The following is a 208,546-nucleotide window of genomic DNA, read 5'->3' on the forward strand; positions in this document are numbered from 1 at the left end:
ACTAATTGTAGTGGAGTAAAAAGTAAAATATTTCCCTGTGAAATGTAGTGGAGTAGAAGTATAAAGTGGCATGAATTGGACATATTCAAGTACTGATAACTCAAATTTGTATTTAAGTACAGTACTTAGTTACATTCCATCACTACATATGGTTTTGAGTATGAACTGTGTTCCACTGTAAAAGTGACAAAATTAAGTATAATCATAGTAAAAAACACAATAGATTTTTAAGGGGGCTGGTTGATACTGTTGTCCCACAATGCAATGCTTTAAGGAAGTGGAGTTGCTCACAGCTGCAAAAAATTAAAATATATTGGTGATTAGACAGCTCGGAAATCAAAAGTAGTAAATCTTTAGACATTATGCTTTCTCTTTGTACAATTTAGGGCTTGTACTAATGACATTTTTTTTGCTCAACGGTCCAACACCCAAACATTCAATTTGCTATCGCATTAGACAAAACATATTTTCACAATTGAGAAGCTAAAAGTAGTGAATGAATGGCATGTTTTCTCCAAAAATTACTTAAACGATTAATTGATTATGAAAACTGTTGATTATTTTTTTTGTTGATCAACTAAACAATGCATTGACCAATAATCATTCATAATCAAGATTGACATGTCAGCAAATGTATCATTACATACTAAGGCAATTTGCACAGTATAGAATTTGTATGGATTTGGGACACAGCTAAATTCTCACCACCAGATAAACATGTCAAAATGTAATAATGTCTACTATGAAGTACATAAAGCATATTAAAAAATATCACTCTAGACACACACTAGTTTAGGCCTAAAAGCTAACTGCAAATGTTAAGTGTGCTGCAACTCTTATCTTTCACATGGTCAAACAGCTAGTGAACAAATCTCAGATCCTATTAAGAAAGGGTAGATGTTCCTTAAAATAACATGTAGGTTGTGTAATGCCACTACGGTGGCACAGGATCAGTGTTGTTTAGCCAACTAGGGTTGTTTTCCAGTGACCATGGATTGTCAATAGGAGTTATAAATTGATGGGTGATGTACACACAATTATTACAATAATTATTAAAAAGTACGTTGAACGGAATTGAAACAGTCACTACAGACATGAAACAAAACATGTTGAAGAGTAAACTGAAAAAAAGGAAAGTTGATACAAAGGATTCGTACACAACACAGTCAGCTATAACCTTTAATTGTGACACAACACTGAAAAAAATCAAGTAAATCCAGTTATTCTGTAGTGCTTTGTGTGCAACATTCATTGTTATTGTCCTTGAAGAGTCATGAGAACTTGGTAAATACAAAATACAACAAAGCCATTTCATAGTTTCATTTTTATACAAGCGGATTAATCCATAATCGCTGTTAAAATAAACTACCTAAGGTAACAGATGGGGGAGGGGGAGATAATTGCCTTTGCCATTGACTTTTGTTTATTCCCAACACCATCTGAGTCTGAACCAAGAAAAATTCTGAAAGAAAGCCCCAATCAAGTCACAGATATGTGAAGTAGAAATACTGGTTCTGCACAACATGAGGCCACAATAAATTGGGTTTCAAGGAAAAAACTAATCCCACAGATATCTTCATGGCCCCCTTCAATGTAACATTTTTGAGCTGTGGTTTAACATGAGTGCATGCTTCATCCTCATTCAAAGAGAATAAGCAAATAGATGATGCCTGACAGTGTTTTTTTGGACAACATGCACTACATATTAAACCATAATGGACCTTGATTCATAGTTCGCAAACAACCTGACTAGAGTTACTCTTGGGATAAAAAATTTAAATTGCAAAGGTAAATGGTTAATACTGATTAGCAAAGCACATAATGTATGGACTGTACCTGATCAGTAAATGCATAAAGTGAGCAGGATTTCTCTCATACAGCATGTCTTACACTCACTTGTTTCAGATTTCTAGTCAATACACTACCTTATCACCATGATTTGTGTTCTAAAATACAATGCTCAAACAACTCTCATCACGCTTAGTGTTTTTCAAAATATTCACCAATATATATATATATATATTTAAAAAAAAAAAGGTCTTACAGCATGACGACATTTGAAAATTATACCCCTGAAATAGTCGTACCCATGAAGAAAAACTAAGATTTTTTTTTTTTTCTACTTTAAAATAAGCTCACTGATAAACCATGTTGCAACATAAAAAAAAAGTCCCACATAAGTAATTAAGCAACATTTTGGATCACAATTTGCAATATGATATTGTATTTAAAAATGCATAACCTCAATCTCAATGGCCACTGCTCAGTAAAGTGAAAGATGTCACAAAAAGCACATTTGTATAAAGATGAATCCAGTTTAGCAACTGTGCTGAACAATTCAGACATCTAAAATTAACCAAATTATCAGTTTCTAGTATTGGAAGAGTTCTCTCTCTGACATACATTTGTCAACGAGGGAAATAAAAAACATGCTACATAACCAACATCATGAATAACAGTCAAACTTTGTGTGCTGCGCTTAAGACAACAGTGAATAGAATCGCATCATAGTGCAAATAATTCGTAGTGGTTGTTTTAAGTTCTGTCTAGAGCCAGATAGCGGGGTTTTATCACATAAGTTTAGTCAGTCACAGGTAAGTATTGACAATTTGGCACATTTTCTTATTGACAATACACCAGCCACTATTTGGTTTGTTATCAAGATAACCCAGCCATCAAGTAATCTAAACAGATTAAAACAAATCCTAAGAATAGTTTGCATATTTTACTTGACCCAGTTAAACAAATTTGAAACCATCCCTAAACAGAATAAAATGATGGTTTAATGACATCGGAGCACTGCAGTAGCGTTTCTGACTTTGAGAACTGACAGCAGTTAAAATGTAATACTGAACTGGTTAGAGGCTGAACACAGTGTCTGCAGATTCTCCATAGATGTCGCTGGACAATGTGAGGTAGAGGATCACACAAGCAGATTGACAAATAGACCAACAGTTGCCAAACGTGGGGCACGGGGTTGGTGGTAGTTGTATTTGTGAGAGGGAGAAAAGACAATAACGTTCACACTTCGCCAAAATTGGTATGGCCTGTTTCCTTGGCATGCTCACGAGCTTCCTTTTGTCCCACCAGGCCTGTCTGGCACACCATGCAGCGCAACGCAAAGCGGTTAACGTCTGTGAACTGCCGCTTGCGGCGAGCCTCGTCTGCCAGCTCGAGGGCCAGGGCCAGAATTACATCATCTGTGGTGGAGAAGATAGTCTGGGGCGGTGCGTCAGAGCCGGGTATTTCTTTCTGCAGTGGGTCATAGTGGATGCCGTCGTAGATGAGCAGCACACGTTTGTGGTAGCCAGCATCCTCCCCAAATCGATCCACTCGGACTGTCTGAGTGTCCACCACACAGATCTCACACTGGTAAAACTTGGACAGGATAGACACCTCGATGGCTCCTCCCCAGGTGTCGTCACGTCTTATCCAAGTGCAATACTCTTCGTTGGTTTTTCCCAGCACTGCTTCAGAGTAAGCTGCGGGGTCACTTGACACAATCTGGGCGATGAGGCCTCGCATCTCAGGGGCGCAAGCAGGGTCATATACACCACCTTCCACCACATAATACACACTGGTGAAGAGGCAGGAGTTGTCAGCTGGGACCACTCGACGTGCCAGCACAGGTGAGGCTTCCAGGCGTGGCGTTTTAGTCACAGTGGGATGATTCTGAGGCTTTGGTTTGTTTTTTTCTTCCTCAACAATAAGTGTGTCTCCTGTACAGGATGACACAACACAATTCAGCCTGATCACATTTTGGTAAAAAGAGAAAAAAAAAGTTTATTTTGTTTATAGCTATCCAGTTGTTATTATATATATTTTGAATATAACTAAATGTTTCTAGAGCAGCAACAGTAAAGTTTACAACAGCAAAGTCACTACATAAACTCAGTATCTCACTGGAAACAAATCTAAAATATCAATAAAATAAATCATATTACTGATGTCAAAATATAGAACCAAGTTTAGAAGGAATGAAAAACTCAGACATCAGTCAGTAATCAGCCCGGCCTCCTGTCCTCTGTCCTCCTCCCTCTGCTGCAATTCACTGCGTGCAGGTAACGCTGGTAGAGAGACTAGGGGCTGGTTTGTCTCAGCCAGCAGTAAGTTTACAAAAATTTTAAAAAAGGTATGTGGAAAACTAAGCTAAACAGTAAGACTACATACACGACAGCTTTCGTTTTAGCTTGTTTTTAACAAGTCGCTATTAGCTGAGCTAGCACGCTGTGCTTGTTTAAAAGGCAACAGCAGTGGATGAGAGACTGCGAACAAAGCAGATTAAAATATCACTTTCTACATGTTTATGCTTGATGTACAGGTGTATTGATAAATTATTGGCTTTTTACTTGCAAAGGTTTTATTGCACTTACTTACAGTAACGGGTGTAGTTGTCTTCAACTCGAGTAGTTAATCAGAATCAGCTCTATGTATGTGTACACATACAAGGAATTTGACTTCGGTTTTTCGTTGCTCTCAATGTACATACACAGAAATAGACATAAATACAGCTAAAAACAAGGACAACAAGCTCAACAATCTTCACTTCACTGTCTACACCGCAGCCTTGCTGCTCCGTGTGTGTGTGCAGCGTGATAATAAATACTACAGTCTTTAGCCCTGGGGCCCGTTTAATACAGGGTTTCGGTACCCTTCCCTAAATAAAATGATTTTTCATATTCATCACGTTTCAGGCAGTCTTTTGCAATGTGTTTATTGCGCATGTTCATATCACGATGAAAATACGATTTATTGGTCAGCACTAATGCAACTTGGGCATATTAACATGAGCTGAATTAAAGGGTCAGTTCCTTTCTAGAGATTTCTACTGCCACTCCAATATAATGGGGGTGAATTGAATTTCATCTGCATTGATAGAATTGCGCTAAAAAAATAAATTTTTTTTTTTTTTTTTTTTTTTTTACAGCAATGGTGTCACAGTTGCTCTGAGTAATCCACAGAACACTGTCCATAGTTTTGATAATCATTCATTCTTCTTAAACTTACTTAAATGTTAACCCAGTCATTATACTTATGTCCTGAAAAAAAATTGGAACATGTCACTAAAATAATAAAATAGGCATATAAACAATAAATGGTGTGAATTTGATGCATGTTATCTGCATATTTTGGATGTCTGACAACATACCTGATTTGATGGGATAGTCCTTGAGGTGAGCATCTCCATTTTGAAGATCAAGGCTGGAGGGCGGATAACCAACCATAATTTTCTGCACGTCACAGGGGATACCAGTCAGCTCCTCCACCTTCCTCTTCAGCTCTTGCACACAGGACTGATGAGTTAAGCCCTGCATTATGTGGCTCCCATTTTTAGTTTTACAGCGAAGCCGTAACATTCTGCCTGCAAAACCGTGACAACAAACACTGAAAGTATTTGGTATGAACTTTGCTAATCCACCAAGGCATTTGTTGTCAAGAGATTGTAATAGCTAGCAACTTTTTATTATTAAACCAACTTTGTAACCAATTTTTTGTTTACATGTTTGTTTTTTGTTAATGAATATGAAAGCCTACCTGGAATATATTAAATCATGTTCATATTCAGTCATAACTGTGTTTCTGCTGCTGTCATTCTAATGCTTAACAGTAAATATGTGCCACTCTCAGTACCTCATTAAAGGGTTTGAAAAACATTTTGAGAATCTGTCCAAAGCTGAAGCTATTTACAGTTTGTTGTTTATTTTGGTGACTCACACAGTCTTGAGTGCAGCAAATTAGACTTGTCTTCTAACAATGGAACATTTAAAAAATAAATAAATAAAGGCCTGTCAAGGAATTATATTGGTAAATAAGTCACTTTATTTTGAAATTAAAATAAAACAAACTTGTGCTGTAATTTTTAAGCGAATATGGGCTGCATGGAAGTGAATATAATGGCTGATTCAAAGGAACACAAACTGAAGATGGTTTGTATTTTGTACAATTGTACAGTTTTCTCATTTCCATGGCACAACAGAAAAATGTTTAATTTTCAAATTTACTATTACAACAATACATACAGAAAAGTCAGACAATTGGTTACTGTTCAAATGTAAACAAAAGGCAGTGTATCACTTAAAATGACTGTACATTATCAAATATTTACCTCAACTGAGGAGAGGCCTTTATTTGAGAAAGGCTTTAAACAATTATTCATCTTTTACTAAAATCAATCAGTGTAAGTAATCATCAATGCAAAAGTTTAAGTTAAAAAAGTGACTGTGATGCACAAACCGACACAACCATGTATTATTTGAAAAGTTGCCCCTTATCTGTAACGCAACTAGTACTTCGTTGAGGGGGTTTAACGTTCTTGAAATCAATTTAAACATGTTTTTTTTCCTTTAAGAAAATATGCTTGTACCCCAAAATGCTGCCTGCTCGAGTTGATGATGAGATTTACTTCATTCACGTCTTGCTGTGGTGGTTATTTAACGTTAGCTAAGTTAGCTCGTAACTTAACCTAGCGATAAGCTAGCTACATTAGCTCGCATTGGCTAATTGTATTTGTTAGCCAATCCAACACAGCAAGAATCAGGATGTCCGATACTCAACATTATGCTGGCCGTTTTGCTATAGGCTTTCCAAATGGACCCGGTATAACAATTAAACTGCTGATTAACAGCAGCAGTAGCGTAAAACACATGACAGCGACATTGCTTTGTTTTATTTTCTTTGTTCTGTCAGTTAACGTTGACGACTTAACTCAACAGCAAGAAAAACAGATGGTGGTCTAACGTTAAGCTAGGAACTCCCTGCCAAGCAGGAAAAAGGCAGCATTATGTGGAGCCACTTGTCATATAACTCGACAAGTTATCAAGGCGTTAATGTCATTTATCCTGAAAATGTATGGAAGAGAAACATATGTTACTAGCACGGACTCAGACAAACGTTAACGGTCGGTAACTATATCATGTATCATCTGCTAACGTTAGCATGCTAACCTTGCCATTAACTTGGCGTTAACTGGACAGTTTTTCAAAGAGTTTCGCATCCGGGTGAACTTTGGTAAATTCTGTTACCTGTCAAATGACATATCTATACACGACAGGGTATATTAAGTAACTTGACAACGGGCTAAGTTATTTCGTTTTCTTACCTGCTGTGTTGACTGCAGCCCTGCCTCAAACAATAAACATCCAGTGAGAGACTGATGTGTAGAACGTCACTCTACGTCTGTATGACGGCATGACGCTCTCTGTGTGATAAACCGTTGCTTGTACCGTAAATTCCCAAAGAGCCGAAGTCAAACCTGAACGTCCGGTTCTGTTCCAGAAGTAAGAAAACCTCATTCAAAATCCCGTTGACATTTGTAACTACGATAATAACTAAACATGTAAAAATACAATGTAAAAATGCAAAACACAACGAATGTCATGATTAATAATGGTAATAGTTAAATATGTAGCCTATATCTGCACAACTCTGCTTATTATAGATTTACATGGCTGACTCATATTAGGTCTAGAACATCTCACAATCTTGTTTTAAGTTATGTTGCATTTGTTTGGGGGTTGTAGTAGACTATATTTTACAGTCTGTTGTAACCAATAAGGTTACAGCAGATCAGGACTTTGTCACATGATGCTGTCATTATAGCACAAATAATAGATAATTTTATACATGGTATTTACATTTTCAATAATGGGACAGTAACAGTAGGCTTCTTTTCCAAATGATCAGTTTCCTACAATATGTAGACCTAGAGAATAAAACACATTTATTCTATTATGAGACATGCTAGTTTCCAGTGCTTTAAAAACATTTAACAGGTGTTTCTGCTTACAGTTGACTGAATCATTTTATGTTAAGGTTTTCACTCCAGTTAAGGTGAAGTGTAAAAAGGAGGATGCCCCAAGACCACCCCTCTCATCTATCTCCTAATCATAAACAGTAATTTTATCTCTCTTCCAATAACTGAGGCCTAATATTTATCAAGCAAAGCAGATTCTCTGTTTCATTCAGTTCTTTAATCATTTTGAGACAATTTTGCATTAAACAAGGAACACTTAAATGAAGGTCACAAATAATAAAATAACGTAACAGATTTGGATCACTCCATAGATCCATGTGCGTCTCCTACATTTCTATGGAAAAAAATCATGTCACTTCAAAATTCACCTTTATTGTCTGCTAAAAAGGCACATGTAGGCTGCTTTGAGCAGGGCAATAACTTATCAACAGTCAAACATTACATCGTCATAGAATGAAACTTATACCACTATCTGTTATTAAATAAAATGAAAGGATTCTGTGTGTTGAAAAATGACAGATATAAGGAGAATTTAAGGAGTAAAGATACATTTGCATGAAGCAATTAAAACAAATGTTTGGCCAGTTTGATAACATGAACACACATAGCTAACATACCATCAACATGTTATATTTTTGTTGCACAAAATCCCTTCCTAGAATACACAGGCAAGAAGAACAATGGATTAACAGATGAGCATTTAGGATTTAGTGTTCATTGTGACAGACAACACCAGCTTAATACATTAGGTATGAGAATGGCAGCTTGTGACAGAAAAGTAAGTTTCTTTATCTACTGCTGGTATACAGTATGTCCAGCAATGTGCTGTATTTACTAACAACACATAAAACGTACAATGCTTCCAAAGGAAGTACATTATTTTAATTTCCTTCAGAACCTGACGAGTACATTTTCTCAAATCTAAACCAAATCAATAACATAAGACATAACAGATGATGGCTTATTTGATAAGAATCACAACTACAGATTGTTCATTTGGTAGATGAGTGGATTTGTATTATAAAAATATTTTTACAGCTTCTACTTTACATGTTCTATTTGCAATACTGAAAATTGGTTTTCACCATAATAATGCATAACTTGTTATATTCAATGGCATACAGAGGAGCTAATTCTATCTATATATTTAAAGTTCAGTAAGGCATTGTAGTACTTACAATGATGATTAGTTGCCAGTTCTGAAATACAGTATGTTGTTTTGGTTGATTGATTGATTCTGGCGCACATGCAAAATTGTTTATGATACTAATGATAAGTTCAAAGCCTCAGCATGCAGAGTAAAGTTAAACAGAGAAGTTTAGATAGATGGGACCAAAAAAGTACCTCATGTCCAGGTGGCCTCAAGAAACTGTTCTTTGACTTTTCATTCTACACTTAATCTAACCATCATTTCCAAGAATGTGGTTTAAAAAAATAAAAACCTAAAAACATATTTCTATCTTTGGATTCATGACTTAACCCAGAACTTTTACCCACATTGTGCAGTGAAGAAAGAGGCTTTCATCTTCACTCAGAAGCGGACACAGCCACTAGTTTCTTCGGGGCTGTCAAAGTCGATTCCTTCGCACAGGGACTCCTTCAAGAAAAAGGAAATGTCACTGACATTCACAAATTAATGACTTACAGCAGCAAATCCTATTCGAGGAAACCAGTAGCTTCCCAGGGGGCCCAGGAGTCTTAAGTTCCTATTTGAAAAATTAGGTCATTATGTGAAGTGTGGACCATCAGTTGAGACTCTTCTTTAGCACATTCTCAAGAAGTGATTCACTATTAATCACATTCTCACAGTGTGCATGATTGGCCCCAAATCACAATCTAGTACACGTCACTTGCAATAACAAGGAAATCAATACTCAAATATCCTTATAGGGTAGGTGTCAAACAAAATTTGTCATCAGAGTTTTATTTAAGTCGATTTCATTGTTGCTGCTATTTATTAAACTACCAAGGAATCAGTGTCTGATATAGTGTTCTTGATAAGGCCGCTGAGATGAAACAAAGCCGACAGCAGCTTTCACTCTAAAGTTCAAAGGTAATGGAAGGTTAGAGAAACCCAAAGACTGAAAAGCATAAAAAAATACACCACTGTGACAACATATTGACATGGGTTACAATGACATGAGTTGAATTATGCGAAAGAAAATGAAGAGCTGGCTATACTGAGTCTCCAAAATACTCACAGACAACCGCTTCCTATCCGAGGCTGTAAGACAGGTTTGGAGAAAGTGGAGAAAGAGAGATAGATAGAAATGTGGAGAAGGGCTGAAGCACTGCACCCACGAGGCAAGGCCAACAAATACACAAAACGTACAAATATGAATATGCATTTTTAAATTTCATATTTTTTCTAAGTGTGAAATCGGTCATTTATGTATTATGGTAATTTTCTCAAATTGCCCTCAAGTTTTCTCAAATGGGATTCAGTTTTAAAAATGGAATTGTCACTGTAGAGTTATAAAAGTTATGTATATCTAATAATGTGTACATTATCACTTGTAACAAAATATAGTACAAGATATCTTTGACGTTTGTGTGTCTTTTGTATCCTATAAAGACTAACTCATGAGGAACCTTCCTTAGCAAAACATGCTGTTCTGCATATTCAAGCCGGAGACAGCCCAGTGGTGAAGCAGAGGTCATGCAAGACAAACATGTGACATTGGAAACAAGACACAGGCACAACATTAAAAGAAGAGAGCAACCCATTCAAGATCCAGAACATGCCCTGAGAGAGAAAGATAGATAGAGAGATGGATTCCATGTGCGTCATTTTCAACACAGACACTAAATCTTCAAGAGGATCCAACACTGAGGCGAGGGTATGCCAAACACAGGGTTACAACTGTGGTGGGAGGTGACTGATTACAGTTGACGGTGACTGATTTAGAGGGGTAGCCTGTAACTCTGGCACTAACTTGGCTTTGCCGTCCCTCTGGCATCAGAGCTGATGGGGTGGGGGCGAGCGGTAGCCAGGGCTGGTTGCCCGCGCTGTAGAGCCTGGGACGCTTGACCTGGTCGTGACTGGCCAAGGGAGTGTAACTATTCCGCCGATGTATGAGAGCAGAGTCCATCGGGATTTTACCCTGGTAGGAGATGAAATACCGCAAGTGTTAAGGAAAAAGATCAGGGAACATACAACACCCGGGGGGACACCTGACCAGACACAGCCAAGCAAACTAGCCGTCCTCTCCACATGGATCCACAGCAACAGGTAAGACAACTGTAACCATTTTTAGTGACAGAAACAGCCATGTCATTCCACCGCACAACACAAAACATTAATGAACAGTAACAGTACATCCCTGATTGAACAGGACAGACAGACGAACACCTGCTTCAATCAAGATAGTAAACCTTGTAAAAGGAAAAAGATTTCAAAATGGGACTAATAGCTGAAATACAGCAGTTTTTCATACATATAGTATACATAATATTAATATCAGGATCCAACTGAACAATGGTAATGATTAGATCAGCCAAGCAAGGTAGCATGATCAGCCATTGCCTCCGTCAAGGTAAAATATTACCAAATTAATAACTGCCTTAACATTCATTCGCTCACAGCTCAAGCCAGACTGATTAATTAAGGTTAAAGATAAAAGAGACATAAAAAAACAGGGATGTAAGAAAGGGAGTCAAGGAAGCAAAGCCTCACACAGAGGGGATGAAGAGTGATTGCATCGCAAGTGCATTGAACTAGCAGACACAACAAACAAGACAAAGAGCCTGTTAGACCTTGGATTAGATGTTGAGATTTGCTGATAAGTTTTGAATTATTATTTTGTAAGTAAACAATGAACAAATATGTTGCATATATGATCACATTCGAGGCTTTAATTCAACAATGCTGAATGCACATGTATGTGACAATGTGATTTTTCAGCTTGATTCAGAGCCACTTACAAGAGGCCGGTCTCGATGTGTGTTAACTGCCTCCACATTTAGATAAAACATTTCCACTTTACAACCTAGAAGATAAAAGATAGAATAAATTTAAATACAACATGCATTTTGAGAAAAAGTCAGTCAGGTGTAACACTGAGAGCTTTGTCTAAGGTAAAGACCTACCATATGCAACAGGGGTTAGCTTGAGTACTGTGTGGAGCGGACATTTCATGTATGGTAGATCTTCTATGGGATGAAGAAGAGAGTATACATAATCTTATCATCTGCTGGTGTGATCTAGTATGTGCATATGTGTGTGCACTTGTGTTTATCTGACCTGCACTCTTGTCCAGGAAGTAAGCTAGCAGACAGCGCATCACAGCCTGGTGGCAGATGACCAACACGTTGCCCTGTCTCTCTAACTCCATGATAACTGGCTCCAAACGTTGAACAAGGTCTTGGTAGGACTGGAGAAAACAAATAGAAGGCAGAAGGCCGTGTTTAAACAGGTTATAAGGTAAGTAATGCATAAACTTTCAAAACTTCTAACAGCAGCTGGTAAGAGCTGTGAATTGACAGTGAAGGAACAGTGAGAGAATTGTTGTTAGACAAAGAGAGTTGATGATCTGATGGAATGAAATAGATCCACTGTTTTAGCCTGACTAAACCACTGACATTCACAGCAGACATTTTGACTTTGACTGTTACAGTAGGAAAATCACAGGTGTTACTGTGTTCTATTCAAGTGTCCCAGTAAGCCGTGGCAGTGAGCCAGCATGCACAATACCAGGGCCCTGAAACCAAAGCAGCTAAATGGTATTCATCCATCATTCGATTATTTACACCTGCTTTTCCGACTGTGACATGCCAAAATGTCTTGATGAATTCAGTTTATTGAAACAAAAGTAAAGCAAAACTATGGGATGGAAGGACTGTGTCAGATCACCTCTCCTCCTGGATAGCGATAGTGGTACTTGTCCTGGTCCCTCAAAGCAAACTCCTCCGGGAATGTGTTCTGGATCATCTCATAAGTCATCTCCTCACACACACCCTGGACAAGGACAACAGAGCATTTGTCTTAATGTCAAAGGCACAAGTAAAAAAGTGAATGGCCCTTTCGCTGCACTAAATTTTAACTTTGCTGCCAAGAAAACATGACTGCAGGATTTAAATATAGTCCACATAGAGACTATATAAATAAAAACAGCAGCAATATCTTTTGAAAAAAGAATACAGTCAGTGCACTTAGTCAGTTTCAGATCAGCAAACAGACTACTGATTACACATGTGATCCAATAATATTTATTTCCGGTGTATTGTTTATATAGAGTACCAGGTGTAATCAATCTGTTTTATATATTTCTGCCCTGATTCTTAGAAATGTAAAATGTGGGAGGTTAGATGACAGGGTACTGACAGCATCAATCTCGTTGAGTATCTTCCACTGTTCATAAGGAACACCTAGCTCTTCCGCTGTCTGGATGGTTCTTCGCAGTTGGCTCGTCCACACCTTCAAATCTGACAGTCTGTGCTCTTCAATGAAATCTCGCAGGGCATGGGCAAACTGGGATGTGAGTAAGACAGAGAGAATTTCTTATGGCATTTCTGCTCCATTAGGTTCAGTGGATAGAGATTAGATGTGATAAAGGTCATGACTCAGGTGTTCATAATATTGCAGTTAAGTACACCTTATCCCACTGAGCTATCACCCTGAGAGAGGCTTGTAATTGGGTTTTCAGAACACACTGGTTTTGCAGTTCATAAAATGAGGATTATGAAAGAGAACCTGGGCAGTCGTACCTGCTTCCCTCTAGGAGAAAGTTCAGAGTCTCCTCCGATGCGGCCTTCAACGTTGTGGTTGCTCTCTCCATGCCGACACAGGTAGATGGAGTGAGAGTGCACATGGATGTTCATGAGGTAGTAGACAATCTTACTCTGGATGTAGTCCTGCACCCGGTTCACCAGAAAACGCCGGCCCACGTTCATCACCTTGATAAAAGATAGGTCCCTGCAGGTGCCAATGAATCATGTAGCAGAATCAAATGGTACTACAACTGTAATTCGACAAAATAACAATTTTACTGCTTGGTTAAAAAAAACATTCCAAAGTAAGCTTCACAGGAATAATCTAGTAATTAGTAGTATTCATTTAATGTAAACAGTATAAAATAATGTCCTGTTTAAAAAAAAATCCATAAATAGAAGCAGTAGGATTTGACCAGTTCTTACTTGTCGTAATCATCAGGATCTAATGGTTGGTAGGTAACCTTGTAGCACTCGATTCGTTTGAGGAAGTCATCCATTACTCTCTCTCTGTGTCTCTCCGGGTAGTCTGGACTAGACACTTTCACTTCCTGTTACAGGTATTCAGCACATTCAAACAATGTGAGCAAACACGGTAGTTCTTACATACTACTGTAGGTAGTGTGAATATTAATAGATTACAGGTTGGACCCAGACAAGAAGTCAGAGTCAAACCTTCAAAGTCTCGTTGGTGACATGAGATCATACCAGAATATTAGCAGCAATGACCTCTGGGTCGTCACACACTGACTCCACAAAGAACACCTGTTGGAAAGAGGGCAGCTCAGAGGTCAATGTGTGCAAAAGCTCCCTGAAACTGTCCATTGAATCAATGCCACTATCAGTCAGTTTCCTCGTCAGAGATTAAAGGCACCCTGTGGAAAAAGAGTTCTGTTTACATTCACTGTTTCTTACCAAAATAAATTGTGTGCATTCTTGACACCTAATGTCGAGTGCATTCCTCATGAAATATTTGCAAAGTTAATTTTTTGAATATTTTGAAACCTGCATTGCTAGCAGGTAGTCTTCTTCTCTGCATTTCCTGATGTGTTACTACCTTTCTTGGTGCATTACTGTAAAAAACTGTTAATCAGTGGAATATCATGAAACTGGCAGCAGGAATGTGTATTGTGTTGCACATGCATGTGTGTCCTCGAGCACGATGAGGAGATATAATCAAAATGGGCAGTAACTTGTCAAAAGATTGCTCCATGGCACTACTAGTGGTTAAAAACTCCACAGGGTACCTTTAAGAGTCTGTCTAAACTCAATCTATCAATTCCTAACTGATATTAATGAGTATGTTTGCTGACTTTAGAAACCACACTTTAGCATGTCACAGATACACATGATGATGTCTGAAAAGCAGCTGACTTTAAATAATCTTGGAAGATGAAAGCCAATTTAATGTGCCATTATCTTCTAACCACTTGTAGCCACAGTGGCCGCAGGTCAGCAGAAGTTACGCTGTCTTGCTTCCAGTCCAGGAAACTGCTCAATGCACAGTTTGTATATTTAAATATCAAAGTCCAATTTCCACCAAGGCCCAAGAGGGAAAACATAAAATAATTGCAAAATATAAACATGCTATAAATTTTGCCAATCTTACCTTGAACGCATTCTCCTTCACAAAAGCTAGAATGAGGTCTCGCCGTTCTCTTGTTGTGTTTGTTGCATCAAACACCTAATAAAAGGAACACAAAGGAGGAAAACTAAAGAAAATATTTCTCATGTATAATGTGGGTGTTCTATGGTAAAATGTTTGTAGGACAGTTTAGGATTAAGATTGTCCTAATGCCATATGCATTTCTGTTCTGAATATTTTGAAATGAGCCAACACTGAGACACAGGCAGACTTAGAGAGGTGGACAGAATGGCAGCGAGAGGACTCACCGCGATCTGACCTCCCTCCTTCGTCAGGTACGCCTTCACATCCTGCAGAGCTACCAGAGCACACTGCCTATGGGAGAGAGAGAAAACATGGAAACAGTCCTCTCTTAGAGCCTCAGTATGCTCTCATTCACTAAATTACACAATCACTGAAATTTACATTGCATGTATGTTGAGGATGATTCGTAAATGACATGGAAAATATCAGAAATCTGAAAGTATTACTAGTATTATATTGTAGGTATCATGTAGACTTGATTCTCAGTGCTTTTTTAGTATTTGATTATTCTTTGTTTCTTTCTGTTGCTCATCTAATAAACAGGTAATCTCAAAAAGATTCATGTCTTATTTGTAGCATTTTTGGGTAAGGGATATCCATGGTATCTGGGTTTAAAGATCAGTTATCTCAAATCACAAAAAAACATTTCCCATCTCCCCCTAGTGGTGTCTAACCATGGAGACAGTTTAGCCCACAAACAATGTCTTGGTTATACGCTTGATAATCCATAGACTTTACTGTGCACAACTGTCACTGGGACTATTCTCTTGGTGAAAAAGTAATATTTTTTGGTTGATTTAATATACCTGGAGGACAGATGGGTGGGATTTACTTAACAGAACAACACTTTAATTATCCCACTAAGTTAAAGAAACACTGGGAAATACGCTTATTTGTTTTCTTGCCGACAGTTAGATGAGAAGGTCGATACCATTCACATATCTGTAGGATAAATATGAAGCTACAGCCAGGAGACAGTTAGCTTAGCTTAGCATAAAGACAGGAAACGGGGGAAACAGGTAGACTGACTGAGCTTTAAAAAGGTACTGATAGATGGATTTTGTTACCGCTGGACAGAGTCAGGCTACCTATTTCTCCTTGTCTCCGGTCTTTATGCTAAGCTAAGCTAACAGGCTGCTGGCAGTAGTCTTACATTTAAAGGACAGACAGGAGAGCTCTATCAATCTTCTCATCTAACTCTCGGCAAGAAAGCGAGCAAGCGTATTTCCCAAAATGTCCAACTATTACTTTAACTCAGCTTGACAATTTAGATTTGGGACAATCTAGTGCTGTTCTGTTCTGTAAATCCCACCCATCTGGCCAGAAAGAAAGCAAGAAAGCAAAAAGGCGTATTTCACAAAATGTCAAACTATTCCTTTAACCCCACCCAGGTAATACTTCCAGTAGCAAAAAGACAAACTCTCAGCTGCTGTTTGACCCAGGTTGGATACCCATGCAACACCCTGGAGGGCTTGTGTCAGCTTCAGAGTGACAGCGACAGCTTGTTAAATATCTAGGTCACAATTCAGCACTGGGATGCTGTCAAGAGCCTGTCACATTTTCATGGCCACGAACCTCAAACCCCATTTCAGTTAATACTACTGGATAAGACTTTGAGGGAAAGAGACAGTTGTTTTCTTTATTAGGTCTTTTTTGCAGAAACAAATAACCAAAAGGATTTGGTGATGATACTTTGCCATGTGGTGTGTCTGTGTGTGCATATTAACTATAGATCAGTGCTAGTTTGAGGTAGTATGAACACTGTGCTGACCCCGGCTGAATATCGACTGTTAGAAAAACAGCTTAGTCACTGATGCAGCAGTGGAGGTTGCAGAATACCAATCAGACCCCTGTAGACTGTGGGAAATGTTATACTCAGACAGCGGAGATGCTACAGCTTCCCTTACTGTTAGATAGATAATATTTGAATGTCCTATGTAATGACTGAACAAGAGCACATGATGAGCACATTTGTAAAATTGGAACTTACTTCCTGATTTTCATGGCCTCCTCATTGTCGTGGCGGAAGAAATCATAGGATTTATAAGCTCTGACTGCCTCTCTGCGGTACACGCCCAAGTTAAACACTGCAAAATGAACAAATGACATTAACAGCCCTTGCTGTGCTTGTTTGAAGTCACTGGTGAGATAGTTGTAATCGCTTACAAAAACTATTACAACTGAACTGATGCTAAGTTTAGTCTCCTATTCTGAGATACTCTGACATCTTAGCGATCTTAATACCCTGATAACCCTCTTCCATCTGCAGGTTAAAGCCAGCTTTACGAATTATTGGCAAAGACTTTTTGATTTATTTGTGACAAACAACAAATTCTCCTCCAGATATCTGTAAGATTGTTTGAATGTCCTTTAGATAAAATCTGATTTAAAATATTGACTTAAAACTGCTAAACACGGTACTGCAGTTTGTAGATCACAATATACTGTACTTTTTAGTTAAATAGGGCAAATATAGCAAAGAATATTTGAAGACAAGATGGCCATATCAATTATAATTTTAATTTACAGTCGGGATGAACTGAAAGACACTCATAAGGAAAACAGGTTTTTGTCACATGTTCTACCTTTTGTTGGGACTCCGATCCAGTTGAGGTAACGTGTGAGCTTCTTTGACATGTAGGTCTTCCCTCTTGCAGGCAGGCCAATCATTACGATCATTGTTGGAGAATTAGTCATATAGGAAGCCCATGCTACACAGGAGACAGATATACATTTGCCAAGCACATTGACAGTAACCCTACACAGCTTTACGGAAATAATGTCTGACCCTCCAATTAATCACCTACATGACAAAAGATAACAAAAAATACTTCATAACATGCAAAGAAATAAAGTAAAATAAATGTAAAAGTACTGTGTTTTGGAAAGTTAGTCTCCATTTCAACATAACTGAGAAATAAGCAATGAAAATACTACATCAGAAGTGCATTTTGTTGCCATCCTTGCAGGATTAAGACAATCTAATAAGTAGGTCAGGTGTGTACTGGACAGAAATAACTCTTTGGACCCAAATATCATCTGTGGACTGGGATCAAAGACAGGATCTGAAGAAATTAGAAGAAGAAACGTCCCCCAGGAGAAAGGCAATTTTCTGAAAAACAGGTGTCACACACACTCTTTTCTTTTTTGTCTACAGGTTTTTTTTTTTTTCCCCATTTCTGTCTTTTGCAGGTTGGAGCCTAAATGAAGGAGCTGTAGTGTCCCAGATTGGAGGTTTAGAAACAATTTGTGAATTCAATCCAGAGTGAACAATACAAGGTCTCATGTTACCTTAAGTGCACCTGCAGGCTCTTAAAGCAGCCATGCAGAAGAACTCATTCACATCTAACTGTGGGAAATTTGGGACTTTACTTACAGCATTTCTTTTCATTCATTCTCAGGTCTGTTTTCTTGGCTTCTGCTGAGTTTGCAGAGCCATTGTCTATCTGAGTGCTTGACATGTTGTCTGAGTCAAAATCAGCTCTCTCTCTCGGCATTGTCCCCGCTGGTCTGAAACAGAGGAGTCAGGCATACATGTAATGTTTTAGTACCTCCATACATATCTGATAGAACAGAATGTTCTAAAAAAATGTTATGTATATGGCTTTATGTATCCCTGGTAACAGCGACTGCACAACCATAATTAGAGGAGCAAAGGATGTAGAGAAAAGGCGCTGCCACATCATCTGCTAAAGAAAAAAAAAATCCGCTTGGCTAAACGCGTTATATTTACAAAGCCGCATATGACCGCGGCGAGCAATGATTTTCTCCGGTGCGAAGGAGTTCATGCGACACGAAATCTGACATTTAAATGTGTAACATAATCCACACAGGACGCGTTTCTAACAGCATCATTTTCATTTGGTTTATGTGTGTTTTTACCTGTTCGATAGGCAAATGAGTCCTGCCAGCCGCGGTGACACACCGTGGGCACAGGGATCTCACGATGTGCCGGACCGAGAGTTGCGCCCGCCGCTGCGGCCGGAGGAGCTGGTCTGCTCGGCCTGTCCTTGGCGCTGAGGTGCCTCCTCGGCCGGCTGGTGTCCTTCCAAGCTGGAGGTGTGCCTCTACGTCATAATTTTTTTTTTTTCCTACCGTAACGTTAATAATAGATCTACGACAGCATAGTCAACGCACAAAACATAGGGGCTCTGCTGAGGATGAGGTGCAAATCAGCATGTAAAAAGAGAAATTGATGCCAGCATCAATGGATGAAAAGCATTTATTCAGCTCTATCAAACATTTTCACAACCAAATCCACTTTGCATAGTAATTTTATTCAACAATGGTCCTCAATACAAAAGACAGATTGTGGTCAAAGAGTCATGACTCACAGGTACCATTACAAGTTTAAGCGCTAAAACAGAATCCCAAATAAATAAAGCCCACTGACAATCACAATATTTCCTCCTTAAATAGTACAAAAGGTTGAAATGAAAGTTGAGTCCTATGAAAATTCATTTAATACAGCTCATCGCCCATTTTGATTTACTGGCTTTAGATAGCACATAGCCTGTTTTGCAGTTAGTTGTACTGATATACTGATGAGAAACATCAATGAATAAGACTATCTTCATTATTGTCTGCATTTAACTCATTTACATATCACTTTGTGTCCACACATCTGTACAAAACACATTTGGAAATCTGTATGCCACAGAAGCCTGAAATGATCGCAGACCTAAACTCACCGCTACATTTAACCACATACTGAGGAACATTCAAGGGTCAAAGGTTAGGCACCGGGTTAGTAGCGTGACTGATGGAAACTGTGTGTTGCCACACCAGGTGAGCCGCCAGTAACGGTGTGTGAGCGACTGTCGGAGCATCTCAGTCTTGTGAAAAAAACTCAAGACACAAACGTTTCAGTTGGAAGGCACAGACAATCACTCAACTGTCAGTAGGTTTGCACTTTTTTTTGTAGATGCAGACAAGGGGAGTTTCTGGTCTCTAGTGTCCGGCTGTTAGTGGTTTGCTGTTTTCACATTAAGACTTGATTTTCCACAGCTGGAAATTAAGCAGAAGAGATAGAACTTTAATTTGAGAAAAAAAGAAAGAAAGATTACTGTCATTTCACAACATCTTACAACACAACCACACAATCACAGGTCGGAGTGCAGCATCACCTACTGTGGTGCAAAAGTTCAACATTTTGGGAAATATGCTTATTAACTTTCTTGCAGAAAGTTTTGATACCAGTCTCATAGCTGTGCAATAAATATGGAGCTAAAGCCAGGAGGCGATTAGCGCAGCATAGCTTAGCATAAAGACTCTTCAAAGTTGCACCTACCCACAACTCTAAATATCACTGATTAATATGACATATCTCTTTTGTTTAATCAATACACAAACAGAAATGTAAAAACTACAGTTTGTTGTTAATTAGCATTAGAGGTACTGGCAGGCATATTTTTTAACTTTGGAGACAGCGAGTTTAGCTGTTTCCCCCCTGCTTCCAGTCTTTATGCTAAGCTAACAGCCTTCTGGCTCCAGGTACATACTACTCATACAGACATGAGCAGAGTAGATCTTTAAATCTAACTCTCTGCAAGAAAGCAAATAAGCGTATTTCTCAAAATGTCGAAGTATTCCTTTAAGTATGTCTTATCTTATTGAGGGTCCTTTGATGCTCGTCAGTGTACAGTACTTTTAATTAAAGTCACTGCCTGCTAACCACTTGAAAGGACTGAATTTTTTTGCACGATGCCAACTTATCGGCCAGATGGCCATGATCAAAGCAAGAAGGTTTCTAAGATATCCCTGTAGGCTACTAACAACCCCAACACCTAGAGCGTAAAATGCAAAAAATGGTCCAAACTGAAGCAGCTGAAGCCAACATAACATAAGTTTTAGTCCCTAGCTAAGCACCAAAATCACTGGATCCTACACTTCCCACGATGCAACTGACTTATGTTTATTTTCTCCAAGTCCAAGCCAAACTCAAACTTTGGAAAGCCCTCCCCAGATGCCACAGAAAACATTATACAACTGTTTTCACAGGCTGAATAGTACTTTATTTGACGAGTAACATAAAATACCCCTTTCATCTATTTTGTCCTGTTGTATCCATTATCACAGAAACCAAGGAGCTGTAATTTTTTTGCAGAAAGACTCACTCTGATGTTGAAGCCGAACAAGTCGCTGACCACAGCAGACACAGCAGACAGGATGACCACTCTGGTAATGTTGTAGATCAGAGGGTTCACAGTCAGACCCAGCAGTCTGAATGGAGTATCCAGCTCCTGGGGGAGGTGAGAGGGAATACAATGTTATTTAAACTTGGGTACCCATACCTTGAAGCAAGGAAAGGGTCAAAGCCAGAATTTATTATGGATGAAAGGCAACTGGCAAAAATAGCTACACAGGGCCTTCATTCGAAATAAAACAAATTACAATACAATCCAATTCATGGTATACCTGTCAGTACAACGTTATTAGCAATGTCTTGCGGCAGTCTGAAGTGACGTATAGAAGGTGATTAAATTGCTGAACATTAGATGGTGCTAGTAGAGAGATGACTGGAAATGAGGGATCCAACAAAGGTCCCCAAATACCAGGAACACTGCAGTTCATGGTCAGCGTTTAAACCCCTAAGCCATGGGGGCAGCCATTGTTGAACAATTTTAATTGACTGATATCAGCTATCAGTGGTAGTAATAGCTATTTTCTACATGGCCAACAGGATGAAGCATCACTTTTAACTGTACTTTAACTGTACGCTATTCTGTGTTCTAACCTTTGGGCAGTGTTTTTGATTTGTAAAAGCTATATGCTGTTTGCTGTTTTTTGCTTGTTTTCTTAAAAAATACATTTAAAAGATTAAAGGCAAGTTCTGATTCAGACCATTTCATTCTTCATAGAAAACTATTCAGTTATCAAATAACTCTTACCTAAGTGAGAGTAAGTTTGTTAACCTAAATGTGCTTGTTGAATGCTGTGTGCAGCTGTAGTATGCAGTCAAGTATATATAGTGGTTCTTGGTTTGGGATCTTGACTTTGACAGTATTAAAAATACTTCAAAAACAAGTATTGTGAACTGTTTTGTCTCTGCAGGTGGAATACTGTATAATCCAAAGCAAAATAACTGTAATAAAAGCCACTGTATGGTAAATTAAAATGAGACAATTTCTTATTTAATAAGAAGCTGGAAAACAAAGGAGCTAGAGTGTGCTTACCTTCATCAGTTTTGTAGCTAGTTTCAAAACGTTATTCACTATATTGAGTTCTTCTTTCTTATTGGGCTTTTTCTCCATCTTGAGATACAAATTGATCTGCAACCAAGAACAGTTTTACATACTGTAAACTGTACAATAAAGACAGTAATTTATTGAAACCTGCATTAAATGATACTAACTATGAATCCGCTGATGGTGTTGCCCCCATGCTGAACCTACTGAGAAATAACCTGCAACTCCATGGGTTTTGCAGACACGGGTTCTTACCTGCTCAGTGAGCAGCACTGAGGAGTTGCTGTATTTGCAGTTGGTCTCTGAGCCCAACGTGGCCAGCCGTAACAGAAAGAGGATGAGGGAGGAGGCCCACACCATCAGCTCCCAGTTTGTCAGAGACTCGAGGAATGTGTTGTGGCTGTGCAGAAGCTGAGGAAGGGCAAAAGCAACAGTATGTACACTCTTTGTTGTTGTGAAGATTTCTCTGTATCAAGCAGAGCTTAAATTATATAAGATATTAATAAAACAATATATATTATATTTTTTATCAAGCTTCATGGCTTATCTTCACTCAGGTAATATGATTAGATGGTTGTATGTTTTGTGGCCGTCTTCCTGTTATTTAGTCTTTATGCAAGACTCACTATTTGAACAACGTTATTAAATTTGTGTTCTCTAAACAGATCAGATCTGTTCCAGCGGATGTGACTGACCTGGGCACAAATGATGAATGAAATGGAGAGCGCTAAAAGGAAGATAGTGGAGACAATGACGTCAACGGAGCGCTGCGGCCCTCGTCTCTGCAATAAACAAGCAAGTCACTGATGCACCATTACAAACAAAGACATGTCCATGACAACCCTCCAGAGGTGAAACAATGTACATTAATAATAGAACATTGGAGCGTTAAAGCAGGAGAATACAAACCCTGAGAAAAGAGCGTAGTGACAACCACATCTTTATGTTCTGGACTTTCTTCAGCCTGAAATGAGGGATCTCAGATTTCTTGGCCTTGCGAGCTGAAGTGAGGTGGCTGAAGTACTTGGCAAATACGAGTCTCTGTTGGGGGAAACATGTCACTGTCACAGATGCAAAGCACTTGACAGAATTTAGAAGTCCTGCAAATAGTCAAGTGGGTGTTTCTATGTCAGTGTGTTGTCTGTAGATACCACCTCTTAACTGCCACTAGAGGGAAGACCAGCTAACATGAGTGAATACGTATTGACTGGATTAATTTAAGTACACTGCACACTAACAATTTAATTTGGCTCGGTTTTCACCTATCCTGTATAGTTATTTTCAGGATAACTTGTTTTAGTTTTAGTTTTTTGGCAGTATGTCTGCAGATTTTCAAGACAGGACAACATCCGTACACGAATAGAGTCGAGTGTCAGTGTTCTAGGGATATGAGAACCATGTTGACTGGACATACACGGCCTTAGTAATATAAAAAACACACTGATAGTGCAAACCGAAAAAAGATACAGTAACATTAATGGACTTTGTAACTCCTATTTCTTGCTGCTATTTGGGGTAATAATGTTCTGAGTTTTGGAAGAGTTCCCATAATGCTTTAGGGGATGCAAGTAGGAAGTATATTGAAATATTGCCATGGAGTTAGCTGTAGGCTACACCTTGAGCTCTGTTTTTTAGCTTATATTTCTTTACATTTTGCTAATTTGGACAATGAAAAGTCTAAAAGACAAATTAGCTATTAGAAGTTCCTGTTGCACTGTAACCATGAGTACAGATAACTATCACACGATTCTGAAGAAAACTTCTGATACTGAAGAAAACTTCCAAATGTGGTGATTATGAGGCAAGTTAGAGCATATTTTTTCTATGATTTCTAAGAAGATTTACGGATGTTTATGAAGTATTTATAACCCAGAAGGTGTAAATCAAGCTGAATCTATGTATCATGTTTGTGTATTCAGAGTTATGACTCTGAGATTAATGAATGTGATTTTTGACACAAATTGCATCAATCAGGTTCAATGGGTTAAAATGGAAGCTGTTTCAATGTACAGCAGTATAATCATAGAAAAGTAAAAACGCATAGATTATTGTTGTTACTACTTAACTACACATACCACAATAGAAAGACATAACTCTCACCTGTTTGTACGTTCTCTCAGCCACACACATCATGAAGAAGAACAGTCCTATGAGGCAGACTCTTTGCACCATTGTGATCAAGAAGAAGGCGTAGGCCTGGGCATCAGGCGGCCCCACCGCCATTTCTACCAGCTCCGTCAGGGACAGGGAGCTGAGGCTCGACATGTCCAGATGCTGAGCCAAGCGGAAGGCAAAGGGAAGCAGCGCCAGGGTGGCGGTCATCAGCCCACCAAGCACAAGGTAACCCATACCCTGCTCAACTAACTTCACCTGTGAACGAGAAACATTCACAGAGATCGAGAGAGAGAGCGATCTTGTTATGATGCAACATTTTTCTTGACAGTCTACTCAGTCAGACAACATCATTGTGTTAAATGAATACAGCCTGTGTATGACTTTGCTAATGTCTACAAGTGATTATGTATGTCTGACAGCTAAATGTTCAACAGAGTGAGAATATCACATTTTGGTTTTCGTTTATCTGCCACTTTATTTCATCACTGAAGATGGCTCTACTTATAATTACAATATTTCCTTCCACATTTGAAAGTAGCATTGCAGTGCAACAGATGTGACTGTGTGGTAGACAAACTGGAAAACCTAGACGATAGTATGTGTAAACACTGGACTTTAAAAAGGCACACAGTAGAAGAATTTGTTGTGACCTTATGTCCCACCAGGGATGAAGAGGATTAAATAAGCAAGTAAAGGCACACTGTTCAATTGCTTGACTTTAAACATCTGGATTATGCTGCACAAGCGGTTTAGGGTTTGTAACTCAGAGCACTCTTTTACCCACAGAATTAATTTCAACATAAAGAGTATAATGTGTACCCGTGTGAGGATGATCCCACTGATCTCCAATACTGACATGTCTGCTTTCTTACACTCGCCCTGCTCCCATATTATGGCACTGACACGGTCCTTGGATGGGTGACATGCCTGCAACCAAGACAGCTGGCTCTGAAATGAAACACAATAAAAAAAAAAACCATCCAGTTTACTGGTGGTTTCCAATGTGTAAAAAGTTCAGCGTGGAGTTCTGCAATGAGTTTAAGGTAAATTCAGATTACAGGAGATGGTTATGGACATAGTACACACATACAGTTCATAAACAGTCTACATGAAGTCCACCATGGGATTTTCACTAAATGGGACTGCTAATAATTCTATCAATTAAATTTAACATTTAACATTAGTCATAACACCATAAAGTTGTATCCCCTTAGGAGTGTTTGACACCCATGAATAAAATGTACCAACATGGTGACTCAGGAAATTTTTCAAGACAAAACCAGACGTAGAATAGCATTTAAGATTTTTTGCAATCTTACTGCAGGGATTCCCTGCTGTAGGCTCTCATCATCACTGCTCAGAGTGGTGGTTTGTGGGAGCGCTATGCCAGCGTTGTACCTCCCGTTCCCCTCACTGTCACTGCTCGCCGTGGAGGCGGAGTCAGGCCCTTGGAGAAGCTCCTCCCACATTGTGTCATCAGTGTCGGAGGCAGGACGAGAGGCCACGCTCGGCCTGAGGCGCTCCACCTCTCGAGGCTTCACCTTGATGGAAGCCCCACTCCCTTCCTGTTTTCAGTATATAAAGAGTTGTCTCAATCATGCTGAACTGTACTCAATCTTGAAGTTAGGGGTAGATAATATATTTCAGAAGCATTTTTTGTTATATTTGATGAAATTCTCAGCAATCAATAAATCTAATGCTCTGAAATAAAAAAAAAATCTGGTATCAGTGGCTGTTGCAGGCCTGTAATAAGCCCATCCACACACGTAAAGTACACATCTAACTCCAGTTTTATTACTGTCTGTACTTAATCTCTACAACAATTGAATGCTTGTTGTATATTAAAAAATACATCTTGCACATCTAACTGATTTCATTAACACACAGTGTAACAATAAGGTTTACCTGAGGTCTTAATGTGGGTTTGGGGTTAGACTTTAGACTTCTCTTCCTAACAGAAGACACTGGTGCAGATGTCGGCCAAGTCATAGCAGGGTGTCTCTCTTGATGAGGTACTGAACGAATTACTTCCACTGGTTGTACCCCCTCCTCTTCCTCACTGGAGAGCTCGTCGGAGGCCCCAAATCCTGACTTTCTTTTGTTCTGTGAGAGAATATCAAGGCACATGTACATCTTAAAAATGTATTTCCAAAACATGCATGAATTTGACAAATGCCAAAGACTATCCTACTATGGTGTAATATAAAGCAACCATTTGTATTTTTGCCTACTCACATTTGATACATTTTTCAAATTGCTAATCATTTTTAATGGCATAGTTTATGAAAAAAGACCTTAAGGCTAGAGCAGCTTTGAATACAATCCTCTACTACAGGAAATTAACAAAATCACCATCTGACAATCTAATGAACTCCAATACAATAGTCTTAAGAGTAAATATGACATTAACAAAAGGTTCTAATATTTATTATGAGCTCTAGTCGTAGTCAAGGAGGGTCATTGATTGCATTAAAGATACAGGTGTTCATCTTTATCTTTACTATATTGGTGCCATTTGTCTGCTGAACTGAGACTAATTCAGGTTAGAATCAATCTGCATTTCTACGGATATTGAGACAGCAAACAAAAAAAGATCAGTTACACATCAGCATTAGCCAGATGTTGATGTGATGATTATTTAAACAAATCTTTAAATTTCCGCTGTGGACCTAGAGTTTAATTCTAACTATTTTTCCAATACAGCCAACCTGTATTTATTGACTGTTGTTTTTTTAATTCTGAAAATGACTTTATACTGCTGATATAAGTTAGTTCCTTCTTTGCTTCATTCCACAGTGCTGAGATTGACTAGTGAGATGACTGACTGTACCCTCCTCTCTTCGTTCCTGTATAATCTCTGGCTTTCTTCAAACTGCCAGGGCCCCTGCTGTTCTGTGTCCCCGCTGTCATTCTTTTCTTCGGGTTTTTTCAGCCCTCTGCCCTTCCTTGGCCTGAAGGAAACAGAATAAAAATAACAGTCAAAGACAATAGGTACATACAGCAGGAATTAGAACATTTGCTGAAAACACAGGAGTGAAATAATAGAGAGTATCAGAGTGGCTTTAGAATAACTATGTTGATTTAGGTTGACTTTGGGTCTATTTGTGTGCGTAATGTGAGAGTTTATGCATATGCAAGGAGGTGAGAGTGTGCTGGTAAAAGGCAAATGAGCGTGCAGTGCCTAACAATGCGAAAACCACCTCCTTCTGCGCGCAGGGCTGGTGGTGCAGCTGGCAGCTGGACTGCTCGAGGGCCACCGGCTGGACTCGGTCGACACAATCTGGCAGTGCACGGTACCCAGCAGCAGCATCAAACACATGGGCCCAAACACCTCGCTGGCACTCGCCCCAGGGACCTCCAAATACAGCACTACTGCTGCCACTGAGGGGAGCAAAACATTTGGCAACAGCAAACAAAACGGTCTCTTAGGGGAGCCATTATAACAGAATTCATGCTTACTAATGAGGTTTTTCTGTGTGGCTCAGGTGTGATGGGTAACACGTTTATTGTTGTCATTGTTTATTGCACATAACTGAATGTAAAATGTGACAAATGAATGGAGTACACATTAAAAACCATGTACTGTATTTATTTCCTTCAATGACTGAGTGTCCATGGCTTAGCAGAGTCAAAATAGAAAATCCAAAAACCCTTTAGCACCCATTTGAAGGATATTTATCATCATTTTGATCATCAGAATCATCACTAAAGTATTTCTGATGATTCTTCTCCATATATTGTGCAATGATTGCTAACAGTATTATAGAAGAGGCTCATGAAGGGGTCTCTATTCTTGCAAACCTCTCTCCAAGTGACGTTTTAATAACACCTTCAGTAAAAGACAAGAATTAGCAGGACTGGAACCTTTCGTGAATATGAATAATATCAAGATAACACAGTATGAGTCAGTTTACAATATGTAGTCTGTTACTTCTTCTGTTACCCTGGTTCTTGTCATTATGTAAATGTTTAAATTAATTTTCTAATTGTGGGCAGTTTTCCGAGAAACACACAGCCCCAGTATGAACAGAAGTTAGATTAGAAATGGTGAGCTAACCTTGCATGAAATACAGCACGAGGATACATGTGGAGATGGACTTGGAGGTCACCTGGATCCACCACTGGAAGAAGAACGGGAACAGCAGCACTCTGACCAGACCCTTCCGAGTCAGAGCTGTCCAAGGACTCTGTGGTTTGGCTTTGCTGAATGTTGAGCCTGACGGGAGGAATGAGAATGTCTCAAACAGCTTCACTGAAACCATTATAGATACATACAAACAAACAGTGAAACAAGCAGAACACAGGCAGAAAGTACATAGACTGGTGTGGTATGTGCTGACAGAGGAGGCAGAAAATGTATTTGTTAGTGTGCAGCTGTGTGTATGCAAATGGATTAAATGTGTCTGTTATCAAACAAACTAACAACAGGTTGAGAAATGCTCTTCACTGACCCTCACCTCTTACTAAGTCAACGTCAATGAGGTCTGATTTGATGTGACCCGTCTTCTTTGGTTTGCTGTCCAAACCCTAGATGAACGGCAAGTGGTATTTTTGTTTTAGTGGTAATGCACATAGATATAAATACACAATGTTTATTTCTGTACAAAGATTTGTAAGTGTCTCACATTTAGATCCGCCTGCTCCAGAGATTTCTCCCAGACTTGTTGATCATAGGCCCCGATCTGTAGCGACAACAGAACTTTTATAATCCTTTTCCTTTTATTTACTATAAATTTACTTTTACTTATCCCCCTTGGGGGAAATTCAATTTTTTCACTCCATTTATTATGTTTTACACACACACACACAGGCCTGAAATACACACATGCACACAGGGCCCATACACATGATGTTAGGGAGAGATGTTAGAGTGATGGGGCTGCCACATAGTCAGGCGCTGCTATTTACTCCACCAAGGTTTTTCCCAGTTAAAATGTAAGAAAAGTGGCACTGTTTAAAATTGCATGTTTGGGCTCACGTTTATTATTCCAATCAAAGGGAGCCTTAAAACAGAATGCTGTTTTACCTGTTTCTGTAGAGACTGAGGGAACAGAGCACATCACAGTGTCTTAATAAACACATTGAGGTATATGGCTGTCGTTTGGCATTTAAAGACAGCAAAATTAACAGCCTCATACATATCATATATAATGATGGATATAAAACGGATTGTCCAAGTTCAGCAGCAGAAAACCCTTTCTTTTGCACGCTGCTTTTCAGACAAGCCAGCAAATGACTTAAACAGCCTGAAGCAGATCTTATTGACACTTTATGCAAATCAGATTAAATGTAGCCAGCTGAGCTCATAAGATGAACTAATAAAATTACAGTAAATCACAATTTGTGCCCCTGACAGTCTTGAGCCCTGACAGGCTTAGTAATAATACCCATAATTGTTTCCACATACCTACTGAACAGGTCATACCTTTGTTGTTTTTAACCAACTTTATTTGGTTTGTACACAGTCATACAAAAACAGTTAAGGAAAAAAATGAAAAATGGTCCATATAAAAAAGAAGAAGAGGTTTTTGCTGATCAATAAGCAGTTCCCCTATCAAATAAACAAATAAAATAAATGTATAACTATCAGTCTTGAACTGGTGTATGCTGGGTTTTCTTTGAGACCATTAGCATGTATACACATAAAACTTGGCATTTAAAATAAGAAGATTTAAAATCAAAACATGCCCTCTGTCAGTATCATTTTTAAAATAAAAAACGAATACATCTCTTTTCTGTAAATTAATCTTAGTCCCGTACATCCTTTGGAATACAAGTTCTACATCAATCCGCACAAATTTCACACATTCATAACATAAATATATAGTTGTTTCTGTGCCAATATCACAAAATCTACAGGATTCAAAAATGTCTTAGCTATATCTTCTTAGAAATTGGTTTGGTGGATAAATCAAATGCACGCGTTTAAAATAGGATAGTAGACTACTTATTTAACTTAACTTTAAGTATTTGTCTTACCTTCTCTTGATACCAGGCTATTCTGGCCATTGTCATCAGATGCTGGAACCAGTGAATTCAGGTCATTTCACAAAGATCTCAGGAAACTGCGGGGACTGGGCAGAAATCCAGATTTGTTCACTAAACAAAAAAAAAAAAGAGGCACAGACAGATGAACCTGACATAAAAGCAACGAATAACAATGGTAACAAACCATTGTTAACGTTAGCTGTACAAGCACTGCAGTTTTATGAATCAACCATCTGTTAACGTTAAACTAAACCGCTGTAACCAAGTAAACGTTAGCTAACAATAGCTGCCCGTTAGCAAGAGGCCAAAGTAACTTACCTGAAATGAAAAACCACGGGTCGATTTGGCACACACTGGAAGACACGTTTAGTAATCATCACAAACTGGTTGTTAAATACTCTGTCATCAGTTATCAGGGGCGTTGCAGCGTCTTGTTGTCAAACTGAGCTAAGTTAACTACCGTTAACGTTACTAGCTACGCGCTTTACGTCAACTGCCGCTTTTCGACGACGCACTTAATGACTTGTAAATGTTGCATTTATGAATTATTTCTTTCATACGCAAACATCTGGTTACCGATACGTTAATTTCAGGTATTCTGTACTTCGCTAACTTCACTCCTGTTTAACATTTGGGTCTTCCGCTTCCCTTTTCCGGGGTCTGTTGTACTAACATGGAATCTTTCCCCCTAAACATTGTCTCTCAGGCGGAGTTTGCCCGGGCTGCTTTCAGAATCCTTTTCCGTAGGTAACCGTAGGACAGACAATAAACCGCTACCATTACCTTGAACCTTTAATCAACAATTTGTGCTCTACATTTCAACATAAACATTTGACCAATGTAGCTTGTCGCACACTAGTAGAGGGAATGTGATGCCTGAGAGGCATGTATAAGGACAAAAAAATACCCATAACACATTTTCCTGAAGTTATTCCTAACATTTCAGCCAATCAGAGCGCAGCAAGAGATAGACAGCGAAAGTAGTTTACGCACGATGATAATGATAAAGGCTACAACAATAGACTGTATAAAATAGGGCTGCAACTAACAATTATTTCCATTATTGATTATTCTGTCGATTACTTTCTCAATTACTACTTTGGTCTATAACATTTCCTAAAGCCAAAGGTGACATCTTCAAATTCAGGACCGTGGCCAAGATTTTAGAAATACTGCAACCTCAACCGGCTTGTAAAAAAAATTGACTAGCCACTAAAGTCAAATTTTATTTTCCCCAATTTTCACTAATAATTTAACTTCTAAAATAAATCGCTGATTAGCTCCCCACACAATTGCCTGAGTGCTGTTTCAAAGCCTTTCCCACAAAGCCAGGCATATAATTCTGGTGGATAAATTCCAAATCTCAATATTTTAACGCATGTTTCTGACCTTAAACAGTTCAATCTAAGGATTTTGACTCTAAAACATATCTGAACCAGGCTTAAAAACTTTCCATGTGAAATGTATATGAAACTGTAGGTAACAATATAAACTCTTACTCCAGACAATAATATCTCCAAATTCCCTGATACAATTTTAAGGACCACCTTGGTGTCTTTAATGGTGTCTACGACCCTGTTCAAATTGCTTTTGTATGATCAACAGTTCAAAACTCAAAGCAAATCAGTTTACGATCACAAAAGACCAAGAAAAGCAGCAAATCATCACAACTGAGAAGCTGGAAAGAGGGGATGTTTGGCATATTTGCTTGAAAAATTACGTAAAGAATTAATCAACTCTCAAAATTTATGCAGATTTATTTCCCGATTGACTAATTCTTTCAGCTCTAATGACAATGATGCGGATGATGTGTTTTTTTGCTGACATACAAAACAACCACAAACCACATGTATGTGTATTTATGATTTTGATGAAAGTATACATATAAGAGAAAACCCCGTAACACCACTGCAAGACACTACTGTCTAGGACTACTTTCTAAAGGGTCCATTGTTTAGCTAAATGACAGTCATCTGTGCACCAGTGTTCAAAATGATAAGCTCCGAGAGAACAACTCTGCTGTCTTGCAGGTCGGTCGACAGCCTGTCAAGACAGAGAAAGAGTCATTTGTCACTCGACTCCTGATTGTCGGCTGATGGTTGGTCTTGCCCAGCTGCACACACGATCTTCGCCTTGACCTTCTTGTTGGAGGAAATTATAAAGTAGGGGCTGAGAAAGGCGTAGCAGGAGGAGAAGAACACCCTCATATCAGCCACCACTGGTGACACCTTCGCCACCGTCAGCATGTAGATCCAGATCACGTTATCAATCCCGAAGAAGAACACATACAGAACTACCAAGGTGACCACTGTTTTGGCCGCCTTGGTCTCTGCTCCACTGCCTTGAGAGCGACGGATCCCTCTCACCTGGTGGCTGTGGCGGTGGAGAAGCAGCAGGATGTAACCACTTGAGCCCACCATCAGGGCGACAAAGGCAAAATCCCTCCCAGAGACAGCCACCCCATTAATCACATAGGACAGGTTGTCTCTGAAGTCCACATGACAGAAGCCCAGATTGAGAGTAAAGGCAGGGACGGTGCCATTACGTGGGGCCATAGAGAAAAAAGGTGCTGCGATGCATATGGCCATGTTGAGGAGCCACAGTGCTGCAAAGGTTGGTAGGACCAGTGAGGGAAGTGCAAGTTTTAACCTGGACAAACGTGGCCCGGCAGGGGCGATGGTCACTGCCTGAAACACACTGAGCATGCAGGTGATGCAGACTGACAAAGCCCGGCCGATGCGGTAGGCGTAGATCACCACCTTACAGCCAGGATCATTCAGCAGGTCCCTCAGCCCAAACACAGTCATGGTCTGGGGGACGCAGCGGGTCAGTAGCAGCATCAGGTTGGCGAAGGCCAGGTGACACAGGATCATGTCCACGGGAAGGAGCTTGGGTTCAGTGTAAATGATTAGGCCATACGCCAGCAGCACCATGGCGTTCCCCAAGATGCCCATACCTGTTTGCAAGAGGAAGGAGACCCCTTTGATGGTCACACACAGATCCATGACACCAAGGCTGCACCGGTCATGATTTGCAAAGAAGATAGAGAATCAAGTCTGTTATGAATACACTGCACACAAGAAACATCCTTCAAGTTTGGTTACATCAAGTTTGATAGAAACCAAATATAACCAGATCGCCTGAATATAATCATATCATCTCTTTGATGTCTTTCAGTGAAAATGATGCTCACCTGAAGTTGCAGATGAAAAGTAAAGCCCACTGTGCATTAACTATTAAATAGCCTGTGTAATTACAATTTATAGTCTTCGGTGCCCCTCAAGATCATTGGCCAACATTGCAGTGTTCAGCCCACAGTTTGGCAAATTAAAGCAACAAACTAAATCAGATGGTCTCAGAGGGCAATCACGCCAAAGGGAATATAGTACCATTGAAGGATACACCCAATTTTGACAATTTTAGTCAAGTCTTTCTTAAAGTCATGAATGAACAGTTTTTTCTTGCAGTATTTTTAGTATGAAATTCCCTCTTTGTGCTTCCCAGGATGTGATAGTAACTCAAAGAGGGAATAACGTACTAAAAAGACTAACTTTCGAAGATACCCACTTGATTTGTCTAACTCAGACTGCTGAAGCATCATATTAATTTCAGATAAACTTTGGACTATATTTTTGCACAGAACGAGGACTTCACATCACTTACATTGGAAACATGTTAGGGAGGGATCTTTTAGTGGTCAGTATGAACAGGAGGGATGATTACAGCAAGCAAAATCTGTTTCAATGCACATATGGGAATGTGAGTTTTAAGACAGACTTGAAAAAACTACCCTTTAAGTTTTAATGTGACCTGTGACATGTGATCCTAATCACCTTCACAATACATACATAACTAGGAAAGATGAATGCAGCTGGAAATTAGAGTAGATGTTATGGCTTAGAATCAGATAGGGTTGCAAAAGCATTATATCAAACTTCAAACAAATGTGGCATGAGTCTGCAAATCACCCTCAGTTTTTAATATGAATGAAGGTGCTCCAGGTTGTACATCAACACAGCTTTCCAGATTAGTTTTAGGCTTTACTGTTGAGAAATTGTTCATCAACATATCAAGTAATTGAGCTCCCTTGGTCATATGAATAACTTGACCTTTTATGTGAATTCTAAACTTCAGTGGTATTCTCCTGTACTTAAATCCCACATGTCAGTTTTCAGTTTATAGACAGAAAGACTGCACGTCAATCTTCTGCAATATTATAATGCTATTTCCTTGTGGAGTAAAAAAATGTTAAACAACCCCTGAAGAGACAACAGTGTGTGGTTATTGTTGATGCAAAAGCAGCCTGGTGATGCCTTGAATGAGCCATCAAGAGACTTTTACATGCACAGCTGGTGCTTTAGTTTGCGCTCTTTTCCTCCTTTATGTTCTGGGAGCATGTTAAAAGACACTGAGGAGCAAGACAATTAGCCATATAACAATGCGTGTTTGTACTAATTGGGGGTATAGGGACAACCAGCCATTATTCATTTACATTCTCAGCACTGACATATGTTACAACTGATTTTTTTTAAATTCTTACACAGGTTTTCCAGCACTATCTACAAAAACTGTAAATGTCAGATGTATCTTACATTAAAAGCACTCTAACATATTGCTCAGCTCTATATTACTGATTTTTCAGTTGCAAAATTCAGATTGGGTGTGTGTGCTGAGACAATGTTGTTTGAGAAGCTTGTTTTCTCCTGGGAGAAGGCTTCGGAATAAAGCATTATAAGATGTGTTATTTCCCTGTGTGTTTTTTTTTTTTACATGTTTACATGTTCAGAGAGCTAATTAAAATGGCAAGTTCAAGCATGTCCTTCTCAGAGGATTGCATCATGTATAGTACGCTGCATTGAAAGGTTGAAAATCCAGGCTCACCTCTGGCATGATGATTTGATTTTTTTTTTGTTTATGGCTGATGTAAATTCTTTTTTCCCCCTTTTTACTAATTCAATTTAAATTTTACATGGACATTACATTACAATAACATCAATAAAGATGAAGTTTACATCTATATAATATGATACTGGTCATGTCAAAAACTATATACACAATGTCTTGGAATCTGTACATGCAATAATAACTGTGACAAATGATTATATTACTGAATAAGGGATGCCTTCATGTGTAAAATAATACCAGTTAATGGTTTTGAATGTGCACAATATGAGCTGTACTGAAACAAGACTTAAACAATTTCATACTGTTGATATCACTGTTTGAGAGACTTTGCCAAATGAAAACAATCCTGTTTAATACATCAATTACTTGGCCACCGCCTTAGTGTTCAGAAATTAAATTAGCTCCCTTCTCAAGTGTTTAAGTTAGTTGTTTACATAAAACTCATTAGTGCAGAGATATGTCACTTTTTAACCTTTTGCACCTTTAAGTATGCTGGTAAGGGGAAACAGCTTTGGTTGGTGAAGAGAGAATATTCAGTGCATCCCTCACTGTGCCAGTTAATCTGTCCCACAGCAAAAATGTGGTTTAAGAGGCTTTTGGCTTAGCAGTCTCCTGTCTGATATTAATGGGCCTTAGACTCTTTATTTGCATTTAAGGGAAGGGGAGCAACATTGACCTTCCATGATCTTAAATTTTATTTGACTCTTTATCTACAGTATGCACACTTCCTATCTTTTGTAATATAACTCTTTTAGCAAAATAACCCAATCATGCATAATGCTCAGTCAAAAACAGCATTTTTTCCCTCTGTTTTGTTGTTTTTTATTGTGTTTTATGTACCTTCAAGTCTGTCTGCGTTCAATGTTTCACCTGGCTGCAGGACAAATTTCCCTTCGAGGACAATAAAGTTAAATTTGAAGTGTTCTAAATTGTAAAGTTGGATCCTCTACTTAAAAAGCAAAAGTAGCAATATCACACTGTAAAAATACTCCATTAGTCCTGCATTAAAAATCTTATTAAAATGTACTTAAAAGTAAAAGTACTCAATGGAGAAAAATGGCCCCTGTGAGTGTTAGACTGTTAATGTATATATTATGTCATTGGATTATTGTTGCTGATGTGTCAGTATCACTTAACTGTCGCAGGTGGTTAAGGTGAAGCTAATTTTAACTGCTTTATATAATATTGGGTACAAAGCATCGTATTTTATAAAATGATCAAATGTTTTGTATGTAAAATTTGGAAAGTAACTAGAAACTACAGTTATTTGACTAGCTGTAAAATACTTATAGTGGAGTAAAAAGTACATTTCCCTTTGAAGTGTTGTAGAGTAGAAGTACAAAGCAGCATAAAATGGAAATACAAGTCACGTACCTCAAATTTGCACAGTGAGTAAATGTACTTTGTTACACTCCACAACTGTATTAAGTATTAATAATCCAACTCAACACTGTCAAAACTTGAAAACCTCTTATATGGTGTTCAAAATCTAAATTTAATATGGTTATTGTACATGTAACTAATCTCACTAATGGTCTCAGTGTAGTATATTCTCTTTTAATTTCAGTGGAGGACAAGTCTCATCATGTACTTGTGAAAAATGGGCTTAATATTCATTACCAAGTCCCTGCTGTGGGACATGTTGCAGTTAAATCATGCAGCCCACCAACACTGGTTTGCCCTTACAACATCCTCACAGTTTAGGTTTAATTCCATTTTTAGAACTTTTATTGCTTTGGATGAATTACACAATCATAAATTGGATGCTGTGTCACGCTCTACAAATGAAACTGTGGGTGATCTATCATGCAGACTGAATGAAACGTCCTCTGGCTTTCACTTTGTTTTAACTTTCTCCACTGGAGGACACTGTGGTGTTGGTATTTGACTAACCAACACAAAAAAAGTCTCTTTAATAGGTAGTGGCTTTTAAAATTGATTGTAGAAATGAAAAATACAAAAGTAATGTGAAGGGTCTTATAAGAAAATATAATTATAGGATCAGTAATTACAAAAAGTATTCAATGATCTCCAAACATTAAAACGGTGACAATGAGAAATTGTATTAATCTTTTTTGAGTATAAACATGAGTCTAATAGATATTATCCCCTCATTAACATCACTTTCTCTGTCCACTGGCTGGATCACCCTGTAAATGAATCCAAACACAGCTTTCTCTGTGTTATCCTGTCGGTCTGAAACCCAGTGAAGGGACAGAAGCAGTCATCTGAACTGATCTCAAGTAATTGGAGGCTGAGGGAAGAGAGGTCAGTGGACCATGAAAAACAGATCCAACCGTTACCTGTTTGCAAGTATAAGAACACAAACAACCCGACTGCTTCAGGAGAGAGGGATCAGGGACGTGGTCCACTTCAGACCTCTGTAGCTTTGACTGTTCTCAGGTAGGGGTGTAAACTTCTGCAGTGATTTTTCTGATATAATCTTGAATGTTATGTATTCCTTAACATTCAAAAAGACATTACAAACAATACCTGGTTTATTTAATTGGCAAAGTTGCCTTGTACTCTTTTCTATTCCTGCAGAAATGCCATCAGAGGAGTTTGTCCGTGGGATGCTCTATCTGTCCCTCACTGTTGTGGGAATTCCAGGTAACATTGCCGTCATCCTGGCATTCCTCCTCTTGCTGTACCAGGAGAACCGGCTCCTCCCAGCTGATGCCATTGTCCTGCACCTGGCCTGCGTCAACCTGCTGGTGGTGGTCGTTCGCTGTCTTCTGGAGACCCTGGCCTCCTTCCGCCTGGCCAGCATCTTTGGAGACTTGGGCTGTAAAGCTGTGATCTTTGGCTACAGAACATTCCGTTCCCTCTCAATCTGGCTCACCTTCGTCCTGAGTGCCTACCAGTGCCTGAGTATCGCCCCTCCCGGATCACGCTGGGCCTCCGTCCGCACCTTGGTAGCCCACTATTTGTGGTTTCTGTTCCTCGTTCTCTGGCTCATCAACACCTGCATGAGCTCGGCAGCCATACTCTTCTCCTTCGGCACCAAGAATAACTCAAGCTTAATAAACCACGGCATCAATGTAGAATTCTGCTACGTTTACTTTCCTTCAAAGTTGTCCAAAGAGGCAAATGGGGCAGCCCAGGTGGGCAGAGATGTGGTGCCTATGGCCCTCATGACTCTAGCTAGTCTGATCATTCTGGTCTTCCTTTACAAGCACAGCCAGCAGGTGAAAGGGCTCCGCAGCAGCAGTAGTGGTGGCGGTGGGGGAAGTGGTGGGGCTGAGCAACGAGCTGCCAAAGCTGTGGTAGCACTTGTGACCTTGTATGTGGTCCTCTATGGAGTAGATAATGGACTTTGGGTGTACACTCTCACAGTGAGGACAACCATGAAATCCTCCCTGATCTCTGACCTGCGTATATTCTTCTCCTCACTCTATGCAGCACTAAGCCCCGTGGTCATAATTGCATCCAACAGGAAGGTGAATGGCAGACTGAGGTGTGTAGTGCAGGAGAAGCCTGTTCAGGAGAAAGCCACAAGTCTCTCTACTATGTGAGGCCTGATGGGATGGCTGATTACTCACAGGGCAGCAGAGGAAGACGATATATATTGGGTAAATAATGTTTATGATAGGAATTGCTGGAGAGACTCTTATTTCCTCTGTAGTGTTTGTGAATTCATAATAATTCATAATATTTATTCAAATATCTTGACTTTTCAGATATGTTGTGAAATAACTGATGAGGGTTTAACACCTGTAGCTGTGGATGAGATGGTGTACCTGTGGGCAGGGGGAACCTATTGTCTCACTGTCTATAATTATGGAAGAAAACTGTCATAACAACCCTGTTACTCAATACAGGTCTGTATGAATCTCTGCTGATCTGGCACTATGTTGCTTTGTTTGTTTATTCGTTATGTTCTCTCCATCTTAATTGGATGGAAGAATTATAGCTGGGTGACAGTGTAGCTGTCAAATGACTTCCAGCTGCCCATTTAGCTATAATTAAGGCTTTGAATAGAGTCTGGGAAATGTCCCGTGCTAACGAGGCAGGTTAATTGTCCCGCAGAGAATTGGTTAAAAACCTGATGGGACTATATTCTAAACTATATTCTTTAGAGAAAAAGAGATGAAAAAGATGTTCTTTACTCAGTACTGAATTACTCAATACAATGCTGACAATGTATGCGAGTATGAGTTCTTTGAGTGCAGTTATAAGAAGAGGAGACTTTAAGGACGCAAAGCTTCGGCTTGGCACAAGCCCTGAAGAGTTTGCTGTGGATGTGGCAATGTGGGAATTTAGGAATCATTATGTAATTGCCTTGTCTTGGAGAAGCAAGGGCAGAAAGACAGGCTGAAGACATAACAACCTCTGTGAGTGACAGTCCAAAAGACATAAAGTGGGGCTGCCAGCACTCTGTGATCTTGCTACAACTCTAAAGTGCAATCAGTGCAGCGCTATTCAACTGCTGTCACAATGCAGGTAGGGAGGAGAAGTTCTCTTTCTGTGCTTGTGCAGAACTGTTGCATCCAATACCAGGTTCTCATCAAAAGATATGAAAGGCCATACACCAAGGTTTATTTTTGTCAAAGAGCAACATTCACCTTTATTGTAAACATTGCAAACATTAAAATCCTCCATAATGTGACTATATCTTTTGGAAAGCTCTCTCCAGACGACAAATTCCATGTGTCTTACCCTTCAAACCACTGAAATCTGATTGGCACTTTACACAGACTCCGGTGGAATGAAGGATAAAATACATGGATGGTTTCATTAGAGCAGCGAGCGTGCTGGCACCTCCGGTGAGGAATCACTGGGAATGAGATAGATGACACGGCTGATTCCCTTCAACACTTTCAATGATGTCATTCTTTCTTTCTTTTTCTGTTGAGAAAGAAGTGGCAGTTTAGTTCAAAGGAACAAACATGAAAAACAGGTTCCGTTTGTGTGTATGTTCATGTCTCTTTCTACGTGTGCATGTGAGTGTGTGTGTGTGTGTGTGAAGGGTGTGACAGGCAGGCCGCTCCCTGCACAAGACAGGACCTGTTTTCACTGTTTTCCATCCTTCTGGAGTCTTTTGAGCCCAATGAATGCAGGGTGCTGTTAAACATGTAGACACCAAACCAACACAAATGTAACCGTCTATTACTGCCTAACTCTCAAATCACCAATCACCTTTCAGCTCTCACATTTCTCCTCCAAGACTTAATTCTGCAGCTAAAACAGAACTTGCAATAGCTGGTAAATATACATTGTCATCATCTGTTCACCCTCTGACTGCAACTCACCTGATTAACAAGGCAAGATGTGTGAAATGCAGAAGCTAGCAGGAAAAATAACACCAGTGCTTAACATTTACCAAAGAAATAAACCTACAAATGCTAACTTTTCTGTTTTTTTTTGTCTGTAGTTAGACAAGGTATACAACACAAACCTGTACAAAAGCCACACATAAAAAAAAGCTGTCAACTTGTCCAGAATGGTCTGTTAAATGAAGTCAAAGGGTTGCAGTAAATCCGGCCAGCCGATCCACCCCTGCTGTGCCTGATGTCAGTCTGTTTACCTGCACCAGGTACACGCATTTTTGTCCCCTGTGTCCACCAATGGCGATGCTGCAACAGGGTTAAACCTCGCCCCTTTTCTGGTTTGTCCACACCCTAATTGGCAACTTTTACTCAGGAATTGAATGTTAAACCAAACCCTTTCCTCCCCCGCAGAAAACTTTTTGAATTACACAAACATCAGAATCTGAATCACCACAATCACTGTGTGCAACATGCAGAAATTTGTGCTGGTTGTACTAATGCAGGGGCAAATTGGTAACTAATATGGTATTACATGTAAAAACAGTGTGATTCAACAACATTAACAACACAATAACCTCCCAGAATCAATTAAGACTAATTTGATAATGATACATGAAAGCATTTTCAAAGCATCATCAACCTGTTTACATCTAAATTATCAATTAAATCCAGTAACCTTGAAAGTTATTCTAGTTATTAATCCCATAAAAATCTTCTCTCTGATGTTTTTCCAGTTAAGAAGAGTTCTGGCTGACAACAGCAACTGGAAACTTTGGGGCTTATTACTGTGGTGAAAATGTAGCGGTAATAAACACATCCTGCGGTACTTTCAAAACCCAAATTTTATGGAAATGACAGACGTAATAAGCCCTTTTTATGTTTGCTGATATCGTCTTTGCCTTTCCTTCAAAGGGATGTTTCTTTTGGCATGTTGTTAGAGGATTTATTCCCTGTTTGAGTGAAGCTACTGATGGAGAATGCCATAGAAAAACTGTACTTTTAAGTTAATCAACTAATTTGGTGGGGTTTTTTTGCAATGTGCAGGACTGATTGTAAAAAAAATGCATGTCGTAGAAATGGGTTTTTATTCAGTGCAGTGTCCATTTGGTGTTCCTTTGGACTCAAATAAAGAAAATACTTAAATTATGTGAAAGCAATGGGCTCTAAACTCTACCTTTAGAATACCTGCCAGGAGGTGACATGAGTTTAACATGATCTTTATTTTATTTTTTTCACTCTTAAGTTACAGAGTTGTATGTGTGTGACCCATTTCCTTGCATCCACCCAGTTTAACTGCTTCCCTCAGTCAGGGAACAAACACGGTCGTGTCTCAGCTTGCCTGGAATGCTGCACTGCTTGAAAGCAAGGAACTCTGCATTCAAGATGGTGAGAAGAAGTCTTACAGAGTTAAGGGGAAAGTTTGGCCTGTTCTGTCTTGATGAACACAACAATACTTCTTGATTTATCCTGATTAAAACCCATTTTGTATAATATCCATGTAAATCTGCAGGTTCTGGGGTTTAATGGTTGACTTTATAGTTCTGACAGCCAGATTTTACTAGACAAGGAATAGTTTGACATTTTGGGAAATATGGCTTATTCGTTTCTGTGAGATTGATATCGCTTTCAAACTCATACTATGTACTATGTGGCTTAAGCCAGATGGGAAAACAGCTAGCTTTGCTCTGTCCAAATGTAACAAAATCTCCTAAGCTCACTAATCAAAACATTATCTCATTAGTTTGATCTGTACAAAAACCAAAGTGTGAAAACAACATGTTGTGGTTTTAGTAGGTAGTTAGTTTAGACAGAGCCAGGTTAGCTGTTTCCCCCTGTTTCCACTCCCTGTGCTAGGCTAAGCTAACTGGTTGCAGCTTCATATGTACCATACAAACCATAGAGTGGTATCAATCTTCTCATCTGACTCTCAGCAAGAAAGTGAGTAAAGCTTTTCCCCAAAAGGTTGAACTATTCCTTTAAATGTAATGTACAATCAGTGTGATATATAGAAATGTTACAAGACAAAGTCTCTTTTAATTCAGTAACAAGTCAAAATCCACTCAAAATATTAAATACAGCTGGAGAAAATAGCAACATTTTGCGTGACAGACAAACATGGCTGTCCAAATAAACATGAGCATGAGCAGCGGCTACTCTATCATTATATGGCAGCTTACCATTACGCCCATTTCCAGTGTACTAGCAAGAACATGGACCACACTGAAGGAGGGGGTTGGGGTGGGGTTAAGGCTCTGAGGCCCCGGGGCAACAGCTTGCTGCAACTCCACCACTCTCAGGTAAGATATGCACTGCTGTGCTGAGACTTGAAAGACCTTCAAGATGCACTGCTCCCTATCCAGCAGTTATCACACAAGGAAAAGAAAAAACACTAAGAGAGGAAGGAGTGGAAAAGAAAAGGTTTAGTTACTGAGTTGGGGAAAAAAACTCTATAAACAGGCATGGAAATGTTGTCAAATGAACTTCTGAGAAGTAACTGAATATTATTAATCTTTCACCAGAAAGATGGTAGTCACAGTTTGAAAGCTCAGTATGTGCTACGTCAGTATTCTGTCAATATGTGGCTTATAATTTATTACTCAGGGGTGAATTAGTTTGTGTTTTATCTTTATTCAGGTAGTCTCACTGAGATCAATATCTTTTTTTAAAGAGAAAGATACATTTCAAGAGTTATAAATGCATATCAGGGAGGAACAGGGCTTCATTGACATGTCAGTTTGCAGAGATTTATCCTTTGAAGAGCCAATCCAATGTCCCTCAGGGACGCTGATTCATGCTGAATGCCACGTGAATGCATAAACCCAGTGCCCAGATTTTAATCTCTTTAAATGATTGCAGTTAAAAGGCAGCTAAAATGGTAGGGATCAAACTGGGTGTTGAAAGTTGAATTAAACTCCAGGAATGATAGTGAAGCTGTATCTGCAACTGCCTGCTCAGTATGTCGTTTCTTTATTTTGAATAAAATGCCTGAAAACTGAACCGAATGCAAAACTCAACACATCAAGCCATGTCTCTTCACACAGTAGATACCCAAAAACACTGCTATTTTTTATAAGGATTAACCAAACCAGATATATGGTGTTAATTAATGAGCTTTAGAGGTGCTGGGAGGCAGATTTTGTTACCTTTGGATAGCTGTTCCTCCTGTTTCCAGTCTTTATGCTAAACTAATCTATGCTAACTGGCTGCTGGCTTTTTAAAATAAAGTCAAGGTGACAGTGCTAACCACAGAGCCACCGCGATGACCTTTTTTCTTCCCTATTTTTTTTCTTTTGTGGCAATACTGTTACCATACAGACATGAGAGTGGTATCATCTAACTCTCGGCAAGAGAGCCAATATGCGTATTTCCCAAAATGTTGAACTATTCCTTTAATGGTAAATGTCTGAAATGTTAATTTCCAAAATGCTGTATATTCCCGAATATTTCCATCACTCACTGACTCACTGTTTTAAATCAACCAGCAGACACAACAACGACAATCAAAAAGTAACTTAACCTTCTTCATGACAAATTTACAGTGTAGCAGTAACAAGGATCCTGCCCTTTATCTTTCCCATCTTCCCTCCTAAATGCCACAAAGGTGGAATTTTCCACAAGCCACTTCCCTGAGTTCACTGTGGAATGCAGACAAGATGGAGCAAGCCTGCAGAGTACGGCATCTCGGCAGAAACACTACGTTGAGATGCTTAGGTCCTTCAAGGGGGTTTGTTAAGTTATGACTCAAAGTGCAGCTCTGTCCCGTAGTGTTGGTAGTTGTCACCGTTGCTGTTGATTGTCATGAGTATCCTGCAGAGGGCCAGTTCAGAACCAGTAGTCTCAACTGTATGCATTCTTTGATTCTTTCCAGTAACCAATTCATTCATTCAGTCTGAATGTTGTTATCATTTATTTTGCTTAAATAGTTCGATGCATTAAGTAATTTCAACGCGCATCACTCAATATGTTTGTCCACCTAAGTAACTCTCACAACACGCCCTTAAAGCAGCAGGACGTTTTAACACAACTCTAAATTCAAAGCTGTTGGAGACATTTACGACAGCTCTATTAAACAGTCATAGATTGCTATCTGTGCCTCAGAGCAACAGACCTTGTAAAGTTATACAACGTGGGCATGTGCTGACATAACAGCCACACATATTTCATCTCACTACTACCACCCTTCACACAGGTGAAGAGATGTGTGTGTGTGTGTGTGTGTGTGTGTGTGTGTGTGTGGAGAAAATGACGAGAAAATCGTGCCTCTTTGGAGCCAGAGTTACTGCCTGTCTGAGAGTCCAAATACAGTTTCCATAGACTGTATATACTGTACATTTACACAGCACTTTAATGTATCACACAGTCCTACACTATTACTGGGATGTATATAAGATGACAAATTGCCCGGAGTGGGGAGCTGTTCACATGTGATGATAAGGAGCGTTAATTCAACATACTATGAGAAATTAAGCCTCCTTGTCCTTTTTCAGAATAAGTGGTGTCACTCCACCCATTTAAAGCTGAATAATAGATCTGATGGATCCTCTGTGTATCATACAGCTACTGTCAGAGTAATTACGAAAGACACAAGTGGAGCACTCACACAGCCATATCAGAGTGTATATGAGTCGTGTGTACCACAGTATCACTCTGACTTGGAGGCTGATGTTGCTTTCCATGGTCTGCCGAGGTGGACCGCCTCACAAATTAAAGACACGCTCACTGGTTTCATCACTTGCTGCCCCATTGTGCTCCTAAATCCCAAAACGTCTAACCAGCTCACTTTGGACTTCTGTGCTTACTTTTGAAGACATTATTTCTGAGCTCGGAGGACATTTTGGGAGTTTGGAGAGGTGTTTACCTTTAGGTATTTGGAAATAGGGCAGGAGAAAGTGCCACCTGTTGATTCTTTATGGTACTACAGTAAAGGGGCAACTTGAACAATACCAGTGCAGTGCTGAAAGTGTAGATTCCTAAATAGGTCTGGGAAATATGGTTGAAATCAATATCACGTATCAATGTATGTAGTTAAACTGATGGTCAGTGCAGTGAACTGTGTTCCACTGTTGTCCATTACATGAGAGAAAATTCACACATGTAAAACAAAAACTTTAATAAAACATTTTGTGAGTTTTTAATTACAACTTATTTACAAAGCTTCAAACCTTCCAAAGTTCCTCAGATCTTCATCAGGTATAATACATATAGACATAAAACACTGGTACCATATTTATATAATAGCCTGGAAAAAACCTTATTTGACCTTAATTTGGATGAATGCCACAGAGCTGCTGCTGACACCCACCGAGTGATGTTTTTTTGCCCAGGCTATATATATATATATTATTAGTGATTATCTCTACTTCTAAAATAGTGAAACTTTCAGTGCTTGGCTGGATTAACTTGTTTGGGGGGATTGGGCCCCTGTTGCCTCTAAATTACCATCAAGTACAGTGCACACAACACACTTTAGATGGCAGCTTCATTATATGTTGCACCCAGAGACCCAGAAACCAACCAGCACTGCTATATTAGACTACTACCTGGCTCCTTGTTTTCTGTATGTCAGTTAGTTTGTGGTAATTTGATGATACACATTTTAATAATAATAATAGCTTGCATTTTCATAGCGCCTTTCAGGGGACCCAAGTACGCTTTACACATATGGAAGCAGGAGTTTTTTTAAAATGAATATATAGGAATATTCACCATGTGAGCAGAATATTAACTAAAATAATTTAGAACTACATTTTGGCAGGGGCCACAAGATTACAAAATAATGCTGGAACAAGTTTTTATTGTCCTATAGTACAAATTCCCAAACAAATTTGGATGTAATAGGATTACCAAAAAGCAACTGACACACAGTGAACCTGGGACTTTGGGGGCCTCTGGTGGGCCTGGGGCAGTTGCCTGCTTTGTCCATTTGGTAATCCAGCCTTGTTTGAGTGTTGAGTTTGGGTTGATATTGGAAATTAATGTTTTTACTTTCACCTACATAAAAGGCAAATATTCATAATGATGGCCGGCAGCATGAAACAGCTCTAAATTATTTAATTCCTGTCTTGCATTTGTGCCATTTTGAAGAGCCTGAAACATTTACAAAAGTTTGACAGACTGGTTTGAAGTGGTCCTACTTACAGGACTTTTCTTCTCCTTAATATATAGTATATCTTCAATGTTGTTAAGCTTTTGTAAGAATTCTTACATATAAGTTGTTGCGCTGTCAAGAATCCATATTTTTCGACAGGCAGTTTCAGACTCATTCTGGTCACGACTGGACCTACCAGTAGTCCTAATTGGTCTCCCTCACCACACAAATGCTAAAATACTTCCAATCAAGCATTGTTTCAGCCTAGCCACAGACACACTTGAGTAACAACTGAGTAACAATATTGTCAGGGCAAAAAGACAAATGCATAAGAAGCTTATACTAATACGACTGGAGAACATTAGAGCTGTTCAAGCATTTTCACTACAAAACTGAACAACTGATGAACATGTCAACTAATGATTCTCACCTGTTAATGTCATTATATGTGTTGTTGTGACCATATAATGCCTGCCTCTTAACTAGCAGTGAAAACTTGTGTTTACACTGCTGGTGTAATTTAACAAATGAGGCTGCGTCTGACATATAGAGAGTCAAAGACTGTCCTGCACCCCTAACACATCTGTAAAGCCAAAGCCATTTTAAAATATAAGAAAAAAATCAACACAAATAAGAGGAGAGCTGAAGTGCAAATTTATGGTTCCATTCATGATAATAAAGATATTTTTGGTAAGTAGGCACCGGAGGCCACTAGTCCTCTGTAGTGTCACAGGCTTTGGAGAAATCTCAGTGCACTGAATAATGTATTGACTCTTTTGTCTGGACGAGCGCCACAGTAATCCAGACGATCAATGGCACAGCAGCAGTACCAGAGACTGCCAGTTTTTTTTTTTACAGGCACAATCTTGTCTCTCGTAGCATTACAAAACTATTCTGATGATAATTTCAGAATTCATGTCCTGGTAGAGAGTTGATCTACAGGCAGGCGCTGGTCAGCAATGGGGCCCTCAATCTCAATTCATAACAGGTCATTCATAAGGTAAGCAGTGAAGTTGTCAATCTGGCGGTAAATGTACAGTGCAGGTTACAGTTTGTCAGTGAATAAAGGCTGCAGCTTCTCAAGGCCAAAGTAAAGCTCCAGTGTGTTGTTTCCCAACAGCTGGAATATGACGATCAGCTCCGCCTTCGTTGAGGGAGTACTATCGGCAGTGGAAAACTAAGTAGACGCTATCTAAAATCACACACTGGGGCAGCATTATGCCGGCGGTGTTTGGTTCAGTGTAAAAAAACTTTACGGCAGTATTGTGGGATCGCTATGTAAAAAGGGCTATTGATGCATGGACCTTAACTATATACAGTACATACACAGGACAGCCTGGACTGAAGTCCATGCATCACTACAAGTGAGTAACTCACCCCACCTTATGTCAGAAAATTTGAACTTTTCCTTTAATAATGTGCGACCACACCAACGGGCAAGATTATTTTTTTGGTGAAATCTTTACTTTTGTTCTCTTGACACATTTCATTGCATCCATTCACTTTTATTGATTAATTACAGTTGTGTTGATACTTGGGAGCTGAGACAGGTGACAGAATAGAAGAGAAGATTACTAAAAGGTAACCCATCCTCTCAATTCATTTAAATCATTAAACCTAGAAAAAAATTCTTACAGGTTTGCCCTCACAGATAATTTCACAGCAGTGATCTTTGTCTCTAATTTTATTTAAACATTTAGACATTTTTGACCTCTCTTCTACTGTACATCCCCTCCACCACCAACCCCTCCTCAGCCTTCAACACACACACACACACACACAAACAAAAACACACACATCTGGCCCATTTAGGTGGATGGTGTGAGACCCTTTCACCTCAAACTCTCTCCTCCTTACCTCTACCCCACATGGTCCTTCAAGATACGCTCATTAACAGTAGAGGGCATCGGACACATCACCCCATCACCTCCCCACAGGACTGAGGCCCTCCACATGACCTTGGAAAACATCCAAGCCAGCAGCACATCTGCCCTCAGGAGGGAAGAGAGGTTCCGGGATGAAGGTCAGCATATTGCAGCCTCACAAATTGCTGAAGAGCTCTGCTGCTTTCAACACAGGACGAGTTTTTTAAAGGTTTCTCTCTTTCTATCTTTAAAAAAGGTGACCTCTAAGAATACATCCCTCTGACACTCTGAGGGGTCAACTGTTTAGTATTCAAATCTTTAGACTTGGGTTTCAGCCTGGGTTCATAACTGATGGCCTGTTTATGAGATTTCATCAGACATGTAACGTGACATTGAGTGCTGTTAGGTTTCCCTCCAGATGCTGCCACATTTATATCATAAAGTAAGACCACCATTCACTCACGCTTTCATCTGAAAATGCTTTCTTGAAACACAGAGGCAGAAAAAGAAAAGACCATTAATAAGGAAGAAGGTGTCTAATGTGAAATCAACCAGAGGGTCTTTTAATGATTACTAGCCATTCATTGATCAAGCACTCCAAGACAGCAACGAAAAAGGCTTTGAGGGGGACGAATTCTCTGCTCCTGCTTCTACTTCAGAAATTAGTAATCAAGCCTCTGAGACTCAGATGTCTGTTCTTGGTTTAAAAAGGAAAAACAATCTAGGTCTCATCAATCATACTATGTGAATGTTTGGCCAGTGACATAACTTCCAATGTGAAAGACTCCACCAGCAAATATTGGATCCATAAACTTAGAATTGCTGAAATCTCTTAAGCATTAAATTGTTTATACATTGTACTTGTAAATCTATTTATTGTGTTATTTATTCTGTTTTAATAGCTAGCAGCGTGGCTCTAGGGATGGCCATGTTGGTCCAGACTGAATTATCTCAGCAACTATCAGATGGATTGTCATGAAATTTGATACACCCAGTCATGATTGCCAAAGGATGAATCCTACTGACTTTACTGATCCTCCAACTTCTCATTTTATAGTTATGACCATCCCATCAGCTGTACTTTGTGTTTAATGATAACAAGATGGCAAACATGATTAACTTTACACCCTCTAAATATTAGCATGTTAGCATTGTCATTGCGAGCATGTTAGTAAGCTGATGTTAGAATGTAGCGCCTGTAATTAGGAACCACTGTACTTAAATACACCCTCACAGAGCTGCTAGCATGACTGTAGACTTGTAGTCGTGTCTCTTACATTTAAATATGTTTTTATAACTATTTATATATGCTGCCTGTTTTATTCGAGCATGTCCCATGCAAACACAGTCCTAAATTTCTGTATGTATGTATGTATGCATGTATGTATAATGTGAAAAGGTGTTGCTCGTTGTGACAAACCCACAGAGAATTATCAGCTGACTCTGCAGTTCCTCTCAACGCGCAGAGCCTTTGGATCTTTCAGCTCAATGTTTTGGTTTTACAGCCTGCAACTTTAATGTTTTGGTTCAGTCTCACTGCTCTCATCAGCCTCGTTTCCAGCCGCAGCAGCAGTTCATAAACTGACTCTATGCTAACTGCCCAGCACCAAATGGCCGACAGACAAAGTTAGCAACTAACTGGAGAAGTAGTGGAGAATTTAGCTGCTAATGAGCCAGATATTTCCTTCAGGAGTTGGTAGAGACCAAAAACAGAGCTAGAGGAACAGTGAACTGTTTTCTAACACATTCTCCACATCAACTTATAGTGATAATATGTCAGTGTTGTGTTCACGGCTTGTTGCACAGCCAGAAATGAAACAAAATAACATTAATGCAGGTTTAATTATGTTATTGCCCCTACAAAGGGTGTATAGCTACAAAGCACATCTCAGATGGTATATGAGTCTCCTGGATTCTTATGAGGTCTGTGTTTCCACATGTATTTATCTGCCAGTGTGTCCTTATGTTTGACCTCTGGATTTGTTGATATTGTGCTGCTGCAACTTTTTTTTTTCTTAAAATGTTTCACAGTTTGAAAAGAAAGCAAGCAGAAGGAAAATAACTTGTAAAATGGACATAATTCTGAATAAGATCAAGGTAAAGACACACCAGGAGAAACAAATTTTTAGTGAAATCAGACAATGGTGTATTCTTACTGATATTTTGCACAAATCTGAGAAGATTTCAGGGGACTTGTAAGATATCAGCATTAAATTCATCATTGATGACATAGTGTGAAGGAATTTAAAGATGTGTGCACTTTCACAAACACCAAACCAAGCCCTGATTTCTTTGTACTGCTGGTTTTCTGTATCAACATCTCACACATTGAGCACAAAAAGGTCAAAATCTGCTAAGAAAGCATAATGGATTGAAGAAAAGCACAAAAGTGACACCTGCCAAATTTGAATGTATTCTCTAGTTTGTCTGCAATATGTCACATTTGCAATACATTACATTGTTCAGCATCAGCCCTCCCTGAGAAAAACATGCTGTTCCTTGCTACAGTGCATTATGAAAGGTTGCAAATGGGCTAATTTGCAGCTTTGACAGCACCAGCCTCAGCAAAGGCAGGTAGTAATAGGTTTTGAGGTGCCGCTTCAGCGACTGCCGTGATGGGAATGTTGTGGCTGAAAGTAGGCATAGGTCAGGCTTCTCTGGAAACTCTGACAAATTAAAAACAGAAAACCTTTGACATTTATCATGCTAGGAGTCTGCAAAGGTCATTGCCTGTACTTGCTGCTTTCATTTTCCTTCCCTGTCCCCTCTGGATATGTTTTGCTGTGATTGCTTATTGCCTGCTGGAGCTGCAGCAGGGAGAATCAGGAGCCGTGATTTCAGAGAAATACTCACACGATGACAACATTTCTTATTCAAGAAGCAGACATATGGAGTAAACAGAAATGTAAACTTATGGAGTCTCTCTGCTGCTGCTCTCCTTTTTTCTCTTATTTATATTCCACACCAGTGATAGGCCAGTTGTTAATGGGCCTATCATGATGATTAGTCATCACATCAGTTTCATCAGGATGCTATTTAGAAGTAAACTGTTGTGTAAAGAACAACCATGTTCTAACACAGTAAAATTCATTTCTGATTTCCTCGTGATACATCATTCCACACCATAAACACTGAAAACTTGTAATCCCACTGGACCATGACTGTCTCATTTAAATGTTAATATAATTCCCATCATTCATAATTTAATGTGCTTCTGTTCATCTCGTTAATGCTATCTTATGTGACAAGCCAATTTACTGCTGAAGTTGACCAAATTGCTTTTGCATTGTAATGTTAACACCATAATAAATCCTTGACATACTCTTCCTCCTCAGGTAATAAAAAAAATAATAGAAAGTTATACACGCTCACCGTGAAATACATTTTCATTGATTTCCCTGGCGTTACATACACCAAGCGCTAGTCGGATACGATGCAGCTGGAGAAACATTACATGTGAGGAATGTGACAGAGATAGCCCTTTTTGCCCTCTCGTTGTCAGAGGTGGCATTAGTGGGGCTGAAAGCAGTGTGAGAGATGCCACAAGCAGCGCTAGGAAGACGAATCAAACAGATTATAGCTCTGAAGAGAGAGAGGCGAGAAAGCAGGGCCAGGTTTAATGCTGGTAGGTGTCATTTGGGTGACCTTTATGGGAATTACCACTGTGCATGACCCAGAGCATGTCTGCTTGTCACTAAGATAGTGAGACAGTCTGGGTCTTCTGTTGCTGTTTCCCCTTACCCTTCCTCTGGCAGACATTATGGCCCAACTCTGCCTCCTGATGCCTGACTACCTGATCATGTCCAATAACTCTGAAAATCCCTAAATTCTCATTAGCTCCCTCGCACAACTTGAACTGAAATTTTAATTCTACAGGCGCCCTCTGTGTCTGTGAGGTAGCTTAACCTTTGATAATATGTCGGCATGTCTTAGCCGAGAAAACCCAGGATTAGTCGACTCGTGGAAGCTATTGGGGGAGAAAAGCAGCATCAGAAGTTGATAATCTTCTAGGTGGGGGAATATGAATGTGGATTCACCAAGATACTGGCAGTCAAAGCTTGAAATCCTGTGATTATGGCATGTAATCCTATGATAATTGTAGAATTGCAGCATATGTTTAAATCACTCACTGGAACATACATGCTATTTCAAACCAGACATATCAAATTTGCTTTAAAGGATAACTCTGGTGATGTTCTATTTTTTTTGTCAACAAATCCCATGAAAAGACCAAAATTATATTATTTTATTAAAGACGGATCCTGAGTATCTTAAAAACAGCTCACAAATATAGAGTTTAATTAAAAAAAAGGCTCAGTAATTTCCTAAAACAGCTGGTGCATTTTTGGGGACGATTTTCAGCTGCAGATTAATACTCATTTGTGCTGTGGTGAGTATTTATGGCAGCAGGTCATAAACAGTGCCCACGTTCATTGAAACAAAGCTAAATGTCACCTAGTGCAACGATGTGGCTCAATGATGTGCTTTTAATAGTTTTTGGAAAAAAATGGAGGTCAATCGCACCAAGTACAAAGTTACAGTATATCAGACTTTGACAGTTCTTGTTAGTAGGATCAATTGGTTTTGGTCTTTTAATGGGATTTGTTGACAATAAGAAATATATAGAATATCACTACCCTTCTCCTTTAAAGTAATAGCTCAACATGTTTATTTGATTTGTTGCTGAGAGTTAATTGAAAAGATTGATACACTCTGATGTTTGTATGGTAAATAGGAATGTACTGCAAGCAGCTTAGCTTAGAACACATAATGAGAACAGCGGTGAACAGCTAGCCTGGCTATGTCCAAAGGTAAAGAGGATCTGCCTACCAGTACCTCTAAATTAAATTAACATGTTATATCTCATTTGTTTAATCTTGACAAAATAAGAAAAAGATTTTGTTACCTTTGGACAGAGTCAGGCTAGCTTTTTTCCCCTGTTTCCAGTGTTTGTGCCATGCTAAGCTAACCAGCTGCTGGCTCCAGCTACTGTACATGTTTACTGTACAGACATGAGCGAGGTATCAATCTTCTCATGTACTCTTGAAAAGAAAACAAGTAAGCGTATTTCCCAAATGTTGAAGTATTTCTATAAATGTAAGTAATACGCTGTTGCATTAGTATAAAATTAACAGTAGCCTACATAGAATCCTATGGCAAATAGAGATCAACAACAACAAATCCTGGACATTGACTATTTTGAAGCAATGGGGAACCAGGACGGAGTGGAGGAGCGGAGGGGGGCTTGTCTAATAACATGTCCCACTGAGCAGGGCTACGACAAAACCAGCTTGAGCTGCAGCCAATGTGTTCAGCCACTGTCACACGCAAAAATAAAATCACTCAGCTTGCAAGGAACGAGGTGCAATTACCTCAAGGTCCTAATTAAAGTAAATTAAGTGATAAGTGAGACAGAGACAGAGACAGAGGGAGAGACAAAAAGGGAACAGTGTTACCAAAAAGTTAAATTGTCATTTTACTTGAGATAATGACTGTAGACTTACATCAATCCCAAGAAAAATCTTTGAAGACATCCAACATAAATCCATTTTTCTTTCCCTCAACATGTTTCTCCCTGAAGAGGATTTTCATATATTCATGACAGCACGATGTGTCTATGTTTTCTGCTCCCTTCACATCCCTGCCTGTATTTGATGTCCTCCACAATCCAGCCTTTGGACACAGTGTGTTTTGAGAGACAGATGAGAAGAAATTATTCATTCATCAGACAAGGCCCAGGAAACAAATCCCAGCTGACCTGCTTGATGCTGCAGCTCTTCCGCCGTGCAGGTGCAGGGCTACGCTTATTAGGGCTTTCAGTGGAGCATGGTGCTCGGGTCATCATCTCTCCGGTAGTGACTCTGTGTGACAGCAAACACAAGCTAGCCTGACCTCTGAAAATGTGCACATCACACCACCTAATTCAAATGTCAAACCAGATAAGTAACTGCAGGGATAATAGTATGATATGATGGCTGGACGGGCCTGTCAGAGCCGTAATTATTTCACACCAAGAGGAAATATGTATTTGGCCTCAGGTGTATGTTTTCTTGTTTCTGCGGGCATTCTGGGGGTAAATGTGTCACATCAGAACTTTGCTGAGGCAGATATATACTCATCAAAACTTTTGTGATTGCTTTGGACTGGCAATTTCAAAACGCAGCGCAGAGGAAGATGACTGAGTGCAGCTGTCCATGGTGCTGAAATTGACACACAAAATAGACTTGTGTGTGTTTGCTTTCACTCTCTGTAGGTTTGACAGACATTACATCACATTAAATAAAATAATTATTGTGGGGTGGTTTTGAATAATAAAAGCCTGATCAACACAATGTCCATCAGTGGGATTTTATCTTGATGTGCATTCATGGCAAAGTGCCCAATAAAGAGATTAGAGAACTGCATTTTTAAAAGCACAACAGATGGCCAATGATAAAAACACCTGCAATCATGTTTTTGATGTATTTTTATTACTTGTATGATAAAACCAATTTTCATTTGAGATTCATCAGCACCCAGAGATACATTTGAATGCAATGATACACAAGATATGACATTTTTCTCCCATTATTTTCTCTTAGTGTTGTTTTCTCTAATTCCTGCTACACCTGCAGGAGACAGGAGATTCATTCATTTGTACAACAGGTTATTTGGGTGCATTTTCTCTGCTAATTAAAATACCATTCGTCTAACTTGATGCCTTCCTCACATCAGAGCCTTTTATTGTTATTATGATTAAGCGAGTGAGGGGATAACATGTTCATTAGACCTCATTTCATCTCAAGCTTGTGAGTCAAAACTGGTTTTAAATTAAGACTGAATATGTGCAGTGGTTATTGTTACTGTCAGTGGTGGAAGAAGAATTGAGATCCTTTATTTAACTAAAAGAAGCAGAAGAATTTTACTGAATGGCCCCTTTCAAAGTGTTATTTTATTACATAGTATATCATTGGATTATTGTCAAATCTTAATCTGCAAAGTAACTACAGGCACAGATATGCTTTGAGCTAAATGCTAATGCTAGAATGGTAACATGCTTTCAGTGACAATGCTGATATGCTTTACCATGTTCCCCATCTTGTTTTAACTTGTTAGCATGCTAACATTTGCTAATTAGCACCAAGCACAGCACAGTTGAGGTTGATGGGAACGTCATTCGTTTTGCAGGTATTTGGTCATAAACCAAAGTATTGGACAAATTGAAATTTTGACCTCATGATGGCACTAGATGAAAAGTTAAGGTTCACCAGAGTTATTGCAACTTATCCTGAGGGATACATGAATGTTTTTTGTTAAATTTAATGTCAATCTATCCAATAGTTGTTGAGACATTTCACTCAAAACCACAAATGTAAACTTCACAATGGCACTAGAGTAAAAGTCAGGGGATCACAAAAGTCAGTAAGATGCATCATCTTGAAACCATGATTTTCATAGCAATCGATCTAATAGGTGTAGAGATATTTCAGTCTGGTCCAAAGTGGCCACGCCGTTAGGATGGCTAAAAACTAACCCAAACAAAATTTAGAGCTAGACTATTGATTAAATACTAAAATTGCACATAAACTGTTCCAGCAGGTTCAATACCAGGTAGAATGTAATCTGGTGCATTACTCAAATGTTACTTTACCTGAGTATTTCTGTTTTATGCTACTTTATACTTGTGCATCACTAGATTATACAAGGAAATATTGTACTATTTACTCCACTACTATTTCACAGATGCTTGAGAGCCGCTAGCATGGCTGTAGACTTTTACACTGTGTCTACACAGGAGGCGTAACGTGAGCAGCATGTTAGCTGAGCAGAAGCAACAGCAGCAACAGTCCTCCATGTGTGCCTACACAGCATGTGTTCAGGCATAATATTGAGTGTAGGTTGCCCGAGTTTTGGCAGCGCTCAGAGCTGAATGCACAATCACTGTAGTTCTGTGTGTAAAATGGAATAAAATAGACTTGAATCATAAAAATACGCTTCTGGTCTCGTTTGCGCACGTATAGCGTGAGTGAAACACGATCTGTTATGTGGCAGCTTGACTATTAAAACAATATAAAAATCTGCAGTGGGGCTTTGCAAAAAAATACAAGGTAATTTGAAGTTTAGACCTGAAAGCTTTGCCCTGCTTTATTTTAAATAATAATTCTAACAATGAAACTTACATGGTTCCTCAAATCCTTTCCAAAAACCAGGGATGGATGCTGAAGCACACTCTCTTCCTCTGCTTCGCTTCCTTTTGTTTGCTCAACCACTGTGCAATGATTTCCTGTGCCAAGGTAGAGAAACCACACATTAAACTCTATTCTGAGCACAGGCTTCATCCTCCCTGTGTATTGTGAAAGAATCCAATAATAGGACTGAAAGTGAGAGAAACCCTGCAGAGATCTAATCAACGCCACACATTGTACTGAGCCAGTGTCCAATGTATGCTGGAGCAGGGATCATCAGCAGCCATTTTCAGAAGCCAATGTAAGAATTATCATCACTCAAGGTTTGTGGTACATTTCTTATTGCGTAGATTCCTCTGACATTTGTGCTGAGGTTTCAATAGGCAACCCCCAGAACATCTGCAGAGGGACAATTCTGAAATCTCGCTGAGTTGGTGGTTAAACGGCAGTGACAGACAATTTCTTCATTTTCTCTTTCAACTCCACGATGGTGCACCTCTGCCCCTTTTTGACCGCATTGACCGACTCCATCTTACACTTAAGAACCCAATTTTATATTTCACCACATTCATTTGCAGCCCCAAGGAAGGTTTCACTCTATTCCTGCTGAATATTTACACATGCAGTATCTTCCTCTGACAAGAAAATGCCAATTTATGTGGCACACAAAATTGCTTTCATCCAATAAGCCAGATGCAAATGAATTCCAGTAAAGAAGGTCAAACATATTCCAGATTTTCTAAACCCTCCTTAATAAAAAGGGTCTGATGTTGGTCTAAATATAGAAGTACTCTTAGAATATGATGCACACTGCCCTGAGTGCTGGTTTGTAACACATTCCTAATAGGCTTTGACTTGCCTGCCTGATAACAAAATATAGGATCTCTGCTTCAGACCCCCCAAAAAAAAAAAGCGTGCTTGACATTTTTCTGAAGATCTCATTCATACACAGGGCTCAAATGTGTGCAGTAGGCAGGTTACCAGAGCGATTTGGCGTAGAGTGCATCCTGCTCCACAGGATATGGGGAAATGGGCTGATCAAGTTCTGTCCACCTGTTCGTAGAGGGAATGACCTCCAGGAACAGGTAGACGTCCCAGCAGGGTAAGTTCATGCACAAGCCAAGCATACATTTAATGCACAGTCGAGTGATGAAGCCATGAACTCAGTGTGGTGAAGAGGAGTGAACTTAACTCAAACCCAAAATTTAAGAAGCAGAGACGTGTTAGAAAGTGAGATGGATAGAAAATGGCCTGAAACCTTGGAAATAAAAGGTGCCATCTGGTATTTTGGGCAAAACTGAATTTTCCATATAATAGAGTAACTCAAAAAGTACATTAGATTCGGCTGAAATTAGCTGTTTGAAAGAGTTTAGGTTCAAAATCGGTTTAATTAGCTACCTATGTTATTTTCTAGGGTTACAGATTATGTTAAAAAATACCTGTTCAGGACTGGAACATCCACCCTGGGTGCCAAGTTTATGTATCGGAGTTTTAAGTAATGATAGCAGCTCATTCACGCTATTTATTTGGCTTGAGGAAGTCAACACTCGAGAAAGATTAGATAGCATTACGTTTGCCAAACTCATCGGTTAGTCCTCATCTTTAAATACTTTTCTCTTGTAAAGGTGAAGGTATGAACACTGTGTTGCTTGTCCAATTAGGTTTTTCTATAGTAAGGTATTCAAACCACTCAGTGGTTATGTAACAACGAATAACATCTTAATTACATTTTTATTTAAGATATTGTACTGTAGTACCATGACCAACAAGCTCTACACTCTGCTCCCTATCATCCACTGGTGAGGTTACTGACTTGTTGCAGTTTTTTAGCATGACATCATTTATGTAGCCATCAAATACACATTTAAGACCCTCTTACTGTACAAGGCTCTAGTTGTGAAACAAGTAAGCTGGAAACAAAGTGAGATGGAGACAGAGTTTTTAACCAACTCACTGCGTTTTAGTATTACCATTAGCTCACGCTAGCTAACTACAGCTAATAAAATCTGCTGTCGTTTCAGCCAACTGAATCTATGGTCGACTGCTAGAAATGAGAAGCCTGCTTTTGTCTAACTCTGTCTGAAATCGAAGTGGTTTAAAAAACTACTGGTAATTTCTAGTTTTAAATCATCCAGCATTATTATTGTAAAGTGCATATGTGCTGTGCTAAAAGGGAACTTAGCAACAGTAACTAAGGGGGGTGGGGTTTAGGGAAGGGTAATTTGCTATTTATTGGTTATGATGCTCAAATAAACTATTCACATTCCAGGTCTTGACCCCTGACCCATATCAGTCAGAAAGGTTAGACTAGTTTAGTTAGTTACTAGTTAAAGTAACTAAAAGTTACTTTGAGTTAATGTTTTTGTTTTCATTAATTGATTTTGATGCTGTTGTAAGTCCAATTTTTGCTGTCAGTTTGACCAGAATACCTCTACTAATCTCCACTAAAATGCATTTTGTAACAGAATTTTTCTATAGGCAAACCTAAATTCTACACACACACACTCACACACACATACACATACATGTATTGTAATTAATGTTTTTGCTTTATTCTGAATCTGAATTTTCTAATTCACTTTTATGCTCTAAATCACTTGTTTGTCTCTTGCAGCTTCTTGTTTTTGTTTTATTTTTAACTCATTGTGGCAATGTAGTGTTTAATCCTGTAACTATTACATGTCACTGTTATTTATATCAGTGTAAACAGGGCTCTCTGTGAGTTTCCCCTGTATAAATAAAAGTTTCAGTCAGTCAATCAATCAATCTAATCAATTGTTAATCTTGAATGCAATTATTCACTTCAAATACTTCTTCATTTTCAAATACCCCTAGTTATTTTGAAAAAGAAAATGTGAAATACATCCATATTTAAAGCTAAAAATAGACTCTGAGGGAAGATAAATCGAAGCAGGATAAAAATGTAGTTTTTTGGCTCAGAAATCATGGGATCAGAGAAAACAAGAATGCTTACTCAAATGTGGCTGGAGGCATTTAATTCCACATTAATGACCTAAAAGTTTAGATTAGATTAATATCAACTCAACATCATTACAAAAGTATTCTGGTCTTCCATGTCTGCTTAGTTTTCTCTATATTTACAGTATTGATTTGCTACATTATAAGCACTCGAATAAATAGAAAGCAACAAAATGTCAGCAAATGTCAGCTGATGAAAATGCATCAAACTGTGTGTTTTCATATCACATTCACACACAATTGGATCTCACTCTCTGCCTCCCCCGTCCTTCCTGCTACGGGATGCTGCATCCTGAAAAACACCTTCAGAGTCAATGAGGGTAATAAACTGATGATAAACACTGCACGCTCACATAAACAGATCAGAGAACTTCATTTACACACTGTTGTAACCGAAGAAAGGGTCTATTTGGTCTAAATTCAATCAGTGGAGGAGGTGGTTTGTTTATAAGATTCAGAAAGGCGGAAATCTTTTGCCCTGTTTCTAGTCTGTCAAGAACTTGTGAATGATGTCTCTGTCATTAGTTTATAATTTGCAGTTTAATCTCATTTGTGAATAGAGCAAGCTGACTGTGAGCATTGCACAAAGCTGTGAGTGTATAATACCTGAGCTCTGTTTGGACTCAAGCTTGACACATTCTTACATGCAATGGCTCTTAAATAAAATGTTTCTTTTTCACTTGTTTCACCTTCATACAGTGACTCAGTTCTTATTAACAGCACAAAAGCTTTTACATTTGCTGCTTTAAAGTCCTTGGTAGGTCTTTCAATGAGGAAGATACACATAAAAAGTGAAGTCAAATATCTAACAGCAATACTATAAACCCCTTTTATAAGCAACATTCACAACTGTACCTTTTGATGGCACTGCATCATACTATGTGATATGCTTTGTAAGGTTATTACTTTATTCTATTATTCTATCTTTATGATAGTTGTTTCCTTTTCATTTTATCAGTTTATTATATGATGGAATAATGTAGCTAACACATTACAGTCTGCAAATGACAGTGTAATTATTAACTGTGTTCTTTATTGTTTATTTGGATCCCCATTAGCTTCCACAAAGTTGCTGCTTTAATATTACTTATTACTGCATTGTACAATTCAATTGTCTTCTATATGGAATATTGTTTGGACTTAATGTTTTTATTTGATCATGTAAAATCATTGTATATACTGTAGGCTATTTGTATTGTGATATTTAAGGCAATAAGCTAACCAACTAACTAACAATAACTGTATTTCTATTTTATTATTATTTATTTGTTTGTTTGAATTTTAGTTTATCTACTTTACTCATTTTTAATTGATTTTATTTTTATTTTTTTAAATGCCATTATAATGACTTTGAATTGCCTTTGTGTTTGAAAGGTTTTATACAAATAAAACGGCCTTGCAGGGTATCAATAAAATACTTAATGGGTACCTATACCAGGTCTAATACAAGGGAAGAAGACAAAAGGTTAGGGAATAAGGGGCCAACAACTTTGTGTGTAAGAGGGACTTAAAAATAAATTACGCTTGTCTGAAAGTATTTTTAATTTACCGAGTACCCATTTGTAGTCTGGTATCATTATTTTAAGATTATGATATACTTACAAAACATTTTGGGAAAATACATTATACAAGTTTTTATATGGAGTACTGTTTAATATTAATATGTGTATATTATGATTGGTGCTGGGGAATAAAACATTAGTCTGGGAAGAAGGGTGTAGCTTAATGGCTGTAGCTATAAAATGTGTAAATATGTGTATGTGTAACTTTATTGAGGTTTATTGGACAACATATAAAGTGTGTTATAGTGTTATCACTCACAAAAAAAATGACACTTTTATCTATGTTTTTACCAACTTATATTGAAAAGCATGTATAAGATAATGGCCATTACTTTATTTTTTTTGACAAGAAAGCTCCTTTATTACAGCATATGTGTGGGGTATGTGGGCTCAAGAAATAAAGCAGTTCCTTGTTCACCTCTTTTTCAAGGTAATTATAAAGTAAGTGTTGGATGTGGGCTGTAGTATGTAGCATTACTTACAGTATAATTACACAATTTGTTTGAAAAGTGACAGCCACCATTCCTGAACACAGACAGAAAGGTTTTGTGTATGTGTAAATGAACTGATGTTTGTGTGTTTGCAAATTGCTGAAGTGTGAATTTAGAGGATTTTTCATAAATAAAATAATTAATTGTTCATCTAAATGTATCAAGTCATTGTTGTTGAACAAGGAAACTGACTGATATAATGAGATTGAGTGGAAGCATTAGTGCTTGTATTCTCGAGACAAATTTCCCATGGGAAATAAAAAAGCTAGGCTGATTACATTTGAAAAATCAGAACTAATAGTTCTACAATACAGATGATTATATCTTTAATATAAGTTATTACTTATCAGGTAATTTAAACTAATCCCTTCATTACTTCTGCATTTTAAGTATGTGTCACATTTTTCAAGTTTCTAGTGTGACAGTTTTACACATATTGACTGCAATATGCAGGAGGTGGAAATATGTTCATCTTGGAACATAGGAACATCATGAGAGAACAGTGTTAGCGGCTGTGGGTGCATCTGGTCCTGCGAAATGTTGTCATCTTTCTTAAGTGCTACAGCATGATCATCTAACGCAGTGACCAGCACCACACACAGTTCAGGCTCATCACAGATCCACTGTTTTAAGTGTAAAGCAGACTGTACGTTTGACGGCATCTCTTGGCTTTCTCTAAATGTACAACTAGTTGAGATAATTCAAAATTTTACTTTGTGCAATTGACCGTTTGATTAAAATTGCTTTTCTAGGCTCTGGGAAAGTTTTACCAATATAAAACTTTCGTGGTTTAAAAATCCGTATTACATAGAGTAACAAGGTTACATGTGTCTCTTTTATAATGGTGGTCTATGGGGAAAATGCATTTTTCACTGCAGTACTGAGAGTGGCCACTGGGAATGGCTAGCAGCAAGGCAGAAAGGCAGCACCATATTCAGTTCTCTTAATACATCCGTGGTTCCGGCATGTGGAGACATCCAAAGCTTGACAAATCTGCCGTGCCTAGTTGTGGTTGATATGCTATGATTTGAAAATTGCTGTTCGGGGGGAGGGGTTTAGCAAATGGTTGATTGCTCGCACTTTTTGTTTACACCTTTACACCATTTACCAGCCCTGCTATGACCCTATAAACAGAAGCTTTGTGAAGCTCACAGTAGATTGTTTTTGCTGAAACTCTGTCGAATAAGTGTTTTATAGAAGAGTGAGGGTTTGAGGCTGGACATTTGGGGTCTTTAGCAGCTACCAGAGTCTTTCTCTGGCTGTTGGTGAGCACTAGATTCTGACTGCTGTTCTTGTTTGCGCAGTCTGTCTGGCAGATAACATGACAGTTTCTCTTGTTGCATCACATAACACAGGTTTTGCGGCTGAAAAATCTGCAGTTCAGGTACCAACTATATCATTTTTCAGCCTCTGTTAGTTGTCTCACAGTGTTTTGAAAACATACAGTATAGAAGTAGTGAGTAGTATAATCTCAATTGCGTGTTAATTGTATTCAGTTGCTAAATGAAGTTAATGGTGTTAATTGCTGTTCATGTGTTGCTTATTCATGTCTGTATATTTCAAAAGCTGTATTTTAAATAGGATCTAAACCTTACGGACCATTTTATGTTTTACTTCTCAGACACACTGTTGTTCTATCTGTGATCTCAGGTTGTCTAACACATTTTAAAATTATGCATGTGGAGTCAGAAGTAATAAAGCTTTATCTGTTATGCTGTTTTGCTTCTAAACTTACCACAAAATGATACTTATCCCAGATGTATTTTAAACCTTTATCTAATCCAGGCAATGTTTTGCTACTTAAAGGATAAGGCTGGCAAAATTGTATATTTTTGTTATTGTCAACAAATCCCATTAAAAGACCAAAACAGTCTCTCAATACTTTCCCAGCCTGTTTGTGACACTCAGCCCCAAGCCCATTTATAACTGAAGAAAGTAAGCTTTAAAAACAGGTCACAAAGTTAATAAAACATTCATTAATTTTTTAAATAGACCAAATAACTTCTTAAAACAGTTGAGTACTGTAGTTTTTAGCAAACGTTTCTCAAACAGGAGTAAATAGTGCTTTTGTTGAGGACTATTTTCAGCCGTGGATTAATTAATTCCATTTGTATATAATGTCCATAGTACCACTTGTAAATATTTTCATAATGTTGCTCTACCCTGCATTTATGCACACACTTTATATCCCGCACTTGCTTATTGCACTTCTGGTTAAAGCTAAACTGCATTTCGTTGCCTAGTACTTGTACATGTGTAATGACAATAAAGTTGAATCTAATCTAATCTGAATCTAATCTACACATTTTGTGCTTTAGCGAGTATTTACAGCAGCAGGATGGTGAATGTGGGATTGACTCAAAATAAACTGCATTGCCCATGTTTATGGAAATGAAGAGAAATGTCAGCCAGTGCAATGCTGTTCAATGTTGTGTTTTTAATAGTTTTTGGACAACAATAGAGCTCTATGGCACAGAAGAATAAACTACATCAGGTTTTGGCGATTTGAAACTGCCACACAAGCACGTTATTAACCCAAACATGAACTATCAGTCTAACCTGAAAAATGCACCTGGTTTTACATTTTATTTGGATGGAAAACGTGTCTGAAAATGTTTCTATGGACAACAGACAAGAAAAAATTCTCTGAAAAGTCTAAACAGGAACAAATGACAAGGGGATAGATAATTGTTTTCCAGCACAAGACTCCTTTTGATGAATGTCTCATTATAATCTGGAGATGATGGATGTGAGTTGGATAAAGCCTTGTGTGTTTATGTGACTGTTTAGGCAAAATGAGGGATACAAGGGCCTCTCAATCCTATTCTTTGCACAGTGAGGTGTAACGGTTTGGAGTGAAAGGTTTTAATGGCTTTCAGTTGTTATTATTCTGTGTGTTATGACAGCTTGATTGGGCCTGCGGTCTTCTTTCATTGCTCTTCCATTTGCATGCGCCTCCCTTTGCCTCCTTCCACAGCTTTGTGTTGTTATGGTAATTTTCATGAAGTAGATTGCATCTAGTTGGCTGCTCCACTTGGGTCCTATCTATGGGAGAAGCCTGGAGCAACAGCATAATAATCATAATGAACACAACTCTACTGTGTGCAAGGTTACAGTTAGGATTTCATTTAGGGTTAGAGTTTATTTCAGAGCAGCACTCCAGCTAACAAGCGAGGCATTTCAACCGATTAGGTGCCTCTCTGGCTAGCTGAAGTGCTTCCCTGGTGTGACATTAAGGCAAAAATGAAGTGTGTAATTTAGTGTCATTTTAACTATCCATAACCTAGGTTCACGATTAGTACTTCCGTATACACATACAACATCTGTTGCATGTCTGTCTGACCTGGAAGAGGGATCCCTCCTCTCTTGTTTTTCCTGAGATTTATTTCTGCTTTTCCTGGTAAAGAGTTTTTTTCAGGGAGTTTCTTCCTTATCAGAGGTTGACAGAGGTTGACAAATGTTGTATGGATTGTAAAACCCTTTGAGGCAAATTTGTGATATTGGGCAATATAATAAAATTGACTTGAAACAAAGCATGGAAATGTCCTATTTGGGCATATCCTGGCAAAATAAAGGTTTCAAAACAATGGGCACGTAAGCATCAAGAGAAAAATCACAGTGCAAAACACTGATCTAGCCCAATGTACTTTTTGTATGTAATTGTGTATTTTTGCATTATTGTTAACAAGCAACAATGAAGCACATCAGTACATTCTGTACTGTCTTGCACGCTGCATCTTTTACTGTGCGTCACAATTCTCCACCTCCTGATTTTGATCCAATGCCAACGTTCAGTGCCAAAACAGGAAGTAGTGTTTTCTTTATGTAGTGAGGAAGTAAGTAAGTGTGTCAGGGGTGTATGAGACCCATCAAATGAAACCGGAGTTTCTGGAGTGTTCAGTCACAGACCTGCAATTACTGTTCGCCATTTTATTTACTGTACCCACAATCTTTGCCTAACCCTAACCAAGTGTTTTGTTGCCTAACCCTAACCATACCTTAACCATAATTTATTTGCCATAATCATGATCTTTCTCAAACCTTGATCATATTGATGTTGCCATTTGCAGATATTGTAAAAAACGAGAATTTTAAAACGTCTGCCTTTAATGTAAATATAAACATTGTCATTGAATGTAATCTAGGGCTTTGCAGAAACGCCTAATATCAACATTCTTGTCTGGCAATAGATGATAAGCCAGTATAAGCCTGTACAGATATACTGGCCTGGCTAATTTATCAGTCAAGCTCTAGAACTGACCCTTTAAGTCAGCAGTTATACCTTAAACATTAATACTTTAGTTAAAAAAAGGTTATTTTCAACTGCATAGTTGCAAGCTTATCTTGCTAGAATCCACATTTGCCAGTATCAATTTAATAGGAATAAAGATAAGTAGCAACATCCTCTTTGTGGGTAATTCAAATTCAAAGAGCACTTTTAAATTACAATGATATAATGAGGTATTTCAAAGAGAATTCTGTTTTCTACATCTGCAGCAGTCTCATTGAGATGTTCTTCATTTGAGCAGCTAACCTGTGGCTTTTCCTCTCTGTGAGTTTTTTTCTCCAGTCTTCAACATAGAAGTGCAGCTCTTGAAGGAATGATAAAACGAGTGTGCACTGCAGCTCGTTAGCTTGGTATTTACTGTAACTCATACAGTATAATGTACTTTAGCTCTTTTACTGGGGAATCTGATAAAACGATTTGGAGAAGGATAGTATTTCAATCACATAATTACACATCTCTAAAAGCCTATTCAACACATATGTCTGAAAAAGCTTTTTTTTTTCTTCTATTTTTCACTTTTCTCCTCACCTGAAACTGCAGTTTCCCTCCAGCCCTGTGTGCATCTGCATACCTATTTCCAGCACTGTGAATGTGCCTGCCTCGAGTGTATGTTTGTACATGTGTTTGTATGTCTGCAGGCTTCTGTGTTTTTGCCTTACAGTATGTGTTTGTGTGTGTGTGTATAACAAGACCCCAGCACCTGATTTGGGGCCAGTGAGGAGTAGCTGCCATCTGGTCAGCCCTGAGGGAGTCCGCTGGCCACCCAGAGCTGCTCGACCCCAACAGGTAGCCCGTCTGACATCTCCACTCATCTCCAACCCACCAAACGGAAGATAATGAGGAGCAGACAGCTGGCCAAAGGACCGTGTGTGCCCCCCCATCAGCACCAGGAAAACTGTCAGAAGTGCCTACTTTGCTTTTCAGCAACGTAAGCAGTTCTGTGCTAGGGGTGAGTTTCATCTGGACACATTACTGGCTGGCTGTGTGTGTGCAGTAGTTTTCCTTCAAAGGCAGGGATATCCATGCATCATACAATACAACCTCTCATTCAATAATCACAGCCACATGTGTTTTTAATGTTTACCTGAAGCAGAAAGCAAACACGACTCAATAATGAGGCATCATCTGTAAAACAAAGGCTCTGTATCACAGCTTTGTGTTAGAAAGATATGTGGTTGCATTATTCAGCCTACAGATGGCAGTATTTCAAAGGAAACTTGGAGTGCATGCTGCTGTGTGCATTTATCTGGACTTCTGAATGAAAATAAAAAAATATATATATATATATATATATATATATATATATATATATATATATATATATATATACTTATTCACTGTAAAATGTGTGAATGGTTATATTAATTACTGTATAAAGTCTCAAATGGACCTGACTGTCTCTCTCTAAGTGACTGGGTGAGTGGGCCTAACCAGCAAGTGAGCTGCTGTAACATAATTTCCTTTCACATTCTTCCAAACCACATTTTATATCGACTTCAGAGGATGCATGGATACCTGTCTTAAAATATATGGCAATGAACCAAAAATACAACCCATTTGTACACGTGGAAGGCAGACATTTTACAAATACATGAAGATTGCAATCATTTGACAAATAGACCTATTTTAGACACTGACATTATCTTCATCCTGTGCGCTGCTGATAGCATAGGCAGGTTGGCTAAATTTTTAGATATATATTTGAATTCTACATATATTAATGTCGAATCTCTATTACATGTATTGATCATTTCTCCATATTAAAAAAAGATACATTTTAATCTGCCTTAATGTATGAATCTACAAACACTTTGAAGAGTCCACATGCCTAAAAGACATACAATGTATTGCAATGCGCTCAAGTTGTGCCAAAGGATGACGCGACGGAGGTTGGGAAGCGCACACTGTACGTGAGATGCAAGTGAACTGATGGGTGACTTCATGTAGCACCGGCATCCACACCGAGAGAGCGAGAGAGAGAGAGAGAGAGAGAGAGAGAGAGAGAGAGAGAGAGAGAGAGAGAGGTTATGTGGCAGCCTGAAAATGATCAATCCCTGAACGAGGCGGGAGGGTCACTTGATACCGGCTCCCTCTCAGCGGCTGACGGAGAGATTCTCACTGCTGTCCTGATGACTTTACAGGTTGTGCGTCTCGGCAGCGCGTAGAATAAATTAACCGGCAGTTTATCTCGCTGTATTTGGCGTCCGAACACATTCACTGACTGACTGAGTCGCGGGACGTTCCCCCAAAATCCCTGCGAAATAACCGGATCTGCACTATTCATGAATGAGTCTCCTCTTATTTCAAGGTGAGTAGTCTATCCTTTACTGTTAATAGCTGAACAGCAGCCTGTAGTGTGCAGAAGGGCAAAGTTGGATAGACTTTACGCGCCTCCGGACGCAGTGAAACACGTCCAGTGACATTGTGCAATCTGAATTGAGGTATTATATAAAATATTGCATGAGTAAATTATCAAATGATTTCTCTGCTGGCCACCTGTAACAACCAACAGATGTTGGACTGATGCTCTGAAGACTGAGCGACTGTAAATGCCTCAGCTACAGTGCCCATCACAGACAGGAGGCAGAGCAGCACTGTAGGTTTGGTGCAAATGATTGTATTATCAGAAAAATAGATTTCACTCTACTTTAGACAAAGCCAGCAGCCTGCTTGTGAAGATTTTTCCAGAACTCTTTAGTGGATTATTCTGGGCAGTGCATCAGACCAGTGGTCATCAGGAGAATACCAGAGTGAAGTATTTAGCCTGGAGATAGACAGTCCTCCACTGCTGCCCTGCCTCCTGCCTCCTGCTTCCTGGGCAGAACAGAAGCCACTGGGACGCTGATAAGGCTGGGCAGGCGCTGAGATGGAGCCTGAGCCTGAAAGAACTAAAGCGCACACACAGCTGTAGCAGTGCCAGATTCAACAATGCTTTTGACCAAGTACATCTATATTCGAGCCCCCTGTCTGTGTGTGTGTTTGGGTGGTAGTAGAGGGGGTGAGAGGGGCTGGTTGTTGGATTCATGGCTCTTTGACTCTCACCCCTCATGCAAACCAGATGAACCCCTCTTCTTTCTCTATGCTCTTTCTGGTCCGGCTTATCTGGCCAGCCAGTTGGACTAGCTTTTATTCTCCTGGCCCCTCCAGAGTGGGTAAAGCCTCTCATGGAGAGAGGAGAGAGATTGGCTTCTCTATTGGCGTGTTCATGCCAGTCATGCGTTCGGTACTTTATCAGTTGCCTGCTAATTTTAGAATTTACCACATTAATTCTGTCTCTCTCTCCTTTGCTGCATTTGACAGCAATAAATGAAACTGAGGTTTGGGTTGTAATGTTTACTGTTCATCTAAGGAGTTTTAGTAATGTAGTTGAGGGTTAACCAATCTAAGCTCCTAAGTAGACATTTTAAAGGGTCAGTTTATCCAAAATACAAATAAAAAAGACACATTTTCCCCCTTACTCATTGTTGTTTCTAGCCATGCACATACTTTTGGTCTTACATGCTGAGGCTTTAAGATGTTTAAGTCAAAGTCTTTTCTTTTCAGTTACAATGTCCTGCTAACTTAGGAGAATCCACAGACCTCACTGTGATCAGTTTTCAATGGAACTACAATTAAAGAAATCATTTTTATGAAATCTGAGGTCTGTGGATAATCCAGTATAACCTGGACATAGTTTCTAGAAAGATGAGTTGCTGTTGAGGTTTTCAAATGTAATTTTTCAGTGCTTTGAGGGGCACAAACAAATGTCCACTCATTGTTTTTGGGCAGGGACTGAAGTTACAGAGGCAGATATTAGTTTAATGGCTAGACACTGCTAAGTTTAACATTTTTTTTTCTTCTTATTCGGGTGAACTCACCCTTTAAGATCATGTATTTACACTGCTTTCCACAATGTATGTCAGACTGATCCACTGTAGATTAGATAAAAACAGGACATGTCCAACAAAATGAAGCATAAATGTGTTTCTGTTGGATTGTTCATTGATTTCTATTTGCTGACTGTTATATTTTTTACCAGTTTTTGTAATGGTAGTTTTGAATGTAAAGGGATTGCAGGAGAAACTACATAATTTTCAGGGTCTTCTGACCCTTGAGGCAACACCGGACCAGTGTAGGTGAAGTAATTTAGAACATCTGTCTCTGTCACATTCACCCACAAACCAGGAGTTAAGTGTTATCTCAGACTTCTACAGAGATTAATGAGCTATACTGTAGAAGAAGAAATCAGAAACACAATTCCACTACAGCTGCAAAAAACAGCTTTTGATTTAAATGACCACCAGTTCAAACCGTGACATTGATTTTGGAGTAATCTGAATATCAGGGAGACCGATGTGGGTCAGGGGCAAAGGCGAAGCACAGTCGCTGCAATAGTACATCATATGAATTAGTGTATGTAACACAATTACACGGTGTGTGAGTGCACAGCAGCTCACTGCTACTACCCATAGCTGGAGACCCCCCCACCTCCAACCCCCACCCCTCCCTCCACCCTACCCCTGTTGCCCACGGAGACACTGATTAAACACGACTGTTCAGATGCTACAGCCTGAGGAAGAAGAAGGAGAGTCCCCTGTGTGTGTGTTTGTATTGTGTTAGTGTTTGCATGTGTGTGCATGTACTGTGTGAGTGTTGTACTGTACACGTGTGCATTTACTAGTCTGTCATAGGAGTTTATACGTTAGAGAGGAGAGAAAGCGACAAAAAGAGAAGGTACGCAAACAGTGATATGAAACCGACAGTGAAGGGAGAAAATAAGAAACGGAGAGAGAAAAAAATACTGCAGATCATCAAGCATGACCGACATGCTATTGTCCTCACTCTTTTCTCTCCTTCATCCCCCTTCCAATCTTCACGCTTCCTCTTGTTTCAGTGTGTGATCCAGGCCTGGAGGGAGGTGGATGTACAGGTAGGTAAAGGTGGAGAATAGGAATGATACAGGGGTAGAGATGAGAGTAAGAGGTGGAAAAAGATAGGTAGCAGGAGCGAGAAAGACTAATAAAGACAGGACTAGACAGAGAGAGAGAGAGAAAGAGAGAGAGAGGTGGTGACAAACAGTGGAGGAGAGAAGTGAAAGGGAGGAGAGATACAAGTGGAAAGCGTGCAGCTCACCTGCCAGATGGCAGCTTTGGCAGTGCTCAGCATGCAGTGATGGTGGTCTTGCAATATGGCGCATCGGATCCAGATTGTCACACCGTTGTTGATACAAACAGTGCTATAACTTTGCTGATGTGTGTGTTTTGCATGATTTTCTCTGGCACTGGTATAGGCAGACAGCATATGGTCATCAAAAACCCCCAGACAAAGTTGAGGGAAGTCACGTGTGTTTTATTCTTGGGAAAATATTGACACATGACTTTTAAGTTTGAAGACTTTGAATCTCTATTTTCTTAAAGAGGCACTCAGGTGATTTTACACACAAGGATCAGTTTACTCATCATGAGAAGTAGCCTACTACTCAGCTTATGAAAACAGATGTATAATGTTTTCTGTGGCTCTGGAGGAGCTTTCGAAAGTCTGAGAAAATAACCATGGTGATACCATCAGGGTTATCTCAGGTTGGGCTTGGAGACTACATATTTTTGACAAAGTCTGCTTTGCACACTCAGTTTTACGGAGTTTGAAAGACATGGACATTTAACTTGCATGGAAGGTCTCACAAAAGATACTATCAAGTTGCATTATGAGAAATGTAGGATCTAGTGTTGACTCATATTAGGGACCATAAGTCAGGATAACTCGGCCTCTTCTGCACCGATTGTGACCTTTATGTTTAAAAATCTGTCTTTTGCAAGTCCCCCAACTTTATGGAAGCGCAATGATAAATACTAAACTGCCAGTCGTTCATGTCAGGTTTGAATGGTGCCAACCTTTAAAATCATTATTTTTGATGTCATACATTGTATGATGAGGGAACTAAGAAATAGGAGTCTTGGAACATTCAAATTAGTTATCAATTAAAATGTGACAATTTAATATAGAAATAGAAATGCAAATATTGGTCATGGAAAATACGTTATATGACATGGAAAATGTATGGATATTGGTCTTAATGTGGTACGTCTGTGTCACTTCACCTAAAACCTTCTATTTTCCTCCATTTTAGCAAACACCTCCATCTCAAATAATCTTCCATTTCTAGAAAATTAAATCTTTGTAGTACTACTTTCTTCATGTCATATCAGTAGAAGTAGGATAAATTCCCAATAAATAATAACATCAGTGACCTTTGAACAATCTCCACATTCACTGGTCCCTTCATAGGAAACCTGCAACTTCCAAGTTTCAAAGAACATGAAGTGCAGTTTGGGGTATTCCCCCATTAAAACGGTTTACTTTTCCTAAAACACTGGATCTACATATTGCTGGAATTTAACCATTTTGAAGAATGTAGAATTTATGAAAGTTCAAGGTTATAGATAAAAAATCTTGCACTTGTTTCAAACCAGCTGAATCGAACTTCTGAAGGAGAGCACTGAATTGCTTCTCCCTTGTGACTTTTGCTGACAGAGTCTTTGTTGGAATCTTAAAGCCACAGTTTGGCAAGCAAGCACCTGCTGAATGAGCTGCTTGGGCTGGTCTTAGAAAGAAAGTAAGTCATCAGTTACCTACAACATGGCCCAGAAGCCCAGAGCACCTGGACTACATCCGAGACTACAATGTTCAGCCCTTGGCAGCCACAAACCAGGTGGGACTGGACATACTTAATAGACTTGGAGAATTCAATATTAATTTGAGGATCAAGTCCTATCAAGAAGGACAGGTTATAGATATGGGAAATGTTCTCTGCTGTGTATTCGCTGTCAATTCTTTACTGTTTTCCCCAGCATGTACTATCCCTTAAGGAGCTTTTGTAAAAAAAGATTTCAAAAACCTGCGTCCCATTTGCCTTCCAGTGATTTTCTATTTGAGTGAAATTCACCTGTTTTTGCAGTCCTGGTAGACCTCTGGCCCACTAGGGTACTGTGCTTTTAACCAGGCTATTTCTATTTTGAGGAAATTTCTATGCATTTGCCCAAAATCCCATTTAGAGACTTAGGAGATGGGATAGAGTTTCAGAGTAGGTTAGAATTAGGGACAAACCGGGCTAGGCCGACCTTGGAGACTGAGATAATCTGGGCAGATGCTTGTATTTGTACAGCTTTAGGGTGAATGGCCACCCAAGGCCTTATTTGCACTGCAGATTAAATGTTAAATGGGTTTTGGAGCAGCAGATACTTAGAGGGAAAGTTGTCAAATAGGAGAACATGCACCATCTCTCCTCCTCTTTCCTGTTTCTCTCTTCCTCACTCGCTGTCTATTGCTGTCTCCTCTTGCTCACAGTGATTTGTCAGCAGTGGAGGTAGCAGCTGTTCCTTTTGCATTGTAATTTATTTGATCATAATTATTCGTGCCAGCTACCTCCAACCTTGGCATCCTCCACACCACAAAAGCCATATGGGCAAAGAGGGAGGAAGCTGAGGAAACGTACAGGCTTCTTTGGAATAAGTTCTTTGGTTTCTGTGTGCAGTGGTGTGGGAATTATGGACATATGTGCTTCACAGCTTCACATTGATCACTGTGTTTGATTATTTTTCTCATTCATACACTGGGGTCCAGTCTCTGCCAAATGTAATGTATTTTCCCTGTTAGGTCTCCATGATTTATGCATGCAAAAGCAATATAGCCCTGCACATCTGTAACTAAATCCGTCTGAGCAGAAATATAGCTTTGTTCTACAGAAAGAGCAATGTCAAATCAGACAAAAAAAAGACAGAAACTCAGAAGATGGGAGCAGACAATAAAATTACAGCCATGCTAGAGGCTGAATATCAGGCTGGTAGTTATTGAGCCAAATAAAAATGGCTGAGAGAGAGTGCTCTTACAGTACAAAAAAACACAACTGGAGAGCTATTCTGTACTTGTCTCTGGGCTAGACAGTAGAGCTCACATTTCACCACCCTTATTCTCGATTCCCCTTAGCTGCACTGTCCACAGATCACTCTGAGGCCCGGTCGGACTCCTCTGTTTACCCCTTGTTCTTCTTCTTGCACTTAAGTGACATTGAGGATGAGAGGTGCTGGGCAGCCGCTGCAGCACGGCTCACGCGCACATGCTGTGTGGTTCCAAAGAAAACGCAGCTTGCAATGTCTTCTGCTGCTGTCGCTGAATTATAGAAGACCCTCTATTGCACTCGAGCTGCATGGGTTTTCATCACAGTGCTGGAGGTCACTTTGACTTTCCCCTTTATGCTCATCATATATGCAACACGAGGGCTTTGGCAGTTGAATGGAGCCTGCTTGAGGTCACCATTAACCAGGGAAGACCGACAATGAGATTTATGGAAGAGGAGACAGAGCTGAGAAGAGGGAAGGGAGGAGAAAGGCATGCATGGTTAAATCTGACTGTGGCAGCAGTGCCCTTCATCTGGTCCCTGCTCTTAACAGCAATTTCAGATATAGTACTGTATCTGCATGTATAATGCATACACCCTAAGATAATGGCATGCGTTGCAGAGGAGGCTGCTGACTGTGTTGTGGTGATGTGTTGGAATTGGTCCCCTATGTCACATTTGCCAATGCCCAGGTCCCTCGCAGCATCCTGCAGTTATTAAGAGCAGAGCGCGTTGCGATGACATAGTGCTGTTTTACTGTTCCTCTTCCTCTTCAATCTTCCGCTACTCTACCATCAAGATTAGTGGCTGGCTGGAGAGTCCTAAAGCTTGCAATATCTATGCTGACCAATAAACTAAACAACAAGAATGAAAAAAAAAGGCAATTATGGTTCGTTTTGTTAATATAAAATCATGCCGGGACACAAAGACATCCCCGAAGAGCTGCCAACAAAACTAAATGAATTTATAGCAATTTACACTTGTTTCCAGAGAATACTAGCATCACAAAGTTTTAGTATCATTAATCTAAATACTGGTTGTAAGATTTTTCCCCCTGACTGAGAGAAATGTCAGGGGGAAGCACTGCTGTTTGAATTTACACTGTAGAACATAATGATGAAAATTAACCACAGGCCAACTGTCACAAAATTTTACTGCGCGGCATCAAAGTGGAGATATCCTGTGGGTATGTGCAGTGTGAGCATCCACGCTACACATTATGCCCTCTGAGGCTCGAGTCTGTGTTGGGGCCTTACAAGGCGGAGCCAGTCGCCCTGGGCTGCCCCTCCACAACGCAGCCACAGATAAAACACGGTGGACTGATCACAAAACATTGCTTTTCCTAATAAACCCCACCGGTCCCTTGTGATTCAATATGACATTCATTTATAAGTCATCTTTAATAAAGACGGCATTTTCATGTCCTAATTCCCCGACTCATCTCTGTAGGTACCAGTGACAGCCCCTGGCTCTGGCTTGCTGGCTCCCTCCTCCCTCCTGTCTCTGCCACGTTTGACCTACTTCTGTCTCCACAACATTGTAAACAGATCTACTAATTGCCTTCATTTATTCATTTGGAAGTCAAGTTCTGTTGCGGCTGGCGCCCTCCCAGCTCATTCATGTGTAATGTGTACAATGCTGGCCCTCCCCCCCAACGACTCGTCCATGTGTATTTGCCGAAAACCCCAAAGAAAAGTATCGCATCAGGCCATGTGAGTTTACTGTATATACTATATACTACTAAGTGCAAACATTGTACAGTACATTACCAGGAAGTGCTGCAGCCAAAATGTTTTCCCCCAAATCTGAAATCATCTCCAAAAACAAACTTTCTAAACTGACTTTTAACTTCCGTCAGCAGCCCAGTCTTGGAAAACCTACGAACACAAGAGCTGGCTGGTAATCAGAAGGACAGAAGCTGTTGTGATTATTGTAGTTCAGACACTTGCCGCCCCTGTGGTCTTATATTGTTATTGCTTTTGTGCAGCTTTATAAATCTAGGCCACAAAAAACAACAGCAACAAAAAAATATTTTTATCACATCTGATGCGAGTGACAGTGACTCCCATTGTTGACTAAGTGTGAGAACAGAGATGTTTCTTCTGACCTTTAGAAAGATCACGCCAGTCTGTTGACAGTGTTTCCAATCTCACACAAATCTATAATCCAAAACGTAAACAAGATAAACTTGAACACCATGCTGTTTGTGCTTCACGCTATTGAACTTGAACGAGCAGTGAAAATGATGCACATGGACAGCCTTACAAAGAAATGTCCCCTATGAACATTTTAGTTCATCTCTGATGGCAGATGGGTCAAACAAACAAGAGATAGAAAAAAGCTAACCATCCCTTCTGTCCCATGGATCATGCCTAACAGGCCACTACAGAAGCTATGACAGCATTTCACCCCAATAAAAGCTGAACCCAAAGGATGGATTTGGTTCCACAGATCTCGATCCAGGTCAAAGGGTCGTGTTTGTGGAGCACAAGAGGCTGCCTTCTCCCCCCTCTACGCTGTGATTGGTGCCCGCTGAGAGCTTGCGTCCCCAGAGGCCTCAGCAAACTATGTTCCTGTGTGTGAGTGTGAATGAGTCACGTCTGGGTTGGAGCATGTCTGAGTGGCGAGGCAGAGAATTCAGCAGGGAGGACTGCGCAGGGCAAAGAGTTGTCTCTATAATCCAGGGTAAACACTGAGCAGCATGACTGCACGCCTTAGACGTGACCAAAGCCGGAGAACAGAAATGGATGAAACGATGAGGATGCTGCTTCTCTGCACGCCAGCCTGGCTCCGTTTGCTACCGGCACTTCCTATTTTCTCTTCTTGTTTTCTCCCCCTGTTTTGTAATTCCTCTGAGGGTTTAAATGGAGACTCTCAACACTGAATTAACCTCTGGGTGGCCCTGCAGGTGTCTGTTGTTTAAGGTCATGGCAGACTCAAACCTGGTTTCGCAAATATCATTTGGTCTGCTATTTGCTGTCGGATCTCAAGAGCGCTGTCTTATTAATTATTTCTAATAGAGAAAAGGACAGCGCTTGAGGTTCTGAGAAGATTACAATGCAAATTACTTCAAAGGTCTTCACCTGGAAGTTTGCAGTGTGATTTGACCAAGAGAAATTTAAAGTAATGGGATTCTGTTGGATGTCACAAAGTAGAGACAGCCTTAGTTGAATTGGTAAACACAAAATTACTTTTCTGCTTCTTTTTGTGGCAGCTCAAGAATATGCACAAAGGATTGAGTCAGATTTTTGTGATCTAACCCGCCCACTTTTAAACTGCTCTTCAATGCATTACATCCCATTCCACCATCCTGTTTCACACTAAAAAGCCTACATCAAAGGCAAAGCAGAAGAAAGATTTAGAAAAAGGGTTGCACTCCAGGGAGTAAAGGTTTCGGCTGACCACTGGTTTAGCCACACAACACATGAATGCTGCAAAAGATTATATTTTAGTTTACCCAGAAGCTGTCAAAATAAAGCACTGTCACTGCTTCCTCTGAAACATTTCAAAATGCCTGAATAACCTTTTCACTGGGTTTTCACATAAAAGAGACAAATGATAGCAAATCGTGGTTACATCAACACAGAAACTGGTTTAGGGACTCAGCTTGCAAAGCAGACGATTTGAGGGATTTTCAGAAGGAATTTGCTGGACACCATTTCGCCCAAAATAAAGAAGCTGTAAACATTAGAGCCAACATGTCCTGCCAAATCTCAGCATTCTGAGAACTAATAAAAGCAAACACAGTTGTTTGTGTCCAGTCAGAAAAAATGGTCAAGAAAAGAAAAGAAGAAGCTTCTGTCATAAACATTTAAAGCAGAGATAGATACAGATAGAGATAAGAGTGTGACTCAGGTTGATTCACAAAGGTCTGACTAATGTCATGTATTACAAATAAAGAAAAGCAAACATTGAACTTCAGATTTCAATTCAGCGATTACAGTGTGTGACAGATGTTACTCTTTGGTGGCCAATTACTGGTAGAGTTGCTCACACGGAGCCTGCCAAATTGAGCAGAGTAGGTCGAGACACTTGAGTGACTTCTCCCCTGGTGTGAGCGTGGCGGGGACAGATGGACAGGAGATGCTGGAGTGGAGCTGGAGTCGGCCCAGCCAGCTCAGTGTCAGTCCATCCGCTCCATCCCTGGCTCTCGCTCAACTCAGCCGGACGTCCTGTTAGTCAGCCAATGAAGAGCACCCACCGCATCATGACCCCCGCATTAGGATCTGACATGGCTGTCTTCATTTAACCTTTACTTATACCAGGAAGTCTCACTGAGAAAACACCCTGTTTACGTTAGCCCCAGCCAAAAAAGACAGTTGCCTTTGAGCTAAAGCCTTCTAGCTTTTCAGCAGGATATCTTTAGAGGAAATTTAGAAGCATTTCACTGAAGGGGTTTAAATGATTTAAAAAAAATAAGTATTATTAGAAGAGTGTGAAGGGGCTGTTGATGTGGTAATGGAGAGGACAAAGGGTGAGATAGACACAACGTTTGGGAGCCAGATTGGAGAAGCTTCGGTTGGCATACAGACAGGATTTAGGGTGATGTAGGTATCTTAATTTATGGTCCGTCCTCCTATGCAGGCAGTTTTATTACTCCATTAATGGACTTCGATGAAGTAACGGCGTATATGAAACCACTTTATCTACGATACTTGCGTTGCCTTCACTAAACATCTGTCTTTACCTCTTTACCAAAAACAGTTTTTTTTGTTTTTTTACCAAATTAGCTTATTTTGTCTCATCTGTATGAGAAACACCTTGCATCAAACTAGAACATAACATCACATAATAGTTCTGACAAGGGGAAAAAAAAACAGTAAACAAATCAAACGTCTTTTGTCATGTGTCTAATTCATCCATTCTCCAGTCCAGTGTTTGAGGGACATTGTTTGTCCCCTGAAAATATCTACATAAAATATGCTAATGAAATTAAACAGGGAAGTGTGAGGGTTGATGCTGCCTGCCTCTGAATCTCTAATGACTCCTCGCCATCCCTGGAAAAAGCCTGATTAATTTAGGAATGTCGGCCACAGTGGAGAGTGATTAATTCCTCCTGGATTCAACCATTTAAACGAACAAGGCAGAGGGGAGAAAGGAAAACAGAGAGCCCAAAATATGGACGCATAATTAATACATTTGGATCACATTAATTAGCCACCCAAACAGAGGGAAGGCACAACTGCAGTGTGTCACTGCTTTGTTCAAGCAATAGACCACAGTTAGTTCTCTCTTACAGAGCGGCGAATATAATGAGCCCCCCTGTTGATAGGGGGAATATTGGACCATCTCTCAGGCTAGTAAATATGAGGAGACAGTTTAAACAAATGATTACTTGTTTCTTTGATGTCTCATGTGTCTGACTAAGCAGAGATAGAGGGGAAAACAAGCACATATATTTCTAGGTTTTTAGAGGAAGTGTTAAATGATACTTTGAAAGCAGTTTTTCACTCTTGAAAGAATCAAGGATCTTTTGAGTTTAAAACAAATATCTCTCTTTTTTCTTTCAGAAATATGTGAATATCACAAGACTGCACTTCAGCTCATCTTTTTCAGTGCAATCCTGCTCCTTGCTGACACACGATCCCAGGTGTTTTGTCTGAGCTTGGTAATTTTCGGAGCCCAGTGGGGATGGGAACGTGCTTGGATAAAGGATGGACTTACTGCGGCCTCACTAAAGGTCACGGTCCTCTTAAGGTCATGTCATGGCCCCTGGCACTGTGGCTATTGACTCTAATCTCTGTGAATCAAAAGACGACTGTTGGACAGACTCTGAACACCTTCCAATCAGAGAGGAGGGAGTGGTCGCTGAACCACCTGACTGTGCATCAGTCTACTGGGGCTCTGTACGTCGGGGCTGTCAACCGAATCTACAAGTTGTCAGCTAATCTCACCCTCCTGGTGTCCCATGATACAGGGCCAGAGTATGACAACAAAGCATGTTATCCTCCACTGATTGTCCAGCCCTGTTCTGAGCCTCTTGCCTCTACTGACAATGTTAACAAACTGTTGCTCATCGACTACTCTCACAACCGACTGCTGGCCTGCGGCAGTCTCTACCAGGGCGTCTGCAAGCTGATGAGGCTGGATGATTTGTTTATCCTCGTGGAGCCCACACACAAGAAAGAACACTACCTGTCCAGTGACAACCAGACAGGGACAATGTACGGGGTTGTTGTGCCCTCGCAGGGTCAGGATGCGACTCTGTACATCGGCATGGCCGTTGGTGGCAAACAGGACTACTTCCCAACTATCTCCAGCCGCAAGCTGCCTCGTGACCCAGAATCCTCTGCCATGCTTGACTATGAGCTTCACACTGACTTTGTTTCCTCTCTCATTAAAATCCCTTCAGATACGCTGGCTCTTGTCCCACACTTTGACATCTATTACATTTACGGCTTTGCTAGCGGCAGCTTCGTCTACTTCATGACCGTCCAGCCGGAGACGCCTGAGAATGGGATGCCCGCTGGTGGCTCCCCTGGCGACCTGTTTTACACCTCTCGCATCATCCGCCTCTGCAAAGGTGACAAGAAGTTCCACTCATATGTGTCACTTCCTGTGGGGTGCATACACAGAGGCGAGGAGTACCGTCTGCTGCAGGCGGCTTACCTGTCCAAGGCCGGCAGGGTTCTGGCAAAGTCGCTCAACATCAGCGCCCAGGAGGACGTGCTCTTTGCCGTGTTCTCCAAGGGACAGAAGCAGTGCCACGACCCTCCAGATCACTCTGCTCTCTGTGTCTTCACCATCCAAGACATCAACACACGCATCAAGGAGCGACTGCAGTCCTGCTACCAGGGAGAGGGAAACCTGGAGCTGCACTGGCTTCTGGGAAAGGATGTGCAGTGCACTAAGGCGGTAGGTGGATTGTAGAGAGAGAAAGGCACTGAACTATTTGATTTAGCTTCCTACAGTGTAACACACACATGTTTAGACCAACTATGAAACCCACATGGTTGCATTGATATAGATTTACTGAAATTTGGCTGTTTGATGATCTACAACCATGATTGCAGCCTAAATAGCTGATAGGCAGGCAGCCAGAGCTGTGCTGAAGACACCATTCAGGTTTTTAGGATCCCACGAGAGCAGAAGAGCTGGAGGAGATTAATTCCACAATGCTAATCAGAGGAGTTTTGTATGGAGCTTTGATTTCATTCAGGGGTTTGGGCACTGACTCCCGCCTTCTTCTCCTCCCCTTTCTCTCCCTCTCTCTCTCTTCCATCTCCTTCCTTCTACTCTTGTTGCTGTCAGCAGTATTTGAACCCTCTGAGACCTGTTTTTGATCTTGAGAAAAGGGCTTTCTTGTAAATGTCCAAGTCTGTGCCTTTGTAAAAGCAATAATTCTGCATAATAAGTGGCTTTCATGAAAACAAGTTAAAAGTGAACCATGAAAACAATGATATTCATCACATCCATCGCTCTGGTGGTTCCCACTTTGATTCCACCATGCCATCAAACAAATAACATGTATTGCTATTCATAAAAGCAACTGAGGGAGGACAGAGACACATAATAATGCAATAATTAACTCTCACTTAGTTACAAAATTAGGTTACAAAATGCCATATTTACTATCTGCCAATTACTGGGACAACAAGACAAAAGAGTAGATAGCCGTAGAATTCATCCTCTGGAGACCTTGAATGTCTGTCCAAAAGATGAATCCCTTATATTTTCTGATGCTCCTTTCCAAGGTCTTATAATAGGGATGAGGTAAAAAAATCAGCAGAATTTCAGATTGGCAATTTTGCAAGCAATCAACAGTAAGCAATACAACTGTTAAAACAAATATTCAAATGACAAATATTCACATATGCTTACAATATTTAGGTTCAAAAGAGAAGAGTTGAATACTCACATACTAGCCAGAAAGAAAATTATTTATTTACGGTAGGATGGGGTGAGAGATGAAGTTCACTGATCACACTGAGTAAAGCTCAGGTACATTGCTTGATGAAAGAAAAAGCGCAGTAACAACTAATATATGCATAAGAAGTAGGGGATGTGAAATAAGAAATTAGCTGCCCTATAAAGATAGATTTATACACTGAGTGACAAGCAGTTAGCAAAGGTTTGAGGTGCATGTTAGTAGATGTAACAGGACTGCTTAGCATGCTGCTCTCTTTGATGCTTAATCAAAATCTGACATCTCTTGTGCTGCATGTTTGTGTGATGTCAGATCAAGCAATCTTAAAATCACAGAAACAGGCGCAAAATACACAGCGTTTCTTATGTTTGCCATCAGCAATTAGTCTGCACTGCAAATTCGCCTGCTGATAAACGCAGCAGCCCAAACCCTTTTGAAGTAATCATTTTTAACCCTGGAAATTGTGCACTTAATGCATGTTACGCTTAGCAGAAGTCAGTTCGAGTTCTCCTCTTAAAGTCGCATGTGTCTACAGTGATCTCTGTCATTTTTCTCTCCCACTTATTATCTTCCCTCTCTCTTGTTACCTCCACCTCCCCTCCTTATATCTGTCATCCCCACTCCTCCTTCCTTTCACTCTCTCCCCTTTCCTATCCCTCCCTCCTTTCACCACTTCCTGTTTTCTTCCCCGTAACTTCTCAAAAAACTCCTCTCTGCCTTCATACTCTTAATGCTTTCTTCATCTTCACCCCCACACCCATCTCTCCATCCCTCCCTCTCTCCATGCAGCCTGTTCCCATTGATGATCACTTCTGCGGCCTGGATATAAACCAGCCCCTGGGGGGTTCCCAGCTGGTGTTGGGTCAGACGGTGTACACTGAGAGCAGGGACAGGCTGACCTCTGTCACCTCCTACGTCTACAATGGACACAGTGTGGTCTTCCTGGGGACCAGGAGTGGACGGCTGAAGAAGGTGAGAGCAGTAATACACTAACAAACACTGTCGAGCAAGATGGGCTTAATCTGCCTTTTTTTCACACTGAATTCAGATACTCAGTCTGGTTGTTTACAGTGAATTGCTTATTCTCAAGAGATGCAACCAGATCCTCTTGATGACATCACTTATCTACTCAAAACACAACAATGATTTCTTTCTTGCTATTAGTGATCCATTGGTATCGCTGTCTCTTCTGACAGTTATCTTTTGAATAGCAATGCAAAATGTAGCCTGGACCCAGACCTCAGAATTGCTGCCCACATCTCAGGTTTGTGCAGCGATTCAAATAGGTCTGATGTTGTGCCCATTGACGGCTATTTCCACCGAACAGGTTGTGTTTTACTCCCCATGACGAGTTAACTGATCTTCATGTGTAAAATTGGTGGAATGTCCCTTTAAAGCTAGGGTAGGTAACTTGGAAAAACTAGCATGAGACAACTAGATTTTGAAAGTATCCAACCGCCAAAACACATTTACATGCACAATGAGTGCATGGGCAGAGAGCGCGCAGATAGGCAGGTAGGTAGGCAAGCCAGTCATTTCATTCTGGCATAAATGAAATGATTGGGTGGTCTTATTACAGGCCAGCGAGATTTTTTTCATTTTTTTTTTAGGGCATTTGATTTATTGATTGCTGTCGGGATGAAAAGAGAATTTCAATAAATGTAACAAAAATGCCTCTGAAATACATTACCCACAGTAGCTTCAATGTCTTACAAAACTTACATCATTTGTCGGTCGTCTATGAAAAATACACCATTGAGATACATTACCCATGGCTGCTTTTGTGTCTCACCGCCATGGCACATTTATGTAATAATGATCTTTAATCCATTAACACTAATTAATGCAATAATCTGCTCAATTAATGCCCTAATTAGCATAACTGGTTATGTTTGATATATCATGGTGATTATGGTGGGACATTATGCAGCTGAACAAAGGTGCAGTAATCATGCAGCTCTACATCTTGTGCTTCAGCCTTTGGACCGGTGCTCTTAGACGAGGACAAATCAATGTAAATTTCCACCCATGACTACTTGAGCCAAAACTGAAGCGCATGCCTGTTCCTTCAATTCCTTTGTATTAGTTGTGTTAGTAACAGGACATTATGCAGCTCTAGTGGCTCTTGTTTAACACTGTCCTGGTGGATTTTGGTTTGAATAGCTTTTAGCATTACAAAGTACTTAAAGGACCACTTCACTGATTTTGAACATTATCTGTGTACCTGATATGAATTTTTACATGTTAAAAACACCATTAGACTTGTAAGATGTTCTCTGTATCTTTTAGGGAGGTTCAAAGCACTCCCCTAAATCCTTTACCTGATGAAGCACAGCAAAATACAATGATTTCCAAGAATAATTGACTTGTCTAACAAGTCTAATTTGTGTTTTCCTTGTTTCAAAGCCAAATATTAGTAAGAGTTATTCTTTTGAAGTCTAGTTATGTTTTGTGAGTTTCTTTTTCCTGGTTTATTTAAGGGATAGGTCTGGTGATATTCTACATCGTTCTTATTGTCAGCAAATCCAATGAAAAGACTAAAACCTACAATGAATGTATAATATAAATATTGCCTGTGTTGCCAAAGCCTGATATAGCTTATTCCTCTGTGACACAGACCTCCATTGTTGTCCAAAATCTATTAAAAAACATTAATGCACCACACTGTTGCACTGGGTGACATGTTCCTTCATTACAATGAACATGGGCACTGTAGTCATCCCACATACACCGTCCTGCTGGCTTACATACTCACTACCTCACCAAATCAAATGCAAAAAAAGGTAATGTTGAGTAACGTTTTCTAAAAACTACAGTGCCCAGCTGTTTTAAGAAATGACTTAGCTTTGGCCTTTTTGAAAATGAAAGTATATAATCATGACCTGTTTTTAAAGATTTAGGTCAGCAGGAACAAAAGGGGATGAGTGCTACAGACAGACAGGGGATTTCTGAAAGCATTAAGAGATTGACTAAAGCATTGTTGGTTTTGGTCTTTTCATTGGATTTGTTAACAATATGAAAAATATAGAATATCACAATTTAAAGTCTAACTTTAGTATTGAGTGAAGAAAGAAAAAAAGAGAGCCTGAGAGAGATGTTCACATCCTGACTACTTTAGGGCTGCAACTAACGATTATTTTCATTACTGATTAATCTGCTGATTATTTTCTTGATTAATCGTTTTGGCTATAAAATGTCAGAAAATAGTGAAACTGATCAACAGATAACAGTCCAAAACCCAAAGATATTTAGTTTACTGTAATTTATGAGAAGGAAAAGCCTCAAATCCTCACATCTGAGAACCTAAAATCAGTTTGGTATTTTTGCTTGGATAATGATGAAACAATTAATTGATTATTAAAATAGTTGCAAATTCATTTTCCTACAATCGACTAATAAGCTGTAGACTACTTTCTCAACACACCTGGCCAGTCGCTGAGTGAAGTGGACATGCTTGTCAGATTGTCAGTTTCCTAAAGTTACAAAAATTGGCGGACATGGTCCCCCAATTCAGACATCAGAAAGGTGTGAGGGGAGGGGGTCTGAGATGCTGTTCGACAATCTGACAGGCACTTTGTTTAAAGCATACTGACCTCTTAATGGTCTTCTGTGAGATATTGAGGTACGTTTGAAACAACATCAACATGATATGGTAGGTAAGCAAAGCAAAGCAAGCAAACTCAAATACGCTATAGAAGTGTTACTAAATTGATGTACACAGAACATCCATCTTTCCTCTGGATTTTTTTCACCACTGCAGGATCCCTTATACCACGCTCACAGCCATAAGATGACCTCTTTCTGAGAGGTTCATGAAGTTGATTTAGCTCGTTGTCCATCATGTTTCATTTCAAATGCATACTGTAATGATATATTATAATCAATTTCTGATAAGGCTCATTCTTTGATCTAACTGGATTGACTTCGTAGCACCACAGGCTCTGTTTACTGCACAGTCGTACAGCATGCAACTGACTGAGGAAATGTGTGAGAAGACTGTTGTGACATTAGCCTGGGGGCCTCAGTCTTATGAGGAGCAATCTGTCTGACACACACACACGAGTCCAGATTGGAAGCACAGATAGCATCACTGCAGCTCTTTCATTGGATGAGCCATCGGGGAAAAAGACAAGATAGCCTGACAGAAAGAGAGAGAGAGAAATAGAGAAATTGAGACAGACAGTGTAAAACAAAGACAAAGGAATGGCAAAGGGAAGAAAGAGAGAAACAACAGAGACAGAGGTAAAAAGAGACAGATATTAAGTGAGAAAAAGAAAGAAGGAAAGATTTAGGAAGAAAGAGAAGGTAGACCAAGATAAACACAGGAAGTGAGCAGTAAGTTTGGTTGAAGAGAATCATTACTGCTTAAGTGCAGAGCGTCTAAAGACCAGAGTTTGTCATTACACTGACAGAGTGTGCAGCCATGATTCACTCCCAGGGGCCTCAGAGGAGCACGGGTCACCTCTTGAATCCTATTCCATCACCCCTAAATGGACAGGCTGAGTGGAAATGGTGCATGACAATAAATGCCATCAGCGGATCATTCCGGCAGCAGGGCCATTGCAAAGGTTAAGGGTGTTACCGGGGTGAAAGGTCAAAGGGATAACCAACAGTCTCACCATCCAGGCTCCATGCAGCATATGGATGTGTCCGTCAATGTTTCTCGATTTGGCCACTCCTATTCCAGATATAACAGGATATTTTTCTCATCATTTGCCACAGTTTTGTTGCCTTAGGTGGTTGATTTTAGCTGAGTAATATGACCCAGTGGGTAACTCTGGGCTGAATACAAAAGGGGTTTTTACACTTTGCATGACGTAAGCTAATGAGGTGAATCCAGGTAAAAGCCATTATCTCTTACTGATCCTTATTTAAATCTATTCCAGTCTTAAGGCAGGAGGCTTAGATAGATGCAACTTTCAGTGGCACTGATGACACAGTTTCCACTTGTTAGCAAAATGCTAGTGGGACCAAATAAGTGCAAGATTAGCATTTCAGTCAGTACACTCACATCAAGGTTTTAACCATTTATGACAACAATAATTTGCATTTGAATTGGTGGTGTGGCTCTGCTCACGTGACGATCCAACACAAATCTGAGCAAGCCTGAGCTCACAAACCAGCCATCAGAGCGTGAGATACACAACATTTAAATCAACATGAATCTGTAGCTTTTAGCATTAGAGCTCCCCTAATCGGTAGCTGACAACACCATTGTCAGCTTAGCCGTTATAATATACGGAAGGGTGACAAATAAAAAGAAAAACATGAATAAATGAGTGGAGAAACATAATGAATGCAGATGCTTCCACACAGGTGCAGTGCATGATACAATTAAGCAACTAACATCCAATCATGCTCTGTGGCATGTATAAAAATGCTGATCAGGCCCAGTTGATTCTGATTTTGTATCAAGATGGCAAGAGGAAAAGAAGTGACTTTGAAAGAGGGTTCATTGTGGGGGAATGGATGCCAGGAGCTTCAGTCACAAAGACTGCTCAAGTGGCTAGTGTTTCAATAGGAACAATGACTAAAGTGACATCTTCTTTTCGATCAATGGGAAAGACATCAGTAAATAGGGTTGGAAATTGTGGTCGACAGTGTACATCAGATGACCGTGATGCTTGTGCAATAGTGCAATATGTAAGGAAAAACAGAAGAGCAACTCTTCCTCAGGGGACTGAGAATGTCAATGCAGGACGTGATCAGACTGTCAGCAGGAACAAACTGTCGTCAATTACATAGAGAGGGATATTATAGTAGGGTTGCAGTGCATAAACCCCTCATTACAAAGATGAATGCACATTTGAAAGTTCAGTGGTGCAAAAACCATAGGCACTGGTCTACAGAGATGTGGAAAAAAGTGATATGGTCAGATGAGCCATCCTTTATCATATTCTCGACAAGTGGCCGAGTGCATGTGTGACGTACACTAAGAGAACGGTACAGGCCTGAATGCTGTGGGGGGCATTTTGCTGGCATGGTTTGGGTTCACTTGTCCCCTTTAGAGGGAAGGGTCACTGCAAATCAATACAAAGTTGTTCTGAGTGATTAGCTTTATCCTATGATGAAACATTTCTATCCTGATGGGAGTGGTCCCTTCCAGGATGACAATGCCCCCCATCCATAGGGGACGAGGGGTCACTAAATGGTTTGATGAGTATGAAAATGATGTTAATCTTATGCTATGGCCTTCGCAGTCACCAGATCTCAACCCATTTGAACACCTATGGGAGATTTTGTACCGACGTGTTAGACAGCGCTCTCCACCATCATCATCAAAACACCAGTGAGGGAATATCTTTTGGAAGAAGGGTGCTCCATCCCTCCAGTAGAGTTCCAGAGAGACTTGTAAAATCAATGCCAAGGCGCATTGAAGCTGTTCTGGCAGCACGTGGTGGCCCAACACCCGTCTGTATATATGTAACAGCTTAGCAAATGCATGTTATCTTCTGCTTTAAAGCTTACTGAAAGACTGTAAAAGCTACAGAAACACAGAAACAATCATCATGCAGTAACTCTGTAGCAGAGAGGTGGTTGCAGAGCTATTTACCTCATAAATAGTGCTTATCTAGGCCTAGTTTTGTACTGAACTGAAATAAACTTGAACCAGAAAGAGACTGACGTTACTACTAAACTGCAGACAGTCAAAAGCAGCAGCATAATGTTGTAGCATTATGAACAGTGATGTGATAGCTTACTGATGTGTGTACTGATGCACGTTTGAATGATGAAGTGATCACTTATCTTAGAAAAAAAATGAGTGAATCACAATCACTGACTACTGACTGAACTGAACAAAATGATTCAAATCAATAAAGAGATTCATCATTTTGTTGGAGTAGCAGTGTTTAGTGTTAAGCTGGATTTATACTTGACTACAGGCCTGCTGTAGATACCTACAGCTTAGGTTTAGATTTTTAGTTCAGAATTAGATTTCACCCGTTGACAGCACCACTGCAACACAGATGTACATGATCAGGCCTATCATGCTTTAATTATGTTCCCAACAGTAACTGTATTTACTGTCTTACATCCACTTTGTGCATTAGAGCCACATGTGAAGGTTTGCCTTCTCTAATTACTGAATAGGAGACTACTGCCATGCAATCGCCATGTTTAAAGTCTTTCATTCACTGTGATACAGAGCGACGATCACAGTAAGCAGAAGGTTTGCAGCGAAAATGGTTTTGGTGTGGTTGACTGAAAAGCAGCAGATTAGCAGAGACTTTTCTTCAACTTGTCCACGATGTGTTCACTCTCAACAGTCTCCACCAGCATCAGAAACGTAAGCAGCAAACACACTGTAGAATGACATTATACCTGTGCTTATCCTGTGGCAGCATCAACCCATAACAGGTGTTGAGTGGAATTGATTTTCTGAAGAAATGTTTCTGCAGAGCACAGTGATGCTCAGAAGGACTATAATGGTATACAGAGTGGAACTGGATGTGCAACTCAATATCAAGATGTTCCTACTAATATTTAGTCTGTTTAGTTTGTATCACATTTCAGAGGAGAAATCAATGATGTCATACCTGCCACAGAAGAACTGCAGTAATATTTTAATATATGATTAAATTAACGTGTGCCAGAAGATTTCCTCTCAGGTAAACAATACTCTCAACAGGCCGGTCAGGGAGGTCTAGCGGAGAAACTGTCCTTCAACTGAAGCATCCCAAATTTGATCCCTGCAGCTGCCTCAGCACTGCTCTTGAGCAAGCCACTGATACCTTTATTGTTCAGTCATTGTAAGAGAATTAGCTCAGTGCTGGTAAATATAATTTGAAGAACGCACACTGTAATTTGAAAGGGGTGCAGTGTTGAACGAAATAAAAACAGACCGGCACATTACCTCAGTGGCCACGGCTACTCAGAAGCAGTATTTCCCTAGAAATGGTAGAAAATGTTTTTATTTTAAATTATTATTTTGGCCTTCTTTGCCTTTATTTGATAGGAACAGCTGAAGAGACAGGAAATGTGGGAGACAGAGAGAGGTGACGTGCAGCAAAGGGCCACAGGTTGGATTCAAAACAGGCCGCTGCGGTAAAAACGCAGTCTTGTACATGGGGCACGCGCTCTACCAGGTGAGCTACCAGGGTGCCCCAGAAATGGTTGAAAATGTTTTTTTTTGCTCACTGCAAATAAAGCCTTAGTCAAATACTCTCATGTGCAAATAACAGATTCATTATGGCTTATTGAGAGTTGCCCGGGTTAGGAAATTCTCCAGTGCATGGCTAAATGACTTGGACTTTTCAAAGTCACGGTTTCTGAGGGGGGCCAGGAAGCAGAGATTTGGTGATTGAAATCATTAGAATAGAGTTTCAGAGGAGGGGAGGTGCACAGGTTATAGATGTGTTTGAGGCTAAATTGAAAGGATTTTCATAACTGCAAGAAGGGAGCTGGACCTAAGAGTAAAAGTCTTAGCAGCTCACCATTAGATGTCTCAGTGCAGCTGAAATAGTAAGTGGTATTAAGAGAGGCGATTTTGTAATAAAATATAAAGGTGTCCATCTGTCTGCTTTTCCTGACTGCACTTTTATTTAGTAGCTCCATCTCTCTCTCCAACACTCTTTGTCCTCTCTTCCCTCTCTTTCTTTTCTTTCTCCTGCTCGGCCACACAAATGGAAACACACAAGGGGACTTGTGACTACATTGCGGTCAGGAAAATGAAGACCATACGGGTGCCATGAATTGTTCCACTGTCCCCCTCCCACCCTTTTGTTGGTGGGCCATGGGAACCTGACAAACAATGGGAATGATTGGAGGGACGGGGGCTGTACGGAGGAGGACAGGAAACAGAGAACAGGAAACCATGTCCTCAAGGAGAGAGAAAAGAAGTGAACATGCAGAGACTGAGAGGAGACTGTGGTAAAGTTGTAGAAATTGTGGTATGAAGACTTGGAAGCTCGCCATGCAGCTGAAGGTTAGGGCGAACTGAAAATTTGGCTGCTGCACATATAAGGCTTTTAACAATAACCCTCAAAAACTCACATGCACAAACACGCACACACACTCACACGCCAAGAACTCTCTTTTGACCCAGTTGGTAATAGCGTTTAGGTATGGGCAATTGCCAACATACAGCTTATCTAGTGGCTGTGATCAATACGCCTCTCTTTGTGACTGTAGTTAATGTGATGGCTGAATGATTAATCCTGTCCTGTAATACACATCTCCACCTCAGAGACCAATTCTCCCCTGATTGCTTTTCTGTTTCATTAGTCGCTGCAGCTCAGCTCTATCCTGAGCTTCGTCTCATTAGCATTCACAGAGCCGTGATGGATATATGGGCTAATCAATGCCCGCTCTACTCAGCTGTCATCCTCGATCGGACCATATGCACAGCCACTCAACCTTAAAGGTGGCCAGTTGTCTGGCCCTTATGTCGCTGCATGCCCAGTGTCACAATATTGAGTCAAGCCTGTGCCAAAATCTCTCCTGCTTACAGTCTGTGTACATTTACTTTATATCTAGTCTTGCGTGTGTTTTCATTCTGTGCCCCTTTTCCAGTGTAATGGAAGATTTATGTGTGGTTTCCTGCCAAATTGTAACTTCTTTACGCTTGGCGATTTTATATGAAAAACAATACTTCACTTTAAATCTGATGTTTGCATGCAAGAGGACTCACTGAAGAAGACAAGTTTGTTGTTGTATGTCTGGTTCAAGTCGGACAGAGCGGTCTTCAGGGACAGATGAAACCTTGTCAGAGTGGCAGATTGGGAATGATTGGTTGAACAGAGTGCTCCATGCCTCCTGGGTCATCATCCATATGTTTAGGTTAGCTGGGTGAATTTGGAGGGCACAGTCCGGCTGACCACATATGGACACACTTTTTTAAGATTGGACGGCCATTACCACATAAACATAGTAATCAGCTGCTTTACAAGGTTTCCCAATCTGCAGTGGAAAATGGGTTCAGGAATATTTACATGTATACTTCCTCTCAACATGAATAAAATCATCGCCTGAAATGAATCTCAAAATCAACCCCATATGTAAATACTCAGGGGAGAAACATTTGGGTGAGTGTATTGCTCATGCAAGGTTTGGCAGCTTTACAATGGAGCCAACCCGACTCATGCCAAGTGACATCTTAGAGGTCTGGATTTTTTGTTTTCTTTGGCTCTCACAGGATGAGAGTGCAGCCGAGCATTTATGATGCAAACCCAGCCACGAGAAAGGGAGGCTGTTTTTGTTAAGAGTACATGGGCTCAGGTTGCATATCTGTTTGTGGAAGCCATACTAAGCTGGGTTGTTTATATCCATTGCAGGTTCTGCAAGGAAATTTCAGCAGCAGGAAGGATATTGTGGTTATTGGCTTAATATTATTCATGGGTTAAATATATATCCTCGTCAGCTGTGACAAGCTGGGAAGAGAGAATAAAATGAGAAGCTCACTGAGGTCATATGAACATGTGGTATTAATGGCAAATCAGTTTAGTTCTTCTGTTACATGACATGGACCACACAATGGGAATTGGCTTGAATTTTGAAAGGAGGTTTACTGAGGTTTTTGGAACATATGTAGTCTTTGATACTGACTTTAAAGCAATGTCCTAACTACTTAAATAGGACCACATTTAGTCACTTAGTGCATCTCGGGCAGATCAGATAGCTTTTTTGATATACTGACCGATAGCTACCAAGAAGCATTCAAGGTGGATTGAAATCTAATTGTGTTCTAGCTAGATGTTAAAGTGTATCTATGTAAGTGCTTGTGGAAGTACCTCCTCACAGGGCCAATGGCAGCTGAAGTGACATGGAAATTGGAATGATCCATGATCCAATCACTGATCTGTGTAGGTGAGGGAGCGGCCTGAGTGACAGACTGTAAAGACAATACCATTTTTATCTCGCTGTAGTTCATAAATAGGATTCATCCATGTGTGTTTCTTTGTGGATAGTTGTTACATAGCTAGCTAATCTGTTATTGTTGTAACTAAAAATGTGATCTAGATGTGAACTAAAAAAGTGCAGAAGTTATTTTTCTTCTGGTGTTTTTGGCAGTTACCAAACAGCTTGAGGTGCGTTACTGCCACCCTCTGGACCGGACTAGTGGCGACCCTGATTTGCATGTAGTACAGGAAAACCAAGATGGAGTGCAATCATATTTGTGATCTGGCTAACGGAAACACATATATGTGGCTACGTTTTTATTTACTTATTTTTTATTGGTGCAAAACGGCAAAATATTAAATAAAGATTTCACAGATATGACAAAAATAGAGTGATACAATATACAGAGACAGACAAAGGACAAGGATGACACACAAAACATATACACTCAAAATAGCAAAAACAGACCAGACAGAAGATGGGAAGCAAAACAAATATTAAGTAGGTCTAATAATAGTAACATAATAATAATAATAATAATAATAATAATATGGTTTTAAGGATGGCTTAGGATGGAAGTTTCAATGAAAGTATATTGAATATTGTCTGGATACTTTAAATGACAAGTGAAAATGGGGCCTAATATTGCACTATATGGATTGTTGCATACTGGGTGTGCGTGCTGATAGTGTATTGATCAAACAAGTGATCATGCGCGCAATTTACAACTACAAATTTAATGAGAACAACCAACAAAAGAGTAAGTGCGCAGCGTGTAAGTGTGTTTGTATGCAAGTGTATATGTGTCTTTGTTTGCATGCCTGTGTGTGTTGGTGAGTATGTGCATGTGTGTGTGCAACTTTGTGTGTAATTTCCTACAAGCAGGCTCATTATAAAACCAATTAAACCCGCCTTACTCTCATTATGGAGCTGTGGGGCTTAAAGAGAGATTGAGGACCTGTTGTACTCCCAGAGGGCTTCTGCCTGGTCAGCCCTGTTTTAAATGATAGAAACACTTCTAAATCCGCTGAAATCAAACACCACGGATCAGTCATGATGGGTCAGTATTTGTCTGAGCTCATCCTTGCACCCCTGGCACTCGGTCAACCTCACCATACCCAACTAAAAACTCACATGGCTCAGTATCTGTCCTACTCTAAATTATTGTTGTGGGGATTTTTAAACATCGTTTCACCACAGAAACGCTTACATGCTCTGGTTTCTATCTGTGCTATTTATGAAATGAGGAGTGTGGGAAAACATAATGTAAACTGGCTCCATTACTGCGTGGGACTGTGGTACAGGAGAAGAGGAGGAGGAGGAGGAGGAGGAGGAGGAGGAGCAAGAGAAAGAAACCAGACAATGAGTGAGAGAGAAAGAAGCTTAGCTTTGAGATAAATCTGTCTATGAAATAACTATAAAGGATAGGACTGTGCACGTTGTTGAGGTAATGACAGTCTGACTGGTGAGAGACACACTATGTGCTCTTATGATCTGAAATCAACAGACGATCCCATGTCACTATTGTGCTCGTTATTTGTATTTGGAAGATGACACTCCACCCTCCCCTACCCCCTAGTATGTACCCTCCCTCCCACTTAAACTAACACACACACACACACACACACACACACACACACACACACACACACACACACACACACACACACACACACATTTGCACATATTTTCTCCCTCCCTTCTTCATTCTTGGCGGGCAGAGCTGATGGTTGGAAGGCACAGCTGCCTGGAAGGTGGAGGCGTGATTGATTGATGAAGTTTTGGTGCCCAGGGGATCCAATCATGTAATCAGTATGTATTGATTGACTGTCCCCAATGAGAGACTGCTGAGGCTCAGCCACCATGTGTGCAAGCTAGACCTGGCACGCATTCAGAATCTTCTGCAGTCAAATTTGATTTGGGTGGCGAGGTCGCCTAAGTCCACGTGTCAGGATACATGCAGGGAAGACTGACACAATTGCACTGCAGACGTTCTGCAACACTTCCACAATTCTCTGCTCCAATTCCTATTTATTTTGCATTTATTTAAAGTTATTATGATTGAGAAATTAATTCAGCTTTACTGTAATTGCATCACATGGTTAATGATCCAATCTCACTGGAATTTAAACAGGGCTTCAACCTGGGTTTGCATAGCTAATGAGCATTTCTTTGTCTAGCTATCATGCTTTATTCAGACCTTTTGCTCTCATTTCACATTTCTGACTTATATTTCAAGTGTCAAGTTATCAATACTGTATGATGCAATTCACGTCATTCCTGCATCAACGGTGAAAGATATTTTTGTGAAATAAAAAATTTAAGGAGCACTGTAGTGCAAAAACACATTTGGCAATGGTTATGCAATATAAACCAGACAAACAAGGAGGTTTGTCTTTGTGGTAAGTAGAAGTAAAAAACACTTTCATTATGTAGTGTGTACTACTAACGGGTAGTTTATATCAGCAATAATAAAGGGTTTTTCAGCTTACTCACCACTTTACATCTTTACAGAGAGTTTCACATCCTCACAAGGATGCCTTTCGACAGCTCAAACATCAGTAAACCACTTATTACAAAGACAGACCTGCTTATTTGTTTGCTTCACTGCAACAGCACATCTTGTTTGTAGGCAGAGGTGGGAGAGGAGAATCGAAAACCCTTCTCCAGTGGGCATCTGTTCTCCATGCTTGCATTTAATGAGCCCCAAAAGATTGCTGCCTGAAAGTCATTCCAAAGTCAAATTAAGGCTGAGCTCACTGAACACGTTTCAAAACTCAACTGCGTCATGGCTATAACCTCAGGGGTGATTTAGGTCAGAGTTGCACTGGCCAATTGGACTGCTGACTGAGTAGCAGCAGATACATCTTTCTTGGTGACATGAACAAATAATGAAGCGATTTCCAGAGATACTGCTCACTACCACAAGTCAAGAGGGTCTTGGTGCAAAGGAGTAAATAATACTTGCTGTACTATCACCATTATAAACTCCTGGTTTATTGTATGCTTGCAGTCTCACATCAGAGCTAATACTAATACAGAGATATACAGTAATAAAAGCTAACACATATTGGGAAACCCATGTAACTGTCAAGTGAAAACCAAATTGTAACTTAGTTTTTAAAAAAAAAAAAGGATTACTCCAACATTTGGGGAAATTATTTGCTGTTTTCCCAAGAGACGAGAAGATCAACATCAATTTCATCTCTTTGCAAGCCTGCTCTGTGAGATTTTTAGTCCTGGACCTCTCTACTGGATGAACATAGATTTAATTGATATCAATCTTTTCATATAGTTAACTCCTGGTAAAACAGCAAATGAGAACATTTCCAAAATGTTGAAAAGATTTTTTTCCTTATCCTGCTATCAGGCTAACTGCTAATATCAACAATAAGTCAGGGAGGTTTTGCATCCAATAAGAATCTATTTGTGTATTTTCAGTGATATACTTCCGCATGCTTCTTATACAAATGAATAGGCTGTTTTCTGTGCAATTTCACATAAGCCGCTTCTCTGTTAATGAGCTAATGTTCTAATTGATTGCTATACTGGAGGAGAGTTTATTTACAACTGATTAGTCATTATCAGATAAGTCTATTTGCCACCATAGAACAAAATGTAAATGGCTTGTACATTTTTTACAGTTGGTGACTCTGGAGAAATGGTCTGACTAATGTGAATAGATTTTTCATGGTTTTTGCTTCACAATGTAATGAAATGACCAGAAATGTTAGAAAAATAAAGAAACTCATGGTTCCCTATGTTTTATAGCTATTTCAAGCAAGAAAAGTTACCAAACTGTAAGATAAAAGTGAAATTGGGTGTTCATCAAACTGAAAACAGGCTGTTTTCCTCATTTCTTATAAAGCTGACATTTAAAGAATATTTTCTCATAACACCAGTGTTTTGAAGGGACAGTGGGAGCTTGCATACAGATGCAAAAGGAAGCATACAAAGCATGCAAATTGACAGATGTCACTCTACAAATGTAGGGTAACCATTTAGTCACTGTGTTCTTCATTCACTGTATTTTTGTCTCTGTATTTGTCTGTGTATCTTGCAGATCAGGGTGGACGGTCCTCTGGAGGGAGGAGTACTGTACGAGACAGTGACCGTGATGAAGGATAGCAGCCCCATCCTCCGGGACATGGCCTTCTCCCTGGACCGGAACTCTCTCTATGTCATGTCTGACAATCAGGTGAGGAAACGCCCTCAATTCACTGCTGCTGTCAGGAGAAACACCAAGTGGCAGGGTGATGTAGCGAGTAGCGAGACCGTCCTTCAGCTGGAAGCCCACGGATTCAAGCCCACGGGTTCAAGCCCCTGCGACAGCGAGTGTTCACCATGCTGACACGTCCTTGAGCGAGATATTGTATGTGTAGCATGACATTTGGAGTCAAAAGCTTTACTTGACATGAAAAAGTACAGTATGGGAATATTTTTGCCATTGGGCCAGTGAAAATTGCACAAACAAACATAAAATATAGTATTTACATGTGTATTTAGGTACAAGACTCAAAATTAATTCCTATTTTCTGAGGATTTAATTAGATCTAGTTTATCAGGATATTGCAAAAAGAAATGTTTGGCTTTTTTCTGCACAGATACCAGCTTTACAGTCAGCCTTGTTATTGTGTAAAGTTCGGGAATTAGCAGTAAAACTGTTTCAAACCAAAAACATGAATTAATGTTAAATGATAAATTAATGCTATTTTTTTGGAATCCTACCAGATGATTATGATTTATTCCCCTAATCCAATGTCGTAATTCCCAAACATTCACAAGCTGTATGTCTACAGCTACAGTAGGGATTGTTAAATATGCAGGCTGTGTGTAAGGGGATGGACCACTGTTCTAATTACTTATCCATGCGAATCGACTTACAGCGCATGCATCTTTTGTACGTGACACACACACATCCCATGGAAAACCATTAGCTGCTATATTCTGCGTGGCTGTATCCCCCCTCGTCTGCTCCTCACTTGGCCCGGCATCACAGAGGCGAGCAGTTGTTGTTGTTGTTGGACGATATTCTCTGCACTCATTGGAGATAAGAGTGAACAGTGGTAATCACTTTCAACTCCCATCAAGTGATTATTCTGGCGCGACTGCATCGCACTGTGAAATGGGATTAGGTGTCAGTGCGGCCAAAAAAAAAAAAAGCCCCTATCACTGCTTTCAGTTGTCTTCTGACTACTGGAATGTATTGAGCCAGAGTCACAGGACAGAGAGGCAAAGGGTACTGGGACAATAGCAGTTGTGTTATTTCAGAGTGGTACTTGAAAAACTGTAAAAAACCTATATCAACATCAAGTTTAAGAAAACAAGTGATGTCATCTGAAGAGCGAGGGAGACAGTATTGTGTTGGGTACTGTCTTCTAAAACAAATCAAGGCAGCTCTTCCTTCTGTGTGATAGAATGGAAGAGACAGGACATCACTTATTGATGAGTTCTGGTCATTCAAGGAGAGACACATGCTTCCTTCAAGGAGATAGCCAGCTACTCTTTTCAGTCCGCCCCCAGTGACACATAATAACCGAGCAAAAACCAAACCCAGCTTGGCCAGGCATTTTCTCTCAATATTAGAACAGCTTTGGCTTTGTAGCCCTCAGGAGCTCGGAGCAGAGTAAAGCCTTCCTCTTTTCGTCTCCCTCTCCATCTTTGCTCAGCTTTCCCTTCAGACTTTCCCGCAGCTCTCCCTGGGAGAGGGCTTCACTCACAGATTTCCCACATTTCCAGTAGATCCCAGAGATGAGAGATTTTCTGATTCCTGGGAGCCAAACAATACAGGAATGATGTGGAATGAGGAGCGAGGCACAGACAGATTTGGCTGAGATCAGCCGACCCTTGTGGAATAACAATGAGCCTCTCTGTCTCCTGCCGAGTGAAACACGCAGGGTTAGCATGATGATGAAGAGTGAAGAGAGAAAAGGGGGAATCAGTGTGTGTGTCTGTGTGGATATATGTGTTTGTGCGTGTGTGTCTGTGTCCGCACCAAAACATCATTTGGGAGCCATTATTGATAAAAAAAAAAAAAAAAAACCTTCACAGCAGTTAATCTTTTTTCTCACTGTGTGCCTTTAGTTTGATCATCTCTAAGAATAGAAATGCTCAGTATCCAAACACACAATAACCTCGCTGAATGTCACTCGTCTGTCTGCGAAATGATGGCTAAGGCTTTAAACCTTAGAGAAAGGGGGAAACTGCTGCAGGGTTTTTCCAGGGCAATCTCTCAAAGTGCCACTCCGTAAAATGTAAAATCATTGTTTGAAATCCCACCCATCCACTTCTTTCTCTTTACCTCTGTCAGTCAGTCTGTCTGTCTATCTTTCTCTCTCACCTGTATGTGAGTATACTATACAGCAGTGGTTTTTATCTGACGTACCACCACAGCTCTGTCAGATGAGCTCAAGTACCCCTTTACCAGCACCGTCCGTCATGTTCCAAATGTACTCATATGAATGTATTTTAAACTGGATGCTATTTAACACTATTAAATATATAAAAGTGGATACTGTTACAATATTTATTTCATACCAGTCATACTGCTCCTGTTTTTTTTGGTATTTTTTCAGTTTAAGTTTACCTTACCGTACTACTACCACTTGGAGTGGCGGACAATGGACATGACAACCATTTATCAGCACTTTCAACTATCTATTTTATCTTCTCTGCTCCATTGCTGATGAACTCTTCAATCCCAGCAAATGGTGTTCATGTGTCATTTGACCCGGGTCGGTGGGAGGTGTGTCCTGTGCAATCGACCTGTTGTAGCTGGTCGTTTTGGGGTTATTGTGACAATAAATTTACTAAAGATCAGCCTCACACCAATTTGTAATCCTGTTTGTTTGTTGATTTTCATCCTAAACAGAAATATCTGGATTTGTTTTAATCAAAACTTAATTTTTTTATGAATCCACTGAATTTAGCTGAGCTACTCTAAAATATTTCCACATACCCCTTGGCAACTTCAGAAGTACCTGGTGGGGTACACAAATCCATCGCTGGGAATGACTGCTGTACAACATGTGGCTTTGAGAAGGTGAACAGGGAAATGTAACATGACACAACTGTGGATATATTAACTTCAGAGTGAAGCTACATTCTATAAACAATGTTGGTAACTGCACGATAATGCAGTCAGTGTTGCTTGCAATTCTAAAACTGAAGAATTAATTTCTAAAATGTCACATATCAGTAGTTTTTATGGGTTGAGCTCTGCAGTAAGTCAAAGCAGAACAAAAGTCCACATGATGAGGAATTTAAATTAAACAGCAATCTGTGTTATATGTGATGTAATCTATTAAAATGGTAATGTTGAGTCAACCAAGACATTAGTTATTATTGGTATCACAATTTGTCTTAAGTTTGTGTTTCATGAGTTTTACTGTGCTTCAATTTCAAATAGGATATTGATTTTCAATTTTGGGACACTACTCATTAATACTAATGAGTACTAATGTTGTACAATAAAATCTGGTCACAAAGTTAAACAGAAATATTGTCCTAAAAGCACAAAATCCTGGATGTGACTTGATAACCACAGCGATCACATGATACTAGCGGTCGCGTGATGGCTGTGGATTTTCCAGAGCCAGACTGAGGATATAGGATGACAGTAGTGTAGAGATCTAAAAGCCTGTATGCTCATCTGACAGCATTCGTAAAGTTCCTGTAAATCCGGATGAAAGTGTTAAAGTGATAGCGAACTGGTGAGATGATAAGTTCGAGCATTAGTGTAAGGTCAAACGAGATGCTGTGAAAAGATTTTGTAATTCCCAATGCTGGAAAAGGACGTGATCATCCGACCCCGCCATGATACAACACTGAAAAACATTCAAAAGCAGCCAGACTGAGATTTCGCCTCTCCGGAAGCGAAAGGTTTTCATTGGTTTTCTGTGTTTGCTTTAAATGATCACTTTCTCCTGAAGAAATTATCTTAGAGAAGACAAGACAAACAAAGACTTGATGAGAATTACTACATAGTGTGTCTGGTTATGAATGATTTATGAGGTATCTACAGTACACTGAACATCAACTGAGGATGAAGGCTTAATTCGGTGATGTTCGATTGTAGAAAGATGAAAGGGATGCACAGAGTAAATGCGTTACTGTGAAGTGTGAAACCCATCTCCACAATATGAACTTTCATAAACAAACAGTATCCTTCAATTTAGGTTAAACCACAAAAGTAGTCACTATGAAATATCTAGATCAACTCCTGTGTATCATTACATTTATATGTATATATATTATATGGTGACTGTCATTAGGATGGACACAGTAAAAGGATTGCATTATATTAAAATTCAATAGAGAGCCAGAGTCCTGACATCACCTCCTGGCTGTTCCACTAGAGTACTTTCTGTGGCTCAGTGCAGCCACTCATTCAGCATTTCTTTCATCGGTCTTTCTGAAAAAATGTTCTTACTTCTATAAGATAAATGAGAATCCTCTACAACACTTGATATTTGCAGTTGAACCCTTAGTGATCTAAACAAAGTGATTAATTTGTTAGCACACAAAAAACTATATCACTTGAAAATTTACCAGTGCAGCAGTGTGGGTACTTATGCCATTGTAACTATTGTAGTTACCAACGCTTTCTTCTAATGTATTTTTCATTATATAACTGTAATCTCTGCAGTCTAAAAACGTCTACACCATTCAGCCATGTTCGCCTATTGTTACAGCCTGGACTAGTGACTGTCTCTTGACTTGATGCGTTCCATATTGTGGAAAATGGTGTTCGTTAAAGGCTGCTTAAAACAGAAATACTTAATAAATAAAATCATTTTCTTTTTGATTTTACCATCCTTACATAGACATATGGAGTGAGCTACACAACATATTGTAAGTAAAGTGAGCAAGTGAAACTTAAAAAAGTAACGATAAAAGCATTTGAATAAATATTTACATCAAACACTGTCAAAAAATAAGAACATCAGAGCAAGGAAGCATCAATAAAATGCCTTTAAAAATAAATATGTTTTAAGATGAAATTCAAAACACTTGACAGAGTTTGCTGACCTGACCCCCAGAGGGAGACTGTTCCATAGTCTAGGAGCCAGTCCAAATTTTTGAGGTCATAGTTTGTAATGCTAAGTGATTTTTTAAGGTGTACACATCATATAACTGCAATATTCCGGTTTGATTTTGGCTGGGGACCTTCAGATGTTTTACCCATCTCTCTACTCCACGTTTCCTACCTGTACTTAAACTGTTGCTATACAATAAAGGCAAAATGGCAAAACAGTCTTAAGACAATGTGATTACTATACAATGTAATTGATAGAATGATGCAAATTCACATGCTGAGCTGTTTTGCTCTTTAGACCTTGAGAACATAAATCCTTTGGACATGTCTTTTGATCTTATTTGGATTCAACACAGTGCATCCCTGCTCAGGTCAGTTCCACTCAACAAATCAACTCTGATGTGCAGCGAGAGCTTCACATTTGATCCTTAGCCTGGCAGCAGAAAGCAGAAGATCCATAGCTCTCCCCTTTTAAAGGTCACGATGCCTAATGTCCACAGACCAACTTTGTTAGTTTAGACAAGCTCCAGTCCACAACAATTCATGGATTATTCCCACTGTGTCAGATATGGACTTAGACCCCTCAGCCCCTCCCGTGCTACAAAATCATTTTGCTAATGGAATGCACCGAATGGGTTCTGAACTGCTGGATAAAAGAGAGAAAGTTATTTCATAGGGAGCAGCAGATAATCCATTTTGCCAACACAGACCTGAGAGAGCACCCACTTATGCTATCAAGAGCACCGGAGACACTCTAATCCATAATCCACTCTTCATTTGTGATTGCTAACATCAGGAAATTGCTTGCATCATACGTCCAGACCTCAAATAATAACAAAGTATGAAGTAACTGTGCTCAGGCTGCAGCTCCAACCTGTTTTTGTATGCAAGGATGGTCGTGGCCGTGCGACAGCAGCAACTCTCACAGCAGCTAATGGAGAGTTTATGCTTTGCCAGACATTCACGCATGGAAATGGCAGCAGTAGTAGAGTGTGTGGTTGTCTGTCTTTTTGCTTGTGTGTGCACCTGTGTTTGGAAAAAAGCAGCATAAACCTCTTCTGTGTCCTCACAGTTTAATTACTATTACTAGAGTCCACAAATCGTCATGCTTTAGTAGTGCATGAACATTCTTTACCAAATGTTATAAAGAAAAGTTAAATAAGAATATTGCTGCAAAAAATGCTTCTCAAATAGTTGCAGTGTCGTTTTAATTTGCTTTCTGACATTTGAGCAAAAAAAATAACAACAACTGAAAATTCCTCATGTGGGCCGAACCACAATGCTGCATGTTGCAAATTTGTGTCAGCAGCAAGACATAGAAAAAAAGGGGTTGTTTTCCTCTGGGATATTCTACAGTGTGAGCTGTGATGAGGCTTCCATATATTGCAAAATAGACAACATGATGAAATGGGCTTTGGTCTCTCCTCATTAACAGAATGTTTTGGTTGCACATCTTCGTTGACCTTATTTCCACTCCATGGCAGCCATTTTTAACTTTTGTCACACTAAGCTGAGCAACACTCAAACTGAGCTGGAAACTTTAATCAGAAGAATTACATTTGTATAAAACTAGTGTTAAAAATCAGAAGTCCTCTGCATAGTAGTATCGTTTATTATACTACTATCATTTATACTACTAATTATTGGAACAGTAAATACAAAAAAACAACTGCTTGAATGTGGCAGGACAGTTAGTTAAATCACCACTGTACAACTAACCACCATGTTAAATTCAGGTATCTGCAATAACCCTAATATTTAAAATGCCAACCTGGATTCAGATCCATTTATTATCTGTATCAGTGGAGAATTTGTGAAATACCAAATGTTAGCATATTCCTTTAAGGCTGTATGGCATGGCCTGGTGGTTTGGGACACTTACCATAATCCCTGGTTCAATTCCAGCCAGAGACCTTTGTTGCATGTCATACACCCTCCCTCTCTTCCCATGTTTCCTGTCTGCATCTTCACTGTAAACTGTACAGTTAAGGCAAAAATGTCAAAAACATCATCTTAAAAAAATTGGGCTTCATTTTCCTAACCTGAGTGTGATACAAATGCAAGATGGCTGCCACTGGAATCATGTTCATAAGTTTACAGACGCCAAATAGCCAAAACATGTTGTTGAAATGATATGCAAAGACAGAGCAGTGCAGTTTGTATTCTCTTTTTGAAAACCTTTTAACTTTGTGTTTTTAATAAATTACCTGTGTATCTTTCCTTAAGGCATGCACATTTGAACCCTTCCTGTCATTCCTCTGGTTTAGGTGGCCCAGGTCCCTGTGGAGGCCTGTGAGCAGTACAGTACATGTGCTGAGTGTCTGAGCTCTGGTGACCCCCACTGTGGCTGGTGTGTCCTGAATAACATGTGAGTCTGTTTCCTTTATCTTCTCCCATGCTCACACACACACACACACACACACACACACACACACACACACACACACACACACACACACACACACACACACACACATCACAGCTGAGGGATCAAACCACAACATTACTGTTTACCAAACAGCTCGTAGGAAGGTAATAGACACGTGGTCATATGATACGTGCAGTTTAATATAACTGACTTATTATGCTCCCTGGAGTTCACCATTATCAACAGCTGGCTGGACAAACAGAAAACCAGGAATTGGTTGTTGGACAGTGTGATCCCTCTTAAATAGTGCTATATGTAGGACAGCAGAAACTGCATGCCCACCAGATTTTATTGTCTGTCAGGTGGGAGGATGACTGGTGTTAATGGAGGTGGGAAGGATTAGCCTGTGAGTCGCAGCGGGTGTACAAACTACGCCTCTACATACCCGGGGAACATTTTGGACCGGACGGAGCAAGCATATCTCTTCCATCTTAATTATCTGACCCCCAGGTTAGCTTGCATAATACCTCGATATGGAGCAAAGGGGATTCAGGAGATTAAAACCCTGTGTTTCTGAACCAGCTGCTGTGTTTGAAGCTGACCTCAGCCAGGGATTTACCTCTGCCTCATCATGTGACGTCTGCATTTCAGCTAGCAATATCTTGATGGTGATCAGTATTATTTAAATTGCAGCTCCCAGTGTTGTCAAATCGCCAGTGAAGTGAGAAGAAAAAATAATGTTTTGTTTTAATCTAAATTACCTCAAACAGTTGTATTTCCTTTTTTCCTGAGTGCTGACTTTGTGTACAAGTCACATTACACTGTTTATTTAAATTAATGCCATACACTTATCACTGAATAGATAGGCTGCTTTTTCCTCAAGTAACTCAAAGAGAATCATGATTCCTCACATTGCAGAATGAGGCTATTTTATTTATAGTCTATTAAACCCAGATTGGGGTCTTTTTCGAGCCTCTGAATGAGTGTCATGTAGACCTCTTTCAGGATCTCACTTTCCCACCCCTGGCACAGTGCACCAAAGCAACTAAGTTACAAGGGGGCTGCTGCTGGAGCTGAACATGTACAAAGCCTGAAGGAAAAGGGAACAAATGGCACCATCAGACAAAACACGGTGAATAAAAGAGATGAGAGATGAAAGGCATCCTTTTTTTTCGGAGGCACTTCAGCTGATGAGCGGTCAGAAGGTGACTGTCTATACTCCTGTGGCTTTGGTCCGCCTCAAGGAACCGAGCCAGCAACAGCTGTCACCGCGTTTCCATTCCGCCTTTATATTGTGTTGTAATTACAGCAGAGGCCTCAGTGCTCTTAGCTCTCTCAAGAGGTGCCACCCACTCAGCAGCATCTGAGAGTGTATTAAGTACTATCTCCCCTTACACATTTAAAAGAAAGAGATGATGGTGTACAGCCAAAATACTCTCTGAGTTTTCCATTACAATTTAGCTGCACAGTTGAGAAACTCTTGCTCTTTTTAAATCAGTGTTTATGTTTAAGTACAGCCTGCCTGTTACTATCAGAGCCTCCAGACCTAACTCCTATAATGCCGCTTTTAAATAAATCAGTATCAATACAACCACATTAAAAACTATCTCAACAACAAATCCCCATTTCTAAAACTGGACAAATTGCTAAACGTTTTAAAAATCCTTTCTACCCCTTGTCATAACTTTAAATGTACTTTTACTTTGCCTATCTCTCTTACAAGATTATTCTAATGTCACACTATGGTGCCGACCCTTTCACTTCTTACTTTTAATTGCCTGTTAAAATCTAGGAGTTGAAGCTTATTCTACTTTTGCACTCGATGTAATTTGCTCTGCCGAAAAGCACAGTAAAAATGTAAAGGGAATGATCTCACCAAGCATCTGACTGAGAGCCATGTGCAGGAGATGACCAAAATCGAAACATCCACAATCATTTATTGTGGTTACGTTAGAAAAGGCATTAAACAGCTTTAGAAACAGTTTTAATATCTGAGATATGTCCATATTTTAAAATATAATTCAGATAGCAGTTATGGATGACTGATATCACCTCAACTTTGATTCTGACATGACATTCACTATTACCTTTATTTCCTTGCTGTTAATATACAAATGTAACAAGACATCTACAGCCATGCTAGCAGCTCTGTGAGGCTGCACTCAGGCACAGCGGTGCTTTGTGCTTAATGCTAATGCCAGCATGCTAACCCACAATGATAATGCTAACAAGCTGATGTTTAGCAGGTATACTGTTTACTGTGTTCACCATCTTGGTTTAGCATTAGCATGCTAACATTTGCTAATTAGCATTAATCTAAACAAATGAGGCTGATGGAAATGCTGGCATATATTTACTTGCTCCACAGGTGCTCGAGGAGGGATCGGTGTCAGAAGGCAGAGGAGACCTTCCGTTTCGCCACTGACATTGACCGCTGTGTGAAGGTTATCGCTCACCCGGACAGCATTGCTGTATCAGCACATAGTGTCCCTGTGAGTCTGCTTATCATTCCACCAATCACTGCTCTATCACTCCACTCACACTGCCAATGTTTATGAGCAATCACTGAAAGTAGCCTTGTACAGCCACATGTACAGTAAGTATGAGCCTGGTAGAGAAGATTAGTTTTGTGAGAGGTGAAAAGAGAGAGAGAAGGGTGATTCTCCCTGTAGGATATCCACTATATATTTTGGTTTAAACACATGTGGGTGGGAGTTGCTTTTGTGGCAGTGAGCTACTCTGCTACTCTATCTGTCTCTGATGCATCTGCCAAAATGTTGATTACATTTCCAAAAAGCTGAATCCAACTGTTTTTGTACAGAAGCCAAGATCACAGAGGAGTGAAATACAGTAGGAACTAAGGATTATTTTAAGAGAATAGTTTGACATTTTGGGAAATACACCTACTTGCTGTCTTGCCGAGAGTTAGATGAGAGAATTAATACCACTCTCGTATATGTCTGTTAAATATGTAGCTGGAGCCAGCAGCTGATTTGCTTAGCTTTGCACAAAGACTGGAAATAGGGGAAGCAGTTACGGTTTTTGATTCAGACATCAAATTACGGTTTTACAGGGGGGTTATGTGCCGGAGTTTTTCTTCGCTGGGAGCAGTAACTTCCTGGAGTTAATTTTGTTGTTTTTGCAGTTCGGCTTTTGTACGGATAACACAAACAAGATTTAACGTGTTCATGAGCTTAAGAGGTGCTGATGGGCAGATTTTGTTACCTTTGGACAGAGCCAGGCTAGCTGTTTCCCTAGCTGTTCTTTCAACTCTGTGATAAAAAAAAATACAGTAAAATGTATTATATTTTACTGTCAAAGCACTGTCACCATATTCACCATGGTATATGTACCGATGCACTAGGCCAGTCTCAAATTCGGTAAATTAAATCTTCTCCCTCTCCTATTTTTTTAGCTGCTGCTGGAGGTGAATAATGTTCCAGACCTTTCTGCTGGAATCACCTGTTCATTTGGCCAGCAGGCCCAGGTGGAGGGTCATGTCAACGGGAACAGGGTTATGTGTCTGTCCCCGGCTGGGAAGGAGGTCCCTCAGATACCAGAAGGACAAGGTGAGCTCAGATATCATGTGTCAAAACAATCAAATAAAAACTTGGTAAATGGTAAAACTATGGTAAATGAATATAGCCTGAATATACAGATTTAGGGTGATGCCAGTGTCAGTTGAAAAACTTAAAATATCAATATTCCACACACAAAAAACAGCCTTCTTTTCAGATTGACCACCTTGCATTTTTTGTTTATCCAAAGAGTTTGATAAGGACCAAGGAGCCGTAAAATTTTCTTGGAGCATATACAGTAATCCTTCAATTGAAGTTTCTGACTGAAGGTTTTCTCACAACAACAGCAATATGCCCTTGCAGAGACGTAGACACCAGGTGGCTCTTTACAGAAGTGTGATAAAAGTATTAACATTTTTGTTTCTCATTTTGACCTCCTCTTTTCGCTCATTGTTTTCATTCTTTCACCCATCATTTCTGTCTGTCTCTCTGTCTCCCACACCTCTTTTTCATGCTGTTCTCTCTCTCTCATGGACTCTCACATATTTTTTTATTCCCTCTCTCCGTCCTTTCACTCGTTATGCTCTCTCTGTCCCCCACTCTCTCAGACTGGGCTGGCGTAGAGCTTCGTCTGAACTCAAAGGAGACAGGTCAAATGGTCGCCAGCACAGAGGTGAAGTTCTACAACTGCAGCACACATAAAACGTGAGTCCAGCTGCTACCGGCCCCCCACCCCCCACCTTTGATTTGTTCAATAGATGGAAGAGCACAACTTAATTTAGGGCAACGATGTACTGATGCTCACAACTCCACTAAGATCGGGCTGTTAGATAACCTCTGAGTTAAATTTATCTGTCAGGTTTCATTTGAATCAACATGATGCATTTGCTATGGCCTGTTTGTTTCGACTTAGCTTAAACTGGCAGTTTGTGGGCTTATTGCTTACAGCTTTAAACACAAATAACTTACAGATTTTCTGTCAGTCATTCTAAAACACTGAATTATCTTTTCTTCTTAGACAGGAATATTTTGCTCTTTTTATGCAATACCTTAAACATATTCACACCTGGAAACTGCCTAGTAAACCCACAGTATTCGTAACTGAGCAGCTTTACTGGTGCAACTGAGCGTGCGTCGCTGTAGGCCAGCAGCCCCCAAGGACCCCTAAATAGATAAGCATTAGACTCACACACCCCTTTTGACCTGACTTTGTCCAAAGGGGCCCCGCCAGAGAATTGTGTTTGTTGTGAGATATGAGACTTAAGACATTTTAGATTTTTAGCCTTGCTCTGGTGCCTTGAGGGTAGATAAATTAATGTAAATTAAAGAGGATTTTATTTAAATGCTCATCTATTTTACCCTGCCAATATAAGCTTCCTGACTGGGCAGGGAAGCTGCTTTGCCTTTAGCCATTATGCTAATGTAAACTGTATCTTCCATAACAGTAAACTATGACAAGAGTGTTTTTTTTATCTGAATAACAATTACAAACACTGCTACAAAGGTGGATCTCATTAGGATGAATGCCAATTAGCAGCATTTGCCAGCTTTAAAAGAAGTCTGCAAATCAGCAATGGTATGAGTTTTCACAGCAACAAAAGACAGTTAACAAAGCTCCAGAAAGGCCAAATCACACAAAGTTGAATTAGTTACTTCAACAACCTTTATCATGAACTTTTTACCTTTTTATCCACTTAAAGAAGTACAGTAATAATTGAGAGAGGGTAAGTAATATTTCCTTTCTTTTTTGGGGTGTTACTGTGATTTGAACTGACAGACGTACATGTACACTTCACTAACCTTTAACTGTGCCATGAATTATACTGAACCATGAGCACACAAAAGCTGGAGTCAGGGATATACATTCTAGGAGGGAACACCTGATTGACAGTGTATTCATAGCCAAAGGAAATTAGCCCACAGTGGAAACACATGCCACCTATTCAAAATGCTCATTGACTGTGACATAAATGCCCCAATATAACCATATTAAGCTATTAGAGAGAAACAGTCAGAAGCTCATCACATCCGCACACACCAATACGTCCTCCATTAGCTGCGGAGTGACCCTGTGAACTCCTGTGATTAATAATTCAGACCAAACACACTCCTAACTCAGCACCTCCTCCTCCACCTCCCCCACTACCACCATCACCTCAGCATCACATCACCCTCCATAATTAATTATCCAGTGTTTGCAGCTCCCTGCCAGTCCAGTTCTATTAATACCCAACCCCCCAAATATCTTTCTCACACACACTCATACACACAAGCACACGCTTTTATGTCCATACTGGGCAGCTGATTAATATCAAAATTTAATGCTGCTGCACTACATTTATTGGCATTTGTAGCTTGCTATGAGCAGCAGTATTGAATTGCTGCTAGTGGTTTTATAGGTTCCTCATGGTTTCATCTTATTTCATGACCAAATTCAGGAGAACAGACTTTGAAAGTGCAAGGATCTGTTTTCTGCACAGTGGTACACCTCTATTATACACAGCAAAGTCTCCATTTGCTCTGTGCATTACCCATCTCTCTTCTCTCATCTCTTCACCTCTCAGTTCTCTACCCAAAGTTGCATCACAGTCAGCTCCCTGTTTGTTGAACGAAATGTGTTTAAATCCAGTCCAACAGGGTTGTTTCAGCACAACTTTAATCCACAACTGACCGCTGCAGTTGACTGAATCAGTGCCAAAGATGTTGTGCAGTTCAATTTGTCAAATATTCAGTTCCAATTCCAGATGTTGTATGGGTGACTTTAAAAATGTACTGTATTCATTACAGTCAAATATCACAAATGTAAAGCAAGAGGTCTGTAAAAAAAAAAAAAAAAACTTGTTAAAAACCTTGTTAGGACACTGTATGTCCTTGTTACATATACTACATCTTTTTACATGTTACAACTGCTAACAACTGCTGAGTGCTTCAAGTGACAGGGACACTTGAATAGTTACTCTCCTCCCAAGACTTGCTTAAGGTCATTTATTGTCATCTATGACAAAAAGACAACCATTCATGCTGTCTGCATAGAAATTGGGGACATCTGATCTTTCTGTGAAACACTCTGACAAGATGAATTCAGAAAGCTACAATCCTTTATCAGTCTCCCCCTTTCAGTCCTCTTCACCCAAGAGAGGAAGATGTAGATGATGGATAGGAAATAAAGAGGGATTCATCTTTTTTTTTACATTCTGTAAATGCAGAGTAACTCAATATACAGGAGGTATTATTAAAATTTTGCAGTATGTAGTAATGCATTAATTTCATCCTGCAGGTGTCTGTCCTGTGTAAACAGCACTTTTCGTTGCCACTGGTGTAAATACCGCAACCTGTGCACCCACGACCCCAGCAGCTGTTCTTTCCAGGAGGGCAGAGTCAACGCCTCAGAGGTACAGTACATTCACATTAACGTAAAGATAGTGCAGTGTTACAGTTTCATTAGCTGATTAAAGTGTAGCTTTCAAGAGCACCATTTATCTGTTCCTGTGTGACATTTTTACCTTAAAGGCACAATCCATGATTTAAATGTAAAAATATAGCCCCAGTACAAAGAATCAACCAGACTAAGAGTCTACAGCCATGCTAGCAGCTCTATTATGCTGTATTTAGGCACAATTGTGCTTTGAGCTAAATGCTAATGTCTGCATGCTAACATGCTGATGCTATGCAGGTATAATTTGTATAATAATGTTCACCATGTTAGTTTTGCGTGTTGGCATGCTAATATTCGCTAATTAGAACTAAACACAGTACAATAAGTACAGCTGAGGCTGGAGGGGACTTCATTAGTTTTGCAAGTATTTTGTCAGAAACCAAAGTACTGGACAAATTGAAAGTTTGACCTGATGTTGGCATTATATGAAAAGTCACGGGATCAAGTCATTAGGATTCATCATCTAGGAACCATGAATATCTGTGCAAAAGTTTGTGCCAATCCATCCAGTAGTTGAGATATTTCAACCAAAGATTTAATAATTACATTGACAAAAATGATGTCCTAAATAATCAAATATGGTAGTATACAGTACATAGTCACAACAGACCATAGGCTCAGAGTCTTATAGTTTACTGGAAAGTGGAAAGTGTAACATGTATGAATGCAAATTATATTTGGATTAATGATTTATTTCCCCCATTAATCCAAGTCCTTCATGTTTATTTAACACATTCATATGTATTAATACGGATTACATAGTACAGATAGACACATGGACATAGACAGAAAGACACATAGATAGACAAATAGATACTATGGATAGATACCTACATACTGTAGATAGATAACTTGTTACTCGTTAGTTATGAAACTACTACTTATGTATTATGCATGGGAAATATTAAGGCATAACAGCAGGGACAACATGAAAAAATGCGTGTTTTTGTCCTGTGAATGGTACAATTACGTGTTTGTATGTTGTTTTCACAGGACTGCCCTCAGCTCCTTCACTCTGGGGAAATTCTCATTCCGGCCGGCGAGGTCCGACCCATCACCCTGAGGGCCCGAAACCTTCCCCAGCCGCAGTCGGGCCAGCGGGGCTACGAGTGCGTGGTGCACGTGCAGGGTATCAGCCACCGTGTCACAGCGTTGCGCTTCAACAGCACCAGCGTACAGTGCCAGAACAGCTCGGTATGACCTCAAACACTCCCAGTGGGAGTCTCACAGCTGTCAAATGAGGCAGATAGCTTGGATGCTGTGTAGACAAGGTACATAGGGTACATCAGTGAATACCGCCTGAGGTGTTGAGCATACTGAGGAGAAAGTAGAGGAAAGGGAAAGTGAGAGTAATGAAGAATAGTGCAAAGCATGTGAGAGAAAGGAGGAGAGTGACAGGGAAGGAAGGACGAAAGGAAAGGAAAGGAAAATTCTTGTATGGCTAAGTGAAAAAGATGGAAACTGTGACTGGAATCTGGATATCAGACTAACATCTAGGTGTTCACAAAGCATAAATGTGATGTTCCCAACAGAGAGGTCTGGGATGAATACAGGCGATTTTTGGGAGTTTTGTTGCACAATGCAAATCACAGGCTAAATTTCGATGCAAAGCATACCTTGCTACTCTATGACAATGAATGAAAAGGCCATTTTCTTCAGATGTGGATGATCGGCCACCCCAGCCAGGGTTTGTGTCCCTACATGTCAAAGAGGAGAGGAGCAGACAACCATTGCAGAAATGACAGATGGTTAAAAGCCTTGTCTCTCTGCTGCCCTTTCATCCTCTCATTTTCCCCCACTCTGTCTTTCTCTGTATCTTTTTTTTTTCACTCTGTCTCTCTTTGACTTTCGCTCTTTCTGAATCCACTTACCGCACACTCCCTCACCCTCTGTTTCTGCTTTTCAGTACATGTACGAGGGTGTGAAGATCAGTGACCTGGCAGTGGAACTCTCCATCGTATGGAATGGCAATTTCATCATCGACAATCCCGAGAAGATTAAAGGTGCCTCTGCCATCCATCACTGCCAGGCCAGAGAAGTGTAAAGCACTCAATCCACAGGGGATAGATGGGTCATAGAGATTACTTCAAAGTTCCCAGAGGGCCTTGAGAGAAAGTTCACAATAGCAGCGAGTGTTATCAAAAAGCACCCAATCACTTGTGTGCCCGCAGGGGTGAAGGGTGAATCTTCATATTTGCTCACAGCTGCTCTTGGTTTCCTCTCCATCATCATGCAAGAAAAGGTGTTTGTCATTCGTCATTGTGGGTTGTACAATAAATACATCCCCGTAGCCAAGGATATACACAGTGATGGCCATGAATTTTAACAGGCCTTGTCATTACTTAGGTAAGTTACTTTATATGGGCATAAATATAGGCTACCTACAGGAGAGAGGGTGTAAGAAACAGACTTCAAAGAAAGGTTTACTGGATTACTTTGGCATCATTTTTGTAGGAGAGGAAGAGGGAATTTAAACAAACTTTCTTTTTATTCTTTTTATTGACAGGTTAAGTTGACTATCCATGGTTATAGCCAGTTGTTTTTGTAGTTGACTCTAAATACCAACTGTTTAAGAATGTGAATCGGTTGATCAGTTTGATTACATTTGAACAGTTGATCGAACTGTTTTGGTGTGTTTTTACAGAATATTTTATGGTTGACATTTGCTTTTATAACCTGTTAACAGCAGTGATATTCTGTGTTTTTGATAGCTTCAAAAACATCAATATTGACATGTGAAATTACTTGATATTTTAACTGACCAGATATCCTCTGTGTTATCCCACAGTGCACCTCTACAAGTGCAGTGCCCAGCGGGACAGCTGTGGCATGTGTCTGCGGGCGGAGAGGAAGTTCCAGTGTGGCTGGTGTAGCGGCGAGGGGCGATGCACCATGAAGCAGCACTGTCCTCCCATCTCCCCCTACGCTAGCCGCTGGCTGAACCTTTCTGCCAGGAAAGTCAAGTGTACCAACCCACGCATTACTGAGGTCTGTTTATTTGTTTGTTTGGGCTATTGCCTGGTCAGTCAGTCAGTCAGTCAGTCAGTGAAGCCACCAAATTTAGACATATAGTATATTTAAATTAAACAAACACAAGATGTGAGTTTCTGTGGTAGGGAGAGTTATACATGAGAGTTATTTCTCAGTTTTAGAGGTCATGGCAATTAAAACATATTTAAACTAAATGTTCCATTTGTTTTCTCGAACAATATTTCAGAAAATTGAAGTAATAAAAATGTTAAGTCTTGAACTAGGCAAGCTAGCTGAAAGCAATCATGACATTGTAGTAATTTGTTCAGAAACTTTGAAGCTGAAGATGGAAAGAAGGCAAAATCTTGTTTTGGGTGTTTTGTTAGAAGTATAAAGCCAAACTCGTTGACTGAGATACGAGGCGTGTCTGACAGAGAAACCAAGGTGAAGCAGGTTGTTACAGTAGCTGAAACTACTTTATTTCACTCCGTTCTGGCTGTCAACTGAGCAAATAAGCGTTGCCATGGTACCATCACTGTGTAACAGTGACATCTGATTGGTAGACCTCAGTTTAGGATTGTTGGACAGTTTTGTGCTTCACTGGAATGTGGAATAAACAAGATTTCTTAAAAACTAAATTGAATAAATATCAACTTATGGCCTCTACAGGATCATATACCATAGTTTTGTTCCTATACATATATAGTGTAAGCAAAAACCAAATTTCCTGTGGAGATTATTAATTGTTTTTACTTCTGGAGACCACCATTTGAGTTCTAGAGAAGTTTTGGGGCTATAGGCTTTGAACAAAAGCCCACTGCCCATAAATGTCCAGTCACAAGCTTGTTTCTTCAACCATCCGTCTATCTGTACCTTTTAGTATCCAAAAACAGTATGCAAACACATCTTGTTGGATATTCTTGGTAGTCTGCAAATTTCAACAACAAACAATTATATTATCTGTGGCTACCTTTCAGTTTCCCATCCCAAGTGTCTTTACCTGAGAAAATCCCACATTTTATTCCACGCCGGATGAATACCATAAGTGCTTGACAGTAAAACGAATTCAGTTTGTTTAGAGAGTGGTGATGTATCTCTTATGTCACAAACTCCTGTTCATTCTCTTGAATGAGCCACAGTCGGTCAGGCACAGAGATGCAAGGCTCTTCCACTTCAAAGAGCTGCAAGTCTTTGATGTCCCTGTCACATTATTAGTGGTTTTGAAGAAGCTGCAGCAGAATGAATCAACTACCGAGTGTTGCTCAGGAGTGGATGAAGTGTTGCTCCGACATCACTCCTGTTCTGCTCAGCAGGTCCAAAGATTTCCTGCTGGGATGGTTAACTTTACACTGGAAAGGACTGTGAATAGGTTTCTCAAGGCTTTGTTATTCACTGCATTATTCATTAAAGTTTGTTTTGAATTACAGTGGATTTCAAGGCTTTTTGAATTAACCCTGTCAGTATGTGAGTTATGTAATTCACACAGACTTAAGGTAAATGTACTTAATGTTTACATAGAGATTAAACAGAAACTGTGGTAAGTGTGTCTGTGAAGACTCTCAGTCATTCAGGTCATGTGGAAGTGCTAAGTCAAAGGCAACTGGACTTAAGAATCGAGAATCTAAAGCAAGCCCAGTTGCCTTTGACTTGGCACTTCTAGATTGTGCTAAGGTTTTAGGTGAATAAATGAGAAATCTATTCACAAAAACCTTATTGTACAGAAATTGTACCTACAGTTTTCAGCAGTACGAAGCTGTGCTCAGTTATATGCGGGTGGACAAAACGGACAAACCCATATCTGAGAACCTAACAGTGTACGCCTTCATCTTACTATCACTTTCTTCTCATTCCTACGTAGATGAGCCCAGTGGCAGGACCTCTGGAGGGGGGCACACTGGTCACCATCCAGGGCCTGAACCTGGGTCTGTCCTTCTCTGAGCTGGAGGGCAACGTGGAGGTGGCGGGTGTGCAGTGCACCCCACAGGAGGAGGGATACATTACTGCAGAACAGTAAGAGAGACTCCTCCCCTCCACTGCCCAGACACACATGGATTCATACTGTACTGTACATAGACATATGTACAGATGCAAACACAAACACACACACACACACACACACACACACACACACAAGAAAATAAACACATGCAATCTCTTTTACTTTCTCACACTATTTCTCTCACTGACACTAGCACAGTCTGTGAATAAGCCGGAGCCCAGTGACGCCTCATCAGGTTGTAGGATTGTGTGGGGGGCTTTGCATTGCTCTGGTGCAGTCAGAGCCAAAGGAAGAGACAGTCTTTGTGTCGTTGTCGTTATGAGGCTGTCGGCACAGCTGTAATTGAAATGCGCTGCATGTCGCTGACTGGAGGGACAATCTGTTAGCCATGTGTTTCTCTCACAGCCATGTAATGCGATTGGGCTCAGGCTGCAGGGACTTTATTTATATCCTTGTAAAAAAAAAGAACATGCCAGCAGAAAATTGGAAAACTCTCGTGATGTATGAATAGAAGGGTTGGGCAGGGACGATTCATTGGGTGCTCTTATTGTATCAGGGAACACAGGGTTTCTTGCACAGAGCAGTGCATTCAGCAGGGCCATTCATTTGGCACACACAGTGCTTTAAAACATGGCATTACAGCTGTTACAACCATTAATTTCAGCATGGGGTCAGTTGCTATAATGACTTATTCATGGCACACTTTATCTTATTGACCTGACAGGCAATACTGATTTATTGAAGAAACCCTTATGTTGTCATGGCAACCGGAGGTAATGGTGGGTGGCAATCGTGCTGGAGATGGGGAGGGATGTAGTTTATCATTTGAGTTATATTGCTGTTATAGGTTTCCCATTAGGAAGAAAGATGGCCGTCTGTATTGACCCACAACTTCTATGAAAGTCTGCCTCAATCACACTGGCCAGCAGAGGCCATCTTCCCCCAGTGCAATTCATAACAAATGTGATACAGTGCAGTGATTCTGCTGTGTGTGTGTGTGTGTGTGTGTGCCTGGCTTGTGTTATTACTTGTATGCATGATGATCTACTGCATGTCTGTGTTTTTGTGCACTCACATTCATGTTTTTGTGTCTTTTGTCTTGACAGGATTGTGTGTGAGATGGCTGAGGCTCCTAAAGGAAGTGCACCAGGTCCAGTGAAGCTGTGTGTTGGCGAATGCAGACCAGAACTACGCGCACAGTCCTCCCAGCTCTACTCCTTTGTGGTAATTCTGACACTGAAATACATCCACTTCATCCATTTGTGTCATTTGCAATGAATTAGGCTGTAACATGTGATTGCAGGTGAAAGCCAACAACCAATTTCATCTTTTCAAGCCACTGCAATCACTAACTTAAGAGGAAGACAGAATAAGACACTTGATTTTAGTACAACATAGATTGTGCATCATCATTATGAAGGTGTTTCTGACGGTTTGTTCACTAAGTGTGGCAAATGAAAAGAATGATGTGCTTTATTGCGCTCAAGCCAAGAAAGAATTTTGTTTGTTTCTGAAGATGCACTGTATTATTAGTATGTTTAATTCAACTTTTTTTTTCTAAAGAAGCTCTTTAGTCTACCTTTGATGGTTTATTCAGCCAAGGCCGGTAGAACAGGACTTTTCAGATAATTAATAAGACATACTGTATTGTCTGTGTCTGACCTATGTTGAATGAAACATTAATACATTTTGGTTCTCAACAGACCCCTTCGATGCTGGCACTGACCCCAGGCAGAGGACCTGAATCCGGGGGCACCAAGGTCACCATTGTCGGGGAGAATCTGGGCGCTGGAAGCACTGTGAATGTGTACTTTGGTAATCAGACCTGTGAGCTGTACAGGTGAGTTGATAACATAACCCCCTGTTGTTATCTTAACTTACATGCCTTAAGACTCCAGATTCACTGACACTAAAGTGAGACTGCTTCCACACAATATTAAAGATTTAGCCTTCTCTAATCTCTATGAAACACAGTGAGATCACTCTATTTAAAGAAGCACACTTTAGATACAATTACGTGTCCTTGTGTTAAATGAAAAGTCTTAATGATGATTTGTGAGGAGGTGATGAAACCCAGAGCGGTAGGTATTGTTCTCTGTGTATTTATAGATATCTATTTAAAGTTCAAAATGTCTCATATGGTAGGAGTCAGGAGGGTGAGGCAAGGAAGCCATTAGCTAGAGCACCCTCTAATTACAGTGTTCCATCCCTAATGTGTCTATAACGAGGAAGAGATGGGACAGTATATAACGAATCCTCTCCCCTTATAGTAATATGCATGGCTGATAAGTGCGTGAACTCATGGATTTGCCACTGCAGTAGCGAGTGGGCATTCGCAATCAAAGCCATGAATAAATCACTTTTTTGGTACTCCCACCAGGAGGACCATGTCGGAGATTGTGTGCTTTTCTGCGCCATCTGTGACGAGAGCCGGACCAGTGCAGGTCAGTCTGAGTGTCGACCGGGCCAAAGTTCCTGGGAGTCTGGCCTTTGAGTACATAGAAGACCCCACAGTCCAGCGCATTGAACCCCTGTGGAGCATTACCAGGTAACACTAAGCAATATAGTACTGCATATACACAGATACCAGCCACATGTATGCACTGATACCTGACAAGGATGGAGGTTCATTCCCTGGACCTGTCTGTGTGGAGTTTGCATGTTCATGGGGTTTTTGTTGTGATCTTGTTACCTCACACAGTCCACAGGCATGCAAACTTTAGGGCCCGTCTCACAAAAGCAATTTGTGAGTACTGCTTACACGCAGATTGCAAATGGTAGCAGCGTCACGATTAACAAATGATTGTCGCTTGCAAATTGCGGACAAATTTGGCAGTCCTACAGGGCTCTCACATGCTCATGGGTTCCAAGTATGGTATTAATTTTGATTAGAGAAACATGTAATAATTAATGCGTAAGGAAGCAATCTCATTTTGCAAATTGCAGCACTGTAGCACATAAGCTCTAATTTACACATTGTAGCAGAATCATGCTACCGTGAGTTCCCTTGGCTCGGAGACACATTGAGACCACGTTTCAATCAGGCAATATTCTTTATTCTTTTCTTTTTCTCCACACACAATCTTTCCTTCTAGCATTAGCCATTCCTCCGACCGCGCCTCTGCTTCTTCCTCTGTGTCCAGAAAAGCCAGCGTCCCTGGCTGGCTGCTGTGGCTCTCCTCAGGTCCAGCATGCTACTGCATTTAGGGAGAGCATAATTAATTAACCAATTTCAGCTGTGCCAATTACCTATCCCTGATGCTGCTCACCTGAGCCACTCCACCACCTCTCCCTCTGCAGCTGATAGCTACCCATACCCACCCCCACACACAGAGTATGTACTCAGTAGCATCTGCCCAAGTGAATATGTGTTGAGCAAAATATAGACAAGTCTGTCTATCTATCTGTCAAATAATATGAAAAACCCCTCCTACCTAAAGGTGGTGCCAGGCAATCTGTGAGTTAGGCAGACAGTCAGGGTTTCAGAGAGAGTGATGCAAAGAACTGATGTGTTGTGGTAGTCACTTATAACAAGGTTAAACAATATCTAATCAGTGATCACGACAAGGTGAATAATATACGCAAATGAAAAATCTAAAAGTTAAAAATACTTTTATTTATGTTACATTTCATTGAAACACACCTCACGGATTTTACATGAATGAGCGTGATGCTGCTAATATTACAATGAAAGGGAATTTGCTGCATAAACATTTCTATCACAGCTGAAAGGTGCGTTACCTGTATTCTGCTAAATAAAAGATGGCACTTAATTTGGTTTCGGGTGGGATTACCCAGCACTACGTCCCTGCTGATTAGACTTCAGAGAGACACCCTGGCCCTCAGCCTAGTGACAGGAGGAGTTTTGTGGAGCTGCAATCTAGAGCCCTCATCATGAATGTGCAGTCCCACTATGTGGCACTACAAGCTTAGGTACCCTTTGAAGTGTGAGAAGAGAAGGATTGGCACTCTGTCAGGCTGACTAGACTGGCCAGTTTTTTAAAGCAATTTTTCCTCATTTCTCTCTTTTATTCTTCCCCTCTTTCTCTACTTTCCAATTCCATATTACAGTTTTATACGTTCACACTGCAGCACAGGTTATGCAAAGATTAGAGAGTGTTGTTTATTTTAATCATATCTAGCGCAGATATGTAAACAAGCAGCACCTGTATTCATGTTATGCCAGCCTCACAGTCATGGATGAATATAAAATAGCAGCCAGCTGGTTCGCCGTTTGATCTGCCTCTTCTGCCCAATAACAAAGAGCTAGCTACCATGCCAGCTATACCTCCTCAAACCTGCATTAATGCAGTTTCTCTGGAAAATGTTGGGTTTGCAAGTTAAAAATATTGATTTCTCTGCAGTTGTCACTCTAATTAAATCATAGTGAAAAGGCAGTTTACATGCATATATAGGCTACCTGGAGCTGAAGTGTATTGCTTGTATGTGTATGTTTGACCAATAATTCTTGTTACTTATGAATAAACTTGTTCCTTGCAAACAGTGGACACACCACCCTGACAGTGACTGGAACCAACCTGGATGTAGTTCAGGAGCCACGGGTCAGGGTCAAATATGCCGGCCATGAATCTGTCAATGTGAGTGTTACAACCATAACATGCTAATATACTGCACTCATTCTTTATTGATGTTGCTAACTCAAGCTGATAGAAAATGTCACAGTAAAGTTGTTCTTTATTGATAATTTGCTACAATTGTAACAAGGTAGATTAGTGTTGTGGTCAATTTACTACTTTTTGTTTTTATATACTGATCTGTAATGAGATTTTTAGTCATGATGGGGTGACAGATTGGTTTAGAGCTGGTTTAGTTTTGAGTATGAAATATTGTATGCCTACAGAACTACCAAAGTGTGAACAAAGTCAGAAAAACAACCACTCTCGGTACCAAACAGCCTGCAAGAGGAGAGCAAATTAACCAACAAGAGCTTGAAATACTATGGCACAATCTAACAGGCTGTAGTTTGTAAAATGTCACTGTTGCTGTGGATGTAAAAATTAAGCCGTATATAACTAAAGGGGTTGGAAAGAGGTTGCATATATAGACGTTCATTCCAAAATGAAATTTTAAAAAACTGACATGAAAGTACAACTCAGTTTTGGGAGGTGATTTATGGTGCTGATTCTGCTTGCCTGAGCTCTTTAGGTAGGTTGCTTCAAAGTGATTGATTGTTCCAAAGTGTTGGGGCCCTGATGGCAAAAGTCCAGTCACCTTTAGCCGCAAGTTTTCCACTTTGGACGAGTCACGAAATTGCCTGAGGATCTGAGGCTGCACGCTGACTGAAGGAGGGTTGAAACTTCTGGAGGGAACTTTTGTCTCGACCTTGAAACAGATCAATATAAACTTAAAAATCAATTCTAAACAGGCAACTAGTGAAGAAATGCCAGAAATGGAATGATAAGATTGTTTGCTTGTACCAGTGTAAGATAGAGAATTTAAAGACATTTTTTATTGATGCCAAAACAAAGAAAGACAAGAAGACAGAAGACAAGATAAATATGATATGAAAGCATTATGAAATGGCTTTTTCTAGACCATATAATTGTTTGGAAATAAATTACTCTCAGCTGAGGAGAGGAAAGTTGAGGTCAATCTCAAAAATTAGTCTGGCAACTTGGAAACAATTTCTAACTTTTCATTTAACAGCACAAAACATATGATATCCTTGAAAGAGGAATGTGTCTCTGGGTTTTAGAGAGTAAATCTGTGTTGTTGGCACAGCAATGGAAAGAAACACTATCTAAAGACAGTATAGCTCAGGTGGAAACATGTGAAAGGGACCAAGATGAGGCCACTGAAAATGTAGGAACTTCAAATGAAATGTGTAGAACAGGAGTTCATTTTTTCTGTAGACAATGTTGTGTGTGAGAGGTATGCCCTGAGCCAATTAAATGGTTTGTAAATTATGATAGCCCAGACTTAGAGCCAGTCAATTAAAACTGCATGGTTTACAGTGTCACTGGCAGCACTGAGATCTAAAGGGATTAAAGCTGAACTTTAACCCGAATCAGCTGCTAAAAGAGGGTCATTGGTAAATTTAATGAGGGCAGTCTCTTTATCGCACATATCTCGAAAACATAACTGGAATTGCTTTCAAATGTTTTGAATCACAGAAGCAGTTAATTGACTTGAAACAACTTTCTGTGAAACCTTAGATAAAAACTAAAGCTTAGAAATTGGCCTGAAGCTTGGGGAATTTATGGGATCTGCTTGATTTTGAACAAGGCACATGCCAATTTCAAAGAGCTATTGGTTATTGATAAAGTACCAATAACATATAACAGTAGTGACAAAGACCTGTTTTAGGAATTTGGCTCCCATCAAGAGATTGAGTGATTGGCTTCATATGAAACACATTTTCTGGTAGATATGCTGGAAAAATGGCTTCAAAACAGATAAAAACGTTCCCTGTTAATATATGACCCAGGTCTCTGCCTTTAGTGTCAGTACTGTAGCAATTGTAGTGGCAAACCAGCTGTCATACATTTACAGGCAGAAGGTCAAAAACATGAGAGCAGACAGGTGAACATATGGATGGGTGGAGGTAAATATGCTGGGAATACTGTAACAGCTAATGAATAACAGTCAGATCTATAGATCTCCTTAATCTCAAGTTATGTGGGTTAATACCACAGAGACCATCAGTATATTTATGCTGAATAGGATTCAAAGGCTGCATAAAATGCACAACATCTGGATGTTAAAAATGACTGGGAATAGTAATTCTATCACATTTGGGCATGAAGTGAGACATCTGTTCAGATCTATTCAGCAAGTTTGGACCATTGCTTACAAAAGACATTTCTGAGGGTTAAATATTGACTCATGAATTTCTGCTGGGGGTTTCAATATGTCTTTCAAAAATGTATGCAATTATTAATCAAGCAGCAAACACTGTGTGCCATTATACCATTAAATGTGTTTATAATGATACTCTGTACAATCTGGTTTCTGTAATATGTCACAAGGTCTGGCTGTGGGTACTGTATGTACTGTGACATGTGTAACTTGGACGCCTGATTTGATTTCTCTCCAGGTGTGCAAAGTGCTGAACACAACCACCATCAGCTGCTTCGCCCCCTCTCTGAAGGCAGAGTACACTGCAGACCAGGAGACAATCAAACACGTGGACGAGTTTGGCTTTGTCTTCAACAACGTCCAAGCTCTGCTGACTTACAACAACACAAGCTTTGTCTACTACCCTAACCCTTACCTGGAACCCCTCAGTCTATCAGGTGTTCTGGAACAGAAACCTGGTGCTCCAATCATACTCAAAGTACGTCAGAGGAGATCTGACCTGCTCCTGCTATTATGGTTTCTTTTTTGATTTCCCTGCAATAGACAGAGAGTAAATTCTCAAGTCTATAGCTATGTGGCATTGACAGTGACATACAGAAGATTAAATACACATGATCTAGTCTAATGCCATCTATACCCTGCCCTCCCTCACTCACTCTTCAATGATCAATAATTCTGATTACATAATGTACTACACATAATATTTCTAAACATAATGTTTTATTATGAAATAAATTTTAATGCCTTACTGCACATGTTGTAAACAATCGGCACAATAGTGGACACAAGTGACAGCTTCTACTTTACCAGTTAGAGAAACATGAGAGAGTTTTTCTGAAAAACTACATTTCCCATGACATTCCATGTAAACTCCCGTGCTTCCTGTCACAAAGAGGACACGGCCACTTCTTGTAGTTTCTGGAATACATTTTTCCATCTGCCTTTCACTTTGGCACCATGTGCATTTGCACATCTTTAGCTCAGTTTGTTGTGGAGGAACAGCATGGCAGATTTGTTTGCATCTTGAAGCAATCTGCCTTTGTTAGGTAAAATAATTTTGCAGATTTCTTGCAGAATATGACTCAGTGGCTCACAGAATTTACTAGAAAAATGGCTGCCAGTCTCTACCAAGATGGTTGATTACAGTAATTATACTAATGCTCCAAAATTGCATGGTAATGATTTATTGAGTTGAAAATGCTACACATATGATCAGTAAGAAATAATGCTACAAAACAGAAACCGCGTAGAAACAGAGAAAATTCCAGTGGGGTAAAAACATTACATTGACATTACAGACATGTATACTGTGTAGTTACTGTACAGTGGATACAATTAGAAAAACATTCTCATCTGATGCCTTAGACCAGACCTTTGTTTATTAAGATCCCAATCAATTACTTTTTGTTGTGTAAGAACTATTTGTTCTATGTGATTTATTGTTATTTTCTGCAGTTTTGTATTTTGCTTTTCTAACTGTGTTGCAGGGACGTAACCTGGTGCCATCTGCATCTGGTGGAGCCAGGCTGAATTACACAGTGCTGATTGGAGATACGCCCTGTTCTCTCACTGTGTCTGACACTCAGTTACTCTGTGAGCCACCAAACCTCACCGGGCAGCACAAAGTCCTGGTCAGTCTAAAAGTGTTTTGTCGCCTATCCGGCGATTTTCTGTCCGTCTGTGCATCTGATTGCCTGTCTGCATGGATGTGGGTCACTGTCTGTAGGTCAGTGCTTGTCTGCACGCCGCTGTGTTTGTGGGTCACTGACAGGCTTTCAGTTAGTCACTGGCTTTCTGTCATTGTCTGTCACTCATGGTCTGGTAGGTTCCCAATTACAGCACATTGCCCTCCAGAATTATTGACAGGCACTCTTGCAAATAATGAGAAAAGAGCTGTCAAAAGAAAACCACACCTGGTGTGCCTGGAACTTTTTTAATTTGTTTTCTTCAAAGGCGATTGTTCAGGAAAATTGTCCATATCTCCATTGTATTTGACATTTTATTTCTATAGCAACAATATTTTGAATTCAGGTCCAGCCTTTCATTAGTGATTATTTTCTTTGTTATTTGAGCATTTTTAACACTGTTTTGAAATGCTGTGCTTGTGCCTGTATTATTATTATTATTATCCAGGTCCAAGTAGGAGGACTCCACATCTCTCCAGGAGAAGTTCACATCCGGTCTGACAGCTTACTCACCCTTCCTGCTATCTTCAGCATCACAGCTGGAGGAGGGCTGCTCCTCATCATTGTCATTATAGTCCTACTGGCCTACAGACAGAAGTCACACGAGAACGACCTCACTCTGAAGCGCCTGCAGATGCAGATGGACAATCTGGAGTCCCGAGTGGCTCTGGAGTGTAAGGAGGGTGAGTGAGACAGATCTAAGAGATTAAACTATCATAAATCTTGTTCATTAAACTCACACTCCCAAAAGAACATCTAATTTGTAGTTGCATTATAGCACCATCTGTTGAGAACTGATATGACTGATGTTTGTGGTGGCTTTGAAAATGATTTATTTAAATGAAGATAATTTACTTCTACATAACATACATACATAACATACATAACATACATACATACATACATACATACAGAGAGAGAGAGAGAGAGAGAGAGAGAGAGAGAGAGAGAGAGACTACCTAAAAAGTCATTAATGTTAGCTAGCTCTGGGTATGTCATTTTAAAGCTATAAATGTTTTGGGGCATGATACCTGTATTTTGAGTTGTAATAAGGCAACAAAAGTTTGTCAAAACTCAGTTCTATTTCTATTTGTTTTTAGTAAAACTCATAATTAACAAACCCAAAATTAAATATATACAGTAAGATATAGTATGACCTGTATACTTTTTACAGAGACATGTGGATCCAGAAATGTCAGGACACTCTCTTCATGATATAGCTTTTAAATTTTGTGAAACTTTATATTAACTGCAATGCTTCCCAAAGTCATCACGATTACTCTTTGTCATCATTTTACTGTTTCACATTTTTGGACCATTTCAAGTATTTATCTGAAACAGTTGAGAAAGGAAAATGTTTTCTTAGGTTTACTGTGATGAACAGCTAAAAAGGTTGATGTTACAAAATATTTGGCAAAATGTTTAACACACACCTCTGTCATATGTAGCCTTTGCAGAGCTGCAGACCGACATCAACGAGTTAACGAGTGATCTGGACAGAGCTGGCATCCCCTACTTGGACTATCGCACTTACGCCATGAGGGTTCTCTTCCCCGGCATTGATGATCACCCTGTGCTCAGAGAGCTGGAGGTAAGTAACCTCTGAAGCACGGCTGCAGTACTTGAATCCAGTTTCAACCATTTTTCTGACATCTTGACCTTAAGGCTCCAGTATACTCCAAATCAAATTGATTTTGGCTTGTTGGCAAGCGCTGTCAAACTACTGTCGAACAGAGCAGTGTGAGCAAATGTCAGTCTGCTCACTGTGGTTTGAGGTCTGTTTGTTTAATGGTGTCCATTCCAGCTCGAAGAGCTTGTGAGCAGATTTTATTTGTAGTTTGCTCCCCCCCGTCTCAGTCATGCACCTATTTTGAGTCAAAACTTTTCTTGGTCTCTGACTTTTTACATTCAAAACTAACTAATTATTTTTCTACACCTGATCCCACACAGTTTATTTTCTTTATCAGAGACTTTACATCAGGATGGTATAAAGTGGTTGTCAAATGTATTGTATTCCTTTGTCAAAATCCTATGAATCAATAAGTTGGATGTCGAAGGATACAGAACAAAAGATCCTGCAAATAGATCTACATTTCAGTTGATCAAGAAATTACCTAGCATTATTTTTACATTTGCACTGTGGTGATCATTGCCTATTTTGTACTGGTCTTGGGTAAGATTTGTTTTGTTCTGATTTTGGTCTCATCAAAACACAAGAGGACCTGGTTTTAAAATTTTCTTTGACTCGCCCAAGATTGTTTTTATTATTGTTCTGATCCTGAGGGTTTAATTCTGAAGCACTCCATACCTAATTTTGAAGAAACTCTGATGACGAACCATTTGCCTTTCCATTATTTGTAGAACAATTCAGGTACTCAAGGTCAAAATTGGGCTGGTGTTGCCTCTTATAGTTGTTATAATCAAGCTGTTATTATGTTCACAATGATTTCAAAATAGCTCTGTTCTAAAGAGCCTCTCTGATTGCAGCTTAAACATCCTGACTTTTTCATCAAAATAACAGGCCCTTTATTTTTTAAAGAAAAATTAAGCTTAGTCTTTTCTTGATAAACTTCTTGATAAACTATTAATCAAAAGTTTCACAGTGGGGACAGATGTGTGAGGACCTGTGTCACTGCTACTGGGCTAAACCTGTAGCCACACCAGTGGTTCAGTTTATGCCTTGAGATGGTTTCTGAGAATTTCATTCTGTCTTCATGTTCCGCCATCTATGTTATGACTTTTCTCATCCTTCAGTGAGTATTATCTAATGAGCATGTGCATCTTTGTGTGTGTGCAAAAATGCATGATGCGTGTAGGTGCCGGGGAGCGGACAGGCGAATGTGGAGAAAGCCTTGAAGCAGTTTGCTCAGCTGGTGAATAACAAGGTTTTCCTGCTGACATTCATCCGTACACTGGAGCTGCAGCGCTCCTTCTCCATGCGTGACCGCGGCTACGTCGCCTCGCTCATCATGACTGCTCTGCAGGGCAGGCTGGAGTACGCCACAGACATCCTCAAACACCTGCTCTCAGATCTTATAGAACGCAACCTGGAGAGCAAGAACCACCCCAAACTACTCCTCCGCAGGTAAGCCAGTAGTATTAAACTGTTGCTAAAAGTGGCATTATCAAAAGCTGTTTATACAATATATTTTGGAAAAATGCATGTGTTATATTCATCAGCAAAGGATTTCAGTTATGCTCCATTCTTTACAAAGTGTGATAATGTCTTTCATTTTTTTTGTTATCAGTCATTTTGGAATAGTGTGATTCATTTTGTTCAGCTGAATATGTCACATTGGAATTTAACTTCACAGAGAACAGTATAAATATCCAGGGAGTTACCCTGTACAATCACAGTCCTTTTGCTTTACTGGAGAAGCTTGGGGGTTAGGCGATAGTTGCATCTTAGTTGCAATTGAAAGACAAATCAATTCACCTTAAATAAAAATATCACTATTGTTTAAATGATGCTCACTTGGTTAAGTGAGGTTAAGCACATTATAGTAAAAAGTTTGACAAGTCATGTATATCGTACAAAAGTTCCTTGTGAATTTCAGGAACCAAAATTGGACTTGGAATATTACCCCACAATTTCTTCCTCTGCCCATATTTTCCACTGTGGTCAGAGGATTTAAACTAGTCACAAACCTGACCAGTTCTGATCAGCGCTGCTTATCTTTTGGCATAGATAATTCCTTTGTGCATTGTTCTTTCCAGCCCAGTTACCACACTTCTGATGGATGAGTAACTAGGCCAGCGAAGGAAAGCCCAACTCTGTTCAGCTTTGTTTTGTGCAGTGGCGTGAAACAGCCGTTACGAGTCTGAGGGTGCCTGAGCAGACAGGTGAAAGACAGCAGCGGTAAAAGTGATAGAGAGTGGGAGGGACTGGCAGAGGAAAAGAACCTAATGGGGAAGAGTGACTGCAGCGGCGGCAGAGTTGTTGTCAGTCTGACTTATCTTCTGGGTGCCACTCATGAAACATTCAGCTGTAGCTCACGTTTCTTCCTCCGTCACCTCTCCTCTCCTCCCTTCTCTCGCCTCTCTCCCTCTTTCTTTCACCTCTGGTTATCTGCCGATTGTTTTCCCAGTGCTGAGACTAGCCTACTGAATGTTTCATGAGTCTTTTTTTTTTCTTTTTTGAAAAAGAGGGCTCTCTCAATCTGAAGCACACTCATTAAATATAAAGATGAGTTCACATGGGAGCCAGTACAACAAGAACTTTTTAGCCCAAACATGCTGCTCTTGCGGAAAAACTATTAATGCAAACAATTTAATGGGATGCCGTCAACATAAGTGAGAGTCAATACAGGTTAGGGTTGAAATTCAGGTAAGGAGAGAGAGGGACAGCAGTTTAGGGAAGGAAAGTGACTGGTGGCTATAAAGCTGCACGCTTTGGATCAGGTTCAGATTAGAAAGGGCTTATACGCCATTTTAAGGGTACTGTTACATGATTTAAAGGATTTACTACAGTAAATCTCAAAATCTTTCCCACCTGTACTCATGTAAAGTAACTAAGTGCAGACACAGTGAGGAAGAAAGAGAGTGAAAAGACTTGAAGTGGACATCTAAGTTGTGTCTGCACAATTATGTCATGACCCAAATAAATTCTGCACAAGCAGCACTTAACTTACAGTATATCAGAGTATGTGTCCTTTGAGACTGGCTGAGTAAGAATGTTATTTCTCTGTAAACTCTCCATGTCATGTTTTTTGGTTCCAACAATGTCGGGCTCTTCTACGCCTTAAATTATAAAAGAATAATCAGAGCACTCTGGCTCTCTGTGGGACGTCTCCTGCTAACAAATGAGTCTGCTTTCTTCTTGTCTTGCAGAACAGAGTCTGTGGCAGAGAAGATGCTGACAAATTGGTTTGCCTTCTTGCTCCACAAATTTCTCAAGGTAAAATGAAACCTCTCTCACACTTTATCGCTACAGGTGTCAATGTCATATACTATGACAATGCTTCTTAAAATTATTAGCATTGATTTTGAAATAGACTGCTGTGTGGTTTTGTTGTAGCTGTCATTTTAACTGTCTGATATTGATGAGTTTTATGGACATTGTGGAGGGATAATGGTTACCTGTGGGGTCAAACATATCTCCAGCTTTGCAATTCAAAAGGAGAGAAAGCTCCATTTTATTATTTTTTATGTGTCATGCTCTAGTTACTGTGTCTCATCGTCTATGCTGATGAATACAGATCTCTTTCCTTCCCCATACTTCTTTCCTATGTCTTATTTTCCTTTCTCCCACCTTTCACTCTAATCCCTGGGTTCCCTTCCAAAACAAAGGAGTGTGCTGGCGAGCCTCTCTTCATGCTGTTCTGTGCCATCAAACAGCAAATGGAGAAGGGACCCATAGACTCCATCACTGGAGAGGCACGCTATTCCCTCAGTGAGGACAAACTCATTCGACAGCAGATTGAATACAAGACGCTGGTGAGTCATAAAGCCATCAATAAAAAAGAAAAAAGTCCAACATTTTGTCTGTATTCATTTTTGTACATCTCTTGGCAAAGAGCCTGGACAGATCCACAGAAATGTGGCATGTGCCTAGGCTGTGGTTGTAATTTTATGAATGCTTTGAATATTTGGATAGTTTCAATAACATGGCGGCAGTGGACAAATAATCTTGCTGTTTCTTCAAAACAAATTGAGAAAATAAGACCCTAGAATGTTGACACAACCATTCAATTAGCTGCGAGTTTAACCCCAATCCCAGCTTCATTTCCAGTCTGCATTGTTCGAAATGCTAAAGTTGCCGTTGACTGCAGTCCTTGTCACTGCTAACTCCCACTGTTGGTTTATAGAGGGAGTACACCCTATGTTTCTTCTCCTAATTTAATTGGGAGGTGAGAATATGCAAGGATTCGCCTCGGGATCCTATCCCCGTACATACAAACATCTCCACCAATCTAAAGCAGTCTCTAGTGCAGAGACAGGGATTTGATCCCTCACTGGCTTCCCATTACAATACATTACATTAATTTGGCAGATGCTTTTTGTGACTTATATTTTCCCATACACACACATCACAATTTAGACTTCAGTGTGTTGCTCAAGGACACTTCAACATGTGGACTACCTGAGCTACAGTCGCTTCTGAACTGCGGTCTCTGTGGTAGTTGGGGTTTTTTCCCTGTACCATTCATACTAAAATTTTATTGATTTTAAGTTCAACAACAGCTCTGTCTTGACACTTTCCTAGCAAACTATTGTGCTTAAAGTTCTCTAGGCCTGACGAACTTTGTCAAGACAACTCTGGCTAGCCAAATTAGTGGAGAAATAATGAAATAGAATAAAATAGAAGATACATGCGTTTTCACTGATAAATATAATCAAGAATATTGAGTCTACAAAATTCTTACTGGTGTATACTAATCAGTAAAGAGTCATGTGGTAGGGCCACCTGTATAACACAACATGCCTCTTTCTTTTACCTTTCCATTAAAATTAAGATGGCTGGGTTCCTCCACCAGCCCCTCAGGCTTTAGCTCCAAAGCAGAGCCAGCCACCAACAGGATGACACCTCTCTGATATCCATGTCGGAGAGTCTGAGAGACTGTGTCTCATTACTTGTTTAATGCCCCTGCTAGAACTGCACAGCCACATCCTGGAGGTGTGAAATTACATTTCTGGCCAAGGTCCTCTCCACCAGGACAGTTTGGTGAGTTGTAAGTAATGAAAAGACTTTCCTAGCAAGTAACACCTTTCTCTCTCTCTCTCTCTTTCTCTTTCTGGATCCCCAGACGCTGAGCTGCGTGAACCCAGACAATGAGAACAGCCCAGAAATCCCTGTCAAGGTGCTCAACTGTGACACCATTACCCAGGTAAAGGAGAAGATCCTGGATGCGGTGTACAAGAACATGCCCTTCTCACAGCGACCACGGGCTGCAGACATGGATCTCGGTGAGGCTGCATTGGGTGCAATCATTCTGTGAAAGACTAATTTCATAATACTAATTGTCTTATATATTCTGAGATAAAACATAGACTGAAAATCTGTCATGACATGTGATATTATGGAAAAATGACAGAAGGGAAGAATACAGTTGAGAGTGGGCATGTCAGGGGAGTTATCACAGATGTTTCACTGAAAACGTACAACATCAACAAAGGGCACAACATCAGTTTCTGGAAGACAACCCCTCCCCAAACCTGTTTACAGCCCCAACCAGAGCAACACTCACCAACACTGACGTTAAACCTTACTGACAGCTCACCTACACTTAGGCTTACACCCACAACATGTCATCCAATACTGAATGACTCGGCACAAATCCAGCTGACACGCACCTTCAAAGGGAGTAAATAAGATACCTTGTAGGTAGTGGCTGATATTGCTTTGGGTTTGTAGTTTTACACCTTAAGGGGCTTTCACAGGTTAGGGATTTGAAGAGGATCAGTTTCTCCTTGTTGCTTTGGGTAGCAAATCCCTGGGACGACACTGAGTCATTTGTGTTTTGTTTTCAGAATCACAATCACTTTAACTGTCAAAAAGAAACGTACAGGAAGCTGTCTTGGTGACATTTTGGCTGCTACGCTTGACAACTTACAGAGTTTAAAAGAACAAACTGACACAGCACACAAGGATAACATGACCTCACCTGTAGCACAAAGGGACAAGACAAATGATGGACATTAAACAATACATAACTGTCAGGCAATTGGGATAAACATTCCCCAAAATGCCATATGTCACACATTCACTATTGATTGTATTCGCCTTCAGAGTGGCGGCAGGGCAGAACAGCTCGTGTGGTCCTGCAGGATGAGGACATCACCACCAAGATAGAGAGCGACTGGAAGAGACTCAACACACTCATGCACTACCAGGTCTGTTAATAATATTAACACTAGGGCTACAACTAATGATTATTTTTATTATCAATGAAACCTGCTGATTATCTTCTTGATTAATTGTTTTAGAGAATAGTGAAAAATGTCCATCACAATTTCCCAGAGCCAAAGTTGACATACTAAAATTCCTTGTTTTGTCCAATCAACTGTCTGAATTCCAAAGATATTCAATTTGCAAGTATATAACAGATTAAAGAAGAAAATACCCACATTTAAGAGATTGGTACTAGCAAATGTTTGGCATGTTAGTTTGACAAGTGACTCAAACGATTAATACATTATCAAAACAGTTGCAAATTAATCTGTCAATTGACTAATCATTTCAGCTCTAATTAAGACAAAACTTACAAAGCTATTTCAGTCTTACTCCTGCAAACCCAGAATCTTTTTCAACCTTTTTTGAAAACTGCAATTATCCACTTGCTCAAGTGCGTCACAGCAGATATTGTTGATATTGTTGAAGGACAGAGCATTCATTCATATTCTTATCACTCATCTCACCCTTGCCAAATGTTTTCAACCTCCCGGTCACAAGCATGCTTAGTCAACCCAACATGCACTTGTGTGCCTGTGTCTTTTACAACATCTTTCTTTCAGCTCATAAATACGACTACACAGGTCACCAACCTCGGATGAATCATCCTGTTCCTTTGTCAGTCAAATGTCTGTCTTGACTATCAGCTTTGGGCCAACTGTATCACTCACATCCAGCCAATATTTCAGTGCAGCATACATTTGTTTAAACAAAGAGAGAAATAAAGACAAAGGAAATCTGCATTTTCTGCACTAAAAGCGTGTTTTGACAAAAGAGGCATGTACTTCCTCTTATCGGTCAAGGAGCTAAACAATTTTGCTCTTTCATTCTTAATCTCTCTGCCAGGTGTGGAAATGTTTGTTCTGTTGCTAAGCTGGATTTGTATTAACTACATTTGTAGCTCATGCAGAACAGTATTTTGTGAATTTTGTTCACGCTGCAAGTGTCCTCATTGCATCTGCCAAGCACAGGTGCAGTGTACAGTATTTACCTGGAACCACTGCACAGACAAAATGTAGGACTGACACTTGCAATGAGCTCCTGCTTAGCCATTCTAACTTCAAAACATTCAGCATCCAGTGAATGCTATTCAAATAAACATGTACATATTTCACTATGAAACTGATCTACTTGTGGGTGCTTTTTAGGTCTTTTGCATTTAGGTTGCGAAAATACTTCACACATTAGACCAGAGGTTTTCAAAGACTGACTCTGTGTTTAGCCCATATTTTTTACATTTTGGCAAATTGGCACCATTAAATGTATGCCCAATTAGCTATTAGCAGTTCCTGTTTGCAACGTACCCATAAATGTACAGACAACTATAACTGGATTCAGTTGATACTGAAGAAAACTCAGAAACGTGAGGATTCTGAGGCAGGTTCTGGAGCTATAATGAGCATCTTTTTTCTATGATTTCTAAGCGGATTTATGGACGTTTATTCGCGATGGACATTGGAGATAATACATGATATCTTCGGGCAGTGTAAGTTACACTGAATCTAAAAATATGTGTATCATGTCTGAGTTATGACTACGAGAAAGAGTACAATTAAGCGGGCCAAATCAATTTCCAGTTGTTTTTAGAACACCGGCATACACCGGTCACTTTCACCTCACACAGTATCTTTGCCTCATGACTCTGCTCACCTCGCCTTCAACTCTCACTACCTCATAGTTTGAAAACCTTTGCATTAGATTAACATCTCATCGGAGTTTTATTATGGCCAAGTCCTGCTCAAAAGGTTTAATCTGATCTGAGAAGCACTATTAGTTAATTTAGTCATACTGAAATTGTCTCTGTTAGTAACAGAGAATCTTAAATGAAAAATGGGGGCTGCCACACACCAAATATATAGAAATTAATGTAAATAATTTTGAGCTGACTTTTAGTGTGTGGTAAACGCAGTTTTGATTCCTTCACCCAAGTGAATTATATTGCTGTGCAGAGGATTTCTTCTTTTCTCACTTTTCTCAGTTAAAGTTTTAGTTAAAGTTTGATGTTTAGTTCAGTTAAGTGTATTTGGACTTTAAGTTTGAGGAAGGATGTACAGTAGATATTTTCTTAATTTGTTTTTAATCTCAAACTATTTTTTAAATTCCAGCCATGAATACTTTTGACCAACAGCTGCAAGTCACAAATTCATAAAAATAATAGACAGGCTTTACCTTTGTCTTCCAGGTGTCTGAGCGCTGTGTGGTGGCCTTGGTGCCCAAACAGATGTCCTCTTTCAACATTCCCTCCTCTGCCAGCTTCCCACGCAGTATCAGCAGATACGGTCAGTACTGTTTAAGAAATAGAAATACTTAATATTCATCCAACTTACAGTAGTGTTGCACCATCTGTTCGTGGTATTACTTTTTGTCAACAGTACAAAATCAAGACACATTCTGACACCTTTAAAACGTGAAATCCAGTCTTATCACTTTAGATTCATATAAACTACATCCTTGGCTGATCTAAAATGTGATTCAAATCACATCTTTGAAACTGTAGCTCACACTGACATTTCATATTAGGTTTCAAGTGATTTATCTTTAAAAACACAATGCATGTGATATCAAACAGGATGATAAGAAGAGCAGAAAACAAAAAACACAGTGACAAAAAGTGAGGACCAGAGCCTGGACAGAAAATGTGCCTTTAGTGAATGAGTGCACGTCTGTATCATTACTACGGCAACCAATGAAATAATGACAGCAAATGATTATACAGTCTAAATGCACATATCCAAGCTGCTCACTTGCAGATTACAAAGAAGACAGTCTCCCTTAAATTCAGATCTGAGAAACAAATGTGACTTTTCTTCCGTTTGAGCAAGTCCTTGTCTGACAAACTGATCATCAGACGAGATATTTTCTGTTTACAAACTGCATCCAGAGCATTTTGGAATATATATTTTCTTTACATCCAACATTTGACCATCTAGGTGTGGACGTACCCTTCCGCTCCATGCCCACCAGCCCGGACAGCCCCCACTCCCGTGTGCCCATGCTGACCCCTGACCTGGAGAGTGGGGTCAAAGTTTGGCACTTAGTCAAGAATCACGACCACGGGGACCAGAAAGAGGGCGAGCGCAGCAGCAAGATGGTATCTGAGATCTACCTGACGAGGCTACTAGCAACAAAGGTGCAATATATTACATATATTGTAATAACAACATGTTGAACTTAGATTTATTTATTTATTTAAGGTTTATTTTTAACAACATGACTGATCCCTAATAAAAAACATAATGGGAGACAACATCCACAATCAACTGTGTTGAAATCAATGCCGCAGAGTTCTTAAAGTTAGATTTAAGAATAATTTTGGACAATTTTGGTTTTCTTTAGCTCAACTTTTCATGCAGTCATAGAACACTTAAGATTTAAAGTAGACACAACAAGTAGAAGCGCTACAAGTCTTAACTCTATGCACTTTTTTCTACAGGGCACACTGCAGAAGTTTGTGGACGACCTGTTTGAGACCCTGTTCAGCACTGTGTGTCGGGGCACCGCCCTGCCTCTAGCAATCAAATACATGTTTGACTTCCTCGACGAGCAGGCCGACAGGCACGGCATCCATGACATGGACGTTCGCCACACCTGGAAGAGCAACTGGTGAGAAAGAGAGGGAGCCTGATTTGTCACCTTTACTGTGACTGTAAAGCCATATCACTTTCTTCAACAAGCCTGCAAAGAGTCAATGCTTAGGGCCCAGTAAATTATTAAACCCTTAATGCCAGGGTGCACCCAAATCTCATTTTATCTTATTCTCTTGTGTATTTCTTTTACAGTTTTAGCTGGTGTTGCTCTTTGAAGAACTATTATTCTCTTGCACAAACTGTAACTCTAGTGTTTGCTAAATGCCATCTACATCTTGTTCTGATTACTAAAGTCAATTTCAAAAGTCAGTAAAGGATTGGTCAGAAGAAAACCAAAAAAGAACATCTTGCAGACATGAAGTAAATCATTATATTTTACACACAAGTCTGAAAATGTGTAAAATCTTTCTGTCTCGCTTTCTCTTTTGATATCTGCAGCCTGCCCCTGCGCTTCTGGGTAAATGTGATCAAGAATCCCCAGTTTGTGTTTGACATCCATAAAAGCAGCATCACGGATGCCTGTCTGTCTGTGGTGGCACAAACCTTTATGGACTCTTGCTCAACTTCTGAACACCGTCTGGGCAAAGACTCACCCTCCACCAAACTACTCTATGCCAAGGACATACCGCATTACAAAAGCTGGGTAGAAAGGTGTGTATATGTGCTTGTATGTGTGTGTAGACCCTTCACAAGGACAGAAAGATGTTTGAAATCCCAAAAACTGAGGACTCTTTCGTTGTCATCATTTCTTCACATTGCCAGTTAAGAATCGGGGCCTGTCTTTTAGGTGAAAGTTAGAATTGATATTTGTTTTAGCTGTAAATCAGGGTTAGGTTAGGTTTACATAGGACAAGAATTGTAATGTTAAAGGTTATTGTTAGTGCTGGCTTAAGGTTTGGTTTTAGGAGTAAGGTCAGGCTTGTAATAGGATATAGCTGCACGATTCTGGATAAAATAAGAATCATGATTTTTAGAATTGTCTCTGTAATCACCTTGTTACTATTCGTCTGAAGTTTTACTATGTTACTTTTCCGTATCTCGCACACATTTCTCATATGGTGCAGTGAAGTCTCGTCCTTTGTTGATGCAACTTTAGGGACAAATTAGGAGCGCTTGGCTTGGTGAAACTGCTACTGCAATTATGGCAGAATCCTCATGTATAAATAGGACTGCATAGAGTTATGAATGCAAATCGTGACACAATTAATCATGCAGCCCTAATTGGGTTGGGAGTGACAGAATGAATATGTAGTGAAAGTTTTCATAAGTATAGTTATATGAGGCTGTGCGTTTGTATATAAAAACAGTGTTCTGGTGTGTTTTGAAGTCACTGTGACTAAAGGACAGAACCTGTGCGTGACATATATCATGTTATTTTCCTGCCAAAACACCTCAGATTTACTGACACCTATTCTTTGACTTTTCAAAACAACAGGCTGAATCCAAGTGAGGAGAAAAGCTCTGGTATGCATGACTGTTCCCTTGACTCTGACTGTGTGTGTGTGCGTATGTGTGTGTTTCCTCTCAGGTACTACGCTGACATCAACCGCCTGCCTGCCATCAGTGATCAGGATATGAATGCCTATCTGGCTGAACAGGCCCGCCTTCACTCTAGTGAGTTCAACATGCTTAGTGCCCTCCATGAGATCTACGCTTACGTCAGCAAGTACAGCCAAGAGGTGAGCCCCAGTCAACACACTGTAACATAGAAATGTGCTGCAGAGGTCCTGCTGCCGCTGTTAGCCGACTGCAGTTAGCAATTTTTATATTAAAGCAGCTATAATCAATATTTTTACACTAAAAATGACTATGTGCACTGTAAGAGGTGTCGCTCATAGTGGTGAATCCAGAGAATTATCACCTGACTCTGCACATCCCCTCAAAAGCTTTGAGCTTTTTAGTGAAAACATCTGCATGCTGATAGCTCTGTTTAGCTCTGGCAAACTGTACGTTACCTGTCCAGCACCAAACAGCAGAAAGGAAAAGTTAGCAACTAGCTGGTTACCATAGTGGAGCATTTAGCCACTAAAGAACCAGATAATTCCCTCAGGTGTTGGTGGAGGCCGAGCTAAAAGGAGAGTGAAAATTGGACTTAAAATAATTGTGTGGATACAAACACAACTCTTAATGGATGCCAATGTTGCCATGTGTCTGTCGGGTGTGTAGATAGGCAACTGTTTGCTAACGAGTCTACCAAAATAACTTTATAAGCTTATTATGTGTCAATGTTGTATTTACAACTTATTGTGCTGCCCCCAAGTGGCAAAAACATCAATTAATGTAAGTTTAAAGAGTAAGTTAACACCAGGCTGAAAAGCAGTGTTTTGCTGCCCTCTGTGGTTGACATTTTCAGGCTGCAGCATCACTGCTGGGTGTGGTTGGGTGAGGTCAGAAGTGTGCTCTGTTGCACCTGTAACCACACCTAACAGTGATGTCGCGGCATCATGAAGTACACCTGCACATCATTGCAGCAAGGTGAGAGGTTAAACCACTGGAGGTCAGCACAAAACAAGGATTTCCGGGGGTGTTAACTTAGTCTTTATTTTTACTGTCAATTAATTTATTAGTTTATTGATTTTCAATTAATCAATTAATGGTTTTGGTCTATAAAATAGCAGGAAAAAAGTGAAACATGCCCATCGCAATTTCCCAGAGCCCAAGGTGGCATCTTCAAATTGTGTGTATTGTCAGCCAGCAGTCCAAAACCCAAAGATATTTAGATGTTTTATTTACAAAGACTGAGAAAAGCAGCAAATTCTTGCATTTGAGAGGATGCATCTGGCAAATGTTTGGCATTTTTTGCTTGATAAGCTTTAGTTATAACCATGTTACATAGCAGATTTTGATGCTAATGTTTCTATATATGCACTGAATTCTAATCAAATCAGTGATGATTAATTCAAATTAACTTGCAAATATAATTCAGAAACTTTAATCAAATGCAGTAAAATGTACAATATCAATAATCATCAATGTAGAGTTATTAGCAGAAGCTGTTGGTGTTGTAGATCTGTTGTGTATTTGTTTGAGTCATAATGTGTATGTGCATATTTGTATGATTCCCATAGCTGACCAACGATATGCCTTAATGTCCTTGGTTTCACAGTTTGTACCCATGTGTGCGTTTCTGTGTGTGTATTAGATCATTGAGGCACTGGAGCAGGATGAACAGGCCCAGAAGCAGAAGTTGGCATATAAAGTGGAGCAGATCATCTCAGCCATGTCTACAGAGAGCTGAAACACACCCACACGCACACTATGTACAGTCCAGTGCATATACAATCACACTCAAACACTTATACACACATACACACACACACAGACATACTACGCTGTACTACGCTGATGTACGCAGAGACATTGCCGATTTAATGGACCTACTGTATAAACAGACTGACAATACATACACAAAGAGATACATAGACATGCATAAATACACACATACAAATGTACATACACAAGCCACTGCACACATCAAACAGCAGATCGTCCCAAAGCACGACTTTTGAATCCAGTGTCATCGTTTTTTCAGAAGAAACTCCAACAGGCAAACATCCAACTTCTAAAAGGCTCCTATAGAGAGAAAGAAAGAGGATTTGGGCCATCACAGTTGCTGAATTTGCAGCCAATTCTTTTCCGCTGGGTAATGGTTTGTCTTTGTAGTGGGTGCTTATACTAAATGTGTCTGTGGCATGGCTGGAGCTCTGAAGAGAACAGCGCTTAATAAAATGACTTAACTTGAAAAGTCACTGGAGGAGCTCAACAAAGACAGGAGCCAATTTAATGGGACAGCACATGTGGTGAGACAAGACTCAAAGTACTTTTTATATGTCAAAGATGAAGGACACTTATTCGAACTACATATCACAGGCTTGGAGTGACATCGCCGTTTAGAGCCATTCAGAGATGAGATGTGTAACTTTGTGTTGTTGAGCCTTTTCCTATTGCCTTTTAAAGGCTTACAAAATGAACACTCTGGCATCATTACTTTTCATTTCCCTACTTGAAACTCCCTGTCATAAGTTATTTTTTGTTTAATGAAGATTTTCTGAATTACAACTCTGCTAGGGATTGAACAGTATACACAAAATTTGTCATTGACAAGGTGAAGATCCAGCTCTTTAATAATACAACACTGAGAAGGCTTTACTTTCAAATGTGAAATATATGTAGAGATATTTCCAGTCCCAGTCCCTGGCTTTTGTGCCAAATATAATGTCTCATGTTTCATTCATGTTAAATGCTCCTGTAGAAGCTATTAATAATACATGCCATTGTAAGGAAAAGATCCCATTTAAGATAGGAAATTTTGTACAGTAATGATCTATAGAGCACCAATTCAACCACTCAAAGATAAGTGGAGAAGAAATTGAACTGTAGCAGAAAGCATGATTAACAATACTATGAGTCTGATTGTCATCAGATTAGCCTAACCCTGGCCAACAGCGCCGCTCCCCCACCCTCCCTGTCTCATCAGTCATTGTTTACATTCAGCGTGATACTTGAAATGCACCAAGTGTACGAGATATTAAGAACACCTGCTGCTCCTGTGAAGTAATCTGGTCAGATTAAATTAGATGAAGGCTTTGATGCCTTATTTCCCAATGAATCGATTTTGAACATAACCTGGAAATTAAACGCAGGAAACAAACAGGAGAAGGATTTCTAAGCTGTGGGTGCTGCAACAGAGTCTGTAGTTCAGTATAAAGTAGGTGTTCCTAACATTTTGTACACAGAGTGGATATATGATTAATGATATGTGCTTGGATCAGTAGTTGGTCCTTGTAAAGTTCATTCATTAAACATCTGTTTGTTGCTTCACAGTGCTATCTAGCTATACGTCCTTACTGTTTCCATGTTTCAGCGTATAACTCAAGTTCTAATTTTGCGTTGAAATGTACATTTTACCTGATTGCATGTTGTCTCCTTGCTGCAGTATTTATAGAGTGCCATATCTAAACTTTAAAATGATTATCGTGATGAAAAATTCAGTCTGAGGCATCATGTTCATTCAGGGTTTTAGTTTTGATTGTTTGTATTTCACCCATTATAATGATGAAAGATGAACTTCTTTCCGTGCTTGAGGCTCTTCCATATAATAGTCACCATGACTGTCTATCAGTGTCATTCTGGAGCGCTGCTCTTTTTACCATTTCATTATCAGTGGGGTTAATGTACTCCCCCCAGGACCTTGATTCATGCTAATCTAGAAGAAGATGATAAAATATCAATAATTAATACATTTCCTGTTAAGTGTTGAAATATGACAGAACTCATTTGTTTCATGTGTGGTTTGATGATAATTTATAAATGTGTTGTGCAATAAATTGTCAGACATTTAAACTGTAATGTTTTTAAAATATATATTGTATAAATACTGTACATAGAAAACACTCCTATTTTGCAAGCAAAAGATTCACTTTGTACTGTTGTTATACATTAAATGCGCAGCTGATGAAAATTTTTGGCTGGTTTCTTTCGTGGTGATGCTAAATTCAGAAAAACTTTATTACAGATTTTTCCATTACAAGTTATCAGATTTGTCACTTGTTTCATTCATCCTGCCACATTTATACAGTTTTTCTATGGACAGTACAAAAGAAATGAAAAAAGAAGAAATAAGACATTTAAGAAACACAACCTAAAGACAGAACTTAAGTGGGCATTTGGCAGAAATTTAGCAGTGCTTCCAGGTTGGGTTTACATGTCTGTCTGCTGGATTGCTTTACAGTGCTTGAACAAGCAGGTAAAGCTTTTTATTTTTTATTTTATTCTGGAGTCAGCAAAAGAAGCACCAGTGAAACAATCACTTCCAGCTTGTTTATCTTCCTCAAAAAAAGGGGGAAAAAAAATAAATGTACTGATAGTGGCACAGTAAAGAAAATGTGTTCAATGTCCCCTTTTTCCCTTATGGCAAGAAGTAACAGGTTTGTGGGAAATATGGTTCTTAATTTTATAATTTTGACTATGATGTCAACTGTCTATTGCAATCATACTAAGGAAATCTGATGTTTACAATGCAGCATATAGTACCATTCAAACACACCTCGTCAGGCGAGGTTGATATCAAAGAGGAGCTGAGCTTGTAAAACAACAAAAGAAATATCCTGGAGAAAAATTATTAAATCACTGAATTTGATATAAAAAAAAGCACCATGTGATGAACAGCCTCTCAGAATGAAGAATAGTTTGCACTGCTGTCATACTGTGACTGTTCTCGGTATGGCATGTGAGCAGTATATAGGGGCTCCTGAGCACTTGCCATAAGGAGCCAGAATTCATTATTCATGTTTAACCCTCGAGGCTCTGGGCAAGCAGAGCAGAAAGAAGAGGAGGGGGAGTAGAAAGAAGGTTGTATGAAGATCCAGGCCTGTCAGATCCAGGTGGGGGTGTCATCAGCCTATTGAAGGGTCCTCTGTACACCTGCCAGGTTCTAACCCCTCGTCTTTCCTCTCTTTGCTTGTCAGAGTGCCTACACTCAGCAGCCAGCAATTCCCCTCACTTACTCACTCACACTCACACACACAGACAGGAGGATCATTAGGACTCAAGACTCCTCTACTGACAGCAGGATAGCTTCTTGATAGACTGCGTGGTTGAATGGCACCAGACAGGTTTATGGAGCTTCTACAGCTATTAGAAACCCATTATTCTTCAATCAATCCCTGAAAATTGTCATAATATCTCATTCTGCTTTGACCCATGATTGATGCAACTACATTAAATATGTGACGCAGAGTAAAACAACAGTGCAATGCTTAATTTCTGTGAAATCCCTGGTTGTGCACAGCAAGTGATTTCACAAAGCAATATGAATACAACTTGGGCACCTGGGCTGTCGATTGATTATTAATTGAAAAAAATAAAAATAAAATCAGATTCATGGATAATGAAATTAATCATTAGTTACAGCATTTAAATACATACCTACATTAAATACTACCTGACTAAAGCTTATATACTGTATAATGATGAGGTGTTGCCTAAAGTCAGTGGGTATTTTTGAGGCTGCAGTGTGTGTGTGTTGTGGTTCCTTTCAGCTGGGAAGAAAACCAGCAGCCACTATCAGTGGCTATAGATTTATATGTGTCATACCTTTGTTTTTTCCCCTTTCATAATATACACCTCCCTCTACTGTACAATCAAGTATCAAATTGCCTTAAGCACCACTGGAACGCAACCTTGAGGCTATTTGAGGACTGCAAGCATCAGCCTTCTGCTGCTTTAATCAAACGCATTCTGCATTATCAGAGTGCACACAAACAAACAGGCAATGATATGTTTGTTCTTGCCAAGGACAAGACAGCTGTCCAAACCAGGGGACAAAAATCCCTGATGACTGTACAGGAGAAAAAAATAAAAAAATAATAAAAATCTCAAATGACCACAGCCTCTATCAGTAACAACTTGTTTCAAGATTTATTGGATGAGCTAATCCATGACGGCATTTTATTTCCCCAATTTGCTGTAGTAATTTCTCTTTTGTCCACTAGCAACGACATGGTCACTTGCAGACTCTGGTTATAACTGCCTTCATAACTCACTACCTAACACTAACAGCTGGATTCTTTAAATATATGCAGGTGGAAATTGTTTCAGTGCCACACAAATATACAGTACGAAGCAATAAATGAAGGGTTTAATGATGAAGCTAATGTCCAGGTGTAGGTTGATCTGGACAGGACACCAGTCTAGTGGTGCCATCTTCTGGCCAAAAGTGATATCACAAGTCATGCTTGTGTCCATGCTTGGAAACAGGCTGACAGAGGCAGAATGAGCATTCTTCATTCATTCACTGGTTACATCAGTTTGAGCACAAACTGGGATGAGAGAGAAGGATCATGTGAGAGGCTGTGAAAATGTGATGCAGGAAGGGGGCAAAGGGTAACCATGTGTCAGTGACAAAAAGTGTCTGTTTCAGCACTGTCGCCCGAGTGTGTGTGTGTGTGTGTGTGTGTGTGTGTCTCTCTCTCTCTCTCTCTCTCTCTGGTGGACATGGAACATCTGCTGTAGGTCATGACACACACATACTCAGAACCCAGACTGTACCCCTGAGACTGTGAAGGGAACCCACACTTGATGCACATTTTGTTTCAACACAGCACTTCCTTATTTCTTCTTCCCGCTCACTCAAGGGCAGAGACCTCGCTGCTCAGCCCAGAGAGGTAACGGTCAACATTTGCTGCAGTTTGAAATGAAATCCCCTCCCACTACTACTCCACCCAAACCTTCCCTCACTTCCCCTCCCTCTCAGCTTCCCTCTCCTGCACTCATGAAATCACTTCAAGACAGGCTCCCTCCTATGTAGCCAATCAGTGAGCTTTGTGGGATTTATGGCTCCCATTTTCAAAGCTCCATAAAATGTGTATTATAACGTGTATGTGTTTCTGTTTGTGTGCGTCTGCATGTTTGTACAAATAAATTGACCAAAATTTTAACACCCTTTCAAATTGGGGACTTAAACTTACTCACCATTAATTTAGCAGAGCATGTCAAGTGCTTTTTGTCTATTACTGTAACTTAAGTCAAAACAGAACCATGAATCTCTGATGCTACATTGTTAATAATGAACGGGTGGCAAAGAAATTCTCTTCCCACAAAAGATTGTCACATTAGGAGAGTCACTGTTTTACAACTTCCTGTCCAGAGCTCTGCCTGGGGCTCTCACAAATAATCCATTGCTGGTGAACTCTTGATCTCACAGAATAAATAACACTGCCGGTACTGCAAAACTTTTCGAAGATTTACATTTTAAAACAAAGCCGTAGACATGTCACTGTCTTTCATAAGATGCTGAACTTTCGTTTCTGTAAAGCTTTAAATTCTGTATATGGAAACTAAAAAAGTCCCCTGAGAATTTAATCCATGACACATTCTGCTAATAAGCTCTCTAGTTAGTGAGGGGGATCTGCCATTTAAAGTAGCCTACTGATTTGTCAGCCGAGCCTCAGTGATCCTAGGGGTGTCCAATTAGCAGTTTTAACTTCCATTACCACAAAATGAGACTTCTTGGATAAAACACCAGTGACCTTTTGCCTACAACATAATCGAAGAAGTGAAATATTACCGTCAGATTCAAGCCAGGCTGTTACAGTTTGGCTAGTTTTACCGCAGAATTAGTGATGCTCATTGACACACTTAAAATTTGTGTTCTTAAGAAACCAAATGAACTAAATTACCAGCACAGAGGCTAGAGTCTAACCCGTGCCCTGGAGAAACTGGTTGTAGTGCATACCCATTATGAATCCGTTTTAATGAGTGCATGCTCTCAGAAAACAGGTTGTAGCATCAATGTAGTTTTCTTCAGCAGTTTGTCCTCAAAACTACTGACGGACAATAAGCTTTGTTCTGTTTTCCGTTTGGGATCAGAAACAGGTGTGAATGCTTTGACTGTAAAAGAATGCATGCAAGTAAGAAAAAATTGCATGTTCACAAAATGTTTGGCAACAGCTCAGGAATTTTGTGGTCTTTAAAGTATAGGGTAAATCTAAAGGGGACACCTCGTGAGAAAGTACAAGCACAAAAGCACAACGCTTCTCTTTTGATATTGAACCCAGTTGCCTATATTCTCCTGAGATACTCCATCATACATTTTGGAAAGCATTTAACACACATTCTCCGAGGTGTATACACACAATGCACAGAATAATAAAGAGCAACCCTCAAATCGGGTAAAAACATACTTGCAAGCTAAACCAAAACACACTGCTGTCAGAAATAATCTACAACACCAGCAGAAATGATGATTGCAATGTACTGTTACTGAAGAAACAGTGCAGCAGCTAAAAGGTAAAGGGAGGCTATGATTTCAAACTCCATAAGCTACAACAGATGTGCAGAACAGTCAATATACTATAAACAAATAAAGCCATATGAAGCCAGGCCTATAGGCTTTAAATCATTGGATGCCAGTAGTAGAAATGTTTTCCAGATTGGCCTCTGTGACCATAACGCTGTCACAAATGACAACAGAGATAAGAAAGTTGGACGTGGATGGTGGAGAGTAAAGGAGTTCTAAATGTACTTGAGTACTTTTGTACTTACAAGAAAATAAAAAAGTAAAAAAGGTACTAAGCTCTTTGCAAGGATGAAAGAAAGAAAGGTACAAGTAGAAACATAAGGAAAAAGAAAACAAAATTGCCACGGTTTGGCCTTTTGCCCTTTGTTGAGGGTAAAAGGTCCATTCTGTGCATATACTGCCATCTGACAAGAAGCTGTGATTCACGAAGTTGCAGAAATATTTAACTAGCTAACAGTCTAATGAATGTTTTACTGTGGTGACATGACTGCTGCTGTCCAGCTGTGGCTGCTGTAATGGGCACACCACTGATTTTTCTCTTGGGGTTTTCAGCTAAGCTCATCTTGAGTCACAGTGAGGGGCCAATTGCCCACCTCAATGCCCTGCTGTTTGAGCTGAATGTTGGGGTAGAGGTCTGACGGGGGGTAAGGAAATGGGGGCGAGGATGGGGCCAAAACAGGGACAGGGGGACTATGGGCACTGGGACCGGTATCAAATTACAAGACCGTTTCTCAAGCATTTAAGATGTAGCTCTGGTCCATTTACTTTTCTGACTTGCTGTTGTCGCTACTTTTTGTTGCCTAGGAGGGTGTTTTTTTTTTTTAAACAAGTCATTTAGCATACCTTCACCAGTGGTTCCAGATGTGTGATTTACAGAGATCATGAGAACTGCTAGCAAAAGAGCAAACAAAAGTAAAACAAAGATCCTAAAGTTGCAGGGGGGCTGGGTGCTTTCAGGACTCTGTGGAAGTGTGAAAGGTTTAAGCGGATCCTGTGGTGTCTTCACTACTGGGATGGCTGTTGCTGATTGATGGCCTTGCTGAGTGGTGGGGGCTTCGGCCACTGAAATGGATTAATACCATTAGCATAACAGTGGATCACACTTTTGTTTCGAGCATGAGATTCTGCTCCACAGTCTATCTCCATAAGCCTATTAAGGACCAGAGAGTCACTGCCTATTGTCAGCTATCACCTTTCATTGTGTAGTGGATTAATGCGCTCGTCCAGACGGGGTTCACAGCTCAAGCAGACATTGTAACCCAGTACAAGCAAGTAATGAGCACTGATCACCAAAACATATTCTGCAGTGCTAGAACACACATCACACACGGTGCAGCCTAATTATGGTGGATTCAAGCACAGCAACTGCATATTTAATGTATATATAAGTATAAACATTGATAGGTATGTGAAGAATGCTGCACAGTGTGTCCTTTTTTAAATTTTAACATCCCAACAAGACCCCATTCTCCTCCTTCCCTCCGTCTGCCTTGCTTCTTCTAGAGGGGTGGGGGCATAGGAGGAAGGGTTAAAGTAACCAGTGGAAGGCTGTAGGGCTGGGCTTCAGTAAAGTAGGAGGGGGCTATATAAAAACTGACAGAACACAAGTGGTGCTTTATCCACCCTGTCCCGCTCTGGGTAAGAGGAAACCCTAAAGTGCTCTGGCTCAACAAGCTTTACCCTTTTCTTTCTGTCTTTTCACTCACACCCATCAGACGTGTGCACATTCAGGACGAGAATGGCAGCATCATCTGCACAGAGAACAAACGGGCCCTGCAAAATGATGGCTTTTGCTTTGCTTCTTATCATCTCAATCCTAAATGGTAAGTAGTAAAAAACACTTAAGGGTCAACTTCTCAGAGATCGTATGGCCATCTACAGGGAGAGAGGGAGGGCCATGAGGGGTGGGGTTGGGGCGGACGAGTGTTTGTTTGAATGGTCTGAGTTGAATTCAGGTTTTAACCCTACAACCCTTTTACTCCATGGAATGCTAACAAACTATCTCCAACAAACCACCCTCCCCTCCCATGTGCTGACAGAAAAGCATTACTTTGGAGTATACCTTGGCAAACAAAAGGGATCACTTTAGAGAGAACGGTTGTGTAATTATGTGGAGGGAAGTCTTAAATGAGGATTCGAAGATGAGCTCTCCATCCTGAACTTTATGAATTTAGTTTTCTGCCAAATAGAGCTTTCTGCATTTTCTCATGAATTTCCTTGTTGTTTTTCACATTCAGTATTAAACCATTTGTGAACCTTCCTCTGGAGCTATGTTTGCTATTTCATTGACCTGATTCCCATGATCTTCTAGGACTCTGAGAAATGTGTGTATTTATATTTAGCTTTGTAATGTGAGGCCAGTTGAAGCGTGCATGAAATGAGGGTGTGGAGTTTGGTTGTTAATGTGCGTTTCAAATGTGGTTGTGCTGATATAGTAAGAGCTTTAGTGAGGCATCAGGGAGGACTGATGATGTTAAATTATGTGTAAAGACGACATGTGGCTCACATGTGGCTGAGCTCTTTATACAATAAGAACCAATAAAAGAATTGTTTATCTGGAATGAAACAACCCCATCTATTGTCTATAATCAAAACAATCGACCTCCACAACACTTTCCCATTATCATTCTTAACCAATCAATAGGGTACCGCCAATTCAAGTTCAGTGTGTTTGTTTCTCAGAATCAGAAATACTTTATTCTGATAACATCACCAATTTTTGCACAATGCAGTCTCTCAACTTTAACTTTTGTCACTTCTGATTTCATTTTTACAACTTAAAAAAAAAAGTTTCCCCATCAGCCAGGGATGTAGTGTACACCCTCTGAATTCAGTCCAAGCTGATTTAAAACTGAGTCCACTTTAGTTCAAGCCCAGTAAAAGTCAAAACTAATGAGAGGAAATTGAGATCTAAGACCAAATAAGGCAATGAACAATGTTTGTTTTCCCAAATGTAAAAATACTGCTCAATCGGCTTGCTTAAGTGTAAAGACGTAGATCAATCTGGATGTGTGATTACATACGATGAGTTGTTTCATCCTTCATTAGTGGCCGAGCTCAAATCAAAATAAACACAAGGCAAGACCAAGATGTCAAAAGATGTAGCTGAGAATGAACTGTACAGTACTCTGTTGTGGCTGGAAATGAATCACACACTGGATTGCTTAATTCAAACATTCTGTCTTGTTCATGGGATATAGCTTATGGGAATGAGCTCATCAGCAGCAAGAGGTAGCTGCATCTAATCTTACATATTCTGGAAAATGAGACATTTCAATCTATAAATTCTGAATCAGGAGGCAGCAAAACTTTTATTCTGTGTTGGGGAGGAGGTTGGATCAGTATCTTGATGTGCACTGCAATGGTTATCTTCCATGTAAATCACAAGTTAATAACACAAAGCAACATGTGCGCTGCAGTTGTGGCAAATGTGTCATCAAAAAAGATGAATAGCAATGGAGCAGATATCAGATATTATACAGATCGGAAACAGAGCAAAGAAGATCACTTAAGTTTAACTATATTTCAACTACAGGATAAAACATCTGTCTCCTGAGTCAGACAAAAATCCCTCTTGCTGAATTGTCTTGTCAACCCTGAAGTGGGGAGCATGGCAGAGTTATGTAAGTAGAGGAAAGATGGGCCAACTGTACAACTTAACTGATGAGGTCAGTGCGGATTCACAGATGTTAGTGAGCGTAACGGTTACCCAGACAACCTGGAGGGGGGTCGTAGGAGCAGAGGCTAAACAGGAGATGATCAGAAACACTGGGGGAAAACCCCTGTTGAGAAAGTTTAGCAGACTGCTTTTGGAAAAGCAGTGAGAGGGCTGGGATGAAGCAATGCACAGAAACTTAAAGATGCGTAGATTTACTTTGTCAGTGACATGACTGGAATGTCTCATTGTTGGAAGGTTTCAGTTTAAAAATCTGAAAACTGTACTTAAACAACTTTTGTAATACAGTTTAAGCTCTGTTTGCCCTGTGAAGTGGTTTTAGGAGGCTCTCTAGTTAAGCAACAAACCCTGCCCAACCTCTCTGCCAACCCTAGAGCATGTAATTATGTAAATCATTGTTTGGGTAGTACCCATTGAAGTAACAGATGCAACTAAGAATCACAGAAACAATGTCAACAACAGAGCGTTCATTCCTCTCATGAAGAAAGTAGCACGTAGGGAGCCAAGCCAAATCCCAGAGTCAAGTGCGCCAGCGGTGGCAAGTAGACATCTGGGCGCACACACACATACATAAGAGCCTTATTCAACTGGGATAGTGTTTTTCATCCTCTCCTAATGGGAGAAAGGCTGCTTTCCCACTCAGCTCTTGCCGGCTTCGTCTTTGAACATTTTCCAGCCTCTGTACTCTTACGACTCTATTTACTCTGTGTATTCACATACAATAAGTGTTGACATGGTACAGCCAAACAATCTGCTTTATCAGACAACCAGAAGGGGCCAGTACGTGCCCTGATCTATAAATTACATATATGGAAGGGAAAGGGAAGTAAAAGCATCAGATGGCAACACATACTGTAAACCCTCAAAATGAAAGCAACTGATGTTTCAAAAGCAGAGAACAAATTTTTGCGCGTTGACTAAGTGCACTCTAGTTCAGCGTCTTAATGTCCTATTACGGTTGTTTTTCAATACCAGCCCTGCATGTGTGTGCGCAAGTAATTACTCTGGTAGATTTTTGAAAGATACGTCTCAAATTCTTTCTGGACAAAATCAATGTTGAGCCTCTGAGCTATTGACGCCCAGATCTGCCTCACTCTGCAACAGGATCCCCTAACAGTCTACCTGCATACACTCAAACCAGACAGGCTCATTCAAGGTAATGCGCAAGGCAGTGAAACTGTAGTGGGAAATTGTGAGTTGGGGAGGCCTGATATCATTTACAATTGAAAGCAGATGTCATGTTTCCTGATTGTGGTCCCCAGAAACAGACATCATGCTTTCGATAAGGAGCTGCAGTGGCCTCGGGGTTGGCTTTGGGTGAACGCTGCAGCTGGGCAGCATTGGGTGAAGTAAGTGCTGCTTCCATGGCCTGATTGAAACCACGAGATCCAGTTGCTTTTCTGCCAAGAGAGAAGAATGGGCTGGGTTCTGCTATTAATCGTTGTGACAGGAACGACAGGGGGGTGAGCAGTGGGGGAAGGAGGGGGAGCAGTTGGGGGGGGGGGGGGGTCAAGATAGTGGGGTCAGAAGTCTGTTGTTTCAAAGAGGGTAGAGTTGCAGAGCATGTTTAACCCTAAGGGACTAGGCTCCAATGTCACATTCCTCCACACACACTCAAATGCAGATTCTTTAAGAGCAGCAGGATATTAAATCATGAAAACACTCCTTACTAAGAAAACACTCCAAATGAATGATGCTTTCATTAATGCAGAATACTGTCTAGAAAAGCCAAAGAGGTAACCACTCATGGGGCTGAACAAGATGAAAAAATAAAATAGCATGTTTATTTTTGCAATATATTGACAGAATTTCACAATTTAAACTTCTGCTTAACTTCTGGAGCTACGTTTGAAAGAAAGTCAACCCAACTATAATGTATACAGTGCATTTTGATAACACCAAAAAATTACATTAGTATAATTATCATGGCAGGCCAGATTGAAAAACTTTAAAATAGAAAAAGGTATTACAGAATAATTACACATTGTTTTGTGTCTATCTTCTATTCTACTTTGAAAATCAATGTTGGGGTGAGTGCGGGAGGGGTGGGGTGGAGGAGGTGTACGCTTTTTATCCAGTTGATACCTGAGTAATGTCAAAGAGGTACTTTGACATTACAAATCTGAGACATGGCCAGAGGCAGCAGAAGAAGGAAAATTCCTCTTGATGGCAGTTCAATTAAGCATTTTTGCAATTTTTGTTCAGTATTACATTTTTCAAAAATGACTGAATGCAGTTGTTGACCTGATGGTGATCAACCACCATGCGAGTCCCAGAGTAGGGGCGTTGAGGGACTCACATGCTGGGCTGTCCATGCTACCCCTTACCACAAACAGACCCCACTCAGTCAACACTGTGCAAGGCATCCAAACATATCCTGTAGACAGATACAAAAAGGGATATTTCCAGGACATGTAACTGTAGAATAGAGGAGGCGATGTGTCTTGAGTTTATAGAAGCTGTTGTGGCTGGACAGACTCCCACACACTCACTCAAAACCGTTACGACATCTATATTCAGCTGCAAAACCAGCAGAAAAATGCATTTTAGTGCTCATCAAAGCCGCAAAATTTAATTTGTGGATAGAAAGATCTGAGATAAATTATATAGTTTCGGAGTTGGACAGTCTTCAATTCCAATGAAAAGACTATGTTATGTGGTAACTATTGCATGCTGCGTGTGGCAGGAAGGGTGCTTGTAGAACCTCAATCGTTGGGATTTGACATGGTGGTCCACTAATGTGTGCAGACCATTATCACCTCACCATGTCCCAATACACAGCAAAGAGTTTCTCCCAACAGAAGCAGGGAGAGGCCGGGGGCCCAGATGCATAAGGCCATATTTTTGGGGTTTGTCCATCCTAGAAGCCAGACTGGGACTAGACGCCAAAGCCATTGGAGGGTCTACCCATTTAAAACATCCAACAGCTGGTTCATGTTTAATTTATAAAAAAGACACAATAGAAGGTGTACAGTGAAAGAGATACAGTAGTTGCAGATGAATGGGTGCATTGACTGCATTTAGAGATTGGCGTGTTAAATTAAAAAACAATGAAACTTTACATGAAAATCTGTCCATTAGAGGAACTAGAACAAATATGGTCAGTGAAATACTCTACTGGTGGAGCTTTCAGGCTTGAAGTCGTTATGAGAGGCACAAGAAGCATTAATGCAAAGTTATGCACTGAAGATGTGCCTTCATGTGGAACTTGTGCATGTTTAGCCATTACATATACACCATGATGCAAGCTTAAGAGAGTAAAAGCAGGCAAAGATTTCTAGGGCCACAGGAGAGAAAGTAGCTGTTACTATATGGCTCTTGGCATGTTGCTTTAAATTACACTATATGGTGTGGGAGGTGTGAGGGCTGAAGCCTACATCTCACCTTGATCGATGCCTGGGATTAGCTGTGCGTGACTGGGAGAGGGCGAGCAGACAGGGAGGGTTAGGTGGGAGAAGGGCGTTGAGCTGCAGGCTTGTCTTCTTCTTCCAAAGCCTGCCACATTCCTCCATCCAGGGTCCCAAGAGATGGGGGGGTGGGGTAGAGCATTTCCAGACCGCAGCAGTCACTCAGAGCAATATGGTGGGAAAATCTTCAAGAGTGCAATGAAGTCAGGACCCAGGCTGTATAACATATGGAGTCAGGGCTGATTAGGTTTGTCGTGTTTGTGCAATGACAAGCAAGACACACAACTGATGACTGATATCTTGGCTGCTTTTTAACATTACTCAAGAAGAAAGGAAGAAGGAAAAAAAGACAAATCTGTTTGGATATTAGGGGTTGATGCGAGGCTCAGGGGTCGTGAACGTCGCTGATGTACAGTATGCACTAGTGGAATGGTTCAATAAAATCAGTGAATATCCACCTTTACCTGTGGCTCCTGCTGAGTGAGCGAGTGGAGGGTAGAGGGCAGAGAGGGGGTGATGGGTTCACAGGTCACACTGTCAGGAAGTGTGCTCACCTCACACAGGGAGCAGGGCTGCAGCAAACACCAGGGACACTACTGTATCAATTATAGCCCCAAAGGTACAGGCCAAGGCTACAATCTTATTTCAAAGGAACAAGTACACAGTAAATATGCATTAGCAAAGCAAGCTAAAATTAATGGTTGTTGTGCAACAATCCTTGAAAAAAAATCAAGTGTTTGTCTGAAATTAATAATAGCCAGACTTGAAGCTTAAAGTGTTACAGTTCACAGGTAGACCCAAATGCAGATGGGAACACACAGGGAAGTATAATGATCATAAACATAACTTTAATGACTTACTGAAGGTGGTAACAGAAGCAGACAAGGCAACACAAAAAAACTAAAGGCGGCTGAGAAGTCCAGGTAAAAAAACTGAGTCCAACAAAGAATAATGCAAAGAGTAGTCCAGTAATCCAGAAAGTAACAAAGGGGTAAAGCTGGATCACAGGGACAAATACAGGACTGGGGAACAAACGCAGAAGACCTGACATTTGAAAATGGAACATTTCACACACATTGACTAAACACTCACTGAGGGAAGGACAACTAGACACAGGTGAAACATAACTAGACACAGGAGCACTAATCAGGACAGGGCAGACAATCAAAACTGGAGGGAAAGGCAAACCAAGACAGGAAGCAAAACTACAAGACACATGAGGGAAGGAGAATATTTCAAAATAAAACAGGAAATAACATACATAAACCCTCAAACCATGACATTTAAGTCTACAATCAAAACAAAACAATAAAAGGCGGTCACTCAGATCCTGCCATTTCTGTAAATGTTAAACATAAGAGACAATTATATGGAGAGGTTTCATTCCATCTGGGTTCTGGTCTGTCAGGAAAGTTTGTTTGTGTGTAATGAGTGATGGATGGTCAGAGAGCTGGACAGAGTTTTGCTGTGTTGCAAAAAACAGGCCTTGTGTTACTTTGTCTGAAGTTAAACAAGCACGTTTTGCTTTATGAAAATGTAGCAGCCAAGTTTTACAAGTGTGCTTGAGGTGCCATGACATCATTAGCACAAGACTAGTAAAACACAGTTGCTTTTTTTAACAGTATGGATTTAAAATCCCCCTTAATCCTTCAAACTTAAACTTGTGCAGTGTAAACTGGGAAACTGTGTTAAAATAATGTCAGTTCCATTGAGGTTCTCTCCATTTTAAAGAATATGTGAATTCATTTCCAGTCACTCGCCACATTATATTGGGAATATCCCAATATCCCATCAGAGACAGCCCCAAACCCCAAACTGTTACTGAAAACTAAACAAACCATCATCCACAGTGTCAATCTTTAGACTTTTTTTATTTTACAACACCACTGACAGTTTTACCCTCCAGTCCACTACAAATCACCCGATGACAGAAAGAGATCACAGAGCTGAAACAACACGTTTCAGCCTCCGCACTCTCACACTCCTGTGTCACATTTGTATGAGAAAAACTGATTTATGCCCATCCATCTCACTCATGTTGAACATCATCCTTTCCGGTAAAATAAACAGACCACCCAGAGATGGGTGAGGGATGGCAGCTATAGGCTACAGGCTGCAGACCAGGGGTCTAATAGACAGACTTAACAAGATTAGGGAGTCCTTGACCTGTCGCTGGTCCACACCCACGTTAATGCTCCTAATGGTAAAATAGAGATGCCAAGGATAGTGCGATGAGGCACTAAATTCTACAACATTCTGGCTCCATACTAGTGAAACTTGAGCATATACAAGAGAGCTTTCTTGCCCTTTATAGTAGGTTTGACATGGGTAAGGAAAATGCAGAACTGCCTAGAGGTCAGTGACTCTGATGTATTTTCTCATTTATTTGAACCAGTTAATTTCCCCTGTTTAGATACTGTATGACAGACAGCTGCAATGGACAGTTGCTAACACTAAGCATGCCAGAAGACCTCCTTGGAGATTACTGCCCCACCTGCCAGCATGGCACAGACAGTGTTTACTCTGTACTTGTGGCACCTGTCTGTCACAATGATTTATCAAAGGAAGCCAGTGGACATGTGTCACAGTGCCACCATTGTGTGAATCTTCCTCATGTGTGAAAACCTCAAGTCGTGACTAGAGACAGTGAGACGACCATGAGGAGACAATAGACTGTAATGGCGCTGGGAAAAAACTCATACTGTTCAAGGATAGCAAAAGGAGGCAAAAATAATTCAAAAACTTGAATTAAATCAAGTTATTGTGTAATATATTACAAATATGTTCCAACAGCATTCAGGCTAGGAAATATCTGTTTAAAAACACACAAAATGCTTATTTTTATCTACATTTCAAACTATCCATAATTTACAGTGTATGGTAAAAAATACTCCAGTGTTGTAAAAAAAAGAATGACATTTTAAGCTAATGCTATACTGTCACATATGTGCGAACTGAAAACAAAGCCAGCAATTAAATTCTATTTGGCAGTGGACGTGAAATTTAGTTCAACAGGGGGGCAGCACACTGCAATTACAAACCTGAAATCAATCACAAACTCAATCTGGCAACCAGTGAGGAATGACAGTGAGAGAGTGAGAAATAGTGCGCGTGCGCCAGCCCGCATGCTGCCTGTTGCTGTAGCTCCGTCTAAAGAGTTTAAAGAGTTTCCCTACGGGGATCAATAAAGTATTTCTGAATAACGAGATCTGCAGAGGTAAGGCATTATGGGAATATTTTGAAAGTGAGGTAATGCTATTGTTAGACAGAGAAAGGGAAATGCATGTTGGGTATTCTAGTTTAACTTCTGGATCCTACCCTTGCAATTTGACCTGAGCAAATCAGAGCAATAAAGACCTCAGGCTCATTAGCTCAGTGACTGCAGGGTGTGGTAGCATATTTTACAAATTTAGTTACCCAGGTTATTACAATTTCGAAGGTGAAATTTACAGCTAAAAGAACCTGACTAGAAATATCCTATCAAGATTTAGATTTAGTGTTGTAATTTACCAAGGACTCTTAGCCCAAAGTCATATGACTCCCTGAAAATGGAAAATGGCATAATGGCGTATTACATTATTCAAAAAAATTTTGGGGGGAAAATAGTTATAGTTTCAATGGCATCATGACCTGGCACCTTTCAGCACCACATTTAATCAGGCCCTTCAACAGTTGATGGAAAATCATTCCACTCACATTAATATATTTCAGAAACATATTTTGTATATCCCATTCGTGCCTAACCTAAAGTGAGTCACCGTAACCACAAGATCTTTTGAAAAACATCAGAGTGGGAAAGATTGAATTTCAAAGTAAATGACTTCATGATGTGATCCATGGATCTTATTGCAGTTATCTACTGCAATAAGATCTATTACCTAATCTTCCATCACTGCAGAGGCATCTTGGGACACAAAAAAATCTTAATGTGAGCACACCAAATAGCTTTCACACATTGCATGAGTTCATGCATTAGGATGATAATTGACGTTAAGATAGCAGACTGGTGAAAACCAGACCATGCGAGCTATGATCTACCTCACATTAAAACTTTATTAAATCATGTCTGCAGAACGATAATGAGTTAATGTGAGATAATACCTCATGATTCTTCTCAGTCGCTGTACTTAAGACAACACTAGGCAAGATACATTTCTAAAACAACACATTTCTTATCAGCATAAATCACAAAATGGGTTGCCACAGACAAGAACATGTCTTTCTGCCCTAAGATGCCAGACATCCCACCTTTTAAAAAAAAAAAAAAAAATTCTATACATGACAATTTTGTGTTGATCATTTTCTTCAGGAAATAATGAATTAAACCATTAAAAGGAACATACAAAATGGAAAACTGTTCCAACAGCTCCATCCAGAGAAAGTTGTGATAATGTGATCGCAGACTGTCCACTTTGGTAAATGTCCTGCCCTGTGCAGCTTTAAAAGCCTGCTTGTGCCGCTGACCTGTATCAAATAGTGTTTTGAATTACTGTCACAATTGTTCTGGTTTTTTAATGTCAGTAGGTTAAGTGCAGATTGGCACAGAAATAATAAACCCCAGATGCCGACAGACACTCACAAAGGAGCATTTAAAAGCTAAACAGAACTCTTTGCTGTGAGTGACGATTCATATCAATCTATCTATTGAGAGCTGCACCCTTGTGGACCAAAAAACATCTTTATAATATTTAAACTTTTAAACATTTGGCACAAGACATTTGGCATTACAGACAGTTTCTCAGAGCTGAGACTCATCAATTTAAGGCCACACCATGAGAGTTGTTAACGTTTTACTGCACAGCTCATCCACACAATGAGATTGTGTCAAAGCTGATAAAACAAGTTTAGGATTTATGTATGTATGTATGTGATGTAGTTTTCTTACTGATTTAATTAAATGCCTTTGCATCTATGTAAATGAGGCACTTTACATCAGCCTTATTCTGATTTTACAGCAAGAGTCACAGCACAGGACGAGAAAGTTGATGCAGCAACGGTGCCAACTCTGAAAGCAGGGGCAAACGTACGAGGAGACATGATTCCACTGACACCTGAAGCCCCTGGTAAGAAACACTGACTACCCCTACCATACATTTATAAAAATATTTTGTACTCTATGGATTGATTTATCAGCGCGAACAAAGGACTCACTAAAGGGACAAGCACCCAATTTCACTTACATCCTAGGGAAAAAACAAGTCAATACAAATTTCAACTTGTTCGATAGTCAATCTACATGTGTATATGTGGTGACTGCATTAACTTTACTAACACAAAGCCTCTATAAACACAGCCAAGCCCAACCGTGTGTCCCTACCAAGAGACATACGCTTACCACGACTACAGGTCATGTTTTAATGACACCATAAAATTAAATAAATCAAACATTTGAAAGATTGTATTATACTGTAGAGACAAATGCAAGAACAAGCCAGAGCAATAGTAGCTTTATTAAATAGAGGAAGATGAGGAAGAAATTCTACATACATGTCCTAGATACACTGTATTGCATAAGCCTATTGATTTGATTCCATTAACATGTGGTCCAGAATATATCAACAGTTAAAGTGTAACTAAGGCCCTGGGTTTCATGAATTGGTGGTGCTTATGAGCTTATTGTAGCTGAAATGACAACATCACTTTTCAGAATCAACTGTATAATAACCTCAGACCTACCATGTGTCCATATCAACTTTGAAAATACATAAATAAACTGTAAAGTATATGACCTGCTTCTGTTGCAAATGCCCAAAAGACCATGTGTATTGTTTTAATATCTAACAAATTAACAATTTAAGTTGAATTGTTTTTTACAGAACCAAACAATCCAGAAGGCCAAATCTTGGTTTTACCTACAATGCCATTTCTAGAGCTGACTGAACAGACTACAGCAGCAACAGCTACAGAAGAGGCAGAAGACAATGAAGACAGCAGCCCTGCAGCTCCAGAGGAGGTAGCTGACAGGGCAACTCAGTTCACAGTTGAGGTACATACTGATGTACCCAAAAAAGAGACCCCAGCACCTATGCCTGCCAGAGGCGATGGCCCCAACAACATACCACAGGTAAGATAAAATCCCTTCAGAGCACTCAGTCTGTCATAGGTTATATATATATATATATATATATATATATATATATATATATATATATATATATATATATATATATATATATATATATATGTTTCTAGTTTGTATTATGCAGTCTGGCTGTATCTGTGAAAAGGCATTGGCCACAACCTAATAATTCTGTACAATCTGGCCAATGATATACAGCAGTCATGACTGGAACAATAAGAAGGGAATGTCACAGGATAATTAAGGAGTCTTGGTTTCTCTCTGCAGCCGGTGCCACAGGATGATGTCATCTGTGTCAGCAAAGAGGCGGTCCAGAACAAAAATGCTGTCAATCTAAAACTCAAGGCCTCCTCCAACTGTGTAAGTTCAGAAAACATCTTGTTCTGTCTGTTTATGCCTCTACTTATATGTGGTATGGGATAATATGTTTGTGTGGGAGAACAGAAAGGAAAAAAAAGAGTTTTGCTTAAAGATAGAATTTCAGTGGTATTGACGATACAGCAGAGAGGGCTGCAAAGAGTCTTAGAGATCCTGCAGGACTGCAAAATATTCATGTACATACACATTTCCACGCAAACCAACAAACTGCACTAGAAAGAAAAATAGTCTGTAACTTGGTTTTGATGCCATTCCCAGCTGGCTATCAGCCTGCTAAACATAAGCTAGGCAGGAAATTCTTCCTTATTTAAGAGGCAGTAAATGTAACATCTCCGATGCCCATAAATCAGTGAAGCTAGAGAAAAACTGTGGAGAGGAAAGTCCAAAGGGATTTCTGCTGCATGTGAGCCAGGGCATGGATTGAGCTGTGAGGGCAGAGGGAGGGGAGCACAATGGGTGGGCTCACCGTTGTTGTAGAATGTGCAATGTATAGTGTGGGTGTGTGTGTGGGGGTGTGTTTATGTTTAGAAACACAAATTCTTTAGTGTTTCAGGATAACAGCTTTGAGGTCTACAGGAATCACAGCGACTATGTGGAGGTCTGAACCCACTAGATGTGATTTCAGCTAGCTATGGCTCTCATATAGCCTGAGCAGTAAATGCATTATTTAACATTTAAACAATGCATAAACAGCTGTAAGCAACAAAATATACAACAGAGGGGTCCTTGTGTACTCAGACAAAGACATCAAAATACGTTCAACAAACCCAGAATTACTTGTCTTTTTTTTCTGAAGAACTTGATTATTTGGGCTCTGTACAACCCAATATTTAGCCATTTTTGGAAGTTTGAAGTTTATCAAAAGTTTTGGCAATTAAACTAATGTTGCTATAGGTTTAGAGAGGACTAAACAGATCTATAATGAATTCTGTTTTAAACCACGTTTGACTCTTGCTGCAATATAATTTCAAAATAAATGGTTTAATCTCATTTGTTGCAACCTGCAATCCTATATGCTTGTAAACTATTTCAATTATTATTATTATTATTATGTAATATTGCTCAACGAGGAGGAGTGAAGCACTGAGGAGGGTCTGAAGGCTTAGTTCAGTTATGGCATTTGATATTTCTGATCTGAGATACTGTATGAAAGGATGATGAAGTTGTAAATAAAGCAGGTCTTGGTGATATCTCACATCCAGCAGAGGAATGGTGAGGCTTATCTAGTGTCTCAGTGTATGCAATCTTGGTGCCATAGCACCATAACATAGCAGTGAAAATGTTAAGACCAAATGTAATTATGTATTTAAAAACACAGAGATCACATGAAGAGCTTCTTAAGATGAAGATTTCCAGAAAGATGTCACTGTGTCCTGCCCATAGTTACGCAGTCTTAGTAAGAAAGCCATCTGTCCACTCCTGAACTGGGATCAAGGGCCTTTACAGTGTGGCAGATTCTGATGTTTGGATTACATCAGGGAAAAGGTTGTGCACAGGGTTATGAGCCCTTATTGGATTAAAGACAGAAAGATAAAGAAACAGAGGGTAAAGGTCTTAGAGGTGGAGTGGAAGATTCAAGGCGATTTTGAAGGTAGGAGTTGTGATTTTATTGGGAGCTAATCATTTGGGATTTGCGTTGAATGTCACATTGTGAATTGTGCATTCTAGAATTTGATAAATGAAACCCTTCACATATTGAAATAAAAAATGATTCAATACTTATTCAATACAATAATCATCTTTTATTTTGGCCTCCTTGCAGAAAGACACCAAGGTGAAGATTGAAAGTGTTCTGCAGGAACTGTGTGGTGAAGACTGTAAGCTAGAGATCTTCCAGGAGGACAACTCGGATGAAATCCTTGTATCTGGAAAGTATGTTGAAGGTCAGTAACGCTCTTGTGGCAATTAATATGATAAAAAAGATGGACAAAGCACATTGTTACACCTCATAAGCCTTCAGATAATATTCATTGTATCCTCAGATAAGCAACCATTATGAGGCTGCTTTGTAAGTTTTGTAAGTAGCAATACTTTGTTTCTTCTAAACCTGCATTAATATCAGCTCCATTGCTCCAAACTTTAAAAACTCCAATTTACCGTACTGGTAGTTAAGATGGATTATCTTTTTTGTCACTATAGGATACCTTTTAATTAAGTAGCATCTCTACTTCCACTTCTCTGTGAATAAAAATGTACTGTTAAAGGAAAAACACAAACAAAAACTTTTTTTTAAATTTACAGCTGATGTTGCAGGCATGGCTAACAAGTTCAACAACGACAACATCAAAGATAAGGTACAGTACGACTTATATTGTATTGGAGAAATACTCTACACATGTACAGCATATGTATCTTGTCATATATAAAACATATTCAGTTCAGTTGGGATCTTTAGAGTCATGATTAGGTGTGTGATTCTCCTCCAAGTGCATTATAGTTTATACCTTTTCTATGGGTATGACAAAGGCATGGACAAAGCTCGTACTCAATGTCACATGTCCAGCCAACATTATACCATGCACCATAAAGGGCCTGGAAAATATGCATCCAGTAGTAAAAAGTTACATCCACTAGACTCAGCTACCATAAATTTGCTGGTTGTCTTATAATCAAACTAGACAGGAAAATACACTAGGGAGAAGAAAAACACTGCCTAAGTTTGTAGACTTTTCCAAAGACTTCAAGCTGCCAGGCTGACAGTTTTGTGACAAAAAAAGAGCCCACAAACAATCCACTTGTCTGCTGCAAAACATTTTTTCTAGTACCTAGGGAACAATCTCAAGTTATGGGTGTGCCTGTCACACCGCTCTGCCTCTTTGCATTCAACACTTCATTTCCTCCACCATATAGTGAATGACCAATTAGCAATTTACCAGTGTTTCAGTCAAACAGTTCTTCATTTTACCATCTACAGTCTGCTCAGTGGCATCTTTTTGTTTTGGCTCTGCCTTGAAGCCAGAGGAACTACTGCCAATTCTGTTGGTACATCCCCATAAACAAAGGCTTTGGGTTTGGTTGTTTTTTTCTAACTTTCAGTCACGACAGACAAGAGCAGCAACCACATAATGAAGATCTCCTTCTGCCAGTATAACAATTGATGAACACATGACTAATGTTATGTTCTCATTTTTGTTATCAGACTGATGTGGAGGAGGCTCTTCCTCGCTGGGGGAAGAACTCTAAGTTGGTACTGGTTTCCTTGCTGCTGACTGGCCTGTTGCTGGCTGCACTGCTGGTAGCTGGTTATTTCCTCAAGACCCACCGCAAGAACTCCAAAGGAGTCAGACTGGTGAGTAGAACAGAGAAGGTGTGTCACAATGTTAATGTCTAATGAGCCAAAAATCTGTACTCATTTATACTTCAGGAAACCTTAAAGTTGTTTTTCACATCACAGATATAATTGTTATCATCTTTTATTTCAGAAGCATTTTTTGTTATATTTGTTAAAATTCTCTTTACATCCCGACATCAATCAATAAATCAAATGCTCTGGAGTAAAAAAAGAACAAAATCCGGTATCTATGGCTGTCGCAGGCCTGTAATAAGCCCATCCAATCTGGCTTATTGCCTGTCTACCTACCTGCCTGCACTTTGCCCTTGCAGTCATTGCGCATGAAAATGTGTATTGGGGGAGTTGCTTTTTGATTGTATACTTAAAATCTAGCTGTCTCTTGTTAGTTTCTCCAATGTTACCTGCCCTAGTTTTTAGCTACATTTAAATGCACTCATTATGTCAGCTATTAGACAAAGTGTACTGACAGAGACCCTGGCCCACCTGGACCAACATTTTCTTTTTACCTTATTTCCCCCTTCAGTGCTTTCAGTGCAAGTAAAGAAAAGCATCATGGGCTGACAATGAAGCAACCATCTTTACTAACCTAACCTAAAATAATTTAATTTAATTTAATAATTTGGCCCCACAAGATCCAGCTCACTGAAGAAATTGTACAGCATGTTTATTTGAAAGAAGTACATATGGATTTGAGGTCAAACATATGCTTATCCTCCTGTCAATTCCGCACTCAAGGGAGGACATGTTTGACTCATATGTCCCTTAACTCAAAACAGCATCCCCTTTCCAAGGATCCACAGATGGTTTTAGTTTTTTATTTCCTCTCAAGCCCAGAACACCATTTCTTAAGAAGCATTTACACATGGGGACACACCCATGTGATGGTTTGGATGGATTGCTGAATTGCCTTTGTTTAGTGTCTTATTCAGTGAATACATTTCTGTCACAGGCATCAAATATTATTCTCAAAGTTCTTGCCAACAGACAAAACATCTCACCAAACAACAAAGTCACTTACGAAGGGTTCACATTTTCAGGCAGAAGCAAAGTAAAACAACAGGCAAGCATGCATATCGTTAACCTCAGTAAAACAATTACCAGAACCCTTCTGAGTGCACACACAGCTGAAACCCATAAACCTCATTAACGAAAAATGCACGTTTATTTTTGAACATCCACAAAAACAAATCCATTTTCAATTACACACTCTCTTGCTTGTGTGCATGTCATATTTAAACAGTAAAATTAAACTCGTTGGTGTTAAATGTGTCTCTTAAACCTGTGAGCTCTAACACCAGTGTGGTCTGTGTGCTTTTCTTAGGCTGAATCTTTCCAGGTGGATGAGGAGAACCAGGCCAATACCCTGGTGTCTGTGGCTCCCCTGCCCCAGGAGCCCCTCGACAAGCCGACTGTCAATGGCGAGTCTCCACCAGAAAATGGGACCAACCCCGCCCCCACCACTAACGGACACTCTGCCACCCAGACCCCAGTGGCTGACACGGAGATGTGAATCATGACAACCCTGACCTCCTGTTCTACCCATCACCCACTGGGACACACTACCTACAAGCCCCTCTGCTGCTTCAGAGACTGTCCACACACTGGGACAAATTCGACATGAATCCACCAAATACACTCACCCCCCTTCTTCCTCTCCTCAACCTGCACCTCTCGGAACGATGATGACAACAACAACGATGAAGCTCATGACAATAATGACAATGCCTGTAATGTGAAAGTTTTGGGATCACTGGCTTTTGCTTGTGTCACGAGGAGGCTGCATATGCTATGTTTGGGATTGAGATTGCTCAGCAGGGCACTGGCTGGGATTTGTTAGCTGCCCTGACTTCAGTCTAGTTGTAAAAGTCATTGTAGAATCGCCAAATAATGCCATATATTGTTGATCCCTGATGAAGAAGCAGAGAATTCTCTAGTATTTGAATCCACAATTGTGTAATGAAACCAATGAAGCCAGGCAGTTAAAAGGAGATCCGTTTTTTGTACTGTTGTAAAAAGGACTGACGCTCACTGCTTGATTGTTTTTTTTTTCTATAAGATTCAGGAAATGTTTGTTTTTGTTGCCTCTCTATTTGCCTTAATCTCGTTAAGACCTATACAGTGTGAGACGAGCAAAAAAGAAGTGAATGAAAGAGATTCATCAAGTTTGAATTTACTGAAAGTTGGTTATATTTTCTCACTGATTTGTAACAAAAAAACTGCCATGTTTGCAAAACTTCCTTGTTATTGTTAACATTCTTCATAGAAACCAAAGAGCAGTTGACATAGAATTAGCAACATACAAAATAGTTAAGATAGCAAGCAACAAGCATGTTCTTTGGTTTTACTGAGGAATGAAATAATTCTAACAAGCTATTCATAACATGGAAACGTCAGCTGAAAACTATTAGTATTTGCCTCAACGCTTTAGACTGATAAGCATAATGAACAACTAAACCTTGATAACTACTAACCTTTGGTCAAAGTTGAACTGGGATAGGCTGAAAAGTACATTTCTATTTTGTGGTTGCGTGGTGATTTTCATCATGACAGTGTACAGTTGTTGTTTTTTTAATCAAATACAACATACAGCAGGTTCAGCATTCCCAAATCTGCTTTTTTCTCCGTGTTGCTATAAACCATTTTTTACACCACATTTTTTAGCTTTTCTTTTGAACTGGCTGCTTTCATAATGTGCGACATGTGTAAATAAGCCTGCTTTCTCTCTCTCTCCTAGTAGTACCTGTGCCTGACTCATAAACTGTGATTGTTGCCAATATCTTTGTGGGTTGTCTTCAGCTTACTTGTGTTGTGCTTACTTGATTTATGAACAGAAGCACACATCAAAAATCCTCCACACCAGTTAAAGTAAAATACCCTTTTCACATTATAAAATGCACAGCTGTACTCAGGAAAGCAATCAGTAGCACACACACACACACACACACACAGGAATATTCGTAAACACATTTCTCAATGAACTGACAAGCAGCTTAAGTACTTGTATGTAAATGCAACTGTGTGTAGCACAAACAAGCTAAACAAGAGGATTCACATGAGGGTTTGACTCTGGATGGTACAGTGAATTGTAGGATTGTAAACATATACAGTTGTACTGTATATCCAAGATCTATGGTCTCTTAAAGTTAACCCAGCTACTTAACATCTGTTGTCCACCATCTGAATATATATAGCTGTGCGGTACTCATTATCCTAAACGACCAGTAGAACAAAATATGTCTCTGGTGGCTCAACACTTCACCAAAACCAATGGACACATCCTATTATGCAAAGCAGCAGTCTCTTGATCTTCGAAAATCTAATAAACTAAAATATGATTTATTGCAAGCAAACTATTCTTGATTTAATCTCCACCAAAGGCAATGACAAATTAAATGAGCTTGTTTTAAAATAGACACTTGAACTTTATTGTCACTCAAAATGGAATATAAATGACTCATGATATATGAAGCAAACATCAAAGAAGATTTAAAGGAATAATAGAATTTAACACTGGTATGATTACATAGTTAGCAAGGTTTTCAATCATGGTTTCTATTGAAATGCAAATCAATATTTTGACTAAGGCAGAGCAGAAAATAGCCTGTAGAACTAAAGCCTGTAGTTTGAATGTTCATGGTGAAAAAGCAAATCTGGCATTCAAAACATACCATTAGCGACATGCTTCAGTGAAGTCAGAGGAGTAATGGTTGTTTCTGAGTTGTATGTACAGTAGAGGGAGGAGACACTCCCAACAAATACACACACAATTTTAGATATTTGTCAATCTAAAGAGCTCATTGTTCATACAATATTATTTTAAACCTTGTGCAAATTTAACTTATATTGTCTGAGACATTTATGGAATTGCACTGATACGATTTTAGAACCTCAGTGACAAAGAAAGTATTTAATACAGACCATGTCTGATTGATACCAGATACATTTAATAAAGCCAGTATCAACACTAATACCAATCCAGGAAATTGTGCATTATTGTATGTACCGTATATACAGTATATCCAAATAAAAATTCCTGACAGATGTCTGGGAATGGCATGAATATTTGCAACCAAATTCAAGACAATCGATACTGTCCATTATTCTTATTTGTAAACATTTGAATGCCCTCAATTTGGATAAGTACACCTGTGTATGCTTTCCGCTGTATTTTCGTAATAGCCTAGGATGCACTGTGATTGGGTGCTTGCTGCTCCTTCAAGTGTAGTAAAGCCCCTTGACAGGATGACATAACTCCACAGAAGGAAACCGCAACATCAACTCACGATGAAGAAAAGTGCTCTCAGGTTTCTCATTCTCACAGGTCTCTTCAAGGTGGCTTTACGTCCCTGAAAAAAAGACATGAACAGAACCGGAGAACACAAGTGAAGAATACAGCTGTGTGGTACAAAATAGAAACGGCTGGCTCAAAATGAACTGTGAGACAGACAAATTCTACTTCTACTGTCTTGATACCAAACTGCTTTTGGTGAAGGAAAACAAGACGTGGGAGGAGGCGATGGAGCAGTGTCGCCACCAGCATACTGACCTGGTTGGCCTGCCCTCTGAATCTACTATGATGAAAACCCTGCAGATTAGCATGGAAGCCCAGACAGACCACGTGTGGACCGGCCTCCGCTACCTGGCTGACAAATGGCTGTGGGTGAACGGGGACAACGTGGAGTACCAGACCTGGAGCCAAGGGGAGACGCAACAGTGCCCCACCTGGAGTCGCCACTGCGGGGCCCTCTCACTGGAGGGACAGCACTGGGACAGCTGGGACTGTGCAGACAAACTCAACATTGTCTGTTATTAAAATACTCAAGTACGTCTTGACTTGCATGCTACATGTCTGTGTAGGTGTATATCAAACATATATATGATATATCAAACAAAGTATGTAAGTTTTCTTTCCAAGATAATAGAGAATGTGCTTGTGCTATGAGGTAGGGCTAGTATTTGCCACTTGTTTAGAAAAGTAATGAAAGTAGTATATAATGTAAATGTGAGGAAAAGATAGGATACTAATAATATAGTAGGATAATTGTTTCCCTAAGCCATTAGAAAATGATTTGTACAATAATCCATGCCTGATCTGTTATGGATATATATCCATGTCTTTACAAACACATTAAGAGCTGAAATTGTGATGTGATTTTGATTCAACTGTAACCCCATGATATGCATGTTAGTGGTAATTATTTAATAAAAATAATTAAATAGCTTTATTCTGAATCATGTTCTGCTTATCACTCTTGTTATGTACATATCTTTCCAAAGACATATTCAGTTGCATTTATTTATTAATCCCTAGTGCAAATGAGATTAAATACTCATGGAAGCAAAATAAAATTGTTGATGTTAAATCAGTATCTTAACAACAAAACAATAACACCTGTTATTATTGCTGTTACTGTCAGTAACGGTCCAGTGCTAAAGCCAGCAAGTGTTTTGGGACAAAAAGGCAATGACCTATGGGCTCCTGATGGCCGAGAAGATTCAGTCACACAACACTTGGTTACAAGGTCACCTGTCATTCTGGGTGTGGATACTCTGGAGACAGAGTATGCATGTGTGAAAAGCCTAACTCTGTATGTGTGCAGTTGATGTAGCCAAAGCATATTAACCACTGCTGTCATTCTAGCTGATGTGACCTTTTCCCAACCCTTGCTGTTACACTCTTGACAGCCTATACATTCCTGCTGTAATGGTTCTCTTACCAAGCCCACTGGGCTAGTAGCTACCACTGTCTGTACAGCTGCTGTAAAGCTGAGTGGGTGCAAAGGTCAGCGTGGTGTTTGTTGATAGCAGCTTGGCAATCACTCTGAACAAGGATGTATCGCTCAGTCGCTAAAGATTCTTACAACAACAAATATCCCAGCGTGTGTGTTTATACCAACATCAAATCTCTCATTTGTCACACAGTCAGGGCTACAGTTTATAGTCTTCATGTTTTACTAGACTTCTTTTGCAATGGTTTTTCTATTCATTTGGCCTACATATTCTCCTACACATACACACATTTTGGGAACAACTTGGGGTTTAGTGCTTTGCTTAAGAAAACTTTGACATGTCGACAGGAGCAGCTAACAATCATACCACCATCCCTAAGATTAATGAACCACTCTACCACCGGATCTACTACCCTAAACTTGTCAAGGCATGGACATGATCAGATGCATCTTTCATACAATCCCAAGATTTCAAACATAAGCCAAGCAGCCTAATCTATAAACACTGGTGGAAGAAGTATTCAAATACTTTACTTAAAAGGAGCTGTATGCGACATTCACTGCCACTAAATGTTGCACTAGAGCACCAGCATCTCAGACCAAAACAAATGGGCGCTATGGCCCACCAGACTCCATTGAGAAAAACAGTATTTTTACCTTGCAGATCAGACTCCAGTCTGGTTATTGAGTGAACCACAGCACAGAGACAGCACTACTGAAAGTTGTAAATGACCTGAGAATTATTGTGGATGCAAACAATGTGGCTGTCCTTCTTCTCTTAGACCTCAACACAATCGACCACAAAATTTTAATTGAGAATGGGTGGGTCTCTCTGACAGTGTTTTAACTTGGTTTCAGTCATATTTAACTGATACAGTTTTTTGCTCATGTATCTGAGACTCATTGTATTGATTAACAGACTCATTGTCAGACTCATTGTATTGATTAACAGGGTCATTAAAACATCTTTTTTCCATCCCAGAAATATTGCCAAAGTCAGACCTTTTTTAACTCAGAAAGATGCTGAAATACTCACTCTTGCTTTTATTACTAGCTGTTTAGACTACTGTAATTCACTTTTTACTGGATTACCCAAAAAGTCTAAAAGAAAACTACAGCTAGTTCAGAATGCTACGGCCAGAGTCTTGACTAAAACAAAGAAAATGGATCACATCACCCCACTGCACTGGCTACCTGTATCTTTTAGAATTTAATTTTAAGTTCTTTTACTTGTTTATAAAGCTTTAAATAAGCTGGATCCTCCCTACATCAGACTTTCTCTCATTTTATGTTCCAGCCAGATCACTGAGGTCCTCCACCACTTATCTTTTAAATGTTCCTTATGTGTCCCATAAAAGTATCAGTGAAAGTGCCTTCTGTTCTTATACACTTAAACTGTGGAACTCACTGCCTCTGAATATTAGAATGGCAACCTCTCTCGGCATTTTAAAAATAAATTAAAGACTTTGACTAAATTTGGTTTATATAAAATATATTATTTTTATCCTTGATGTTTATTTTATTTTTATTATATTGAGTTCTGTGTATTGACTTTTAACACTTGCAATTGCTTAATAATTGTAAATTTTAGTCTTACAAAATGTTTTTTCTTTTTTTTTTCTTTTGCGTAATCTTACTATGTAAAGCACTTTGGGCTACATGTTTGTATGAAAGGTGCTATATAAATAAAGTTGAGTTGAGTTATATCGCTCCCCACAAAACCAACAGTTTCACAGGGAGGGACTCTCATGCACTAACATGCATGTGTGGCTGGACCGGCTACCAAAACAAAGAACAGAAAATCTCAGGTGACAACACACATAGAGGGAGTGTGATGTCTGTCTCTGCTCAGGATGTCATTACTCCACTATATCTTTGTATAGCAAATAACTGTTTGCTGCTATATTAATGTTCAAAATGTCGTATACAGAGCCTTTAAGTTAAAGTGGCAATACCACTGTGTAGAAATAGTCCTGCAGTCAAAATTTTACCTATCTAAAAGTACAGAAGTATTGGCAGCAAAATGTACTCAGGTCTTAAAAGTAAAAGTATAGGATGCAGAATGATCCCTTTCAGACTGATAAATTGTCATATAGGTTACACTATATTATTGGATTATTACAGACTCATGAGCATTTTAGTGTTGTAGCTGGTCAGAATAGAGATAGCCACTAGAGGATAGTTTAACCTTTAACAACACACATTTCATAAGCTGATACAGTATTTTGTATGTAAAACCTTAATCTGCAAACTAGTAACTACAGCTGTCAAATAATATAGTGGGGTAAAAAGTACATTATATACTGAGAACAAAATCTTCAACTTTTTTTCTTATGGAGAAGTATAAAGTAGCTTAGAATGGAAATATTCACAAATAGTACAAGTAGGCTATCTCAAGTACATTTATTGAGTTATGTGATTTTCCACTGCTGCACATATGGCACTGATGCAAGAGAGAAAATTAATAGTCACCAACAGTTTAGCTGCATGGACAAACAACCTGTGGAGAATCTGTTTTAGGTAGAGCAAACTTATTCCATGTGCCAATTGGGTTTCCAGCAAAGCACAACCAATAGTAAATTATCTCCTTCCTCATCATCAGCTATTAGGTTGTTGTATGGACTAACATTTCCCTGATTAATCCCAGGGAGGCTATGTTGAATACTATCTTAAAATTGAACTCATGCGGTGTTGTTTTCGACACGGAAATTCCAGTTTACATGGTTATTTCAAAATTCAAACAGAAAATATTTCCAAATTTCCAAAACAAAACTACTTTCAGAGGTGTGTTTTAAAACTTGTCAGGCCCACACTTCACGAGGCACCACACCCGTGTAAACATACGTGTACTTACTGAGAGAGTGAGAGTTTATCAAGAGACGAGTAGAAATGCCATAAAATAGCGAGGTATTTGTCTTTGATATGAACTGAGGTCTCACTCGCGAGCCAGGTGATACCCCGCCAAAACGTGAGTGACGTGTCAATTACCGTAAGGGACAGTAAAGTGGAGCAGTGAGTCACGTCAGGTACCGTAAATTACACTAAAGAAACTGCCTGTTATCAGACAGAATTGTTAACTCGGTGGAGTGGGCGGATTCAAAGGTCTGGACTCAGGCAACTCAAGTAAAGCAGTGAGGCACGATTTACAGAAGGTAAAGTAAAACTACTCGATTTATGGCTTTTCTTGGCTTTTCTTGCATATACCAGAATGAAAAATGGATGTGAAGTCAAAAGGAAATAGGGAAGCAAAAATAGCACCATGTAGCCCCAATGCCTTCTGTGTTCCTTGTCCTTGATGTAGGCCTATGTTTCTTCTCAGAAGTTGCATCATCGAGTGGTTTCTTGAGTCAGAAATTTAGTTAACAAAACGTCGTGTCTCCTCGGGCCTCCTGTGGCCCCTCAAAGCAGCTGGTCCTTGTCCTGGTCTTGGCCATAGGACAAAATACAGTAGCCTATTCTAAGTCACTGTAAATTCAACATTGAGTAGGCTATAAGCTACATAAAATTTATACTGAAGGTCTGTAATGTCAATTCAGACACATTATAGCCTACCCTACTCAGTTAGGTATATATGATGCCAAAGGACATTCAAAAAGCTACACTACACAGTCACTCTGCCAAGCCATTTTGATGTGTTACACTGCCATCTGTTGTAACAAAAACGGCATTGCAATTTAGGCGATATTTTTTTGTCTTGTCACCTCACCAATTCCTGCTGGATCTATGGATTACAAAACATTAGTGTAAAGACAAATCATTATTCAGACTTAATGAAGATACTACACTAACAAACAGGTCCATATAAGTTCATATCCTAGGATATGACGTGGATATTATGACACCCGGCTATAGCAGGAGGTCAGGAGTAAGTACTGACAACATAAGACTTCTGTGTAGCATACAGGACAGTGATTTCCAGCCTTTTTGGTCTGTGGCCCATTTAAAATGAAGCAGTTACTTGTGGTCCCTCATGAGTTGTTAGCAGTTCAACCAAAAGTTGATTTGGATTTGTCTGATTGAAGGATTTGTAAAGGCCTGTAGAGGTGAAAGTACCCAGTATTTCACAAGAACAAAAACAAACATTATAGAAAAGTAAACAAAATGAATACGTTTTCTGTATCGGATCGTCTCTTGTTATTAATCCCCCAGGTTGGGGCCCACTGGCCTATAGGAACAAGTGAGTCTGCGGTTCCTTCTCTCTATATCCCTATAATATGCCATTTAATATCCCTATATGGCTATCAACAGGCTGTGGTATTCACTGTCCGTGTCCTTGTAAATAGAAATGTTTATTTCATTTTTTCAAAAACAATAATAGGCTCTCGGCACGACATCTGGCAGCTGCGTCAAAATGAGGTAGTTTACGGTAAAACGGCGCACATTACCATGTGATTTCACCGATGTTTGTAAACATGCGTCAGCCACATGTGATTCTGGCGATGAGGAAAGACTCTCCAGCCGCCCGGCCAACCAGCAGCCGGGGGAGTGTCAGGGGCGGGGTTCCCGTATTGCCCTATGGAAAATCGTTAGGGGGATACACTGTGATAAACGTGCGCTCCGAGATTGATAATAGCGACAATAAGGCTGAAACAGGAACCTGGTGGACTGACCATTCACCGAGGACCGGGATTGAGTGGCGCCGGCCGGGAAATGGATGAGACTCCTTCGGCATGGGACGGGAGGGAAACAGGCTTGGGATAAACACGTAAGTTATTTATAGTTATAGTTATTATAGGGCGAGAGCGACATAATACTGCGTATGTTGCGTAGTGAATACCACTATGTAATTCATAACCACTCGAGTGCTGGGTGGAAAGGTAAGAAGAATACAAGCCCAGAGGCACTGTTGTAAAAGTGTAAAGAATAATGAAAGAAAGAAAATTAAAGTTCTGTATTTGCAGGCAAACAGGGCGCGCGGGCTTGTTGATGAAAAAGGTTCTAAACACTTTTTTAATCCTGGGTGTTTCATCATCGACATGACAACAGGTAAATTAAACTGCGTCAGCGAGAAGGACCGACAAGCCACATGAAATCCAGTGGGAATTTCCGCTGCGATGGTGGAACGTGCTGCGACGGCATGACAGCGTAGTTGTGCTCGGTCTGAAACTTAAGTTGAGCCTGAATTTAATGTTAAAATGAAGATGTAAACAAAGCATGGAATCGGCGGAGATGGCGTGTGAAGGAAGAGCTCGGAATAGGATGCTGCGCAAGAGATGGATAGTGCGTAATCCTGTTGTGGGAGAGGACGATATTACGCAGTTCATATTGGCACGATCATTTAACGCCTCGTGGTCTTTTTTTCTAGTGTTATTAGAAATAACCGATACTTTTTATATAAAGCAGGATAAAGATACTTTACAAACATGGTCACAAATTGACGCACGGAGGGTTGTTCTATTGTTTATGTAATTTCAGAGCAAATAAAAACTTGAGCTTCAAGTGAGCAACACAATGGTGACGCAGCTTGTTTTATCTCTCAGTAGTCAAACTACATTTGCTGCGTCACATAGAACCTAGGAGGTCCTTAATAGTAATCTGGCTTTTTAGTGCGCACTTGATATGATGAAAACAAGCTCTATTTCCCAAACATAGGGGGTGCTACTGAGTTACAATCCTTGGGCTGAATCATCTGCTGTAAAGGGATGTTGACATACAGGTATTCCTCATCGACCCCTAAACACTCACTGTTTTTACTTTTTATCTTCGGGGCCTATTTTACCCCATTTTGTACTGATACCATGGACCAATATAATGTGATTATGTAACTAAAGTAAATTACACAAATCCTTGAGCTTTCTATAACTGAGTTGTACTTTTGGAGTCCTTAAAGCTGTTGTTGATGTGAGAGAGCCATTTAAGATTTGTATCCCTTTATTAGACCTTGTAATGCACACCTGCCAGAGCACAACAGGACACTGACGCGCCTGATGTGGTGACACTGTTGCTGTTGACACCACGGTCGCTGGCCTCTCGTACCTTCCTAATGACCCTGGTGAAGGAGGGTGTGTTGCCTCCCGCAGCGTACCTGCACGAGGAACGGGAGATGAAGCGCTTCCTCGCCTCTCAGAGCTGAGGTGAAAATGAGACACACGGGAGGAGCAAACTCCTTCCTGACGAGCGGATTTGTTCGGTCAGTGGGTGAATCAGCAGTAGACCTCACGAGTTGTTAAACCACTGGCAAGGAAATGGAAAGAGAGAGAGAGAGAAGGAGAGGGGAGCTTTAGAACTTTAATTATGTGTACTGAATAGAAACTTGACTCCCGAGGGAATGTCACTATGGTAGTTTTGAAACAAACAGGTAAAGGTCATGGGAAGAAGTACAAGCTGATCACTGTGTCAGGGGTTTCCTCACAGCAGAATATCCCTTGTGCTTATTTGCATTATTCTGAAAATATGAAAACCAGAAATCTTCTCATCAGAATATTTTTACTGACTGTGAGTATCATGTCCTGTGCAGTCATAATGTTTACCATGTCTTCTGAGGCTGACCAGCAGAACAAGTGACCCACTTTCGCAGACAAGGAAACGTGACCTCAATAGTTATTTTGCCATTCTTACAGGGAGGGGCGCTGCCTCTCAAGTCAAACAAACAGAGCCCAGTACAAGTGGGCTAAATGCGATGCATTCAACCTAGTTTCTTTTAGAGTTCTTGGAGCAATTTCCCTATAATGGTGTTATTGAGTACTACAAAAAACAGTCCCTGCTTTTTCAGCTGGACCAAATGCAGTTCAGCAAATGCCGTCGGGCCAAAACTAGATGCAGCAAGCAAGCACTTATAAAAGACTCCTGGTGAGAGGCAGTGTGATGGATGTGTTTACAGCAGGGGGCCAGCATCACCTGTAGCCCACAGAAAACTTCAGAGAAAATGGTGAGCGACCCACTGCCTTTTAAAACAGATCCCTCCTACACACAGATTATAGAATAGGAGGTGGCACAGAGCCAAGAGATGACAGTGCTAAAATTAAACTCGGAGCGCTGCTGGCCTCGCTAGATGATGATGTATTAATAGACAAGTGTGAGGCAGCATTTATTCGCAGATATCATTAGCAGCTAGACACCTAACGTGCTGCAAAAAGGGCAAAAAAACCTACTGTAAGCTACTGTGCTGAAACCCAGAAGGTCCCTCTCCTTACTGCTGTTATTAATTGCCTTGATTTTCCTCTGTGCAGAGGTACGTATTAACATATTTCTTTACGATAAACAGTACATAGGAGGATGAAATAGTGAGGTTATTGTTGCTTCAGTGTTTTTTTCCAAAGTGTCTGCTAATCAATAGGGAACACCAGTCGTGTTTTCTGTCTTCCTGGAAACCTGATCTGCTTCACAAAAACACCCTACAGGCGCATTTTAAGTCTTAATGTACGCATTTAACTCATAAAGCCACTCCTGTTATTAGCAAGACATCTGATATTTCCCAAAAGGCAGACTGAGAGCCAGTAGAGGGTGACAAAGTGTAAATCAACTCTTCCGTCTCTGGCCTTCCCATCTATTTCTATCCATCGTGCAGCAGATAGAACAAACAAAGTGTCAGGCTCATCTGAACCTGTTAAGGCTCTCACATCTCCAAACATTTCGCAATTTGTTGCTCAGAAGAGAAGATGATACAACATAGAAGGAGATATCTAAGCTATTACACGATCCAAACACAATGGACTTACAGGCTAAATCAGCATTAGTTCAACTGTTGTGAGTTTTCCAGGTGATCACAATTCACATATGTACATATATCCCAGCACATTGTAGAGGACCCGAGATTGAGGATGACACATACCACCCCACGGGGGCTTAGAGGGGGATTTTTTTTGTAATAATATATATACATATGTAAAAATATAGTATTAACAATATTCTGAAATTTTGAGTCAAGATATTCTGTAGTTTTCCCTGATGCGCAAATGTTGAGAGGTGGTTTAAAAACACATTACCTCAATGAGTTTGCCCCTCTCACTCCTGATAAATTAGGACCTCTAATCTGTAAGAGGATTAACCACCTACCCTATTTCCACGTGCATGCATGCACACAACCCCACCCCCGACTGTTACACACACACACACACACACACACACACACACACTGTCACACACATAGAGGCATTCAGTGCTCATTTTACGTCACCTACTCTGATATGACCCAACTGAGTGGCTCTCCCTGTGACACAATTTGGCCTATAGCAGTCTGTGCTGCCTGATGCACAATGGGATATGTTTATCTCATTTTTATAAACCAAATGGATGTGTTATTTTATTACTCTTAAATCATTTGATCAATTTCTTTGTGATTGAAGAACTAATTATTATATTGTAGCATCTGTTCCTGCGATTTGATACAGTTTGATATAGTGGCTCTAAATTCAACCAATAGTTGCTTGATTCATTTTTGTTTTGGTTTTAAAATGGGCTGATGCGCCTTTAACAGGCAGTAGATGGTCAGGTGACTTGGCAGAAAAAATGCTTCGATGCAGAAAGCAGCCTCTGCGCACACAATAGTCGGCGAACAGAGCTTGTAGTAAAACGAACAAGAGAGCAAGAGAGAGGTGGATACAGAGTTCACAAATAGCAGTGTTACATAGGAGGAGTCAGATTAGCAAAAACAAGGAGAAGACGGATGAAAGCAGTGTTGCGGCCTTCATTCTACACTGATTGCCTGAGTTATTCTCGAAGCTGACACGGTATTCATTCAGTAAATACTAGGAGTGCTTGTCGAAATTGAGGATATTTTAATCTTTTGTTAGGGTCAAAGTACATGTCTGTAAAACAATGATGGCCATCATGCCCACATTTGATTAGCAGTGGCGAACATATAACCAATCAGTACAACTGCTGTTGTTTTAGAAGCCAAGACACTAAACTAGCAGTGGAGAGGATTAGGGAGTGACAGACAGGGAAATTGTCCCCGAAAGACACATGAAGGTTTTGGATTAGTTGCTACGTCACCTTTTCCCATCAACAGGACAGCAGCGTCTGAGACACTGACAAGGCAGATAATGCCAGACTTTTAATGCCAGACCTACAAATAGAATCCAGTGAGTTTTCCACATTAATTGTCTTGGTATTGTGCAGTAATTTCAAAAGAAAATAGGAACGGTAATAGTGACAGAGAAAGTCTCAAATGAGCTCTCTGTAGACATACTGTACTGCATGCCTCATAGGGATGGACAACAGGGGTTCATACTAATGAATCCTTACCTATTTCAGGATCTGGCTTTTCCATCTTGCACCACTGTAAACCTCACTTGGACCAGGAGCGGGTCTGGATGCCTGAGGCAGACCCAGGAGAGGGCAGAGAGAGTATCCTATTGTGCATTACAAAGAAGTCTACTGGGAGCTGCGGAGATCTATTTTTCCCCAGTATGATTCATAGACAGTTTTTGTCGGGGTTCATCTCTGGTGCCAGTCTGCTGATGTGCCCTTTCTTACACTGAGATCTTGGTCATCTGATGCACTTCTAATGCAAGGAATTGAGCTGCTGTGTCATTCTTCGTGGAGCTGGCTGTGACTCAGTGGTTCTTCTTATTGGTCTTGGTGCCAGCAAAGAGTCTGTATCTTTCTGAGTTTCTGGTTCCTTTTCTGTCTGTCTCTCTCTTTGCGAAGAGCTGTAACTCCAAATTTTAAAGGATAATAGTATCAGCTCAAATACAGGCCTTTGGAAATATCTCAAACTTATCAATCTATTGACTAAAATGTGCTATGCTTATAACCCATATTAGTTTTTGTAGTCAGTAAAATGTAGTTTGTGCAAATACTTCACTTCACAGTGTGTGTGATAAAACAGGTGGGTGTTCTGTTTCCCATTAAATAACCAAAAGTTTAGATGATGGTTATCAAACATTCTTTTATGCAATTTCAACACCACGCCTAAACTTGAAGGCAGCATTTCAAACAAACTCCAGAAGTTTACGCAGGCAAGAAAAGATTTGTGTGTGTGTGTGTTAAGAAATCAGAGTTCTCCCTATCAAATAGCCATGAGAAGAACAGATCTGTGCTTGTAAGTGTTGGAATTTGTTTTCCTTCAGAATCGCAGCCAGAACAAAAACAAATAGGTTATTTAACTAACTGCCTGCGTGGCACTGTTTTCTGTCTTTGTCCATCTGTCCAGGGTAACATGCTATTACCATACCTTGTTATACCATGTACCATGTTTATTTATCTTTATTGAAATAGAGTTTGTGCAGATGACAGATCTATAAGTACAGTATCCTCTAAAACCATCACATGTCCATCACAACAAAGCAAAGCAGTGAGTATATTAAGCAGTTTGGCATGACACTGGATAAGAACCTCTGTCTAATGGAAATTTAAATTATTAAAAATGTGATTATATTCCTTGACACAAATCAAATGTATCCACTGATAGGATGAGATACTTTTATTGATAGTATTAGAATCATTTATTTGGTAAAATGCATGCAACATGTTGATTCATTTCATTGTAATAATCTGATACTGAAACAATGAGTTCCAGGTCTGGTTCACTAACATCATGCAAAGAAATGTTAAAAGGTGATGATGGTAATGTTTATTTTTTTCTAATTGCAGAAGGGGACATGGTTTCCAAATGTGTTTTTTCTTGAATGCATCCTCCCCAGGGAACTGGTTTCAGATGGTGTCTTAGAGTATAAAATCCTGTCTAGCACCATTTGAAATCGGTGTTCTTGAGCGGGAACAGACTTCAGGAATGACGACAGTGACAGCCTCATTCACTAAGTTGCCAGAAAGTTTGGGATTGCAGTTTGATGGTATTGTTTGCATCCACATTTTTACAAACTATTCCATACTTATGATACATTGAGTCAAATTAATCAGTTTAGGATTATTACAAAACAAGATATGCACTGATAATGGAATTATGTGTCCATTGGTTCTGTGGATTGGTTTTCTATTCAGCTTATGCTCCAGTGATCAGAAGAAAAGGAGGTGTTAAGGATAAGTCCAGTCTTCAGACAACTTGACCCATCTCTCACCAAGGCTGACCGTTTTCCTCTGGTGTTCAGAGTTTCCATCATGTCTAGCACCATTTGAAATCGGTTACAATGTGGAGGGACTATCAACAAAGCTTTGGCTTCAGCAGTTGCATGATGAATTTCCTCAAAGTGCCAGAAGATGGCAGTATTGATCCATGCTACCATCCAAGGCTACCAAGGTTTTTAGAATCATTGAGGCAGTGAATGTTTTACTAGATGACCCTGATCAGGAACAAGACCATCAAAACAATAATAATTCAGTTTTTTCTTCAACCATGTTGCCTTCACTCAGCCCTGCTGTGTGCAAGTTCATGCTACAGTTATCATGTCGTGTACTTTTCTTCCAGGAACAGATGATAAACAATGAGATTATCTGGTTAAATGCTTCAGTAGTTAAGAGTGCAGAGTTTTCCTTGTATTTAAATATTAAAATAGTGTAAAATTTTAGTTAAATTAACATATGTTGTCCATAGTGCCAAACTGTATTTCCATTAATAAAGCAAAACTGGTTTCCCTCAAAGTTGTAGTGTTTCATTTATCTCATTGTTTAAATGAAGCAGGTTTGGCTTGACCCTGATTATGTCATTTGAATTTTTATAAAAATGTAACAAATAGGTTTTTTGTGTTTGATATAATTAATGTTCAAGTTCAATATGTTTTTGCATTCTTTGTCACCTCTGTTCGGTTTTAAGGAAGAGAGACAGAAGTTTGACATCAACTACTGTAGATTGCCATTGAACCATTTCCAATTATAACCTGTCACTTCTCAGATCACAGAGGCAATTCTTTTGAGTTTTTGCGCTTTAAGTTCAATTTAATTATAGCTTGTAATCCTATAAAATATGCATGCCTGATGTTCTCATGCTCCATTACATGGAGACTAGATGGGGAATAAGGGCCAATAAAAGCATTAAAAACTCAAGCCCGTAACTGTCAACCCTGTTACCCTCCACATGTCACATGGCTGACTTACACATGAATGCAGCTGTATTTTTGAATAAATGAGTGAACATTCTTAATTCAAATTTATGAATGATTAACCCACACTGTCAAGGTTAACAGATAAAGCAATTATGAATCTACACCCAGTTGCCAGTTTATTCGATGCACAGTAGTCTAAGTTAATGTTCAGTATTTGCTGACACTGTTTGAGAGGTGTTTAGAAGTGTATGGTGATTGTGGAGGTTGCACTTAGTGGTGCTCTTGAATTGTATTGTGTTATGCTAACAGGCTTTTCTATTATTTTGTCCACCCCATTTAGATCAATGAGGGTAGTCTAAATAACAGAAACACTCCTCCCAGTGACATTATATATTTGAACATAAACACATGTGTAAACCGTACCAGCCAAGTCCCATTTCAGTTGCTATTTTGAGCATTTTGCTGCTCTACTGTTTGAGGAATCACTTTAGGCATCATTTGACACTGTTGAACCACCAGAAACTGAAATGTCTCCTTAAGTCCTCTCTGACATTTTCTCTTACAAGAGAGTAACAGTTAACTGCTGAGTAGTGTCGTCCACCATAGCTTTCTAATGACTCCCCACTACCTGCTGACCTTCTCAAACACAGTGATAAGTGTTGTGGAGCCAAGTCAAAGCTAAATTGAAAAGGCTTAAAATACTGAATGGCTAGTCTTGAAAGGAGTAGAAATCTCCACCCCCAACATGACCTTATTTTTATCTCTGGTGTCTGCAAGAAGCCAGCTTGGCAGTTGGGTAAGGCTATATTCATAGCAGTGTGTTGCTATATCAACAGCAAACAAGAACATAGCCATTTGTCAGCCTATTACATTTTTTTTTTTTACTTTGGAGCAAATGTGAGTCATAAGGAGTGTCTCAGTTAAACATGACATCATCAGCAGCATCATTAATCTTTGATTCCACCCAGCCCTACTTGCATGTCTGCTTCACTGTGATGTGGTAAGTATGACTGGTATCTTTGGTTAAATAAACTTAAATTCAGAATTCCCCCTTTTACGTCAGCAGATGTGGGATGAGGGCTGACAATTAAAATGACAGACTGGTCATAGTATGCTAGAAATGAAAATTGGAAGCCACTGTGATAGGAGAATATTTTTTCAAGTAGAAGAGTGTTTTACTTTAAAGCAATATTATGTGACTTTTGAAAGGAAAAATTGCATGTTCATTGTCTTACCAATGAAAAGTTGAACTCATAAGCATTAAAACACACCCTTGCTCTACTCATTACTCTGAGAGGTTGTGCTGAGTCAGTTTACTGACTTCTTAACACTTCTCTACTTGTGCTACTGTTAAGGTTGGGCTGTACTCGAAAATCACTAGGTGGTGGCATATTGTCCAAGCACGTCGGAAGGCAAAAGTGTTTATAGTTGATCCGAAAGGCCACAAAGGCAAGGTGAAAAGCTAGCTGTCACAGAGAGGGGAGAGACGAGATAATAGTTTAAATATGGGCATAACAACGCACACTTTCAAACAGTCTTTCCTAGAAGGCATTCATAGTGTTGCTAGCTCCTTTATGATACATTTGTCATTATTCTGTAAGTGAATTGGTACTTAAGTGGCCTCTGTTCAGCAGTTACATAGGCTAGCTTTAAACTGACACTTGCCTACTACAGCTCAACACTGAAAGTTTGTTAATGCTCATTTTAAGCGATATGTCTACATAATGAATGTCAGTATAAGGTGTGACATAAAGGGTCACATAATGTACAGTGTTATACTACAGCTGATGTTCATAGGCTGCTCAAGTAAAACTAATGGTCCAAATTGTTGAAGGTGCTTACACTAAGAGCAGCTCTATTAAAAGCATGTAAACATTTACTTTGAGATCACTGCCACACTGATGGTAGGGTATTTACACTTAACATCTGTTTCTGGTCTAATGAGAGGCCTCAGTGGGAACCATTTATGTCTTGTTTGTCTTAAGCGTAAAGATCTCCATCCGCCCTACGCATGAGAACAACTTTAAAGAGGAAATAAAGGAAAAAGTATTTTACCAACAAGTGTTTTTATAGTTTTTCATTCTTATGTTTTTCTTTTTTCCCACAGCAAAGTCTGTTGTCCCATAACCACACTCACCACACTTAACACAAACATCTAAGTACACAAAATAAAGACTGATCACAGGATCATGATCTTGAAAACTTAACATAATGGGAGCCAGAGAAAAGTTGATTTAAAACATCCTGAAAGAGAGTGATTGAGTTTTGACATTGGAATGACTTTAAATTTATCCAACTCAGTGACACTTCAAGTAAACCCTCCATAAGTATCTATAAATGTGTATATACTGTCAATAAATGTTTTGAAACAGTCTTTGATCTGATTATTAAAACATTTATAAACAACTGTATTAGCAGTTAGTAAATGTTTGACACACATACAGCCCGTAGTCATATTATTTATCCTACTGAAGTGACATAGTTTACAGGGAGAGTGATATGGGTACAGACTCCAGTGTGCATATGCACTGGCAATCAACAGACAAGATAGAAATATATCTAATAGGAGGAGCATCAAGCATCAGATAAGATGCTGCACTGTCTTATGGAAGGTTAAAAGTTGTTTGCATGGTTTCATTTTGTTGTGTTGTGGCTTAAAATGTTTTGATTAGTTAGGCGTGAGTGCTGCATTACTCTTCATTTTTGTCATGATATTCCAGCTCCCTTCCAGCCTCATCCCGTCTTCTTGCATCAATAACCTTACCACCACCTTATGAAGCATTTGTTCATTATAAACATTTTGTACATTTAATTTAAATGTGTAGTTATGTGTACAAAGACAATTTGATACTTTTGAAAATACCTGAAACTCAGTGTCATAACAACTGACAAAACAATTAGTAAAAACCTGATGTTCGGGAGATACATGTTTTTCAAGGGTTTCTGACAGTGATGATACAGTATGAGCCAGGATGGGTGCAATACTATACTTGCACAGAGGAAAAACAGGGTTTGAAAGAGAAGGAGGAATCGGTGCTTCTGATTTTAGTGAGCGGAAAAGCAGAGACAAGGAGGACACCCAGCATATTTCCTGCTGTCACTGGTTTTTTTGTCTGCTTCCTGGGGTGAGGCCACATCGAATAAAGAACTGCTGAAGCTACCAAAGAGCAGCAGTAAAGCTGGTTATTCATGATACTATGAGATAAAAATAATACACTAATTGGATTGTACATACATTGTTATTTACTTGTACAACATTGCTATGGTTGCAAAGCTGGAACACTGTGCCAGACACTGGTGTGTATCGAAGGGGAAGTCACTGTGTTGACTGTAGGGTGACTAAGCACTTTTAACATTGTCCTGTATTGTGAGTTTCAAATGCTTGATCCCTCAGCAGTCACGGCATGTATCCTTGTATATTGTTCACCTGGTTTTGTTGTGATGTTTTGTTTTAAAGGATAAAGCTGGTAATATTCTACATCTTTAGCGATGATAATGGCGGGGCTCTAGGGATGGCAATGTCAGTCTGTTGCTTTGGTCTAGACTGGAATATACAGGAATATCCTTAAGACCTATCTGACAGATTATGAAATGTTGTACAGACATTAACAGTCCCTAGAGGATTAATCCTACCAACTTTAGTGATCCCTGAATGTTCCTCTAACGCAACCATGAGGTTGACGTTTGTGGTTTTAAGCGAAATGTCTGATGATGAAGTGTAAAAATCATGTTACTCTTCACCTAGCGCCATCATCAGGTCAAACTCTTAATTTTTCTAATACTTCGATTTGGACCAAATACCTGCAAAACTAATGTCATTTCCATCAGCCTCAGCTGTAGTTTGCGTTTAGTACTAATTAGCAAATGTTAGCATGCTAACACATTAAAGTTAAGGTGTGTTAGCTAGGCTGTTAGCTGCTCTCCTCAATACTTTCAGCTTGTCTGCCTGTGGACACGAATATGGATTTTTAGCAAATATTAGTCAAACTGGAGTATTTAGTGCTTTTTGTGGGGAACTACTTTGAGCTGTGGATTTGTCAAAAACCAAACTAGAGCGTCCATGGTTATGGTAATAAAAGAACATGTCATCCATCATTTTTCCGGGGGCTGGGTTTGGAGAATGATTGATGACTTAAATATCACTACTACTTGAGGAAAAACGGCAAACCCCTCCTCTCTGTAATACGCTGTCTGTCTACATAAGTAAGATGAATAACTGATGAGTGCATATGCTGTTTGTGACCGTGTTTTCTTCTTCCAGAGGATTTCACAAGTTAATCAAAGCATCTTTTCAATACAGTTCTTTTGAAGTAGACACAAGAAACCCTCTCTTTTGATGCAGAAAAGGCACAGTTCAAGCCTCTGGCACGACAGCAGTCCAGGGTACAATGAAATAGTGGAACCACATTTTATTATGTACTGGTCCACACCCCTGCCAGGATAATGCCTTGGTCATTCACTGCTGCCACGACTGTGAATGCAATCGTTAAGTCTATCCACAAAAACTGCTACTTTGTAAAATGTGAACAATGCAACACTTCAACATGAGACCACATATCAAATGAATGGTTGACAAACTTTTACAGGTTTCTGCTCCACTGTCTCAATGAACCCATTCAGTTACCCATTCAAGGTCAAAAACATGTTGATCACTTTCCTGAGAATTTCTGATGGTAGGCACCCTATTGGATTGTTTTTTCATGAAAGAAGGTTTCCCATTATTTTGCACAGCTTACAAAAAGAGCCCCAGAACAATAGACAATGACGGAAAGAGAGTCAGGAGGCGAAGAATGCAGCTGATTGTATCTTTATCAGTCGCCATTTCAGTCTACAAACTGAATTAACCACATTGTATACTTCTTGAATTACCTTTTTCATGAGCCTGTCTTAACAAAATAGCACATTAATAACACAGACTTATGGGTTTAATGTCATAGATTTGGGGTTTTGTCCTGTCTCCTGTTTTATTTTGTAGTGTTCTCCTCTCCTCCTGTGTCTTGTGATTTTACTTCCTGTCTTTGTTTGCTTTCCCTCCAGTTTAGATTGTTGGCCCCACGTTGATTAATTGCACCTGTGTCTTGTTGTCTGCCCTTCCTAAATGTATTTAGTCCGTGTTTTTTCCTTTGTTCAGTGTCAGTTCGTTGTCATTATCATTTGCATCAGCAGTGGTGTGTGGTTTAGATGTCAGGTGTCCCAGCCTTGTTTCTTGTGCTTCTTCTGAGTCTCTTGGATTTATTTCTGCATTTGCTTGGACCTCGCCTGGATTTTTGGATTTCATTTATTGCCTGCTCCTTGTCTGATTTGTTTACCTGTCTTGGACTGCCCTCCCGATTTGGACCTTTGCCTGCCTACGTGTAAGCCTTTCCCCGAAATAAATTAATGAACTGCATCTGCTCTGCCTCTAAGTCTGCATTTGGGTCCTATTCCTTGTGTTCCCTGCTCCCTTGCGTGTCATCCACAAGACACTTAAGGTTTCTCAAAAACCTTAAGTGTTTCTCAATAAAATACTGCAATACTTCATAATACATGGAGGCAATGTTAAAGTGTTTTGTCCAGTTTATAACATAAATAATGTACAAAATAGTAATAAAATTGGCATTAAATATTTACAATTGTTTGTTTAAAAAAACAAAAGAAACATCATTACAAAAAGTGCTTTTCATCATTGGACGTTAACTTAAATTATGATACTTTTACTCAACAGATTTGATTATCTGCCATTTGAAGTGCCATAACATTAAAGTCAGTTTTGTTTTGTTTTTTCACCCATCAACTCAGAGAGGCACTGCTACACTACTACAGCTTGCTGGCACGTCCTCCCTGGGTCATAGATGCTCTTTAACAGATAGGCGCGGTTCCATTTGCGGAGCTGGTGTTGACAAGAAATGAAGAGAAAACTGTTAAGGTTGAGCTTCATTCACACAGTGGTGCAAAAAAGGAAAATAGCACACCATTCATGTTTTATTGGCTATTTGTAATATCTATTTCATGTTCCCACTTAAACTGTATGTTAGCTTTTTTTTTTCCTGAGAAGTAAAGTGAACAACAAACAATTCTTCAATATGGTTTTTAGAGGTATTTTGGTTGTTTTATGGTAATTGCTCTTGATAGCAGTAAAAACACAGGAATTGATAGGTACCTTAGTCAGGCAGGCAATCTAAAGATTTTGGAACTGTAATAACTCCGGCTTCAGGTCTTCTCCGGTGTCATATGAGCTATAGTGTCATCAAATAAGGAATTTGTGTCAGAATTATTGAGCATTTGTCAGAATTGTATTAGTTAACCAAATGGTGTTTTATTGCATACTTAATTAAAACTTTGAGAGAATTATTTTTTTGTAAAGTAAGCTTTAACCTTGATTATAATATATAAAGAGCAATTCATGTTTAAGGAAAGTTTCTCTGGCATTTGGTTTATCTGGTTTACAAGTGAAATTCACAAGATAAATATCAAGTTCGCAGTTAAAAGCTTGTGTTAAAAGTGCCTTCATCTCTGGACTCAAATTCAGGTCACATAAATGTCTAATGAACCTGCTGCAGAGTTAGCTATTTAGAAGTTACTGCATATTACTTTGACCTGTTTGTTACTGTGCATTTAAGAGCAGAATGTGCAAAGAGAAAAAGCAACAGAAGGATAAAAAGCATAATCAAGTATGAGTCATGAATTAAAAATTAAACATTGGATCTCACCCTTTTTTCTTCAGAAGTAACTTGTATAAACCGAAAACTATAGATACACCTGTAAAGAAAATAAATTAAAATGATTGTATTTCAACTGTAAACTTTAGTTAGTGTGTGAAGTCCAAAGAGAAAAGTTGTACATTACCTAGTAGAATGACTATCAGGCTGATTATAGCAGGTGTATATCCTGAAAGACACATGCAAAATTAAATGTAGAGCAAAAATAATCACCCATGTAAACATCTTGATGGGACTGGGGTTCAATAACTCACCAATATCCTTGTTAGTATCTACAGCCCCATAATGCTTGTCTGCATGTATAAAACAGTTTTATTAGTATGCAAACAATTTCAACTACCACAGATAACATGATTGACTCAGGCTACATCAGAAACATTATCAACACATACAAGAAGGTCTGTTACACAATGAGCATCTCATTTACTGATTTTAAAGCCACTTATCTGTACAATGTTTGTAGATTATAGCATCTTTCAAATTATTTTGCTCATATGTGCTTGTAGGTAGAAAAGGTTATATGTATGTTGGATCAGTGAGGGGGAAGAAGATTAAAAGCATGAATATATTAACTGGGACGGGGACTGAGCGAGGGAGACACATGTCCCAGTATATGAAATGACAGTTCTTTTACAGACAGTAAAACATTAAAACCATTGTTAAAAATTACAAGGCAAACTTAGAGCAATACATTTGAGTTAAAGGAATAGTTTCACATTAAATGAGAAGATTGATACTACTCTCATACGTGTCTATTAAATATGAAGCTATAGCCAGCAGCTGGTTAGCTTATCTTAGCATAAAGACTGGAAACAGAGGGAAACAGCTAGCCTGAAAAAATGAAACTCACTAATTAACATGTTATATCTCATTTGTTTAATCTATGCAAAATCGAAAGTGTGAAAAAAACTATTTCCCATTTTATGGGGGGTTATGAGCCGAATTATATCTTGGCTGTGAGCAGTAGCTTCCGGGAGTCTCCGCTGGTTGCCTTCAACTGCTCAGACCCAAGAAATAGCTCAGTACATTACCCCTCATAAAACAGCAAATTGTTGTTTTTATCCTTCTGTTCATCTGACTCCCTGCCAGAAAGCAAATAAGCGTATTTCCCTATTTGTTAAGTTAAATTTGTTAGTTCAAGTATTCCAGGAAATGTCTACAAATGTAACTGAATCACTAAGAATCCCATTTACTGAGTAATTTCAACTACTGTCCATTACTTTCCCATTATGACCAGTTTCAAAGTATTAAATCTTGTGTTTGACTTACAGATCCATTTTAGTTATTATTATATATTTTTTCATCCCACAAATCTTTCTTCCCTCCACTGAAACAACCAGGTAATTTAACTGAAATAACAAACAGACCACATAGACATAAATCACACAAAGCTCAGAAGTCTACATGTTTCTAAAGTTTAGAGGTATATTGTACCAAGAATTGCTTGGGAAGCATCTGCTCATGGGAGGTACAGAAACAATCCATGGAACAGAAGTCTGTTATTAAATTTTAGCTTGTAATCATGCAACTTCCAAATGGAAAGAAGATTCAAACTTGACTGCTTCTTCGTTCAATTGTTCAATACCTTGAGATGAAGATGATGTTACACTGGTTGTAGTAGCGTTGTCTTTGGCTGACAAAATGTCTCTGCCACCTTTGAACAGAAAGATCAGAATGATTCTTAATTCTTCTTTGGACAGGATAAAAGTGATTCGTCAAGCAGAGAAGACTTCTGAGATGCATGCAGCATACACATAATCCATTCTTGCTGCCAAGTGCTGTTACATGCTGATCTGCTTCTGTACCTTGCACTGAAGGTATGACAGTTGGTGCTGTAGTGGTTGTGATAGTTTTATCTCTGTGAGCTGTGGGTGTGGCAGATGAATCTGTAGAAGTGGACGCTTCTGTGACATGGAAAATAATAATTGTTGTCAAAATATTTTTGCCACCTATAAAGGAAAGTCTTCTTAATCTACATGCTGATCTGCTTCCGTACCTTGCACTGAAGGTAAGACAGTTGGTGCTGTAGTGGTTGTGATAGTTTTATCTCTGTGAGCTGTGGGTGTGGCAGATGAATCTGTAGAAGTGGACGCTTCTGTGACATGGAAAATAATAATTGTTGTCAAAATATTTTTGCCACCTATAAAGGAAAGTCTTCTTAATCTACTGGATTCCTTCTAGTGACAGAGGTACAGTGAAAATGATTGAATATCTATCAATTATTATCTTTAAATTCTTCAGTGTAAAAATATTTTAAGGATTTCTGTTTGTAAAATATTTCTATACCTTGTGCTGGAGGTGTAGACGTTGGTGTTGCCATTTTTGTTGTAATTCTACCTTCTGTTGTCACACCTATGAATAAGAACACTACTGAATTTATCTGGGGTTAAAAAAATATTGTTCATCTGCCATTTAGGAGACTGGTGGTGGAGCATGCATACAGATTTCATTTTACATGCAGAATGTGCTGTGTCTACAAATGAAAGTTATGCATCAGTAACATGCTTCTTGTTGTACAGACATGAATGGTGAATAGAAACATTTTGTAAAGCTTGAATACTGCTTCATAAAAGAGCTAGGAGAAGAGTCTGTAGAGAAGGGTTTAAGTGATGATGTTTAAACTTGCCAGCAGTGTATTCAATGCTGAGTGTTCTCAGTGACACCTTAGCAACACCTACAGTATGTGCACTGTATTCTATTTAATACAGTAGATAAATATTGCATTTGGGTGCTTGAAAGTACACTGCAAACTCACTACTGATCTTACAAACCTCTGTTGCCCATTAAGGATTGGGAAGTTATCGAAAGACCACGCACATGGTTTTGCATGTCTTACAAATCATGCACTGATTACATGGCAACATTTCAAAGCATAACAGAGGTTTTCTGACTGATTTATTACATTCCAAGCAACCACTGTTTTATAGTTATTTCCCTACAGTATGAAAAACTTACAGAGCTTTGAAACTTGCTTAAAACTTGCTTCGTCAGGGCATTCACAACACTTTGTTGTTCTTTTTTTCAGTTTCATTTTCAGACAATTTACTTTACCTGGTTAATGCAATGCTAGTAGTAGTTGGACAAAGTTTGCTCACAACTGCTTTATAAATGTATAATTGTAAGGAACTTTTATCCAAAGCGCTTTCAAATTTTGCCTCTTATTCACACACTCACAACAATGGTGCTGGCTATTGGAGCCATCGGGAGTAATTTGGGGTTCAGTGTCTTTCACGTCGACATGACATGAGGAGCTGGGGATTGAACCCTAAACCGTGTGATCAGTGGACGACCCGCTCTACCTCCTGAGCCACAGCCGCCACATAGGGATATCATACAGTGTTAACATAACTGACAAAAAATAAAGATAACAAATGTTAACTTGACGGTATAATGCTTAAGTCAGTACCTGCGAGCTGATATTCATATTGCAGTGAAATGAATGGAAAGCATTGGCTGTATAAAAGACTGGAAATCTATCTACAAATGTATGATTCGAAAATGGTCTGCAGTAATGCAAAGAGTATTTGTAAATAATGGGTTAAAACATACCTACATAAAACTACCTATGTGGTCCTTACATTAAATAACTTGAACAATAATTGATATGCATTAAGAAATATTGTTGTGTAAAACACATGGATGGAGTGTGCTTACCTTGGCATTCAGGAGGCTGAGAATCGTATTTACCAGTTTCTCTGCACATAATGCTATCTTTCCCAATGAGGGTGTGTCCTTCATTACAGATGTACTGTACGATGTCTCCATATTTTGGGAAATTGTGAGAATCCCATGAGTTTCTGCCATTGGTCACATCACTCGGTTTATCACATGTTACAACTGAGGAATCACACAAACAGGTGTTTTCACATATTATTTTCACAACATAATTTAGCATAAAAATAAATAATCCATATTGTTGTCATATAAACTGTGCTACTTGCTGACGGATACAGAGACTGAGAAGAGAGAAAAAGCACACATAAAGTCTGGGCACAGAGGAAGAAGAACAACTTCACAAAGACAGAAAAAACAAAACCACTGCTCTGTAAGCCATGTGTTAAAATGACTCATGCAAGAGAAGAAATGTAGAAATGTACCAAAACAGTAGTTTTAATGCTTCTGGCTGTGGCTTCAAAAAATACAATATAAGAGAAATTTACTTTCACACTTGGCTGCTCTCCTACTCCACCCTGCCGCATAGCACTGTTTGAAGCTTGATCCCCTAATCTGGTAACTGTTGAAAGACAGAGGAAAATAAAGCAGGAATTAATATTGTAGAGACATGATTTTGTTATGCAATGGGAAAGAAATTTCAACATTGGAATTCAATTCTCACAGAGTGTGTGTCAACAACTCTCTCAATGTTTCAAGACTATTTTGTTTTCTTTAGATACGTTTTCCATTAGCAAATCCACCTTGACTTCAGTCATCTAGGTCTATTTGCCAGCAGCACTGTTTGGAAGACAACTGTTGGCTGTACAGCAAAAAGATATACTTTGTGGTTTGTATGTAAATGAACATGAACATTACGGCTGTGACAGTTTGTCTGCATTCCCTTAGTGTTTCCAAATATTATTCCCCTGCCCTGTGTCTCCTATCTCTCCCCTGTCTCTGTGTGTGTGTGTGTGTGTGTGTGTGTGTGTGTGTGTGTGTGTGTGTGTGTGGAGGCGAGGCTACTCCTCCTGACTCTGTCCACTGACTCCTGACTCCACCGCTCTCACTCACCTGAGATCCTTCACCCAATCACTCCTCTCAGCCGACACACCTGCCAACCATTGCTTTTGCTAAAGCATTCCGTCTGTTCTTGTTCTGTGTCGTGTTATATCCGCCATACGCTCCTCGTTTGCTCCTGCCTGTCTGTCTGCCACATGTCTCTCAGCCATGGCATCGTCGCCACCATTACCTCACCTACCTGCTTACCTCTTCTGGATCTTCATCCCAGTCTCGCCAAGCTCCACCACCATACCTTCACGTCCTCGCTGCCAGCTCTGGATCCCAAGCCCTGGTCTCCATCCACTTCCCCTTTCTTTAATAAATCTCTTTATATTCCTACCCCTTGTCTGAGTCCTGCACTTGAGCCCAACCGTTTAGTAAAACGTAACACTGCTGAGTGCTCCCTGTGTGTTGTCACCGGAGCTGCTCCACTTGCTTCTCAAAATCTAAGACATGTAATTCAACCAGAGTGCAAATAGATAGGAGGATATGATACCATTTACATTTATACTCACCCTTTATCACAAACTACTCTTATTACAGCACCAAACAGGGTACCAGCGCTGGTATTAAAGCTCATATTCGGTTGAGGTGTAGGGGGACCACAGTCCTTCCCTGTAATATAAAAACACACAATAGAACATTGCTGCTGCACTTTTATGCTAGGACATTAACCCCATAATGGCAGAATAATGACTGTTGGTTGTCAACAGTAGAAGACTGTGTTTGATAAAAGTGTCAGTAGAGTTATAATAAAAGTAGACAGGACTCACTTTTGCAGGTGAGATCTGATTCAGTCCAATTTCCATCAATGCATTTTATAATATCAGAGCCACTTTCGGTAACATATCCTTTAGCACACTCTAAAGTGACTTCAGAACCCTCTGGAAAATCATTCTTTAGAAGTGATGCGTCGGTCAAGACAATATTTGGCCTTCCCTGAGGTGTAGGACAGTTGGCTGGGGAAAAAAGATACAAAGAGGGAACATCAACAGCGACATCGTTTTGTTTCAAAATCAGGCATGATGATCCAGCTGCAGTCAATAAAACAGTAAACCTGAAAGCCTCTAATGTGAAGAAATAAGTAAATAAATAAAGCTAATATCAGACTTACCATATAGTCACTTTGAGATTACACAATACATGTGAGAAAATGTGCGCTGGACTTTCAGTTTGTGAATGCCTAATTTGCACATGCAAGCTTTTGTCTTTAGTGAAAAAACACTTTCTAATAATATGTTGAAAACACTGCTGAATAAAATGCAGTCCAGTAGAACACCATCACTAACTATGACCTCAGTGCTAAAACATATAAATTAAATTAACACCTCTATGAAAGTCTCAACAAAACCTGAACATTATAAAAGTAGACTTTATGGCAGAACAGTTGTATTTGATTGCATCATACTGTACAGGTGTACAAGTTAGTATAGAGTAATCTTATTGGTTTTTAAAAAGGTTTTAAAATCACCAATGTTAAATTTGTATGATTTTCTGCATAATTTCATAGAAGCTGACATTACAGTAAGTGACAGTTATTTTTCTGTGGAGTTGACAGAAAATGCAGCCTACTGGAACTCTCATGTGACTTCGTATGTTGATAATTATTATCTCATAAACCAGACTGCGAGGCTGATGTTATACTGACCTGCTGCCTTCATGACCAAGAGGTATAGTAACAGCAGACATTTGACTCTTCGCTCTCCACGTGTGTCCAGTAAAACTTCCATGCTGGGCTGAAAGGAGAGAAATGATCCTGATCCAGATAATATCTCTTTCAGTCCAACTTCTTCAGAGAGGCGATGTATAGATGTGAGTCTCTCCGCTGCCTGTCCTGTTAACAGTGATCCTCCCCCTAAACTTCACCACTACTATCCATGTTGTCTGCGGTCAAGTTAACCAGAATGACATGAAGTGAAGTGAAGAATTGCCTTCATAATAAAAGCAGAGATGTTCTCCCCGAAGAAGCACGTGTTGATTTTTAATCCTAATTAACTAACTGCTCCCTAAAAGTACTATTCAGTACTCCACACGCGGCTTACTAAAATAAGCTGGTGAATTAAATAGAAACAAAGTGGGCACATAAGAAACAACCTACTAGAAATAGGGTAATATATTAACGTATTCTTTCAAATATTATAATATTTTCAATAGACAAATATATTTTCTGTTGCAGAATAATGCCCTGCAGCGCATACTTTGTTTCTTGTTACATGTTTTTGTTTGTTTTTAAGCGAAAATGATTGAATAAATAATTGAAATATTGATGAGACAAGTTTTTGACATTTATTTTGGGTAAATTAATTGTTAATCAAAAATATAATCTTCAGAATAATTGATAGAGTCGTTAGATTAATTGACTAATTGAAAAATGAATCGTTTGATTAATTGATAAAAAATAATGCTAGGTGCAGCCCTGTCTCTATAACATCTTACAACACATAGTATTGATAAATCATACTATTGATGTCAGTAGCATTTAATTGTATATTAGCCTACATACCTGTAAATACATCCTTGTAATTGTATGTTTCCATTGTTTTATTTATTATCTATCTCCTTGTGTGTCATTATGTTGTTTATTTTACGATTCATGTGTGACTTGGCTGCTGTAACAGTACAATTTCCCATTGGGACGAATATCATCCAGCCTTCCTTCAAAAACAAGTGTCTTATTTTGAAAGGCAGGACAGGAAGTTTCGCCTTTAAAGCTGTTTAACTTGACATTGTATGTGTTCCAGCGTCAGTATCGCCAACAGGCACAGACGGAGGTTTCAGAATGAACAAAGTAAATACAATCGATGACATTTGAACAACTTAATTAAACGATGCGAGTGTTCTTTTAATGAGCAGTAAATAAACACCAGTTAGAGCAGCTCAGTAGTCTCACCTCCTTTAAGAAGTGGTGATATCTCCCGAAGTGTTGCTACGGAAAAAATTGGAAATATTATGGGTGTGTCCTGGAAAAAAGGGAGTATTCCCTCCCCGGGTCCTCAAAGTGGAAACCCTTTAATACTCTATTCTGTATATTTTGGTACAGACCTACAAGTTTGTAGAGTCTCACCAAGTGAACATGATAAATCTCAGATTAATTACATTTCAATATATGCCTTGGTAAATAAAAATAACAACAACGAAGACAACCATCACCATAATAATAACAGCAACAACATTATTAACTGAACACATATATGAGAAATAAATTAGGGATCGTGATAGTGAGGATACAGATGTTTGTTGTAATAGTTTACACTACATTACAGAGCCTGAGTCCCTTTCTGGGGTTTAGGTTATTGTCATGGATACATTCCACAGTTTTCTTCAACAAGGGGAATGTGCCTCAATGCCTCACACACACTCCACCAACCATTTACAACCACATAAGTGTGTTGACAGGGGCCGCCTCCTTCCTCCACCCAGAGTTGCCTGAGAAACCCACAGACTACATAGAAACCTGTCAACAAAAGCTAATAAAGTTTAGTAACCCGTATCTGTACTCTTTAGTGAGTGTTTTTTTAAACCAGTGAGGAAAGAATAGGGAATATTTTTGATGATGCACATTACATCACTAAAAAGTAGGATATTAAAAGAAGATCTCACTGTTTTGGGCATGGAAAATGCCCCAGCACACTCAACCCGATAAAATGTCACCTATAAAAACTGCGTGGTGCACCCCATTTCCTTTTGTGGCGTTTACAAAACTAAAAAATTAGTTGGTAACCAAGCAATTTTCTTGCTTCACGAAGCAACTTCTCATGTTCAAAGCCTCCAAGAGCTTTGCCATAACCTGCTTTTCTTATCTCTCCAAACACCCTGTCCAAGAGAACGATTAAGACACCTCCCTTCTCAACAATCAACCTAGAAGAATGCATCTGCTTCTCTTCATGTCTGATAACAGAGAAAAGAGTTTGCCAACCAAATGTTAATATATGTCCTCTGCTGCATAGTTCACCTGCCTTTCTCATGCTCAGGCATGCCAAGGATGTGATGTAAAGAGTAGCAGGATCATAACTTTTAACTCTACATACTACACATATATGACATGACCAATGTTACCGTACAAAGGGCTTAATTTTTGAGGACTTTTTCCCCTGATATCCACATTTCACATAATTACTTATTTCCTGCTGCCAGAAATATCTGTTTTTCACAAAAAAAGGCTCGTTCTTTCAATAAAGATCTCTTCAGAAAACAGCTTCTAACACAGACCCTAACCCAGAAAAACAATTACCCCCAACCCTGGAAAAATTATTAAGTGAGACAAGACATTTTTTCACATGTGACTGTATGTGTGCCCTCCAACTATGTACACTAAATACTTCATTGTAAGTGGGTGACATCTAGTGGTGTAAAAGATGAACTGCATTAAAACGCAAAAGCTCTGACAGATGAAGGCAGTAAAGGGATAATCATGATGAAACAATACAAAAATCATGCGGGGTTGTTTTCTTCCAGTGTGAAACGAGATTCAGTCCAGATGTTTCCGCCTTATTTAAGCAGAGACCAGAAAACAATCGCCCAGTCTCTATCACATGAATTCTGCTCTGCTCTCTGACGTGACAGCAGAAACACACACACACACACACACACACACTTTTCACTTAAGACATTTGACAAACTGACATTACTGACAAGTACTGCTCCAGTTTGAAACATAGTAAAAAATATGCTTATTTAAATATTTCTTTATTCACATCTCAACCTTCCATAAGCTATAGATATCAGCAACTGCTTCTTACCTTTTTAGTTTATGGTTGCACAGACCGGAACAATTAAATTCGACCCACATCTGATCTTTTGTTCCGCATTAATGCAGCAGAATGTGATTGTTTTAAGACAGAAAAGGCAATAAAAATACAACATTTGGGTTAGAGAAGCTTAAAATTTGTAAAAGGCGTATTTCTGAAAACACAGTATAAAATTGCCTGAAAAATAAATAAATTATAGTAAAAGTTAAAAAGGAAGGTCAAAGACAATAGCTCTTTGCAGAACATTTACCTTGGCTATGAAATTGTCAGTACAGTCCAGTTCCACACATCATTTCAAGCCTGTTCCTGAAATGGAACACAAGATATGTCATATTCCACCCATTTTACTAAGCAATTTAGTCAATTATCACACCACATGCAATTACCAGACATTCTGTAGCCATTAAGGCTGCTCATCTACGGCCACATCAAGTTCTGAATGACTGAGCAGGTCTCATCCAAACCAGGGTCAAGGTTACTAACATAATGGAACTGCAGAGCGTCTTAGACATTCACAGATAAATTGTACTTCTACATCAATAACACTCATTCAAAACAACTGTTAAGATGTACTTAACTGCCCTGCTGGAGCTGGTCAGTGATCAGCTGTGGATGCCTGTGGTGGTATCTGACATCTCGGGTGTGAATCTCTAACTGCATGAATTTGAAGATCATCACACATGCATAGGAAAACCTTCCTTAAGAAATGGTTATAAAATCAACATTTGGTCTATTCACAGACTGTAGTTCTGCAAATGTTCATAATTTCAAAGTAAAATTGTATCAGTCATGGACCTTGATTTGTAGAAGCTTCCTGCAGCTAATCCAATTTTGATTTACAAATGCTTAAAAGATCTTGCACAAGAGTAACTGACAAGAACAAATATGTCACGCGCAGCCTTTGTCAAACAGCTTTTAATGAATGTTTTGCAGTTACAACTGTTTGAGTTATTTCTAATTCAGTATGTGCCATTCATTCCTGTGTTTCAGCTTCAAGTTAAATATACAGTAGGGTACTTAACCGGATTCATAGCTTACATAATCCTTTTATCTCTCATGGAGCTGGAATTTGAAACCAGTCTGATAGTTTCATTGATTTTATTTGTGTTCTCATTCCAAATACGGCCCCATGATTCATGCCTGCTTTTGAAATATGGATATTTAATAGATACGACGCATACGTGGCATAAGATGCCTCTACTTTGTGCAGTCAAGCTCTCTCCGAGCTCTGATGAGAAAAGCAGTCGGCTACCATGACAACTGGAAATCTGCCATAGTAACAGTGGCTTATGCCGCTTTGTCATATGAATGGACAGTATTTTTGGACTGTAGTGTGAAACAAATTAATCTAAATATGACACCTAAATGATTATTCTGTGAACAGTCAGGGGTAAAATGACATATAGTTCAGAAATAGAATAGCATGGTTTTAATTTAAATATTATTTATTTATTTATGTGTATTTTATTTTCAGTACAAGAGGTCCAGAAGGTGTTTTCAGTAAAACTTTATTTTTCAGTGCATGAACGGAACACCATGTCAAGGTCATAGTCTATCCTTTTCAATCCATTTTTTAATATTTTCTCTTTTTTTTTTTACATAAAAAAATAATCGAACGATTTATTATACCTCTATTTTTTCCCCCCAGAAAGAGCACTCAGCAAGTATTTATAAAGGTACTGTACAATGTACAAACATTTACATCTACTGTTCCTACAGATTGTAGAAGATACCACAAGGATTGTTTTCTAATGAAGCAATGCAAGGCCACAGTATGATACAGAGATGAGATACAAAATGGTCAAAATAAAAGCATAAAGGAGTACAACAGTGCAGGGGACATACAATAAAAAGGGAATTATCTGACACTCAGGGTTGGATTTACTCATTCAACCAACCAAACTATTGCACAAAAACCTACCACTGATTGGCTCATAGCACATCCTTTAGTAACTTTTAACCTGAAAACTCCCTTATACAATCACAGGCTCTTATCACAGTCAATCATAGACCTTAACCACCATTTGACTCACTGATATTGACTTTATCACACATTTGCTACTATACTGTGTTCCCTGAGCTCATCTGAATATATCTTATCCCATAAGCCGTATTGTATTTCCTTTTCTCTGATTTTACAGCAGAAGCTTCAAAAATTTTGTTAAGTTACAGTGAAATTAGACTATTTCTCATTTTAACTGACCCCATGTTTGAAACCAATTGTAGCTACGGTTAACGCCCCTTAAAATATGTAAGAAGGTGGGATCTCTGTATACCTGTCTTACATCAGCAGCATGCTCAATATCTTAGTACACCACCACATCACTCTCCAAGTTCCATTATCCTTCAAGCTACCCTGGCACATAATCACACAGCAGGATTGACAAATACATACCATTTAAAACCCTCATTTTTCTTTTCTCAATAGGCAAAGGTAAAACCATCAGGAACATGACTCAGAACTTGCACAGTATTATATAAATTGCCAATTTGGCCTTAAAACAGTGAATCTTTTAGAAAAAATGAAACAGCTTTATAAAAATAACAATAATAATAATAAAATGGCAATGCATTGGTAGCAAGTCAACATCACAACTTAAATACAACTCATGGTCATTCTGTTATGCTACAAGGGCAGATGCAGTGCAATGGAATTCAATAGATATTTAAAAGTTAGAACCTGCAAAACATGACACATTCAAATATATATATATATATATATATATATATATATATATATATATATATATATATATATATTATATTTCACAATGAGACACATTTTGAGCGATTGCAAACATTTGGTACAGCGGTTTGCACAGAACCTATACATTTCATGAACTACAAGATCCGTGGTAATTCCTATCACTGAAATACATTGGAAGGATGGTGAAAGTTCAAATAACATGGGACAAATCTTTGAAATCTATATCAAAATGTGGAATGGCTTGGTACAGCTACATATACACATATTAATCTATTATCTCAATAAATTACACACTAGTTGGTTATCATACACATGGTAAACAAGATTTCAAACCACAAGTTTCTGGTCTTTTTAATGATACTGTTTGTATGAAGGAGAGTCGTGTCTATAACTATAGAACAGTCTAGAGTCCCCGGTAAAGTGAATGCTTGCTGGATTGTATTAGAAATCTCTCTGGTGTTGAGAATGAGAATTATAAACAAGAAACAGGATCATCCTCAGTGATGTGCAGAACACGTGCAGTTAAACAAACAGAAGGACCGACTGCATGCAGTTGAGCAAACTTTTAAGAAAAACATAGTCAAAATATCCCACAATGAGGCCGAGAGCAAAATTAAACCCTAGATGACAGTCGCACTTTGTGTATACTACCGGCGAGAGGCGACAGCCTATCTCCTTTCTTTGCATATGGGTCATTGCATTGTAATGGGTGAAGCGCTGTTGGTAGTCGTTGTTCCACAGGAGGCTCCCAGGATTGGCACATATTCACATTTCATAATGTCTTGTCTGGCAAGGCCCAGAGCATGTCGCACATGCTTAAGTCCCACATCAAAGATGCTAAAGCAGCGGACAAGGCAGAAGGGAGCTGCTACATGCCACATGTGAAGTCACAGGACTCCCAAAAAAGACCTTGTCAAAAGACAAATCTGGACATGGGCCAAAGGTAATAAAAGTGGCACCATGTTACACTTCTCTGTTTTATGGAAGAACTCAGAAAAACAATCCACTGAGGGTACTATTAAATATTCCATGGCACAGCTCAAGTCTGGGTGATTCAATATTCTATCACAAAGGGTCACGAAGGACCTCTGCCTGGGAGAGGATTTTGGCTGAGCTGGGCAGTTTCCAAGGGCTGGGGCTAAGAGGTCCCTTTGGACTCTGCAGGGTCCCTGGAATACTGTTTATAGAGGCCACAAAGTCTTCCTTACTACTGACTTCTTTGGAGTAAGAAAATGTGTCTTTTCTTCCTTTTGCCTCTCTTGGCAAAACTACAGAACCTTTTCTACTCCATATATCTTTAAAAGACAACAGTGATTCTCTTTTGTTGGTAGTCTCTTTACTTGTATTCCTCTCTTCTGTAGATTTGTACTTCCCATTAGGATCTCTCTGCCCTGAGTCTTTACCTGTACCTTTCTCGCTCTCTCTGACTGCATGAGGAGATGTCCTGTGGTGGTGAGACTCTCCCACCACCCTTCTTTTAAAACTTTCTTGCTCACGGCCAGGCCTGGTCCTTTCTCCTCTCCCTTCCATCTCCCTTCCTTGTGTGTATCTTTTGATCTCAAGATTACCCCCTTTGCCGTTTTTGTTTTCATGATCCAAGCTTTCTCTGCTGGAAGAGTCTTTTAATCTCCTCTGAGGGCCCTGTTGATGCTCTGCGCGCGGCAGGGTCGAAGCCACTTGCTGTCCAGCTTGAGGAGGCTTCTTAGGGCTTGTGGATCGTGTTTTTGTCTGTGTCTGAGACATCCTGTTCCTGCTCAGTGTTTCTTCCTGTGCCTGACTCTCAGTCTTTTTGGGACTGTGATGTTGCTCTTTGGCTTTAGGAAATGTCTCCCCTATTTTCTTTGGGCTGCTTAGCTCTCTGGAGTCTTTTGTGGGCCTGGTCCTCTTGTAGAAGTTCATATGCTCAGGGGAGGTGGGAGAGAGACTTTCTACCTCCTTGTCTGCCCACTCACCACTCTCCTCCACTGAGCTTAAACCCCTGCTGCGGGGCTTGAGGCCTTGTGGGGATAAGGTGCTCCAGCTGCGGGAATGTTTCAGTTTGCTGGAGAAGGGAGAGGGAACAAAGATGGAAGCCCCGGGGGAATATGGGGAGGACAGGGGTGATGTGTCAGAGAAAAACACCTCTCTGGAATAGCTTGTGGGTGAAATGACTTTTTGATCATGTTGACCTGTAAGAGAAGCACACATTTTACATGGAGACACCATATGGGCACACGAAAATTAGAAGCTCCTCACACAATACTGAAATTTAGAGAGAGAAGGAAGAAAAAAATAGATTATACTTAGAGGTTAACTGAGGGAAGATATGTGAGGAAGTGAGGAATTACCAAGGTAAAAGAGAAGAGGCCACTAAAAGCAGTGAAGATGTTAGTGTTGGTGCTCAGTGTAGTAGCACACAGTAGAAGAAGCAGTACTACCTGCATCAGGGACAAGAGAAGAAGGGCCAAAGGAAGCAGATTGTTAGAGATTTAATGAATAAATAAAAAACTCAATAAAGAAAGTACATTCAAATCATTATGGGCAGCATTCCAAAATAGGCTTCATTAATTAACAAACGGATGGAGTTATTATCGTTAGCTAAACATTAGGTGGATTTATGGATTCAGTATGTATTTAACAACTGTCAGTGTCCCCTCCTTGTAAAACAGTAAACACATTTAGGACATCAATCCAATGCAGTTGCTAACTAAAGTTTTATTGTAAACACAAATCAAACGTGCCATGGTTAAAACTTGATTATGAATGATATGCTGTAAAATTCAAAGGAATAGTTTGACATTTTGTGAAATACGCTTAGCCAAGAATTAGATGAGATGATTGATACCACTCTCATATCTCTGCTCTAAATACTGTATGAAGTTACAGCCAGGAGATGGTTAGCTTAGTTTAGCATTAAGACAGAAAACAGGGTTAAACAGCTAGCCCGGCTCTGTCTAAAGGTAACAAAATCCGCCTACCAGCACATCTAAAGCTAAAAAAAAAAAAACATGTTGTATCTCATTTGTGGTATTACAGGGGTCTTTTTTTTGGCTAGGTACAGAGACGACTTCTTGGAGTCTTGTTACAGTGACAACCAACCAGGAAGTCACTGCTCCTAGCCATGAAATGGTACATAACCCAAATAGTAGTATAGTATAGCAGGCAACCAAAAAGTTGCTCACTATACTATCCTTCACATGGTACCAAAATTGGTTTTAAATTGAGGATTAGCAAACACTTTCTAGGCACAAAGGCAGTCCGTATCAAATGGTAAACTAAAACTTTTGAAAACTTGAATTGGTCTCTGTATTGTATGTTGAAACAGTCTTTGAATAAATTGTGTGCATACAGTACTTACTGCCATCTTGAGCCAGGCCTGCGCCAGGTCTCAGCAGCAGTACCACTTTGTTTCCTCCAGCCTGGATCAGTTCGATAGCCCGTGTATGGGAAATGCCGCGTGCCGGCTCCCCATTAATCTCCACTATCTCATCTCCAACCTGTCAGTAATATAGGAAATGCAATTATTACACAGAAGCACACCTAGCAAAGCTTAGCATACTATGCTCTGCATACATACATACTTTCACTTAAACACACAGAAGTGCATAATCTAAGAATCTTTCATGCCACACACACACAGACACGCACATACACAGCCATGTAATACAATGGAGGTACCGTCTTTTATTGGAGATGAGAAAATAACTCAGAATAAAGCGTGTAAACATGTCAGTCTGTTATGATGTAATCAGTGTTGACATTTCTCTCCACCCTTGGATAAGCAAAGTCGTGCCCTGAGATCACAGTCTGGCAAGCCTAAGATTGAGTCCCGATAGGAGCTTCTATTCTGTTCCCTCACTGCACCATTTTGCCTCTCATCATCATAATAATAATGCGATGATTTCGTCCCCATGGGGAAATTCTAATTTGGCTGAACCAAACTACCAAAAAAAGGTGTGACCTTCCTGGAAATGGTCAGTGTCATACTTAAGGACACTAAAGAAGGATGGATGCTATTTGACATGGATGGATGTATGGATGGATAGACACTCAAGGATGTACAGTAGGTAAGAAACAAATACAATAAAACATCTAGAAATAATAAATAATAAACAAGAACAAAATCAAATCAAATCTGTAAAAAGACCATCACCCAACTCTTTCTATTTGCTGTGTAGAGAGCTTGAATTACTTTGCTAAATGAAAACAAAAAAAAACCCTGCAAAAACATCGTAGCTGAAAGCATGTGCAGCATTAAACCTTCAACACTGTAACTGGCAGTTGATGAAGCACATTCAGCACACGGCTACAGAAATGATATTATTTACTGATTTACCTCTCTCCTTCATAAACTAGTAAATATGCAGAATTAGATTTCAGCAATGTAATGATTTATATGATAGCACACCAAACTGTATCTAACAATGCTGAGTGTAACCAAATGAGCTTCCCAAGAATGCTTTGACTTTTATTTAATCATATTTTTTTTCTTCTTAGCTGAAGGCCCTGTGAATGGCGATGTCTGTTTGTCAGTCATTTGGTCCGTCTGTCCAAAACAGCGAGAAATCTCAACACTCCTGGCTAAATGTCCATGACATTTGGTGTGGATATGCATTGATTGAATCTTAATGATTTTGGTGACCCCCTGACCTTTCTTGTAGTCCCACCAAAATTTCAGTTTGAAGAAATTCCATGAACATTCCTCTAGCTCAACTGTGCACACAGGATATCTCACAATCTGATATGCTAACTTCAATTAAATACTCTAAGCACACTCATTATCCCATAGGGATAATGACCTTAGACATAATGACTCCATGACCTTTCTTTTATCACCAACCTGAGGGCAAACTTTACACTTTCAGCCCCACCACTGTTAAGATTCTAAGAATAGCAACACAGTATGTTGTTCTCTCCATCCAACACTGAGTATTGTGGGGTGTAACAAATAATATAGGCGCCACTAGCAGTGCTTTAGATGTTTTGAGTCAGTTTCATCTGGCTATAGGGGCAACTCAAACTTATAAAAAAATTATCAACAAGTAGAACTTTTAAGCCCCTCAGAGTGTTTCTAACTTCAGTATTTTTCAAGTTAATTCCTGCAGTAAGTATCAAAAAACAGTCTTCCCCAGTTCAGAGTTGATATACACTTTTTTAAAGACAGAAAAAACATTGTAATTATGAACATTTTAATAAAAAGGAGCACTCACATGGATCCTTCCATCCAGCTGAGCAGGTCCATCCTCAGCCAGTCTCAGGATGTACAGGCCCATGTTGTACTCTGTTCCCCCTCGCAGACTAAAGCCAAAGCCCCTGGGACTCCTCTCTAACTCCACTGTCAGACAACCCTATACAGCATAAAGAAAACAATCATCAATCAAGTCATTAATACACACACGCCCGGACACACGAAGGCATGCAGCACACATGCACAAACATTATATATATATATATATATATATATATATATATATATATATATATATATATATATATATATATATATATATATATATATATATATATATATATATATATATATAAACATAAAGACTGGAGCTTATATGCCCATTATGTAAAAACTTGTTGCTAAGACAACATATAGTGGAAGGAATAAGAGGATTATTCTTACCTGGTTGGGTCCTGTCACACACAGCGTTCCCTGCTCACTAAGTGGAAGAGTTTTGTGGTCAGACCAGTTGAGTCCCTCCCTTTTCTCCTCCACGTCCAGGTTATAACTAAAACAAACAACAGATGTATTTCTTCAGTAAGACGTGCTGTAAACAGCGTGCTGCAGGCCACAAACATAAAAATCCATTATGCAAAAACTAATATCTAATTTAATGCTGGGTATTAAATAGGAGAGGGCTGCTTTCTTCATACTTGCATATTTTAATTTGTACTGTATATGTTCTATACTGTACACATTATTACCGTACACACTTATGTTTATGTCTTTGTTAAGAGAAAATTTCTCTAGCCGTTTGCTTTGAGGGCAACCCTCCCTCTTCTACACACACACGCGCGCGCACACACACACACACACCCCTTATTTCATGTTGAGGCTAATTACAGGGGATTTTTTGTGGTTTCATGAGAATTTGTGAATGTAGGCAGCAACATCATTGTATTAATATCACCATAACCATGCTATAATGTGATTTATTTTCAATTCTAGAGGAGGTTCTTGTTGCATTTCCTGTACACCCTCCTCAGGCCATAAGTGGGGGTGGGAGCAGTAAGTAAGAGCACCAACAGTGAAGGAGGAATTGGCCATTCCAATTTGGAGAGAAAGAACATAAAAAGACAGTACAATAATTTTCTCAGTATTGACATGTAAATGTACATTTTGGTCACTTTTAAGGTACAAATGGGGGAGCTCAAAAACTGAGAAAACCTTGATTAACTTCTATAGGGTACTGACCCAGTGATAGCTATGCACTGGGTAGGTATAGTTGTGTACTCAGAGTAGTTATAGACATGAAATCTACTGGTGTGCACAAGATGTTTGGACAGTTTCAAAGGCCCTTTTCCCCTTGTGGCTTTGTTTTTAGCTTTTGCTTTTATGTTTTTCTTTTGAGTGAGAGTGGGTCCTTACCGTTCATCCTGTAGTGCTGACCTTTGCCCCATGGCTCTGTGCTGAAGAGCTGGACTCTGTTTAGCTGAACTGGCTCCAGATGGAGGGCCCTTGTATTCTAAAATAGATTTTGATATTACAACGATCAGTGAAGAAATGCCCATTTATATATATATATAATCAGTTTACAACATATTTAAAAGTCATTTTAAGCAAATTCTCTTCTTCAAACTGAAGAATTTCAGTGCAATTTTTTTAGCATTATTATTAGACATAGATATCCTCCTAAATGCACAAGCATTACAGTGACATAAAGATCAGTGACATAGATGATTTTTCATTCATTCAATCTTTTCAGAGGAACAGGGGTGCCTCCCCCCCCTTTAAGAACTAATTTCTTAATACTGATACTAAAATATTCATATCTTCTTATGTGCATGGTTGAATGCTTTGATCAGCTTGCTTCAAAACTAGGTTCCTCCTTGCGGACAATAAAGTTTAAAAATTGGATTAAACCGAATTGATCACAAGCCCAAGATACTACTATAGTAAATGCAGATGTGGGCCCACAGAGATACTCACCATCCTCAGGAACCACAGTGAGGGTGACGACATTGCCGGCATCCTTGATAAGCTGAACAATATCATTGTGAGAGAGCTCGATGATAGAGCACCCATTGACTGCTGAGATACGATCTCCGACGTGCAGCAGGCCACAGCGGTCGGTGGGACTGCCTTCAATGATTCGGCCAATTTTGTGTGGAATAACTGAAATGGCAGATAGGAAGAGAAATGAGACATTAAGACCCAGATAGAGTGACCATTATGAAAACCTTGAAATATATCTAGAAAGCCAACATAATGGTAGTCCAGCAAAACTGCTTTGTTCTGGTTTGACTAAAATCTGTCTAATGTCTTGAATTTTTGATACAAAGATTGAGAGCATGTATCAGCTACAAATGAGAAACACACCACTCCTTGCATTTAACTGTTTCTTCTATGCCTCTTTAAATTGGGTTATACAATTAAATACACAGCAGCTAACAGAAATCCAAGTGAGTCTCCTTCTTTTGTGATGCTTAACAGTGTTCAAATCCACATATGACTAGTTTAGTTTACACCCAACTGCTACAAACTATATACTGTATATTATATTTTGACATGACACCAGAAAACCAGTGATCAATAAGTCTTTCTCCCATTGTCTTTTATGTGTACATACTGCTGTATTTTAGTGGGTATTAACACCAGAAACATTGAAAAATTCTTTTCCATCTATAAATCAAAATGTCAAAAAATATCCTGTGCTACGCTTAAAACTTAGATGATGAAAATCTTAAACAATAGATGGAGGATATGAGAGACTAGACTCTCACCTCCATGCGGCGGTTTACTCTTGGAGGTGAGGATGACAAAGCCAAAGCCCTCAGTGTCTTTGCGGTGGAGTGTGATGTCAAAAGACTCGTGGTCCAGAGCGCTGGGCATTGGTAGGCGAGGTAGCTTGGGAGAACCGTTCACCAGCACTGGAGCCATTTCCTGAGCCTCTTCCTCTGTCGCATCTGATAGGATATAGATGCTTATGTATTTGTGTTTGGTACAACTTTGTTTGTATTTGTGTGTGGGTGCATTCCTGAGGGTTTTTACAGAATGGTCTGGAGTTTCTCTGTGTTGTGTACAAGAAATATGCAAATAAAAGTAATAAAGTGGTGTCTTGCCAGCTATACCGGCTGTCTGCTCAGGCTAACTACTGAGTTTATCATCTATTTTTAGCACATACATCTACTGTATTTCTAACCATCAAACTGTTGTTGTTTCTGTCAAAATATAAAATGCATTACTTCCTGTGTGTCAGAGGATTTTCCTCAGGAAAGCCCTATGAGACATTGGGTTTGTTATTATGAAAGTGTCAGATTATTACTAATAGATGCACATAAAACATCAACATTTTGTCAGGTGTTGTTCTGATTGTAACTCACCTCTGTAGATGACCTTCCTGCGTACAGTCAACATAACTTGACCATTACGGGCAGCGTTGGTCATCAGATCCAGCACCTGCTTGTGCGAACGACCTTTAACCATCACACCATCGATGCCAATAAGCTCATCGCCCGCTCTCAGACGACCATCCTGCTCTGCAGCTCCATTGGGAACAATGGCCCCAATGTACACCTGTGGAAAGACATTCTGATAGAGGGTTAGTATGATGGAAAACTGGCCTTTGAGGAAATAGAAATTCTAATAATTATGAAGGCATATAAAACCTTTATGAGAGCTAGAACATTCTATAATGTTGGAGTTCCACATCAACAGCTTTCTGTATAGTATAATCATTAGATTAAAATACTTAAAATATGCATACAAGAGTGTTATATATACTTACTGGCTGTTGTGGACCTTCTCCTCCCAGAACACGAAAGCCAAAGCCCGTTTCAATGTCTCTCTTCAGGAAAACATCAATATCTTTGGTGTGAGGCTCTGTGGATGAGTAATACTCTATCACTACTGAGTGAGGGATCAAGGTTTCAAGTTGAAAAGGTTAAAAAGCAACTTCTGAATACAACTGATGATGTGTTGGTCTACACTTACGTCTGCTCTCCAGCAGGGCTTTGGACTTCAGGTACATCTCTGTGGCGTCTCGTTTGGGGGAGTCGGTGGAGCGCAGGGTGCTTGAGTTGGAGTGGTAAGGCAGGGCCTGGGGGGCTGTGTCTGTGATACCGTCCAAAGTCTCTGTACTGGTCGTCATTTCCTGTCTCTGAAAAGAAATACATGTGCCATCAACACCACATATTGCTTTAAGTATCATTATTTACAATATAATTACAATTTTAATTTTAGATTTTCACTAGATCACATATGCTTTGGTATTCACCTATTTTTTGATAGTCTCTACAGCTCATTATCCCAGACAAATGGCTGATTGTGATAAATTACCAAAAGCAATAAAGGTCACTTCACTGGC

General features: G+C 39.6%; 9 protein-coding genes and 3 long non-coding RNA genes across 28 annotated transcripts in view; 5 read left to right on the forward strand and 7 right to left on the reverse strand.

Moving 5' to 3' along the window:
* Nucleotides 1–1,165: 1,165 nt before the first annotated feature.
* Nucleotides 1,166–7,204, reverse strand: yod1 (YOD1 deubiquitinase). The gene is made up of 3 exons (XM_044168141.1): nt 7,100–7,204; nt 5,150–5,362; nt 1,166–3,719 (listed from the first exon to the last, which is right to left on the reverse strand). Exons 2-3 carry the CDS (start codon nt 5,355–5,357, stop codon nt 3,022–3,024), a joined length of 906 nt encoding a protein of 301 aa, XP_044024076.1. The 5' UTR covers nt 5,358–5,362; nt 7,100–7,204; the 3' UTR covers nt 1,166–3,021.
* A 744-nt stretch (nt 7,205–7,948) lies between these two features.
* Nucleotides 7,949–19,215, reverse strand: pfkfb2b (6-phosphofructo-2-kinase/fructose-2,6-biphosphatase 2b). Of its 4 annotated transcripts, XM_044168065.1 has the most exons (17): nt 19,014–19,215; nt 18,508–18,641; nt 17,717–17,842; nt 17,122–17,218; nt 15,356–15,422; nt 15,072–15,146; nt 14,171–14,227; nt 13,889–14,013; nt 13,460–13,667; nt 13,077–13,223; nt 12,606–12,710; nt 11,997–12,126; nt 11,843–11,905; nt 11,678–11,742; nt 10,690–10,857; nt 9,955–9,977; nt 9,281–9,350 (listed from the first exon to the last, which is right to left on the reverse strand). In XM_044168065.1, exons 2-17 carry the CDS (start codon nt 18,626–18,628, stop codon nt 9,281–9,283), a joined length of 1,647 nt encoding a protein of 548 aa, XP_044024000.1. In that variant the 5' UTR covers nt 18,629–18,641; nt 19,014–19,215. The 4 variants fall into 4 exon arrangements, with proteins under 4 accessions (XP_044023983.1, XP_044023991.1, XP_044023977.1 ...); XM_044168048.1 differs by lacking the exon at nt 9,955–9,977 and having other exon boundaries at nt 7,949–9,350; XM_044168056.1 differs by lacking the exons at nt 9,955–9,977; nt 10,690–10,857 and having other exon boundaries at nt 7,949–9,350.
* A 120-nt stretch (nt 19,216–19,335) lies between these two features.
* phtf1 (putative homeodomain transcription factor 1) lies at nt 19,336–31,092 on the reverse strand. Its single transcript, XM_044168029.1, has 17 exons — nt 30,740–31,092; nt 30,413–30,532; nt 29,059–29,115; nt 28,891–28,960; nt 28,491–28,649; nt 27,634–27,814; nt 27,264–27,384; nt 26,339–26,536; nt 25,753–25,998; nt 25,253–25,381; nt 24,419–24,688; nt 23,228–23,359; nt 23,014–23,100; nt 22,574–22,729; nt 22,307–22,402; nt 21,248–21,373; nt 19,336–20,138 (listed from the first exon to the last, which is right to left on the reverse strand). The coding sequence occupies exons 2-17, from the start codon at nt 30,446–30,448 to the stop codon at nt 20,118–20,120; spliced, it is 2,085 nt and encodes a 694-aa protein (XP_044023964.1). The 5' UTR covers nt 30,449–30,532; nt 30,740–31,092; the 3' UTR covers nt 19,336–20,117.
* Nucleotides 31,093–32,160: 1,068 nt separating this feature from the next.
* On the reverse strand, nt 32,161–33,793 carry LOC122862629 (olfactory receptor class A-like protein 1). Its single transcript, XM_044168126.1, has 2 exons — nt 33,615–33,793; nt 32,161–33,436 (listed from the first exon to the last, which is right to left on the reverse strand). The coding sequence occupies exon 2, from the start codon at nt 33,424–33,426 to the stop codon at nt 32,485–32,487; it is 942 nt and encodes a 313-aa protein (XP_044024061.1). The 5' UTR covers nt 33,427–33,436; nt 33,615–33,793; the 3' UTR covers nt 32,161–32,484.
* A 3,889-nt stretch (nt 33,794–37,682) lies between these two features.
* Nucleotides 37,683–41,742, forward strand: LOC122866237 (olfactory receptor class A-like protein 1). Its single transcript, XM_044175605.1, has 2 exons — nt 37,683–37,729; nt 37,871–41,742. Exon 2 carries the CDS (start codon nt 37,873–37,875, stop codon nt 38,839–38,841), a length of 969 nt encoding a protein of 322 aa, XP_044031540.1. The 5' UTR covers nt 37,683–37,729; nt 37,871–37,872; the 3' UTR covers nt 38,842–41,742.
* A 26,310-nt stretch (nt 41,743–68,052) lies between these two features.
* On the forward strand, nt 68,053–141,384 carry LOC122885639 (plexin-A2-like). The gene is made up of 32 exons (XM_044216997.1): nt 68,053–68,342; nt 79,418–80,762; nt 82,564–82,746; nt 96,677–96,811; nt 103,918–104,018; nt 106,387–106,510; nt 107,434–107,587; nt 108,145–108,241; nt 110,814–110,928; nt 111,966–112,166; nt 112,879–112,975; nt 113,761–113,960; nt 115,801–115,952; nt 117,048–117,165; nt 117,645–117,781; nt 118,322–118,489; nt 120,446–120,539; nt 122,999–123,238; nt 124,248–124,391; nt 124,894–125,128; nt 125,894–126,036; nt 127,262–127,530; nt 129,276–129,342; nt 129,735–129,881; nt 131,192–131,351; nt 132,175–132,278; nt 134,519–134,615; nt 135,267–135,466; nt 135,770–135,939; nt 136,362–136,574; nt 137,452–137,602; nt 139,066–141,384. The coding sequence occupies exons 2-32, from the start codon at nt 79,539–79,541 to the stop codon at nt 139,159–139,161; spliced, it is 5,736 nt and encodes a 1,911-aa protein (XP_044072932.1). The 5' UTR covers nt 68,053–68,342; nt 79,418–79,538; the 3' UTR covers nt 139,162–141,384.
* A 5,946-nt stretch (nt 141,385–147,330) lies between these two features.
* On the forward strand, nt 147,331–165,330 carry si:ch211-286o17.1 (hematopoietic progenitor cell antigen CD34). The gene is made up of 8 exons (XM_044217088.1): nt 147,331–147,545; nt 157,761–157,868; nt 158,622–158,869; nt 159,152–159,244; nt 161,025–161,145; nt 161,504–161,556; nt 162,402–162,551; nt 163,876–165,330. Exons 1-8 carry the CDS (start codon nt 147,461–147,463, stop codon nt 164,062–164,064), a joined length of 1,047 nt encoding a protein of 348 aa, XP_044073023.1. The 5' UTR covers nt 147,331–147,460; the 3' UTR covers nt 164,065–165,330.
* On the reverse strand, nt 151,163–157,738 carry LOC122885672. 2 transcript variants are annotated; one of them, XR_006380165.1, is made up of 4 exons: nt 153,666–157,738; nt 153,264–153,377; nt 152,783–153,021; nt 151,163–151,918 (listed from the first exon to the last, which is right to left on the reverse strand). It is a non-coding gene; the product is annotated as an uncharacterized LOC122885672 (long non-coding RNA). The 2 variants fall into 2 exon arrangements; XR_006380166.1 differs by having other exon boundaries at nt 153,270–153,377; nt 153,666–157,735.
* Nucleotides 165,331–172,867: 7,537 nt separating the features above from the next.
* Nucleotides 172,868–178,438, forward strand: LOC122885676. Of its 2 annotated transcripts, XR_006380168.1 has the most exons (4): nt 172,907–172,988; nt 173,876–173,939; nt 174,162–174,357; nt 177,479–178,438. It is a non-coding gene; the product is annotated as an uncharacterized LOC122885676 (long non-coding RNA). The 2 variants fall into 2 exon arrangements; XR_006380167.1 differs by lacking the exon at nt 173,876–173,939 and having other exon boundaries at nt 172,868–172,988.
* Nucleotides 178,439–178,453: 15 nt separating this feature from the next.
* Nucleotides 178,454–179,764, forward strand: LOC122885682. Its single transcript, XR_006380170.1, has 2 exons — nt 178,454–178,520; nt 178,820–179,764. It is a non-coding gene; the product is annotated as an uncharacterized LOC122885682 (long non-coding RNA).
* Nucleotides 179,765–184,956: 5,192 nt separating this feature from the next.
* Nucleotides 184,957–193,462, reverse strand: im:7151449 (complement decay-accelerating factor). 8 transcript variants are annotated; one of them, XM_044217020.1, is made up of 14 exons: nt 193,225–193,461; nt 192,350–192,535; nt 192,092–192,191; nt 191,024–191,097; nt 190,518–190,700; nt 189,150–189,215; nt 188,860–188,958; nt 188,669–188,767; nt 188,449–188,517; nt 187,118–187,156; nt 186,991–187,032; nt 186,855–186,903; nt 186,305–186,380; nt 184,957–186,062 (listed from the first exon to the last, which is right to left on the reverse strand). In XM_044217020.1, exons 1-13 carry the CDS (start codon nt 193,304–193,306, stop codon nt 186,323–186,325), a joined length of 1,146 nt encoding a protein of 381 aa, XP_044072955.1. In that variant the 5' UTR covers nt 193,307–193,461; the 3' UTR covers nt 184,957–186,062; nt 186,305–186,322. The 8 variants fall into 8 exon arrangements, with proteins under 8 accessions (XP_044072955.1, XP_044072946.1, XP_044073007.1 ...); XM_044217011.1 differs by having other exon boundaries at nt 184,957–186,034; nt 193,225–193,460; XM_044217072.1 differs by lacking the exon at nt 193,225–193,461 and adding an exon at nt 192,691–193,045 and having other exon boundaries at nt 184,957–186,034.
* A 4,353-nt stretch (nt 193,463–197,815) lies between these two features.
* The window catches only part of LOC122863594 (membrane-associated guanylate kinase, WW and PDZ domain-containing protein 3), a 121,542-nt gene continuing 110,811 nt past the window's right edge, over nt 197,816–208,546 (reverse strand). For 2 of the 5 annotated variants that reach the window (XM_044170228.1, XM_044170248.1), the window contains 11 exons: nt 208,174–208,339; nt 207,968–208,062; nt 207,564–207,771; nt 206,964–207,146; nt 206,170–206,355; nt 205,609–205,705; nt 204,643–204,748; nt 204,221–204,358; nt 202,369–202,507; nt 201,359–201,448; nt 201,062–201,199 (listed from right to left, as the gene is read on the reverse strand). In XM_044170228.1, coding sequence (XP_044026163.1) covers nt 201,399–201,448; nt 202,369–202,507; nt 204,221–204,358; nt 204,643–204,748; nt 205,609–205,705; nt 206,170–206,355; nt 206,964–207,146; nt 207,564–207,771; nt 207,968–208,062; nt 208,174–208,339 — 1,368 coding nt within the window. In that variant the 3' untranslated portion in view covers nt 201,062–201,199; nt 201,359–201,398. Of the gene's footprint in view, nt 201,200–201,358; nt 201,449–202,368; nt 202,508–204,220; nt 204,359–204,642; nt 204,749–205,608; nt 205,706–206,169; nt 206,356–206,963; nt 207,147–207,563; nt 207,772–207,967; nt 208,063–208,173; nt 208,340–208,546 lie in introns of all 5 variants that reach the window. The other 3 variants (XM_044170210.1, XM_044170219.1, XM_044170238.1) reach the window with 2 other exon arrangements.

The sequence above is a fragment of the Siniperca chuatsi genome, linkage group LG2 (assembly GCF_020085105.1).
Source record: "Siniperca chuatsi isolate FFG_IHB_CAS linkage group LG2, ASM2008510v1, whole genome shotgun sequence".
Classification (NCBI taxonomy): Eukaryota; Metazoa; Chordata; class Actinopteri; order Centrarchiformes; family Sinipercidae; genus Siniperca; species Siniperca chuatsi.

Bases quoted from the DNA above. Each gene is read 5' to 3' on its own strand.
- yod1 (XM_044168141.1), bottom strand. From the start codon at position 5,357: ATGTTACGGCTTCGCTGTAAAACTAAAAATGGGAGCCACATAATGCAG. The intron at 3,720-5,149 runs GTATGTTGTCAG...CATCCTGTACAG, and splicing joins GGACTATCCCATCAAATCAG to GAGACACACTTATTGTTGAG.
- pfkfb2b (XM_044168042.1), bottom strand. From the start codon at position 18,628: ATGCCGAGAGAGAGAGCTGATTTTGACTCAGACAACATGTCAAGCACT. The intron at 17,219-17,716 runs GTAGAACATGTG...TTCATTTTGCAG, and splicing joins GATCGGAGTCCCAACAAAAG to TGTTTAACTTGGGCGTGTAC. The intron at 12,711-13,076 runs GTCAGTACCCTG...GTCCTTGTCCAG, and splicing joins TACTCAACGAGATTGATGCT to GGTGTGTGTGAGGAGATGAC.
- phtf1 (XM_044168029.1), bottom strand. From the start codon at position 30,448: ATGACAATGGCCAGAATAGCCTGGTATCAAGAGAAG. The intron at 23,360-24,418 runs GTGAGAGTTATG...TTCCCCCAACAG, and splicing joins CTGAGAGAACGTACAAACAG to AGACTCGTATTTGCCAAGTA. The intron at 20,139-21,247 runs GTGAGTCTTTCT...CTTAATTTCCAG, and splicing joins TGTTCGGCTTCAACATCAGA to CTGTGGAAAATCAAGTCTTA.
- LOC122862629 (XM_044168126.1), bottom strand. From the start codon at position 33,426: ATGGATCTGTGTGTGACCATCAAAGGGGTCTCCTTCCTCTTGCAAACA.
- LOC122866237 (XM_044175605.1), top strand. From the start codon at position 37,873: ATGCCATCAGAGGAGTTTGTCCGTGGGATGCTCTATCTGTCCCTCACT.
- LOC122885639 (XM_044216997.1), top strand. From the start codon at position 79,539: ATGGGAACGTGCTTGGATAAAGGATGGACTTACTGCGGCCTCACTAAA. The intron at 127,531-129,275 runs GTAAGCCAGTAG...CTTGTCTTGCAG, and splicing joins CCCAAACTACTCCTCCGCAG to AACAGAGTCTGTGGCAGAGA. The intron at 129,882-131,191 runs GTGAGTCATAAA...CTGGATCCCCAG, and splicing joins AGATTGAATACAAGACGCTG to ACGCTGAGCTGCGTGAACCC.
- si:ch211-286o17.1 (XM_044217088.1), top strand. From the start codon at position 147,461: ATGGCAGCATCATCTGCACAGAGAACAAACGGGCCCTGCAAAATGATG. The intron at 158,870-159,151 runs GTAAGATAAAAT...TTCTCTCTGCAG, and splicing joins GCCCCAACAACATACCACAG to CCGGTGCCACAGGATGATGT. The intron at 162,552-163,875 runs GTGAGTAGAACA...TGCTTTTCTTAG, and splicing joins ACTCCAAAGGAGTCAGACTG to GCTGAATCTTTCCAGGTGGA.
- im:7151449 (XM_044217020.1), bottom strand. From the start codon at position 193,306: ATGGAAGTTTTACTGGACACACGTGGAGAGCGAAGAGTCAAATGTCTG. The intron at 192,192-192,349 runs GTGAGTCCTGTC...TTTATATTACAG, and splicing joins ATCAGATCTCACCTGCAAAA to GGAAGGACTGTGGTCCCCCT. The intron at 191,098-192,091 runs GTGAGTATAAAT...GTCTTTCAACAG, and splicing joins AGAGTAGTTTGTGATAAAGG to TTACCAGATTAGGGGATCAA.